We start from the raw sequence: 288358 nt of genomic DNA, 5'->3' as shown, positions 1-288358 counted from the left end.
TCTACTTCCTTCCTCTTTGATATCTTATACACTAATTTGTGTCTGTATCACTTGTGCCTCCTACTAAGCTTTAAGTGAATGGCAACAGGAATTTATCTGTCTTATGGTTTTATTCCCAGAAACTAGAATAGATTTGGTACACTTGAATCAGGTAGCTGTGCCCTCGTCTTCTTGGCATGGAAGGCTTATCATGGGCTCACTTGATGGAACGGATGGGTGTTGTTCATGCCTTTTCTTTCTAGTGCATTCCTCAAAGCTCCTCAGGATTTACATCTGCCTATGAGATTAAGAATCTTGAAGAGCATAAATTCTAATGTATTGTTTTTAAGATTTATTTATTTTAGGTATGTGAGTACACTGTAGCTGTCTTCAGACACACCAGAAGAGGGCATCAGATCCCATTACAGATGGTTGTGAGCCACCATGTGGTTGCTGGGAATTGAACTCAAGAAAAGGAGTCAGTGCTCTTAACCACTGAGCAAAGAGATCCTTTTTAGTTATTTGCCGTGATGGAGAAAAACAAGGAAATTTCCAGCCTAGTTCCTGACTTATCGTCTTCTTCTCACTGGACTGCACATGTCTGAGTATCTGGAGGTAATATGATGTGCTTCTGTAGCTGTAAGAAAACACTCTGATCTCTTAGTACCAAACAGGTGCCAGCTCTTAAGTACATATATTGAACACTGTTTTCTGCACATCTTCTAAATAATCAAACTGTGAGGATTGGCTGGAGTTTTTGTCCAAGTCTGAGTACCACTCGCTAGAAGAGCAACCTATCATTTTCATTCCACAAAGAGGAGGGCCAAGTCATCTTTCAAATGCTACCATAGGGCCATTGGTTGGGCAAGCAACTTCAGATATATTTCTGTGTTTTTTCATTCTGCCCTTCATTTTACTGTGATTTATATTCATGTCTGGATAGCAGTAACTTATTATACCCTAAAAAGTATGGCATGGTGTCATTACTTGTTAACAAAATGAAATGAATCTACATACTGTTATAAGGAAGTATATTGATTCGCTTTTCAATGAATAAAACAGCAGGCCAACAACAAAGAACTACTGTATATTTTCTGAAACATGGAGACACTTCATTCCATGAATCTATTAGACGAGCAAAGGGGATACATGGCTTTATCTTGTCTTCAAACCTGAAAGACAGGCATATGCTATGCCCTTGATGGAATTACTTCCAGGAACACCATTAGATGTTTCATTATAGCAGAGATGGTGATGTCATTTTGATGTCTTTAAGTTTTTTTATTTGTGTTGCCAATAATTACAGAACTGAAAAGGGTGCTGGGAACTCAGAAGACTGACAGCCTCTAACCAGAAGTTATGTGCTGTAATGGAAGACCTAGCAATGACAATGACAAAGCATAGATAGAAATTGTCATAGAGGATAGAGGAGTCATCATGCCGAGAATGGGGTAAAGAGAAAGCTTAGCCTAAGGATGGGTCCTGCATCCCAGAGGCAATGTTCAAAAGTGAATAGTCAAAGAAACTTAGAGCAGCTCCATCAGAGAATTACATGATCTTGGAAATCCCCATTGGTTGGTGTATTGAATACCTTAGAATGCCCCATACTGAAGACAATGGCACGGATGTTTGAAATTTCTAAGTGTCCCTGAGCCATCTACCTCTTTTTCAATTACGGAAGCACTGTTTTCTTTTCTCTGAAGGTGGATGTCGGAAACAAAGAATAACTCCAGGTTTCTTAAAGATGTTTTGTTTCATAAATTTCAGAAAAAAAATAAATAAATGTGGGTTTCCTGTCTTTTTCAATCAAATTCATTCAAAATAACAGCACTTGCCAGGACCGGAGGTTGTGGGGAAGGAAGGAGAGTGGGTAGAAAGCACTGTTGTGAATTGTTCCCTGCAGCTGATATTTCTCCATAACAAGTGTTCATGCAAAACAAAAGACTGCTTTAGAAAACCAGGAGCAGACACAAAGCCACAGAAAGGGGTAGTTACGTTGGTATTTTAGAGATCAAACCCTTGTACTTGCTTGATTGATCCTATCCGGTTTCCTGGCTGTGTCATTTGTAACATAGTAATTAATATAATAATGCAATATAAAGAAAATGACAAGCATAGATACTATTAGAAAGCATGTTATCTACAGGCATCTGTGGCTTCTTCTATCTTCCAAAGTGCTGGGGATAAAGATAAAAGATGCATTAACATTGGGAGGCAGTATAGCACAGTGGTTAAAGGGCAGGTTTAGAGTCTCATGGAACTAGAGCTTTTAATAGCTGCTGGGGTTGGGAGAGGGAGGGTTCTTCAAGTATTTGACAACTGATTGGTCAACCGAGGATCCAAGGCAGGTCCCACACCCAAGAGTTTTTGTACAAAACAAATTGAACTTAGAGGTGGGGGAGGAGGGGGAGGGAAAGGAAGGGGGAGGGACAGAGAGAGGGATAGGGAGGGGAAGGGGAGGGGGAGAGGAAGAGAAAGAGGGAGGGGAGGGGGAGGGGAAGAGGGAGAGGGAGAGGGAGAAGGAAAGAGAGACCAAAGTTAGGTTCACAGTAAGTTGGAAGTTGATCTTGAAGGCAATGGGGCAATAGGGGAGGCATATAACTATGATCAAAAAATGTTGGATGACTTTCACAGAATTAAGGGGAAACATCAAGTGTGGGTTTGGCATGACAGCAGGATAATGCCCTAGCTTGGCCTCTGCTAATATGTAACCTCAGGCAAGTTTCCAAACCTCCCTAAAGACTTGATTTCAAATAGAGATGGAAACTTGTCTTCTTGACAACTAATGTCAAGAATGAAAAAAGATAATACTTATGGGATTTGAACAGTCTCTAGTCCAAAGTGAGCACTCACTGAATATTTGTACTTAAAGCCAGTGTGAAAATACTTGTCCCTCCTTTGGCACCTCCAGTTTCTAAGCAAAAAGAGGAAAGTGTTTGGAAGCAGTGGCTATGTGCTTGTCAGATCAGACTACGAAGGGAGAAAGAGCTAACTAACTGCTCAGTTTGCTTTGCTGTTGGAGAGAAGGCTGCCACCCAGCTGTTACTGGCACTGAGAGTCATGCCTTCTCTGACACATCCCCTTTGGCAATACAGAACACCAGCACACCTCAGCCCCGCCCATCCACAAGGAGGGGAAGATTATGTGTGAGAGTTCAGGTTGTTGCCCTTCAGGAAACAAGAATTACGAAACATTTATATTGTCCTGGAGCAAAGGTCCCTGGTGATGAGAGATAGCCATGGGCATGGAGTCCAAAGGCTTTTGGGAAAAAGAAAAAAGAAAACTTTTTTAAATAGACAAAAATAAGCAGTGATCCTAGCTTTAGAGCCATTACCAGAAAACATTTACTTAACTGTAACTTCCAAGCAACATCAAGAACAGCCAAGTTTAGGTCTATGTGTGAATGCTGAGTGATACTATCGAGGAGGAATTTACAATTGTAGGTTTCCTGAGACAAAGGAGCCTAAAGGTTTTCTGTGCAGTAAACAAAATGAGCGGTGCCTTCTCTCTGGCTTAGGGACTGTCTAAATCTCCCCACCGGGCATAAGATGTCTGATTATACGCAAACTCCAAACACTGGAGCGAATAACAGCTGCTAAAACATTTACAAACCACTCCTTAAAAGAAAACAGAATGCACACACATGAAGGTATCCCCTGTGTCCAAAGCAGCAGACTTGTTCAAGGACAGTGAGATCAGTCGGCCTAAAGCCAAGGGAAGCCCTTCACAGAGACGGAAATTATAGTGCTGTTATTGTGTCGTAATAAGCCTCTATGAAATGGAGTATTGTGCTTCTGCCGAGTCATGAACACAAAATAAATCAGGACCTGGCTTCCTTACAGGCGAGGGAAGATGTATTTTGCTTCCTTCAATGAGATTTCCTTGCTCCCACAGAGCATACGTTTTCTCATCTTTTTAATAAAAATTCTACCTTTCAAAGGAAGCTATCTTTGACTAAAAATCGAAAGTGCTTATTCTGTGCAGATGTCTTTTGCTCTACCTGTTTTCAGAAGGGCACTACTGTGTATAAATGGCTTGCTCTTGCAGAACCTCCGGTGGAGGAAAGCAGACATTGGTATTAAGTTCCACAGTGACACTGCTTCCTTGTGCCGTCCCCAGCAGCAGATTAATGCAGAAACCTCATCCAGACTTAGTGACTGTGACCACAAGGCATCCCTGTGTCTTTAAGACTGACTGTTGGGTGGAAACTAAGCTCAGGCACATTAGCTGGTGTGCAGAAAGTGAGGCCTGGTGCAGAAGCCTAAAGCAGTCTGTCATGCTGAAAGGTTGGCTGTTGGTTGCCAAAGAGCAAAGGTTGCTGCCGCTCACCTTTTACACTGATAGCTTTTGTTTTTATTCCTTGGGGTTGTATAGAGAGAATCTTTATGCTACAGGCTACCTAAAGTTATTTTTTTACCCTAATAAAATGCTTGATAGTCCCAATGACCTAATCCAATTCTATTTTCTTCATTTCAATACTCCAGACACCTCTTTCAGGTTTGAGAACATAAAAACCTAGTTTTCATCCATCAACCTATGCTCCACGTTGATTTTATTGAGAGTCTTGGCCCTTATTCTCTATTGCCTTTTAGTTTCTTGTTGCTTTCAACCTAGAAGTTACGCTCACCAGAGCAGAAGGCAAGAAATGGTCATTGATGTATACATATATAAATATGGATATCTTATACCTTTGGGAAAATGTGAGCATGCAGCTACCACTTATCAAGCATTACTGTGGGTATCTTGTTACTGGCCTTAAAACACAGGCTCCTACAATCTGAACACTGTCTAAAGTAGAATCTATTATCTCTACCTTGTAGTGGAGGGAATTAGGACTCAGAAGAATTAAAGGATTTGTCCTGGGTCATGAAAAGCCAAGAATTAAATCAGGAGAATTTAAAACCCATTACACAGTGCTCCTCCTAAACTCCAAGTTTGTTTGTCCTGGGCAAATATTACACTTATATTTTAACCAATAAGGAAAAAAAGGTGGTAGCTGCTAACTAGGGGCAAAACAAATGGGAAAATACCACAGGTTATGAAAGGACCAATACTCCTAAGGATCCTTCAAATTGCAGCACAGTTCCTGGCCTCAGAAAGCTAATAGTTTAGTTGAGAGGACAGGTAAGAATCAAATGAATGCCACAGTCCAGGTGTGTACCCAAATACTGGGGGGGGGGGGGGCCACAGAGTAAGAAGGCTTTATTCCTACGTCTTGGCAAACAGTTGAAAAATATCAGCCTTGTCTAATTTACTGTCACCATCACATCTAGTTACTTCTGCTCACTAAGAACATCTGACATGTGTTTGCCAAAATTAAGGTACATTGATTTTGAAAATGTATACTGCAAACAGTCCACTGAAAAACCTGCTTCTCTACTCTCAAATGTCAGTAGTGGTCAAAATTGAGTTCTCCCCCTTTTTTTTGCTTTTTGAAAGAAAACCAGGGAACAGACATCTACAATTGTTTTACTTTATAGAAGATCTCCTAGGGAAAAGAGTCCTATAAGAACATTAGGTCAAGCCTTGCTCTCATAATACCAAATTAGAAACAATTTAATATCTGCTGAGGATTAATTAAATTCCCATTTTGCATATACACAGTGGGCTGCTTCTGGAGCTGTTAAACAGTATTTATTAAAGAAAGTTTCCATTGCAGATGCATACGAAAAAGGGCAAAACTACGAAAAGGTATAATACTGTCTACATTAAAATTATATTGTATATATAAACAAAAATGGTCACATAGTGTGCATAAGATACGTGCAGAGAAAGCTATAAAGGAGTATGTTTGCTGAAGTTTTGGTATTAGCTGAGAAAATCAGGATTAAGTTTGGTTTTACTATTTTCTATATTGTTTAGATTTTCTGTGTCAATCTATTACTTTTGAAATAAAAAAGACAACAATCTTGTCTGGGGAAGAGAACAGCATGCATCTCTCAGGAATACATATTAGAAACTATTTTCCAGAAAGAACATCTCAAAGTATGTTTGTACTGAAGTATTAATATTTGCACTTCCCTTGAACAAAGTGATTCCTGTCTCAGGAACCAATCTTGAATGGTGGATTTGTCATCACTAGAGAAATTATATCACGTTAAAATTATGGATCTGATATTAGATTTACCTCACTTGTTCTTTAGTGCAGTTGTTTTTCATTGTTTTATTTTGTGTTTGGTTTTGCTTTTTTAAAGACATACCTGCCAGCTGGCAAATGATACAGTTCTAGTAGAGAAAAATGTTGACCTGTGCCTTGTATTAGGGTCCATTCTAAAAACAACAAACAGTAAGATATTATTAAGTGTGAAGGCCTTTCAAAGGAGGTTGGGCAAACTTTTAACCTGGCCTCATGACCATCATGCACCCAAGTTTTCAGAAGAAGCAGGTTGTGTTTTTGTTCCTCTCCTCAGCATTAACTGTGATATTGTGCTAACACACTAAATAACCAGTGTGTCCCCTGTGCCTTCCCACTGCACGAATTATAATCAGGCCTCTAACACTCCGTCAACTACAGGAATAGGTAGGACAGACTCAATCAATAACATGTAGAAACAAAGTGCCCTGGGATTCTGTCCTTGTGTAAAAACTCCATCTCTTCCATGACTGACATTCTAAGCCTATTGTCATCTCTAGGGCACACATGTGCTCTTTAAGGTTTAAAGGCTATGTCTTATAAAGGATGTTTTTATTCCTGCACAAACATCATGACCAAGAAGCAAGTTGAGGAGGAAAGGGTTTATTCAGCTTACACTTCCACTTTGCTGCTCATCACCAAATGAATTCAGGACTAGAGCTCAAGCAGGTCAGAAAGCAGGAGCTGATGCAGAGGCCATGGAGGGATGCTGCTTACTGGCTTGCTTCCCCTGGCTTGCTCAGCTTGCTTTCTTATAGAACCCAGGACTATCAACCCAGATCGAGCACCACCCCACAATGGGCCCTCCCACCCTTGATCACTAATTGAGAAAACGCCTTACAACTGGATCTCATAGAGGCATTTCCTCAAGGGAGGCTCCTTTCTCTGTGATAACTTCAGCCTGTGTCAACTTGACACACAAATACATCACTACTAAGTCTCAACCCTTATTTTCTTATTCATTCCCAAGATCTCAATAACTTTAAGAGTCCCACGGTCTTTACATATTAAAAGTTCAATCCCTTTAAAATATCCAATATCTTTTAAAATTCAAAGTCTTTTTAAAATTCAGTCTCTAAACTGCAAACTCAACTAAAATACTTTCTTACTTCAAGAGGGAAAAATATCAGGGCCCAGTCACAATCAAAAGCAAAATCAAACTCTAACCGTCCAATGTCTAGAATCAACCCACAAGATCTTCTGAGCTACCAAAGGCTTGAGTCATTTCTCCAGCTCTGCCCTTTGTAGCGCACACCTTGTCTTCTAGGCTCCAGATGCCTGTTCTCTGCTGCTGCTGCTGCTCTTGGTGGTCATCTCATGGTACTGGCATCTCCAAAACACTGCTGTCTTCTGTTGCAACTAGGCTTCACCAATAGCCTCACAGGCTCTCTTCATAGTGCCAAGCCTCAACTCCTTTGCCTGACCCCTTCAGTCCTGGGCCATCAATTGCAACTGAGGGTGCACCTTCACCAATGGCCTTCCATGGCCTCTCATAGTGCCCAGCCTCGACAGCTCTTCATGACCCCTTTCATACCTTCAATACCAGCACCACCTGAGTGACTCTCATACACTACCAAAGTCCAGTCACAGCACGAGGTACAGCTTTTGCTATTTCTGGAACACAAACTCTTTGTGCTCTCAGAAAACACTTCCCAGAAGATTTCACATCAATGATGCTAGTCTCTTCTTAATTGCCACTAATTTATTAGCTCCAGCTGACCAGCATCAATAGTCCCAATAATGCAAAGGTTTCGCTTTAGTAGTCCTGTTATCTTGTTAATCACAGCTGATTCTTCAGCCCCAGCTAACGGAAACCACAGAATTGTCACAATCAAAATAGAAACAGTCCAGACAAGAGTCTTTAATCTTCCTTCTGAAATTTCACAAGCCAGGCATCCATCTTCTGCACTGTTCTCAACATTATCTTCCAAGCTCCTATGGAGCATCCCATAGAGTTCTTAATGTCCCAATGGCTCTTCTAGCTCAACGTTCCAAAGTCCTTCTACAGTCCTCCCCAAAACATGAGGTCAGGTTGTCACAGGAATATCACACTCCTGGTACCAACTTCTGTCTTAGTTAGGGTTTTATTGCTGTGAACAGACACCATGACCAATGCAAGTTTTATAAGGACAACATTTAATCGGGGCTGGCTTACAGGTTCAGACCATTATCAACAAGGCAGGAGCATGGCAGCATTCAGGCAGGCATGGTGCAGGAAGAGCTAAGAGTTCTACATCTTCATCCCAAGGAAGCCAGGAACAGACTGAGCATCCTCAGGGAGCTAGGAGGAAGGTCTCCCAGCTCACCCCGACAGTGACACACTTTCCCCAACAAGGCCACATCTTCTAATAGTGCCACTCTCTGGACCACGCATATGCAAACCATCACAGGATATATGGTTCTGAACAGATCACATTTCAGAGTAGAATTATTCCATTATGGGAGTGAGCTATGTTGGGAGCATGTTCTTGCTACATTCCTATTTTTAATAAACAATTATCAGTTTCTAAAATGTGATAAGCAAATCTAATCTAACAATTATCATACACCAAGTACAGAGTTCCAATGAAAACATGTGACTCAGTAATAAGAGGTAGGAAAAAAATTATCAATAGCAGGAAGATGAAAGGGAAGACTGGTTTCTTTGTTGCTGCTGCTGCTGTTTTAATTTAAACTGTTGCTGGAGAGATGGCTCAGCAGTTAACAGTACTTACTTGTGTTATTGAGGACCTGAATTTAGTGTCAATACCTTTGCTGGCTGTAACTCCAGGTAGGGGTTCTGGTATCCTCTTCTGGCTTCTTCAGACACATGCACACACATAGAATATGCTCCAACAGATAAACACATACACATAAATCACAATAAAAATAAATCTTAAGAAAACAGAAAATATAGATAAGAAAGCTTAATTTTTTAATGAATTGATGAGGAAATATCAAAAAAAGGAAAAAAAAGAAAAGAAAAAAGAAGGCCTGTCTCTTTAACCAAAATAACATGGATATGTATAGATTCGTATAATTCCTAAATTGTCCCAGAGCCTCCTCTTGGTCAATTTGAGTTGCAAAACAAGGATATTCCATAACTCTCATACATACTCCTGATGTTGAAAACCTCATCATTTTCTACTAAGCCATAAAATTTTCTAGTTCTGAGGCCAATTTTAAAAAGTTCTCAGATTCTTAAGTAGTTTAGTTCAGCCTTTTATGAATATTAAATGGTTGAAAATCCTAGAAGTTTCTCCAGTAGAGTCTCACTTTTAATGCATATTTTTTAAAGCTTGTTACACACTTAGATAATCAAGTGGAAAGGAAGTGGATTGTGGCACAAAAGGGCATCTAGCGTTATCTGTGGACTTAGAAAGAATGTGAGCTTGGGCAATTCACACAGACTCTGAACTTTACTCCTGCTGAACTTTTCTACTTGAACTCAGAACTACAGAGTAGGGGTGGATGTGTGCACGAGTGCGTGTGTGTGTGTGTGTCTCGTGTGTGTGTGTGTGTGCTCGTGTGTGTGTGTGCTCGTGTGTGTGTGTGCGCGTGTGTGTGTGTGTGTGTTGTTGTTGTTGTTATTGTTGTTTTTAACAAAATCTCAATCATTCGATCTTACCAATGAAGACTCAGAAGCCAGATGCTGGGTGAGAGCCTGCTGGCTCAGAGAATCAGAAAAAGCACCCAGCTGACCTTCCTCCTCAGCTGATGTCCCAAAGCAAGCTCTCCTTCTTCTCTTGTCCCAAATCCCTCAAACTGAATGTCCCTCCTCTTTCCTTCCTGTGCATCTCTCTATCTGTCCTCCGACTTATTCTGTTTTCTTTTTTTCTATGTCCACTCCCTGTTGACTGACTGCTTGCTCTGCCTCTTGGCCTATGGTTGACTTTATTTAATACTTTTTACAATAATTTGAAAGCTCTGGAATTAAAGGGGGATGCTAATGCTGAGTCACATCACAACTAGAAACCATATATAACCAACCTCAGGGTTCAAATATCCTGCAACAAATGTGTGTGAGTGTGTGTGTGTGTGTGTGTGTGTGTGTGTGTATGTAAGGATGTGTGAGAGTGAGTATATGTGTGCACATGCAGGCTTGCACATGCATTCATGCACTCATAAGCAAGGAATTTACTTATCTTGTGGTGTCTGTCTCCTCACAAACAAAATGAAGTGAGCATATCTACTTCACAAAGAAATTGTATCATATGCTTATCAGGTAGGAGGTGCTTAAAAATAATATTACCTACTTTCTTTCCTTATTCTTTTTTGCTGTATCTCTTGCCCTATTTCTTAGGAATATAATTAAATATGCTATATTTAAACTATAAAGATTTTAACATGTTTGCTTAAAGTTTTGCACTGAGGTATAATTTACTTCTAATAAAGTATGTAGAATACATGAGTTTTAAATTATATTTTATTAAAAACTGTGATGTGTGTGTGCTGCATGGGTGCACATGTAAGCATGTGCCACAGCATACTTATGGAGCTGAGGGGAATATGTGCATACTACCAGAAAAATCACCTCTCAGGGTTTAATAAAAACTATGTCTTAGAACAAGGTATAGATTAGTGTCTCGGCATCCCAGAAGATCTCATGTGGCCCCCTTCAGGGCCAGCTAGTCTTCTGACTTCTGCTATCATCACCAATCTTAAATACTGATCAATGCTATAAAATAACAACATGTATGAAACAAGGAATTAAAAATGCAATAGGTTTGTTGTTGTTGTTTAAAGGAAGTGAGCTAGCTGCACATGCCAACATGGAAATAAAACCCAGACTCTTCCTGGTAATGATAACAGAGGATATGAGAAAAGAAAGAGGAATGTGACAGATGAAGTCCTTTGAGTCTGGTTTACCTCCTCGCACAGAGTGTGCTTTCACTTCCCAACAGAGGAAGAGCCCTAACTACAGTCAGCTGCCAGCCTGCCCTTAGGAGAATGTAAAATGTCAGTAAGCATTGACATTGACAGAACACACTATTTACAGAAGTAGATGTTCTCTCCCCAGGCTTGGACACCACCCATCCTGGATAAGGCTCCTCATAATCTCTCCACCTTCTTTTCCCTTCTTTTCCCATAGCTACAGAGACAAACCAAAAGGCAAGGAGCCCTCAGGGTGCAGATCCCCACAGCCTCACTGTGCCATCCCACAGAGCTGGGGTTCATCAGTCTCCTCCTGGAAGTCAAAACCGAGTGTAGCTGCTGTCCAAGACAGTGGTGAATTGCACCGACGGATTAGCCAAAACCCACCTAACTTAAGCCTCATCTCTGGAAATTCTGAAAGATCCTAATTTGCATTTATACATTCTAACCAACTTATTTGTTAATTTTTACACTTAACTAGTAAACAACTAAACAAACAGTAAGAAGATGACCACTTCCGCTCACTCCTGGGCAGGGAAAGATGACTACTTCCGCTTCCTCTGGCAGGTAAAGATGACTACTTCCGCTCACTCCTGGCAGGGAAAGATGACTACTTCCGCTCACTCCTGGCAGGGAAAGATGACTACTTCCGCTCACTCCTGGCAGGGAAAGATGACTACTTCCGCTCACTCCTGGGCAGGGAAATATGAATGAGCGGTTGCACTGTAGCTTTACGTTAATGCTTTCTCTCTTTTGTTGATCAGTCTGAGCCATCAGAACTACCTCTGAACAGTTCTCACAGCCGAAACATCCTCACGGCACTGGGAGCTTCTTGTTGCTTGTATTTGTGGAGACAAGGAAGAACTAATGTCTGTCTTATAGAAAACCCTGTTGGACCTTTTTTCTCTAACTAAATATCCTTACCGCTCTTTGGCCTTTCCTCATAACCCTTCTTTTCTACGCTTTAATTAACACTTTTTTCTCTTTTTATGGAACTCTGCCAGTTCTCCACATCTTCCTTTAAAAGAGAGACACAAAGTGGCCACAGATGAGGTCAGCTCAGTACTGGGAAGCTGACAGGCCACTTCCTGTCCTTTTTGCTCTTCATACACTCACTATCTCACTGTTTTTTGTTTTTTGTTTTTTGTTTTTGTTGTTGTTGTTGTTGTTGTTTTTTCTTTTTTTTTTTCTTTTTTTTAAAATAGATAACACTTATTTAGCTAATTCTAGAAATTGGATTAAATGCCCATCTTTCTCCATCTTACATTCCAACTATTGATTTTGGGGTGTGTGTGTGTGTGTGTGTGTGTGTGTGTGTGTGTGTGTGTGTGTATAAACACACATACATGTTGTCTTTGTATTAGTTTTGAGTCGGGGTTACACTAAGTGTCCCAACTCCAGTCTCAGTCTTTTGACAATGTCAGTTGTGGACATGTGACAGACTTAGGAAAAGAAATAAACAAGAGAGAGTTGGGAAGGCTGGGGATGTAGCATCTCGATAGTGTTTGCCTGGTGCACACAAGGCCCTGCCTCTGATCAGCAAGGGTGACACTTGGGCAGGCACAAGATAGATGGCACAGGCTCCAAAGGGAGTTTATCTGCCAAAACTTTCAGGCAACCTCTGCTCCATAAGGCTTTAGCGTCTCCTTTATAGTCACATAGACAATAGTGTGGTAGAGCAACACATTGTCTCATGGTTTGGACAGAATGAAGCACAAGTCTGCTGCATGGCCCTGAAACACAGACAGTGAGGACAGGAATCATAGGGTCAGAGAAAAAGATTTTTGATCATTTGCCTCCAGTGTTAATTTACTGCCAAATAGTGTGTAGGAGATGACCATTGACCACACGAAACTATTACTACATTATCATTACTATGAAAACAGAATAGACAGGATCAGGCCCGAAAGCCATCTGTGTATATTGCCATAGTTATATGTGTGCGAACATCCAGGAGGAATAGGAACTCACAGAAATGACCGCTAGAGGCGGTGTGGGAGGGCAAAGGTGCTTTTCCCACAGTCCCAACTAAATCTTTACAACATGGCATCTGAATATCGCATGAGATTCAATTATTTAAACGACTCTATTTATTATTTCAAACCCACTTTTCAGAATTTTATTGTTTAATTAAAGATTTTTCAATTACATGAGTAAAACAATATGTATAGCAAAAATACTGTAATGTGCCTGGTGTGGTAGCACAGACCTTTAATCCCAGGACTCAGGAGGCAGAGGCAGGCAGATCTCTGAGTTCAAAGCCAGCCTGGTCTACAAAGTGAGTTCCAACACAGCCAGGGCTACACAGAGAAACCCTGTCTCAAAATCTAAGCAAAACAAAACAAAATTAGTGTACTGTAAAATTCAGTAAGAAATGTGGATTTGGGGAAGGTTAGTTTTGAAGATTAAAAACTGATTCTCTGAAATCAAATTTTAAAGCCCCTAAGCAGAAATGGAATTGTTCAGTTCTTGATCAGCATCAGATCTATAAACCCACTATTATTAGGACAAGTGACCCAAATGTTAAACTTTTCCTCAAGGATTTGATGAACTTTCTCTCCTGTTAAAATAAAAATGTCCTACTTTCTAATACCAACTCTGATTAAAGCTAGACTCACACTAAATCAAACAAAGATTACTTAATTTTATAGCTACCTTCCTGAGTTTTACAACTTTAACCTTGTATATTTTGATATTTTTAGAAAATTGACATTTACCAATGCATATTTAATTGTCAACAACTAGAAAATTTTATTGTGCAACTACTCAGAGACCACTGTTTATATGAAAAATGATATTGGCATAACTTTCTGAATTTAAAAAACAAATTGATTTTGAGATTTCCTGATAGCTCCTCTAAGGTTGTGCGCCTCTATACTCTGCTTTCTTGCTTACAAAATAAATCCACTTCAATCACTGCCCGACCAAAGTTTAAACTTAAAAATAGACTCAACAGTTAATCAATAGGTTGATCTGCTGATGCAGAGTGTAGCTAGGCACAGCCAGAGGTCAGCCCACTGAGGCAGTCAACAACTTATTCAATGTAATTCAGCACAGAGAATACACCTCAGCAGTCAGACCTTATCACACGATCTAGTGACATGGATCTGGGGAGGTCCTCCATAAATGTCAGTCTCAAGTGTATATGTTAGCCACTCCACTGTATGACATGACAGCCTGTAGATAACTCCTAACTGGAAACAACAAGTGTTTTCTACCACAGGATTCCTTGATCAATGCAGTATCTGTACATTAGACATCTTGAAAATCAAATATGTAACTCTGCAGTCCTAGTCAAAATGAATCTTCTCTGAATTGCTATACAGGAAAGATTCATAATGAGGGGAAAAAAATAAATTGTTCAATGGAATTGCATTAAATTAAGTGTGATTTAATTAGGCCAATTTCTGAGTGATACTGCATCAGGCTTTCAATTGACAAGAACAAGTGTTTAAAAAAGAAACTCAACAGAAAACATGTCAGTTCTCTTCTTACAACGTTGTATTGGCCTAAATCGCCTGCAGAATCCAAAGGTTGGCTAGTCTTTTGCAATCGCTTTGGAAAAATAAATAAATAAAACCTGTAGTCAGCTTGAGTCTACAGTAAACTCTCTTCATCTAATCACAGCTCTTAAAAAACCAATAAAATACTGAGCAGTTTGACATCAGATGAGTTCCATCTCTCCCATTTTGTAAGTAAATGACCGAAAAATCATTGACCCAAGGCCGAGAAAGCCAGGAGAAAACATCATTAGTGTCTTGTGGAAAGCTGCAGGGTAGAAAACCCTGGTTTCTTTCCTTGCTCTGCTGGAATGCAGTCGGCAGCCCAGAGGAGGCTTTTACAGTCTGTCTGCCTTCCTTTGTTCAGAAGATTCCTTTGGAATAGATGCAGGAACTGACCAGCACTCGAGTTTGTGAAGTCAACTCCTGGCAAGGATGCCCTGTGATCAAGGAGTCTAGGTACAGATACAGTGGACAGTGAGGTCAGGTGGTAGCAACAGTCGCAGACCTGGTCTTAGGATCACCTCGATGGCAGTTCCAAAGTCAGCGCTCTGAGCCAGACTTCCTAGGTGTTACAGTCTGTTTCAACAGTTGAGTGACACTGTCTAGGAAGGTTGTAGAACCTTTTTGACATGGGGCCCAGCTGGCAAATATAGAGGATAGCTACAGGGGCTAATAAGGTAAGACTCAGTCATGGTCATGACCAAAGTTTTCTCTGCTTCCAGACTGCCGAGACAGTGTAGACACCACCATACAGCCCTGCTCCCAGACTTTCTCCACCATGATCTGTCACCCTAATTATGACCCTGAATAAATCCTTTCTGTCTTACGCTGTTTCTGTCAGGAATTCTGTCCGAGCAATGAAGAAAGTAACTAGTCCCCACCCTGTGTCTAGGTCTCCTGGTGCAACATCCTAACTTGGTACCACTGAGCTGTTTCTTTACCGTCCTATGCCTTAGTCTCCTTGTCTGAAAGAGGGTGGTATTTAATAACACCCAATTTGATGTGTTACTGCAAATATCAATTGATATAAAGCACTTGGCTTCTAGAGAACACATGGTTAATGTCAGTCATTCTTCATCAGAACTGCCTATCCCAAGTTTAATTCAAATTTTCTATAGACAGTTTAATTCTGGGTTTCTTTATCAATATATAACTGAAAACCCTTCCAATTAGGAGCTACCTTACAGTCAAGCTTTCTAAAAAGATCCCCCTACATATTCAACTTCTCGTTCCAAAGCTTCAATGGCTCCCTTCTCTGAAAAGATTCCCAAACCCCCTCCTTGAATTTAGATTGCAAAATGCCCTCTACTCTAGCTCTAGTCTGCTTTCCTCACCTTCTACTCCAGATAGACTCACCTCCTTCATATCTCGAGCCAAATGCATGTCTATCCCACTGCCATACAGGCTCTGCTCCATACACAGGAAGTGGTTGTGGCTGTCTGTTATGTTATCTTTGCTCTAGCATCCTGGAGCATAGTTGTTTACATCTCACTGTGGCAGAGGATACAGAAAACTGAGATCTACCCAGAGGGAAGACTGGCCCAGAAAACCCAGCCCGACCACAGCCTCTGAGAGGCTCAGCAGTGGTTGCCAGGTTGAGCTAAGACTGGGAGGACACACACACACACACAGACACACACACACACACACACACACACACACACACACAATGTTTAGTCTCAGACGTGCTCAGTAATACACATGTGCATTGAAGCCATTTTAAAATAATAATCCAATTGGGGAGTCTAGGGAGAATTCTTAGGTGAGAGCTCTCAAAAATAAGACTCTAAAGGATTTTAAAAAGCAGTAGCAACTTTGACTAAAAACTGTAAGCCTTAACCACCCTGCTTTCCCCATGGGAGCACCCTCGCTGAGAGGAAATTTTAAATTTATTTATACAATGCAACAAACTAATCTCTCTTTCTGATCAACAAAAGCTTCCGGCCCCGTTCACAAAACTGATTTAAAACTCACTGTTAGGTCGGTTTGCTTCCTCTTTGGAGCCGCTGGGACTTGAGGAAGAGGCAACAGGGAGTTGGGAATTCTTGACCTCAAGAGCCCCCCATTTGGTGTCTAACCCCTGAGATTGAAAGAGAACTGTGAGTGTTTAGTTTAGCGATGCATCCTGGAAATAAAGGGCAGGCTCCCAGATAACCTTCAAAGTGAACATCAACATTCTAAGAGGGCGTCCTTGTTTCCATAGTAACAGAAAAGGGATAGGGGAGGGAGGGCTGGGGAGATGGCTCTGTTGCTTGCCTTGCAAACAAGAGGACTTGGGTTTGATCCTCAGAAGCCATGTGTTTGTTAGCCCAAGTGGAGATAGAGAGATCCCTACTTTGGAAGCTCCAGACCAGTAAGAGTTCACCCGCCCACCCAAATAAATAAATAAATAAACAAAGTGCACAACTACTGAAAAAAGATACCTCTGGCCGCTGGCCCTCCACAAGCTCAAGAGCATGCACATCTGTCTATTTATAAACACGGGGGTGGAGGAGGGACAGGGAGAGCCTTACATTCTTTTATCATGGCAGAAAACTGACGGTGGCTTCCTGGTGTATAAAAAGGATTCATAAGCCACTTTAACCGAAAAATATAACCCTAAGATTCTGACGTTCAATCTTGTTCATCCAGTAGATTCACAGGCATAAACAAGCTCTTGAGTAAAATCACAGCTCATAAATCTGTTCTCTTTGGTCAGCCCAGGGTTTTTACCTTTTCTAAAACTGTTATTTAAATGCCCTTGCACTGAAACCATGCTCTGCAGTATGCTACACTCTCCACTGTATCTCTCAGATTTACACCATGTAGTTGTAGTCCATGCCCAGAGACATTTGTGCCTACAGTTTCTTCTGGAATTTCCCTCCTTTGATGGAACCTTGAATGAATTGTACTAGGGCATCTAGCATACCATCCCACATAGCTATCATTCTCCCTTCTAGTATCTGCAAAGCTCCACCAAGTGCTACTGTTTAAAGTAACCCTCCACAGTTTCTTCTGTTTGTTTGCTGCCCAATGAGAAGAGACTGCTTCTGTCACAGTCATTATTATCTCAATCCTCAGTTTACCCACAAGACTCCTTAGGCTTAAAGGCAGATGAGTTTGCAGTGATTGCTTTCTGCCTCCCTGCTGAAAGCCCAGTCTTGGACCTGCACTGCCAGCCTTCAGCTTTGGAGAGCGGTGAGCTGGAAACCCCATCCTGTACTGTAGAGATTTCCTGTGCTGCAACCTCACAGCTTCTCTCCAGTACCACCTGCCCAGCCCAGCTCAACAGGAGACTGAATTGGCCTTTGTTGCCCTGTGTTCCACCAGGACATGGTAAGTAAAGCACAAAGCATTCCAGCTCTTAGCCACGATAGAGGACAGAGGACACAGTCAGCCTTTGACATAAACAGGACTCATCCTGTAAGTAGCTGGAGGGGAATGTTGGCAACATGCAATTAGGCAGCTGGTCATCTCTATTTCAATCCACCCTCGTCGCTAACTGCCAAGTTTTAAAGCATTAAATGCTTTAGCATGCCAGGCATAGTTCAAAATCAGATTTTTTCTTTTAAAAGTTATTTTCCATGTTGCCTCCCTTCTTCCTGAGGCAGTTTCATGTACAGACTAGGGATCAAGCAAGTTGATACTTCAAATAAAAGGGTGCTGAAGCTTTATGTGGAAGCCAGTTGGTAAGTCAGTATAAACTTTTCTTGAACTCTTGCTCAAGATGAAAACTTCTTGAGTGTTCATTATTCTTGTGGATATTCTTGGAATGCTCAGAGTCCACCTCACAGTCAAGTTCAGCTCTTTCACTAGGACAAATAATTGGAAGAGGGGCTGTGCCATAAAAGATATGCCTGGTTATCTAAACAGGCCCACAGTATACATGGAAAGAGTGAAAACATGGTGGGGTTGATGAGGTCCAATTATTATCTTTTCTGTGCCTTTAAATTCCCAATCTCTATTCTGGGAAATAAACAGTCATCCCTGGAATGTTAATACACACTTATCCCAGCTCCCCAGCTCCCTTCTTTCCTGCCTGTCACCTCCCTGTCTTTCTCCTTGGCTTACAATGTTTACTTCAACTCAGCTGAACTCGGTGATGTAGTCTCCATCAAAATAAGATCATGCCAATAAAGAAATAAAGTTATTTCTTTAACTCTCTGATATTCAAATCTAAAAACCTCCATAGGCTTGGAATTCTTCAACAAGCAGTTCATAGGAACAAGTTTTCATAGGAAGAGATCATAAGCATAGGATACAATTTATTATGGTGGAAACATCAATCTCCTATCTGATACCCTTCTCCAACTCAGCAATGAGTTGTTCATTTGAGACATCAGGAAAAGTGACTCTCTTGAAGTAATAGCTTATGACAACTAGTCTACCTTGGGCATTCATTTACTGAAGAGATTTCCAAGTTTGCTATTATTAATTACCCTTCTCAAGGGTTGTGTGACCCTAATTCTGGGGAGATGCAAACACACTCATCACAAATAGGAATCAACAATGGACCAAAGTACAGATATCACCAATTCAACTTGAACCAATAGGTTTTATTAGACTTACTTACAGATGTACGGGTAAGGAATTACTTATAGGAGTAGAAATGACTCAAAGACAGCTGCATGACCAAAAGCCCACCCCAGCGTGGATAACAGCTCACAAAAGCTGGAAATTGTAAGTTTCTACACAACTTCCAGACAGCTCAGTAAGCATCTGACTTTTCCAGGTAGTTTGGCTAGTCTCTGCTTCTTGGTTGGTCTCTCTTGCCTATTATAGTCAGCTACCTGAAAATATCTCTCAGCAGTCATTATTGCTTATATATGTTTAGAGAAGGAGGAGCCTAGTTAATCTGATCAGTTTCAGGGACTTCCCGGGGCTTTTGAGTTGTTCTCTTCCCAAACTTCAAAGATCTCTACAGATGAATGTTTTATCTCCTTTAGGACAGACATCCTGTGTCTTAAGTATATTTCCTCCATGGTGGGAGATTTTTTTTTCTAGAAGGAATTGCTACATATCATCAATACATAGGAAATTAATTATTTCTGACTTGAGAGATGACTCAGCAGACAAAGACACCTGTGCCACAAGATTGATGATCTATCTAAGCTCAATCCCTTGGACCCACATAGTAGAAGGAAAGAACCTCTTTCCAAAAGTTGTCCTCTGACTATGAAACTTTGGGTACTCTGTGGCTCACATTCTACTTATAAGACACACACACACACACACACACACACACACACACACACACACCAACACACATGCACATGCATGTGCAGAAAGAGATTTTATGTATAAATTAAACATTTTTTTAAAAATCTAGTTTCAAAGAAAAACAGCAATATCCCTTCTTACTCTTCTATCTACAGACCCAGATGATGTATATGAAATTAATCTAGTAGAATTAATGTTTTTGTTGATTTTATCAGAAATCAAAACACATGATTAGGACAATTACATATTTGTATTTCTCACAGATCCTAAATTGTCACTGTTGTGACTTATCTTTCTTCTACAGTTCAAAGCCTGGGCTTTTCTCTTACTGGATCCACTAAGCACCAGAATACCTGATGGTGTGCACCTGGGACCAGGTGCAAAACAGACCACCATGAATAATCTTGTTATACAGCCTGGGACAAGAGGCAAGTTGCTCAGAAGACTTCCTCGAATGTCTCTTCTGCTCCACTAAACCTAGGTTCCCGTGTTCTATACTTACAGTATCGCCCATTTTCTGCAATCAATTCCTTCCTTCTTTCCTTCCTTCCTTCCTTCCTTCCTTCCTTCCCTCTTTCCTTCTTTTCTTCCTTCCCTCCTTTCTTCCTTTTATCCACCTACTTGACTCACCATGCCCCTTCTCACTTATGCCTTATGTTTAACCAGACTCCTGAATACAGCCACACAGAGCGACCTGTGTTTGAGCCAATGGTCTCTCTGTCCTTTGATGGTGTTCTGTTAGCACATCAGCTGGGTATCACCACTCCCAGCCGTATCTGTATAATAGTTCACATAGGCTATCAACTGCAGCAAGAGCTTCTATTCTGTATTGGATTGTGCCTTCCTTAAAGATATACTCAAAGCCTAATCCTGTTCCTGAGAATGAGACGAATTATATAGGATCTTGGCCTATATAATTGGGTTAAGATAAGGTCAAGCTAGGTTAAGGTGAACCCTAAATCCAATGTGACAAGTTTGCACCCAGGAAAGAAGTGCAAAAGATACATCCCCAGGAAAGTGCCATATGAAGATAGAAATGCAGGACAGATGTTTAGCTGCAAGCCAAAGAATCTCCAGGATTGCCACCAGCTGAGACATGTCCAAGAGAACCCTTTCCTCAGCCTCCACCAAGGACCCAACCTCACCAACACCTTACTTTTTCCTAGACTCAAGAATTATAAGATGGCCTCCTTGTGCTTACCACAAAGAGGAGGCAGAATAAACCTACCCTGTGTATATCTCAGCCTAGGCCACTCACTGTGCCTGGTCTGTATTGTGAATGGGTAAACATGGAAAAAAAAGAATTATAAGATAATAATTTTTTGCTAAACTATCAGTTTCTGCTGCTTTGTTATGGCAGTCTGGGAAATTAATACAATTTCTCTCACGCTTTTGGAGAATTATTCGGTTCATTTAACAAACATTTATTCAGCACCTACTATCTGCCAAGGATTTTTTTTCTGTGTGTTATGAAAAGTACCATAAATAAAAAATGGTCTCTCTTCCAGTCTGGCTGAGAGATGAGGTCATGTAAGTCTAGGGAGGAAGCGCTACATGGGGTGTTGAGGAAGCAGGGAGGGAACAGTTAGCCCAGGGTTCAGGGAAGGCACACTGAAAGAGATAAAGGCATAGAAGAATCTTGAAGGATACAAGCAGTACCGGAAATCTGAGGCAGGAGGGAATAAACAATCCTTCTCCCCCACACCCAGTTCTAACTGCAGCCTCTTCCTGCAGCCACCATGGCTTCCACAGAGATTGAAAGTGTACACCTTGAAGTCTCTTGCCAGCTTGGCTTTATGAAACAGGTCCATTCTCTTAGGACTCGGTTAGGAGAAAGAATGGGAATTCTAATTTTAGGGGCAAGGGTTGTTTTGGTTTTTGTTTTGTCTTTTCTATCTAGATGTCTTGTCTCTGTCATGTGACCTGGTACCATTTGTCTTCGAAGATATTGTTTTTTGAGATACAAGAACGCTTTGAATCCAGACTAAAGACAGTAAGGTCTGTCTGGGTGTGATGTGTGCCTGCAATCCCAGCTAAGGCAGAAAGAAGGATCACAAATTCAAGGCATGTCTGGGCAGCTTACCTAGAGCATATCTCAAAAGAAAAATCATTTGAAGCTGTGTGGACATAGCTTAGTGACAGGTGGCTTGCTTCACACACTCTGAGTTCAATCACCTATTCTGGAGGGGAAGGGGAGTAAGGTACAAGTTCTTCCAAGACAGATTATTGGGTCCTCCGAATGGCAAAGGAATACGGATAAAACAGAAAGATGGTCAAAATAAAAGCACACTGGAAGTGTGGAAATGACTAACTAAAGGACGATTTTACAGAGATTTAATACTGTGATAGACTCACCACTAGATCGTTTTCCAGGAAGTTTTTTTATTGTGCTTGTTTCTTTGCAGTCATGAGCAATGTGCCATCCAGCCTTTTACACACAACATTACAGCATAAACATTTTCCTAAGCCTTGAGAAACACATTATAAACATGATCTCAGTGGCTCTGTATGCCCATGGTTTACTTGACCAGGCTTAGAGTTGTCCATTAAGTTGGATCATAACTTGTGAATACCCTTCAGATAAACATAATGAGTTTTGAAGTGGTAGTTTTTACTAATTTCATCATAGACAGTGGTCTTATAATACGAGGACATTTTGTTATCAAGGAGTTGACTTCAAAACAAACCAAAAGAAATGACAAAGACTTGGACTTTAGAATAAACAACAGTATGAGCTGCTATCCCATCCCACCATCATTCCCCAAAGATTTTCTTCCCTATCCTGAAGCTCTTTCTTGCTGGTACAACTCATCTCAACTTCCTGGTAAAGCTAGGTACAAAGCACTAAGTATTCTTAGGACCTCGGTCCTCCTTATCACACTAAGTACTAGCCAAGTCTTCTATCGTTCTGGCTCAAGACAAGCACTTTAATGCTAGCCCAGACTCCTGCTTGCTCTCCAAGGCACACCCATGTGAATTCACTCAAGTTTGTCCTGCAGCTAGTCCAGTTGACCCAGATCGAATCTATATTTTTCCTAAGCCATCATTTCCAACTCATCCACCATATGCTTTCTTAGAACTTCTCACCAAAATATTCTGTTATTGGTGTCACAAGTGTGCATGTGCATGCATGTACACACACTTATCAAATTGTATTAGTTCTTCTGTTTTCTTCTTTCTGTTGTTGTAACTGTCTTAGCAAAAAAAAAAAAATCCTTCTACAGAGTTATGTAAATAATAGACATCTACGCTCACAGACAGGAGAGATCAAGATCAAGGTGCCAGAAATGACAGCTGGTGACACCTGGCCTTGGCCTCCAAGACCTTGTCCTTCTTGCTGCATTGGTGAAAAGACGACATCAACAACAAAGAAACAAAACAGATCGATGGGAGGCAGGGTCCCTCTCAGAATCCACTTCTAGAGAAGCCCTAAGGGTCTAATCTCTTCCCAAATGCCTGACTGCTTAATACCTTCATCATATGGTTCAAGCTCCTTATAATTTTGGAGGCACACAAACATTCAAACCACAGCAGTAACCCATCTACTGCTGTTTATCTCCTGGTGCTCCTGGTAGTCCTTGCCCAAACCACCCCTGAGCCAAAATTGCTCACCAGGGATTTTGAGAGACACCTACGCAGAACAGACACTCACTGAGCTACTTCTTAAGTCACTAAGACTAAATGTCCTTGTGCCTCTGAGGCTAAACACATTGCCCTGCAGACTTCTGACACTCACATTGCTACTAAGGACACTTACCTCACCTTACTCCAACATACTTCAGTATTGCCACACCACCACAATCTGCCCTGCTTACGGTAGCACTGACGCTCCCACTCTGACTGCATAAGTGACTAAGTGTTATAGCCTTCACTCTGAAAGACGCTTGCACACCGTGTAGCTAGAGGTCCACAGAATCTGACAGTGAACTTTAAAAAACAATAATTTGTTTAATAGCAAAATCTGACTGTATTTGTTTCCTATGACTTCTGTGTCAAATCCACACAAACTTGGTGGCTAAAACAACAGCAGTGTAGTCTCTGACAGTTCTGTAAGCCAGATGTTCAGAATCAGTCTTTCCCAGTCAAAGTCAAGGTGTCTACAGGGCTACAGGGCTACAGTCACTCCTAAAGCTGTAGGGACCAATTCGTTCCTTGCCTCTTCCAAATTTTAGTAGTTACTGGTATTCCTCAATTCAATCTATCTGCTTCTGAAGCCATGTTGTCTTATTTTCTCTCTGTGTTAAATCTGCTTCTGCCTTCCTTTTATAAGGATATGTGTGATGGTGTTTAGGACTTGCTAGGGTAACCCAGGGAAATCTCACCCAGCAGAATCCTTAACTGAATCACACATATTCAAACACTCTCCTTTTACAAGGTAACAAGTACAGGGATTGGGACTTGACACGGACATGTGGCCATTATTCATCCTACTTCATTGACCTCGGTGAAAACAAGGCTATTGTGATTTTTAGCCCTCCTGAAATGAATAGTCCTGTCTCACCAAAGAAATGTTCATGTGTGGGGTTACAGAGTACTACTGCGCTGGACCTAACAGTATCTAAAATCATACAAGCCCAGCCTCACCCTGGGCTTTCAAATGAAATAATAAAGGTTTGCAGCTCTGAATTCCCCTGCCTCAGAGCAGCAGGCCTTGCTGTCTGCATAGCATTTCATGGCTCCTTCAGCTCCATGCCAGTCCTGTATGGTAAGCAGTGTAGCGACCATCATTCTTGCTTTAGAGCTAGGAAATCAGAGGGCTGTGTGTCTTGCTGAGTTTCCACATTAGTCGGTTGCAGAGACTAATCTTCATTGAGTTCATCAGAGCTGCCTCCCCAGGGAGAGGCAATCTGAAATCGATTAGTCTTTAAAGCATATAATTTGAATATTTTTACTGGAGAAGGTTAGAAATAGCTCTGTGAATCCTGTCAAATGACAAAACAGATAGGCCCTGAGCCAAGATCAAACAAAGGGGGACACAAAAGGTACAAGAAAAATGTTAAATAAATATCGTGAGACTCCGAAAGCAGCTGTGGAGGCCATACGCTGGATGAGTTGACTTCCTGCGGTCTGTTGATCGTTTTGGTTTTGTTTCTGTTTTTTTCCCCTAATGAATTCATTGCCTCATTTAAGGTTTGGGGAAGAAAAAAGATACATCCACATAGAAATTTGCATTCTGTTGCAGGCACTGTTGACAGGGCACTTATAAACTACGGATAATGGTGCCTCCATTATCATGAGAATTAAGCAAGAGCATAAGAAACACCAAGCACAGAGGCTTAGTGAACATGAATTGCCCCACCCCCTCTTCTTCCTATGGCCCCTCAAGAAAAGCACCTCGAGAAGCTAAATCTCCTGAGACTCAGAGTCCCCATCTCCTAAGGTGCTGAGCCTGGTGGGAGCCGGCAGCCCAGATTCTCACCCTGACCAAGTCCAGGACAGTTCAATGGAGCACACTGTCCCTTTTGGAATTCACGAGTACCTCTGCTAGCCTAAGTGAGAGTCAATGTGCAACCCCCTCATTGCCATGCTCTCTCCCTGTATACTTTCATCCTTACGTCCCTGAGGGATTCTACTTTCTTCAACAGTGACACGAATGAAATTCGAATGGCATACCCAGAGGCTTGCATCTTAAAGAAGGAGGGGGGTTATAAACTCATATTTAGGAGGTGTCTTTTCCAAGCCCTATTTTATCCTATCGCGAATAAAGTCACATCAACCTGGCATCAAATTGCCCCGATCTCTACTCTAGCCTGCATTTCTCTTATATTTTTGGTTGTGAGCCTAGCCTTTAACGGCTGAGCCATCTCTCCAGCCCTCTAGCCTGCATTTCTCTTCCTTACTCTGACCGTTCTTGACCTTGCCATCCCCTCCCATGACCACCCTGTGTATCCTCTCTTCCAAGGCATTGACTTCATTCGAGATCCTCCTGCATGGCAGCCTCTCTTCAGCCTCTTCTGTGAGCTAGTTCTCCTACCGCCCTGGCTCCTCTCCGAGATCTCTCAAGGGAAGCCGTTCCCATGCCTAGCTCTGAAAGAAGACCCGGAGCTCACCACCACTGATTGCAATCTATCTGAGGAAATAACCAGGAACTAATTAAGTGGGAGAAATGTAACTACTATATATAAAGTCCTACTAGTCTTAGCATCAGATCTCCATAACATTCTCAGCTCCGCCTTGCTCCCTCAAGCCGCAGCAAGAACTTTCTACCCCAAGTCCCTCCATAGCAGCTATGACTGTTCCCCTCTGAGATCCTGAACAGGGCTTCCCCTCACAACCAGTGTCTACTTTGATCTGCTTTTCCTTGACTTCTCCATTTGCAATAACACCAATTCCTAACTCTGACCACTCTTCTACCCAAGCCCACAGACCCTAGTGACTCTCTCTCTCTCTCTCTCTCTCTCTCTCTCTCTCTCTCTCTCTCTCTCTCTCTCTCTCTTGTGTTACCTGAACACCTCCCTCCTTTGTATATCTGTTATTCTAGCTGCTTTACTTCTGCCCCACACCTTGTGTCCTCTGCCTTCTACATGGGCAGCTATCTTCGGCAGGAAAGAAGGAGACTTAACTATGTAGATAGTTTCACTTTTTTGTAGTTATCTTACGGTTTCTTCCCGTCTAGTATGTGGGTCCCAGGAACTGAATTCAGTTGTCAAGCTTGACAGCAAGTGCTTTTACTACTGAGCCATCTTGCCAGTTCAGCAGCTTTTTGGCACTCACTGTTTCTGCTCAGACTTAACTTGTGTTTGCATCGCTGGAGAATTATTTTAACCGCCCACATCAGTGGCTTCCCCATTCTCCCAAGCAGCTAGGAGCTCCAATCATTCAGCAGTCACGAACCCTTCCCCTCACTCTTGGCAAGTGGCTCTTACCGCAGAGAGAACTCTGCCTCCATACTCTAAGTACTAACTTTCTCTTTTTCAATTTGTCACCCTCTGCAGCTTCAGAAACTGATTTCTCCCACATCTAGCTCAAGGCCCACCCTTCTCCTCTGCATTCTTGATCCCAATACTCTGCCTGTGCCAACAATTACCCTTCCCACCCTTCCTTATCTGATATTTCCCTCTCGCCATTTATAAATGTTCTCCACTGCCTTCCCCTTTTAAGTGTTTGACTCTAAATCTCACTGTACTTCTTGCCTTTTCTTTTGCTTCTACTTTTTGACCTCTTGAAGGCTCATTATGTTCAGCACTAATGGGGCACGCTTGTTATCTCAACAGTTAGGAGACTTAGGTGGGAAGATCATAGGTTTGAGGCCAGCCTAAGCTATGTAGGGAGACCCTGACTCAAAAGAATAAGAAGTCAGTATCCTCCTCAGTCCACTGCCACCTTCTTGCCTTTTGTCCCTGCTCCCTTCTAATGGGGAGAGGAACCTGCAGCCTAATATCACCTCCCTTAGGTGTCACTTCCCAGTGTCATCACTCAATAGGCCCCAAGTCTCCTAAAACCAGTAGAGTCCTTTGTCTAAATTCTGAGGCTGTAGTACCCCAGCAGGTACTCAGAGCTAGGCCTGAAAGGTGGCAAGGACAGCTGTTCACAATGCAGCCAGACTTTTGCTGTGTAAGGTGGACTGAGCACACACTTGAAAGGAGGAGGACCCTCCAAGGTACAGACAAAGACTGAGACCCAATTAATAATAATAATGATAATAATAATAATAGTTTTAATCATAACAAAATACATATAATATAAAATTTCCACTTTCACCATTTGTAAGTGTATAATCATGTGGTATCTACTAAGAAAAAAATCCCTAAACTGGGCATAGTGGTACATACCATTAATCCCTGCACTTGGGAGGCAGAGTCAGGTGGCTCTCTACGAGTTCAAGGCCAGCCTGGTCTACAAAGTGAAAGGGCTACATATGAAGAAACCCTGTCTCGAAGAAGAAGGAGGAGGAGGAGGGGAAGAAGAAGAAGAAGGAGGAGGAGGAGGAGGAGGAGGAGGAGGAGGAGGAGGAGGAGGAGGAGGAGGAGAAGGAGAAGAAGAAGAAGAAGAAGAAGAAGAAGAAGAAGAAGAAGAAGAAGAAGAAGAAGAAGAAGAAGAAGAAGGGGGAGGGGGAGGGGAGGGGGAAGGGGAGGAAGGGGAGGCAAGGAAGAGGAGGATGAGGAGGAGGAGAAAGAAGAGGGTGAGGAGAGCTCCCTATTCCTGATCCCTCCCAACCTGGTAACCACATTTTCTCTCCAAGAATTTACCCACTCAAGGTACCTCATTAAGTGGAATCCTTTTGTGATTGGCTAACTTCACTTAGCCTAAATTCCTTCAGGCTTACTTATGCTAAAGTACATGCTAGAATGTCCTTCCTTTTAAAAGCAGAATGACATTCCATTCTGAGTATATGCTACAATTACTCACTCCTCTGTTAATGGACCCTAGGCTACCTCCACCTTTTGGCTATTGTGAATAATGGTCCTAGGAGTGCAAACGTCTGTTTGTCCCTCACTGCTTTATACCTTTTAAATATTTAGACATAGGGCATGTGGGCTCCATTTCTGACGCTGCTGCAGGCTCCACAAGTGCTAGAGTAGCCTTCAGGAGACATTAGCATCCCCATTTACCAAAGGCAGAAACCTGCTTTCACCTTAGGGCCAGTCCCTCAGCTCCAGGGAAACTCCTGTAATCCTCCTTGAGAGCCAGCAGGGTAGAATCCCAGAGTGACTCATGAAACCTGCCCTAGGCTTACCTGGTGCTTTCCTTGACCTAATAGCCGCTCTTCATTTCCTGTGGTAGAAAACTGGAGTCAGGAGTTAAAATTCTGTCCCTTTCTAGTGGAGAACAAACTAGAATGTGATTCAGGTCCATGACACTGGGTCTGAGCACTGGCTTTCATAACTCTGGGAGAGCCTTGGTCCTGAGAGAGCGTGGGGAAAAGACTTCTCAGGCTTCTGATGGAGCTGCTGGGTTTATGCTCAGAAAGGGGTTATGACAAGATGGAATGAATAATTAGTTCAAAACTATGTCATGTGAGAAAAATGCGGTTGCAGATTTTCTAACAAAGCCCATAGTGTTCTAAATTAGAAGAGATTGTTTTAGCCTAATTTTAGGTCAGCGCCTTACCCATTAGACGACCAGGACTGTTTTAGCTTGGTTTTAATGAAAACGATGCAAGCAATCAGTTTAAACACACACACACACACGCACAACTTTAATAGCGAGACTGAGCTTGAGGAATGTAAATGAGGATACACCAGCTAGGCTTTAGAAATGAGCTATTGAGTTAGGAATAAGTAAGCCAGCACTTAATGTCAGTCTTTTAGTAATCACAGTACATGACTGACAGGCAGGAAGAGAGAAGAATACGACAGATGACAGTCTGGAATTTGTGTCTGTGGCCGACCAACTGCAAGGCAAATTCTTGATTATTCTGAAGCACCAGCTTCCTCTCAGTACAGTGGCAGTAACATCTACCTTTCCCTGTTGCTGTGATGGGGTAGAAAGCACAGTATAGAAAACAGGCACTCGAGTCATTAGTTATATGGAATCTGCAACATTCATTTATGCCGTGATATTTTACTACGCATCTGCTAGGCGGCCGGTATAACCTGGCTAGGGAGTCTGCTCTAGTTAGGCTTACCATTGCTGCAATGAAACATCGTGGCCAAGACAACTTAAGGGAGGAATGGTTTATTGGGTTTACGCTTAAACATCATTGTTCATCATCAAAGGAAGTCAGGATGGGAAATCAAACAGGACAGAAACCTGGAGGCAGGAGCTGACACAGAGGTCATGGAGGGGTGCTGCTTCCTGGCTTGCTCCTCATAGTAGCAAGCTTACTCCACTTTCTTGCAGAACCCAGGACCATGAGCCCAGGGATGTACCACCCACAATGGGGCTGAGCCATCCCCTGTCAATTACTAATTAAGAACTGCCCTGCAGCTGAATTCTATGGGAATATTTTCTCAATTGAGGATCCCTCCTTTCGGATAACTCTAGCTTGTGTCAAGTTGACATAAAGTTAGAGCCAGCATGGAGCCACATGTCCTGCAGCCCAGGGCCACATATCCCCATCGAAGTGTAAAATAAACAACTCACCCACTTCTCTGGCTTATGGCTTCTCTGGCACCATCTGTTGCCCTCCAGAAATCCGTTGTTGCTAAATACATTCACAATGTTCTTTGCATGTTGGAGGGGTAGCCAATTATCAGGGCATTGCTAGCAGCCATTAGTATTTTGTTTAGTGTCTGAAGCACTTCCAGTCAGGGACCAAACGTAACTCTACAGCGGAAATTCGATGATGGATAGCGTAGGCTCAACCTTTAGCTGTGCCCTGTGTCATGTGAGTCACACCAGTCTCCCTTCTACAATGTGGATTGGAATCCTGCTTTATTCCATAGAGTTGATAGGAGGCCTAAGCTAGCATGTGTGAGTGTAGCTGTGATAGAGTCTGCTCGGTGCCATGTGGACATTAGTTATCATTAGTAAGCTATCCATTAATCACTAACATTGAGGAGTCTCCTGCCGCCTTTACAAACGTGGGCCTTGTTCCTCGGAAGCTCTTCCTGCACTGGGTGATGCTCCTGAGGGCTGTAAAGCCTCAAACTGTAGAAAAACTCCAGTACCCATCCAGGCAACACTGAACACAGAGCCTGCTGGCTTCCTTCTAGCCACCGATTAAACACGTAAATTGGCCCACCATTCTCTGTCTGGGTTAAATAAAACAGCCATGCATTCAGAATGAATATACTCTTTCCACATTCTCCAAGCCAGCAATCTTCCTTCTGGAAAGCTACCCTAGGCAAAGTATTCCTTTAAGAGGAATTCAAAGATACATGTACAATATTTTTGTGACAGAGATTAAAAGCGAAGCTTTAACACGAGCACAAAGATAAAAAATCGTCGCTGCGTTCCAAAGGAGGTGCGAATCCAAGTGCAGTGTTTTAAAAAGACTCAGCTGAAAATGGGCTTTATAAATCTCGAAAACACCTAAATTACATTTAAGATAGAAAATGGCTGAGAGTGAGAAGGGGGGAAAGAAGACTTGGGAGAGGGTATCTTCGCGAGATACTGTGCGACACGTGGAGAATGTTTTTCCCTGCCCCTCAGGCCTCGGGAAGAGGACTCGAAAGAACATTTCATACTGAGAGGACAGCTGAAGCCGCTGGCTGATAGACCCTGGGTCCTAACTCCAATTTGAGAAAGTGTTTGTGACTGGCAGCATCAGAGAGGGAAGTCCAACAGTGGATCAAGCGAGCGTCACATAAACCCTATGCAGAAACCCCGGAGAACCACTTACCTTGTTGCCCTGGATTCTACCACGTGGGTGGAAGGATAACGCCAAGAGAGAACATTTATATGGAGTGGACTCCTGCTGACAGAGGCCCTGTAAGCACAGCCAGCGAAGGGCATCAGCAAATTGTAGCCTACCTTCCCAATGCTCCAGATAAAAACCTCCACATTGCACTCCCGCCCTCCCATGCAGCCCTGCCCTGCTAGCTGTTCAGGTAAGGAAGGAGTCAGCAAGAAGCTGGCTACAACGTGCTGCTGCAGGCCTGTGTGGGTGAGGAAGGGGCTCGTCTTTAAAATCAAAACAAGAGCACGCGTGCCCGAGAATGTGTGCTCACACACATAAAAATGGCTTCTTATTCTGAATTGGACATTGTCACTCTGAATGTTGCTCTTGGAACTTCAAGTCACTTGATAATCACAAAAGCCTTGGCAAGGTAAGCCAGTGGGCACCTGCTGCCAAGCCTGACTTCCTCAGATCAATACGCAGAAGCCATGCATGGCGGGAAGAGAGACTGCATCCTGTCCAATGTTCTCTGTCCTCCACATGTATGTCCAAGTAGAAATACACACCACATGGAGATAAATATGTAAGTGGGGTGCAGGAGGGTTAAGGTAAGTCATGGTACTGCCATGGTAATTCCATGTTCCCAGTGGAATCTAGGGAATACTTTGGAAAAAAAATATTTTAAGTCAAAATTTTGAGAGACAAAATGCTGACTGCTTTCTTGCTATTTCCTGTGAGCCTAGCTTATCAAATGTGCTATTTATGTATTCTGTTTATAATAGAGAAAGCAGGGGATAATCTAATTATTAGTTTAGTAAAACAGTAAATTACAGAGAATTATATTTCATTTGTGTTTTAAAGTATGTATATAAACACCAATCTTCAAATGTAGAATGCTAAGTGATATATAATACGGTTATAATTGCCTAAAATGTGTGTAAGGAGTGTTTATCTTCTTGTGTGTCCTTTTGTCTGTCTCACAGCCCTTTCCCCTTCCACTTCCTGTCCCCTCCGACTGTGACAATGCGGGCCATAGAAAGCATGGCCTAACTGGTGGTAAATTGCTCAACTGCTTCCCTACAGGTTCACTGTTCAGTTTTCTTTCTTTCTTTTTTTTTTTTTTTATTAACTTGAGTATTTCTTATTTACATTTCGAATGTTATTCCCTTTCCCGGTTTCTGGGCAAACTTCCCCCTAATCCCTCCCCCTCCCCATCTTTATGGGTATTCCCCTCCCCATCCTCCCCCCATTGCCGCCCTCCCCCCAACAATCATGTTCACTGGGGGTTCAGTCTTAGCACGACCCAGGGCTTCCCCTTACACTGGTGCTCTTACTAGGATATTCAATACTACCTATGAGGTTGGAGCCCAGGGTCAGTCCATGTATAGTCTTTAGGTAGTGGCTTAGTCCCTGGAAGCTCTAGTTGGTTGGCATTGTTGCTCATAAGGGGTCTCGAGCCCCTTCAAGCTCTTCCAGTTCTTTCTCTGATTCCTTCAACGGGGGTCCTGTTCTCAGTTCAGTGGTTGGCTGCTGGCATTCGCCTCTGTATTTGCTGTATTCTGGCTGTGTCTCTCAGGAGAGATCTACATCCGGCTTCTGTCGGCCTGCACTTCTTTGCTTCATCCATCTTGTCTAATTGGGTGGCTGTATATGTATGGGCCACATGTGGGGCAGGCTCTGAATGGGTGTTCCTTCTGTCTCTGTCTTAATCTTGGCCTCTCTATTCCCTGCCAAGGGTATTCTTGTTCCCACTCTTAAAGAAGGAGTGAAGCATTCACATTTTTATCATGTGTCTTGAGTTTCATTTGTCCTAGGCTAATTCAAGCATTTGGGCTAATAGCCACTTATCAATGAGTGCATACCATGTGTGTTTTTCTGTGATTGGGTTACCTCACTCAGGATGATATTTTCCAGTTCCAACCATTTGTCTATGAATTTCATAAAGGCATTGTTTTTGATAGCTGAGTAATATTCCATTGTGTAGATGTACCACATTTTCTGTATCCATTCCTCTGTTGAAGGGCATCTGAGTTCTTTCCAGCTTCTGGCTATTATAAATAAGGCTGCCAGGAACATAGTGGAACACGTGTCTTTTTTATATGTTGGGGCATTTTGTGGGTATATGCCCAAGAGAAGTATAGCTGGATCCTTGGGTAGTTCAATGTCCAATTTTCTGAGGAACCTCAGACTGATTTCCAGAATGGTTTTACCAGTCTGCAATCCCACCAACAATGGAGGAGTGTTCCTCTTTCTCCGCATCCTTGCCAGCATTTGTCAACTGAGTTTTTGATCTTAGCCATTCTCACTGGTGTGAGGTGAAATCTCAGGGTTGTTTTGATTTGCATTTCCCTTATGACTAAAGATGTTGAACATTTCTTTAGGTGTTTCTCAGCCATTCGGCATTCCTCAGCTGTGAATTCTTTGTTTAGCTCTGAACCCCATTTTTTAATAGGGTTATTTGTCTCCCTGTGGTCTAACTTCTTGAGTTCTTTGCATATTTTGGATATGAGCCCTCTATCTGTTATAGGATTGGTAAAGATCTTTTCCCAATCTGTTGGTTGCCGTTTTGTCCTAACCACAGTGTCCTTTGCCTTACAAAAGCTTTGCAGTTTTATGAGATCCCATTTGTCAATTCTTGATCTTAGAGCATAAGCCATTGGTGTTTTGTTCAGGAAATTTTTTCCAGTGCCCATGTGTTCGAGATGCTGCCCTAGTATTTCTTCTATTAGTTTGAGTGTATCTGGTTTGATGTGGAGGTCCTTGATCTACTTGGACTTAAGCTTTGTACAGGGTGATAAGCATGGATCGATCTGCATTCTTCTACATGTTGACCTCCAGTTGAACCAGCACCATTTGCTGAAAGTGCTATCTTTTTTCCATTGAATGGTTTTGGCTCCTTTGTCAAAAATCAGGTGCCCATAAGTGTGTGGGTTCATTTCTGGGTCTTCAATTCTATTCCACTGGTCTATCTGTCTGTCTCTGTACCAATACCATGTAGTTTTTATCACTATTGCTCTGTAATATTGCTTGAGTTCAGGGATACTGATTCCCCCTGAAGTCCTTTTATTGTTGAGAATACTTTTAGCTATGCTGCGTTTTTTGTTATTCCAGATAAATTTGCAAATTGTTCTGTCTAACCCTTTGAAGAATTGGATTGGTATTTTGATGGGGATTGCATTGAATCTGTAGATCGCTTTTGGTAAAATGGCCATTTTTACTATATTAATCCTGCCAATCCATGAGCATGGGAGATCCTTCCATCTTCTGAGGTCTTCTTCAATTTCTTTCTTCAGAGTCTAGAAGTTCTTATTGTACAGAACTTTTACTTGCTTGGTTAAAGTCACACCGAGGTACTTTATATTATTTGGGTCTATTATGAAGGGTGTCGTTTCCCTAATTTCTTTCTCAGCTTGTTTCTCTTTTGTGTAGAGGAAGGCTACTGATTTATTTGAGTTAATTTTATACCCAGCCACTTTGCTGAAGTTGTTTATCAGCTTTAGTAGTTCTCTGGTGGAACTTTTGGGATCACTTAAATATACTATCATATCATCTGCAAATAGTGATTTTTTTACTTCTTCTTTTCCGATCTGTATGCCCTTGACCTCCTTTTGTTGTCTGATTGCTCTGGCTAGAACTTCAAGAACTATATTGAATAAGTAGAGAGAGAGTGGGCAGCCTTGTTTAGTCCCTGATTTTAGTGGGATTGCTTCAAGTTTCTCTCCATTTAGTTTAATGTTAGCTACTGGTTTGCTGTATATGGCTTTTACTATGTTTAGGTATGGGCCTTGAATTCCTATTCTTTCCAGGACTTTTATCATGAAGGGGTGTTGAATTTTGTCAAATGCTTTCTCAGCATCTAATGAAATGATCATGTGGTTTTGTTCTTTCAGTTTGTTTATATAATGGATCACGTTGATGGTTTTCCGTATATTAAACCATCCCTGCATGCCTGGGATGAAGCCTACTTGATCATGGTGGATGATTGTTTTGATGTGCTCTTGAATTTGGTTTGCCAGAATTTTGTTGAGTATTTTTGCGTCGATATTCATAAGGGAAATTGGTCTGAAGTTCTCTTTCTTTCTTGTGTCTTTGTGTGGTTTAGGTATAAGAGTAATTGTGGCTTCGTAGAAGGTATTCGGTAGTGATCCATCTGTTTCAATTTTGTGGAATAGTTTGGATAATATTGGTATGAGGTCTTCTATGAAGGTCTGATAGAATTCTGCACTAAACCCGTCTGGACCTGGGCTTTTTTTTGGTTGGGAGACCTTTAATGACTGCTACTATTTTCTTAGGAGTTATGGGGTTGTTTAACTGGTTTATCTGTTCCTGATTTAACTTCGGTACCTGGTATCTGTCTAGGAAATTGTCCATTTCCTGCAGATTTTCAAGTTTTGTTGAATAAAGGCTTTTATAGTAAGATCTGATGATTTTTTGAATTTCCTCTGAATCTGTAGTTATGTCTCCCTTTTCATTTCTGATTTTGTTAATTTGGACATACTCTCTGTGTTCTCTTGTTAGTCTGGCTAAGGGTTTATCTATCTTGTTGATTTTCTCAAAGAACCAACTTTTGGTTTTGTTGATTCTTTCTATGGTCCTTTTTGTTTCTACTTGGTTGATTTCAGCTCTGAGTTTGATTATTTCCAGCCTTCTACTCCTCCTGGGTGTACTTGCTTCTTTTTGTTCTAGAGCTTTTAGGTGTGCTGTCAAGCTGCTGACATATGCTCTTTCCTGTTTCTTTCTGCAGGCACTCAGCGCTATGAGTTTTCCTCTTAGCACAGCTTTCATTGTGTCCCATAAGTTTGGGTATGTTGTACCTTCATTTTTATTAAATTCTAAAAAGTCTTTAATTTCTTTCTTTATTTCTTCCTTGACCAGGTTATCGTTGAGTAGAGCATTGTTCAACTTCCACGTATATGTGGGCATTCTTCCCTTATTGTTATTGAAGACCAGTTTTAGGCCGTGGTGGTCCGATAGCACGCATGGGATTATTTCTATCTTTCTGTACCTGTTGAGGCCCGTTTTTTGACCAATTATATGGTCAATTTTGGAGAAAGTACCATGAGGAGCTGAGAAGAAGGTATATCCTTTTGCTTTAGGATAGAATGTTCTATAAATATCTGTTAAGTCCATTTGGCTCATGACTTCTCTTAGTCTGTCTACGTCTCTGTTTAATTTCTGTTTCCATGATCTGTACATTGATGAGAGTGGGGTGTTGAAATCTCCTACTATTATTGTGTGAGGTGCAATGTGTGTTTTGAGCTTTAGTAAGGTTTCTTTTATGTATGTAGGTGCCCTTGTATTTGGGGCATAGATATTTAGGATTGAGAGTTCATCTTGGTGGATTTTTCCTTTGATGAATATGAAGTGTCCTTCCTTATCTTTTTTGATGACTTTTAGTTGAAAATTGATTTTATTTGATATTAGAATGGCTACTCCAGCTTGCTTCTTCCGACCATTTGCTTGGAAAGTTGTTTTCCAGCCTTTCACTCTGAGGTAGTATCTGTCTTTGTCTCTGAGGTGTGTTTCCTGTAGGCAGCAGAATGCAGGGTCCTCGTTGCATATCCAGTTTGTTAATCTATGTCTTTTTATTGGGGAGTTGAGACCATTGATGTTGAGAGATATTAAGGAATAGTGATTATTGCTTCCTGTTATATTCATATTTGGATGTGAGGTTATGTTTGTGTGCTTTTCTTCTCTTTGTTTTGTTGCCAAGACGATTAGTTTCTTGCTTTTTCTAAGGTGTAGCTTGCCTCCTTATGTTGGGCTTTACATTTATTATCCTTTGTAGTGCTGGATTTGTAGAAAGATATTGTGTAAATTTGGTTTTGTCATGGAATATCTTGGTTTCTCCATCTATGTTAATTGAGAGTTTTGCAGGATATGGTAACCTGGGCTGGCATTTGTGTTCTCTTAGGGTCTGTATGACATCTGTCCAGGATCTTCTGGCTTTCATAATCTCTGGCGAAAAGTCTGGTGTGATTCTGATAGGTCTGCCTTTATATGTTACTTGACCTTTTTCCCTTACTGCTTCTAATATTCTTTCTTTATTTTGTGCATTTGGTGTTTTGACTATTATGTGTCAGGAAGTGTTTCTTTTTTGATCCAATCTATTTGGAGTTCTGTAGGCTTCTTGTATGCCTATGGGTATCTCTTTTTTTAGGTTAGGGAAGTTTTCTTCTATGATTTTGTTGAAGATATTTACTGGTCCTTTGAGCTGGGAGTCTTCACTCTCTTCTATACCTATTATCCTTAGGTTTGATCTTCTCATTGAGTCCTGGATTTCCTGTATGTTTTGGACCAGTAGCTTTTTATGCTTTACATTATCTTTGACAGTTGAGTCGATGATTTCTATGGAATCTTCTGCTCCTGAGATTCTCTCTTCTATCTCTTGTATTCTGTTGGTGATGCTTGTATCTACAGCTCCTTGTCTCTTCCTTTGGTTTTCTATATCCAGGGTTGTTTCCATGTGTTCTTTCTTGATTGCTTCTATTTCCATTTTTAATTCCTTCAATTGTTTGATTGTGTTTTCCTGGAATTCTTTCAGGGATTTTTGTGACTCCTCTCTGTAGGCTTCTACTTGTTTATTTATGTTTTCCTGTGTTTCTCTAAGGGAGTTCTTCATGTCTTTCTTAAAGTCCTCTAGCATCATAATCAAATATGATTTTGAAACTAGACCTTGCTTTTCTGGTGTGTTTGGATATTCTGTGTTTGCTTTGGTGGGAGAATTGGGTTCTGATGATGCCATGTAGTCTTGGTTTCTGTTGCTTGGGTTCCTGTGCTTGCCTCTCGCCATCAGATTATCTCTAGTGTTACTTTGTTCTGCTATTTCTGACAGTGGCTAGACTGTCCTATAAGCCTGTGTGTCAGGAGTGCTGTAGACCTGTTTTCCTGTTTTCTTTCAGCCAGTTATGGGGACAGAGTGTTCTGCTTTCAGGCATGTAGTTTTTCCTATCTAACAGGTCTTCAGCTGTTCCTGTGGGCCTGTGTCTTGAGTCCACCAGGCAGGTCGCTTGCAGATGAAAAGTTGGTCTTACCTGCAGTCCTGAGGCTCAAGTTTGCTCGTGGGGTGTTGCTTATGAGCTCTCCGTGGCGGCAGCAACCAGGAAGATCCACTGTTCAGTTTTCTACATGGTGTGTTCTGTGATTAATTAAATCATTCATTCCAGGTCACGCAATGCACAGTAGCGCATTCAAAATATTGAATGGCCTTATGGAAAAGAAAGTTTTTTTAAATTTGTTTAATCCATTTGTGAAAACTTCATTTTCACGAGTTTTTTTTTCACCATACACAAGGATTAAAACAAAACAAAGCCAAACAAAACTTAGAGCAGTTTAAATGAACTAGAAGAGTCTGAGGAAAGCCACCTGGGAAATGCTACCCTCAACTGCAATTCACCAAGGCAGGAGAAGGGCATTGCTAAGGAGCTGGATGCCTTTGGAAAACAGGAGAAGCCGCCAACAGCTCTCCAAAGAGCCACATCCCACCCCTTTCAGCCAAAGAAGTCTAACATGAAGCAAAATAGGCCTGTGAGGGATGGCCTCGTGGAGCTCTGAGGACTTAGTAATGGCCTGGGTGCTCTGTCATACGGAACAGGAGGTCTGCACTGTGTGGTTGTAAATGCCACCATGTATCTTGCAGGAAATGTAATTGCCTTACATGAACCCTGTAACTGTTATAACCCTGGCATCTCAGGGAGGAATGACAGACTGCACAATGGGAAGAAAGATAATAAAAGAACCAAGAGTCTGCAGCAAAATAGTGTCTTCTAGACAGGACTGGGAAGCTGTGGCCATAAAATCTCAAACTATGGTCATCTAAACAAGACCTACAGGGCAAGGCTAGGTGATGAGGGTGGAGGAACTCTCACTGGGCCCCACCCCTAGATGAAGAATTATTGACAACCAATGACTGCAGAGAAAAAGAAAATCAGTCTTCCCCAGGGACAAGCTCCACCCCATATATTATCCAGTCCCAAGTGGTCTACCTTAAACACATACACATACAAGCAATACTGAATAGATCAGCAGGTTTTACACACACACACACACACACACACACACACACACACAGAGAGAGAGAGAGAGAGAGAGAGAGCACAATAATAATTAAAGAACAGGTAATGAATCTGAGAGGGAGTAAAGAAGACATGGGAGGATATGAATACATAGACATTTCTCCAAAAAAAATAAAATAAAATTGTAATTGAAAATAAAATAATCAAGATTTTAATTTTAAAAGAAAGATAATATTTATCAGGCTCTATAAATTCAAACACAGGTGTCTGTATCCTCTCTGCTTCCAGACCTTGTCTGAAAGTGCTGGGTTCCTAACTCCTTTCCTGTTAGGAAGTCTCCTAAGAATCCTTGTCTGGGGCTGGCACTTGTAGCAGTGTGCAAAGCCTTTGGAACCACCAAGGCAAAGGGAGAGCGGTATAATTCTACACTCTCAGTGGTAACAAGCCTGGGTTTTTCTCCTTGCCAATCTTCTACAGGTTGCACCCAACACCCTGAGGTCCTCTGCAGAGATTTATGGATCTCTTGGGACTTCAACACAGACATCTACTTTATCCTTCGACTCCATTCCTCCTCATTAAAAGTATGAAATCTCATATTTCCAGGCAAAAGTGGTTAATGTTTATTTGTTGGTTGGTACAACTTCACCCTAAAGTGCTTAAAAGGTGATGCACATCCTTAGTCCCAGCACTCAGTAGACAAAGGCAGGCAGATCTCTGTGGGTTGGACACCAGCCTGGTCAGTGTAGTGAGTTCTAAGCTAGCCAGGGCTACCTAACAAAACCCTGACTCAAAGAAAGAAGAGCGTTCTTCCTATAGAAGTACAATTATTTACTTCATCAATTTCATGTTTCTCAAATACAAATCTCTTAAAACATTGACTTTAATCCCCACATATACACATTTGAAACTGAGAAAGTCCCCAGCGATAAGCATTATTAGAAACACTTACATCTAGAGGGAACTGGAGACACTTTAAAAATAATCCGGGAACCATTTCATAAGTGTGTGGGAAGTGTTCTTGTTTATAATCTATATTTCACTTAGGGCCGCACGATTGATAATGGCAAGAAGTTTGTGGTTAAAACATAGTAAATGAGCAATCAAATCCTGTGGCCAGAGGAGAAAAAGATGTTATACTAGAAAAAAATGCACAAAAGACATAAATAATATATCAAATAGGTCACTCGATAGGAGCTACTAAGTCTCCAGGAGTTATTAAAATCCTTTGTTATTTATGGGTCCATTTTACAAGCAATCATTCTTTCTTCCTTCCGAATGTGCTCCGTGTGAATGACAGAAAGCCTGTGGTCCTCCAGTACTACTCTGGTTAATTCAGAGGTTTGGTAATTTTCCTAACAGAAAAAACTCAAATTCATAAAAAAAAAAATGTTCATGGACTCCCTGGCAGAGGGCCTGAGACCATATTCAAGAAGTGATACAGAACATTTATTTGATTGCTTTCTTTTTCAACACACACTGGAGCTCTCCAAAATTGGTTTGCCTTCATTCCAAACTCTTGGCACAGCTCTTTCCTAGGTCCTTGGATGGAGTGAAAGCATTTATTGTTGGTATCTCATCCAAGAGAGCAGACGATACACTGGTGAAAACAAGCCAGCGAGAAGATGCAAATGCAAATGAACTAATCTGGATATCATATGGAATCGACCTTGATGTACGTAAAGGTGGAAACCTGGGGAGTGAATCTGCTCCAACCTCATTGTTTACTAACTCGATTTAAAATACACCACGCAAAGCAAAGGGGAAAGGGTGGGCAAAGTAAACACAGTTAGGGTAGGACACAAACAGGCCGGAGGCCACACTCTCTCCACGCATCCTCTTCCTCTCCCACAGTAGCCTTCCCCACTGATGATGTGCTAATAAGGACCCGAAATAAAATGATGTGACTGCAGCAAGCAGACCCAGGACAGTACCAAGGCCAGTGACACACATTTAATCTATCAGCGAAATTCTAGGACCAGTACAACCAACCCCAGCTGTAGCTTCCCAATTAGCCTGCTGGACAGCTCCACGTGTCTTTTCAACAGTGAGCATGTGCCATCAGAAATGGCATAGCTAATGGAGGCCCAATTTAGAGATGGCATAGCTGCCAGCCCAGAAGTGAATGTCAGGACGTAAACATCCCATCCCTTTTATGTGTAAATGAGTCTTTTTCCCCCCTGTCACTTATTTATTCCATTTTTTTCTTTAGCATGATCTTACAATTTATATTCACACTCAACACATCTTACAAATCTCATTTTTCTCACAAGCTATCTTCTCACTCATTATATAAACTTAACATCATAGGAATTTATTATGCATCTCATAAGCTGCCGGTTTGCTTTCGCTGTGTACTAAAAATGTTCCCAACTCTGCCACCTTCCACAGCATAAAGGAATGCATGCCACATTTTTTATATTCGTGCCTATCACCCTTTCAAGAGGCCGTGAACCCCCACATGTTCTTCAGGCTCTCTCAGAGTTTACAAACTTTGAGTCCTTTCATGAGAATGTAAGTAATGGTTTAAGGGTAATTTAAGGTTAATGTCTTAGGATCTTGAAATAGGAAGAGTAACTGTTATCCTATAATTTCTCTAGGACATGTTTTCTTTTCGATTTTGGATTATTCATCTGCAGATTTGAAAAAACTAAACAGTGACCTAGTTTTTTTTGATTTTTCATGAAAAATTCACTTTGAGCAAATCAGCCATCAGGTAAAAAATTAACCAAGAAGCATGACCTACTAGAACAAGGTGCAAAACTAACAGAAACCAACAGAATCTGGCTAAACATGTTTCTGGATGATCATTTTATTCAAGAAGTCCTTTCACGGGGGGGGGGGTCTAAGTGGGACCTGCCCATCGATACCTTACTGTGAGACAAGTCAAGGCATCCACTGCCACCTATGCACATGTGTGACCCTACACATAAGAAAAGAAAATTTACAGAAGGGACTTGTTGACTACCTCACAAGGGCCTCCCCAAAGCCTCACTTTCTCCACAATGACAGAGAGGGCAAGTCCACCTTCAGTGTCTGCAGACACACGAAGCTACAGTCAAATCCCGACTCTTAGACCTACCCTCTTTGTGATCCTTTGAAGCCATTTAACCTCTCTGAACCAAGGTCTCTTCACTTATGAATTGGCATTAATAATATCCACATAGAAGGGTCACAGCTAAAAGTTAAAAGAAGTTACTCACACGAAGAACATTGTACAGTGCTCCTAGCTCAAGCCCCTCCTGTACTCATTATGGACATCGGTATTTTGGTCACCATTGTTGTTGCTGTTGATGTGATTAGCAAGGCCAACGTCAGAGTAATAATTATGCCTTTTGAGGAGTATAATTTCACAAATGTCTTTCTACCTTCCACTAGCCATAATACTCCAAGTATTTTCAATGAAGTAGAGCCTCTTATTTTAGAGTTGCAATGTGACACATTAATTTAAATCCATTCCTTGTCTGGGTGGAAGTTTTAAAACAGTTGGATATTCACATTTTCCAAACAAACAGAACCAAGATAGATTGGAAGATAGATAGATAGATAGATAGATAGATAGATAGATAGATAGGCAAACAGAAATTAAGAGTTTTATTATAGAAGCCCAGCGTATGCTATCTATAAATTGGAGAACCAGGAAAGTCAATGACGAACCAAGAAAGTGAACAATGAAACAGAGAAGCCAATGATGTCATTCAGTCTGGGTCCAAAAGCCTAAGAACAGGAACTGATTCATCAATCTGAGCGCAGTCGCAGCTGAAGAAGAGGAAGAAGGAAGAGGAGGAGGAAGAGGAAGGAGAGGAGGAGGAAAATGAGGGGGAGGAGGAGGAGAAGAAGAAATACCTTCTTCCTCTACCCGTTTGTTTTATTTGGGTTGCTGATGAATAAGATCGTGGCTCCTGTGCAAACACCCTGCAGAGACATACCCAGAAATAAGTGTTCTACCACGATCCGGACATCCCTTAGTCCACTCAGGTTGAGACAGAGAATGAGTCATCACTAATGAAAATAGGAAATAGAGTGTGCTGGCTGCTTTTACGACAGCTTGACGCTAGAGCGTCATCTGAAGAAGGGAACCTAAGTTGAGAGAAGGCCTCCATAAAACTCTGCTGTAGGGCAGTTTCTTCATTAATGACTGATGGGAGAGAGCACAGCCCATCATGGAGGCTCCATCCCTGGGCTGGTGGTCCTAGGTTCTATAAGAAATGAGTCTGACTAAGTCATGAATAGCAAGCCAGTAAGCAGCACCCCTCCATGGCCTCTGCACCAGCTCCTGCCTCCAGGTTCCTGCCCTGTTTGAGTTCCTGTGCTGACTTCCTTTGGTGATGAACAGGGCTGTGGAAGTGTAAGGCAAATAAACCCTTCCTTCCCTGGGTTGCTTTGGACCCAATTCACAGCAATAGTAAACCTAACTAAGACATAAAGAATTCCTGGGAAAGTCAGAGAGGAGAGACTGGAAACTTTCAAGCAGGTGCAGTCTTTGAAACCAGAGGAGGAGTTTGGGTTTGGACGCCATCACTGTCATCGTGACCCTTTTTAAGCTCTGTGAATTTCATCGTCCTCATTCATAAAATGGAGACAGTTGTGGAACCACTCTTATATGGGCTCAAACATGCACATGGACTGATGCCTAGGAGGGCACACGAAGATTTGGTTTCCCTTCCTGTGTCTGCCCAGACTGGTGCTGTTTTCTTGCCTTATATTCTCCTTTCTGGGTATAAATGGTTTTCCTACAGAGAGTAAGCAGAAAGATGCAGAGATGCTTAAGATTTTAATTTCTGTATGAAGAGAAAAAAAACACAGCAGTCTATGTTGAAGTATTTGGTAGAGAGAGTCGAAGCACCATCAGCCTGCTACACCATTAGGAAAAATCTTTAACACTGGAAGACGTCTCAGGCTAGAAGGCATTGTTCATGCAGCTTTGGGGTCCTTCTTAGAATCTGGGCCTCTGTGAACTGTGGAATTTGCCAAAAGCCAGGCTAGCTGGAAAGTGGACTACAATTTTGCTCTGTGCAGTCTGAGACCCTCCCTGAGCCTCTGGGACCTCATCAAGAACTCATCAGGGTTAAACTGAAGCACTGACATTCACCAGGCTCCAAAGGTCCTTGAGAACGTCCCGGAGTTCTCATGACTAAACTGAAGTGACAGCAGCTATAGGGATGCTTCTGCAGGTTAAGCTTTCTGGTTCTGTCATTTAAGAACCACTGACCACATATCCCAGAAGAAAGGGGACTTTTCTAGTCACTCATATCTGGTGTGTGTGTGTGTGTGTGTGTGTGTGTGTGTGTGTGTTTATGTGTTTATGTGTATGTATGTATGTGTGTATGTGTGTGTACATGTGTGTGTGTGGTATGTATGTGTATGTATGTATATGTGTGTGTATGTGTGTGTATGTATGTGTGTGGTGTGTATATGCATGTGGTGTATATGTGTGTGTATGTGTGTATATATGTGTGTATTATGTGTATGTGTATATGTGTGTGGTATGTATTTAGAATGTATACGTAAACAAGTCTGTGAGCCCATGTGTGAGTGTAGAGGCCAGAATAGGATGATGGATGTCTTGCTCTGCCATTTTTGTCTTTATTTCCCTGAGAAAGCATGTCTCACTGAACTGGGAGCTAAGCTGGTGGCTACCAACCCTTACCAATCCTCCTGCATCCACCCATCACAGACCTGGAGTTACTGGCATCCACATGGGTGGTAAGAATTCCAAAGGATTCTCTTCCTTACACAGCCTTCTTACCCACTGGAGGTCTTCCTCCAACTTCCTCTAGTGACTCATACCTCAAAAGAAAGGGTCAGATATGTAGTCTGAGAATGCTAACGGTTAATGTAAAGATTAGGAGAGGTCAGGAGAGGAGGTCTCTAGCAGCAAAACCCTAACTTACAAAACAATAAAAAAATTTAAATACTTTTCCCTTTCCAAACAAACGAACTAGCAGGTAATATGAGCTTAGTGTATGCCTGGTAGTGTTTTAAAGGCCCAGCCTCCTTTCTTTTTCACATGAACCAGGCAAGTAGCTGGCAGATAACACTTGAGTAGTTGAGAAGAACAGGAGGTTAAATAACTTCCTAGGAGTTGTACAGAAGGCAGGTGTAAAGCCAGGACCAAAGACAGGCAAGCTGGCACTAGAACCATGGATTAACCATTGAGAGAAACCAGAATGACAGCAGCATTCTATGGGCCCACATTTGAGACACCACCTTAAATACCTGTTTTGCTGCTGGTACAGGCCTGTAATTTCAGCACTTGGAAGACAGAGGCAGAAGGATTTTGAGTTGGAGCCCAGCCTGGAAAACATATTGAACTCCTATCTCCAAAAAAAAACACCACAAAACAGCGGCAGGGGCATGGGGCTGTTTTACATGGATTACATGGATCCTCTCATTTAGTCCTTACAGTGACCCCTGCTTCATAGGTTAAATAAAGTAGCTACTTCAATTCAAGGTCCTGGTCCCAGAAATCCACTTGAGTAAAAGAACATGTTGCCATTTTATGCCACAAACCACAAATCTGTGGTGTTGGCGACGGACCAAGGTAGTTTTTGCAACATCCACTTCAAAGGGCTTTTCACTCTGTTGTTTACAGCTATCTGCCCATTCAAACAGACACACAGAAGGAACTGTTTGAGGCCTTGGGGTCTCCTGCTCTGTTTTGCTAGCAGTTCAGCAAAAACTCCATCTGTTTATACACATCGCACTGTGAATTCATTTGTGTTGCTTCCTCCCAGATGTGAAAGACATTAGCTAATGAGGTCTGTGCTCCTGTCAGGCAGGGAAGTGCTCAGCTGTTCCCTAGGAAGTTCCATCAGCTGCTCCTGTAACCATCTGAAGCTCTTCCCAGATGAAAGTCTTAAATATGGCAAATGGATCTAACCAAGCCAGCTTTTAAAACAAAAAAACCAAAAAGACAGATTTTAAAATTCTGTACTTTGAGGGTTTGTTATTGTTGTTATTTATTTTTGTTTGTTTGTTTTTTTGTTTGTTTTCTCTGGCTGCAACCAGCCTTAGGCTACAGTGAGTTCTCAGAAGGCTGGGTTCCTCTGCAGCTTCCTCAGAAATGATGAGCTGATGGTATATGGGGTTTGGGGTTTGAGGGAGGAGAAGTTTGGGGAAGGAAACAGTGACACAGCCCAGGACTTCTTCTCAAGCCATATGCACAATTTACACTGATTCTGAAGTCAGAGAAAATGACCTGCAAGGAGTCAGACAGGCCGACGCTGTCACAGGATTGTCATGTGAGGCCACCACAGATGCATGCAGAAGACAGAGCTAGGCCCAAGGACAGCATCGTTCTGAAAAGTGAACAGGCATGATGTTTAGGGTGACAGAAGGCTTCCTTGGGATTAGCCTTCAACAGGATCCAGTGAAACGTGCTGGGTTGCTTCTCTTTGTGGCTCCAAATCCATGTGTGCCCTTACCCTAATCCCTCAGCCCTCTCACCCAGCTCTGCCAACCAGCAGGACCCAAACACTGGGCACAAAACTGACAAAATCCTCAACTCATCAATGAAAGGAAACGTGTCTCAGGATCCCCAAGTTCTCAGCACAAAGTTGAGATTCAGTTGCCCCAGAGGGACAGAGGGCAGGGATAGGACAAAGACAGGGGATAGAGGAAGAAGGGGAGGGGGACAAGGGAGAGGGAAGAAAAAGGAAAAGGGGCAAGGGAGGAGGAGGGTCGTTTTGGGTGGGGGTGGCAGACAATAAGGACTGCCTCTGGATAGAGAGGAAAGAGACATGGTACACAGGAAAAGTTTGGTTTGTAAAGGTAAAACAGAAACCCCTGTGTTAGAACAAGGTGTTTAATTTTAACTGTTAATTAGGTGAGCCCAAGAGGGCTTTTGATAACTGCACCTTGGTAGCCCGCCTCGGGAGAAGGGACTGGCCAAAGAAGAGAAAAGACCTTGGGATAGCTTTAGGAATGGAATCTCATGGGTTTTAGCAAGGCAGGGGAAACTGAGGAGAAGGCCAAGGCCTGCCAGAGGCAGGCTCCTCAGGCTTAGACAGCCCAGAGTTCCTTCCTACAAGGAGGGCCTTCCTCCCTATGCTTAACATTCTGGGGAGAGAACTGGAGATTAGAAGGCAGATTTGGCATGGGGAACTAATCTGCCATGGGAGTGCAGAAAGGAAGGTGGAGTCTGTAACTGTATTTTCTAACCTTTTGTATGTACTCTCTTCCCCAGGCCTTCTCCTCTCCCCTTTGCAGCCCACCTCTGTGCTTCACCTCCCGAGTTTTAAAAAGCTTCCTCCTATTTTGTATCTCAGTGGACATGCAAGCTCATTGGGAAGAGACAGTAACCCAGGTAGCACTCAGGGTACAACAGAGCCACATTAGTCCACTTAGTGTTTTATGTGAATCTGAAAAGGCAGCCTTTCCCGTGGGCTGTTGGCATAGAGAGAGGAACCTGGTTCAGCTCTCAGCCACACACGATCCCCTGACTGGAAGCTCTCGAAGTGAGCACAAAGTGTATAGCCATGTGGGACAACCAACCGGTCAGGGTTGGGCTGGGGATGGGGGGAATAAGGATTCAAATCTTCATTCAGATCAATATAACACATCACAAATGGGTCAGGGAAAGATGAGTAAGAACGATCCACCTAGAGAGTGGGCTCTGGACTGGTTGGTGTATCTGGAAGGTCACCTTCTGAGCAGGGAGGCACCATGTAGGAGAAAGCTAGATGAGCAGAGATAGAAAGGAGAGAGGAAGCATACTGCCCATTCTTCTCCACGCTGCTGCTTTCTCCTTTCTGTTTGTATGTGCCCTCCTTTAAAATATTTCCTCCCATTCCTTGCTTTCATTCATTCACATTTCTTCCCTCAGGTCTTCGTATGCATGAGGAAGCCTGTTCTGATTCCCTCTGTGTTAAGCCTTCTCAGCAGTAAGTATATCACATCAGTCTCCATAGTTACTAACCTCAACCGTGCCATGCGCTTCAGAGACACAGTAAAAATGGAGCCCCCTGAGGCTGCACAAACATGGGGCTCCCTGAATCTCTTTCTAAAGTTATTCGGCTTTAGTCTTCAGCCCAGGCGGCTGCTTTTTCATTACTGCCTCTTTGTCTGTCTGGGTGGTTTTAAAAGATGTGGCAAACATGTAAGAAACATTAATGCCAGCACACTAGATCATGGACACGTGGTTGACACAATATATCAGTGAGTCGTTTATCTGCTGCCCCGCCAAATAGTATTTTTTTTTAAATGAAAGTGGATTTTTAGAACCCAGCTCTCCTTAGCTAACTGACGAATTAGGGGAGCACACGCCAAGAGGTTTGGGCTTGTTTGCTTCCTCACCCAAAACAAACAAGCGACTAGTAATAGAGGCGAAGAAGGTTATCTGAAGTCTTCTATAAAGGGATCCTTTCTAAACTATAGAGTACCTAATTTTCCTGGAAAAGTACCATTAACAGAGCTCATGATGAGGGGGTAGGACTCCCATTTTTACTTTGTTTGGCTTCGTTTTGTTCTAAGACAGAATTTTACTCTGTATCCCAGGTTGGTCTTGAGTTATGATTCCCCTGCCTCAGATTCCCCAGTGCTGAGATTATAGGTATTTGCCACCATGCTTGCCTTTTACTATTTTAGCTTTTAGTTTTGTTGGTTTCAGTGTGTGTGTGTGTGTGTGTGTGTGTGTGTGTGTGTGTGTGTGTGTTTATATTTATTGTATTCTGTCTTTAAGGACACTCATTGGCCCCAGGCTCACCTTCCACAGAGTAAAGCATGTCTTATGTCGTTGAAACAAGAAGCCTGTATTCTAGTCCCAACATCCCCTTTAACAACCCTGCTACTTTGAACAAAGTGAAGTTAGCTTCTTGGAGCTTTGAGTTCCTCACTTAAAAGGTGAAAACAATGTCTTCCTGATTTCCCTCCCAGTCAAAACAAATTAAACAGAAGGAGTAAAGGGTCTTTGAGAACTTAAGTCTCTGTTTTTCTCGATTCCTGTGTAAATCTTCCAAACATCTAAAGGCAACTGGTCGGCCCTTTAGTCTTTGAGAGTGTGGTCATTCTGAACTTCTTTTATAAATCTGGGACAAGTATCCCCAACAAAATCTTTCTTTTTTAAGCTTAGCACTCAAAATGACACCCCAGAGATGTGTCGGGATAATCTCTGGTGCACTGTGCAAAAGCATTCACCTGTCAATAAAAAGCTGAATGACCAATAGCAAAGCGGGAGAGAATTCGCAGACATCCGGCGGAGAGAGGATGCTGGGGAAGAGTCACCACTCAGAGGAAGTCAGAAGCATAAACTGAGGAGAGGTGACCAACCAGTCACATAGCAGGCAGAGCAAGTATAAATGAGATAATGAGTTATGAGGTAAGTGGACAACAATGCCTACCTTAAGATCGTAAGCATTGTAACTATTCGGGAATTGGGGCAGACATAGAAAAAAACAAGCGGTTACAATGATACAAACAACAAAGGATGAAGGATGTGATTTGAGGTCATCCCTGCCCACCCTGACTCCAGGCTGCTCACAGAGCACTTCTATTTTTACTGCCTTGGGTTACACCACGGCCTTTATGACCTCTTCTATACAGTAAGTCGGAGTCAACTATCTTTGCTTTTAAAAAAAATGGACCCTCTTATTAAGAACAGATTTTGGGTCATGATAAAACTGGAGTGTTGGGGACCGAGATCTCCCATACATACCTTGTCCCTACCACATTTCTAAGACTTGAGTTTTTTTGTTCTAACATGAACTGCTATCAATGCTGATCCAGCGTTTCCTGGGTTATTGAATGTTAGGGCTCACATCCACAAACAGTTCTGTGTTTATGCCAAATGAATTCGTCTCTGTTAAATGTCATCTTATTGCTATCAGCTCCCTGTCAACAAAAAAGAAGGCTGCCACATTATCCTTCCACTGCCTTGACCTTGTGCCTGGAATGGGTCTTTGGGCAGTGGAATGACTTCTGTGAAGTTTCAAAATGTTCGGTAAACATAACTACTTAGAGGAAGATATGTGCTCTGCGGGAGAAGGAAATCTCCCTAACCGAGGTCCATAACTATCATTCCTGTGGTGAGAAAAGCTTGTTTTAATAAAATTAAGATGATTGCTCTATCAAAGTATTTTTAGCGTTAATAGATATTTCCATTTCTAGAGAGCTACAAATATAATTGTGTTCCCAGAGTTTGAAAATGTCTTTAATCTGAGCATTTTACACTTTTTTAAATTAAAATACTTGCTCAATAAAACACCACCTAGAAATTCATACTCTCCATCATGCAAAACAAGAGTGATGAACCCCCACCAAAGAACGCCAATTGATTGATGACGAAAAAACTCAAAACACTTTCTCTTCTGCCTCTTTCTACATACCAGGCTGTAGTACTCTTAAGTACAATACAATAACACAATCAGAAATCCTTTGTATGCAAGTTACAAACCTGTTGCTGAAACTTAAGGGAGTGGGCAAGTGAGAGAGAGAGATAGGGAGTGGAAATTACTGGTTTGTGTGCAATTAGACCACCCAGAGACTGGTGAGGTGGGTCAGCAAGTGTACTAGTCATCAGGACTCTCTGAAAAAAGAGAACTGATAGAATACACACACACACACACACACACACACACACACACACATCATACACACATACACACATACACACACACACACATCATACATGCAGACATACTTACATATGTGCATTTATTAGCTTGGCTTTCATCATGTGGTCCACGTAGTTCAACAATGGCTGTCTCAGGATAGAAAAGTCAAAAAGTTCAGTCCCTGAGGCTGCTTGTCTCCAGTCTGGTGCTGGAGTCCTGAAGGACTCCTGGAAAGCTGCTGGTCTTCAGTCTGAGTTGGAATCCTGAAGAAGCTTGATTTATGTCAGCCACAGTGGTGGGGTAGATAACTTGCCAGCAAGTAAGGGTGAGAAGACAGAAATCAAAGTTTCCTTCTTCCTTGTCCATTAAAATGGCCCAGATTTAGGGTACGTCTTCCTGCTTCAAACAATCTGATTCTGAAAATCCCTCACAAGAATGCCCAGCAGAGTGTTAACTGATTGTTGGTAGTCAAGTTGACCACCAAGATTAGCCACCACACAAGGTGAATGCCCCTGCCCCCAAACCCAGTAGCCCGAGTTCAATCCCTGGGACCCACATGACTTCCTCAAATATCTTCTAACATCCACTCACATGCTGTAGTACACACACACGCACACACACATGCACACACACACACGCACATGCACACACGAACGCACAGTAATTAAGTAAATAAAAACATTTTAAAATACCCAGAAATCTACCTCAGCACTGCCATCCTTGGGCATGAAGAATGCAATATCAGAAGAGCTTTACTTTATTTTATATTTTCTTTTTCCCAGCCCCAGACAATATTTTGATCAGACTGAAAAGCTTCTCCTATGCTTTTCATTTTATTACAGTGCTGTTTGAGGGGGTTGTTTGGGCTTAATATCCTACCCTCATTTCCTCTGCTGGCTTTTCCCACCTAAGTTCTAGGTCAGCATTCCTGGGTCTTAGTAACCGGCAATAGGGAAGTAAAACAATTTTTGACTCAGCCCTGACTGAGTCAGTCTGCTGCTCCTTCTTCCTCCTGAGAAGCAGAGGGGAAAGGAGAACTGAGGAAGCACAGAGGCTGAGCCTAGGGTGTATGCCCAGAATCCCAACACTTAGGATACTGAGGCAGTAGAACCTCAACAAGTTCAAGGCTAGCCCAGCCTACATGGTGAGACCCTGTCTTGAAATTTAAAAGAGAAGAAGCAAAAGGTCTTCATTATTTAGCTGGTCCCATTTTATTTAGCTAGTGGTGTCCTCTGTTGGGAAAGTTATTCATTTGTTAGCCAACCCTCTTTTGTTAAGACTTTATGGCTTTCCTTTAGGAAAAAAAACTCAAAACCAGAGCTGAAGAGATGACTCATTGGTGGAGAGCCCTGATTGCTCTTCCGAGGACCTAGATTCAATTCCCAGCCATCCATGAAGCAGCTGATAACTATCTCTTGGGAGATCTAACACTGTCTTCTGGCCTCCAAGGCACTAGACACACACCTGGTGCACAGACACACACACAGATGAAACACCCATACACTTTTTAAAAGAATATTTTGGGAAATACACTTCACCCTTCAAATAACCAACAACAGCTTTCTTTTCCTTCAAGTAGATATTAGTCTACTGTGGACCATCGACTCTCTCTTATCTTTGTTTAGGTAATAAATTCCTCATACAGATAACATTCTTGGGCAGTACTCTTTACAGGATACTTTTAGTGTTCACCACGCCCACCTGTATTATTGCTTTATTGCTGTGACGAAAGGCATGATGAAAGCCAATTAAGGAAAGGAGCATTTACCTCATAGTCTGAGGACACAGGTCATGTGTTGAGGACAAAATTGGTGGCGGAAGCACGAGGCTGTTGGTCACATCGCCTTCATGGTTGAGAAGCAAAGAGGAATGACCCCCATAGGCTCAGGCATCTAAACACACGGCAGTGCTGTATGGGGGGACAGGAGGTGCAACTTTTAGGAGGACGTACATCACTGGAAACGTCACCCCACTTCAGTTTGCCCTCTGCTTCCTGATGTGACCTCTCTGCTTCTGGTTCTTGCTGCCCTGTTTACCATTTGCTGCCAGAAAGGTCTCTTACCTCTCTTAAACTGTGCGTCAAAATAAACTTGTCCAGAGGTCACCTTTTGGCATGGAGTTTTATCACAGCAGCACAAAAGTAACTAATGCAAAGATTAATGTTGGTTCTCAGTTCATTTTCTCATTTTCATTCAGTCCAGGATCCAAGCATTTGGTTGCTTTGCATTTTAGGCGCTCTTCCTGAAAATTAAGCCTTCCTGAAAATACCACTCTGAGGGTGGATCCAGCCGGTCTCATGCCAAGGCAAAGAGATAATACCATGCTCTGCTCACAGACTTCAAAGGACAGAGGTCAAGTTCACACAAGATCACAGACAAACATGATCATGGATATTCACAGCCACAATCTTTACAATAGTCCTGTATTCATCAGCCTCCTGCTACTATAAGGAAATGCCTGAGATAATTGACTTAGACAAGAAACAATTTTCTAAGCTCATGTGTTTTGACATTCCAGTCTATCATCAAGTGGCCCCACTGCTTGGGAACCCTAAAGGCAGTGTCTGGAGGGAGAACAATGGAGTGAAGCCTCCTTTATCTTGAACCAGGAAGCAGTAGAGAGAAAAAGGAAGAGAGTAGGGCCTCACAGTTCCCTTCAAGAACACTTCCCCATAGATCTAAAAGCCTCCAACCAGGCTACACCTCCTTAAGGATCCAGCACCGCCCAACAGTGCCTCACTCAGAACCAAGCTTTTAAAACATTTTGGGGCAGCAAGATGGCCCAGCAGGTAAAAACACTTGCTGAGCAAGGCTGATGACCGGAGTTCGGCCTGAGCCAGATTCACTATTCAAATCTATAATCCCACAGTCCTTGGGCAATGTGGGAGGCATAGACAGGAAAATCACCGGGAAGTTCATGGCGCAGCTAATCTGGAGTACACAGCAGAGCAGAAGCAACAAGAAAGTCAGCATCTCAGAAAGGTAGAAAAAGAACTGACTCCTGAAAGTTGCCTTTTAGCCTCCACAGTCTGCCATGGCATGCATTAGTCTACACATTAACACACACTCATACCATACACACTACTACACTACCACCACAACAACAACAATAATACACAAAAATTTAAAAATACAGGGACTTTGGGGGAAATGTTTTTCCAAATGATAGCAAGCCCCAAAATCAAAACAACCCACACTCACAACAGCAGGTGAATAGATTAATAAAACATGGTACAGTCATCTAATGAATTTTGGTTCAAAAAAGGAGTAAAGTACTAATAGATGCCACACTGATGAGCTTTGAGAACATCGTTCTAACTGTAAAACACTGGACACAAAAAGCCACGCAGAGTATGATTCCATTCAAGTGAAATATCCAGAACGGGCAAAAATCCATACAGACAGAAATCCATACAGGCAGACAGAAATCCATACAGACAGAAATCAGACTGATATTTGCTAGGGGCCAGGAGGAGAGACAGGGAGCGACTGCTAATGACACATTGTTTCTTTTAGGAATAATAGATAAGTTCTAAGATCAGATAGTTGCATGTGAGACCTTTGACTGCTTCGCAAGTGAAGCTGGGGGCTAGACTGATTGCTGTTAGTAAGGTGCATGCCTTAGAGACACAAGGACCTGAGCTGGATCCCCAAATTCTACAGTTAAGAAAACAAACCTGAACAGACTTGTAATGCTAGTACTGACCACGTTAAGAAGGGCTAAGACTCACTTACGAGACAGTCTATACAGCATGTTTGGAGAGAGCAGTGAGGGACCCAGTTTCCCCCAAAAAAAGGTTATCAGACACTGGGGAATGATGTCTGAGGCTCTTCTCATAGCTGTGTATGAGTACACACACACACACACACACACACACACACACACACAGAGAGAGAGAGAGAGAGAGAGAGAGAGAGAGAGAGAGAGAATGGTGAAACATGAATCATGTCTCATTAATCTATTATTTTAAAGTGTTCTAAGGACGCTGTTGTTGAAAATTGTGGAGGGACCACAGGTTTTAAGAACTGCCCCGGCACCTCTTAGCGAGCCCCGGGGACGGTCTAGCCCATCTCAATCAAAGGTAGGATACTTATCCTCTGCTGGCTGTTTTAGAGCCTCCGTCTGAACACACGGGAAATTCCCATCTGGCAACTTTACACTTGGTTCTATTTCCAGGCTCTTACTAAAAGTAACCATGATGCTCATGATATCCACAACACCCTCCCTACAGAATAGCCACCTTTCAGAACCTCTAGCAGAGGCAGAAATCCCTCTCCACATGGCTACAGAGACTACCACTGTCTATTCAAAAGCCAAGGACACTACAGTGCTTTGTGATCTCAGGAACACAGGAAAACACATTCACTAAATAATATTAGGTAGGTCAACCACACTCTAGTAGGTGGCCCTAGACTCAGGAGTATATGAGCAGCACAAATCAAATTCTATGGGTCATTAAAAAGAAGAGAAAGAGGAGGAGGAGGAGGAGGAGGAGGAGGAGGAGGAGGAGGAGGAGGAGGAGGAGGAGGAGGAGAAAGAGGACAGAGTTGGGGAGGGAGACGGGGTTGGGGTCTGGGAGGGGTTAGGGGAAGGAGTGAAGGTGATATGATCAAACACATTATATGAAATTCTCAAATAATTCATAAACATGTTACAGTAAATGTTAAAACTCTAAACACAATATAGAATGTGTTACACAGAGCTCTGATAACTTAATCTCACACAAAGAAGTCGTTTCTTATTTTGCCTTGTGGCAATTATTTCCACCATTGACAATTACAGTCATTGTTATAGTTGTCGGAGGACATGTTTTATTCACTCACAACTTTAGTGAGAGCCTACTATGGTACACAGATGACTCCTTATTCGCAGGAAGTGTATTTCATTTCAGCTATCAGTTGCGTTTTGGGGCTGGGACTGTAGCACAGAGGTTGAGTGCTTGTCTAGCACTCAGAAGAATCCCATGATTCTACCAATGACGACTGGTGGTCAAGGAAAGAGACTAAGGGCTGGAGGTGTAAGGCAGGGGTAGATAGTATGCACAAGTACAGGCAAGGTCCTGAGCGTGACCCTACCACCCCAACAAAGAAGACAGACAGAGACAAAGATTGACTGTAGATAACCATCAGGAACAACTGACCTGCACATGACCAGCCAGCCAGATAGACACACACAACACATAAACATACAACACACACACGCACACACACACACACACACACACACACACACACCCCACAGTGTAAGTCCTAAAATCTAAATCCTTCCAGATCTTGTGTTGCAAAACATATACTCTTTTTTTTTCTTTTTTTTTTTTTTTTTCTTTTTGGAGCTGGGGACCGAACCCAGGGCCTTGTGCTTGCTAGGCAAGCGCTCTACCACTGAGCTAAATCCCCAACCCCACAAAACATATACTCTTTTTTTTTTTTTATTAACTTGAGTATTTCTTATTTACATTTCGAGTGTTATTCCCTTTCCCAGTTTCCGGGCCAACATCCCCCTAACCCCTCCCCCTCCCCTTCTTTATGGGTGTTCCCCTCCCCATCCTCCCCCCCATTGCCGCCCTCCCCCCAACAGTCTAGTTCACTGGGGGTTCAGTCTCAGCAGGACCCAGGGCTTCTCCTTCCACTGGTGCTCTTACTAGGATATTCATTGCTACCTATGAGGTCAGAGTCCAGGGTCAGTCCATGTATAGTCTTTAGGTAGTGGCTTAGTCCCTGGAAGCTCTGGTTGCTTGGCATTGTTGTTCATATGGGGTCTCGAGCCCCTTCAAGCTCTTCCAGTTCTTTCTCTGATTCCTTCAATGGGGGTCCTGTTCTCAGTTCAGTGCTTTGCTGCTGGCATTCGCCTCTGTGTTTGCTGTATTCTGGCTGTGTCTCTCAGGAGCGATCTACATCCGGCTCCTGTCGGTCTGCACTTCTTTGCTTCATCCATCTTGTCTAATTGGGTGGCTGTATATGTATGGGCCACATGTGGGGCAGGCTCTGAATGGGTGTTCCTTCTGTGTCTGTTTTAATCTTTGCCTCTCTATTCCCTGCCAAGGGTATTCTTGTTCCCCTTTTAAAGAAGGAGTGAAGCATTCACATTTTGATCATCTGTCTTGAGTTTCATTTGTTCTAGGCATCTAGGGTAATTCAAGCATTTGGGCTAATAGCCACTTATCAATGAGTGCATACCATGTGTGTTTTTCTGTGATTGGGTTACCTCACTCAGGATGATATTTTCCAGTTCCAACCATTTGCCTACGAATTTCATAAATTCATTGCTTTTGATAGCTGAGTAATATTCCATTGTGTAGATGTACCACATTTTCTGTATCCATTCCTCTGTTGAAGGGCATCTGGGTTCTTTCCAGCTTCTGGCTATTATAAATAAGGCTGCAATGAACATAGTGGAGCACGTGTCTTTTTTATATGTTGGGGCATCTTTTGGGTATATGCCCAAGAGAGGTATAGCTGGATCCTCAGGCAGTTCAATGTCCAATTTTCTGAGGAACCTCCAGACTGATTTCCAGAATGATTGTACTAGTCTGCAATCCCACCAACAATGGAGGAGTGTTCCTCTTTCTCCACATCCTCGCCAGCATCTGCTGTCACCTGAGTTTTTGATCTTAGCCATTTTCACTGGTGTGAGGTGAAATCTCAGGGTTGTTTTGATTTGCATTTCCCTTATGACTAAAGATGTTGAACATTTCTTTAGGTGTTTCTCAGCCATTCGGCATTCCTCAGCTGTGAATTCTTTGTTTAGCTCTGAACCCCATTTTTTAATAGGGTTATTTGTCTCCCTGCGGTCTACCTTCTTGAGTTCTTTGTATATTTTGGATATAAGGCCTCTATCTGTTGTAGGATTGGTAAAGATCTTTTCCCAATCTGTTGGTTGCCATTTTGTCCTAACCACAGTGTCCTTTGCCTTACAGAAGCTTTGCAGTTTTATGAGATCCCATTTGTCAATTCTTGATCTTAGAGCATAAGCCATTGGTGTTTTGTTCAGGAAATTGTTTCCCCAAAACCATCAAATGGAAAAAAGATAGCATTTTCAGCAAATGGTGCTGGTTCTACTGGAGGTCAACATGTAGAAGAACTTGGAAAAAACATATACTCTTATGATCTCAATTTCCCCTCACTTTTTGTTACTGGTTTTATCATAACTAACACAGTAGGAAGATGTTACAGCAAGATTTATGTAAATATTAATATATTCATTGTTTCATCAAAGTGCATTTCACAATTTCAGTTTGTAGAAGTGGTTATGGAATTTTTTTTTCTTTTCTGATCCAAATTTTAATGCTTACCACATTTCCATTAATCAACAAACAGCAAAGCTGCCCTTGATGTCCAGCTTGTCTCTCCCCTAAAAGGAGCTGCTTTCCTGCTTCCCTGCAGCTTTCGAACCCTCCAGAACTTCACTCAACTGGCATTTGCCATCTCACTGTATCTAGAATGACTCACTATGACAATTTTAAAGAACATGTCCAGTGCCCTGGGCCTCTTGTTCCAGGACCACCACAGGCTGCAGCCTTCCTTTGGGATTGTTTGGCCTCCACTCTTGTTCCAAAAGAGTGTGTGTGTGTGTGTGTGTGTGTGTGTGTGTGTGTGTGTGTGTGTGTGTGTGTGTTTACAAGTAAAAGAACACATGAAGGGGTGTGTGGGGGTACAAATGAAAGAGCAGATGAATGTTTGTGTGTGTGTGTGTGTGTGTGTGTGTTCCGATTCCTCATCTTTCAGAGATTGAGTAGAGAAAATAAACATGAGCGTGATGTTTAAAGAACCATACATGTTTAAGAAGGAAGCCTAGACCTGAACAGAAGTCCCTCCCTTTTCAGATGAAGGCTGGTATGTCTGGAGAGGTTAAGAAACTGACAGAGAGGCACACAGCTGGTAAGTAGTCAACACCATCTGAGCTGTAAGTGCTGGGCCAGCGGAGCTCTTTGTTCAATGCTGCTTTTGCTCAATTCTCATTCATCCTTCCTGGGTGCCATTATTGCCTAATCTGTAATCCAACAATAATAACCACTCTGCCCCTCTCGTAGAGTGCTGAGATGACATGTGCAAATGCGCGTTAAAACCTTTGCAAATGTCAGATGCTGTTTAAAGTGAAAATTATTTCAATCAAGAAATAAATGCATACCATAAAACATGGATGAGAAAACCATTCATGAGTGGGAAATACTCTGCAAATGGCCTGCCGCACTCATAATTAAGTTTTCAATTACATCTAAGTACCAAATAGAACTGAAGGGAGATAAGATTGTCGTCCATGCATAGGGCCAAAAGAAATCAGCATGTGTCTAATGGAAATTACACAACTACATGGGGCCTAATGAAAATTGGGTTGTGTCACTAAAAGCAGGGCATTTTACTATGCCCTTTTGTCTGTCCCTTCCACTCTTGACTTCCTTTCATGACACTCATCAGTGATGAAGCCTTGAAGCTATCACCATAATGGAGAAGATGGGTTTTCTTATTCAGGAATAAAGTGAGTAACCAGGTTCAAAGGAAGCGAGTCCAAGGAGAGAGACATTATTTGCAGTGATATTAAAGTTGTACTCAAGTTTTAAAAAATTCTGAGAAGCAAAAATAGGAGAAGCGATGGGGCAGCCCTCAAGTTCTTAAACATTTAATCTGCATGGAAATACCGAGAATAAAAACCATGCAGAAAAACAGAAGTAAAAAAACCCAGAGTGCAATAGGAGGACTTCACTAGACCACACGGTACGACTGGTATTGGGGGTGGGGGTAGTTGTTCAGAAAGATAAATTAGGATAGAGATTTTCTTTTTTTCTTTATTAAGTTTTTAGGTTAGCATACAAAAGACTGCATTCTGTCTCGGCATTTCTGTACTTTGCTCTAATTTGTCCACATTTCCTTCCTTCCTGATGTCTTCCCTTCTGCCTTATCACAAAGATCCATCACCCTCCCCACCCCCCCACCTCCTTCAAGATCTCTCCTGAGTCATGACACACACGCATTCACACACATGCACACACAGGCACACAGGCCCACATACACACACGTACATGCATGCACACACATCTATATATAACTCTAAGCCCAGGATCTGCATAGAGGAGAAAACATACAGTATCTGTCATCTGAGTCTGATTTATTTCACTTCACATGACGATCTCCAGTTCTACACATATCCCTAATAAATAATATTCCATTTTTCTGCAGCATGCCTGCATAAAATTCCACTGAGTGTATACAACATTTTCTTCATCTGTTTGTCTGTTGATAGACATCGAGGCTGAAAGATTCCTCGCCATTGTGTGGCAATAAACAGGTATGTGCCAGTATTTCTGTAATACTTTGGCATCCTTTGGGTGTATACTCAGGTACAGCATAACTGGAATTACTAAGAAGTTTTTCTTAACTTGAACATCAAGTAAAGGCACTCCCCCACATCATGTGGCAAACTTTATTTAGTAACTCCCTCTGTGCATGGTTATTTATTACCACTACCTCCTGATACACCCGGAAATTCCTAAACGGGTCGGCTAAACTAGATCACTCCATTGTGGAAGAGGAATCTGACTCAGCTCCTTTTGCTTGCTTCCTCCTGTCAGTAGGGAAGAGTAGACGGTGGTAAAAGTCATGAGTTGGTTAGGACCAGAAACTAAACACCTTCTGCTGAGAGGAGAGGGCATTAGAAACGACTAGCAAGGTAGGGAGGGTATAGTGGCAGGAGAGTAAAATAGGCTGTCTAGGTGGCAGAACGGTGGGAGAATACTGCAGTAGAAAACCCCAGAGCAAGCACTATGTAGGAATCTAGATGTCAAGGAGATCTTATGACTGCCAGGCTAGTGGCTGCAATCCTGGTGGACAAGGGCAGCTTGGTAACAACAAGACAAGACTTCTCTTCGGAAAGAACTGAAGAGTTGGCCAGAAATGAAGGCAGAGACGAAGGGTAGGAAAATAGGCCCAGGTTCTGCCATAGCGACACAGGCGGGAGTTTGGATCACTGTTGTAAGGGGCTCATTCTGGGAATGTGGTGCAGAATTAGAATGGACCAGCCCACACTAGGACTGCACTGAGGCTGATCAGTCGAACTCTGGCTGGACTCACTTCCTTTCTATCTTCCTAAGTTGAAAGACATCCCCAAGTCTGGAAGAAAACTAAATGGATGCAAAGCTTTAATCGTGCTGGTAGGACTCTGTGTTCCTGTAATTCCCTGATACGTCTTACTGTATTTGCTTACTCATTAATTTAACCAATATGGAATGCATAGCCCTTGCTGTGTTTCAAGCATTGTACATATCCCTAAATATCAATACCTACAATGATCCCATGAGGTTGGCACAATGACAATCACCACTTTACAAATAAGTACACCAAGTCCAGAGCCCTTAAATAACGTATCCAGGTCACGCAGCTGGCTAGGGATGAGCCGGAACACGACTCCAAGCATCCATATCAAAGTCCCTATTTCTAAATACTACCCCACCATGTTGCTGCCTTTGTCCTGCTTCATCTGTGCTGCTGTTCCCCACTAGAGTCAAGGACTTGAGTCATCTTTGAATACCCAGTGCCTAGTGCATTACCTAGTACATAGAGAGCCTTAATTAAAAAAAAAAAAAAAAAAAAAAAAAAAAAAAAAAACCCAACAGGTGAATCAATGTGTGCCTGCCATAATGAATGCACAAATAGTGAGGGCTACAAGGTCTATGACAGAAGATGAAACAAGGGAATGCTAGACTTGGGTAGAAAGGTCTGCTGGACAATACAACAGAATGCACTCAACGCCCAGGGCAAGGAGCAGCTGCCTGGTGATTTGAATAAGAATGGCTCCCGTAGGCTCCTGTGTCTAATTGTTTTGGGTGTGACAATCTCTGAAAGGATTAAGAGGTGTGGCCTTGTGGGAGTGGGTGTGGCCTTGTTGGAGGAAGTGTGTCACTGGGGGTGGGCTTTGAGAATTTAGAAGCCCAAGCCAGACCCAGAGGCTCTCGCTCTTCCTGCTGCCTGTGGATCCAGATGTAGAACTGCCAGCTTCTCCAGCACCACGTCTGCCTGTATACTGCCATGCTCTCTGCCATGGGAATAACAGACTAAACCCTCTGAAACTGTAAGCCAGCCCCCAGTTACATATTTCCCTTTCTCGGCGTTGCTGCAGTCATAGAAGCTCTCCACAGCAAGAGAACACTGACAAGACTCCTGGTAGAACTGCAAAAGGAGGTGCTAGTCTATGGCTCATAGCAGGAGCTGCGGGTGAGTAACTTTTAAACGTTAGCTGAGGTTAGAGGGGACTGAGATACAGGAAATATTTGTACAATGAATGCTGTGCTATTTATAAATGTCTCATCCCCCACCTCCCACTTGCTCCATGGTATTTATGTCCTGCCCTCAGCTGAGACTTGGTTGCTTGCAGAAAGTGATTATTCCCCAGGTCATTGACAACCATCCTGTACAGGTGGCACACAACCATCTCTGGTTAAGAGTCAGCTTTATTCGCACAGCTCATATTCACAATATCCAAAGGACAGAGCGTCAGTAAGCATAGACCTGATCTCCCTTAAAGCATGCAGCCAGGAAGGTCATTTCTGAGAAAAGCTTTCCTAAACATTTGAACATGTGATGGTCCCTCTGTTGTTTTGTGCACAAATGTGGATGAACCTAGGAGTTGAGATGGACAGATAACACATCCCCAAGTTTCTCACTGTCTTGTAAGTCCCTCTCCAATCAGAAATTTAGTAGTCAGGTGGCATCCCCTGTAATTTCAAGAGAAGGAGAAAAGTGGCTAATATAGATTGAATATGTACTTAGCCGTGGATCTTATTCCAAGCGCCTCATACTCACCCGCTTACTGAACATCACATCAGCCTCTGTTTTATAGAACCAGAGCACATAATGAACTTGGGTGATCTGTCCAAGATCACTTGCTAAATAGTTAGTAGAGGCTGGGTTCAAAATCAAATCAGTTCACCTCCAGAGCCTGTGCGGAGAACCACGGCACTAAATAGATCGTCCGCTCTTCAGTATAGCAAATACTGCCATGACTAAAGCACAGAATTGACTTCGGAAGCCATACTGGCTCGTTTCAGACATGTATTCAAAACCCATGCACTGTGTGCCTGTTCCAGACTGAGTGAAATCAACCAGACTGCTTGTCTTCTTGTAACAGATATGAAGAATTCTAAACCTCTCAGAGGGATTCCACAGGGGCATTGACTGTAGAGTCTCCTGATAAAGCCTCTTCTGATCAGAGATGTGTGAAAACAGAAGCCAAGTCATAGTCTACCCAAGGTAACCGTGAACTCTGCTCCATGCTAATGGTTGGTGCAAATGATTTTTTTTTTCAAGCTACGACTGCTGAGCCTGCTGCTCCTGCACACTTTCTTCAGGCCAAACTTATTACAATTAGAGAATGCCTCAACAGGACCGGGTGCCTTTGGCATCCACTTTCTACCTTGGCAAGAACCCAGTCTAAGAAGGCTCTCTTTGGCTCATAAGGACCAAGCCTATCCAAAGCAAACAGTTCCCATCACTGTTTACAGCAGAACAACCTTCTTCCTTTAAACAGGCGAATGTGGAAAATCACTCTGCCAGACATTGCTTGTTATTTTAGCTTCTGAAACTCAGAGAGGAGCCCCACCCAGCCAAGAGATCTAGTGCTCCTCCAATGGGAAAAGCATAGGTTGGGAAACACACCAAACGTCCAATCAGTGTTTATGAGGCAGCGTTGGTTTCTCTAAAAGCACATCATTGTCTTAACTACTTAACTGATCTCCACCCAATCAGCCCGTTTTGGCCCAACTTGAACATGCTCCCCCCTTTTCTGACACTACCCAGAAGAATTGCATAGTTTGTTGGTGTTCCTCTGGACTGGCATTGGCAAGAAAGAGCTTCGTAAGTTGTCTGCCCGTCATTAACTTTCACGACTGTGTCATTATAGACTCCTAATTAAAAAATGAGGATTATCACGTTATTACTGAAATGTTTGTAGACAATCAATAGTGCATGCTAAGTTTCAACAACAGGGCTGGCGAGGTGGCTTGGAAGTTAAGAGCACTCACTGTCTTGCAGGGAACCTGGGCTCAATCTCCAGCATCCTCACGGCAACTCATAGTCATCTCCAAGTCCAGTTACAGGAATACAATACTGTCTTCTGGCCTCTGTGTACATCCACATGCACGCATCCTTGCAAACACATTTAAAAGAGACAGAGGAATGGAGGGAGGGAGGGAGGGAGGGAGGGAGGGAGGAAGGGAGGGAGGGAGAGAGGGAAGGAAGGAGGGAAGGAAGGAGGGAGGGAGGGAGGGAGGGAGGGAGGGAGGAAGGAAGGAAGAGAGAGAGAGAGAGAGCTGAGACTTCACAGACCCATAGCTGAAATTCAGTGAGTCATGGTAAGGCCTCTGGATGGCATGCCCAGTAGTTGGCAGTTATATGAAATCAAAGAAGGTAACTATAAGCGAAAAGACATACGTGATTTGGATATGGATCTTAGCTGTTTTCTTTATCCTCCATTTCTAGTTCTCAAGTGCTAGGCATTTGACTGAGTTGTACAGAATATTCACTGCTTCAGACTCTAAAATGACGAGGCCAGCTAAACTCTCAGTGTTAAGTGGACTGGGAATAGCAGTGCTCATTTTTACGGAAACTGTTCTAAAGACGGGAACAGCACAAAAGGAAAAGGTACTATCACCAACCCTACCCTACGGAGGGGAGAGGTGGGCCTGGGGTGGGACAAAAAGCTTAAGAGCTTATTTCTGATTTAAATACAGTGAAGTATTTAAATGCCTTACAGGGGTTAATTTGGGGCCTTCCAAGCTCCTGGTGGCTGATGGTCATGGACACCCCTGCCTCTACCTTTCTTGCTTACAATGGAAGGGTCTCTGACAGCATATGCTTCTCTTTGCCCTGAAGTGAAAGGCAGAAAGTAGATGTCAGCTCTACTGTCAGAGTGCCTAATGCTCCGGCATGTGCTAACACATGGCTCCAGAGAGTTCTGCTCCCACAGACCGGCTTTTATATCCCTAATCCCAGGAATCTGTGTGTTGTGCATGAAATTACAGCCTATCTGCTCTATCTGTCTGGGAAGTAAACAACGCCAAGACCAGGCACCAGAGTTATCAATCTGTTTATCCTCCCCAAGAGTATTTGCTTGAAATGTGAAAAATGTATTTAAATCATTGTCTTTTTTTTTTAGAAGATAAATTCAATGAAATTTGAGAGATTTTCTTAGAGAGAACATTCCCGGCTGGCTAGTTTTCATTGTAGGGGAAGATGCTAGGAAGACTGCTATGGGAGAAAAGTCGTCAGCATTATTTCTTACCTATGAACCCTGCAAGCTACAAGCTGTTATGCAAGCTGTAGCCACTGGTGCCATGGAGGTATGTCTATTATGGGAGAAATCAGCCACTTTCTGACTAGATTTGAGACTCACAGGAGGAAACACACACCTAGAATTGTAAATCTGGTCAAAAGCCCCTGGCTGGGAAGGCCACAGGCCCTGGGGATAGGAGGGAGGGATCTACAACTGTTGTTTTAATGATGGGCATATTTTCAAACCACCTCCTGAATATTTACATTTATACTTACAGACTAGAGCTTTTCTCAGCCCTGGTCAAGAAGCTTCCCTCTGCTCAAGGTGCTGTGAATAAGTGACTGAGAGCTTAGCACTAAACAGAACGGCTACACCACCTTTTTCAAGGCTTGGGGAGGAAATGGGAAGAGTGCAGGAGCTGGAGAAAGCAGAGGAATGCTGTGAATTGCCGTCTTCTGGACACGATATGGCCATTGCACTCATGGACTCCCAACAGCTATGTTACTTGCACAAGATCAGCACAAGATAAGGCCCATCAATCTTCCCTGTGGGTGGAGAAGGGCTCATGAAGCATCACCTCTTCCCGAGGGGATATTGACAGCTCATTATTGCTGGAGGAGAGGGAGTAGTTACTATCAAAGACTAAAAACTTTTAATTAAAAAGAATTTTAGTTTTGACGGTTAGGAAGCGATAGAATAATTCCATAACTAATACAAGTTTATTTTAAAACAGACTTCGAAAGTACATGTTCTAAGTATCTAATACACTGATTACTATTACTGGGCAGCTTTTTATTTTGTTTTATTAAAATACATAATGCCCACCTCGATTCATTTGTAGCACTGTTAAACTAAGTAGGTCGACTCTGTCAAACCAGTGCCACAAACTTCAGGTTGAGTCAATTGTGTTTGCTTCTGTTTATTTATAAACCCCGCCTCCTGCCCAAGAGGGCCTGAAGTTGCTGTTACAGTTAGTCACACAAGTCCTTCAACCTCCAAGTCTGGCAAAAACCAGTATTTCTGGTTCCTCACTGCTTGTGGAACCTTACAAGTACTGATTCATAGCAACCTGAGACCTGTGTAGACTGGCTTCAAATAACCCTCAGGAGCAGTCTATGCGAATCACTTATTTCACTAGCCAAGAGGGGAACCAGCCAAAGTTTTGAATCCTGTAGACCCTGTGTCTTTGTTATCAATGCAGGGCAGGCAATCACTTCTACCACCAGCCCTAAGTGTACCAGGCAAAAAGAAAAAGCCCAACTTGAGAGGGAACGTCTCAAAGGCATCGTGTCCTTGGCTATGACTGTCAACTGTCAACACAACCAACATTATCTCTCTTCTGCCAACTCAGGGACGGACATGTCTGGGTTCTGTCATCACTGGCTTTCTTCTCATCAAGACAACTTTCCAAAGGAAGGCTCCCACTCACATGTCTCCACAGTTTATTAGGAGCCAGGGATTTTCCAGGAAATCCCTGCTAAAGGGCTGGCTGGGCAGTCAGTGTTTGATAACTCAGAGACACAGTGTTCCTTTGGGCTATGAACCTGTTACCTCTCATCTAGCCTCAAACAGTCCTTATGCAAGAGCTTTCAGAGAAGAAACTTCCTGATTCTACAGAATCTAGGGTTTGTTATCCAAGGGACAATTTTCTCTTTTAAGCTTGAGTTGAATTAATACTATTAAACCAGGCCTAGTTTTTTGTTGTTTGTTTACTAGAACTACATTTAGACTAGAACTAAAATACATATAGACTAGAACTTTTCTCAGCCTTGGTCTTAATTCATTCCTAGACATTTTATGGCTTCTTTTTTGTTTTGTTTTATTTTGTTTCAGAGACAGATGTTCTCCATGTATCTCTGGCTGTCCTGAAACTCGCTCTATAGACTAGACTGGCTTCGAACTTAGAGTTCTGCCTGTCTCTGCCTCCCAAGTGCTAGGATTAAAGGCATGTGCCGCCACTGCTGGGCTATGGTTTCTAATTAGAAGCTAACCCTGACTTTCTCCCACCCTCCTGTAAATATCTTATGGGTATAAAGTTAAGAGCAGTTTATACTGTGATGGTTCAACTTGAAGATCCACGTTAGAACTCTCCAGGCCCCTTTCTTCAACCAGCCTTTCTTCCTGAGGTTCCTCACTATTCCTGATGAAGGGAGAAGTAGGCAGTGCAGGCCACCCCTCATTACTGTTGAGGGGTTTCACTCTGGGATCCCTTTGCCTCTGCACTTCTTCAGATTTGACTGACAGTTCATCCTTAGTAGCAGAGTGGCTCCAAGACTTACAGAAAAAGCTTTTCCTCTCAAAAGGCTATTTTTCCTCCTCCTTACCAGAAAGTCCTTCACCAGAGTAGCTCTACATGATGCCTAGCACATTATCTAACGTACAGCAATGTCAGTAACTTCTAAATGAATGGTTGGATGAGAAAACTTTGAATGAATGAATGAATGAATGAATTTTCTCTCTCTTCCATTCTCCTCTTTTAACTTCAATCTCCTGGGCACTCTTTCATTCACTCTAAATTGTTAATCTACTCAGTGGGTCTTTCTTGAGAAGCCTGTCAAGTTGAAAAGAAGGAGATTTTCCAAGTACAAATCAAAACATCCTATCCTAACCCTCACAGCCTTAATGTTGATTGGCAACTGGGCTGCATCTAAATTCACCTAGGGTAAGGCCTCTGGTATTACCTAGTTTGGTTGATTTAGGAAGAGACATCGTGACATGTTCAAAGTACCAAGCCCAAGAGCTAGGGTCCTGGACTGAAAAAATGAAACAAAACTAAGTACTAACATTCATCTCCCCGATTTCTACCTCTGGTATAATATGATCAGTCACCTCATGTTCCTGTTACCATGCTGTCCTGCCACATACCTTTAAAATCTGAGCCAAATTAAACCCCTCCTTCCCAAGATGGCTTTTGTCAGGTGTTTTGTTCCAACAAGTCACATAGCTAACACGCGCGTTAGCTCCACACGAAATACTACTTTCAGTGAGAAAAAGTAAGCACTGATTGTCTCTGGATGTTTCCACTGCTCATTCTTCCTTCAGAGTTGTCAAGACTCTTACAGATAGCAGGAATTTCTGACTGCTCGGTCTTTACGAGCACACAGGATTTGAAAAGAGGGTGTAAAACATGAAAACAAAAGAAAATAATCTTTTAAAAGAACAGCAGTCTCATTGGGTATAGAAACCACACTTAAAGGCAGGTCCTAGCAAACACAGAAGATGGCCAAGACAAAATGAACTCAGTGGTATTTTGTAGACATTTTGTCTCACAGTGCTTTAGCTTTTTGTTTGTTTTGTTGGATTCTGGTCTTACTGGTCTTCTGCTTGCATACTATGACTTCTGATTTTGTGTTTTTAATGATGTGTGTATATGTGTGTGTATTTGCATGTTTCTTGTGCTTTTTCTTGTTTTCTGTTTGTTTTTTGTTTTGATAATTCTGGTTTGTTTAATTCTGATTTGTTTAGGGCTTTTTTGTTTGTTTGCCTCTTTGTTTTCTAAAAAGAGAGAAAAGAAGGCATGCAGTTGGGTAGATGAGGAGGTGGGGAGGGTATGAGAGGAGTTAGGGAAGAGGAAACTTATTAGAATATATTGTATGAAAAAAATTACTTCAACAAGTGTGTGTGTGTGTGTGTGTGTGTGTGTGTGTGTGTGTGTGTTACAATTCTCAGTACTAGGGTGACAGAAGTTTAAAAGTCTAAAGACAGCCTGGGCTACACTGAAGGCCAGTTCTTTGTAGTAGTCATCGTCCTACAGAAGATGAAACAAGAGGATTAGGAATCCAGACTGAGTTACACTGAGGAATCTTTTCTCAATTAAGGAAGGAAGGAAGGAAACTGAAATGACATAAACATATATTTACTTAATATCTTTATTTTACCAACAATTAAAATATTGCCTGAAAAAATAAGATTGCATTTACAATGTTACTGGAGAAAAATTCACAATGAAATCACATATTCTTTCTGCCTCTTTATTCCTATCCAAAAGTCCTCTGTTTATCCATGCCATCAGAAATCAAATGGGAGCAATAAAGAAATAAAAGATGTCATCATTGTAATCTCTTCCTTTCCATAATTATCAACGATTAATCTTACTAAAGAAAGCAAATGGAGATGTTGGCCATCGTGTCTTGTAACTTTCATCTCATTACTTCATCTCCAACCACTCAAGATATCTCCAGCGGAAAGATCTGGTGTCCAAAAAAGCAGTCCCTAAGACAGGAGGAGCAATCATACAGATTGCAAACCAGCTAGAATGGTTTCACACGAAGCCCTTGGAACTAGAGACTTCTCTGTTGCCATTTGAGACTGAACCTAGACATCATTATCCACTCCTGCGATAGGCAGCTTCTATTCATGGTATTAACAAGTGTGAATAACAAGTGTGAAGACCAGGCACTCCATTATCTCAAGGATAGGTTTATATAATTATGTGTGTGAACGCCTTAGATAGCCTTGCCAAGTGGCATTAGTGAGTTAGCTCCCTGACAGTAAGGGGCCCAGTAGTTGACCTAACATGAAAATGTCTGACCTTCATGTCATTTGTCTTCATGTCAGTGACTTTTAAATAATTAATCTAGCTTTTATATCTACTGAAGAGCTCCCTCACCCATCACCTTCTAACTACTAAACTTTGCTTTATTATTCTGTCTTTATCCTCTTGGAGCACTCAACTATAATCCTCGGCGGCTTAACTTCCTTCTGAAACCCTGTCGAAATCGCTTCACACTGTGCACTCCAGGCTTTTCTGTCATATGTAGACCATTCCTTCAGAGCCTAATATTACATCCTCTACTGTGTCCTGTCCTCTAAAATTTTGTTGTCCCTAAAAGGTTTCAATGTTCTTCTTAATCTCTCTGTGTTTCGTTAGGGGTGTGTGTGTGTGTGTGTGTGTGTGTGTGTGTGTGTGTGTGTGTAGGTCAGGACAATCTCAGGTGTTGCCCTCCACCTCCACTTGGTTTGAATGGGATCTCTCTCATTGTGTACTTCAGGCTCACAGGCTTCCAGTGGCTCTCCCGTCTCGGCCTCCCATCTCCTTTAGCAGCACATTGGGATCACAGATGTGCTCTACTCCATCCAGCATTTACATGGATCCTGGGGTTCCTAAGCCAGGTCATCTCATATTCAGGAAGCACTTCACACAGAGAGCTTCTTCCCCAGCCCCTCTCCATAGTTTTTCTTGGTCCACAGCTTCTACCATTACTCCTTCATGTGCAGCCAACATCACTGGTCTCAAAATTTCCCTAGACGTCTCCACCTACCCCCAGGATATCAGACCCATCCTATCTAACTTGTTTCCCAAAAGGCACATACACAAACAAACTTCCTATTCCTCCTGATTTTGAGGTTTCCACTAGTGGGGCCATTAATTTCCCAGCACCTCAAACCCTGAAGATCGAACCCTAATTCTTCCATTCTACTTTTCATGGACAGTTTCCTGTCTCAAGGCACCCTCCTCTCTAGTGTGCATGCATTCACATGTGGTGCCTTCTTGTAAGCTAGTCTATTGTACATGCAGCCTTTGTTCCTCAATAGAAATAAGCCCCTTGTGGAAAAAGCCTGCTTTAATCAATGTAGTCCACACGGCAGTCCCAGCATAGCAGTGGGCGTAGAGCAAAGACTATTAGCCATGTGTGATTGATTTGCCCGTAATCCAGTTGAGTGCTGAGGTAGGTGGACAGTGAGTTTAAAGTCCATAGCAATGCCCTGCTTCAAAACACAATGAGCATTCTCAGATATACCGCACTTGTATTTCTCACTGCACTGTCATCCACAGTCAATGAACTGAGCTAGAACTGTCTTTAATCTTACTACTCAAAGGAAAACTACCAAAGAAACATTTTAAGTGATCCCATAACGTGCAGAGGCCCTGCTGTGTGAGATTCATTATGTGTGTGGCCGACATTCTCAGTCATCGATGACCACATGAGAACAAAAATCTATATTTGGAAGAGACAAAGCAATGTGTGGGGAACCAAGTCTGTGTCCCACGTTAGAGCGATTCCCTCGGTTTGTTCCCTCGTGGTGGAATCCCATCTCCAGTTCCCTGTAATTTGTTTGTCCTGTTATTACTCCCACACTTGGTTAGGAGAGCTCTGGGTTGCTAACAGCTACATTCAAAACACTGCAACCCTAAACTCAGCGAGAGCACACAGCTCTGTGAGTGACACTGTGACGGTGCCCATGCTTCTGTCCTTGCTCACCACCTCTGCCAGCCCTGGGTTTGCCGCTGCCTGGAGCTAATTAAACACAGACAACAAACAATTCTTAGGTTTAGGGTTTGCTAGTTTACTTTTGTTTGTACACCATCAGCACCCTATTAAAGGTAGTGTGGTCAGGCTTTCTGAATTCCTGAGCGGATGTTTGAATTTAATCCACCAATGGGAAGAAAGCTGGTGTGGAGCTTCTCATAGCCTGGAGTGCTGGAATAAAGCTTGCACCAACCTGCACGCTTGCACCCACGATGCCAGAGACAGCCTTCAGAGCACTTGAACAAATCCCTTCATGGGCCTCTTGTCCTAGGGACTATAAACAGGCAAATGAAGCACTCTCAAGGGCAGCTCACACAATTCAACAATTTTTATGAATGTCTGGCTAGTGGACGGTATAAAGCTAACACACACATACCAGCATCAGTCCTCTAGGAGAAGCCCAATTCACTAAGTCAGTCAGAACTCTATAGCCAGTAGTTAATTCTGACAGAATTAACAGTACATTTACAAACAAGTCTGATTCCTATTTAATGGACAGCAGCTCCAGCTGGTTTGAGGGCAGACATCAGCACTCAGTTTAGCACTCACTGATGCAGCCCCCAGGTTGTGTTGCCTGAAGCAAAGCTGAGGTTCAGACACGGCTCTGCTCATTGCTTCTCACTTCCTGTAACCTGACTCAGAAGCTTGGAAGAGACAAAGCAATGTGAACAAGCTCCTCCCTTGTTCACCTCCTCTGTCACACTCCAGGAAGCCAGACAACTGCGCAACTCCCTCACGCTGTCCCCTGATGGATCCTTGCTTCTCCTTACTCCGTGTGATACGCCAGTTCGCTGATCTCACCCTCAAGTTTCAGATCAAACCACAATCCCCATGACTCTCCTTCAGACCAGATATTCTCTTTATCTGTATTCATTAAATCATTACCATTTCTTCCTACTTTGCATTTTGTTTTTGTTATTTCTGCCTCCCTTGATTCCTTTTATTAACATGTAGATTTCCTTTGCCAAGTTTTTACATGTAGAGGTGTTCGTATAGTATCAAAGCACAGACGTTTCCAACACTATGAATGGAAATGGAAAGTCTTTGGTGACTTGGCTGTGCTTTCGGTCATTCACATCTAAGCCTTCCCTCTGGGCTAATGGTCCTTGCTAGGATTAGTCTGGGCATCCATGATGTTCTTTCCACTCCCTGTTTGGTCCGTGCTGATCTACTCTGTCGTCATTTGACACTCTTCCACATATAGTGGCTTCAGAAGACTTTCTTTCCATAAGCTATGTCAGGATCAAGCATGGGGCATGTGCTTTTAAATTGCCATAAAAAGAACAAAAAAAGCTGTACGTCTCGGTTTGTTTCTCCCTAAATCATTCCAAAGCAGCCAGCCCAGAGCCAATACTGCCTGTCCAAGTCTTCCTCCATTATCATCTCCAATGACATCAAAGGCATCATCATTGTCTGAAACTCACTCAGTTGCCAGAGAATGCCTGGCATCGAACTAAACGCTGGGACAAAACTACACCTTAATTGTGGAGAGTGCAGTCCCTAGGTTCTTGGAATTTCCACTGGAGTCAAGTCACGTTAGAGTGAAGTGTCATTAACAAGTTAGAATGCTGAATTTTCACAAATGAATCATAAGCTAAATTTTTCAAGCAGACACCTTGGAATAGAATGCAGTTCTAATGATGTTGGCAGGGGCTGAAGTTATTTTTCAAACTTCTCTTTTGATTTGTTTTTAAAGGCAATTTTTGTTTATCGGATTTTGGTTTGCTTTAGCCTCAAGTGGAATTATTCAGTTTGACTACCCAGGCTTGTCTCTAAATGGTCATAGATGACTTATAAAAACCACTCCTATCTTAAAAGCCGAGAACTTTCCCTAACTGAGGATATTTCAAAGAGCATGCCAGGAGCCCCGAAGGCTATTCTATAAATACCTCGAACAATAACAGTACTATATATAAAATCTTATTAGGAAAGAAAGATTACTTGCGGTGGTTGTGCTTAGATATACCTACTTTGTAGTTGTACTTACTTAATATGTTTCCAGAAAACCACAAAGACAAACAAAAAAATCATTTAGAGATGGGGGGCTGGGTATAGTTGAGAAATAAACATCATATATATTTAAAATAAATAATGTATTTTTATTCATATATACATTGAGAAATGATTACCAGACTCAAGCTAAGAAATCCATCACTTACATATTTACCTTTTTTTTAAAGGTGTATATCTTGAAAATTTGGTCTAGTTTAATTTCCATTGCTATGATAAAATACTCTGACCAAAAGCTACTTAGGGAAGGAAGAGGTTTGTTTTAGCTTACAAACATAGATAATATTGAGCAGAGTTAAGGCACAAGCTTGAAGGCAAGCCTACTTGTTCTCCCACACAGCATTACCTCCAACCAAGGGACTCACTTCACAGCCGTAGAAGTACATCAGGAATGCCAGAGAGTGTTGCTTCACTAGCTAGCTCACTGGCTGCCTTATGTGCAGCTAGCTTTCATGCACAGTTCAGGACCTGACGGGGGAGGGGCTTGGGCCTCCTACACCAATTAACAGTCAAGACAATCCCCCACAGACATACCTACAGGCCAATCTGATCTAGGCAGTCCCATAATTGAGGCTCTCCTCTCAAATGACTCTAGGCTGAGTCAAGTCAACAGTTAAAGCCACCCAGGACAGAATATTTAAGACCTACTGTCTTAGCACGTTTCAGATATATTGTTATTGCTACAGTAATAATGTCTTTAAGTCTCCATAAATTGTTCATTGTATAATTGAAAGATTTGACAGAGTGTATGTACCAGCTTTTAAAGAAAATATTCAAAGGCTTCAGACAGAATCCAGATAGCTTTTGGCTTCTTAACTCCTCAGTTAATGGATGATGCAGTATACAGTAAACCTTCTTCGTTTGGTGATACAGAGCCACCTAACATACTCAAGGCACTGTGTTGGGTCTCCAGCACTGGAGAAAAAATTAAAGTAATAAAAATCATTTTTCTACTGAAGATTAACTTCTAAAAGAGCCAAAACAGGAGGCTGAGGTTAAGCTGGATGGAGCAAAATCTTCACACAGCCCCTACAGCTCTGTAACTGATGGGGAATGGTCAATAATCTTCTACTATTTCTTGGGATTGGTTGATTTTATTTTAGTACTAATAGGTTGCTGTCTGTTTTTCAAAACTACAATTAAAGGTTTAATGGATTTGACTTCCAGTAAAGACGCTTGTGTTTCCTAACACTTGTGTGCCTGGTACACTGACACTAACTGGAATCTTAGCTCCACTGGAATGCAGGGCAGTAGGACAGCAGAACCTGTGGACGCCACTATGCACTCAAGACAGCACAGCTGAATCATACCAGTTGGCCACATCACTCTGTCAAACTGGAGGGGGAATGAGCAAAGCCGGTGGTAGAAAAGCAGAGTCCTTGTGTCACGAGCACTCGGCAGGTGTTCCTGCCGAGTCCATCCACATGGACTGATAATACCTGTTGACTTAACCACGTAAACACAGATAATTGATAAATGGTATGTGAGGAACCTCCCTCCAGCAACCTAAATAGCCCGAGCTGTGAAGATGGCAAAGAAAAGTCCTTCAAGCAAAACACTGCTATAGGAATATACAGTGATGTGTTTACAAAAAGATAGAGACAGAAGGGCATATGTTTGGTGGAAGCTGTGGTGAAGTATGGGGAAGGGGGTGCCTTCTTGGGCCCATGCTGAGGCATCCCTTCCCTCTGAGGGACCAGCCACAAGACAGTATAGTAGAGTAGAGTTTATTCAGGGCATGGGGACGGGAGATGAGAACCAAGTAGAGGCAGAGAAAGGCAGAGAGAGTAGAGAAGTGGAGATGTAGAGGCCAGCCATGAGCACATGGAGGGAGAGAGGGAAAGGGAAAGGAGAGAATGGGAGCAGGAAGGGAAGAGCAAGAGAGGAGCAAGAGAGATAGAGAGGGGGCAAGCAGCCCCTTTCATCGCGAGTCAGGCTCACCTGGCTGTTGCCAGGTAACGGTGGGGCAGAGCTTAGACAAAATGCTAGCATACAGAATTAGTATAAATACCATATCTGGCCACCAAAAAATCCCTTAAGGAAACACATACTTATTATAAATGAATTATGTATGAAGGAACTATGTCTAAACAATAATAATTATGGGGTTGGGGATTTAGCTCAGTGGTAGAGCACTTGCCTAAGAAGCACAAGGCCCTGGGTTCGGTCCCCAGCTCCGAAAAAAAAAAAAAAAGAAACAGTAATAATTATAATACTTCTGATAACTGAGCATCTAGTATGTGTGTGTGCACTTACAAGTACTGTTCTCACATGACTGACAGAGAAAATAAACCTCAGAGGCACCCAGCTAGCAAACGGACAAGGTGTGTGCTGTGTGAGCAGAAGCCAAATGAAAGATTCCTTCAGAGCCTAATTTCTCTCTAAGTCCATCTCAGTTCTCATGGCTAATTTAGGTGGCAATGAGGAAAGGGACAGAAAGGAAGGTGAGTAAGTGGGAAAGGGGGATAACGGGAGATTGCAACACAATGTCCATTGCAGAAATTCTGATCTGCAAGTCTGCGAACTTTGTACACTGCATCTGTTCTCAGTTTTGTTTTGTTTTGTTTTGTTTTGTTTTGTTTTGTTTTGTTTTGTTTTGCAGAGGACAGAGCCTTTTGACAAAGCCTTTTGACAGAGCCTTTTGATGGTCGTTGGTATTAACAACCTGAACTCCATGTATTACAGTACCATCTTCCTGGAGTTTGTATCCTGGAAGACAATATTTTCTGTATGTTCTTACTAGGAGGTCCCCAACACTTCATACAGTACCCGTTCCAATACCCGTGGCTGGAAGGTATATGGGGTGGAGCGTTTCAAAGGGACTGTGGGTGAGTTTAGGGAAATAGCTACCCAAAGTGTCTAAGGAGCAACAGAAACCGCTCCTCTACTCACATGAACCTCCCAGGGACGGTCTACTGCTTAAGGTCATGTATGTATACACTTGTGGTCATGGTCCCTGAGGCTGCAAGCTAGCAGTTGTTCACGTCTTGGTGTCAATGCTTTTATTAGGTGTCTGTGACTAGGAGAGGGAGTAATCGGGAGGAGAGGATTGGAAAACATAACTAGATTTCATTCATTATGATAGCCTGTTGCCCTTGCACCTGGAATTCCTCTCTGATTTTGCTCTCAATTTTCAAATGAATCTCTTCCTGAGCCAACAGTTCTTTATTAAACACAACTCAAAATCATCTACTAATATCATCTTCAAGGCCACACTGGGAAGATGCCTCCATAATGTTTGACTTCTACTACTTCTGTTCACAGTCACAGGGCCATGTGTCTCACACCTAAGTTTTCTAATACACCGCCATCAATTGCTTGGTCTCATTAACTTTGGTTTTATCTACAGAGAGCAACTATGTCTACAGCTATGATTATCATGTATTATTTAATCAAAATACACAAGATGTAGACATAAAAGATTTGTAGTTAAATGAGCAATAAATAAATAAATAATCTGCATTTTTTTTAAAAAAAGAGGAATTGGTTAGTTCTCAGGCATGAATGGTGTCATGGAAACCCTGATAAACTAAGTCTCATAAATCTTCAAGTCTAGCCCATGACTATAAGTATTTCACAGCTTCCTTATAACAATGTACACCTCGTAGAGCTGTTAAGAATGTGAAAAATGACCACAGGGCAAAGTGCATTGTGAGATAGAGAGCTCTGTTGTTGTTTAAAGGGATAGACTTAGGCTGAGACATGGCTCTGACTTAAAAGTGCCTGAGTTCAGATCCCTAGCATACATGTAAGATCTGGGCACAATGGTCACACCTGTAACCTTATGATAGGTGTAGGAGCAAAGACATAGTGGATCCCTGGAGCTCACTGGCCAACCAGCCCAACCAAATTGATGAGATCCAGTCATCAATTAATGGAAGAGGATTATATAAAAAAAAATACAGAAGATAGAAGACAGTTGACATCAACCTCTGCCTTGCACACACACATGCACACTCCTGTGGGAAAACGACAGACAGACAGACTTCATGAGAAATAGGAAACTTTGATTTCTATGTTGGTTCTATCATTTTTGAACTGTGTAGCATTATGCAGTTATACAATCCACATTTCAGGTTCTTCATTCTAGAGTGGAGACAATAGTGCCTTGCAGGTAAGTTTTGAGGCTAACACAAGAAAACGCTTTGGTGGGTCTGCCAAGCAGAGTGGATGTGTGGGAACCACTGTGCTCTCCCGAAAAGGGACTAGCTTCCACTTTCTATTGCACAATAATCCACAAGATAAATAGTGATAAGCAAATGCAACAACAAAGCCGTAAATCAATGATCAGACATAAGTGGTGGTGTTTTCCTGTCTAACGTAACCTCCTGCTGTACTGGAACTGTCAACAGAAAATTACATCAGACACCAAGGAAACAGCATGAGGTAAGCATGACAAGGTAAGCCAGGCTGGAAAGCTCCCAGAAAACTGAGGGATCATCAGGAAGAACCCTGTGTGCATCCAAAAATGTAAGTACAAAAACATAAGTTTGCAGACAAGCAAGGTATATTCAAAATGACTTGGAAAATTTTACCAGAGAAATGTTTATTGGCTCCCTAAGATCTCAGGGCACTTTGGGTTCATGACACACAAGTCACTGCACAATTTACTGGGGATGGCTTCTCACCATAATCTGAAATGCATGACATCACACAGCCTGCCTCTCGGCGCTGCTGCTGTAGTATGTTATTTCCTAATTAAGGCTGCAGACAGCCTGCACAGTGATGACGATTGATGTCCGCTGCACGTCTTCCTGAGTAGCAAGGTGAGAGTGAACATTAGCTCCAGCCCACAGGAGACATGTGGTAATTGCTCTCACTTGCTGCACAGAGAATCACATCGTCCTGGAATTACAGATGAGACCTTAAGATTAGAGATTCGGGCTGCATAAAATTGGAGTTCTGCTCACCCTGAGGAACATCCTATGAGGCCTTCTACTCAGCCACTTTCAGGATAGAATCTTTACTGCTTCAGTTCAGTCAGAGCATCGTGACAGTGATCATCATAATGGTTCATTTTTCTAATCTTCATAAATGAAGCACCTTCATTTATTATATATGCATGCTCATGCGTGGATGTGCACATATGTGCATTGGCCCATACATATGGAGGTCAGAGGACAACTTATGGGAGTCAGTTCTGTCTACCATGTGGGTCCCAGGGATTGGCAGAAGAACCTTTAACCACTGAGTCATCCTGTCAGCCCATTGCTTGTGTTCGGTTTACATTTGCATCTTATGGTTCCTCAGGTCTCTGGTCTGCATTTATTCTTGCCAGCTTGAAACAGACCTGTAAAATGTTAGCCATGATAACTGTGCTTGGAATGATGTTAGTGAGTGAAAAGCAGTTTGGTGACTCCCATCATCCTGAACCTGACTCAGCTCACTTCTTTCCTCCATATTGAAACATGAGAGTTCTCACCAGTTGAACCAGAAACATAGGAAATGGATGAAATTGCATCAGATATGATGTAGATTTTACAGCATCAGCAAGAGTCACCTTCAGAGAATACCCTCTAATTTTCAAGTATTACAGAAGACACACTTCCTACCAAAGTCATTCTTATAAAGCAGACTTGCTTAAAAAAAAAGTTGCATTTTTTGGCGTATGCCTTCACCTTCCAACTTATCTACCTCAAAAAAGTAAAGTTAAAATGCTCATTAGCTGGAGACGAACTCAATATTTCGGCATAATAAAGAATAAAACATTTAACCACAAAACGGAAAACAGAAGTGGATGGACATAATAAGGTTGTTTACGGAAGAGAATGGATGTGGTGTACATTTATATGCTCTGAAAGAAAAATAGTACACAGAATATGGACTTACTTTTTAAAAAAGAGAAAAAATAAAATTCTGAGTTCCTGTGTAGTGAAATTTTCTAGAAGAGTCTTTGAATATAATTTCCATACACTTGGATTATTTACCTTTTTCTCTTGCAAATTTTTCTAACCTAAAGACATCAGGAGCAACTTGAGTCTCCAATTCCCTCAACTTATGCAATTAACCCTATTTCTGCACTGGTCAGGAGAGTGACTCCATTTCAATGTGCTCGGTTTCTGCCAAGGAACATGTTGGTGAAGGCCATGGACAAGAGGCTTGGTGTTAACAGGAGGCATGGAAAGGGTGTCTAGTTCATGTCTTGTCAAGAATGTGTGGTGGTTGTGTGGTTGTTTGGGAGTAAGAGAAGGAGATAACAGGCTCTCATTCACAGGAGTGCTCGGTGAATCAGAATGGATCTCAGACTACATTTTAAGGAAAATGTGCCTCACTCTGAAAAGAAAGAAGAGAGTGAAACAGGGCTTCAGACTCAGTAGAGCAGGAGAAATTGGGCTTCTGGGATTATTTTATACTTGAAAACAAGTCAGAGAATCTGTTGTGAATGTGTTTGCAGAAATGCTTTCAAGAATTGAAAAGCTAAGTGCAAGCCAGGATGGGTGGGGTTCCAGAGTGGCAGCTTGAACTTTGCTCCCTAGTCAGGAACTAACATTCATTCACCTAAGTCAGCTCAAGATACAGTCATAGAACAAGAACAAGAAAGCGATTTTGAATTTGCCCTTGAAGTTGTCTCCTTACGCAACAACCAGAAATGTCAGGGGCAACCCTCTGTAAAGCAGTTCACTCTGCCTGCTCTTCCTTTGCAGTGAAACAGTCCTTCCTTCTACCAGCGGATGGGAACAGGCTGGTTTGATCAAGTCACACAGTCAGGTGCCAGTAGAGTGGAAACTGCTGTCTCTCCATGCTCTTCGTACTCTGGCCAGCTCTTTCCACAGAACCACCAACCTGCTGTTCTAAAGTCTCCAAGAGTTTCCCAAAATACAAGAATTGCTTATCTTTGAAGTGCTGCTAGCAGACAATGGGCCAGTGTTGTAGTTTATCAAAGGCTCTTGCGTTCGCCTACCAATCCTGGGAGAAAATATTGTACCACAAAAGAGCAAATATCAAATGCAGCCCAGCTGGCCGTCACTGGTCTCTTTTCCTTTCTCTGCCTTCATACACTGGGGTTATTCCACCAGCAGCAACGTTAACAAAGGTCTGTTTAACTGAGTTGGAGGGGAGACAGTATGCATTTCCAGAAGCAACTCTAAACTTCAAGACTGTACAAATCATGTCTGATTTTTGTGACTTAATGGAGTTTCCAGCTAATGCCAGCACTCTTTTTCTGAGTCAGTTCCATTATTTGGAAAGTAAATAAAGGAAATATTTTTCAATCCCCCAAATATCATTTCAAATGCAAATACTTAGAGAAAAAAAAGTCTCAAAGGACACCAGAAAAAACAGACTTTGAAAATTAGCCTTTCCAAGCAGAATAGGAAGGAAAAAAATGTTTTTCAAACAGAGGATTAAGAGTTCTTTTATTTACACATGGAGGAAAGTAACTAAATATTGACAGTGTTCTATACTACAGTTAGGACTATATACACAAGAGGCTGTTGACTCTAGATATGTCAGACAAAAACAAACCTAAAATGTTTCCCTTTCCCTCAGTACAATAAGAAATGATGGTGTTATAAATAATATTCAGTCTCCATCATGCTGAACTAGCAAAAAAGATCCCTAGATGTTTCTGCTGTAAAAAGATGATCCCCAAGGCCCTCTTCGTTTGCAGGCTTCACTTCTTTCTCTCCAGCATGGGGCAGGGGAGTAGCAGTCCATCAAATTAGTTAATTGCAATGAATCAGTGGTAATAGGACTTTTTACCTTGGGCAATTCTTTTATGTCTCACCATGTTAATGAAGTTCCTAGACTTAAACCAAAACCCAGATGGTTTAATTTGTAATGTCAGGAATAGGAGAGAGAGATTTTTTTTCCTTATTCAATTTATCTTAGAAGGCAAGACAGCATAAAACCTTCCTAATCTTTTCACATTGTATTTCACAGACTCTATTGTATTGAAATTTATTGACTAATGATGGTAAAACCCTATAGGATAGAATCCCTAATAGACCTCATAGTGTTTAAGAAATGTACAATGTTGCTTTTGGTAAACCTTCCCAGAGCAATGTGGGAATTCCCTTTCCAAGGGAAAAACAGAGTTAATAATTCAGAGGTTTCCATTCTTTACTTGGTTTTTCCTTTTGCTCCATATCCCACTTGACTTCCATATTCACTCTTTCTCTATTGCTGAGATAAATGCTTTGCCCAAAGCAACACATAGAAGAAAAAGTTTATGGTTCCAAAGGGTTAGGCTGCACAATGTCAGGACAGAAGGTGGTGGACACAGTGACTGGAGCTGGAAGCGAAGAGCTCACAACTCAAACAGCAAGTAGAAACAGAGAATGCACTGGACATTGTCCCATAGCTTTTGAAACTTCAGAGCCCACCCCGGAAACATACTTCTACCACCAAGACCATGTCTTTTAGATCTACACAAGCAGCATCCTGACTGGGGACCAAAAATCCAGATGCCCAAGACATCCCATCCAAACTACAGCTTTCAAATTAGAATTTAGATAGGCAGTTAAATTGGCTTCAGGTAAAACTTTAGGATCCAACTTGACAAACATGCTTTTCTCAAAATAAGCGCTGAAATTTTCTACTTTGTTTAATAAACTTTCACACGATTAAATGCAAATTCTAGTCAAAGGAATTGTTATCACTACCTCAGATTTTAGATTAAAAATCTAATTATAGCAATATTTTGAGGAAGAAGGGAAGTTCATTATTGTCCTTTAGCTTCCTAACTTTTAACTTAGAATTTAACTTCCAAAAATAATGAGACTGTTCTGTTATTTGTCCTTGGATTTACATTATTGCTTCTTGTCTAAGAAAGATTATTATCTTAAATATATTTTTAATTAAACTGAAACCTCTCACCATAATGCTTTGAGTATCTACTTAAAGCTGGAGCCATAGTTTTTCTTCCGCTCAAGCTCAACAAATTATTCCTTCCTGGAAAAAAGAAAGTTCCATTTTCATTAACAATGCCCTCCTCCCCATCCTTCCACCCCCTGTTTCTCCACATCCCCCCTCCACCAATAAGCACTTGCCACACCCATTTTAAAGACAGGAAAAGGAAGCTCAAGGGTTGTGCATGATATTCAAAAACATTCTAATTCTAAACCTAAATTGTTAGGAATGGTGAATTTTGTGTGAAACCAGTAAGTTCTGAAACATGGTTTCTAAGATCAGCCATTGCTCAGGGAAATTATCCAGTGTGAGGTCAAAGGGTGCAAACATACTTTTATCTGCGAGTTAAGGCCTGGTTGTGCTGTTTCCAGCATGTAACACTGTGTGTGAGACTGCATGCTTTCCATTAATATCAGTTGGAAAAGCTAATTGTAATTCAACAAACATATGATTTGTAATTAAATAGTGTCTTTTCTTGTTCCCCTAAAATAGTATTTTGCCAATTGTGCTAGTCAGAAAATCCCCAGAGATGTTAATAGCTACATCATAAGAATGGGTTCTAGTGGTGAATTTGAGAAACATTATTCATTAAAGACATTTTTTGCATTGATAACTGCTTGATTTATTCAGATTATTTAATATATAATGACACGATTGTGACCTCAAAGTGTGCAAAGTTAAAGCCTTCAGCTGCATCTGAGAAGAGAGGGCAGGGACGGTACACCTGGGGACAATGGTGAGTCAGGAATGAAGGGCAGGCGGTCATCATCGGGCTCATTAAAGACTTTTTTTTTTCTTTTCTTTTTTTCGGAGCTGGGGACCGAACCCAGGGCCTTGCGCTCGCTAGGCAAGCGCTCTACCGCTGAGCTAAATCCCCAACCCCTCATTAAAGACTTTTAAAAAGAATTTATAATGTATATTAGTTTGATAAAGGTTCTGAAATCTCTTATGATAAAGAATCTTGTTTAATTTCATCCAACTATTTGCCCAAAGAAATCAACGTTTCTTTTGTAGAATTACTTTAATGTTTCTTCATATATCCGTGATATATGAACTACAGTTTAAAAAAAAAAAAAAAGCTCCTATTAAACTGGACTTGATGATACACATATATAAACCCAGCACTTGGGAGGTAAGGAGTCAGGACAACCAAATTCAAAGCCAGCCTGCGCTACATAACGAGACCTTGTCTCAAAGCAAGACCTTGAAACTAAACATCAAAGAGATAAATAAGAGTGGCAGAATATAGATAGCTAAGTGATGGTGCATGCCTTTAACCCCAACACTCGGGAGGCAGAGGCAGGCAGATCTCTGTGAGTTTGAGGCCAGCCTGGTCTGCGGAGTAAGTTCCAGGACAGCCAAAACTACTCAGTTGAAACCTTGCCTCAAAAACAAGCAAACAAATAAAAAAAGAAAAAGCGTCACAGTAACATCACAAGAAAGGAAAACAAAGTTTTAGAAAAGGAGCATTATTTTGAAAATGTTAACAGGCATGTGGGCAATTTGATGGATTAACCCCAAAGGGCCAGAGAATCTAGGCTATAATGGCGCACCACATATGCTTCTGTGAAGGAGAGCTCTGAGGTAGTTCCGGGGTACACTGGGCAACAAACCCAGGCAAGAAAGTCATAAAGGTCTAAAAGATTCTGGGACAGAGGTGTCAAGCGCCAGGGAAAAGAGATAGCACGCTGAGAGCAAGGTTAGGAAGTGCCATCTGTACTGGGGGTGGAACTGAGGACCATGGGTTCGGTCCTAGGAGCATAAGTGAGGAAAACAGAAACTCTTGCCTCGGAGAGAGCTGAGGATATGGGCAAAAAAGAAACAAGGTGAGATGCCTGTAAAACTCATGTTCCTATCCAACATGATACTACATTTTAATATAAATTATTAAAATGCACACAGTTCAATTATCAAAGGGCTGAGCCTGACGCCAGAGCCAAACGCAGGAGTTTCCACCTTCACTGCATCCCCACCCACGGCGTCTAGGGCGTTCAGAAGTGCGACAGTTTCTAGACAAGTGGGTCCGTAGTGCAGGTGCTGGAGTCCCTTCTGCAGATAATGAAGCTAGACCATCTTCATCCCCTTCCTTAAAGGAAGGTAGTGTATTTATACCCTAGGGCTGCCACAAAAAGCTAGCTAGACAGTGCGGTACCACAGAGACACTATTAGAAGATGGCATTGTTACTTGGTCACATGTTCCCTTCCTGTCTCACCTACGAAGCACTCTTACATGCACTCTTCTTCTATGGTTATTTTTATTTTTATCCTTCTCTCAAACATTGTATCCCAACCACAGTTCCCCTTCCTCCATTTCTTCCAGTGCTCACCCACCTACTTCCCCTCTTCCCCAGATCCACTCCTCCATTTCCCTTCAGGAAAGAACATGCCTCCCAGGGACATCAACACAACAAGACATAACAAATTACAATAACACTAGGCACAGAACCTCACATCAAGGTTGGACGAGGCAACCCAGGGGGAGGAAAAGGGTCCCAAGAGCAGGCAAAAAAGTCAGAGAGACCCCTCACTCCCACTGTTAGGAGTCTCACAAGAAGACCAAGCTATACAACCATAACATATATGCAGAGAACCTAGATCAGACCCACACAGGCTCTGTGATTGCCACCAGTCTCTGTGGGCCCTTATGAGCCATGCTTAGCTGATTCTGTGGGCTGGGTTCTCATTGGTGTCCTCAACCTCATCTGGCTCCTTCCTCCCCCTCTTCAACTATGTTCATAGCAGCTTTATTCACAAAAGCCAGAAAATGGAAACAACCTAGATGTCCCTCAACCAAAGAATGGATAAAGAAAATGGGGTTCATTTCCACGGTGGTGTATTTCTCAGCTGTTAAAAACAATGACATCATGAGATGTGCATTTTTTTTTGTTCTTTTTTTTTTGGAGCTGGGGACCGAACCCAGGGCCTTGCGCTTCCTAGGCAAGCGCTCTACCACTGAGCTAAATCCCCAACCCCAAGATGTGCATTTTATCTGTAGTTCACCACATCGTTCACTCCCATCTCTTGCTCAGTTGCTATTTGTTTCATCCATCTAACATAATTGCAACCTGATGTCTCATTTTCAAGCTACTAGAGTGCTGAATAAAAAAAAAAAGACATAGTTGTTCATATTGCACGCATAGATCTCCACTGCCTTACTCCTACAGCCATGTTAAATGTATATAAAATAAACTTTCAACTATGTTCAGCTACTGTGAGGGAAGAACTATGTATAGACAAAAGAAAAAAATACTGGGGTATCAGTGATGTCCAAGGGTTCCTTCAATGAACCCAATGAACTTCAAATTCATCTACATTTTCCCTTACCTTTTCCCCTACCCAACCTCCTATTCCATCCCTGACCTCTTCTGTCTGAGCCAAAGACTTAAACTCTGACTTCCTAAGACAACCATGACCATCAGAAAGGAATTCCCCTAGCTTTGGGGTGTTCTGATGCCTTGCATTCCTATCTACCTGTCTTATCTACCTGATTCTTCCCTTTCTCCCAGTGTGATAACATCCCTCCTCCTACCCAAGGAAGCTCCTCCCCAGCCCCTTCTTTACCTCACCTTATAGACTTGGCTTTTGTCTCTCCTGGTATCATTCTTCTCGTGGGTTTCTCTATCAACTCTTATCACATAGCTACTTGGAGATTCTGGAATGTTCTAGGCTCTCCCTCCCTCCCTCGCCCTCCCCCAGGAAATTCCTATTCACATCTTTATACAGAAAACTATTCTTTGGGGAAGCATTCTCAGCCGTCACCTCCATCCCAGAGTTGGCATTTCACCTAGATCCTCCCCCCATGTGGCGGGTAACTTCCCCTTCTAAACTGAAGGGCATTCAGTGGCTTGTGCACTATGTGTCCCGCGTTTCTCACTGCACATGGCACATGGCAAGGGGACAGTGAGAGGGCATGGTGGTCTCTGGATAACAAGGCAATGTGAAAAAAGCATCCACAGGCAGGCTGACTCGTCCAGAAAACTGCCTCAAAGCTCCTTTAAATCTCCAGACATGACAAAGACCAGTTCCCAAACACAAAAGCGCCACTGAGCCTGGGAGTGAAGCTCTCGGGATCCCAGCCATTAGAACTAAACAGAGGAGAAGGCAGGAAGGCAGGAGGAGACTAGGGCTTTAGCCCTGAAAGGAGACCAGACAGATCTTTGAAAGGGGCTTAGGGTTTAAGAGGGACATAAAAGTAGACAAGCAGGGATTAAAGAGAGCATTATTCTGGAAGGTTAAAATCAAGGAGAGGATAGGAATTTGATATGAGAGTTTGATCTAAATTTAAACTCAAGAGCTCAAGGTTCTTTACCCCACACTACTAATTTGGGAAATGCAGCTAAGGCAGGGAGCAGTCACGGTGAGGTTCCAGTGAGCTTGTGTGATTTGAAGTAGGCTCTATCTAGTAGTTTATAACCATTCAGTTCTTGTAGAGCTCCGTTCCTTTACCACTCTATATGGAGAGGGTAGTATTGGAGTCAACAGACCAAAAGGTAAAACTTGTGTTCTGCTTGAAGGTCCATTAACAACCCTTTGATACAGTTTCTGCATTTAAAAGTGGTCTTAACTTATAATCAGCCCATTCACCAAATCTTTTAAAGCTCCCTGAGTCTAGGACAGATTAAAGAAACCATCTCACAAAGAAATTCATTTTGGAAGCTGGAGAGCGGCTCAGCAGTCAAGAGCATTTGCTGCTCTTCCAGAGGACCTGGGTTCAGTTCTCAGCACCTACACCAGGCAGCTCACAACTGCCTGTAACTCACGTTCCAATGAATCTGACTCCCTCTTCTGACATCCGAGAGTATGCATGAAGCACACACGCTACACGCGTGCTACACCTGACAACTGACCAGAGTCTGAAGTCAGCCTTTATTACATAGCAAGTTTGAAACCATCCAAGGGACATGAGACCCAGTTTAAAACAAAAATTATTATAATCGTTTTAAATATTATTATCTGTGTAAAACTATTACTTTGAAAAATATTTCTATTTCAGGTTTATTAATGGGGAATATGAAATAAACAGCAAAAGGTTTGCTATAGGGGTTGGGGATTTAGCTCAGTGGTAGAGCGCTTGCCTAGCAAGTGCAAGGCCCTGGGTTCGGTCCCTAGCTCTGAAAAAAAGAAAAAGAAAAAAAAAGATTTGCTATAGATAAGGAAATCTGCCTCTTGAAATAGTTGTATAAGCAAGTTTGATATCTTACACTCATAATCCCAGGATTTGAGAAGCAGAAGTAGAGGTCACTGAAAATTCAAGGGTAGTCTGGTCTACATAGGAAGTTCCAGAGAGTAAGGCTCTGTCTTTAAAAAATATAAACAAACAAACAAACACTAAACATAAAGGTTTTTTTTTCTCCTCAACCCCACAGAAGTTTTTAACATTTTGTTCTTGTTTTTAAGTTGAGCCTGGTGCCAAAGGCATATAATTCTAACTCCTCGGGAGACTAAGCCAGGAGGGCCACAAATTCAACACCAACAGAGTAAATTCAAGGCCAGCATGGGTAACTGGGAGCCTGTCTCAAATGGTAAAGAGCAAGCTGGGGATAGGGCTCAGAAGTAGATCTATGTCAAGCTATGACCCCGGGTTCAGTTCCCAGTACCATATTTCTAATGTGCATTCCTAGAATGCTATTTGGCATGTAGGAAGAGCCATAAATAGTAAATGTTATGCTATGCTGACACTGAAATGAAACCTTCAAACAAACATTTTTAGCTCAGTACAATTGTGCAAGCCCACGAATCAGGAGGTAGAAGCAGGAGAAAAAAGAATTCAAGGCTAGTCCATGGTACGCAGTGAGCTCCAGGATACTCTAGAGCTACATGGTAAATGCCTGTTTCCAAAAAGAAAGAAAAGAAGAAGGATGAGAGAAAGGAAAATATTTTATTTCCTTAAGAGTTTAAATTTCTACTTAAAACTTTAAAAGTTTGTTGCTCAATGTATAGAGTTTTCAAGTATATAAGATGCAAACGTTCTAGAAAACAAGAATATACAAACAGTCAATACTTCATCGGACACTTGAATTTGTTAAGAGGGCCATTTTGTTATTTAATTCTGAGACCCTGCCTAAAACCTGTTACATAGACCAAGCTATCCTTACACTTGTGGCTATTACAGGTGTGTGTAGGTTGATGTCATTATGCAGGTGAAGGCAGACAAGATAAAATGAGGCCTGTCACTGGAGGAGAAGGAAGGGAGGTGGGAGCAGAGTTTTTAGGAGAGGGAGAAGCAGGAGAAAAGGAACTAGGAGAATCAAGATGGAGATGGGGGATGACCCAGATCCGGGTGGTCTCGAATTACCAAGGTAGCTGGGATGGATTTGTATAGGCAAATTTATCTTATCTAGGTGGGTGGTTTATATCCTTATCAATTGGTTGTGAGTTTATTGTGTGGATGTATTGTGGATTGAGAATTTAACATATAAATCTGATTGATAAGTTACAGTTTATTGAGTCATGATTTCACTGGGTTGTTGGGAGTGTGAGCAAAGTCCGTGGCAGGGAGCCGTGATAGGCCAGCCCATGCTGGACTTCTAGAGCCCTGATTTTACACGGTAGCTGGAACCAGAGAGTTCTGGCTAGCAGAGAGCCGCCGGGAGAGATGCTAATCAGAGATAAATTAGCTCTAGTTCCTATGGCCGGACAGAGCCGGAACTAGCAAGAAAGAGTGATGCCCAGGTCAGGGAGAGCCTGGGAGAGAAGCGCAGAGCGTGTGCGCAGGAACCGGTCGAGCTGCTCCCCACAACCCCAAACAGGTGTGAGTTACCATGCCTGGCCAGGATAAATTAATATTATACATCTTTTACCACAAATTTTTTAAATCTGAGTTCAAATAGTACTTTTATTTAAAAGTAGATTGGGGCTAGTGAGATGGCACACTGCTTTCCCAAAGGACCTGGGTTCAATTTCCAGCACCCATGTCAGGACTGGCAACCATCTGTAACTCCAGTCTCAGAGGATCCAATACCCTCTTCTGGTCTCTGAAGGTACCAGACACACACTTGATCTGCAGACATACATACAGACCAAAAAAAAAAAAAAAAAAACTTCATATTTCCTTAAATGACAGCCTGAGGGCACTTGTACTGCTGGAGTAGTTCTGGTTGCTGTAGTAAATAAACGCTGATTGTCAAACAGCTATTACACATTCTAAAACTATAGCTTCTCAATGGCATTTACGGTGGCCAGACAGCTTTCTTTCCAATGGTGACTTACAGCCCCAGTCTCCATGCATGTGTGACTCTAGCTTCCCTAGGACCCAGTTCCATGTTTCTCCAGCTAGACCAAAGAAGAGGAAGGGTTGAGAGAAAGATTGAAGATACTTAAAAACACATCAGCCTTTTAAAAGTCTTGGCCCAGGAGGGCCCATATTCTGCTGGCCAGAATTATCATGTAGCCCCATCTAGATGTAAGAAAGTTTGGGAAATCTAGGCCCCCGACTCAGTAGTCATGTTTTAACAACAGTTCTAGCCATGTGAAGAAAAATACAAGTTGTTAAATTGTCAGCCATCTTAGTAGAGGAATTTTAATCCAGCAATATGGTTACTTTGGCTGGAATGTAGACACATCCTCAGTATACACCCCAAACAATGAAGTTAGTTTGTAGAAGGAAGCACCCATGTTGGTGTCTAATTGAGAGGCAGACAAAGTGACAAATCAGAAAAAGATTTGACAGAATAGAATATGCCCAACTCTCAAGAGAACAGAGATGAAAGAGAGGCACAGAGAGGGAGAAGGAGGCAGTTTTAGCAGGAGAGCTTTGTAGAGACAGGTTGAAGAGAGAACAAGCTAGACACAGATGAAGACAGAATGAGTCAGAGAATGAGAAGGAGCCAGATGATAGCAGATTGCCAGAGTTAGAGGCTAAGGAATGTGATTCAGTCAGAAACTGAAAGAAGCCAGTTTGAACTAGTCAGCTTGAAGAGGAGTTTGAGTCAGAACAGCTGAGTTGACCAGCCAGCCAGAGTTCAGAAAGAACTAGAAAGGGTGAGCATATTCAGCAGGAAGTCTCAGAGGCTGAAAACATTCTAAGCCTAGATAAGATTGTACAGAGGCTAGAAGCTTCCAGGACTAGGCCCAGGTTAGCAGACAGAGGCAGCAAGCCTGAGAGATGGCATTGCATCACTCCTGATGCAACTTTTACACATCCCTGCTACAGCGTTTGAATATAATGTCTGTGAACATGTTTAACCTTAATTTCAAACTACTCACAAAATAGTCACTTTCTACAGCACCCAATAAATGTATTTTAATGGCAAGGAAAAAAAATGTTTTAGGATTCTCTTGTTATTCACTTAAGTTTTGTTGTATCCCATAAAGCAGTGTTTCAATTGTCATCTAAAATCATTCTAGAATCACAAATTTAAAAAACAGCTAATGCTGTTTACTATTACTTCTGAGAACAGTCTTATTTATCTATACAGATTACCTCCATTCAAGTTTTTATTTTATATTTTGATTAGCTTACCAAATACAGACCTCCTTTTGACTTTTTTCATACACCCTTAGTTTTGATGACCTCTCTGACATCCCCATATTCTCCCTTCCACATTTGTACCACATGCTTATTACTACCTCGTAGTAATAAATATTAGAAATCCCAGAGCGGGGGTTTCTTCCTGCCTCAGACCATTTATGTTCCCGGATGAAAGACACACATGGCCTTTATACTTTAATCTGCCTTAGGCAGCACAGTAGCTGGGCGGCTGCCTCCCCTCCATGCTGATAGACTCTACTCCCTATCCATACCCTATTGAATAAAGTATCACTTACTATTTACTATGTCCCATCTGAACTTAATTACCCATCTTAACCCAATTGCGCAGCCCTCTGGGCCATGTTCTGCTGTCCCCTAGCCCATGACAGCTCTCCTTCTCTCTCCTGCACATTCTTCTTCTTGCATGGTGGCTTCTCTCTTTTTTACCTCAACACAACCTATGTTTCTTCTGCCCAGTTATTGGCTGATGGCATCATTATTCACCGATTAGAATTAACTCGGGGGCAGGGTCCCAGGGACCATGTGCAATCTCTAGGTCTTGGGGGCCTGCACTTAGCATTACAATAGACAGGAAAAGACAAAACCTCAACTCTACCCTCCTATTACTCCAGTCCCTTAAAGGCGCTTCCCCCCTTTCATAAACACATTCTGTTTTTTTCTGGACTCCACAAGCATTCATTCCCTCATAAATACACATACAGAAAGGTAGGTGGTGACACACACCTTTAATCCAAACACTGAAGAGGCAAAGGCAGGTGGATCTCTGTGAGTTGGAGGCCAGCCTGGTCTACAGAGTGAGACTCTGCTCTGCACAGCCACAAAGTCCATTGGGCCTTTTAGGAACAAAACTTTGGTACTTTAGTTTTGTTGGAGATGTCACAGGCAGATGAGCTCCTTTCAAAACCTTTTCTCCCTTTAGATGTGTCTGTTTCGTTTTATGTGTATGAATGTCTTGCCTGCACGTATGTCTGCATGCCATGTGTACCTGATGCCCAATGAAGTCAGAAGAAAGTGTCAGTTCCCCCAGGACCATGGATACAGACATTTGTGAGCCATCATGCAGTTACTGGGTATTGAACCCTGACCTTTGCAAGATCAACAATTGCACTTAACCACTAAACCTTCTCTCCAGCCCCTGGTGAGCTCTTTCTTGATGGAGCTGTATGAGAGCTTCTTTTGGATGAACTCAGAACTTTAACATCAGGAACATTTAAAGTCCCAGACAAAACCCAGACAATCCTCAGGGCCCTCTGTCTCCTAACTCCTTTGCCCAGCACAGGTTATGTACTCACATCTCAGTCCTAACTTTACCTCTCTTTCCTCCAAGATTCACAGGTATTTATTATAATGGCCCATCCCTACCCATGTGTCCAGAGTGCTTTCTTTAACTTCACTTACAATTCAAAGTGCACACTCAGGAGCCCCAGAGGCATGCCCAGTCAGCATGTACTGCTTTAAATGGTATGTTCAGATGATGTTGTATTTTTTAGACATCTACCTGTTGCATCATTCTTTACTTAAAGTCATGTTCTCTTCTAGATGATCCTGCTGTGGGCTGAATCACAGAGCTCATAGTTATTAGCGCTCCACGAGCCCCTCACTCCAACTTTACAATGTAGATCCATCATTTTAATAGACGTTTTAATCAACCTTTGAATGAGGGTATAAACTTTGCAGTTATCCAAGAGAAACCTCGTAAAAACAGTCAGTGTTTCCTTTCTTGGTTTATGTAATGGAAGACACCGTCTTTAGTGCTTTCAAACAGTGGGATGAAATTTTAAGAGAGAGCTGACAACGGAAGAGTAGCTTCTCAGCCTTCAAAATGCTCCACGCCTTAAACTATGACTGTTCCTGGCTCTAGGGCATTCGGGGTAACTGAAAATCACCATTCTGTGGGTTTTCTTCTGTTTGGGTTCTTTGTTCCTTCATGCCAGTCACCAGCATCCCTTGTTCCCAGTCTCTTACTTTCCATGGAGATTTTAGCTTGATTTCCTCTCTCGCTCTGTTTCTCTGCTTCTTTCTTTCGTTCTTTTACAGCAAACAGCAGAAATCCCAATGATCATTTAGTCATGAAGGTATTAATCTTACTCATTCAACAAGAAATCTGGAGAGAGGCCCTTCAGGACCAGAGCAATTACTGCAATGTCAAAGAGCCAACCTGCTCCTCTCCGGTCCCACGATCCTCACCACACTGCCTGTATAGAGTTCACATACTGCACGGCACCTGCTTGGTTCTCTTTTGTTCTCCCTTCTACCCACCACCTGCCGAGGCTGTTCATGCTTAGTCCATGACTGCATGGCTGTTAAGATCAGGAGACTCCTTACATGAACAGCTTTCCATCGATTTAGCTGAAGTCACCTTCAAAGGGCCTGCTTTATGTCAGGTACAGAGTCTGAAGCACTGAGATCCCAAGTCCTTTAAGCTGGAAAGTCGGACTCACAAGCCAGCTTTGGGATACAACTCAGTGTTCCACCCCTTCACTGAATTATGCTCCTTGGGGTATATTAGTGCATGGTAAGACTTCACTTAATGTTTTTTATGAATGAATGAATGAATGAATGAATGAACGAACAAACTAACAAATGAAAATGTCTACCTGGTAGATGTGGCTTTAAATGAGAAGATTATGCAAAGCCAAAAATTTAGAGGGAACAATCTATAATTCTTTATTCTGTGTGATACTGGGAACGCAAGTTTCTACGTGATAAAACTTCTTACTAATGATTTGTTCTTCAGTTGTCTCCCGTTGCTATGCTGCTTAGAGAAGACTGGAGGATAAGAATTTTCTCCTCTTTCTTAGAGGTTTGGAGAACCAAACACACTCACGTCACACAGACAGTGATAATCTTTCAGTTAGCCATCCATTCGTGCCGTTCCAGCGTCCCTGAGTCCGTGAGTTATGATCTGTAGGCGTGGATAATTGTCAGTAGATGCACCTGTCTTCTTGAGAACAACTTTAAGGAACTGTGACCTAACCAAGGAGCCACACAGTTTAAGCACACACTGATATTTAGGTAAAGGGCATCATCTCTTTGAACAATATCTAAAGGAAAACCATTTGTTACACAAATAAAAGCGTTAAAGTGCCAAAAGCGGTTAAGAAAAAAAAAGCCCTTTTGCTTTGCAAAAGGGTTTTTGCAAATGCTCTATGTGGATGGCTGTTCAAACGAGGGTGTCTAAAGATGCGTGAAGGGCTTCAGCAGCATCTCATCATCACGGTGACTGTCAAGAAGCTTTGCAGCACACACACACACATACGGCCCCACACTACCATGCTATTCTAATTACAACTTCTACCACACAGCAAAGGGACAGAGAGTGAGAAAGTCTCCTGAGAAAAGGGAGTTCCCTCCATCTTGCTTTGTAGACATGCAAGCGTCTAGGAAATGGAAAACAGAGCAAAGGCTACTGCAGCAGCAGGAAATGGTCACTGGTGACACTTTTGGTAGTTTTTTGCCTCATTCTTTGCTGAATAATTTTAGGAATAAAAAAATTAGAAAGTATTAGTTAGACAAATATATGTGAGTACATTTTCTAGAAACTGTCGTATATCCTTGTAATAAAACTGGTTGTAACTTGGCTGAATCACAATTTTAGAATAAAGAGTTTAGCTTTTCCACCAACAGCCACTAATGGACTTTATCCCCACCTCCCGTGTGTGTGTGTGTGTGTGTGTGTGTGTGTGTGTGTGCGCGCGCGCGCAAGAGTGCATGTGAGTGTGCATGTGTCTGTCTCTGTCTGTCTCTCTCCCTGTCTCTCTCTTTCTCTGTTCTCTCTCTCTCTCTCTCTCTCTCTCTCTCTCTCTCTCTCTCTGAAATAGACTCTTATACTGTAGCTCAGGCTGTCCTGGACCTCACTATACAACTACACAGCTCAGACTGGCTTCAAACTAACAGCAATCCTCCTGCCTCAGCATTTCCAGTGTTGATATCATAGAAATAAGCCACAACTGGCAACTATTGAAAATTTCTAACTCTGTCAACTGACCCAGCTTGTAGGTGCTCAAAATTAACATTTTAGAGATTTGTAAGGATGGCTGGATACTGACTAATTTGCTGATCAACTCTTTGCCATTAAGTCTTCAGGCAAAACATATTTCCTGTTAACTCAGCTACTGGTAAAGACTGCTGGTATTTTATGCCTTCGTTTTCCTGGTCCATAACCAGAGGCCGTAGCCCCTTTGTGCTTCTTTGCTGGAGGGAGCATGTCACAAGGAAGAAAGCAGAAGTTTCTTGCAGGATACTTCTCTTCTGGGTTTGTGTTTTCAACCTCCTAAACTCACAGCAAAACCTATGCTGGACCTGGTGGAAGGAAAGGAGAACTGAGTTTGCTCCCAGGGAGGAAGGTAGGTCCCTGGGATGTAAAAGGCGGCAGAGCGCTGCCCCTCTCCCACCTCCTTTCCTCTCATACTGCCTCCCTAGAGGCACCTAAGCATTCTAGCTCACTAAAATGCCTGTCCCTAGCAACAGTGTTCTAATGTTGTGACCCTTTAATACAGTTCCTTATGTTGTTCTGACCCCGTGTTGTGGTGACCCCCAACCATAAAATTATTTTCATAGCTACTTCATAACTGTAATTTTGCTACTGTTATGAATTGTAATATAAATATCTGTGTTTTCTGACATTCCTGGGAAGGACCCTTTCAACTCTCTCTTAAAGCAGTCAAGACTCTGGTGGAATTTTGGGGGTCACATAAGTATACTATCGTTTCATCTGCAAATAGTGATATTTTGATTTCTTCCTTTCCAATTTGTATCCCTTTGACCTCCTTTTGTTGTCTAATTGCTCAGGCTAGGACTTTGGATACTATATTGGGTAGAGAGAGAGAGTGGGTAGCCTTGTCTATTCTCTAATTTTAGTGGGATTGCTTCAAGCTTCTCTCCATTTAGTTTGATGTTGGCTACTGGTTTGCTGTATATAGCTTTTACTATGTTTAGGTATGGGCCTTGAATTCCTAATCCTTTCCAAGACTTTGATCATGAAGGCTTGCTGAATTTTGTCAAATGCTTTCTCAGCATCGAATGAGATGATCATGTGTTTTTTTTTCCTTTCAATTTGTTGTTTGAGTGGATTACATTGATGGATTTCCATATATTGAACCATCCCTGCATCCCTGGGATGAAGCCTACTTGATCATGATGGATGATCATTTTGATGTGCTCTTGGATTCGGTTTGAGAGAATTTTATTGAGTATTTTTGTGTTGATATTCTCAAGAGAAATTGGTCTGAAGTTCTCTTTGTTGGGTCTTTGTGTGGTTTAAATATAAGCATAATTGTGGCTTCATAGAACAAATGGACTAGCGCTCCTTCAGTTTCTATTTCGTAGAATAGTTTGGATAGTGTTGGTATTAGTCTTATTTGAAGGTCTGATAGAATTCTCCACTAAACCCATCTGGTCCTGGGCTTTTTTTGATTGGGAAACTTTTAATGGCTGCTTCTATTTCTTTAGGAGTTATGGAACTATTTTGATGGTTTATCTGATCCTGATTTAACTTTGGTACCTGGTATCTGTCTAGAAAATTGTTCATTTCATCCAGATTTTCCAGTTTTGTTGAGCATAGGCTTTTGTAGTAGGGTCTGGTAATTTTTTTTAATTTCCTCAGATTCTGTTGTTATGTCTCCCTTTTCATTTCTGATTTTGTTAATCTAGATACACTCTCTGTGACCTCTGATTAGTCTGACTAAGGGTTTGTCTATCTTGTTGATTTTCTCAAAGAACCAGCTCCTGGTTTTGTTGATTCTTTGTATAGTCCTTTTTGTTTCTACTTGGTTGATTTCAGCCCTGAGTTTGATTATTTCCTGCTGTCTACTCCTCTTGAGTGTATTTACTTCTTTTTGTTCTAGAGTTTTCAGGTGTGCTGTCAAGCTGTTTGTGTATGCTCTCCCCAGTTTCTTTTTGGAGGCACTCGGAGCTATGAGTTTTCCTTTAAGCACTGTTTTCATGGTATCCCGTAAATTTGGGTATGTTGTACTTTCATTGTATTAAATTCTAAAAAGTCTTTAATTTCTTTATTTCTTCCTTGACCAGGTTATCATTGAGTAGAGCGTTGTTCAGCTTCCATGTGTGTGTGTGCTTTCTGGTTTGTTGTTGTTGTCGTTGTTGTTGTTGTTGTCGTTGTTGTTGTTGAAGACCAGCCTTAGTTAGTGGTGATCTGATAGGATGCAAGGGATTTTTTCCAATCTTCTTGTAACTATTCAGGCCTATTTTGTGACCAATTATATGGTCAATTTTGGAGAAGGTACCACGAGGTGCTGAGAAGAAGGTACATTCTTTTATTTTAAGATGAAATGTTCTACAGGTATCTGTTAAATCCATTTGGTTCATAACTTCTGTTAGTTTCATTGTGCCTCTGTTCAGTTTCTGTTTCCATGATCTGTCTATTGATGAGATACCCAAGATACAATTTACAGACCACATGAAGCTCAAGAAGAAGAAAGACCAAAGTGTGACTGCTTCAGTCCTTCTTAGAAGGGGGAACAAAATAATCACAGGAGGAAATATCGAGACAAAATGTGGAGCAGAGACTGAAGGAAAGGCCATCCAGAGACTGCCCCACCTGGGGATCCTCCCCATATATAGTCACCAAACCCAGACACTCTTGCGAATGCAGACAGAAGCCTGATATAGCTGTCACTTGAGAGGCTCTGCCAGAGCCTGACAAATACAGAGGTGGAGGCTTGCAGCCAACCATTGGACTGAGAACTGGGTCCCCAATGGAGGAGTTAGAGAAATAACTGAAGGAGCTGAAGGGGTTTGAAACCCCATAGGAAGAACAACAATATCAACAAACCAGACCCAACTCCCCCCCCCCAGAGCTCCCAGGGACCAAATCACAAACTGAAGATTACACATAGGGTGACTCATGGCTCCAGCCACACATGTGCAGAGGATGGCCTAGTTGGGCACCATTGGGAGGAGAGGCCTTGGTCCTGTGAAGGCTCGATGCCCCATTGTAGGAGAATGCCAGGGTGGAGAAGTGGGAGGGAATGGGTGGGAGAGATTGGATGGGGGTTGCCAAAGGGGAAACCAGGAAAGGGGATAACATTTGAAATGCAAATAAAGAAGATATCCAATAAAAGAAAAAAAGGCAGTCATGACCCACAGATGGAGAGGAGTCAAGCAGTGAGTGCTTCCAGGGAACCCCTCATGGACTGATGGTGGAAGGGACCTGTGGCTGTGTAAAGTTGTGAGCTTGTTAAGCAGGGGGATAAGGGACAAGGGGGGAATGCCCCTTGGTGACTAAGGTTGGATTTCTCTGGCCCCAAAGAATAAGGGACTCAGTTTTATAATAGCCAGAAGCTGGAAAAAACTCAGATGCCCTTCAACAGAGGAATGGATACAGAAAATGTGGTACATCTACACAATGGAATATTACTCAGCTATCAAAAACAATGACTTTATGAAATTCGTAGGCAAATGGTTGGAACTGGAAAATATCATCCTGAGTGAGGTAACCCAATCACAGAAAAACACACATGGTATGCACTCATTGATAAGTGGCTATTAGCCCAAATGCTTGAATTACCCTAGATGCACAGAGCACATGAAACTCAAGACGGATGACCAAAATGTGAATGCTTCACTCCTTCTTTAAAAGGGGAACAAGAATACCCTTGGCAGGGAATAGAGAGGCAAAGATTAAAACAGACACAGAAGGAACACCCATTCAGAGCCTGCCCCACATGTGGCCCATACATATACAGCCACCCAATTAGACAAGATGGATGAAGCAAAGAAGTGCAGGCCATCAGGAGCTGGATGTAGATCTCTCCTGAGAGACACAGCCAGAATACAGTAAATACAGAGGCGAATGCCAGCAGCAAACCACTGAACTGAGAACAGGACCTCCGTTGAAGGAATCAGAGAAAGGACTGGAAGAGCTTGAAGGGGCTCGAGACCCCATATGAACAACAATGCCAAGCAACCAGAGCTTCCAGGGACTAAGCCACTACCTAAAGACTATACATGGACTGACCCTGGACTCTGACCCCATAGGTAGCAATGAATATCCTAGTAAGAGCACCAGTGGAAGGGGAAGCCCTGGGTCCTGCTAAGACTGAACCCCCAGTGAACGTGATTGTTGGGGGCAGGGCGGTAATGGGGAGAGGATGGGGAGGGCAACACCCATAAATAAGGGGAGGGGAAGGGGTTAGGGGGATGTTGGCCTGGAAACCGGGAAAGAGAATAACATTTGAAATGTAAATAAGAAATACTCAAGTTAATACAAAAAATTAAATTAACTCCAAAAACCCAAACAAAAATAGTGTTTTGGGTTTTTATTATTATTCCACATAGGAGCATTGCAGGATTAAGATACATAGCCAGAACTAATGAATGCAAGTGTTTGAAATCATAAGAAGAGAAGACTTTTCACCAACAACCGAAAGGCTTTGTTTTTAAATCTGGTTGTTGTTTATTTAGGGTTTTGTTTTGTTTTTAGTTTCCCCTGTGGCGAAGCATACGTTAGGATATTTGAGGATGCGGCTCTGGAGCACATATGATGCTTTCAGCATCTCACCACTGTACATTTAACTGTGCGATCCTATACCATCCCTCAGGACTCCCCCATTCACACAACCAATCATTTCTTCCCTCACTCACTCGTTCCCAGACCCACAGACACCATCCATTGTTTGTGTGTGTTTCCTGTAACGCACTCCTGCACAGTGCTTTTCCTTGGCTCTAATAATATTCAGTTTCCAACTTCCGCTGTAGGTTGTGAAGTCCGTAAGATAAAAGCTTTGAAAGGATTTCTTCTTCCTGGTGCCATGGTAAACCCACTATTTGTTCAAGTTCTACAAGTTAGTATAAAGACAAGAACAGCGAGTGGAAATATTAACCCTGATCCGGCATGATCCAGTACTATTGTCAACCCAGCCTCTCTCCTCTGTATTGAAACCCAAGTGGAGATTGAGAAGTTACTGCAGAAAGAGAGGCAAAGAAGGAAGAGGGGAAACTTCCCCTTGCTGTTACTTCCAGAGCACAATTTGGTGGTCTCCCCAGTATTGCCTTGAAGTGCATAAAATATGATACTTGCATTACAACTTCTGAGAAAAGAGCATCAATGTCTTGGCACAGAATATTGCTAAGTATTGGGGGTCATCTGTTTTGTTTTTATGTCATTTTTGTTGTTTAGCTTTTTGATATATGCTATAGGGTGAACATTTACACCCCCTCTTGTTAGAAAAGAGGCAGATATGATATCAAAGACAGAAAAGGGTTATATCTGAGCATAGTTATGGGTCCCTCCCCCTTGGAAGAAAACATATTAACAAATCAAAGGTTTTCTAACTTATCCCTGTATGTGTTTGAAGAATCCTTTCCTTTAGTGGAGGAAACAATAAACAAAATCTGTATGTTGAATGAAGTATTTTAATGTCATTAAAATTATTTTCTTCCTTCTTAATAGCATTAGGCACCCTTATTCTGGTGTCAAAGTGTTTGTTTGTGTGTTTGTTTTTGAGGCCTCCACGTACATCCCAATTCCTGCCGAGAAGCTTAGCTCTGGTCGACCAGTCACCTTAAAGGGAAGACTCTTTGTCTCTCTTTTGCTTTCTGTGTTCTTGCAACTTAATAATTCTGGCTTCTTTTCTTCATTTTTAATTTTTGTCTGTGGAGATGATGGGAAAGCATGCTACTAGAAGTGACAACATCAGGTCACCAAACTGTCCTTCAATACAGTAGGCCACAGTGCTTCCTTCTACTGGGGACTGTAGCCTGAGCTATTTCTTAACATGTTGTATAATCAATCAATAGATCTATAAGTAAAGTTTTCGTTTGCATTTTTTAAGACAGGGTCTCATATAGCCCAGCCTGTCTCTAAGCTTACTATACAGTTTAGGTTGACCTTGAACTCCTAATCTTCCTGCTTTCACCTTCTCTGTACTGGGATGACAGGTGTGCACCACTACACCCAGATTTGAGTGCAATTTTAAAATACTTACCATGTCCTTGTCATCATAGACTGATAATCTACCTAGAGTAACCTCAAACTACAAAACATAGTCCCCCGAGCGAGATGCATGACACGGACCTTACACAATATAACCATTTGGAGAAGGTTGATTTGGGGGACTACATGGAGGTGGCTGGCAAGATTGACAGGAGACAGATGAGCAGGGAAAGAGCAAGAGACAGTTCAGGGAAGAAGTGAGAGGAATCAAGAGCAGACATAGAAGGAACCCAAGAACTAAGAAAAGAGAATGACACGGGGCTGGAGAGGGAAAGACTAAGGCTTTGAAGCTAGCCAGAAAAGCTAACTTGAGACTGCTACAGGCAATGGGGAACTGCTGCAGCCTTCAAAACATACCTATTCCCATCTCTGATCTGTTTTTTGTTTGTTTGTTTGTTTGTTTGTTTTGCGAAGAACAGAAGCAGCCATTTAGGGTACAAAGGAGAAGCTATAAGTTCATATATCCAATCTGGACCAGACAAAAATGTGACTGCCCCTCAGAAACACTGAACCAAGGATGTGAGCAACACTAGAGGGGCCCTCGCCTCAGCTCTGCCTTGCTGTCACGTTTTCTACAACATCTAGAATCATAATCTCTGGTGTCTGTTGGAGATGGAGACAGGTGGAGAGAAGGTCCACAGCATTGTTTGAAGCACCTTTGTGTGGATACATACTGTCTCCTGTGAGCTGAATGGAGGGCGTTATGCTCCGTAGTGACTGAGTAGCTATCTGGGAAGAGAGGAACAGTTTAAAAACAAAAACAAAAACAAACAAACAAAAAATCAGTGGGTTCCAGATAAAAGAGAAGACAAACCAAATAATGGATACCCTCTACGGGGTATTTGTCCCTCTGCTGTTGATGTTTCTGATGGATGCAACACCATTTTGATTTTTTTTTTTTGAGAAAGGTCTCTCCATGGAGTACCTTGGAGAACTGGGATGGATTGAGGACATGTACTACGTACTATGTACTATAACAGAATGACAGAGGCTGTGTGACTTATAGTGAAGATAAATCTATTAGCTCACAATCTGGAAGATGGAAGCCCCACATGAAGTAATTAGCTTTGATAGGGTCCTTCTTACTGTGTGGATGGCAGAAGGACCAAGAAAACAAGAGAGTGAGCCCACTTTGGCCTGCACCAACACTTTCTGTTGTCATTAAAATACATCTGAAGAGTCCTCACGAACTAATACTTCCAATTGAAGTGTTCCCATTGGATTCTCCCTCCAAGCCCTGTTGCATTAGGAATTAAGCTTCTAAAACAAGAATTCTGGGAACAAAGTCATACTGTAGCAATGATTCTGAGTTACTTACCTGGTTCTGAGGTAGCCACAGGGGAAGGCAAGAATTACTGTCTTTGAAAATGTAGGATGTGGCCAAAAGCCAAGAAAGGTAAGTAACCTGCTTCTAGAGGTTGGAAACAAGACAGTGGGGTTTACCCAGAGAGCCTCCAAGAGGAATTCAGCTCTTTCAATATCTAACTTTAGCCTACCAACACAGTTCTGATCTTCAGAACTGTAAGATAATGATGTATACTACCTGTACCAACTGAGTTAATGGTCATCTGTTACGACAATAAGTAATTAATGTAATAGGTACACACACACACACACACACACACACACACACACACACGCACACGCGCACACACACAATTGTGGATTAGAACTTCTAATTTGTAAAACTATCAAAATCACACTGTTCATGATGTTTTGTGAGGTTGCCTTTTCAAAGTAAAATTATCAGATCTTTTGGTTGGCTTGTATGGGGAAAAATACTTTAAAAGTAGTTCTGGAAACCCGCGGATCCCGGCCCGCAGCAGCTCTCTGCTCCCAGACCCCGTGGGAGAGAGACCTCACCGCCTGGTCAGGTGGGCACACCTGAGGCTGCAGAGCGGAAGAGACCACCAACACTGCCCACCCCTGCACACATCCCTGGCCCAAGAGGAAAGTGTATGGTCTCTGGGCTCCCATAGAGGAGGGCCCAAGAGCAGCAGGACCGCTGCACCTGAGACACCGCCATAACCTGAAGGGACAGACCGGATAAACAGTTCTCTGCACCCAAATCCCGTGGGAGGGAGAGCTAAACCTTCAGAGAGGCAGACACGCCTGGGAAACCAGAAGAGACTGCACTCTGCACACATCTCTGACGTCAGAGGAAAACACCAAACTCCATCTGGAACCCTGGTGCACAGAAGCTCCCGGAAAGGGCAGCACAGATCTTCCTGGTTGCTGCTGCCGCGGAGAGCTCATAAGCAACACGCGACTAGCAAACTTGAACCTCGGGACCACAGGTAAGACCAACTTTTCTGCTGCAAGTGACCTGCCTGGTGAACTCCAGACACAGGCCCACAGGAACAGCTGAAGACCTGTAGAGAGGAAAAACTACACGCCTGAAAGCAGAACACTCTGTCCCCATAACTGGCTGAAAGAAAACAGGAAAACAGGTCTACAGCACTCCTGACACACAGGCTGATAGGACAGTCTAGCCACTGTCAGAAATAGCAGAACAAAGTAACACTAGAGATAATCTGATGGCGAGAGGCAAGCACAGGAACCCAAGCAACAGAAACCAAGACTACATGGCATCATCGGAGCCCAATTCTCCCACCAAACCAAACACTGAATATCCAAACACACCAGAAAAGCAAGACCTAGATTTAAAATCATATTTGATCATGATGCTGGAGGACTTCAAGAAAGACGTGAAGAACTCCCTTAGAGAAACACAGGAAAACATAAATAAACAAGTAGAAGCCTACAGAGAGGAATCGCAAAAATCCCTGAAAGAATTCCAGGAAAACATAAATAAACAAGTAGAAGCCCATAGAGAGGAGTCACAAAAATCCCTGAAAGAATTCCAGGAAAACACAATCAAACAGTTGAAGGAATTAAAAATGGAAATAGAAGCAATCAAGAAAGAAGAGACCTCACGGCCTGATCAGGTGGGCACTCCTGAGGCTGCAGAGCGGAAGAGACCACCAACACTGCCCACCCCTGCCCACATCCCTGGCCCAAGAGGAAACTGTATAAGGCCTCTGGGCTCCCGTGGGGGAGGGCCCAGGAGCGGCAGGACCCCTGCCTGAGACACCACCGGAACCTGAGGGAAACAGACCGGATAAACAGTTCTCTGCACCCAAATCCCGTGGGAGGGAGAGCTGAACCTTCAGAGAGGCAGATAAGCCTGGGAAACCAGAAGAGACTGCTCTCTGTACATACATCTCGGACGCCAGAGGAAAACACCAAAGGCCATCTGGAACCCTGGTGCACTGAAGCTCCCAGAAGGGGCGGCACAGGTCTTCCTGGTTGCTGCCGCTGCAGAGAGCCCGTGGGCAGCACCCCACGAGCGAACTTGAGCCTCGGGACCACAGGTAAGACCAACTTTTCTGCTGCAAGAAAGCTGCCTGGTGAACTCAAGAGACAGGCCCACAGGAACAGCTGAAGACCTGTAGAGAGGAAAAACTACATGCCCGAAAGCAGAACACTCTGTCCCCATAACTGACTGAAAGAGAGGAAAACAGGTCTACAGCACTCCTGACACACAGGCTTATAGGACAGTCTAGCCACTGTCAGAAATAGCAGAACAAAGTAACACTAGAGATAATCTGATGGCGAGAGGCAAGCGCAGGAACCCAAGCAACAGAAACCAAGACTACATGGCATCATCGGAGCCCAATTCTCCCACCAAAAAAAACATGGAATATCCAAACACACCAGAAAAGCAAGATCTAGTTTCAAAATCATATTTGATCATGATGCTGGAGGACTTCAAGAAAGACATGAAGAACTCCCTTAGGGAAACACAGGAAAACATTAATAAACAAATAGAAGCCTTCAGAGAGGAATCGCAAAAATCCCTGAAAGAATCGCAGAAATCCCTGAAAGAATTCCAGGAAAACACAATCAAACAATTGAAGGAATTAAAAATGGAAATAGAAGCAATCAAGAAAGAACACATGGAAACAACCCTGGATATAGAAAACCAAAAGAAGACACAAGGAGCTGTAGATACAAGCCTCACCAACAAAATTCAAGAGATGGAAGAGAGAATCTCAGGAGCAGAAGATTCCATAGAAATCATTGACACAACTGTCAAAGATAATGTAAAGTGGAAAAAGCTACTGGTCCAAAACATACAGGAAATCCAGGACTCAATGAGAAGATCAAACCTACGGATAATAGGTATAGAAGAGAGTGAAGACTCCCAGCTCAAAGGACCAGTAAATATCTTCAACAAAATCATAGAAGAAAACTTCCCTAACCTAAAAAAAGAGATACCCATAGGCATACAAGAAGCCTACAGAACTCCAAATAGATTGGACCAGAAAAGAAACACCTCCTGTCACATAATAGTCAAAACACCAAATGCACAAAATAAAGAAAGAATATTAAAAGCAGTAAGGGAAAAAGGTCAAGTAACATATAAAGGCAGACCTATCAGAATCACACCAGACTTTTCGCCAGAGATTATGAAAGCCAGAAGATCCTGGACAGATGTCATACAGACCCTAAGAGAACACAAATGCCAGCCCAGATTACTGTATCCTGCAAAACTCTCAATTAACATAGATGGAGAAACCAAGATATTCCATGACAAAACCAAATTTACACAATATCTTTCTACAAATCCAGCACTACAAAGGATAATAAAGGGTAAAGCCCAACATAAGGAGGCAAGCTATACCCTAGAAGAAGCAAGAAACTAATCGTCTTGGCAACAAAACAAAGAGAAAGAAAGCACACAAACATAACCTCACATCCAAATATGAATAAAACGGGAAGCAATAATCACTATTCCTTACTATCTCTCAACATCAATGGGCTCAACTCCCCAATAAAAAGAAATAGATTAACAAACTGGATACGCAACAAGGACCCTGCATTCTGCTGCCTACAGGAAACACACCTCAGAGACAAAGACAGACACTACCTCAGAGTGAAAGGCTGGAAAACAACTTTCCAAGCAAATGGTCAGAAGAAGCAAGCTGGAGTAGCCATTCTAATATCAAATAAAATCAATTTTCAACTAAAAGTCATCAAAAAAGATAAGGAAGGACACTTCATATTCATCAAAGGAAAAATCCACCAAGATGAACTCTCAATCCTAAATATCTATGCCCCAAATACAAGGGCACCTACATATGTAAAAGAAACCTTACTGAAGCTCAAAACACACATTGCACCTCACGCAATAATAGTGGGAGATTTCAACACCCCACTCTCTTCAATGGACAGATCATGGAAACAGAAATTAAACAGAGATGTAGACAGACTAAGAGAAGTCATGAGCCAAATGGACCTAACCGATATTTATAGAACATTCTATTCTAAAGCAAAAGGATATACCTTCTTCTCAGCTCCTCATGGTACTTTCTCCAAAATTGACCGTATAATTGGTCAAAAAACGGGCCTCAACAGGTACAGAAAGATAGAAATAATCCCATGCGTGCTATCGGACCACCACGGCCTAAAACTGGTCTTCAATAACAATCAAGGAAGAATGTCCACATATACTTGGAAATTGAACAATGCTTTACTCAATGATAACCTGATCAAGGAAGAAATAAAGAAAGAAATTAAAAACTTTTTAGAATTTAATGAAAATGAAGGTACAACATACCCAAACTTATGGGACACAATGAAAGCTGTGCTAAGAGGAAAACTCATAGCGCTGAGTGCCTGCAGAAAGAAACAGGAAAGAGCATATGTCAGCAGCTTGACAGCACACCTAAAAGCTCTAGAACAAAAAGAAGCAAATACACCCAGGAGGAGTAGAAGGCAGGAAATAATCAAACTCAGAGCTGAAATCAACCAAGTAGAAACAAAAAGGACCATAGAAAGAATCAACAGAACCAAAAGTTGGTTCTTTGAGAAAATCAACAAGATAGATAAACCCTTAGCCAGACTAACGAGAGGACACAGAGAGTGCTTCCAAATTAACAAAATCAGAAATGAAAAGGGAGACATAACTACAGATTCAGAGGAAATTCAAAAAATCATCAGATCTTACTATAAAAACCTATATTCAACAAAACTTGAAAATCTTCAGGAAATGGACAATTTCCTAGACAGATACCAGGTACCGAAGTTAAATCAGGAACAGATAAACCAGTTAAACAACCCCATAACTCCTAAGGAAATAGAAGCAGTCATTAAAGGTCTCCCAACCAAAAAGAGCCCAGGTCCAGACGGGTTTAGTGCAGAATTCTATCAAACCTTCATAGAAGACCTCATACCAATATTATCCAAACTATTCCACAAAATTGAAACAGATGGATCACTACCGAATACCTTCTACGAAGCCACAATTACTCTTATACCTAAACCACACAAAGACACAAGAAAGAAAGAGAACTTCAGACCAATTTCCCTTATGAATATCGACGCAAAAATACTCAACAAAATTCTGGCAAACCGAATCCAAGAGCACATCAAAACAATCATCCACCATGACCAAGTAGGCTTCATCCCAGGCATGCAGGGATGGTTTAATATACGGAAAACCATCAACGTGATCCATTATATAAACAAACTGAAAGAACAAAACCACATGATCATTTCATTAGACGCTGAGAAAGCATTTGACAAAATTCAACACCCCTTCATGATAAAAGTCCTGGAAAGAGTAGGAATTCAAGGCCCATACCTGAACATAGTAAAAGCCATATACAGCAAACCAGTTGCTAACATTAAACTAAATGGAGAGAAACTTGAAGCAATCCCACTAAAATCAGGGACTAGACAAGGCTGCCCACTCTCTCCCTACTTATTCAATATAGTTCTTGAAGTTCTAGCCAGAGCAATCAGACAACAAAAGGAGGTCAAGGGGATACAGATCGGAAAAGAAGAAGTCAAAATATCACTATTTGCAGATGATATGATAGTATATTTAAGTGATCCCAAAAGTTCCACCAGAGAACTACTAAAGCTGATAAACAACTTCAGCAAAGTGGCTGGGTATAAAATTAACTCAAATAAATCAGTTGCCTTCCTCTATACAAAAGAGAAACAAGCCGGGAAAGAAATTAGGGAAATGACACCCTTCATAATAGACCCAAATAATATAAAGTACCTCGGAGTGACTTTAACAAAGCAAGTAAAAGATCTGTACAATAAGAACTTCAAGACACTGAAGAAGGAAATTGAAGAAGACCTCAGAAGATGGAAAGATCTCCCATGCTCATGGATTGGCAGGATTAATATAGTAAAAATGGCCATTTTACCAAAAGCGATCTACAGATTCAATGCAATCCCCATCAAAATACCAATCCAATTCTTCAAAGAGTTAGACAGAACAATTTGCAAATTCATCTGGAATAACAAAAAACCCAGGATAGCTAAAGCTATCCTCAACAATAAAAGGACTTCAGGGGGAATCACTATCCCTGAACTCAAGCAGTATTACAGAGCAATAGTGATAAAAACTGCATGGTATTGGTACAGAGACAGACAGATAGACCAATGGAACAGAATTGAAGACCCAGAAATGAACCCACACACCTATGGTCACTTGATTTTTGACAAAGGAGCCAAAACCATCCAATGGAAAAAAGATAGCATTTTCAGCAAATGGTGCTGGTTCAACTGGAGGGCAACATGTAGAAGAATGCAGATCGATCCATGCTTAACACCCTGTACAAAGCTTAAGTCCAAGTGGATCAAGGACCTCCACATCAAACCAGACACACTCAAACTAATAGAAGAAAAACTAGGGAAGCATCTGGAACACATGGGCACTGGAAAAAATTTCCTGAAAAAAACACCAATGGCTTATGCTCTAAGATCAAGAATCGACAAATGGGATCTCATAAAACTGCAAAGCTTCTGTAAGGCAAAGGACACTGTGGTTAGGACAAAACGGCAACCAACAGATTGGGAAAAGATCTTTACCAATCCTACAACAGATAGAGGCCTTATATCCAAAATATACAAAGAACTCAAGAAGTTAGACCGCAGGGAAACAAATAACCCTATTAAAAAATGGGGTTCAGAGCTAAACAAAGAATTCACAGCTGAGGAATGCCGAATGGCTGAGAAACACCTAAAGAAATGTTCAACATCTTTAGTCATAAGGGAAATGCAAATCAAAACAACCCTGAGATTTCACCTCACACCAGTGCGATTGGCTAAGATCAAAAACTCAGGTGACAGCAGATGCTGGCGAGGATGTGGAGAAAGAGGAACACTCCTCCATTGTTGGTGGGATTGCAGACTGGTACAACCATTCTGGAAATCAGTCTGGAGGTTCTTCAGAAAATTGGACATTGAACTGCCTGAGGATCCAGCTATACCTCTCTTGGGCATATACCCAAAAGATGCCTCAACATATAAAAGAGACACGTGCTCCACTATGTTCATCGCAGCCTTATTTATAATAGCCAGAAAATGGAAAGAACCCAGATGCCCTTCAACAGAGGAATGGATACAGAAAATGTGGTACATCTACACAATGGAATATTACTCAGCTATCAAAAACAACGAGTTTATGAAATTCGTAGGCAAATGGTTGGAACTGGAAAATATCATCCTGAGTGAGCTAACCCAATCACAGAAAGACATACATGGTATGCACTCATTGATAAGTGGCTATTAGCCCAAATGCTTGAATTACCCTAGATCCCTAGAACAAACGAAACTCAAGACGGATGATCAAAATGTGAATGCTTCACTCCTTCTTTAAATGAGGAAAAAGAATACCCTTGGCAGGTTAGGGAGAGGCAAAGATTAAAACAGAGACTGAAGGAACACCCATTCAGAGCCTGCCCCACATGTGGCCCATACATATACAGCCACCCAATTAGACAAGATGGATGAAGCAAAGAAGTGCAGACCGACAGGAGCCGGATGTAGATCGCTCCTGAGAGACACAGCCAGAATACAGCAAATATAGAGGCGAATGCCAGCAGCAAACCACTCAACTGAGAATAGGTCCCCTATTGAAGGAATCAGAGAAAGAACTGGAAGAGCTTGAAGGGGCTCGAGACCCCAAAAGTACAACAATGCCAAGCAACCAGAGCTTCCAGGGACTAAGCCACTACCTAAAGACTATACATGGACTGACCCTGGACTCTGACCCCATAGGTAGCAATGAATATCCTAGTAAGAGCACCAGTGGAAGGGGAAGCCCTGGGTCCTGCTAAGACTGAACCCCCAGTGAACTAGTCTATGGGGGGAGGGCGGCAATGGGGGGAGGGTTGGGAGGGGAACACCCATAAGGAAGGGGAGGGGGTAGGGGGATGTTTGCCCGGAAACCGGGAAAGGGAATAACACTCGAAATGTATATAAGAAATACTCAAGTTAATAAAAAAAAATGAAAAAAAAAAGACATAGATTAACAAACTGGATATGCAACGAGGACCCTGCATTCTGCTGCCTACAGGAAACGCACCTCAGAGACAAAGACAGACACTACCTCAGAGTGAAAGGCTGGAAATCAACTTTCCAAGCAAATGGTCAGAAGAAGCAAGCTGGAGTAGCCATTCTAATATCAAATAAAATCAATTTTCAACTAAAAGTCATCAAAAAAGATAAGGAAGGACACTTCATATTCATCAAAGGAAAAATCCACCAAGATGAACTCTCAATCCTAAATATCTATGCCCCAAATACAAGGGCACCTACATATGTAAAAGAAACCTTACTAAAGCTCAAAACACACATTGCACCTCACACAATAATAGTAGGAGATTTCAACACCCCACTCTCATCAATGGACAGATCATGGAAACAGAAATTAAACAGAGACGTAGACAGACTAAGAGAAGTCATGAGCCAAATGGACTTAACAGATATTTATAGAACATTCTATCCTAAAGCAAAAGGATATACCTTCTTCTCAGCTCCTCATGGTACTTTCTCCAAAATTGACCATATAATTGGTCAAAAAACGGGCCTCAACAGGTACAGAAAGATAGAAATAATCCCATGCATGCTATCAGACCACCACGGCCTAAAACTGGTCTTCAATAACAATAAGGGAAGAATGCCCACATATACGTGGAAATTGAACAATGCTCTACTCAACGATAACCTGGTCAGGGAAGAAATAAAGAAAGAAATTAAAGACTTTTTAGAATTTAATGAAAATGAAGGTACAACATACCCAAACTTATGGGACACAATGAAAGCTGTGCTAAGAGGAAAACTCATAGCGCTGAGTGCCTGCAGAAAGAAACAGGAAAGAGCATATGTCAGCAGCTTGACAGCACACCTAAAAGCTCTAGAACAAAAAGAAGCAAGTACACCCAGGAGGAGTAGAAGGCAGGAAATAATCAAACTCAGAGCTGAAATCAACCAAGTAGAAACAAAAAGGACCATACAAAGAATCAACAGAACCAAAGTTGGTTCTTTGAGAAAATCAACAAGATAGATAAACCCTTAGCCAGACTAACGAGAGGACACAGAGAGTGCTTCCAAATTAACAAAATCAGAAATGAAAAGGGAGACATAACTACAGATTCAGAGGAAATTCAAAAAATCATCAGATCTTACTATAAAAACCTATATTCAACAAAACTTGAAAATCTGCAGGAAATGGGCAATTTCCTAGACAGATACCAGGTACCGGAGTTAAATCAGGAACAGATAAACCAGTTAAACAACCCCATAACTCCTAAGGAAATAGAAGCAGTCATTAAAGGTCTCCCAACCAAAAAGAGCCCAGGTCCAGACGGGTTTAGTGCAGAATTCTATCAGACCTTCACAGAAGACCTCGTACCAATATTATCCAAACTATTCCACAAAATTGAAACAGATGGATCACTACCGAATTCCTTCTCTGAAGCCACAATTACTCTTATACCTAAACCACACAAAGACCCAACAAAGAAAGAGAACTTCAGACCAATTTCCCTTATGAATATCGACGCAAAAATACTCAATAAAATTCTGGCAAACCGAATTCAAGAGCACATCAAAACAATCATCCACCATGATCAAGTAGGCTTCATCCCAGGCATGCAGGGATGGTTTAATATACGGAAAACCATCAACGTGATCAATTATATAAACAAACTGAAAGAACAGAACCACATGATCATTTCATTAGATGCTGAGAAAGCATTTGACAAAATTCAACACCCCTTCATGATAAAAGTCCTGGAAAGAATAGGAATTCAAGGCCCATACCTAAACATAGTAAAAGCCATATACAGCAAACCAGTTGCTAACATTAAACTAAATGGAGAGAAACTTGAAGCAATCCCACTAAAATCAGGGACTAGACAAGGCTGCCCACTCTCTCCCTACTTATTCAATATAGTTCTTGAAGTTCTAGCCAGAGCAATCAGACAACAAAAGGAGATCAAAGGGATACTGATCGGAAAAGAAGAGGTCAAAATATCACTATTTGCAGATGACATGATAGTATATTTAAGTGATCCCAAAAGTTCCACCAGGGAACTACTAAAGCTGATAAACAACTTCAGCAAAGTGGCTGGGTATAAAATTAACTCAAATAAATCAGTTGCCTTCCTCTATACAAAAGAGAAACAAGCCGGGAAAGAAATTAGGGAAACGACACCCTTCATAATAGACCCAAATAATATAAAGTACCTCGGTGTGACTTTAACCAAGCAAGTAAAAGATCTGTACAATAAGAACTTCAAGACACTGAGGAAAGAAATTGAAGAAGACCTCAGAAGATGGAAAGATCTCCCATGCTCATGGATTGGCAGGATTAATATAGTAAAAATGGCCATTTTACCAAAAGCGATCTACAGATTCAATGCAATCCCCATCAAAATACCAATCCAATTCTTCAAAGAGTTAGACAGAACAATTTGCAAATTCATCTGGAATAACAAAAAACCCAGGATAGCTAAAGCTATCCTCAACAATAAAAGGACTTCAGGGGGGATCACTATCCCTGAACTCAAGCAGTATTACAGAGCAATAGTGATAAAAACTGCATGGTATTGGTACAGAGACAGACAGATAGACCAATGGAACAGAATTGAAGACCCAGAAATGAACCCACACACCTATGGTCACTTGATTTTTGACAAAGGAGCCAAAACCATCCAATGGAAAAAAGATAGCATTTTCAGCAAATGGTGCTGGTTCAACTGGAGGGCAACATGTAGAAGAATGCAGATCGATCCATGCTTATCACCCTGTACAAAGCTTAAGTCCAAGTGGATCAAGGACCTCCACATCAAACCAGACACACTCAAACTAATAGAAGAAAAACTAGGGAAGCATCTGGAATACATGGGCACTGGAAAAAATTTCCTGAACAAAACACCAATGGCTTATGCTCTAAGATCAAGAATCGACAAATGGGATCTCATAAAACTGCAAAGCTTCTGTAAGGCAAAGGACACTGTGGTTAGGACAAAAGGGCAACCAACAGATTGGGAAAAGATCTTTACCAATCCTACAACAGATAGAGGCCTTATATCCAAAATATACAAAGAACTCAAGAAGGTAGACCGCAGGGAGACAAATAACCCTATTAAAAAATGGGGTTCAGGGGCTGGGGATTTAGCTCAGTGGTAGAGCGCTTACCTAGGAAGCGCAAGGCCCTGGGTTCGGTCCCCAGCTCCGAAAAAAAGAACCAAAAAAATGGGGTTCAGAGCTAAACAAAGAATTCACAGCTGAGGAATGCCGAATGGCTGAGAAACACCTAAAGAAATGTTCAACATCTTTAGTCATAAGGGAAATGCAAATCAAAACAACCCTGAGATTTCACCTCACACCAGTGAGAATGGCTAAGATCAAAAACTCAGGTGACAGCAGATGCTGGCGAGGATGTGGAGAAAGAGGAACACTCCTCCATTGTTGGTGGGATTGCAGACTGGTACAACCATTCTGGAAATCACTCTGGAGGTTCCTCAGAAAATTGGACATTGAACTGCCTGAGGATCCAGCTATACCTCTCTTGGGTATATACCCAAAAGATGCCCCAACATATAAAAAAGACACATGCTCCACTATGTTCATCGCAGCCTTATTTATAATAGCCAGAAGCTGAAAAGAACCCAGATGCCCTTCAACAGAGGAATGGATACAGAAAATGTGGTACATCTACACAATGGAATATTAGTCAGCTATCAAAAACAATGACTTTATGAAATTCGTAGGCAAATGGTTGGAACTGGAAAATATCATCCTGAGTGAGGTAACCCAATCAGAGAAAAACACACATGGTATGCACTCATTGATAAGTGGCTATTAGCCCAAATGCTTGAATTACCCTAGATGCCTAGAACAAATGAAACTCAAGACGGATGATCAAAATGTGAATGCTTCACTCCTTCTTTAAAAGGGGAACAAGAATACCCTTGGCAGGGAATAGAGAGGCAAAGATTAAAACAGACACAGAAGGAACACCCATTCAGAGCCTGCCCCACATGTGGCCCATACATATACAGCCACCCAATTAGACAAGATGGATGAAGCAAAGAAGTGCAGGCCAAGAGGAACCGGATGTAGATCTCTCCTGAGAGACACAGCCAGAATACAGCAAACACAGAGGCGAATGCCAGCAGCAAACCACTGAACTGAGAATAGGACCCCCGTTGAAGGAATCAGAGAAAGAACTGGAAGAGCTTGAAGGGGCTCGAGACCCCATATGTACAACAATGCCAAGCAACCAGAGCTTCCAGGGACTAAGCCACTACCTAAAGACTATACATGGACTGACCCTGGACTCTGACCCCATAGGTAGCAATGAATATCCTAGTAAGAGCACCAGTGGAAGGAGAAGCCCTGGGTCCTGCTGAGACTGAACCCCCAGTGAACTAGTCTATGGGGGGAGGGCGGCAATGGGGGGAGGATGGGGAGGGGAACACCGAAAAGAAAGGGGAAGGGGGAGGGGGATGTTTGCCCGGAAACCGGGAAAGGGAATAACACTCGAAATGTATATAAGAAATACTCAAGTTAATAAAAAAAAAAGAAAAAAAAAAGAAAAAAAAAGTAGTTCTGGTAGCAGTGAAGACTGGTTAGGATGTGATACAAAGGTGTTTCAAAGAAAAAAGAGAGAGGCCTGTGAGGGTGTAAGCCCACAGGCTCCTGTACAATCCGTGTGTGAGGTACTAAATGTGTGGAGAGAGAGGGTAACAGAGGGAACAGTGGAGAGGGAACAGTGGAGAGGGAACAGTGTGAGACCTTTGAAGAGCCGGACTGACACAACTCCATGCCAGCACTTAGGTGGTGTTTCAGAGTAAAATGGAGGACTGCCTTTCTCAGCGGGACTTCCTTTTCTCCACATCAATTAGAGAGTCTCTAAGCACACATACCTGACCTTATTTTGAAGATGACCCTGCACAAAAGCTTCCTGCATGCGCTGTTCTCTCTTCCTGCCCATATGATAGTTAGGTGCTGTGTTATGACCAATCAGCCCTCCCCATCCATAACCCTAAGAGCCCTTCTATACTGGATTCCCCAGAGCAACCGAACGACTTGTCTCTCTGGATCTGACTTCCAGAAGTTCTTTCCATCACACTCACACCCTTCCAAACCCTGCTCACTGCTTCTGCTCTCTTCACCCTCATGGTCGGTGGTCAACAACGCATGAAGAGCAGGGAGACCACAGCATACTGTGACGGAGCCTTGTCTCAAAGCACTTGACTGAACAAAATTCTAAACAGCAAGCTGTTCATCTGTTTATTGCTTGTTTTTCCATAACCCACTTTTCAATTGGCATTTCTCAAACTGTTTAAGGAGTCTTATAAATAAGACTGCAAGGCAACGAAGGCAGAGAATTAATTCTTTAACTCAATCTTTACTCCTCTTGATGAATCCTACCAGGAAAAAATGTGGTAAAGAGTAATGAAAGTAGACAACAATAGGGAAGCCAAAAATTGCTTTTGGTAAAATAATAGATTAAAAACTTTCCCCCAAAGCATAGCTTGTCTATAAATTGCACATATATATGCATGTGCATGATGCTATGAAGTATGAGAAACTTAGATAAATAATTTAATTTCTACATATTGAGTTCCTTGTTTGCATCTTCTGTGGGATACTACTGACATATTTGTTCAATGAAAATCTGAGGCACAGACGGATGTGCCGAGATTATGGGAAGAAAGTATCAATTTATCATGTTCACTGCAATGTATTGGATTATATATTGTTAAGGAACAATGCATCAAACATCATTGAGCATATTTTGTATTATAATGTCAACAAAAGTATTGTTACATATAATGTACATATACATGTATGTTTCCAATCCCCCCTTCTCTTTCTCTCTCTCTGTCTCTGTCTCTCTCTGTCTCTGTCTCTCTCTGTCTCTGTCTCTCTGTCTCTCTGTCTCTCTGTCTCTCTGTCTCTCTGTCTCTCTCTCTCTCTCTCTCTCTCTCTCTCTCTCTCTCTCGGTTTTTTGAGACAGGGTTTTTCTGTGTAACCCTTGACATCTTGGAACTCACTATGTAGACCAGGCTGGCCTCAAAATAAAATCAAAGATCCATTTGCCTCTGCCTCCCAAGTGCTGGGATTAAAGGTGTGAGCCACCATCGCCCAGTTGTACATTTCCAATCTTTATGAACACCATCTGTCTGGGTGTATCTCTTCAGCTCTGATATTTCAATCTGACTATAGTCCCTTCTGTCCAAGAAGTATTTGAGGCAACTGTAATGAGCTGAATTGTGTCTCTCTTAAAATTCATACGCTGAAGCCTCAACTCAGGTTGTCAGTATCTTTGCAGATCAGAGAAAAGTCAGTTAAATGGGCTATTGGGGTGTGCTCCAGCCCAGAAATTACAGTGGCCTTTCTTGAGGGATCTAGAAGGAGATGATCTGTGAAGGCTCAGGGAGAATGTAGCCACCTAAGACAAGGAGAGAGGCTTAGGGAGAAATCAAGCCTGCACACATCTGATTTCAGACTTTTACCTTCCACAACTATGAGTTAATAAACTCCTGTTGTTTAAGTCACTCCCCATGTAGTATTTTTTTATGACGACCTAGGAAGACACTACAGCAATCTATTATCACTTACGCGCTGTGATAGTGGGTAACAATCGGATCTTCAGTGATGTAAAAGAGTGTTTCTCATCCTCAAGGATGACCTAGTTTCCGATTTCCAGCAACTAAAGGCAAATATTCATTTGAATATCCCACCATTATTTCAAATATTACTTGTCCGAAGTTGAACTTGTGCCTCTCAGCATCCCTGCTGGTGAGCAGACTGTGATAGAAGAGAAAAGGGCTATAACCCTTCCCTGTGGCCTCTCTGTCACCCAGCGCAGAGCTCTGGACTTGACAGGCAGTTAGCCTTTATCTGTTGACTTGGCAGTGATACTGATCCTTTGCTTGTAGCCATTTTCCACCCTGGGGACCCTGAAGGCATCTTCGTGCTTATGCTTCATGGACTCTTAGGCTCGCCCAAGCCGTCACCTGTGCCTGTCAGTCTTTGCAAATGACATTCAGTTTTCTGCCTTTTCTCATTGCTCAGCACTCGTGTCTGGGTAAATACAAGTGACTTCCGTTTGCGTCCCCACTTACTCCCTCCTATTCTCTAAGGTCTGCCAAACCTCTCTTGTCAAATCTCTTACCGCTGTCGTTTTACTTTATAAATATTACTGGGTATTTTCTCTGTGCAGTCTCCCTAAAATGCTGAGGAACACCAGCATGAAGAGCCTTTTGGGGAGTGGCTGCACTGCCACTGCACAAGAGTTTTGAAAACGTGCTACACAGCAGTAGCTTTGTCCAGAGGAACTGGAGATAAAGGAGGAGACGCGACTGACCTGTCACAAACAAAAGCTCTGCAGCGAAGGGAGGGAGATGCTCCAGGCAGACATTGCAAAGACAATGGACTCAGTCACTTACTCTACTACATTGTAAACCCAAACCTTCTCCTTAGTCTTAGCACCTCCATAAACTGTCCTTTAATCTTATCCCCAAATGGACCTCTTCAACTAATAAAACGAACATCCCTGTTATCTACTAAAAATCACCTTTGTTGCATCATCCTCCCAACCAAAATGCTTTCCTTTCAGACGAGTAGACTCCTGACCATATCCCACCCACTCTAAAAGGATACTCTGGTGGAGGTTTGCATTCTGCCTGGTCTCTCCCTTTATGAACTTTCTAAAGCTGAGCATAACCTTTTAAGCTCAATTTTAGGCATCAGACACAAGTCATTCATTCTGTCAACTGGTGTGAATGGCGGATTTCACAAAAGCAAGTTATCATGTTGAAAAGCCAGCTTTAAAACACCGCTCAGTACCTGTGCGTCATCAGAGAATTACTGGATTCCGATTGGCTCCCTGCACCCACAGCCTGACTGACACAGACGTCAGAACATTCGTAAAGGTTCAGGATGTTACGATAACTGCTACTGTGTGATAGTTTGCATTTGTTCCAAATAAATGGAACAAATGTCCAGTTCTGTAAGTTTTGTTGATAAAATGCCTCTCAGGGGCTGCTTGTAAAGAATTTTAATACTACAAAGGATGTTTGTAATATTTATACGTACATATTATGCAGGGCACACAAACCCCATTTGTATAAAAGAAGCAGAGATATAGAAGCCCAGGAACGTCATAGGTTCTGCAACTGTTAGTCTGAGAGGGCTGTGGAGTGTCCAGGAGAAACCCTGGGGCCCTCGGCTGAACCACCATTACTGCCCCAGCTTTGTTTCCATGGCATTCAGACGTAGAGCCAAAGGAGCCTTTTACAGTCTTAACTTCTTCCCATCCCAATCGGTTTCTCTCTTCCAAACACTGTGGTACTTATAGTTTGTAATAGGGGTTTGTATTTAGTTATTCCCTGGTTATTTTTTAAATCTTTTTTTTTTCTTTTCCGGAGCTGAGGACCGAACCCAGGCCCTTGAGCTTGCTAGGCAAGCGCTCTACCACTGAGCTAAACCCCCAACCCTTCCCTGGTTATTTTGATAGTTTTTTTTTCTCTAAACTAAATTCCTTGAATACAGTGATCTTTCAAATTTAAAATTGACTTTATGTACTTTGTGTGTTGTTTTAAAGATCTTGATTTCTTTTCTGACACAAGGTCTCAGTGTATACAAACCGGCCTTGATGCTTTTTATTTTCTTTTAAAACATTATATTTTATTAATTTGGGGAAATTGCATACATACATACATACATACATACATACATATGACAGACATATAAGGTATTTTGATTACATTCACTTCTTCCAGACCCACCCCAACCCTTCCCAACTCTGTCCTCTTGTTTTTTTTAAGCCCACTAATTCCAATTTGTGCTGCCCATATACTTGTGGTTTGAGGCCGTCCAGTGGAGACTGGATAACCTACTAGGGCTACACCTTTAAAGAAAACTGAACCTCTGTTCCCCAGAAGCCATCAACTGTCTATAGAGCGTCAGCAGCAGTTTTGACTGACTCGGTCTTGTGCAAGTCTTGTGTGAGTGACCATTACTGTTCTGAGTTCATAGGCACAGCAATCTTGCTCTGTCCAAAAGACACTGTTCCGGTTTGGTCCTCACCAGTCTGAGTTCTTACAACGCTCCCTTTTTGACAGTGGTCCCTAAGTCTGGGTAGCAGGTGGGTAACAATTATTCTCTGTGCTTTAACCAGTTGTGAGTTTCTGCATTAATTGCCAACCACTGCATAGAGATGTTTTTCTGATGAGGTCTGAGAACTGCCATTATCTGTGAGGAGAGAGAGAGAGAGGAATTTTGATGGAAGTTTGATTCTATGTCCACTTAGCAAAATAATAGTAGTAGGTTCACTCCTGTGGCCCAGAATTCTTATGTAGCCCAGGCTGGCCCTCAACTCAGGATCCTTCTGTCTCATCTTTCCATAAGCTGGGATTCCAGGCAAGAGCCATAATAACTCTTGCTATTCATTTTCATTGCCAACTAAAGAATGCAGATTTACTGCTAAAAATTAAAGAAATTTTAAAGTATTATATCACTGTGCAACATTTTTGTCTTCTTGTAATTTCTTTTACCCTTTTCCTGTATTTTTTTTCACAAATTCATACTGCATCAAATGTTTGCAGTTTTCTATCAAGCATGTACTGTGAGCATCTCGTCAGTACTCACAAATGCTCCCTTATAAACCATCATTTTCTTAAACATTTCCTGTGACTGGACACTTAAGAAACACCGTTCCTTGTCATCGTCCCACAGTATTTTTAATGTTTATTGTCAAATGTGCAGGCTGCAGTGACTCATGTTCCCCCCCCCCAGGTCTCCTTTCATTCTTACCGACAATGAACGATATTCTGTCTAAAGACCAGAGATTATGTCTTGTGTTTCTCCAGCGACTATTACAGAGCTAGAAACATAGTAGACACTGAATATTTTTTGATAATTGAGTTAATAAACTAACTGTCCATTCATTGACCCATTAGTCTCATATCTGATAGTCCTTGAACTGGATGTAAAAATTACACAGAACGCCATCTGCATTTGAAGAATAAATTAAAATGCTGACTAGTACCAAATATAACATGTACAGAAGTTACTTCTGAAACATTCCAGTCCTAAGAAGCCTTTTGGAATGGACAAGTTGCCTTGTTTTTCTAAGAGGAGGAAGTACTGAGAGTAAGGAGGTAAATTTAGCATAAGAAAACTCTCTCACCCATTAGCTGTTAGGTCTGAGAATGGAATCATGTCTGAGAAGTCAAATCTAGCATTCGTTTTTATAGTGTTAGAAATTTCTGAAAAATTACTAATTTGAAATCTCATTTAAAAGGAAACATTCAATAATTTTTTATTATATTTTTCTCACCAGGGTTCTGGAATGAGTTTGTATCCCATAAAGCAATATATAGTGGAAAGAGAAAGTGAACAGGGTCAAGATAGTGGTTCTAGTCCAGCAGCAGCCAGTAACAAATATTCAAATATTTAACTTTAGTTGGGTCATTTCATGAATTGGGGCAAGAGTTTCTTTCTTTTTTTTTTTCTTTTTCTTTTTCTTTTTTTCGGAGCTGGGGACCAAATCCAGGGCCTTGCGTTTGCCAGGCAAGCGCTCTACCACTGAGCTAAATCCCCAACCCCAGGGGCAAGAGTTTCTAACTATAAAATAAAAACCTGGGTATGGTCAGCATTTCCCAAAATCTATTCTGTGTAACACATCTCTAATGATCTGTTCCATTAGAGAAAGACTTTCATAGTTAAACACATTTGGGAAATACTACTCTAATACCTGTATAAGAATTTCATGTGCATATTACCGCAACCATAAAAAAGTTCTCTAGTTGAGAAATCCACAGGACTTTGCTTAGCGTCTTTTACTCGGTTGGTTTTTTTTTTTTAATTTAGAGAATACTTTATTAGTTTTTGTAATCAAACCCACGTATATAAGACCTTACATATTTAATACAGTGTGTTACCCCTGTACAAATGGAAAAAACTTAAGTTCAACATTTCTAGACCAATATGGCTGTTAATTTCTGTACAGTGCCAACTCAACACAGTAAACGGGGATACTTTTTTTACTCGGTTGGTTAAAGGAGCTCAAAACTCCTTTGGAAATCGTGCCTACTGTATTAGTCAGTGCTCCTAGAGTGACAGAACTTACTGACTGGAGATTCACATACACATACACACACACATACACACACATACACACACACACATACATACACATACACATGCATACACATACACATACACACATACACATATACACATACACATACACACACACATACACATATACACATACACACATACACACATACACACACACATACACACACATACACATACACATACGCACACATACACATAACATACGCATACACATACACACACATACATACACATAATGATTTATTAGAATGATTTACAGGCTGTGGTTCAGCTAATCCAACGATGCTTATAAATGGAAGGTCCAAGAATCTAGTAGTTGTTCAGTCCACAGAGGCTGAATGCCTCACTTTGTCTTCAGTATAGGACAGAATCATGAAGAAGTAGACTCTAATGCCAGCCAAGGGATGGACTTGCTAGCAAAGGAGAGTATATGTAGGCAAGGAGACATTAACTTGCTTCTCCCATGTTTTTATATAGGCTGAAAGGTGTATCTTCCAGGGCTGGGGAGATGGCTCAGCAATTAAGAGCATTGACTGCTCTTCCAGAGGACCCAGGTTCAATTCCCGGCACCTATATAGTAGCTCATGACAGTCTGTAACTCAAGTTATAGAGAATCTGATTCCTTCACACAGACATATATATAGGCCAAACACCAAATGTATATAAAAGTAAGTAAATTATATATATATAAAAAAGTGTATCCTCCCACCACAAATATTTGGATTAGAAGTGTCTTCCCAGAACAAATTATTTAGTTGAAAAAATGTCCTTCATAGGTGTGCCCAGTAGTTGGGTTTTAGTTAACTCAGACTTAGTAAAGTTGACAACCAAGAATGGCTATTGTATCATCACATCTACCAGAATCCTGTGAAACCGCTATCCATAAGGACACACTTTTGCAGAGTAATGGACTAAGAGTCCTTTGATGTGTGCGTGTCTCTCTGTGTGTGTGTGTGTGTGTGTGTGTGTGTGTGTGTGTGTGTGTGTGTGTGTGTGCAGGACTCCACACGATCTCTAATTAAACACGGGGCTTATCCATTTCTTGAGTGTCCCTGGCCAGTGAGTTTCAGGGATATTCCCCTCTCTAAGCCCTGGGATTAGGGATACCTTGAACTAAGATCCTCTTTGCTCAGTAAGCCCTCTGTGGACTGAGCTCCCTGTCTTCTATGGTAATACTTTCCTGTATAACTGTTTATCCGGGATCCTCCTTCTGCATTCTTATTTCGGGGGGGGGGGGGGTTAATATCGTCTACTCAGCTTCCCCAGACAGGAGCTTGCTTGTCTTTTGTAGAGCTTTCTCTCTCATTCAATCCTCCAGCCAATTTTCCAGGAAATTCAGTAGATTCCACCTTCTCATTATCTTTGTCTCCCACTGCACTTCCTCTGCCTCCGTGGAGACCTAGGTTATTCTCCCTCCCTCTTTTTACTTCTATTCTTCAATTTTCTCTTGTCTCCAAATACATACTCGGTTGTCACAGAGACTAAAACTTGGTTTGTGGTTTGAATATGCTTAGCCCAGGGAGTGGCACTATTAGGAGGTGTGGCCTTGTTGGAGGAAGTGTGTCACTGTTGGGGTGGGCTTGGAGACCCTCCTCCTAGCTGCCTGAAGACAATCTTTTCCTGGCTGCCTTCCTATCAAGATGTAGAACTCTCAGCTCCTCCTATACCATGTCTGCCTGGATGCTGCCATGCCTCCTGCTGTGATGGTAATGGACTGAACCTCTGAACCTGTAAGCCAGCCTCAATTAGGTGTTGCCCTTTATAGAAGTTGCCTTGGTTCTTGGTGTCTCTCCACAGCAATGGAAACCATAAGACACAAGTCAAAGAGTTTATTCTTTGTTATAAAGTTCAAGCTCCTTAGTGTAGAATATGAGCTCTCGATTAATTCGGTCCTCTCTACCATTCCCCACCTATCTGAACCTTCTCTGCGTCTGTCCTGAATTACTTGGGAGTAGACCTCTTGGGCATGGTAATACTACTGTTCACACACCTGCACAGACATTGCTGTCTTTCTCTAGAATGCCTGTGCCCTCCTCACTGGGTTAGCTCCTCCCTGTCATTAAACACGTAGTTAGTTTATCTCCCCACTGGATAGGCTTTCCTGACCTGTGAATAGACGAACTTTCTCATAGTGGCTTCCCTGCCTCCTTTATCCAGCAGTCTGTGATTTCTGGGGGCTGGAGGCATCAAGTCTCTCTTGTCTTCGCATTCTTACACATTAGCTGGAGCTCAATAGACTCTAATTAAGTGAATGGATTATTTCATGGTTTAATGGAACTGATGAGGACCTGTTTATTTTTCTCAGTGATGGAAAGTGACTGTTTTCTAAGATTCATCTTAACCAGCCCAAGCACTTCTTGGAAGAGTTGGCTGAGAGCTATCTAAAGAGCACTCTGGGGCCTATTTTGTAAGGAGGTTTCTATAAAAGTGAGACTCTTCCTTGTAATGTTAACGTTCAGCCTGGTAATAACATTTGACAACACGTTATTAGGTTTGAGCACCTAGGTATGTTCAATCTCAATAAACTTAGTCACAAGGGAAATGAAGGGGCTCCAGACATTTAAATGCATTGCTGATTCAAAATTTCAAAGCATTAGTCTTTAATACAAAGGTCTACAGAAGATACTGCACATGATATTCATTAAGAGAATATAGTGCGCTGAAAAAAATTACAGGTAATAAATGATGACTAAACTCAACAAGGAAGAGAGGTCACAGGAACGGGCCACTTCTACCATTTTTAGTTTACGAGATAATGTTATTTTACATGGTTATTGAAGTGCCTATAAATTTAAAATAGAAAAATGCATTTATTTCCTAAAGTATAAGCATCTCACATGTGAAACAGTCCAGTAATGGTATTGGACAGTTCTAAATACCAGTTTGAAGCAGATCGTGCAGCAGTTTGGGAAAGACTACTAAAAACTGAAACCACTTGGAAATCTTCAAGAATATCAGGAAGTCAAGTGCAATTAGTCAAACTGGGATTTGATCCTAGAATAGAGAAATGAATACTCATTCTTAGAAAGATCGCCAGAATTTTGGAAATACGTGATTTTGGGGGGGGGGTTAAAATTCAAATTACAGAAACGGTTAAAGAGAGGACAAGAAGACATGAGGGGAAATGCTGAAAATTCAATGCAGCCAATTCCAGACCATAGCTCAATTTCTTTAATGCTAACAAAGTACATAGCCAAGCAAAGGTAATTTAATACTACTTTGCCTTTCCTTTGATCAACTTTACATGAAGGTCATGAGAAGGACGTAAATCGAAAGAAATCTAAGTCTGCCTAAGTCAAACCTGCATTAAAATAAGCAGCATTTGAGTAATTGGGAGCTTGGCATCAAACTCAGTATTTTAAATGTAGTACTCGGGAAACACAGCACAGGGCTCAGGAGAGGGCTCAGGCTAACACCCTTGCTGAGAACAAATTCAGTAAAGGAGAACAGAACAGGGACACAGATGAACAGGCTTTGATGTGAAAAGGTAAAGATGAATGGAATAACGTCTGATTCCAAAGCTTCCCATACATTGAACGAAACTGCAGAGTTTAAGCTAAAATGGGATTTCCTAAGGCACTGCTCCCAGATTTCAACAATAGTCGGTGAGTGCCTAAGGTTAGCCCAGGGTTGGTTTTGGAGACTGAGGATGCCGAGCAGGCAAAGGCGCACATCCGAGACCGGCCTCCTCGTCCGCCCTCAGTCTTCCAAGACCCTCGGACCGAAGCAATTGGGCAGGCTTCCCGGGCAAGGCCACGGCGGGCGGGACCGCGGCGGGATTTTCCTCTCCTCTCATTCATTCTCTGATTCATTGGTTCCTGGAGGCGGCTCACAAGGACGCGCGCAGGAAAGGCAGGGCGCGGAGGACAGCCGCGGCTGGGTGCGGCCCGGCGCCTGAGGGGCGGCCGGTGGTGGGGGGGGGGGGGGGTGGCTGGCCAGGCCGCGAGGGGCGCGCGCGTGCGCGTGTGCAGGCGGCAAGAGAGGCGCGTGGCCGCCAGCGCCGGAAGTGAGCGGTGGCCGCGCCGAGGAGCGCGCGGCCGGGCGCGAGGCGGTCCGCCCCTGGGCCCCGCGGCCCTCAGCCCCGCCCTGTATGCCGGGGCCGGACGCGCGGGCTCTGTGATCCCCGCCGCCCGGCTCTGCGGCCGACCCGCCCAGTTCCCGCCGACGCCCGCTCTGTGGGTCGGTCAGTCAGTCACCGAGCGCGCGCCGCGGGAGCTGCGGTCGCTCTCAGCGTTCGGGAGAGGAGCGTCGCGCCTGGCGAGGCGGCAGCGGCGGCTGGAGGGCGCGAGCAGCTGCTGCCTAGCGCGGGGCTCCGGGAGGGCCGAGGGGCTGCCGCGGTGAGTGCTCCGACGCCTGGCCCTCGAGGTCCGGGAGACAGAGATCTGGGTGCTCCGAAGGCGCTGCCGTCTCCATTTTCCCAGTGCCCGGCGTGGCCCTCGGGACGAGTGCAGGCGGCTGCAGTCCGGGGCGGGGTCGTTGCCGGCCGGGCTTGGCGTTGGGCTGAGCCCGACCAGGCGGCCTGCGTTGGGTAGGGGTCGGCGGGGCCTGGGCTGCACCCCGCGCCCCTTGGGGCTGCACCGTGCAGACAATGAGACCTAGGTCCGCCTGGGGAGGTGCGGCAGGGCTGATACTCAGCACTAGGGCGCTGGTGGCCGGGGACCACGGGTGGAAAGGAACTGGCCCCCGATAGCCACAGAAACCGGTGGCTGGATGCGGGATTGTTCTAGCTTCCGTGCCCTGCCTGCCTTCATAGATGAGTTCACTGCAGAGATTTAGAAAGGCGGGGCGCTTTCTGTGTCTTCTAATTAAGCCGGCAAAGTAATTGCTCTAGTGCTTTTTAGCTCCATCTCATCTTTCCGCGTACATTCCCGCCGGAAATCCAAACTGCAATTCAGTGGAGGACGGCTGAGAGAGGGAAGGCTGCCTAATACTGTTGGTTAGGGTGCCTTCGTTTTAAGACGCCTGAAAGATAGCCTTTTCTTATTCAGACGTTGTCTTAGGATAGCCCCACTGTGTGAACTGGGAACTGCTGGATCCTTATGCTGGTATAAACATGTGCCTCAGAGTGAAATAGGGGCTTTGGGAAATGATATGAGTTGCATGTTTCCTGTGTGTTGTATTTCATACATTTTGTGGGAAGAAGAGTGTGGGGTGGGTGCTCCCTGCAGCATTTCTCATAGAGAAGTGGAGAGCCACCCCAGTAGGTAAAGTCCTCCCTAAGGAATTGTAAAGGTAGCAGGCTAAGGGTGAGGCATGATTCTAAATGGTGGTATTGTGTTCGTAAGAATATTGAAGTGAGCACACAGTCGCGGAAACCTACTCAGGTATAGTGGGAGACACTTCTACAACACTTGAGCAGTGAAAGCAGCGTTAGAACAGAGTAAACTAACATTCCATGCGCTAGAATAGACTAGCGACGTGATAGTGGACAAGCAAGCCATTAACTATGCAGTAGTTCCCTACGGGTAAGCAGCAGTGCGCCACCTGTTTACCTTTCTAGCCTGTTGTCAAGATTGAATAAGAAAAGGTATGCAAAATTGGTACCCTGTCGCCTGCACCATATGTGTTAAATTAAACTTCTTTTCCTACTGCTGGGGGCGGAGGGTCAGGTGTCTCAGGAGAGGGAGGGCCAGAAGTGAATGTTGGTAACAGTGCGTTGTTGAGGCTTGTGTAGCATAAGGCAGCAAGGAGAAGGTTGATTCTACATTAAGACGTCAGTGGGGAGAAATCTATGGAAGCTGCCAGTATAAAGTGGAGCCTTTTAAAAGGTTGAATAATACTTCTTTTAAAAACGTTTTATTAGTTATACATAATACAGGGTCTCATCTGATCTTTTCATACGTGTGCATCATGTATTTCAATTTCAACAGGATGAGCAGGATTTTAACAGTGTAGACTGGGAGAAGAAGCCATTTCACTTGTAGGTGGTAATTATCCTTTTAGAGCTGAGTTCAGGAGCCAGACATGGTGGATGCCTGTAGCTTGCACTCGGGAGGCTGAGGCAGGAAGATTGAAGTAAAGTCCAGGTCAACCTGGGTTACACAATGAGAGCCTATCTGAAAAGCCAACCACATAAAAAATAAAGTAAAATCCGAATTCTCTAAGTAGAACCCTGGAGAGGTGACAAAATAAGGACACTCTTTAAAACCCTTTGTTGAGTTTGTTCCAGACAGCAGTTCCAGACAGCAGTTGAAGTAAGTACAAAATGTCTACAAGGCCTTGTTAGTGATTTGTATTTCCCCAGACATCTTGTGGTATTTGGATTGCTGCTCACTTCTGTTTGCTTTCAGTAAAGAGCAATGTGTCGCTATTTCTTTGTGATGAATATTAGTTCTATTTAGTATTCCACACAGACTCTTTTGACTCAGTCTTCACTGAGATGATTCCCTTAGTGTCTGGCTGGCGGTAGGGAGTGGTAGGCATCTTTTTTGATAATGGCTCCACAGTTTTTAACACATTAGATGTTTTTAACTGTTATCTTTGAGGATAATTGTGTTGATTTTTTTTTTGTTTTGTTTTTGCGGAGTTTTGGCTCTCTCCTAATAAATAAATATTAATGGACTGGGAACAAGGACAACAGATTCTAGGATACACATTTGCTTAATTGGCTTTGGTTGGAAGTCAGTGGATGTCAATATTAATATTAATCTCAAACTCTTATTTCTTTAGGAAAAGTAATATTATGGAGTAAGATATGTAACATCAGGCTAACTATTTGAATTCTTAGATCCATTGCCTACTAAATGGGAAGTTTGGAGTAGATCACTGGTGTTCATTTGTTATTTCTTATTGACCTTAAGAATTTTGAGGAGCTAAGTGCAGTAACAGGAACCTCTATTTGAGAGGGAGGCTGAAGTAGGAGGGTACTGAGTTTGAGGGTAGCCTACATAATCAGACTTTGCCTCAAAGCAAAACAAAAGGAATAATTTAATTTTGACGAAGGGCTTTTAAGGTTCCACAGACATTTGACCTAAAGTTCATAAAAGAGTTTGGAGATACAGCTTGGTGGGAGAGCAGTTACCACACATATAAGGGCCTGGGTTTGAGACGTAGCACACAGCCGAAGTCTAATTTGTATGCTTGAAGTCAAGAGCATTACACTGAAATCAGAGCAGATGGGAAGCTAAGACAGGAGGGTTAAGGCTAGCTTAGGCTATATGCTGAGGTTCTGACTCATAAAAATGTTTTAAAATTATAGTAACAAAAATTGTTACTGCTTTCAGTGCTTCCTATGTATCGAGTTATTTATTCCTTACCATGCCTCTATGAAGAAGGTTCTGTTAATTGAGAAAACAAGCAGAGATAATAAGTTACTTTCTCAAAGACTACACACCTCTATAGTAAACAGGTTTAAAACTAGGTAGCCTAATTCTTATATTCTTACCACCTTCCTATGCTGCCATGTAGAAAACTAGCACATCTTTTTTTTTTCCCATTTTAAAGTATGTTAAAGTCTTTATACAACCTTAGCCATTTAAAGCATTAAGTTGTTAACTTTCGGTGGCATTAAATGCATTCATGTAATTGTGTAACTGTTACACTATCCATTTCCAGAACTTTTTCACAATCCCAAACTGAAATCCAACCTGTTAAACAGTAACTTCTCATCTACCACTGCTACTTCTAGTAGCAGCTTTTTTACTTTGTCTATATGCCTTTAACACCGTGGGTGCTTTCTATTAGTGTAGTCCTTGTTCTGTTGTTGTTGTTGTTGTTGTTGTTGTTGTTGTTGTTGTTGTTGCTGCTGCTGCTGCTGCTGCTGTTCTTGGGCTTTTTTAACCAGAATCTTACCTTGAAGCCCAGGATGGACTGGAACTCACTGTTTAGATCAGGTTGACTTTAGCTAATCACTTTAGCATGTTTATTTAAATTCTTTTTAACATATTAAAAACTGGATGACCTACAGACCAAAGCTTGTGAATTTTAAATGAACACTTGATGGGAAACGTCATAGATGGAAGACTTTTTATTTAAAACTTTATTTAGTCTTGTGTACTACTTATTCAATTGTCCCAATAGTTTATTACTATGGCTCTTGCCATAGTATTCCATTAAATAAGCAAAACCAAACATTTCTATGCAGGCTGAACTCATCCTGTTTAGATCCTTGTTAAAAATCAACAATGAACATTTAACAATAAATTCTGATAGCTTATCATAAATGTTTTTATAGTTCATTGTGTTTCTTTTCTTTATCTCTACTCTTCTTTTTTGTTTGTTTGCTTGTTGTGTTCTAAGATAGGGTTTTTCTTTGTAGCCCTAGCTCTCCTGAAACTTGCTCTGTAATAGATCAGACTGGCTTCAAACTCAAGAGTTCTGCCTGCCTCTGTCTCTTGAGTGCTGGAATTAAAGGCTGCTGCAAGCTTTTCTTAGTTTGCCTTGTGACTTAGTCACTGTTCTAATGCTGTGAAGAGATACCATGACCAAGTCAACTTGAAAAAGAAACATGTAATTGGATGCTTGCTTACAGTTTCAGGGGCTTATTCCATTATCATCATGATGGTATGAAGGCAGACATGGTGCTAGAGAAGTAACTGAGAGCTGCATCTTGATCCATAGACAGCAGGCAGAGAGATGCTAGGCTTCACAAGGGCTTTTGAAACCTCAAATCCATCCTCCAGCACATCAGTGATATATCTCCTCCAAACAAGGCCACACCTTCTAACCTAACCCTCCCAAAGAGTTTCACTACTAGTGACCAAACATTCAAAAATAAGAGCCTATGGGAATGCATTCTTATTCTACTCCTTCATCTCCATAGCTCATGCATTCAGTGCAACTTTAAAAAATCTTATCACAGTCTCAATACTGTTTAAAATCCAAAGTTTAAAGTATTTTTTGAGATTCATAGAAATCTGTAACCCCTTATAAAACAGAATCAAAACGAAGATCACATACTTCTAACAGACAATGACACAGAATAACTATTTCCATTCTGAAAGGGAGGAAAGGGAACACAGTCAGGAAATACTGGACTAAAGCAAGACAAGAAACCAGCAGGGCAAACTCTAAATTCTGCTTCTTGTCTGATATCAAAGGGTTCTTTGGATTGCTAACTCCTTTGATGACGACAACACACTTCTGTCCATTGGGCTGGCTCCATACTGGTCTGCAGCTCTTCTTGGCAGGCATTTCATGACTCTTAACAGCTTCATGCAATAGCTTCTCTGGCCCCTCATGCAAGGACACACCTGACATATGCCTGGGCTCCACAACTTTCCCGAGAAGGAGATTGTATCTCTCTTGTATCCTTTCCTCTAAAGTCAGAACCACATTATAAAGCTGCTAAATTCTGCTGCTTAGTGGGGTTGGAACTCAGTTCCCTCTTCAATAGCTAATACATCAGCTTCTGTTTCTGTTGTTGGTTTCATTCATTGCTTAAGCTTTTCTTTAATTCCTTTTCACAAGTTGGAAGCTTAGCTGGGTGGGGTCTTTCCCTGAGGTCACCCCCTTTATTCCATTTAGCACCAGGTTTTTCTTTCAACTTTTATCTCTTTAGCTCCATTACATTAACTGGTGCTCATGTCCTCCTCAAACTGTACTTTTTTTTTTATTTCTCTTTGTAGAGCTTGTTATAGCTCTGCATATGAGTGATTACTGACGACCATATGACACAGTCAGTATTAGGCTGTCTTGAATCTTTGCCAATCCCAAGCTCGGCAATGTAGCTTTAGGCAGAGTTTTTTAGGACAAGGGGGAAAAGACAGTAACAAGTCTGCCAGAATATCACTAGAATTCTTCCTAGGCCACTTTACTACTATTCTTCCCCTCTGAAACATCTTGAGCTGGGCCTCCACAGTTCAAAACATCCTCAGTACTATCTTCCATGTTTCTACTAGGAGAGCCCATTAAGCTCCATTTATAGTATCCAGGTACTTTTCTAGTTCAGAGTCCCAGAGTCTTCAATATTTCTTCAACAAACAGCATGCTCTGGCTTGTCACAGAAGTACTCCAGTCCCAGTAACAATTTTGTGACACTGTTCTAGTGCTGTGAAGAGATACCATGACCAAGACAACTCTTCAAACAGAGCATTTAATTGCTTACAGTTTCAGAGGCTTCGTTTATTTATTATTATCATCATGGCAGAGAGTGTGGTAGCAGGCATGGTGCTGGAGAGGTAACTGAGAACAACATCCCGATTGCAAGCCTGAGCCTGGTGTAGGCTTTTGAAACCTCAAAGCCCACTCCCGATGAACTCGTTGTCCAACAAGGCCACGCCTACTCCAACAAGACCTCACCTCCTTAGCATTCAACCATAGGAGCCTATAGAAGCCGTTCTTTCCAGACCGTCACACCTTGTAAGCTGTTGCTAAGTGTTGCTATTAAGACTTTTAAAAGAGAAGATTAACTTTTTTGGTCATAGGACTAGTATACTTGAGGCATATCCTGAGACTGCAGAGTGAACAGCTGTTACCAACTCAGACATGGCAGTACACACCTATAATCCCAGGACTCTTGGAGGATCACAAGTTTAACACCAGCATGGGCTGCGTAAGTTCCAAAACCATAGCAAAACCAAAACATTTACCTGCTAACAAAACCAGGCATCTGCCTTCTTACAACTTTATCTGGGTGAAATAAAAATAAATTTTTATAAAAATAAGTGTGTTACTTAGGTGGTTGCAAGGTTGTAACTTAGTATTTCTAACTCACAACTTCTTGTATTGATAATAAATTAAAATCAATTATTTGAACATAAAATAGCCACTAGCAATAATTTAGCCAGTTGAGTCACTGTCTGGGGTATTATAAGATTTCATCTGGAAAAGCTTGTGAAATATCAGAAAATTCAGGTTACGTGATCTTTAAAGCATCATCCTGTGTTCTTAGAGCTGTTTTAATATACCACACTTTGAGAATGGATCCTTGAAGCACATCCCTGATTAGCTTTTTAAAAGTACTTATTTTTTGCTGGTAATACAATGCATCGTTTCTCTGCTTTGGGCAGAGCTGGGCATATAGAGATAAGCATTTTCTCCAAAACAGAATGTCAAGGTACAAGAGGAATCAATAGAGAATGTAACTGAAGAAGCTAGGTCTTCAAAGAGACTAAGATAGAACTAAGGTGGAAAAGAAGTAAGGAGATTGGGTTTGGAAAGGAAGACAATTATTTGGTAAGAAAAAAGAAAACTCTAAGATTTAGTAGATCCTTCTTGATTGATGTCTAGTTATGTAAGCCCCTGGGTCAAAAAATGATGATCCCTGGTGAAAATTGGGCATGTAAATTTAGTAATAGGCTGAATTTTTGTTTCTTTGTTGAGGGTCTTGCCTGGGCTACAGTCTTATAGGAAAGAGTTCTGCAGAAATGTTCTGTCTCAAACTGGGAGCAGCACAGTTGCTCATTACTGGGCAGCTATATTAAGCAATCTATTGCAGGTCACCTGTACATACAATAGAATATTACTTAGCAATGAAAAGCAATTATCAATAAGTGCAATAGCATGAATGGACCTTTAAAATAACATCTTCACTAAAAAAAAAAAAAAGAAGCTGGACATAAAAACCTATGTAGGTGGATACAGTTGATATGGGCAGAGTCACAAGGATGTTACCTGTGTGAAGCAGCTGTGACTAGAACTGTAAAGGGACTGTTTTATAGCCTAGAAGTGCTGATGAAAATGCAGTCTATATCAGTCACTGTGAACTTGCAAGAAATTTCAAGTCTGTCAAACAACACTGAATTACTGAATTAAGTACTTAATGAGCATACTGTGCTAGGGATAGAATTCAGAGTCATTGCCAGGCAAGTGCTCTACCACTGAGCTACCGCTCTATCCCTAAGAGGCACTTAAAACATTTGTTATATGGCTGTAAATTTTTATGTGTATGAGTAAACATATAATGTATGTGCGCCATGTTTGTGCTTGGTGCCCATGGAGGTCAGAAGAGGGCATTAGATGCCCTAGAACTGGAGTTAGAAATGGTTGTGAACCACCATGTGTGAACGGGAAACTGAACTTAGGTCCTCTGCAATAATAATACACTGAGCCGTGTCTCCATCCCCAGCTTTCCTGTCTTCTTGTTGGTCATTTGAGAAGTAACTGTGTAAAAGTTGGCTTAATTTTAAAATTCAGTGTTCTTTTTCTTTTGGCTTGTAACAGTTCTGTATGTTCTAAATACAAATTATTCATCCAGAAATATTTTCTCTTAATTTGGTACTTGCCTGCTTTTGTTTATTTTGTGACAGGAACTTGCCATGTATCCCAAGATAGCTTGAAATTCAGGGTCTCAGCCCTCTGGGTGTCAAGAATAACAGTGTGTGTCATAACAATGTGTGTCACCTTGTGCCTGCTTACCTTTTAAATAGTTTTAATAATGGACTTCATCAAGATTGTTAATTTTTTCTTTAATGACTGTAGGCATTTTCTGTGTCCTACTAAATTGCTATGTCAAAGTTCAAAATATATTTCAACATTTTCTCTTGTATGAGTTTTATAACTTTAGTTCTTATATTTCATACTATGATCCATTTTAAATTAATTATTTATTGTGGTGCAATGTGAAAATTTAAGCTCTCTTCTCTCCTTTATGTCTGTTTCAACATTTTTCAGAACATACTTTCTTCTTTACCTCCCTTGACTTTCTTGTTTTGAAAGTGATTTGATTGTATAAATGTGGGTTAATTCATGAACTTTTATTACATTGATATAATAATTCCCTATCCTTTTTTGCCTGTATTATTTTAAATATAATTAATTTGAAGTCAGGTAGAGTAAACCCTTCAATCTTTTCATGATTGTTTAGACTACTTTTTTGATCATCTACATCCTAGAATCCTCGTTTGATTTATTAATTATTGTGAAGCCGAGGTTGAACCACTGAGCTACATTCCTAGTTCCAGCTTACTAATTTCTGTTTTCTAAGAATGTAGTTTTCTTTTAATATTGGTTGTAATTACATCAACTTGCTAGTTTAGTTTGGGGACACCTTATAAAAAACTTCATTTTCTAATACATTGACATAACATCTGTCTGTGTAGGTCTTTAATCTCTCAACGGTGTTCTGTATTTTCACATGTAATACTTTGTTACAGTGTTACATAAGCATTGTGCTCTGCCCTGTTTCTGCCATTTCCTACACTTGGAAATCATCCTTTGTACATAGTTTCTCTTTGCAACATAAATTAAGACTTGGTGTGAAGATTTCCCAAGTGATAACTTTGTCTGCTGCGTGGAGGACAGAACTTTATCTACTCTGATGTCACAGTACTAGAAATAGAAACTTAAACTGTCTTCAGAAATGTAAAACTAAAGATATCTCCAGGACTGGGATTTAGCTCCTAAATATTTAAAATTAGAAGTTTAAAGCTGTGTTAAATCTTTTGGCTTGTGTGGCTTTGAATACTAATTTAAATGGGCTGTTTCTTTCATTCATTTTTTTTTTTTAATTTCAAATTGACACAAGCCAATGTTATCTAGGAAAAGGAACTTAAGTTGAGAAAAAAATTTCATCACATTGCTTGTAGGCAAGTCAATGGGACTTTTTCTTGATTAATGATTGGTATGTGAGGGCCTGGTCTCCTGGCAGGGGTATGCCATTCCTGAGCCTGTGATCTGGGGTATGTAAGAAAGCAAACTAAACAGGCCAGGGCAAAGTAGTGAGCAGCATTCTTCCTTGGCTTCTGCTTCAGTTCCTCCTTCCAGGTTCTTTCCTTGATTTCTTGGCCTGACTTTTGTCTGTAAGGAGAAATAAACCCTTCTTGCGCCAAATTGTTTTTAGTCATGATATTTATCACAGCACTAGAATCCTAACTAGGACAACTAACATGGTCTGATCTTTTAAAGAAAATTTAAATTAATTAATTTATTTGTGTGTAAGTGTATATAGGGGCAGGGTATCAGAACAACTTTTGGGAGTCAGGTTTCCCTTCTACCATATGGGTTTGGGGGAGCTAACTCAAATCTTTGGGCTTGGTGGCAAATGTCTTTACACACTAAGCCATTTTGCTACCTTTTCAGAATCTAAAGAAAAATAGTCTTACAAATTTAATTTGAATGTATATTTTCACCAGATTAGTTTATATTTTATGGTTTGCTTTTTTCTTATACTAATAACACAAGTAATATACAAAGAAGAAAATAAAACAATCTTACTCAGAAATGACTACACTTAACATTTTATTTTTATTTTCTCATTATGTGTGTGTTTGCATAGTTGACTGGGATCATAGTTTATCTCTGCCTTTATTACTGAAACTGTTTTGGCTTCTTGAGCATATTCATATATTACATTTTGGGTTTTTTTCCCAAAATTATTTTTATATTTAAGTGTAAAACATGATATAAATTATAAAACATAGTGTTACCCAATGATCAGTTGTTTATATTTGTTTCAAGTAATTATGTTTAAAGAGATATATGATTAAACAAATTATATGAATATAATTTGTATTCTCGTTCATGTTTTAATATAACTAAATGTTCATAAAATTTTAGGTTTCTGGGGATAAAGAGATGGCTCAGTGGTTAGGAGCACTTGTTCTTGCAAAGGACCCAGGTTTAATTTCTAGCACCTCCATAGTGGCTCACAACCATCCCTAACTCCAGTTCTAGGAGATCTGATGCCCTCTTCTGACCTCTGTGGACAACAGGCATGTGTATGGTGCACAGACATATGGTTCAGGCAGAGTATAGATTTTTTTTTTCTTTTCTTTTTTTCGGAGCTGGGGACCGAACCCAGGGCCTTGTGCTTGCTAGGCAAGCGCTCTACCGCTGAGCTAATCCCCAACCCCGATAAATTTTTTTTAAAAAATTAGGTGGTTGTCTATACTTTTTGATTTAATATACTTACGCTATTTTAAATGTGGGTTAGTTGGTTTTAGACAATGTCTTACTCTGCTCTGAATTGAACTCAAAATCTTCCCACCTCAGCCTCCAACATATCTGGATCAAAGGTGTGAACTACCACTGAGCTTTTTTTTTTTTAAGATGAAGTCTTGTCCTGGTTTAGGAGGCTTAGGATATCATGTGATGTTTCTTTTGGTGTTCATCTCTAAGTTGAACATTAAAAGTGGTATCTCTGAATCATCATATAGATCAGTGGTTCTTGACCTGTGGGTCCTGACACCCACAGGGGTCAGATATCTTACATTCATAACAAAATTACAGTTATGAAGCATCAATGAAAGTAATTTTATGATGGGGTTATCACAGCACGAGTGTATTGAAGAATCACAGCATTAGGAAGGTTGAGAACCACTGACATAGATAATCTCCAGGAGCTTCCCAAATGATTAGCAATCTACCTACGAGAGTGTTCTCATTGACCCATCTACTCCAACCCCTGCTCTATCACAGTTTTGTCATCTACCTACGAGAGTGTTCTCATTGATCCATATACTCCAACCCCTGCTCTATCACAGTTTTGTCATCTACCTACGAGAGTGTTCTCATTGATCCATATACTCCAACCCCTGCTCTATCACAGTTTTGTCAACTGGATAAGTATGTATTTTTTAGAGGTCTATAATATTTTTGTTTGGAAAAATTATACCGTAATTGTTTATTAAGAAGTTTCAATCCAAGTGGTGAGGCTTGGCAGCAAGTATCTTTAATTGCACTGAGCCATCTCAATAGCCAAAAAGAAAATTTTTAGGTAAGTTTTGAATAAAAGCTTTGCCATGTTTATTAATGGAGTAAAGGGGTGTGTTGTAAAGAAATCTTAGCTGTCCTGGCAGTACAGCTAATTGGAGAATTACTGAAAATATATTAACTCCTGGGTTGTGAAGTCTGTGTATATAATTGATAGGATTCTTTGGCTAACAGAACTCATGCCTGTTTTTATTTTCTGTAAGTTTTTCAGGGGCGGGGGGAGAATGTATTTAATTATTGGTAAAATATAAACACAGCATCAGGCTATACTTGTTTATTTTAAAACATCAAAGCTATTTTGTTTTAGTTTTGTCTGATTAGTTTTAAGTTTTAGTAATTATTGTCAAATGCTTATGATGTTAGAATAGAGATTACTTATTCTTAAAATGCTAAATTTATATTCTTACACTTTTTTTTTTTAAAAAAACAATGCCTCACTATGTAGCTTTGGCTGGCCTGGAACTGTTCCAACTCACAGTGATTTGCCTGCTTCTGCCTCACGAGTGCTGGGATTAAAGGTGTACATCACCGCACCCAGCACACTATTTTCTACTAAACTGCCCGGTGTTTTTGCTTGTTTATCTTATCTGTGTGAGTGTTTTGCTGCCTATGTGCGTGTATGTGGACTACATACTTGTCTGTCATGGAAGTCAGAAGAGGGTGTCAGATCCCTTGGGACTGGAGTCACAAGGAGCCTGGGTCTACTGCAAGAACAAGTGCTCTTTATTCCTGATCTGACATTGAATTTGCACACCTTCCATTTTCTTCCTTGTGTGTTTTAAAAGGTTCCCATTTCAGAAAAGTGTTTTTCCTCCATTGTCTAAAGATCAGTTGTCTATATTTGTATGCATCTGTTTCTGGATTCTCTGTTCTGTTTCACTTGTCCAGTTGACTATCCTTTTGCCAGTACCCCACTGTTTTGATTATCGTAGTATTGTATACAAGTCTTGAGGTTGGCTATAGTATCAATTGTCTGATTTTACTCATTTCTTTCAGAATTGTGTTAACTATTATAGATCTTTTGCCATTCACCCAGGAACATCCAACCTTTCGACATAGACATGGTGCTGCCATTTACAAAGTTCACTCTTGAAAACTGTACAATTGGTTTTAAAAAATGCAAAAAGTTCTCATGGTGTTTTAAGTAAATACACAGTCTTGTGTTAGTCCACATTCATAGCTATCCTGTGGTACAGTGCAACCCTCCGAGTTGAATACCCTTGATTATCATAACTTGGTCGACTTTTCATGGGGATTCTGTTGACTGCATAAGTGAAGCCAAGAATTGGCATCCATGAAGGGTGATATTTATTAGGGGTTTTTGTTATTGTTATTGTTGCTGTTTTGGATATTTAGTAATTTGGATTCCTCTTTCTAGCTTAAAAATTGTTTGTTTGGTTTGTTTTTGTTTTTTGTTTTTTGTTTTTTTGTTTTTTTTTTTTTTTTTGGTTCTTTTTTTTGGAGCTGGGGACCGAACCCAGGGCCTTGCGCTTCCTAGGTAAGCGCTCTACCACTGAGCTAAATCCCCAGCCCCTTGTTTTTTGTTTTTTAATCATGTATGAGTCTTGGATTTGCCATCTCCTTACACCATTTGTTTGATCATGCCATCTTGGAGGCCCATTCATGTAATGGATTACACTAATTGATTTTCAGATATTGAGTCAGCATTGCGTACTTGGAATAAATCCCACTTGGTCATGGTGTATAATTCTTGTAGCTAACTTTTGTTGGAAGATATTCCCATTTATTTTCATAATTAATATTGATCTGCTATTTTCTCATGTCTGATTTTGGCATTAGGGTTATACTAGCCTCATAGAATGAGTTAGAAAGTGTTCTTTACTTATATAATTTAGAAGAGATTTCAGAGAATTTTATCAATTTCTTTCCTAAATGTTTAACTAGAATTCACCAGCAAACTTATCTGAACCTTTAGTTTTCTGTTTTAGACAGTTGCTAATTGTTGATTCAGTTTCTCTTAAATTTTATTTTATGTGTATGACTGTTTTGCCTACATGTATGTCTGTGCACCACTTGCATGCCTGGTGCCCACAGAGGCCAACAGAGGGATCAGATCCCCTGGAACTGAACTTATAGACTGTTGAGAGCCACCATGTGCATGCTGGGAATTGAACCAAGGTCCTACAGGAGCAGCCAGTGCTGAGCTCTTTTTTTCCCCCAGCCCCTAATTCAGTTTCTTTAGGATAGTATTTTAAATTCACTCTCCTCAATATCTATATGTATGACTTTACATTTAACATAGGAGTTTGTTTCTTAATTACTAGGGATAGAACCTGGGTGCTCTTCCCCAGAGGCAAATGCTTTACCATTGAGCTACACCCCACGCTCTCTTCTCTTTTGCTAAGTGTGTTTATAACATTCTTTTGCAGTGATTATTAATGTAGTTGGATAAATATTTACTGGCTTTGTTACTATTGCTCATTCTTTGTTCCTGTTTTTATCTTGTTCTCCCTTTCTACCTCTTTTTGGTTTAATAGAATATTTTACATGACTACATTTTCTCTTTATAGATCATCTACAGTAGGAATTCCACACTTTTAGTGGTTGCCTTGGAGTTCGTCTTATACATTATAACTAATATAAACACATTTTCAATAATACTGCTTCAAGAATATAATTTGAATACCTTATAATGACCTACTGGTTCTTGCCTGCTTGTCCCTTGTATTATTGTCATTAATTTCACTCATGTAAGCACTCGTATGTTTGCATGTAATATATGCATTAGCATACATAATCAAATACAGTGTTGCTACTATTATGTTGAACAAATGGTTATCCGGTCAATTAAGAATAAGAAAAGTTGATTCTGAGCTTGGTCTCTCAGGAGATTTAAGAAGATCATAAGTTTTAGGGCAGTCCAGTTGTGTATTAAGATGTCTCAAATAGTAAAAAAAAAAAAAAAAAAAAAAAGTTAAAGTTTTAATTTATACTTTCACTAATTAACTGAATGACTATATCATATTCCTTTAATGTTTCTTGTGAAGCAATTCTACTGATAGCAAATCCCTCCAACTATTGTTTGTCTCAGAAATATTTCATTTTTCCTTCACTTTTTTCATTTGCATTGAGTTTATTTGAACCAGGACTGATAGCATAGACAGGAAAGTTTCTTAAAATTAGATTAAAACAAAGCCCAGATGACAACAGGCAACTTAGGCAACTTTGGAGAAATGACTTTAGTGAGTACTGTATATGATTGGTAAGAGCCCTGAAGCATACTATTAAGAGTTAACGTACCGTATTCAACTTCTCTTACTCTAGAACTGCATAGAGGTTACTTTCAGGTTCTTGCTTTCACTAGAAATTCTGAGAGCTAAACCTTTGCACAAAAGCTCATTGTACTCCTCATTGTTAGCATAGGAAATCTAATACATCATTGTGATAGGGACAAGGGGAATAAAATGAAGTGTCCAGTGGAGTCCTGAGAGAATCACCTTTTAAGAAAAAATAGGGTCTCTGTATCCCAGGGTCTTGGGAGACTCCCAGCAATCTTCCTGCCTCAGTCTTCCATGTGCTACCATGCCCAGCTTTTCTTCACTTTTGAAGGATAACTTTTCATGGCACAGAAGTCCTATGTGCATCACTATTTTTTCTCTCAAAATATTAAACAGTTCACTTTAATCTTGAATGAATTCTAAGACGTTACGTAGAGGTTTTGTTTCTTTAGGTAAGTTTACAGAATGTTTGAAGTTTGACTGGGGATTCCAACTTAGTAGTGTAAAAACTGGAGCCCAACTCTGTAAGTAAGGGATAGATGTGGTGATACATGCCTTTAATCCCAACACTTGGAGGTAGAAGCAGGTGGTTCACAGTAAGTTTGGCCAACCTGGTCTACTTTGCAAGGGCCTGGCTAGCCGGAACTGTAACAGTGAGACTCCAACTCAGAAAGTTCATTTTGGTTGGAATAGTGTGTAATTCAGTGGAATAAAGCGCTCTGGCTTAGTAGTAGGTCCTGTTTACTGTTCATTTTCTTAATCTCAGAGAGGATTAGGAGAGAAACTGCTATAACTAGGGTGTGTGTGTGTGTGTGTGTGTGTGTGTGTGTGTGTGTGTGTGTGTGTGTGTGGTGTACCAGCTATACATGTTACATGATTCTAACATCTTAGAATCCATTCAGTCAAAATTAAAGCAAAATATTTGTTAAGAGAAGGGAAATGGATATTTTGGCCATGAATAAAACAGGTCATCAAACTCCATACCTCCTGGCTGTTTTTATTTCTATTCAGGTGTCGAGATGAGAAGAACTGACATTTTGAAGTCCTGATTCTCTTTTACTCAGTGTACTGCCTGGTCAAAGTATATAATGGTGAGCCAGGCATTACAGAGTCTTTTTTTTTTTTAATTTTAACTTTTTTGCTTTAAAGGAATTTAATAGGTTTTCTAAGTTTTGCTCAGATTTCATTGAAAGGTTATTAGAAAAGATAAGTATCCTGTAAAATCTTCCCAGTCTTCTTTTTGAGATTCTCTGTGAATTTGTTTCTTTATGGTAATAGAATAAAGATAATGCTATCATTTTTTTTTCTTTTCAAATTAGAATACTTTAATCCCTGCCTTCATGTACACACAAGGATTGGGGCAGGAGAGGCACTGAAAATGCAAAGCCATAGAATAGGTATGACAGCATTATCCTAAACCTTTCATTTTTACTGATTTGATTGTAGGCAGCTTTAAACATTTTTCTATCCTAATTTATCTTATGGGGCAAAATATAAAATTGATACCAGTTTTTAATATAATTGGCTTAAAAAATTAGGTGTGGGGCTGGAGAGATGTCTTAGTGGTTAAGAGCACTGACTGCTCTCCCAGAGGTCCAGATTTCCAGCAACCACATGGTGGCTCACAACCATCTTTAATGGTGATCCAATGTCCTCTTCTGGTGTGTCTGAAAACAGCGACAGTGTACTCACATTAAATAAATAAATCTTTTAAAAATGCATTAAAAATGTAGGTATGAAGCAAGTCTGCTCTAGAACATGGTTGATTTGTCATTGGTAGTTTCCCTTTGTGCTTCCTATATTCCAAACTTTGTTGCATAGGAAGTCACATTTGATTTTCTTTATACCTATGACCATTTGTTCTATTCAGAGAGTGACTCTGAAAACAAAAGTAAAATAATATGAAAAAATATTAAATGCATTAAGTTAATTAGAAGTCTGAGCACTTTGTACGAATTCCAGACTCCTGCTGAGATTTTATGAATCACTATGGATAGGGGTTTGATCTAGGAGAGCCAAATCCTTAAGCCTACAGGATGAAGAGCAACTGGTACCCCTCTTCTGGAACTAAGATTAAAGACTGACAACTTGATAGGAAGGTAGAGTGAAGTTCATATTTAAATAATAAACTTCACAGAAAAACAACTGAAGGTGGGTGGAGGGAATTCCTCTGGTGTCAATTTATGTCTCTGATTTCCTCCTACTTTCTTCCCCTTCTCTGCAGATTAAGAAAGCCATGCCAGTGATTTAATCAGATTCTGTCTAGTTAATGGTAAACTTAGAAGAGAACAATTATCTGAGTTTTTCAGACCCCTCGCTTAGTTCTAGGTGGCTCAAATTAGAGAATCCTTAACAGACTTGTTTCTTTAAGCTGATGTTTTGAGGGCCGAGTAATGGCCATTCAGATCTAGGACACACAAATAGATGATTTACTTACTTGAAATTTTCAGATTTAACAAGAATTTGTTTTAAAAAGTTGGGAGACACAGAGGTATACACAGAGACAGACACATAAGTTAAAAAACAAAGTCTTTAAACAGAAAGGAGCTGATTAGCATGTATTATCTAAATCTCAACAAATTTAAAAGCTTATTTTCAGGATTAGGCATCACTGTGTCACACTGGCTGGACTGGAATTCACTGTGTAGAGTGGCTGGCCTGAACTCCCAAGTGCTACATGCTACCACACCTAGGTTTCCCGCAGTTCAGGCTTGCCTCAGACTTGCTATGTAAAGGAGGAGGGCTCTGAACACTGTCAGGTAGAGGCAGAACTTTTAAAAGAACATGTTGGAACAGAGATAGGAGTAAGAGCTACATCGTGACAAATGTCATTTTTTTCTCTTTAGAAAAAACACACTTTAATGAATGTATGCATGTCCATGTGCACACCCCACCGTACACAGTTGTGCCATGGCATATTTGGAGGTCAGAAAACAACTTGGGGAGCTGTTTTTCTCCTTCCACCACGTGGATCCTGAGCATCAAGCTGAGTGCTGTGAGGCTAGCCCTTTTCTTTTTTTTTTTTTTTTTTTTGGTTCTTTTTTTCGGAGCTGGGGACCGAACCTAGGGCCTTGCGCTTCCTAGGCAAGCGCTCTACCACTGAGCTAAATCCCCAACCCCAGGCTAGCCCTTTTCTAACCTGCCTTGTAAGGTTTCTTAATACTTTGAATTTGAATGGATTATTTTAAAAAACCAATTTGAGTTCAAGCTTTGTCCTTATAATATGCATTTATTATTTTTAGCATAGCTGCTAAATCATGTCTTAAAATACCCTTAGGAAACATTCCACCGAAATTGTGTATAGTCATATTTTTCTGTTTTTTCTTAAGTCTGCTGTTGGTAGAGAAATTTTAAAATGTGTTAGTTCCTTTGAGTATTTATTTACTTCTAACCAGATAAATTGATTTTTTTTAAAAGAAAAAAGAAGTGTACCTTTAGCTTTGAGTCATCTGAAATTGACATCACTTAATTTTTAAACCTCTTAAATTGGGAATATTTGGGGGGAAAGTTTTAAAATTTAGATGAGTAGATTCCAGCTAGGAAATGCCAGAGAATGATCCTGACTTAGGTCCATCTCTTGGTCAGTATTTAATATTTAATAAAGCTTACTTTAAATTCCCCCCAAAAAAATAGGTCAATAAAGAGTCTTTCTCTAGAGTGATAAATGAGAACTATTATGTTCTCTCTTTCCAGAGCTTGTAGCCTACATGGGTATGGGGGCTGAAGAGGTACGCGCATAGATAGATAGCCAGGACACAAGGCTGATTTACTGTGACTGCTATAGGCAGGTACAAAGTTCGTGGTCACTGAAGAAAAAGGAGTGACTAATTTTTGTTTCTTGACAGATTTTTGTTTTTGAAAAGAAGAACTGAAACAAGAAGTGTGAAAAGTATAGAAATGGCAAAAAGAGGGGTTGGGGATTTAGCTCAGTGGTAGAGCGCTTGCCTAGGAAGCGCAAGGCCCTGGGTTCAGTCCCCAGCTCTGAAAAAAAGAAAAAAAAAAAAGAAATGGCAAAAAGAGCCTGGCCTCCAGAGTTTCCTGCAGGAGTTTCCTGAGAAACAGCCTCTCAGTCTTGGGCTGAACTCAGGCAGTCAGTACAGACACCTCCAAAAGGTCTGAACCGCTGAGGACTGAAGCCTGGGACTTTGAAGGCATATCTTAGCTTAATTTTTCCTAAGCTTATATTGAAATTTGATAGTGGAAGACTATGTGGCACTGTGAGTATAATTAAGATTCACCCAATTGTACACATTAAAAGGTTGGAGGCTATATATGATTTCTGGTTTTTTAAAAACAAAAATGAGGGGGAACAAAAATACTCAAGGGAGGAAATATGGAGATGAAGTGTGGAGCAGAGACTGAAGGAAAGGCCGTCCAGAGTCTGTCCCACCTGGGGATCCAAACACAGACAACATTGCTGACGCCAAGAAGTGCTTGCTGACAGAGGCCTGATATAGCTGTCTCCTGAGAGGCTTTGCCAGAATCTGACAAATACAGAAGTGGATGCTCACAGCTAACCATTGGCAGGGTCCCCAATAGAGGAGCTAGAGAAAGGACTGAAGGAACTGAAGGGATCTGCAACCCATAGGAAGAATAATAACAACCAACCAGGCACCTCAGAGCTCCCAGGGACTAAACCACTAGCCAAAGAGTACACATGGAGGGACTCATGGCTCCAACAGCATATGTAGCAGAGGATGGCCTTGTTGGGCATCACTGGGAGGAGAGGCCCTTGGTCCTGGGAAGTCTCAATGCCCCAGTGTAGGGGAATGTCAGGGCAGGAGGCAGGAAGGGGTGGGTGGGTGGGGAGCACCTTCATAGAAGCAGGGGGAGGGAGGATGGGATAGGGGGTTTCCAGAGGGGAAACCAGGAAAAGGGTTAGCATTTGAAATGTAAATAAATAAAATATCCAATAAAACAAAACAAAATGCAAGTCTCCTGGCTATGCTGCTGAGTGTTTAGCAGTGTGGCTTCTATTTGGATGGATTGGTTGGCTGCATAGGAAGCAGTGTTGAATTCATCTTCTGTCGAGATTTATAAAATGTCTTTCCTAGAAATCTTAAGTTTATAAAATAAATGAAATGAACATCTGAAAGCTTCGTTAGGTAGATGATATCTGATTAACTATAGTATTGTCTCTGAATGTCAGCAAGAGGTCAGGACATGCTAATGTAAATGAGTAATAGGAAGGTCCAGGATACCTCATTATTCCTTGTTCATGTGGTAACATTTTAAAAATCAAAACATCTAGGTTTATTTAAAACTTATTTTTAAGTTAAACTTTTTGTGTATGTGTGTTGTGAGGGGCCAAGTGTAGCTGCTGTAACAAGTCAGAGACTTGAGATTTTGGGGAGCTTGAGTTTCAGGCAGTTTGGGACCACTTGACTTCCAAGTGCTGGAAACAGCATGTGCTTTAACCACTAAGCAAGCTCTCCACTAAGCTAAACCCCCACTGAGAAAAGTCCCGAAGCCTGTGTTTAGCTTATTTGATGAGTAGTAGTAGTATTTGATTTGGAACTAAATTCTGATGTCTTCCTAACTTTTACTAAATTAGCTGACCCTTAAAGGAGAGGTGAAAGTGACTTGAGACATAGCCTCACTCTGTAGTCCAGGCTGGCCTCACACTCGCAATAGCCTGTTAACTTCAGCCTCCTCCTGGATGTTGTGGTTGTAGGCATAAGCCGCTATACCTGATTGTGTAAGGTTTCTTTATTTGCCTTTTGATGTAAAGTTTAAGAAGTCCTTGAATGTCTTTGAATTATCTGTGGAGTAATTATTTTTTCTCTTTGCATTAAATAAAACTAATTTTTTATCATGAAGTTATATCTAAAGAAGTAATTGAATAAGCAGGAAAATACTTTAAGAAAAGTCATATATGCACATATAATTTTAAAAACCACATGCTAAAGAATTATACAATAACTTCTCACTTTTCTTAGACCAAGTTGTATGTTTCGTTTAGTAAAAACTGTTTAGTAGCCTATGTTTTAAGATTATTCTGGGTTTTAAATAATCTATATATTTACTATGTTTCTCAACTAAATTATAACTTTCTTCTTGACTCTCTTTTCTCTTTGGTTCCTTTCATTACTTTAATATGATTTCAAACTTCAGGAAAGTTTTGGTATCACAGACATTTATCTTTACTCAGACCCACGTGTTGTTGCATTTTGCCTGCTTAGCATTCCTCATTCCTCGTCGGCCCACATACTCTCCCACTATTACATGTACACCCATACATACATTTTTCCTTCCATTGCATGAAAACAACATTGCAGACTTGTGTTCCTTTACATAAAAATCTTTAAAATGTTTTTCCCAGTATATTTCTTATACTATTTTATATAAGGACATACGTGGTATAGTGTATAGTCTACATTGAGTATATTGCCTCTGAGACCTCCCTGTCCTTCCCTTTCTTACCATTTACCTTCCCCTTTAATTCTATATTCCCTTGAACAGTTTAGCTTCTGCTTCCGTGGTTTTATATACTTAATGCAAGTTAAAATCTAGAACTACATCACATAGGAGAAATCAAATGATATTTGTCTTTCTGAAAGACTGGCTTAATTTGCTTAATCTGAGTATCTCCAGTTATATCCATTTTCCTGCAAATCTCATAATTTCATTGTTCTTTACAGATGAAAAGAAATCAGTTGTGTTTATATGTCACGTTCTCTTTATCAGCTCCTCTGTGGTAGGCACCTTGGTTGGGTCCATACTTAACTATTCTAAATAGCGCTACAGTAAAGAATTGACATGCAAGTGTCTCTACCATGATGTCGACTTGACATCCTTTGGGTAAATACCTAGCAGCAGTGTTGATGGATCTACTTTTAGTTATCTTAGACACTTCTGTGGTGATTTTCGTAGTGGCTGAAGTGGTTGGTGTTCTTATTGACACTGTTGAAGGGTTCTCTTTTGTTCTTGTTCACCTGTTCCTTGTTTGTTTTCTTAATAACTGTCATTCTGACTGGGGTGAGATAGAATCTCAGTATAGTTTTAATTCAAATATCTCTGATATCTAGTGAAGTTGAACCTTTTTTCATACATTTACTTTATATTTATTTTTATATTTATATTTCATTTTTGAGGACTATCTTTTTATTTAATTTAGGTCACTGTAGATTATATTGATTTCATGTTTAGTTTTTGTTCGTTTGTTTCCTTCAGTTGTCTGGATATTCTAGAGATCATGTTGACTGTATAACTGGCAAAGGTTTTCTCCCATTTTTGTAGTCAGTCCCTTTTCTTTACTGTGCTGAGACCTAGGACTCATGAGTTCCCTTCGCTTTCTGATGGATTCTTTAGTCCATTGTTCTTTGTGCAAGTACTCCTATAATGGAGGTCAGAGGTACAGCATGTATTCTCCAGAGCTAGAGAGTGGAAATTTAATGAGACTACATATTCTCAGAGTATTTATCCACAAATTACTGGGAAGATGCTGTCTTAACCAAGTGAACACAATATCACAGTGTTGAGTTAAGCCAATATTATGAGTCAAAAGTCATTATTCTAGAGTATTCCTGCCAAAAAGTAACCAAACCATTGAAACCTTTAAAAAAACTAATTGGCATATAACTTTCAAAATCATAAAGGCTGAGGAAACTTAAAAGAGACACAACAGCTAAATGCAATGTTGGGTTTTAGGTAGGAACCTAGATCCACATAAAATAGACAAAATGTTAACTATAAAGGACAATATTAGGATGAGTGACAAAATTTACTATCTCTTGTGAACTGAATCACAGTAATGAATCCATGTTATAAAACATGTTGATGATTCCTTTCCTTGTTTCAAAAAGTAATAACTTCTTTTCATTACTTTAAAAACTCAGTGCTGCTGGGAGGTGTTGGCGCACACCTTTAATCCCAGTGCTTGGGAGACTGAGGCAGGTGACTCTCTAAGTTCGAGGATAGTCTGGTCAGAGCAAATTCTAGGACAGCCAAGGCTACACAGAGAACCCTTGTCTCAAAAGAGCAACAAAAACAAAACAAAAAACCCTCAGTGCTTGCTTATTATGATAATTACAAAATTATTATTTCTTTTCCTATTATTTCATCTATATAAACTATTTGGTATTCTGTGATAAGGAAGAGTCAATTTATACCAGCATGCCTACTTACATAAAATAAATAAAGTAGTAAAGTAATAATGTAATAAAAGCTAAGAACAGATGCATAGAACTGATTTCTCATAAAACCTAGTGAATGTATGGAATATGAACTTCAATTTTTTTTATTATTTACTCTTAAATTTTATGTGTTTTAGTGTTTTGCATAATTGTGTGTGTGTGTGTGTGTGTGTGTGTGTGTGTGTGTGTGTGTGTGTATGTGTTTGTGCTTGTGCACTGTGATTGTGCTTGGTGCCTGTTGGAGGTGTTGGATCCCCTGGAACTGGAGCATTACTGATAGTTAAAAGCCACCAAAATGGGTGCTAAGAATTAAACCTAGGTACTCTGCAAGAGTACTTTTAACCACCGAGACAGATCTCTAGCCCAGAACATTTAAAAACTTCTATGAGATAGAAAAACTTTAAATCAATTTTTACAATTTCTAAGACAATTTCCCATTTTTCATTTAAGCAGTTTACAAATTTCAGTATCTAATTCACAGCAAAACTAAATGTCCTATATTAAAAGAATACAGTTGTAGCTTAGGAGAGAAACACATAAACATAGCAGACACTAGCCTGTTCTGAGTTGACAGCCTCTGGTCTGCTAATTCTCCATCCACTTTACACTGTGTGGCTTCCTATTTCTTCATCAGGTCCTTTCATTTTTGTGCTTTGCTAATCTCTCTCGTTCTCTCTCTAGCCTGTGTGTGCATGTGGGTGTGTACCTACATGGGGTTATTTTACTTTGCAACTATTGTATCTTGCACATTTGGAGACACTCCTGGAATATGGAAGTCTTCACATCCTATCTACCAAAGTCTGCTTTAGAATTATTTGTGTTACAGCAGTGTAGCAAGTGTTTCAACAAGATATTTTTGTGAGAAAGCTAGTGAAAAATAACTGGAAATGAACTAAAATTGTCTAAAGGCGTATGTGGTTTTTTATCCCAATGATGCCTCGATTCTTTTACAGTATAGTACAGTATTCTAGTTTGTTCTTCCTTTACCCTAATCGCAGCTACATAACAATGTATCCCTTGATTTCTTAAAAGTAACTATGGTAAACAGTCACTTATACTTTAGCTGTCAAACTTTAGAGGGCATAATACCTAGAGGAACTTCTTTAAATGTGATATTGACATTAGTTTTTAGTAGGTCATAGGCAAGTCATTTATATACTCTAAGTGTGTTATGGCTTTGAAGGGAAAGCTATCTTAGCAGTCTGGAGCTAAGGAATAGCACAAAGTCACACCCCACAACAAACCTCACACAGGGGATTTATTGGGAAAGACACAAGAGTATGGCTGCCTCTGCCCAGGTGAAAATCAATAAAGAACTGAGCAGGAGGCAGGCTGTGTATAGGGGTTCTTGAGGGTAGAGCTTTCCAGGGTGGCCTTGGATTGAAGAGATATTGTGGCCTGGTCTTGGGGGGTTTTGTTTTCTTCTTGTTGCTGTTGTTTCTGTAGTAGTTATGGTGGGGTTGGTAGGGCCATTCAAGCCTTGAGGGTTCAAACCTTGAGGAGCTTACATATACTGTCTCTTAGGTGGCTAGAAAGATGGCTTGGTAGTTACGAACATTTAATACTCTTCCAGGGGAACTGAATTCAGTTCCTAGCACCCGCCTCAAGCAGCTAATAGCCATCTATAACTTCAGCTCCAGGGAAATTTGACTCCCTCTCTTAGCCTCCAAGGTACCCACACGTATGACATAAACTTGTGCAGACACAGATAGATATACATGTAAATGAAAATACAACAAATCTTCAAACAAATAAACAATATATACCCCCAGGTACTTTTGATGTATACAACAGCTAGAAAAACATTGTCTTATAAATGTGCAACTGCCATCTGGGTTGCATATTAGATATCCTGCGTATCAGATATTTACATTATTCATAAAGATAGCAAAATTACAGGTATGAAGTAGCAAAGAAATAATTCTGTGGTTAGGGGTCACCACAACATGAGGAACGGTATTAAAAGGTCACAGCATTAGGAAGGTTGAGAACCACTGGTCTGTTTCAAATAGTATGTAGTTCTTCATTTCCTATGTCTCCAGCCTCTTTTCCTTCCATGAGTTTATACTTCACCTCAAGAACACTAAGCCGCTTAAAATTCCCAGCACCCTTACTTTCTGATACCTTCATATTCTTGCACATAGTGATTCCTCTGCCTAGAACATTCTTATCCATCTCTCCCTTGTACATTGTTGTCCTGTCTCACTGAAGTATCATCCCTTTCCTTTTCCCTTCTCAAACGGAGTTACACTATACTCAACATATATAGCTTTATATATAGCACTCACCATGGTGTTTTACTTTGCTGGTCTCTTTGTCCTCCTACTAGGTATATATACTTGAGATTAAACTTCATTGTGTCCATCTGTTTCTCTGGTGTCTGGCACATATAAAATATACCATAAATATTAAATGAAGTAGAGGCTGCTCATGCAATTTTGTCACATTGAACATATTAGACCCAAGAGAATGCACTATGGGTAACACCACTCAACTGTTTAGTAAGGTTTGGGTTTTTGTTTTGTTTTTTGTTGTTTGTTTTGTTTGGTGAGTTGATTTTTTTTATTGGATTTTTTATTTACATTTCAAATGTTATTTCCTTTCCCGTTTTCCCTCTGCAAACCCCTTATCTCATCCTCCCTTCCCCTGCTTTTATGAGGGTGCTCCCCACCCACCCACTCCCACCTCCCTGCCCTGGCATTTCTCTACATTGGGGCATTGAGCCTTCCCAGAACCAAGGGTCTCTCCTCCCATTGATGCCCAACAAGGCCGTCCTCTGCTACATATATAGCTGGAGCCATGGGTCTGTCCATGTGTACTCTTTGGGTGGTGGTTTAGTCCCTAGGAGCTCTGGTTGGTTGGTATTGTTGTTCTTATGGGGTTGCAAACCCCTTCAGCTCTTTAAATCCTTTCTCTAACTCCTCCACTGGGGACCCCATTCTCAGTTCAATGGTTGGCTGTGAGCATTCGCCTCTATATTTGCCATGCTCTGGCAAAGCCTCTCAGGAGACAGCTATATCAGGCTCCATGTACTTCTTGGCATCAGCAATATTGTCTGGGTTTGGTGGCTGTATGTGTATGGGCTGGATCCCCAGGTGGGGCAGGCTCTGAATGGCCATTGCCTCAGTCTCTGCTCCAAATTTTGTCTCCCTATCTCCTCCTATGAATATTTTTGTTCCCCCTTTTAAGGACTGAAGCATCCACTTTGGTCTTCCTTCTTTTTGAGCTTCATGTGGTCTGTGGATTGTATCTTGGGTAATCCAAGCTTTTGGGCTAATATCCACTTCTCAGCGAATGCATACCATGTGTGTTTTTTTGTAATTGGGTTACCTCACTCAGGATGATATTTTCTAGTTCCATCCATTTCCCTATGAATTTCATGAAGTCATAGTTATAATAGCTGAGTAGTACTCCATTGTGTAGATGTACCACATTTTCTGTATCCATTTCTCTGTTGAAAGACATCTGGTTCTTTCCAGCTTCTGGCTATTATAAATAAGGCTGTTATGAACATAGTGGAGCATATATCCTTGTTATATGTTGGAGCATCTTTTGGGTATATGCCCAGGAGTGTTTATATAGCTGGGTCCTCTGGTAGTACTATGTCCAATTTTCTGAGGAACCTCAAGATTGATTTCCAGAGTGGTTGTACCACTTGCAATCCCACCAACAATGGAGGAGTGTTCTTTCTCCACATCCTCACCAGCATCTGTTGTCACCTGAGTTTTTGATCTTAGCCATTCTGACTGGTGTGAGTTGGAATCTCAGGGTCGTTTGATTTGAATTTCCCTGATGACTAAGGATGTTGAACATTTATTTAGGTGCTTCTCAACCATTCATTCTTTAGTTGAGAATTCCTTGTCAATCTCTGTACCCCATTTTTAATAGGATTATTTGGTTCTCTGGTGTCTAACTTCTTGAGATCTTCATATATGTTGGATATTAGCCCTCTATCTGATGTAGGGTTAGTAAAGATCTTTTCCCAATCTGCTGGTTGCCGTTTTGTCCTAATGACAGTGTCCTTTGCCTTACTGAAGCTTTGCAATTTTATAAGGTCTCATTTGTTGACTGTTGATCTTAGAGCATAAGCCATTGGTGTTCTGTTCAGGAAATTTTCCCCAGTGCCCATGTGTTCGAGGCTCTTCCCCAATTTTTCTTCTGTTAGTTTGATAGTATCTGTTTTTTATGTGGAAGTCCTTGATCCACTTGGACTTGTGCTTCATACAGAGCAATAAGAATAGATCGATTTGCATTCTTCTACATGCTGTCCTCCAGTTGAACCAGTACCATTTGTTGAAAATGCTATCTTTTTTCCACTGTATGGTTTTATCTCCTTTGTCAAAGATCTAGTAACCATAGGTGTGTGGGTTCATTTCTGGGTCTTCAATTCTATTCCATTGATCTCCCTGCCTGTCTCTGTACCAATACCATACATTTTTTTATCACTATTGCTCTGTAATACAGCTTGAGATCAAAGATGGTGATTTCCCCCAGAAGTTCTTTTATTGTTGAGGATACTTTTCAATATCCTGTGGTTTTTGTTATTCCAAATGAATTTGCATATTGCTGTTTCTAACTCTATGAAGAACTGAGTTGGAGTTTTGATGGGGATTGCATTGAATCTGTAGATTGCTTTTGGCAAGATGGCCATTTTGACAATATTAATCCTGCCAATCTGTAAGCATGGGAGGTCTTTCCATCTTTTGAGATCTTCAAAATTGTAAAATTGTAAAAAAAAAAAAAAAATTGAATGTAACCAGAGTGGAGTGCTATTTTGATGAGATACTTATCTGGGCAGACACCTGAATGAAGCAAGAGCACACATCTACAGGAAAGAGTTCCAGGTCGGAGAGCTAACCGTGAAAGGCTAGATGTGGAGAATGTCTGTATGTAAGGCTAGATGTGGAGAATGTCTGTATGTAAGGCTAGATGTGGAGAATGTCTGTATGTAAGGCTAGATGTGGAGAATGTCTGTATGTAAGGCTAGATGTGGAGAATGTCTGTATGTAAGGCTAGATGTGGAGAATGTCTGTATGTAAGGCTAGATGTGGAGAATGTCTGTATGTAAGGCTAGATGTGGAGAATGTCTGTATGTAAGGCTAGATGTGGAGAATGTCTGTATGTAAGGCTAGATGTGGAGAATGTCTGTATGTAAGGCTAGATGTGGAGAATGTCTGTATGTAAGGCTAGATGTGGAGAATGTCTGTATGTAAGGCTAGATGTGGAGAATGTCTGTATGTAAGGCTAGATGTGGAGAATGTCTGTATGTAAGGCTAGATGTGGAGAATGTCTGTATGTAAGGCTAGATGTGGAGAATGTCTGTATGTAAGGCTAGATGTGGAGAATGTATGTTCCAACAAGCAAGACAGGTTGTCTAGAACGCTGGAAGAATGAGGAAGCAAGAAGTGTTGAGGGGAGCCAGGTGGCGTATGTCTTTAATCCCAGCACTTGGGAGGCAGAGGCCAGCCTAGTCTACAGAGTAAGTTCCAGAATAGCCAAGGCTACACAAAGAAACACTGTCTCAAAGACCAAAAAAACAGAGAGAGAGAAGGAAATGGTGAGGAGAGGTCTCTGAAGGCTAGGAATTTGCACGCTTTACCTGCCAGTGACTTGTGATTTTATTATCGTCGGTAACTGCATACTCTGCATGTTGGTACATGATTTGAGGTACAGAATGCCTCTCCTTCAGAACCTAGTTTTCCTCCTGTAATGGATCAGGAAATTAAGGGAAGGTTTAACCTAGCCTAGAAAATAGTCTAGTACTGATGGGATTCTGTTGAAGCCTTTGAAAGTATATTTGGAGTATTAGAGTCTGTCAGTAGAGAGATGGATACAACAGTTGCACTCTGCTAATTGAAAGGAGTACTCTGTATATTTTAGAAATTATTTGTGAATCTAGTCATAATTTGATAGTTTCCTTTTCTTGAGGGAACTAACTATTTTGAAGATTTGGTTTCAGAGGGTCACATCAAACCTTGTACTGGGTAATTTTTAAGTTAGATTTGCAACTGTTAATTTAACACAAATATCTGTATTTCAGATGGAGCAACTATCTGATGAAGAGATTGACCATGGTGCAGAAGAAGACAGTGACAAGGAAGATCAGGACCTGGACAAAATGTTTGGGGCCTGGCTTGGGGAGCTGGACAGACTTACTCAGGTTAGAAGTGTTGAAAAACTGCTTGAAGATTGGAAGCCATCACTACACGTTTAACATTTCATGTACAGACAGAAGATATGGATGCAGGCTAAGCTTTAAAATATTGCTAAAAGATTAACAGGTAGATGAATAGGAACTTTACAATGCAAGATAGTATCTTTTCTGGCTATTATTTGTGTATGCTTATGTGAACATGTATATGTGATATGTATGTTCATCTGTGTGTACATTACATGCAGGTAGACACCAGAGGATACCCTCAGGGTTTCTTCCTTCGAAGACTACATAGGGTCTTCCTTCCCTCCCTCTCTTCCTTCCTCTTGGTCTTCTTTTAATGAAGCAGAACTGGGAGATTTTTATTAAGGATAAGTTTAATATAAGCTTAAATACCAGGGCTAGAGTGGGAGAAAGGTGCCCAGAAGGAAGTAGGAAAATGTTAGAATAGCTCTCTAAGAAGTCTCCAATTGGTAAAATGCTTACCAATTAGGCTAGACCCGGAGGGATCTTGCTATGTCTGCCTTCCCAGGGCTAAGATTACTAGTACCCACCATTTAGATTTGGGCTAGGGAGTCAAATACATGTCCTTGTTCTTGCAGGTGTTTTGCCAACTGAGCTGTTTCCCCAGCTCCTTGTCCGTAGTCATTTAGGGTATAAAAAACAGTTCTTTAACAGTTTCTCTGAATCTGAGAGGAGATTTAATATCTCTTTTAAAAATTTGAAATTGTAAATGTAATGGTTTGTATATGCTTGGCCCAGGGAGAGGCACAGTATTAGGAGGTGTGGCCTTGTTGGAGGAGGTGTGTCACTGTGGGTATGGGCTTAAGACCCTCACCCCAGCTGCCTGGAAGTCAGTATTTTGCTAGCAGTCTTCAGACGAGGATATAGAACTCTCAGTGCATCCTGAATCATGCCTGCCTGGACGCTCCCATGCTCCCACCTTGATGATAATGGACTGAACTTTTGAACCTGTAAGCCAGCCCCAATTAAATGTTATCCTTTACAAGACTTGCCTTGGTCATAGTGTCTGTTCACAGCAGTAAAACCCTAAGACAGTTTTTTAAAGTCTAAAGTTTAAATATCTAAATTTTGACATAGTTTATTCTATAACCAATTTAAATACATTTTATGACATTTGTATTTTCTAGCTCGTATTTTCAAAATACTGATAAAAGTTTATCCAGGCTACATTTGAAATAGTTCTAAAAACGTGTCTGGGGTTTGGGATTGTTTTTTTCTTTGTTTTATTGGGCTGTGGATTTCTTGTAACTGACATGGTGATGCATGCTTGCTTAGTTTTTGAGATGGGGTCTCATGTAACTCAGGTAGGTTTTCTTGATTGATTCAAGGATCACTTGAGCTGCTGAGCTCCATAATCAGGAATTAGAGTGAGGAATTAGACCTAGCTGGGCGTTTGAAACCTCAAAGCCTACCCACAGTGATACACCTCCTCCTACAAGGCCATATCTCCTAATCTTTTTTATCTGGTCTAATACCTGGAAGCCAAACATTCAAATATATGAGCCTATGGAGCAACTCTCATTCTAACTACTACAAGCTGTAATAAGAAAAGGTAACATTTTTATCAAACTGTCTTTTGATGTCTGTAAGTACCAAACCATTTCTATTTAATTTCCTTCTCTACATTTCTCAGGGATAGGTATGTGTGTGTGGACACATGTATAGAGGTTGACATCTGGTGGATTAGTCAGCATTCTCTTAAGGAACAGAACTGGTAGAATGAATACATATATATTAAAGGAGATGGTTATTAGAGTTTTTACAGACTGTGATCCCACCAGCAATGGCTACTCCTGATGGGAAGGCCAAGAATTCTGTAGATATTCAGTCCAGAGTGCAGGTCTCAGCACGCCCATTCTGGCACGGGAGTCTCTGGCCCTCACTCTTATTTGTTGAAACAGTCTCTTGTTGAACCTGAGGCTCATCAGTTGTCTAGGCTTGCTGACCAGCATGCCCCAGGATCTTCATGGCTCTACCTCCCCGTTGCCACCCAGGCATACATGCTCATCTCTCATGTGAACACTGCAGATCCAATCAGGTCTTCATGCATGTGTTATAAGCACTTAACTGAGCCACTTCTTAATTCTTAATTTTTTTTTTTACAGAAAGCAGTGTTGTCATAAAGATGATGACTAAGTGTCCAGTTATATGCTAGTGTGGTGGTTTGAATAAGAAGTGTTCCCTATAAAATCAGGTGTTTAAATACTTGGTCCCAAGTCAGCAGCTCTGTTGGAGGATTGGGGGGTGTGGCTGGAGGAAGTATGACACAGAGACATATTTGAGAGTTTAAAATGTCACACCTCCTCTGGTATGCTCTCTCTGCTGTGTAAGTTGTCTGTCAGGGCGTTTTCCATAGGAGCGGAAAGTAATTAATACAGCTGGGAGAGAAGAGACAAATAGAAATGAGAGAGTATGGAGGAGATCATCCACGGCCAGCCAGTAGGTTGTGTCTGTGACCAAGTGGTTGTACACTTGAGCAGGAGGCCAGAAAGAGAAAGCAGGTTGGAAGAGTCAAGCTGCCTTGACTGAGGTAGGAACTCCACTCAGACAGTAGTTCTCCACACGTGGTACTATATTCTCACATATATTTCAAGTTGCCCAAATTTTCATCATAGAAATTTGTCATTACACTGAAGAAGGAAATTGAAGAAGACCTCAGAAGATGGAAAGATCTCCCATGCTCATGGATTGGCAGGATTAATATAGTAAAAATGGCCATTTTACCAAAAGCAATCTACAGATTCAATGCAATCCCCATCAAAATACCAATCCAATTCTTCAAAGAGTTAGACAGAACAATTTGCAAATTCATCTGGAATAACAAAAAACCCAGGATAGCTAAAGCTATCCTCAACAATAAAAGGACTTCAGGGGGAATCACTATCCCTGAACTCAAGCAGTATTACAGAGCAATAGTGATAAAAACTGCATGGTATTGGTACAGAGACAGACAGATAGACCAGTGGAATAGAATTGAAGACCCAGAAATGAACCCACACACCTATGGTCACTTGATTTTTGACAAAGGAGCCAAAACCATCCAATGGAAAAAAGATAGCATTTTCAGCAAATGGTGCTGGTTCAACTGGAGGGCAACATGTAGAAGAATGCAGATCGATCCATGCTTATCACCCTGTACAAAGCTTAAGTCCAAGTGGATCAAGGACCTCCACATCAAACCAGACACACTCAAACTAATAGAAGAAAAACTAGGGAAGCATCTGGAACACATGGGCACTGGAAAAAATTTCCTAAACAAAACACCAATGGCTTACGCTCTAAGATCAAGAATCGACAAATGGGATCTCATAAAACTACAAAGCTTCTGTAAGGCAAAGGACACGGTGGTTAGGACAAAACAGCAACCAACAGATTGGGAAAAGATCTTTACCAATCCTACAACAGATAGAGGCCTTATATCCAAAATATACAAAGAACTCAAGAAGTTAGACGGCAGGGAAACAAATAACCCTATTAAAAAAATGGGGTTCAGAGCTAAACAAAGAATTCACAGCTGAGGAATGCCGAATGGCTGAGAAACACCTAAAGAAATGTTCAACATCTTTAGTCATAAGGGAAATGCAAATCAAAACAACCCTGAGATTTCACCTCACACCAGTGAGAATGGCTAAGATCAAAAACTCAGGGGACAACAGATGCTGGCGAGGATGTGGAGGAAGAGGAACACTCCTCCATTGTTGGTGGGATTGCAAACTGGTACAACCATTCTGGAAATCAGTCTGGAGAATCCTCAGAAAATTGGACATTGAACTGCCTGAGGATCCAGCTATACCTCTCTTGGGCATATACCCAAAAGATGCCCCAACATATAAAAAAGACACGTGCTCCACTATGTTCATTGCAGCCTTATTTATAATAGCCAGAAGCTGGAAAGAACCCAGATGCCCTTCAACAGAGGAATGGATACAGAAAATGTGGTACATCTACACAATGGAATATTACTCAGCTATCAAAAACAACGAGTTTATGAAATTCGTAGGCAAATGGTTGGAACTGGAAAACATCATCCTGAGTGAGCTAACCCAATCACAGAAAGACATACATGGTATGCACTCATTGATAAGTGGCTATTAGCCCAAATGCTTGAATTACCCTAGATGCCTAGAGCAAATGAAACTCAAGACGGATGATCAAAATGTGAATGCTTCACTCCTTCTTTAAAAGGGGAACAAGAATACCCTTGGCAGGGAAGAGAGAGGCAAAGATTAAAACAGAGACTGAAGGAACACCCATTCAGAGTCTGCCCCACATGTGGCCCATACATATATAGCCACCCAATTAGACAAGATGGATGAAGCAAAGAAGTGCAGACTGACAGGAGCCGGATGTAGATCGCTCCTAAGAAACACAGCCAGAATACAGCAAATACAGAGGCGAATGCCAGCAGCAAACCACGGAACTGAGAATAGGACCCCCGTTGAAGGAATCAGAGAAAGAACTGGAAGAGCTTGAAGGGGCTCGAGACTCCATATGTACAACAATGCCAAGCAACCAGAGCTTCCAGGGACTAAGCCCCTACCCAAAGACTATACATGGACTGACCCTGGACTCTGACCTCATAGGTAGCAATGCATATCCTAGTAAGAGCACCAGTGGAAGGGGAAGCCCTGGGTCCTGCTAAGACTGAACCCCCAGTGAACTAGACTGGTGGGGGGAGGGTGGCAATGGGGGGAGGGTTGGGAGGGGAACACCCATAAGGAAGGGGAGGGGGGAGGGGGATGTTTGCCCGGATACCGGGAAAGGGAATAACACTTGAAATGTATATAAGAAATACTCAAGTTAATAAAAAATAAATAAATAAAAAAAAATAAAAAATAAAGAAATTTGTCATTAAAGAAAAATGTTAAAACCATGCACATTATTCATTACTGTAAACATGTTAGTTTTTATGGATATTTTAAGAAATAGTTGACTCACTAAGATTCAGATCTATTATTTTAGTTCATTACAGTATTACCTGTGCACATATTCAGTGTTAGCTGCTAATCAAACTTAAGTTTTAAATAGTTAATGATTCCTCTAAAACAGTTGCAAAAAATTTGTTATGTTGGGCATTTGTTTGGAAGAAGATCTGTAGTATTTTTTTGCACATTCTTAGCGACCTCACCAAAGGTTAAATGTCACCATATTATATTACTGATTTCTTGACCTAAGGAGTGCCTCTCAGTATATCCTTTGTTGTGTCAGCACCATGGACAGGTACTGGAAAGACGTTGACTTTTCATAAGTCTGAAGTTTTAGTCATGTTGTTTTATAGAAAATATTTTTCCCTCCAGCCTTATTGACAGAAGTAATTAAAATTGCTTCTGAAGAATTGAGTTTAAAGTTAAAGGAGAATTTCTTAACTTTTTTGAACTTTTGAAATAAAACACTGATTAGGTTGTGGATACATTCATTTGCTAGCTTCAAAAACGGGATGAAAGACTGGAGAAATAGCTTTGTGGCTAAGAACGCTGGCTGTTCTTGCAGAAGACACAGGTTTGGTTCTCAGCACCCAAATAGCAGCTCATAACTGTAACTCATAGGGATTCAACTACCTCTTCTAGGCTCTAGGGGCACTACATGCACACATGGTACATATCTTAGTTAGGGTTTTACTGATGTGAACAGACACCATGACCAAAGCAACTCCTATGAAGACAACATTTAATTGGGGCTGGCTTACTGGTTCAGAGGTTCAGTCCATTATCGTCAATGTGGGCTCATGGCAGCATCCAGGCAGGCATGGTGCAGGAGGAGCTACAACTACATCTTCTTCTGAAGGCAGCTAGGAGAAGACTGACTTCCAGGCAGCTAGGACGAGGGTCTTAAAACCCAAGCCCACGGGGCTAGAGAGATGGCTCAGTGTTTAAGAGCACTGACTGCTCTTCCAAAGGTCCCGAGTTCAATTCCCAGCAACCACATGGTGGCTCACAACCGTCTATAATGGGATATGATGCCCTCTTCTGGTGTGTCTGAAGACATCATATAAATAAAATAAATCTTTAAAAAAAAAAAAAAAAACCCAAGCCCACAACAAGGCCACAGCTACTACAGAAAAGCCATACTTCTAATAGTGCCACTCCCTAGGCCAAGCATATTCAGATCATTACAGTATATTTACATACTTTCAGACATAATACTCACACACATAAAAATAAATCTTTAGAGACAGAATTGAGACTGGGAGTTCATGTGCTTCCCTAGTAACTCGAAGACCAGGTGCCATTCCCAGTACCACATTAAGACAGGTGTGGGTAGCATCTAGCTGTAATCCTAGCACTCTAGAGGCCATCTTCATTTAAGATCATTTTCTGCCATATACAGTGAGTTTTAGCTCAGCTTGGGCTACACGGAGAGTATATCTAAAAACAAGATGGGCATTCTTTATATGAGCTATAAAATCTAGAGATAGGTAAATAATAAAAATAGCATTTTAATGTAACTTTATAATTCTACAAATAAAATACGTGACGTTCTGCTTTTGTTTTGTCAAGACAGGATTTCTCTGTGTAGTCCTGGCTGTCCTGGTATTTGTTCTGTAGACCAGGATGACCTCAAACTCACTGAGATTGGCCTGCCTCTGCCTCCAAAGTGCTGGAATTAAAGACATGTGCTACCATGCCCAGCACCAAAGTTCTTCTTTAAAACTTGAACTTATTTTATATGACATTTACATAGAAACTAGTTGTAAAAGACTACTCTAGCTTTAAATAGTTGGATTTCTTCTCCTCCTCTGTCATTGTTGTAATTTTCTGTTTAGATCCTTTTTATCTTATTGTAGAACAGTTACAGGTGAAAAGAGTATCATTGTAAGAAGGTGGTAAGGACTAGGAATGTGACCTGGTGGTAGGTTTGAGTGCCTGCTATGCACAAGGCCTTGGGTTCAGTCCCCAACACCACAAAGGAAGGGAGACAGGGAGGGAATGAAGTTCATGATTGTCCTTTGTAATAGGACATAATATATAATGAGGCTATACTAGATCAAAACATACCCTTTGAGCTAAGAGATGACCGAACTCTCTTCATGGTTCTTTACCATGTCCATAGTCAGATACTTAAATTATTTCATAGTGAACTTATGTATAATGAAGTCATTGACAAAGGATATATTTGAAAAGATACTTACCCTGAACTGTGACAGTTTTGAGTCCATGGTGTAATAAAAGTAAGTAAAATTTAGAAATTAGATAACTAATGAAAACCAATTAGGTTTTTCCTTGGGGCTATCATTTAGAAGAAACTTAAGCTTTTCTAATATGTGTGTTGGATAGTTTTATGTCAACTTGACACAAGAGAAAGTCATCTGAGAGGAGGAAATCTCAAGAAAAGGCTTTCATTTTCATAAGATGGACTGTAAACAAGCCTGTAGGGCATGTTACTATTCAGTGATTGGTAGGGGAGGGTCCAGCCCATTGTGGGAGGTGCTGTCCTGGGCAGGTGGTCCTGGAGTCTATAAGAAAGCAGGCTGAGCAAGCCACGAGGAGCAAGCAAGTAAGCAGCAGCCATCCATGGCCTCTGCATCAGCTCCTGCTTCCAGGTTCTTACCCTGGCTGAGTTCCTGTCCTGTTCTTTAGATGACAAACAGTCATGTGGAAATGTAAGCTGAATAAACCCTTTCCTCTCTAACTTGCTCTTTGGTCATGGTGTTTTCATCATAGCAATAGAGGCTCTAAGACAGTATGACAGTTCATTCATCTTTTTGTGTAATGAGAGCCCACAATAATATGACTTGTTAAACTTTCTTTTTAAAGAGTTTGGATTCTGACAAGCCCAAAGAACCAGTGAAAAGATCTCCTCTTCGCCAGGAAACAAATATGGCCAACTTTTCTTACCGTTTCTCCATATACAACTTGAATGGTAAGATTTAATTAAGTAAAGTTCTAAACATAAGAATATTAGAAATGCAATTCTAACTGTCAAACAGTATAAAATTATATATGTAATTTGACTGAGTTGTTTTTCTTTTTAAAAATTCTGTGTGTGTGTTCGTGTGTGTGTATAGGTATACACATGAGTGCAGGTCCCTGCAGAGGCCAAAAGTATCAGATAATCTTGAAGTAATGGTTAGAGGTGGTTGTGAACCATCTAATGCAGGTGCTAGGAGTCAAACTCAGGTTCTCTGATACATGCTTTTAGCTATTGAGCCATCTCTTCATTTTGAGTTAACTTATGCATATTCAGATTAATCACAGAAAAAGAAACTAGAACATAACATGGTTTTCTTGTCATATATTTAATACCTGATTCTATGCATGCTAAGGAGAAAGCCTACAGGAATCTGATTGTATTATTTTCTGACTGGGTTAAAGTCTAAAGAAATTTTTTCCTAATAATTTAAAACTCAGCCTGTGTGACTTGTATTTAATGTACCTAGTCACTTCATAGTGTTTGCAATAAATGCTCTAATTTTTTAGACTTTCCTCTGTATGCCGTTCTTTCTTTTTTTTAATTAATTTTTTAAAAGATTTTATTTATTCATTTTCTATATGATGAGTACACTGTCTTCAGACACACCAGAAGAGGGCATCTGATCCCATTACAGATGGTTGTGAACCACCATGTGGTTGCTGGGATTGAACTCAGGACCTCAGGAAGAGCAGTCAGTGCTCTTAACCGCTGAGCCATCTCTCCAGCCTGTTCTTTCTCTTTTTTGGTAATAACTATATCTATCTGGATACTGACCGTATTAGTAGTTGTCTATGGGTTTCTATTTCTGTGATGGAACAACATAACCAGAAGCAAATCGGGAAGCAAATCGGGAAGCAAATCGGGAAGCAAAGGTTTATTTGGCTTATACTTTATTCACTGAAGGAAATGAGGACAGGAACCTAAACAGCAGGAACCTGGAGGCAGGTGCTGAAATAGGCATAGAGGGTGCTGCTTACTGGTTTGCTTCCCCTGGCTTGTTCAGCCTGTTTACTTAGGAAGGCCAGGACTGCCAGCCCAGGGATAGCACCACCCACAATGGACTGGATCCTCCCCTACCAATCACTAATTAAGAAAATGCCGTACAGCCAGTCTTAGGAAGGTGTTTTCTCAATCAAGGTTTCCTCCTTTCAGATAACTCTCATTTGTGTCGAGCCAGCACAGTAGACCAAAGTTACTTGAGAAATTGGGATAAACCCATGGAATAGTACAAGGTGTTTTCAGTATTTTGTCTTTAAACTTACAACTTTATTTTCCTTATCAGAGATCTTAAAGGATAGGCTATTTGCTTCTAAAAATTCTCTCAGGACTTAAAACAAAGCCTGCTAAGTACTTTATTTGATTGATTTTAGTTCAATAAAATGTATCGTTTTGCTTTTTTCCACTGCCTGTGACTAATTTATAATAGGATGTATAGATTTTGACTGTGTTCTGAAACTTTTGTCTTCTCTGCAGAAGCTCTGAATCAGGGTGAGACTGTGGATCTGGACGCCCTGATGGCCGATCTCTGCTCTATAGAGCAGGAGCTCAGCAGTGTTGGCTCAGGAAATAGTAAGCGCCAAGTCACAGAACCCAAAGTTGCTCAGAAGCTACCTGCTAGCCGACATACATCAAAACATGGTACCCTGAGAGGAGTGTCATCTTCCTCTACTAGAACAACTAGGCCTCCGCATGCTAACTACTCCCTGGATGACATCACTGCACAGTTAGAACAGGCTTCCTTGAGCATGGACGAGGCTGCTCAGCAGTCTGCAGTAGAAGATGCTAAGCCTCCCGCAACAAACCAGCACAGAAGGACCGCATCAGCAGGCACCGTGAGTGACGCCGAAGTGCGCTCCGTTAGCAACTCCTCCCGGTCGAGCATCACTTCTGCGGCCTCCAGCATGGATTCTCTGGATATTGACAAAGTCACACGCCCTCAAGAACTGGATTTGACAGCACACCAGGGAAAGCCAATTACTGAGGTAAATAGAGAAAATTCTTCCGTTGTTTTAACCTTAAAATACAGAGAAATGGCTCTGTTTTGTTTTGTTTTAATTGACTTTCTTCTTTAACATTTAAAATTTATTAAAAGAACTCCTCAGCTAAATAAGCCCACAAAATAAGTATACCACCAGACATAGCAGTGTCACAGGATGAATTAGAAGAGGCTTACATTTTTCTTTTTGTCTTTTGACTTGTTAGGATCCCTTAAATTAATGCCAGCTATTCCATGTGATTAAAAAAGGAATTATGAATTGTAAAAGCATAAATAGTAAGCTGATAATTGTTTTTAACATGACTAAAGTGAGCCATAGGCCATGGAAATCTTCATTGTAGTCTGCTGAGATTCGCTGCCTAGAGCTTGCTCCATTCTGTTGTCAAAGGGTTAGTTAGTGTGACACAGTAGAAAGGAAGCTGGGCTCCAGAACATTTGTCATTTGTCATTTGACATTGTCTTTGTCATTTGGTACCCATGGAACTCAGGTGAGTTATTCAGTCTCAACTTGATATTCCTTCCTCTTTTCCTCAGAGATGGTTCAGAGACTCACAATATATAGGTGATGGAAGATGGCATTTTCCTGAGTGTCTTGGGACATGGATTTGTGATAATATATTTAACAAAAGAAAGAGGTTTCCCTCTTGATTTCTTCACATCAAGAAGATAGCAATTCTGTTGTATGGTAGGAACAAGAAAGAAAATGAATGGAGCAGAACAATGTCAGCTTTTCCAATGAACTTGTATTTACAACTCTAGTACAAAGTAAAAGAATACGTGCGTTATTACCACTAATATGAGATACTGTGAAGCACTATTGAAAGAATTACAAAGACACTTGAAATTTTTGCTATTAGACTCCTGCCCAACTAATTTAATTATTTAGGTTAATTCTGGGTATTTACCCAACTGCTTAGCATTGTTTTAGGTACTATGGAGCTCAAAAAGAAGCACTCGGCCATTGTGATTTAGAGACAAACAAGCAGGTGCAAAAAAGCAGTACACAATTATATAAGCCTAAAGAAGAAACTCTCAGTTATTAAAGATGGATCTTGTCTACATTATGTATTCTATAAAGAAGTTGAAAATCAGTTGCTACTTTATGAGGAAACCCAATGTCTATTTACTTTGTGGCCTTTGTGCCTTGTTTAGCACCAGCTCCTTGGTGTTTCAGTTCATGCCTGCCAGATTTGCCTGCTGAGATTTAAGTAAGCAGTATTTACTAGAGATGTGTTTTTTTTCTTCTTTGTCTTGTGTATTGTTACTTCCTTTCTGTCCATTTATTTTGAGTTACATCAAAATGCATGAGAAGAGATCTGAACTAATTACTAGACTGCCTGTCTTGTCCCTCTGTTTTTCTGTCTGTAAAATACCAATCACTAAAGTTCAAACAGTGTAAGAGAATATAAAGTGAAAAGCCCCAGCTCTCAGGAAACACATTAAATACCCATGGGCAAAGGTAACAATATTTGGTGGTGTAGTGTTTAATATAATATTTTCCATATGACGTTTGATAGGTAAATTAGGAATGGTCTAAAATTTTATCTGGCCTCCTCTTACCTTTCCAGAGTGATTTCTAGAAAATGGTTTAATAGCTTGCTTCAATATTCTTTTTTCATGATATAGTGTTGTGATTCAAATAGAAAATACTGAGATGAGCTCATTAGATCCAAAACCCATGTATCAAATACTCTCAGAATCAAATACAACTTTGGAAATTATAATTAGCTTTTCATACATGGAATTAAATACTTCTTTCAGACTTATTAAATATTTTTTACCATACACATGTCATATTCTGCTCCCAGAAATAAGCACTTTCTATTCTTGGAGTTGGCTCTTTTTTTTTTTTTTTTTTTTTTTAAGATTTATTATGTTTACAGTGTTCTACGTACAGGCCAGAAGAGGGCACCAGATCCCATTACAGATGGTTGTGAGCCACCATGTGGTTGCTAGGAGTCAAACTCAGGACCTCTGGAATAGCAGCCAGTGCTCTTAACCACTGAGCCCTCTCTCCAGTGGTTCTTATAACATTTACCTCCATCTCATTAAACCCCGCTGTGTATATTAGGTACTGATGTTGAAAGGCAGGACTATACCTTAAACCTCATCATAAAAACACACAGTATGAACAAGCAAGACAATGTGCCTCCAACAGAACCCACAGCATTGGGTCCAAAAAAAATCCAGTATAAGCTGGGCAGTGGTGGCACACGCTCTTAATCCCCTCACTTAGGAGGCAGAGGGAAGCAGATCTCTGAGGTCAAGGCCAGCCTGGTCTATAGAGTGAGTTCCAGGACAGCCTTCCTTAGACACCTCCCTTACTTCTCTACTCCTGTCCACATTTAGTTATTGTTCTCTATTTCCTTCCCTTCTTCCTCTTCCTCCTCCTCCTTCTTTTTATGTGTGTGTGTGGGGGGGGGGGGGGGTTAGAGATCAAGCCCAGGCCCGTACATGTGCAAGGCAAGTACGCACACACTCTACCACTGATCTAAACCCCCATCCCTCCCAGAACACTCAGTTCTTTTATTACAGTGACTGTACACTTGAAGTTTGCTGCAAAACCCTACAAATAAGATACTTTCTTGTAAGGCACAGCACATTGCTTTTTTAAAACAAAACAAAAAAAGACGAAGCAAACAAAACCCTTCATTTTCACTATGTTTATCATTTCAACTCTTACAACAGTTGATTCAGTTTTGTTTAGCTTGAACAGAACTGATATTCTATTAACTTCTTTCCTGTTAAACTTCATTTTCCTCCCAGTCTCTTATTTAGGATTATTTATGTCTTTCCCTCAGACCACTAACCCTCTGCAGAGATGATTCTGCCTGTCTCTGGCATGAAGCATGCCTGGCAGCTGTTAGGGAGGAGAACAGGCTTGGATATGGGATTCCTTCTCATCAGCTCCTTTGGATTTCTCAACACAAACCCTGGGTATTGTAGGATCCTTGCAGCACCCTACTCTCTACTCAGTGGCTCCCTTCCATTGTAAACATCATTACACACCAGTGAAAGATAAAATCATTCCCATTTGAGAATTTTATCTCCAGGTAAAAAATTAATAGCAAACTGGAGCCCTTTTCAGGAAAAATAACCTTGGGTTTTCCTTTTCCTGACATCTTTTTCTTGGGAACATACTGAATTAAGATTAATTATAGATGGCTAGAGCGGGAGAATAAATATGAGTTCTTCAGCCTGGCTGAAGGGTAAAACACTATTTCAAACAAAACAGAATAGAAGATTGGTTATAAAGTATTTCTAGGTAGGGCCCGAGATGTAGCCCAGTGGTACATTACTTACATAGCATACACAATACTCTGCATTCAACCTCCAGCATGAAAAAGAAAATGATTGTTCAGAAAGGTCACCAGGTATTACTGTTTATTTTAAAATCACCCCCTAGATTAGTAAATGCAAACAGAACAGGAAGAGTATCATGAAGAACATTCTAAGACCTGGGCCCTAACTTTCTTGTATATGGTATAGCTCTGTAATGAGTAAGAACATGTCCTGGAGGGCCTTAGACTTAACATTCATTGCTGTAAGATATTACTGCTTCCTGTGCAATGTGATGTTTTCACAAGCCTTGGTCATTTCTGTCCTTAAAATGTGGTGTCTTTCCCACACTACTACCTGTCATTTAACGTGACAGCATGGACTCTGAAGATGACGTGCCTAAGGTTGCAGAACTGGGTGGAGCTCATCTCGAGCAGTGCTCTGGCCTGTGGGAGCCTATGAGTGAGTGTCAGTGAACATGAGAACACTGCTGATGGGCAGGGGAAGAAGGAACTCGAGGGAGTGACTGCTCTCTCAAATCAGGGTTTCTAAAGCTGTGCAGTCTCGCTTGTTACTACTGCTGCTTTTGACTCAGCACTAGAGTCACGTGACACAAAGCCAGGCGCTGTTCTGCTCTCCCAGCTGGAGCAGCAATCAGCAGTCATTGGGCCTTTCAAGTTGGTTACTACACAGACATACTTTGTATCTTTGAGAAACTCCTTGTCTGCTTATAACTTTGACATCTTTTTAAATTCTTTATTTTTATTTTAGTGGGATTTGGAAAGAAAGTCAAAACACTTCCTTAATATCACTGCAGCCTCTTGACTTTTGGAGAGCCCCACAGTAGAGTCTGCAGGCTACCTGTTTTAATTGCATCCCTCTACGCTGACAAATCCAATTCTTAAAAATATTCTTTAAAAAATTTTTATAGAATACATTTTGATTGTTTGCCTTCCCCCAATTCCTTCCAAATCCTCCTTACCCATTCTCTCTGCCTTAAACAAAAATAACAATAAAAACCAAGAAATATACACACATATACCCCAAAAAAACTCACAAAAACAAAAATCAAAATAAGCTAAAGACTAATAACAAAAATGTCCATCAAACAAAGCAAATGGGTCAGAAAGTCTACAAAAATACCACTGAGTTTGTTTTGGCCTGCTGGGCACAGGACCTGCCTTGAGGTATGGTTACTATACTCTGAGACTTCAATGGACAAAACTGATTTTTCCTTTGCCAGAGAATATCAATTGCAGATAGCTTATTTAGGGACAGGACCCCTGACTACTTCCCCCTCTTAGTGCTGGGACCCCATCTAACTTAAACCCATGCAGGCCTTGTCTGTGCTGCCACAGTCTCTGAGTTAAGATGTGTATCTGTCCTGTTATGTCTAGAACATTTACCTTTTACTTCTTTTGTTGTATTTTTTACAACAATACCTCTAAGCTATTTGAGAGTTGGCTGCATTAGTCATGACCTTTTTCATTTTGTCATGGCTACTACCATTTCTAGTTCTGAGAACAACATTAACCATATAGAATTTATAGACATCTTTGGTCTAGTAACTGAAATAGTGTTATAGAACAAGTTTGATGAGTAGTACATAGAAAAGTGAAGAGTCTTAATCTGACAGACCATATGGCATGAAGACAAAGCAGAAGTAGCTACTTAAAAACCGTACTGATACTCAGTGCCTAGGCATCACACTGGATTGCCAAGGATAACGTGTTATCAACAGGGACTGGAGAGATGATAGCTCAATGAGTTAAGTGTTTGCTATGAAAGCATGAGAGCCTGGGTTCAGATCCATGGCATCCATGTAAAAGCTGGGCCTGCCTGATGATACAGGTCTGTACCCCAGTGCTGAGGGCAGCGATTGTAGATCCCAGGGGCTTAGTAGCCAGCCAGTGTTGCCAAATCAGTGAGCTCCAGTTTAGTCCAGGTCTTGCCAAATATGGGGGAGCATTATTGAGGAAGACATCAGCATGTGACCTATGTAAGCATACACAAACACAGCACACAGACAAGGTCATTAATCGCTTGAAAGACTAAATACAGAATGCTTTACAACTCAAAGGCTGACATCTTTGAGTGGAAAGATGTGCAGAGAAATGAGGAGCTAATGGGTAGCTAGGAAGTGGCCCAACTGCCAAGTCTAGAGTCAGGAACTTTGGCAGAACAGAAACAAGGGGCAAAAGGCAGGTTAGCAAGAGGAGTTGAACATTTTTTTGCCCCTTCCTTACCCTAGTGGGTTGATGCATTTCAATGTCAGATATACTGAAGAAGCTTAGCTTTGGAGAAGGGCTATTTATTATAAAATGTGAACGGGTAGTTGGGGATTTGAATTTAGTACAGAATGCACTTTGCTGGTTGAGATGTGATTTCCTTTGTAAGGAAAGAGGGAAAAGAGAAAGGTACTGGAGACGTAGCACAGTTTTGAGGGATAGTTAACAGTGGTAGGAGACTAGAGTATGGCAGTGTCCAGAGCCAGGAAAGGCTCATTAGTATAGACTACTTCTGTACATCACACGGCTGCCCCGGCTTTCTGGTAGCTGGATTGTCTACAAGTGAAATAAGGCTGTTCTTAAATTGTTAATGATTAGGCGGATCAGCTGGTTTTTAATTTTCTTTCTAATTTTGGCCTAAAAGAATAAACGGTAAGGTAATTGCATGCATTTTTTATTGCTATTTTTTCATTGCTATTTATGTTATTTCAATGATCCGTTTTTCTTTGTGCATGACTGGGAGAGCTGTCCTTTTCACCTCCATTGTCTGTCATTGTTTTCCTTCCCCCATTTTCACAGCATGCTACCTCTCTGAGCTGTCCCAGTAAGCAGGCCAAGCACCACTCTGACTTCACTGAAGAGCAGGCCCAACTGGCACCTGTAAGTTGTGTAAGCATATCATGGGGCTATTTAAATCAACAAAGAAAAACAGATGCACCAGAATTCCAAATGATGATGTCAGATCATATCATTACATCAACTTTCACTTAAAAATTTATTTACAACGACTTGTAAATTAAAAAAAAAAAAATTCTATATCAAAATTAACCAGACCCAAAGTCTACAAAACTCAGTGAATTTCCATACTGTTGGAGTAGGCATTTGGAATGGAAGCTTTGGAGCTTCACATTAGATTTTACACTTTCATGAATGAATATATTTTATGTACTTACCCACCACCAAACCAACAAAACCATCCATGACAGGCAGAACTAGGAAAACAATGTAACTTTGTATCTTCCTTTATAATTCATGTCCATTGCCTGCATTCAGCCCTTCCTTATCCCGTAAAATGAGCATTTTGTCTTCTTTTCGTCATGTTATACTGTACCTAGTATACATTTGTTTATCTATATACATATATTATTGGCTGGAATCTCTATATGAGAGTGAACATGTGATTATTTTTCTTTCTAATCTATATGACCTCAATATTATGCATTCTAAATCCATCCATTTTCCTGCAAAATACTTTATGATCGCAAATATACATAGTGCTCCCCTCAGCAGGAATAGCAGATGTTAAGACAGTCTGCAGGAGAAACTCCAGAGAAATTACTAGGAACACAAAGGAGGGCTGGAGAGATGGCTCAGCCATTAAAGGCTAGGCTCACAACCAAAAAATAAGAACACAAAGCACTTCCTACAGACACTGCATGATTTCCACAGTGGCAGTATTAATTTACACTACTCCCATGAACTCTTGACAGCCTTTCCAACTCGTGTTGTCAGATTTGTTTACAGACATTTTGATTAGGGTAAAGTGGTATCTCAAGCATACCTGTCTGTCTGTCTGCCTGCCTGCCTGCCTGTCCGTCCGTCCATCCGTCCATCCATCCATCCATCTATCTGATTTTTCGAGACAGGATTTTTCTTTGTAGCTCACGAACTCACTCTGTAGACCAGGCTGGTCTTGAACTCACACAGATCTGCCTCTGCCTCTGCCTCTCTGCCCCTCTGCCTCTCTGCCCCTCTGCCTCTCTGCGCCTCTGCCTCTCTCTGCGCCTCTGCCTCTCTGCGCCTCTGCCTCTCTCTGCGCCTCTGCCTCTCTCTGCGCCTCTGCCTCTCTCTGCGCCTCTGCCTCTCTCTGCGCCTCTGCCTCTCTGCGCCTCTGCCTCTCTGCGCCTCTGCCTCTCTGCGCCTCTGCCTCTGCCTCTGCCTCTGCCGCCTCTGCCTCTGCCTCCTGCCTCCTCCTGCCTCCTGCCTCCTGCCTCTGCCTCCGCCTCCTTAAGTGTTAGAATTAAAGGCATACACTACTACCACTTGACTTCACAGTAGTTTTGGTTTGCATTTCCCTGATTGCTAGGGATATTAAACACTTTTTAAAGATAACTATCGCCACTTATATTTCTTTTTTGAAAATTGTCTTTTCAGTTAATTTACCCATTTCTTGATTGGCAGGGTTTTTTCCCATAGTATTCAATTTCTGCAATTCTTTATAAGTTCCAGTTGTCAGTTCCTTGTCTGAACTGTAGCTGAAGATGCCCATGCCCACCCTCATTGTGTGGACTGTGTTAACTCTGCTGATTGTGTCCTTTGGTGTAGAGGAACTTTTCCTTTCATGTAGTCCCTCCCATCTGTTGATACTTGGGCTTAGTCTGTGTGCTGTTGGTGTTCTTTTTAAAAGTTTCAGTGTCTCGGGCTTTAAGTTAGGTCTTTGATTCATTTTGGATTTTTTTTTTTACAATATAAAAAATATATAAACAAATATTCTGCAGGTAGAAATCCAATTTTTCTAGCACTGTCATCTTATAATACAGTGCTGTTGAATGTTAACCCTCAAGGTAGACTACCTGATATAAGGGATTTTTCTTATTGGAACCACTTTAACACTCTGAATCAAGGGCCTTTATCAGCTTCTGTAAGCAGATTTAGCTGTTCTTTAGGGTGGGACCATAAGGTGCGCTGTTACTTCTGCACTGCTATATAACTAAATACCTAGTTTCCTCAAAAATGTGCTCTCTGGCTAGTGGACATTCTTTCTTCCAAGCAGTAGCTCTCAATCCTTTTCGTCCTCTTTTAAAAATAACAAATACTTTATAGCACTATCTTTACTACTTCCAACAAAATTCATAGTTAACATAATCTCCTACATCCCTACAATGTAAAAGAATATAATGCCTAAACATCTAGGGTAAAGAAAAACAAACCTAAGTAATTTATAATAAAAAAAATCTGTAATGCATAAATGTTTGCCAATGCTATTAAAGAACACAAAATCCATCTGTTCTTAATCTAGAGTTCTCATCAAAGTGATCAGTAGTTTGATTGTTAGATAACATCCCCCCCAAAAAAATAGTAGACTATGAACGGCCCCCAGAGTTAGTGTGCTGTGGTGGTCACATGCGTGGCATGCTTGTGTGTCAGGGTTAGTGTGCTGTGGCGGTCACATGCGTGGCATGCTTGTGTGTGGTGGAAGGTGGGAGGTGGCCTTGACTGGAGCAGTGATGATGGTGTGCTGAGACACACAGTGGGACAGTCACAGTGGGGATGACAGAAGACACGTTCTTCCTGCCTTAGCAATCCTGAGTGCTTGGCTTATACATAGTCCCCACCATCATCTTGGATTATACACAGTCCCCACCATCATCTTGGATTATAAACAGTCCCCACCGTCATCTTGGATTATGAACAGTCCCCACCATCATTTTGGATTATAAACAGTCCCCACCATCATCTTGGATTATAAACAGTCCCCACCGTCATCTTGGATTATGAACAGTCCCCATCATCATTTTGGATTATAAACAGTCCCCACCATCATTTTGGATTATAAACAGTCCCCACTGTCACCTAGCTTGGGATAAGCTTCTAGCTGTAGTTATGCTGATAAGTCTTTTGCAGTTTTAAATGGGAGAGGGTAGTAAGAAACTATTTTTGATATTTGATTTTTATAAACATTTCTCAAACAGTCTGTACTAATAAAGTTCAATGAAATTCCTGTTTTTTATTTTAACTAATGTAGCATTTAGCTCTTACTTTTGTTCAAAGGAATTTGGGATCTCAGTGTATCTGACACTGCCAGTTGTGATATTGGAGGCTCTTACTTCAAGCTAGGGTTCCACTAGTAATGGTTTCCAATGTTATAAACAGTTCTTCATAAGTTTTACACAAAAACCCTGGACAGGTAGGGCCAACACAAGCAACAGGAGTGAGAGGGAGGGTAAATAGAAGCACAGTAACGTGTTCATCAAACCTGTTATGTTTGATATTATAAAACATAATAAAATACAAAGTATAGGATTTTCTCAATCTATTTCATAAGACAAAACGTCCAAAATTCATCGGAAATTTATATTATACAAAATTACTTTGTGCTTTTATATAAAATACACAAGACTTTTCATCTATAATTTTCTGTGTGAGGATATAAATATCCTGTAGGATGGATCTATACTTTGTGATGTTATACTGTGCTTTAAGATATCTGGCACTTCTAACTTTCTTCTCAATAAATACTGTTAATTAACCCTTCCTCTTAACTTTATTATGAATGCTTAAAATACCCTCACCATTTTTCTGAGATACCAAGTTAAAGACAACACTAACTACCTCTGAGAATCACCAATCTCAAATATTTCTCATTTCCTCTATCCATCCCACCCTTCTCAGCCTCCACTTCATCCTCCAAGATAGTACACTCTTTCAGGAATACTTTACTGAACCCTGATTTTGACATAGGTGCTTACCTGCTCCTCCCTCCCATGCCACCTAGCACAGTTGATTATAGTTGTCAGTGGACAATGCAGAAAGAGATTAGGGAGTTAGGGGCCAGGCCACTCAGAGATAACAAGGACTAAGTTTCTTGGTCTTAGACAAGGCAGCAATATATGACCACCTTTTACTCCAGGGCCTGGTATAGCTCCAGGCTTGAAGTTAGAGTCTAAAGGATGGCTGAAAAGAGAGAGAAAGCATAAATGGAAAAGAATATGAAAACATACAAGCCATGTTTTTGTTTATTTCTACTGTAATGTGTTTGTGTGGACATGTGTACCACAGTGTGCATATAGAGTCCAGAGGACAATTCTGTGAGATTGGTTCTTTCTTCCCACCTTGCATGGGTCAAGCTTTCCACAGCAAGTGCTGTGCCATCTCACTAACCAGAGTGTGTTTTTGTTAACTAGCAACATGTGCCAAGACACCTTGACTGTTAATGGCACACCTCATTTCTCCCTTTACATCTTTCTCCAGTCAGAGGCTTGATCCCTCTTCCTTCTGAAAGTAAGGAGTTAAGGAGCAGTGTGTAGCTAGATGATACTAAAGAAGGAAATAGGTAATGTAGGTATTTATTTAAAAGAGAACTTATTTCAGCTCTGATGTGTAGGTACCATGCCTCCTGTTACACCTATAATTTAAATAGAAGCAACATGGATTTGCCTTCCCTTAAAAGGCCCTGACATTCCACTTTTCTAGGTTTTTTTTCAGTAAAACTTTCAACCCAAATAATTATTGTATTTTCAGATTACTGCCCCCATTAGCAAAGTACAGTTCAGTAGTATTTTCACAACTCATTTTTATTATTTATAGTAGTAACTAAAACTCAGTGTAATGCTTAATATATTTCTGGATGAGGTCTCCCTGCCCCCAAGATCCAAACTATGTCTTTTTTTTTTTTTTTGATTATTTTATGTGTGGGTGCTTTGTCTGCATGTGTGTCTGCGCCACATGCATGCCTGGTTCCTGTGGAGGCTGAAAGAAGGCGTCAGTTCCCCTAGGGCTGGAGTTATAGACAGTTGTGAGCCACTAATGTATACTGGAAATCAAACCTGAGTCCTCTAGAAGAGCAGCTAGTATTCTTAACCACTGAGCCGTCTCTCTAATCCTCATGCCTTTTAACATATATATACATGTATAAGTGGGAGAGGAGAGCATGCACATGCCAGCACAGTTGTAAAGAGGTCAAAGGACAACTACTTTGAGAAATTGATTCTCTCCTTCCAAGATGTTTTGAGATAGGGTCTCTCTTACCGCTACTACCATGCTATCTGTGCATTGCAGTCAGTTCTGTCCGTGGGAGTGCTGGAATTACACATGGGCACCACCACATTTGGCCTTGTACAAGGATTTCAGGGATGAAACATGTTCATGTGGGCACCACAAGCCCTTTCACCTGCTGAGCCATCTGGTCCCTCCCCTGGATCTGTTTCTTAAGCAACCACCAAAATATTTTCTGAAAACCAGGTGCTAAGATGTTCGTAACTAATTACTACATTAAGTACATATTGTAAGCTTCTTTTAAGCTTATGTTAAAATTGATGTCTGGAGTTATATTTGAGGATGGTATGAAACAAGTTTGTTTGTTTGTTTGCTCCCCCCCTTTTTTTTCCTTCCCATTGTTTTTCTAGACAGGGTTTTTCTGTGTACGCTTGGCTGTCCTGTAACTAACTGTGTAGACTAGGCTGGTCTTGAACTCCAAGATCCACCTGCCTCTGCCTCCTGAGTGCTGGGATTAAAGTCATGTGCCTCTAGAGCCTGGTGTAGATTTCTTTTTTTTTTTTTTTTTTTTTGGTTCTTTTTTTCGGAGCTGGGGACCGAACCCAGGGCCTTGTGCTTCCTAGGCAAGCGCTCTACCACTGAGCTAAATCCCCAACCCCGATTTCATTTTTTAAAACGTGAAACACAAGGCTAGCAAGATATTACAGTGGCTAAAGGCACCTGTCACCAAGCTCAGTGACCTGGGTGTGACCCCAGTGCTTATATGGTGAAAGGAATGAACTTTTACAAGTTATCTTCACTTCTACAAGCTTGAAATGTGGTTACATGAATATTGATATTCCATTATTTTGGGGCTTTTCTGGAAAAGTAACCTTTGTAAGATAAATTGTGATAGGTTTTCAATAAATTATTTTCTTGGGCTGGAAAAATGGCTCAGGAGATTTAAAAAAACAAAACAATACAAAACACTGTAGATATGAGGACTAGAATTTGGATCCTCAAGATCCATATAAATGCCAAGTGGGCTTGGTCACCTGCCTGCCTGCAGTCCCAGCCCCTGGAGACAGACAGGACTGCAGTAAGAGCTGGACTAAATAAACTAACCTGATCAGTAAGAGTCCCTGCCCCCGTATCCATGGTGGAGAATAACTGAGAAAGACATCAACATCAACTTCTGGCCCGCACAGGCACATACATGTAATCACCACATACACATATACCCACACGTGGAGACACAGGCACACACCACATACAGATATTTTTTTCAGATTCATGCTATGTCTTAGATATTTGTGTGAAATTTTTTTCTCGTGTATAAATGACAAAATAATGAATAAATGACATCAGCAATAATATTTTTAGACTTTGCTTTCTAGTCTTCATGCTTCTGTGCTCTCTCTGGTCTGGGCTGAGCAGTAACTGTAAACTGAGTCTGAGTTTCAGAGACGTGTGCCTACTGCAGTCTTATGGATGGGCAGCGGGTCTTTATCTTTGACTATCGTATAAAGATAAATGAGGGCCTGGGGTAACTTTCTCGGTTCTTAATGTTTGACTGTTTTAGTAAAGATCCTGAGGAATCCCCCGACACACACCATTAGGTCTCTTTTTGTTGTTTGGAGAGAATGGATGAGAGGGGCTGGTTACACAGAGGTTCATCTTGAGCTAAAATTGGTTTAGCAGTACAAAGAAGAGTCTTATAACAGACTGAACAGTGCAGGTTTGTGCTAAGTTAGTGTCCTTTTAACAGTGCTCCAGTCTTTGATATACTGTGTCATCTAGATGGACCTTTTGAAAGTGTCCACAGATCTTGTACCTATTCACTGGGCTTTATTTCCAAAAAACTTATGTGTCAAAGTAATGTGAAATAGTTAGATTCATAAAATATACCACTAAGGAAGACTTTTGATACAATGCCTTCCATTCAGCATTCATTGCTTTCAATGGTGCAAGTAATTACATGGTATTAAATACTAAATTTGTTCAGGGATAGGCAAGTTCAAATGTTATACATATCAAAATAGTTGCAGTTTAAGGATTAAATTTAATACACTTACATACACTTGAATTACAATGTGCTATTTAAGTTATCAAGAGGGCCTTGAGAGGTAGGTAAGCTCTTAAGGCAGTTTACTACTGTCCAAAGACCCTGAGTTCAGTCTGCAGGACCCACCCCATGTGGCTCACACCTGCCTGCAACTCCAGCTCCACGGGCACACACACACACAGACACACACACAGACACACACACACACTCACACACACTCACACTCACACTCATATAATCTAAAATAAAATGGATGTTTTTATTATTAAGAAGGTATCATTGGTAGTTAGGGACTACATCATGTGCATCATTGCTAGGGAGAGAGATTAAATCACTCACTTCAGGGGAAAATAGTCACTTTATTTTCTGTGAAAGTCCTTCACTGTGTCCTTCACATTGTCCTGTAATGAAAGGATTAATAGAATTTTACTGGGAACAAAAAAACATCAGGTAACTTACATATGGGTGTTTTTCTTCTTAGTGTGGCTTTCACTGAATTGATGAGAAAAGGGTGCCATTTTTTACAGTGTTTGTATTCTAATGAGGATTTACTGCTTCAATCTCTGTAAGCCTTATAGATTCTTAATAGAAAGAACTGTGTTTACTCATTTGCCTTTGACACGGTTTTATTTGTGGTGCTTTCTGCACAGCACTCCTGACACTGACTTGTGAGCCAGACTAGCTCTATGATCTCTACGTGCATTACTCAGAGCCAGCGATCGGCAAGTCACTTGGAACATATCCATGGGCATAGGTGGGGTCTTTACCTCTCACCTCCTTTTCAGTTGGTGCTGGTTTGGTTTTTGAAAATATTTTATTCTTGATGGACATATTCCACTCGGCTTACAAAAATTGATGTGAAATTATTTATAGTCATTCTTGCTCTGTCTGTTTTATTTTAAAAACACATAAAGCCTGCACTGACTTCTCTTACTGCCTTTTTTGTTTTTCTCTCTTCCTGCACAAGCACTCCTATCTGGACAGGGAAACCTCCCTTCTTCTGAGAAACATTGCAGGGAAGCCTTCCCATTTGCTGACCAAGGTGATGCCACTGTTCTCCACATGCATGTAACTGTGTACTGTCTTGTAGACAGAAATATAATCTCTGGTTGTGCTTGCATCCTTTGTACCCCTTTCTTATAGTAGCGCCATTGTCTTTAATACAGGGTGCTATTTCTCTTTCTGCAAGCAACTGTCTTCTTAATCTAATGACTGTTAATATTCAGAGACAAAAATATGTTTAGTGATTTTGACTTGATTTTAACTTCTGTAGACACCTAGTACTCCACGTGTGTTGCACTTTTTCTAACTTAATTTTCTATTGCATTTCAAAGCCTAAAATCATTGCTTTAATTTAACTCTTGCTATTAGTGGTTTTATGCTGGGATCGTATTTTAACTTAAAATCTTTTAATTAGTTACCAATTCTCATTAACTAGGTAACAATAATCAGAAAGCTGAATGACTATTTTCTTAATCATTGTCTTAGTCATTATCTTATTTAAGGAGCTCAGGGTTAAGTTCAAGAATGCCAGGCTTGGCCATAGTTTCTGAGAAGCTACATATGCTATTATATCTGAGAGGGTTTACTCTTATTTTCCGTACCATAACCTTAGGAGATGAGCTAACTGACAAAAATCAAAATCTCTAAGAAGCACTCAAAGAAAAAGACTCCTTGACAGAGCGAGCAGTGAAACCCCTTCTTCCCCAATCTCCTTTCTAAGTCAACTCCAGAGTCAGAAAGAAGCCTTCGGTCAGGAAGGAAATTCATGCAGGTTTTGGCCACATACTCTCTAGCCTGAGGCAGCTTTGTAGTTTAACTGGGCTCTGCTCTAGCAAAGACTGCAGGCTCTTGCCATGTCCACTGTCATCTGCCCTGCTCCCTTCACTCCCAGGTAGTTCACAGCTGCTAGCGTTTCCTGAATATTATTAACATCTTCCTTATTAACACTGCAGCCCTGAGAGATCCCTTACCCACTGTCTCCCTGAGGCCCCACAATGTAGACACATTTTCTTTTTCTCTTTGGGTACTGCCATTCTCCCAGTGACAGGTTGAGTATTCTGATCTCCTGTCACTTAGTGTTTCAAATGAGCCTGCTGTGATCCTCAGCGTTTACTAGGTCTGCCTATCTGCTTCATTCCCACGGCTCATCCTAGAGCAGTCTCAGCGCTCACCTAGCCCAGCACTACAGTACTACAGTTGTCTCTGACCTTGCCCCACATCTGTTTTTAACACTGCTCCCCAGATTAAGTTTGACATTTGACCACTTCTCTTGCCTGTTTGTCTGGTAATCTCTATTGTTCCTTGTACTATGAATGGAACTAACTAGTACACAACACTATAAACTAGACATATTCCTTAGGGGGAAACACACAGTCTCTTATGGTAATAAAATAATCAGGCATTGTGGTATATACCTGTAATCTAGTACTTGGTAGATAAAGGCAAGTGGGTCATTCATCTCAGCTATACAATTAAATTGAGGCCAACCTGGGACTATAGGAGATCCTGTCCTCTAAAATTTTATATATATATATTCTTATGTACATATATTTATACATGTATATAATATATATGTATACATACACACATATGCGTCTGAATATACATATATAAAAATACGTAAATTATGTTAAGTGCTGTAAAGGGAACAAAGGCGAAGAGAATACTGGAGATGGAATGGCCCCATGGAAGAAGTGGCAGATATTCCTAAGCAACCCATACCATAAAGCTTCTCAGAAGAACCTTATTCTGACTGTTGTCGGTGCCCTCTCTATCAAAGCACCTGGCTTTTGTGAACTATGTGCCCTCCCCTCTTTGGTGCTGGGTGTTGTACTCAGAACATTTCATATATCTAACGAATTCCCTGTCGTTGAGTTGTACCTTTTAGTCCCAAGTATGTGTACCTCGGACATAACCTGCAGAGCAATCTGCTTTCTACTGTAAAGCTTGGTGGCCCAGTTCTCAGCCTCCAGATATCTGCCAGTGTTTAAAAACAATGCTGGGGGGCTGAAGATATGGATCAGCAATTAAGAGCACTGACTGATTTTCCAGAGAATCCAGGTTCAAATCCCTGCACCCACATTGAGAGCTCACAACTGTCTGTGACTCTTAGCATGCATGCAGCAAAACACCAGTGCACATAAGGAATTCAAAAACAACAGCATGCTAGCTTTAACCATCATTTTCTTTGCTTCAGGAGAGATACTAAAATGCTTTTATGTTATGCCTTTAACAGTTTTATTATTGGTACCACAAAAGCTAAGACTATAAACTATTAAGGACAATAGAAATAAATTATGGTATAATGGATGCATAGTTAAGCACTTAATAAATGTGTATGATCTTAGGAAGACAGAAATTTTTGTGAGTCTTAGTTGGTACAGTGGTTCTAATAATCATACAAGCCTTGTATTTTTGTAGAAATTTAAATTAGATATCATATACACTATAACTGTGGTTCAGCGAGCGTTAGATATCTGTTAGCTCTCTTAATGAGAGTTTAATATAATTTTATGATTTCTTCAGAGAAAGTTAACTAATTCCTCTGATTCTATGCCACATTATATAGCAGAGTCTCCAACAAATATTAAATTATAACTTGAAGTTCTTTGAGTTGATTTGTTACTTTTTGATTTTTGCAGCTTATGAAATGATTAGAGCAAACCACTCTTTAGCACCTTGATTTCATTGTGTTCTCTGAGCCTGTGGTCTTCGTTTCTCAGTTGCAGTCATTCACTACCCCTCTCTCTGACACTGGAACTGTCTGAGTACTGATATTCTAATGTTTATACCCCAGAGAACGTTGTTACCCAGCTTTGGCTTTCACTTAATCTTAAGATCTGTACCCAGTTTTTGTCCTATGTGCAAATTTGAGGAGGGTTGGCATTTGATGGGTATTGATAGCCACACAGGAGTTTTTCCAGTAGAAAATGGGTTGTCTCGTGCTCTTTTAAGAGAAGGAGGAGGAGAGAGAAAGTTGTTTTTCTGTAAGTAAGGTGTCTCTTCCTACGTTTGGGATAATTGTGAGACAGCGTGAAGCAAGGGCTGGTGTAGAAAGAGCACAGGCAGCCTAAAGATTGGTGCTGTCAGCAGAAATCAACGTGCAGGAGGCTTTGTCCTTTGCCTTAGTGAGTGTGGTTAGCACGGGCTTGATGATTAGTACTGAAGTCTCCCATACATTGTCCACACGCATTAACACAGACTTAGTGACCTGTCTACACAACACAACAATGTGAGATGGTCTCCTTTCTCCTAACATTACTATGGAAAAAAGTAAGGCGTGGTTTAGCTAGAAGAAGAGCACAGCACCCACAGGAACCATGGGTCATGCAGTTTGATTATTTTTATTTACATTTTTTCCCAGTAATGATACTTAGATCTCACTGTAACCAGATTTATTTCTTCAAAGGTTTCTAGAAAGTTCATCCTTGCATTAAACTAGAGACGAATAAACTAAAATTTACCTATCTTAGATGTATCCAGCTAGCTCTGAAATTCGATTTTAACTTTCATAGACCAGTTTATAATGACCAAAATTGTAGCCTAGTGGTAGTTACTTGCTTATTATATGCAAGGCCCTGAAGACAATTTTAAAAATGAGATTATGTTGACCTATTTTTGTAGGTAAAAGACAGGCTGAACTTGAATGTATTAGGAGAGCTTTGCCTGTTTTGCATTTAAGAAATGACTCCTTGATTTGTACGAATGTTAATTGGTTACCTGGTTCTCTTACTGTTCAGCACTTCAACGTGTGGGGCGGGAACTGTGCATGAGCTCAATTAAGCTAACCTGTCATGGAATTTGACAAACAGTAAAGGATGGCAGTATGGAAACACCATTATTGTATGAAACTAATCAAAATACAGTATTTATTTTTTTATTTATTCTTAGGGCAGTTTTGTTTATCATCCACTGTACTGTGACAGCAGTAGTTTCACTGCCCTGAAAGGTCTCTGCACTCTGCCTAATAAAGCCTAATAAAGCCTTGCTTCCTTCTTTTTTTTTTTTTTTTTTTTTTTTTGTTTTCTTTTTTTCGGAGCTGGGGACCGAACCCAGGGCCTTGCGTTTGCTAGGCAAGCGCTCTACCACTGAGCTAAATCCCCAACCCCACCTTGCTTCCTTCTTAACCCTGACAATCACTGATCCTTTTTACTGCCCTTTCCAGAGCACAATATACTTGCAATTAATTATATAGTATGTAACTTTTATAGATTGAATTCTTTTATTTATTAATCTGTGGGCCCACAGTGCCCATTTATTGCTTTTATAGTTCATTTCTTTTTAGTGCTGAATAATATTTAATTGCCAGGATGCACCATACTTTTTCTATTCACTTACCAGAGGAAATCTTTGTTGTTTCCAAGATTGGGTGATTCTGAATAAAGCATCTACAAGCATCCATGTGCAGGCATTTGTAGACAGAAATTTGCACTGATTTGAGTGAGCACATAGAAGCATGACTACTGGGCCATGTGGCAATGATGCATGTAATTTTGTGAGAATCAGCCAAATTGTCTTCCGAAGGGGCTAGATTATTGTTTCCTTCTCACTAGCAGTGAGCAGCAGTCCTACATCCTCACCAGCATTTTGTGCTGGGGTGTTGGATTTGGGGCATAGTAAACGTATAAGACTTAACTTGCACTTTCTGGGTGCTAAGGACTATCAACCATCTTTTCATGTTTTCCTGAAGCAATAGCTCAATGCTTAAGAGTTGCTGCTGTTCCAGAGGACACAGGTTCTATTCCCAGAACCCACATAGTGGTTCACAACCATCTGTAGTTCCAGATCCGAGGACCCCAGTGTCCTCTTCTGAACTCTGCAGGCGCCACACATGTGCGGTGCACATACATATATACAGGCCAAGTATATATATACACAAGTATTTTACATACATAAAATATTTTACTTCAAATATTTTACTTTTAGAAGTTTGTGTTTATATTTCAAATATATAAAGCATCGATTCCAATGCCTTCTCCCCCAATAGACTTTAAATTTACTTTTCAGAGATGTACATAAAATGTATAAGAGAATAGATTGGTTAAAAAATTTACATTAAAATTCATCTATTGCTTTATGATGCGATTTATTTGTTTAAAGGAAAGGACTGGGTTATATAATCTTTTAGTCAGAGGAATATGTCTATAATAATCTAAGAACTAAGTATTAATTCTCTTTATTATTAAAATAAAGATCTTTGTTCTTTGACTGTTGGGTTCACAGATAGTGTTTCCAGGTCTTGGTCAGTCTGTTGATTCAGTAGCTCCACGCATTGAAAGGGATCCAATTTCTGGCCCATGAGCCTTCCCCTGCCCTGCCTCTCGGGTCCATGGTCAGTAACTTAAGCTTGCAAAGAGAGACATCGCAGTAGGAAGTGGAAATAGAAGGAAGCTTGCAGGACTTTGGTGACTAGGGAAAATCAGTAAATAAATCTAGCTTTTTCCCTACCCTGGAAGGGTTAGTTCTTTATGAAAACTGACACATGGATTGCGACATTTCAGGCACAATCCAGAGAGGATAAACTATTGCTGATATAATTAGGCTTTCCTTTGTTTTTTAAAGGAAAGGATTAAAGGATTTTAGAAGATGGCAATTATATAGATATTTTAATGTTTTGTACTCAGAAATAGAAAATAAATCTTTATAAACAGAAGTTTACTTACATGAGTTTTCTTTTTAAATTGGAAATTACAGCTACAGTGTTTATTATGGCCTATTGCTGGAACTTATTAGTAAGTACTAGTGTTGAATACTGTATTCTATTAGAAAAAATGGACAATGCTTTATTTTTAGTTCTTTATAATTTTTACGAGAGTTTATAATCTTAGAATTACTTACAATCGTGTTATTTGTAAAGTTATACTTAGCATTTACGAATAGACTTATTGACAGATTAATAAATTTTAATTTACTGATTGTGCTGCATGATTTTCTAAATCAGTAAAACTTAAAATATAAGGCAGCCTCTTGTTTGTATTAGCATATTGGTAAGAATTAATATTTGTACATATACTTTTTGTTGAGGCCTTTATATTTTTATAACAAAGTAGATTGGTTTTGCTATATATATTTTTCCAAAGATCTTAAATTTCCAATGTAACAAAACAAAACACTGTGCAGAAATCTTGCATAACCTCTGGAGGGAGTCTGAATTGAAAGTTGTGTGAGCGTGGCAAATAGGCCAGCAGGAGGAGCTCGTCCGCAGCATTTCCCTAAACCCAGAGCTTGAAAGCTGTTTGCCTTGTGTTGTCAGAATCGAAGTTGGTGTATTACGTGACAGGTGTCTTTCTTTTTCTCTGGAATATGGAAGCTAATCCTGTTGCTGAGCCTGTGCTCTCTTCTTGTGACATGTCTGTTTCATTCTGTGAACAGAGCCACTTTAGAATTGTGCTTTCTATACATGTGCTGCATTGTGTTCTTAATATAGTTCCCTACCAGCGCCATGAGGATGAAGCCTTTGCTGGTCTCCTCACCCTGTGAGCAGCAGTTTATCTGAAATGCTTTGTGTTTGCAGGAAGAACAGGCAGCAAAACTGAAAGCTGAGAAGATCCGAGTTGCTCTGGAGAAAATTAAAGAGGCTCAAGTGAAAAAGGTGACTTGTGGCTCTTTGCTGGGTTTGAAATATTTATCTTAAGGTTTTTCTTTTTTTTGTCCTGTTTTGCTTTATGAAGAATTTTCTTGTTTATATACAATGTTTCTCTAATTTATGAAAAGGTAAAACTATATTCTCCCTGATATCTTTTCACATGTGGGTTTTGTGTGTGAGATGCTTTAAGAAAGTGAGCCTTTGTTTCTAGGCAGGTCCTGGAGTGCTTGACTCCAGAGGCCCACTGCTTACAGCATATCTCATCTGTATTATCCCTCTGATATGATAAGGTTTCTTGCTACTTCCAAAACAAAAGTCAGTAAGACGGAATCATCTTAGCACAATATTTTAAAGGGCTTAAAACATATTTAGGTAGGTTTCTTGATATTCCGATTTTTACCTGTAATAATAGTGTCAGAGTAGTCATTTCTTAATTTATATTTAAAGATATGAATCAGAATGCTATTTAATATTTGAAAAATACTTTTCTAGAATTCCATTTAAGTTACCATTTAATTGCATTTTTACCTGTTGCAGCTGGTGATCAGGGTCCACATGTCTGATGACAGTTCTAAAACAATGATGGTGGATGAGAGACAGACAGTGAGACAAGTGCTGGATAACCTGATGGACAAATCTCACTGTGGCTACAGTTTAGACTGGTCGCTGGTGGAGACAATTTCTGAGTTACAAATGGGTTAGTAATGCCTCTGATTTAATTGTTTATTAGCATCTATGTGACCTCAAACCTTCATATTGACAGAAACATTTTGAGACATTATGTTTTTTCATATAAAATTATCAGGCACTTTATCATTTTTAAATCTTGCTTTTTGACATTTTTCCTAGTGTATCTGGAGAGTTCTTTGAATAAAAGATGAAATTCAATTCACAGCATTTTTTTAAATCATTAAAGCAACAGTTTTAACGATAACAGATGCTTTTTCTTTGGAATAAGAGTTGCATAAATAAATTTACTAAAACTATTATTAAATATTTTTACATTTTCATTTATTTTATATATCTGCATTTATGTATATATGTCATGTGCATGGAGAAGCCAAAAGAGAGTGTCAGGTCCTCAGGCACTAGAGTTAGAGGTGGTTTTGAGTTTCCTCATGATGGTGCTAAGAATTGAACCTGGATGCTCTATAAGAACAGCAAGAATTCTTGATGCTAAGCCGTCTCTCCAGCCCAATACTGTTATTTCCTAGGCTTTGTACACAAGTCTTTAAGGAAAAATAAAGCACATCAACAAATTTCAAAGAACACTTTTAGCATATGTTCAGTAGTGTGTGTGTGTGTGTGTGTGTGTGTGTGTGTGTGTGTGTGTGTATTTTAGTCTGACACACACCACCATCACCACCACCACCACCCTGAACCCATGTTTAAAGAAACACACCCAGTCACAACATGCATCAATAATTCCAGCAGTGGGGAGACAGACAAAGGGGGGTAGTGGAGCTTGCTAGCCAGTCAGTGTCCTGAACTGGTGGTCTTCATGTTCAGTGAGAGACTGTTTTAAAATGTAATCTAGAAAGCAATTGAAGAAAATATCCATCATCAACCTCTGACCTCTACACTCACAAAGATTCTGTAATTCTAATGTGTTTTATCTTGCCTTTCATGTAATTTGGAAGAATACTAACAAAAGGCTGGTATTTGATTTTGGGACAGAAAGAATCTTTGAAGACCATGAAAACTTGGTTGAAAATCTTCTTAATTGGACAAGAGACAGCCAAAATAAGCTTATATTTATGGAGCGTATAGAAAAATATGCACTTTTTAAAAACCCCCAGGTAAGATTGCATAACTTTTGAGTGCTGAGTCAGTAGAGTTAAAAGTCTGACAGCCACGTGACTGGCCATTGTAGCTGCAAACCCCTCTGTGTTTGGGGACCAGGAGCTGGGCCTCGGAGGGGTTGCCAGCCCCACATGGGGGTAAACTTTGGTAGAAATAAGAATAGTTCAGGAGGCTGCTGGGTTTCTCCTGCACAAGCCAGAGCCTGTTGAGCCCTCAGTTCATTAACACTGAGGGTCTCATCTCACCCAAGCAGCCCAGGGTTTATATAGCTAATGCTTTATCTTAATTTCTTTGCTGGTTTACATAACCCCTTTGCTTACTTGTCATCCTTATTTATGCCAACATAATGTCAGTACTTCACCACACCTGTGCCTGTTTAAATCGGCATATGAAGTCATGTGTTACATGAGAGTGTGTCCAGACAGACTTATTCTCATTTGTTAGCTACTCCTCCACCTTTCTCACCCCTACCCCACTCCTCTTTATCCACTTCCTCCCCAGCAGGTCAGGAACAGCAAAATATCTGTGATAAAAAAGTGATGAGAAAAACAGCAGTAGTGTTAGACCGTCAGTCTGTAGTCCTCAGACTTAACTGCGGTTCTTTAATGAAGAGTGTATGCTTAGGAGTGCCAATAGATCTTTCTGTAGAAGACTACAAGATAGTTATACTAATGACTGCAGTTCAGATTTTATTAAACTAAACAAATGAGACTGTTACAGCAAAGCCAGGATAGGACTCAGCACCTGGAACACCCTGCTCAGTCCAGCACAGGACTCTGCCTAAGCCTAGCTCAGCAAATCATTCCTCATTTCTTCTACTTAATTTAGAATGCTGTGGGGTATTCTCATGTAACAGCTGAGTAGTTCAGAACACTTGCTGTCGCACAGGCTCACCTCAGAGTGTGATGAAAGGCATTCTATGGGATATTTTGTAGCAAGTGTTTTGAGCAAGAAGGAAGTAGATAGAACGTTTTAACGATGATACACCTATGGGCGAGCTTTGAGGAGTGCGCTCTTCTCTAGACTGGCAAAACTAAACTGATAGTGTTTACTTGTCTGGAGCAAGTGATGTACCCATTTAACTCCAAGGGAATAGCAGAATGAGTTTATCCTTTAATTTTCATTTCATTCTTTTTTTTTAGAATTACCTTCTAGGGAAAAAGGAAACGGCTGAGATGGCAGACAGAAACAAAGAAGTGCTGTTAGAGGTATGACTCTCTCCACCCTGAGCTTTGTGTGTACCTGTTGAGCTCCTAACAGATCTCTTCCTAACTAATCTTTTTGCCGAGCAATAATCCAGTGCAATAAAAAGGGTCGAGAAAGAGAGATGTGACTGTGCTGGGCCTATCAGCGTTTACAGAGGGCAGGAGACAGGCCTGTCAGTAGTATGTGCTGAGCAAGTATGAGGGCCTGCTTTCATAGCCCCTGACACCTACATAAAAGCCAGGCACTTGCCTGGAGCTTACCAACCAGCCAGCCTAGCCACTGAGCCACAGTGACAGATCATGTCTCAGAAACTAAGGTGGAGGGCAACTGAGGAAGACACCTGACAACAGCTTTAGCTTCCACACATGAGCACGTGCACAGCACACACATACCACAAACAGAAAAGAAGAAATGGGTTTCAGCAGTAGTACACACAACTCAGCTGACTTCATAGGCAAATCCTCTCTAATAGACATGGCAGACATTTTGTGTGCTGTGGTATGTGTTGTATGTAAACGTGAGCATGCAGGATTCCACATCTGTATCTGCAGACCATATCAGCTAGAGGAGAATGCCTGGGTCCTCTTCTTTCATCTATCTTACCCCTGTGCACACGCAGCCAGACCCAGCTTTTCATGTAGGTGTGAGGTCCTCATTGCTAGCACAGCACACGCTCTTACCCACTGAGCTGTTCCCCCAGCCCCATGACTCACACTTCAGGATTTCCACAGTAATTCTAAAGTAAACTTATACTGTGTTTAGAAAAGACAGTTCTTTCAGAAAGCTAGTGTGGTTTTAATAAAAAAACCATTTTGCTTTGCTTAGTGTTATGCATCTCACAGGAATAGATAATTTATTTTCTGAAAATATCAGAATCATAAATATTTCCAAATGATTTTTTTCTTTAAGGAATGTTTTTGTGGAAGTTCTGTAACTGTCCCAGAAATTGAAGGAGTCCTTTGGTTGAAAGATGATGGCAAGAAGTCCTGGAAAAAGCGTTATTTTCTCTTGCGAGCATCTGGTATCTACTATGTCCCTAAAGGGAAAGCAAAGGTATGTCCTTCTCTGTCCTTCCGCACTGCCCACGGTATGCTAGCTGCTTTTACCTTGTAGCAAGAATACTATTTTACCCCTGTAAGACACACAAGATGGTTTAGTTTATTAATCTGTTGTAAAGAAGAGGAAGCAAAAAACTGTTCATTTCTCTGATCATTAGATGGGTTCATTTCAATTCTCGATTTTCCCCCATTTAGGTTGTTGTTGTTGTTGTTGTTGTTGTTGTTGTTGTTGTAGTAGTAGTAGTAGTAGTAGTAGTAGTAGTAGTAGTAGTAGTAGTAGTAGTAGTAGTAGTAAGAGGATCTTATTCATGTAGTTTATTCAGAGAGGTCTCAAAATCACTCTGTAGTTTAGGATGACCTTGAATTCTTGATCCTCTTGACTCCCCCTCTTCCAAGTCCCGAGTGCTGGGGTTACAGGTATCCATGACCACAACCAGCTAAACAGTTTTGATATTTGGGGCAGGGAGAGGTCTTATGGGAGTCTGTATTTCATTTAGGGGGAATGGCGTTTTAGGATTATATCGACTTCAATCTTGTGCAGTGTTCTTTTACTGAAGTACAAGCTGTCTTTGTGCTTGTCTTGGGTTTAGAGCTGTCCTAAGCATTTACAGCATTATCATCCTAGTCCTATGAGCATAAGTTGTTGCCTCTGACATGCACTTACTTGGTAAATTCTTGTTCTTTCCTAAGAGTGCTGCTCTTCTCCTGTTCCCTATGACCTATTTATTCTATATCATATGCATACTATGTACAGGGTCTGTATAAAGTACCAAATCAGTGTTCATTAGGAATAGATAACAAGCAAAATGGACTGCCTTTTTGGTTACATTGTAGACTGAAGAAAAATCGAATCTTACTTTTTACCTAGTAAAGATTTGATTCTCAACTAAAAACCCATACCTGCTATGATACTTGCTTATTTTATTGGCCCTATTACGTTAATATTTGGGGTGTTTTTTCTTAGGTATCTCGGGATCTAGTGTGCTTTCTCCAGCTGGATCATGTAAATGTATACTATGGGCAGGACTATCGGAACAAATACAAAGCACCCACAGACTGCTGTCTGGCCTTAAAGGTAAACCTGACCGATACTAGATTGACATTTGGATCTTCACCAGGTAATTCTGTGTCTTTGGATAGGATAGGATGAGTAGGGTAACTCAGCAGTTCAGCACTTTAGCTCCATCCTTAGCACCAGGGACAACAAGGTAAAGGGTAAAGTTTGGTCTGGTAGCTTGCACCCAAAATCCTAGCACTCAGGAGGAAGAGACAGGATCAGAAGTGTGGAGCCAGATCCTCTGTCTTAAAAAAAAAACTTTACAGTGAGACGCATATTTTTTGTTGTTGTCCTGTGTAGACCCATCAGAGAGCACCGTTCTCAAGTTGAAACTTCACCCACTTTCATCTGGTCCAGAAATAACGATCTCTCTCCCTTCCTCACTCCCCTGAAATGATAGCCAAAATAGTCTGTTATCTATACTGTTATTAGGAAGTCCCTTCCCTCTCAGTCTGGTTCCTGTTAGTGATCTAGATTAACATTTATAAAGACGGCCTACAAAGCCTACAAAGGTTCAGGAAGAAGTGCTGAGACCTGTGAGAGCTTTTTTTTTTTTTTCCGGAGCTGGGGACCGAACCCAGGGCCTTGCGCTTCCTAGGTAAGCGCTCTAACCACTGAGCTAAATCCCCAGCCCCCTGTGAGAGCTTTTGGCTCCAGCTCCACCCTCACAATAGCCAGTACTGTTAGTCTGCATGTTTGTTAGCTGGGTTTAGGGAGTACCATTTGCTTAGGATTTAGTTGGGGTTTTGATTTCATTGGTAAGGTGGGTCTATTAATAATAGCAGTCCTTTACTTAATAAACTTTCTTAGACAACACCAATGCATCGTCAAGGTTAGTTACAGAAGCAGCTCCCCTCCCCCCCACCTTTTTTTGCTTGTTTTCGTTTTTTTGGGTTTTTTTGTTTTTTTTGTTTTTTTGAGGCAGCCTTGCTGTGTAGCTCAACCCAGCTTCAATCCTGGGCTCCTCCTGCCTCAGCCTTCAGGCTGCTGGGATTACAGGTGTATGTCACCATGCCCTACAATAACAAATGATTCTTAGGAAGCTCGTGCAGAGTAACTTCAGCCAGTGGTTTGCAAAACCCTGATACCAGCATTAGGTTTGTAACACTGAGACAGCGCATGCCTTTCACACTCGTATGCTCTTGCTGTAGTACAGTGGGGTTTCTCACAGGTTCCATAATGTTTTTGCTGTCTTGGCTACTGAGAGGAACTTGGGGAGAGTTGTGTTCTTCTATCTTAATTTTTTACTCTCATTTTAATTTCTTTTAAGATTTAATTACTTTATGTATATGAGTTCACTGTAGCTGTCTTCAGACACACCAGGAGAGGGCTACAGACCCCATTACAGATGGTTGTGAGCCACATTGTGGTTGCTGGGGATTGGAACTCAGGGTCTCTGGAAGAGCAGTCAGTTTTCTTAACTACTCAACCATCTCTCCAGCCCTCGTTTTAATTTCTAATAAAGTAAATATTGCAAGAACAGAACAAACTTCAACACTATCCTCTTGTCCCACCAAGGAGTGCATGCACATTGCAGTTTGGTAAAGACAGAGCCTGTGAGGTATTGTTCCAACAGTCGGATGTCGCCATGGACTACGGTCTGGGTGCTGTGCTGTGCATGCTCCACACAGATCTAGTATAGCTGTTTATCAGAAGGAAGGAACTTCTCTGTAGCCTCTAAGCTGATTTCCTGGGTAGATATTCTTTTTCCATTTTTTGTCTCAAAGGCTGAGAATTCTATTGGCTTAATCTTGATAGTGTTTTTCTTTGATATGTAAAAGGAACACTTGAGAACTTCCCAGGTAGAAAGGTTTACATGGATATCTTGACCAAAAATTTAGCATGACGTGTACTTTGTTTTAAAAAGTTAAGTATGGGCTGTTTTATTTCAGTTTATGGTTGTATAGAAGTATGCACTGTTGGCATTTCTTTAAGACTGTAAGTCACTGGGGTTTTTCTAAGTGTCAGTTCTCTAGAAGACTCTGCCTTCAATTTTACAGCACCCACAGATCCAGAAGAAGTCTCAGTACATCAAGTACCTTTGTTGTGATGATGCAAGGACCCTGCATCAGTGGGTCAATGGGATCCGCATTGCCAAGGTACACTGCCTCTCCATTTGGTGCTGCACTAATGAAGTGGTTAATTAGATGCTGTGGGTTCTTGTTGGTGGGTCTGACTGTTTCATGCTCATTACTCCTCAGGTATCTAGTTTCCTCAGGCCTAAGTTCATGCTCTAAGTGCCTTCTTTCCTTGGTGGTTGGAAACAATGGAACAATACTGCTGGCAGTAGCTTGCATGGCATCAAAGTGATTTGTTTCTACTTTGGAGTGTACATTATATGATTCTTACGTAACCAAGTTTAGGTTTTTCTATTGTTGTTGTCATTGTTTTTATTGTTGTTGTCTGCAGACAACACCCAACACACAAATAAATTTAAATTAAGTCATGGCTATTTTTGAGTATATTTGGGGCATGTCCCTAAATAGTGCTAAGAATCTAGTCCTAGATCTCTTGAATTTGGATTGATAAAACTTTTATTTCTATTAACATTATTAAAATTGTTAGTTAGGTGCCTGCTGTTCTTAGAACTAAGGAAAATGAGTATGAGCATGATTTTCTAGTACCCAGGAGTACTCTGGAGAGTATAACAGGCGTTAATACAAACTGAACTAGTTCACAGAAGTATTTCCCTCCCTTCTCCATGACCTTCTACATGCAACTCAGGGCGAGATATCACCATTTGTTCCCTTTTACTTAGTATGGGAAGCAGCTCTACACGAATTACCAAGAAGCCTTGAAGAGGACAGAGTCAGCTTATGATTGGACCTCTTTATCCAGCTCCAGCATTAAATCCGGATCCAGTTCTTCCAGTATCCCAGGTAAGTCAGCATACCACACAGCACTATTTTACTACAAATGTGATGGCCCTATCACGAGGGTTAGAACTTGCCACCTACAGACATACCTAATATCCAAATTATAATTGGTGGGTACTTTTTATTTCCCAGGTGCAGTGTTACGTATTTCAAGTGCACTTCTAATGCAGTGTTGGGTTTTATATTTATGAAGTATATTTTTACAATACATTCTAAGATGCACAGTATACAAGCTGCTTGGAGATGTATTCACAGTGCATCAGGACCTGCACACCTGCTCCTACACAGCTCCTGACATGTCAGTGCAGTGGAAACACTTTCAGCTCGTTCAGAACTACAGTGAAGGAAGCCATTTAGGTTGCCACACTTTCTAGTACTCACAGGGAATCAATGACCCTCCATGGGGCTTCTGGATTTCCACATCTTTAAATACGTATTCTGTATTCACATCTTCAGTTAAGTGCTTCTTTCAAAATCTTTCCAATGATAATCCATACTGTTGCTGAATGACTTTAAAATTGTATGGTTTGATATTTTTAAGTAATAAAAACCTATTTGGAAATTGTGATATGTATATACTAACCTGTATGAATGCAATGTGCATAGCCCATGCAAACACATACTTTCCAGCTGTGCCCATCGAGGGGTTCTAGAAAAGTGATGCCCCATAATAATGAGATTACCCACAGCTCAGTCACCAGAAGGAACCACTGCTCTTGGACAATGGCTGACGCTAAGTCAGAGATACAAAACAAAAGTACTCAAAAATCAGATAAGGGTTTATCAGAGGGACACAGATGCAATGTGAAAGAGCTTTAGTGCCTAACGCTGAAATAATGTTGAGGAAAAGATCTATACAATGGCCGGGTAGTTGTGGTATACACCTTTAATCACAGCACTGAGGAGGGAGGGGTAGCTCTCCAGATTCGAGAACAGCCTGGGCTACATACATTAGCGAATTCCAAAGCAGCCAGGGCTACACAGAGAAACTGTTTAGGGGGAAGGGGGGAGACAAAGAAAAAAGAAAAATACATACTATGTAGTAAAAAATTATAACCAAATTATGAGATTTGTGAATCTATGCTAATATAAACAAATAAACAAGGAAGAAACAAACCTTCCATGCAAAATATTTTTAAAGATTTAAAATACATTTTTAATGAAAATATGACATCACCCTTTGTCCCTTTCCCCAGCTCCATCCATGCCTCCCCCAACTCTCAAATTGGATAGGCTCTAAAGAAGGATTTATTTATTATTATGTGTATGTGTGTGTTTACATGGATTGTGTGTGCCATGCAAGTGTGCATAGAGGCCAGAAGACGACATTGGGCCCCTGCACACACATCAGGCAGCTTACAACTGTATACTGGCTCGAAGTCCAAGTCCTCCCTACAAGACAAGTACACACTCCCAACTGAAACTGAGATCTCTCTCCAGTCCCACAAAATATTTCAAAATGATTTCTGTACACACTTTGCTCCTCTTTTATTTTTTATTGGAATTTTTTTGTTTACATTTTAAATGTTATCCCCTTTCCCAGTTTCCCGTTCATAAATCCCCTATCCCCTCCCCCTACTTCTATGGGGGTGTTCCCCCACCCCACCCCTTCCTGCCTCCCCACCCTGATATTTCCCTACACTGGGGGTTCCAGCCTTGGCAGGACCAAGGGCTTCTTCTCCCATTGGTGCCCAACAAGACCTTCCTCTGCTACACGTGCAGCAGGAGCCACGGGTCTGTCCATGTGTAATCTTTGGGTGGTGGTTTAGTCTCTGGGAGCTCTGATTGGTTGGTATTCTTATGGGGCTGCAAACCCCTTCAGCTCCTTCAATCCTTTTGCTAACTCCTCCAATGGAGACCCTATTCTCAGTTCAATGGTTGGCTGCAAGCATTCACCTCTGTGTTTGCCATGCTCTCAGGAAACAGCTATATCAGGCTCTTGTTAGCATGCACTTCTTGGCATCAACAATATTGTCTAGGTTTAGGGGCTGGATCCCCCAGTAGGGCAGGCTCTGAATGGCCATTCCTTCAGTCTCTACTCCAAACTTTGTCTCCATATCTCCTCCTATGAATATTTTTGTTTCCTCTTTTAAGAAGGACTGAAGCATCCACACTTTGGTCATCCTTCTTCTTGGGCTTCATATGATCTGTGGATTGTATCTTGAATATAATCCGAGCTTTTGGGCTAATATCCACTTACCAATGAGTGCATATCGTGTGTGGGTTTTTTGGTTTTTTTGTTTTTTTGTTTTTTTGTTACTGGGTTACCTTACTCAGGATGATATTTTCTAGTTCCATCCATTTGCATATGAATTTCATGAAGTCATTGTTTTTAATAGCTGAGTAGTACTCCATTGTGTATGTAGATGTACCACAACTTCTGTATCCATTACTCTGTTGAAGAACATCTGGTTCTTTCCAGCTTATGGCTATTATAAATAAGGCTGCTGTGAATATAGTGGAGCATGTGTCTTTGTTGTATATTGGAGCATCTTTTGGGTATATGCCCAGGAGAGGTATAGCTGGGTCCCCAGGTAGTACTATGTCCAATTTTCTGAGGAACCTCCAGACTGATTTCCAGAGTGGTTGTACCAGTTGCAATCCCAACAACAATGGAGGAGTGTTCCTCTTTCTCCACATCCTCGCCAGCATCTGCTGTCACTTGAATTTTTGATCTTGGCCATTTTTACTGGTGTGAGGTGAAATCTCATTTGTTTAGATTTGCATTTCCCTGATGACTAAGGATGTTGAACATTTCTTTAGGTGCTTCTCAGCCATTCAATATTCCTCAGCTGAGAATTCTTTGTTTAGCTCTGTACCCCATTTTTTTAAATAGGGTTACTTGATTCTCTAGAGTCTAACTCCTTGAGTTCTTTGTATATATTGGATATTAGCTCTCTATTGGATGTAGGATTGCTAGAGATCTTTTCCCAGTCTGTTGGTTGCCATTTTGTCCTAATGACAGTGCCCTTTGCCTTACAGAAGCTTTGCAATTTTATGAGGTCCCATTTGTCGATCCTTGATTTTAGAGCATAAGCCATTAGTGTTCTGTTCAGGAAATTTTCCCCAGTGCCCATGTGTTCGAGGCTCTTCCCCACTCTTTCTTCTGTTAGTTTGAGTGTATCTGGTTTGATGTGGAGGTCCTTGATCCACTTGGACTTGAGCTTTGTACAGGGTGATAAGAATGGATCAATTTGCATTCTTCTACATGCTGACCTCCAGTTGAACCAGCACCATTTGTAGAAAATGCTATTTTTTTTTTGGCTCCTTTGTCAAAGATCAAGTGACCATAGATGTGTGGGTTCATTTCTGGGTCTTTAATTCTATTCCACTGATCTATCTGCCTGTCTCTGAACCAATACTATACAGTTTTTTCACTGTGGCTCTGTAATACTGCTTGAAGTCAGGGATGGTGATTCCCCTAGAAGTTCTTTTATTGTTGAGAATAGTTTTCACTACCCTAGGTTTTTTGTTATTTCAAATGAATTTGCAAATTGCTCTTTCTAACTCTATGAAGAATTGAGTTGGAATTTTGATGGGGACACTTTGCTCCTCTTAAACGGGGATACATAGTGATATACTTAGGAAAGGTATAGGTAGGGTTGAGAAAGCAGTGACTTCACTGTGGAGAAACCTGATGCAAGGAGCTTAGCCAAGGAATCAGCACCGTGAACAGTGACTCACACTAGTGCTGGTCCCTGACCAGTGCAGTGAGCCAGCACTTCTTTTTGTTGTTTTTGATTTGTTCAGAGTAGACTTTTATCCAAGACAGGCTTTCAGGGTGCTAATCACTTGTACCAGTCTCTCATTGTGAAATATGGAATATTAAAAAGATTAGAGTCAATTTCTAAGTAAGGTTTTTCTACTAGAATATATTCACTGACTTTGATTTGATTCTTTAAATATTTTAAACAGAGTCTCAGTCCAATCACTCTAATCAGTCTGACAGTGGAGTGTCTGACACCCTGCCCTCCGGACACATCCGCTCCCAAAGTACTGTGAGCTCTATCTTCTCGGAAGCCTGGAAGCGAGGCACTCAGTTGGAAGAGTCCAGCAAGGTAATCACTGGTTTTACTTCACATACAAATCTGTGTTGTCCAGTGTTTAACCGTATGCTTTATTCCTTTATTAGAGTCTGATTTGGCACTATTTCACTCTTCTTTCTTAGATCTTCAGTCTTAATTATAATGGGGTTACTATTTTAGTGTTGCCTTTAGTGACTAGTGAGTGACCTAAGATCTTAATTTTTAATGTCAGTTATTTATACTCTTTTAACTAGCCCCCTTTCAATTGTAACCAGTTTACTGCAGCAACACCATGTAGTGCCATTGCCCTAAAGTTCCAGAGAAGTTGCTTACAATTCTTTTTTTAATTAATTCAGATTCGTTCCTTGTCTTAAGGATGAGTCTAAGTATCGTTTTTCTCAAATGTTCTTCAAATTTTGGACTCCTAAATCTTGCATGATATTCAGTAACATTTAGAATGATCATCATTATTATGGACTCTAATGTTGAGAGAATAATTTTTCTTTTTTATATATTATAATTTCAGACAATACAGTGTAATTTGACCATATTCCCCTGACTCCTCCCAATTTCATGTGCTTTATCTTTTCCTTTTAATAATCCACCAAGTCAGTCCAATTTGTACTATTGATATATACATAGATGGCTATCCACTGGAACATGGTCCACCTACCAGGAGCCACATCATTAGAGAAAACTGACTCTCCCTATTCCAGAAGCTATCAGCTGTCAATTGCTCTTCACTTAGGAATAGAGGCTCATGGAACCCTTCCACTCTATATGCTAATAACATGCTTGCTTTTGTGCAGGCAGAGTTGAGTTCATTAATGTAATGGATTTGTCATGCCCTGAAGAAACAATTTCACTTGAGTCCTCTCCAGTGGAAACATTTTCTTCTCTCTCTTCGACAGTGGTCCCTGAGCCTTGAGGATAGGGAGTGATATATAGATGTCCCATGGTGGCTAAGCACTCCTCGGTCCCTTACTCTCTGCACTGCTGTCCTGTTGTGCATTTATGCATTAACCACTGTCTTCCTGCGCAAAAAAACTTCTCTGCTAAGACTTGAGAGTGACCCTACAGGCTTCTTTTTAAGTTCAGTTGAAAGACATAGTAGTCCTCAAATAGGAGTGCCTCAGAACTCCTGTAGGAAAGGCTGTGTCCTCAATGGAGTCCCCACTTCTGTGAGAAAGGCTGCATTCCGTCCTTGAGGAACCAGTGGAGTGGCACCCCTGGTTAGACCATTTTGCTTTTTATGGTCATCACTTGACTTTTTTGTTCTTTTGATCTGAGTCACGAATACAAGCACATTCACAAATTTTTCCTTAAAATAAATTAATCCATAATTTGCATATATGGTTGGTTAACTGGCATGAGCGTGTAGGAGGTATGGAATAAGTAGTCAACAATTGCTTTTAAGCTGGGCGTGATGGCTCACAGCTTTAGTCCCAGCACTGCTGGCTTAGAGGCAAGAGGATCTGTGTGGGCTCAAGCCCAACCTGGTCTATAGAGTACTCGAGTTCCAAGACAGCCAGAGCTATACAGAGAAACCCTGTCTCGGCAAACAAACAAACAACAGTAATTTCTGTTAATGACGTAAAATTTTTAAATACAGGTAAACTCCTTTATCAAAAACTTTTAATAATTCTTTCTTCTACCTTAAAATCTTCCCCCAAGTACTAAGGATTGAATCTAGGACTTTGCAAATGCTAGACAAACACTCTGCCACAGACCTGCACCCCAGTCTTTTTTATGTTTTGACATAGTCCATCATACTTAGTTTCCTGGCTGTCTTTCAATGTCTGTGTCACCAATCCCAGTTCCTCATCAATCAGTTTAGATGGAACTAATACTCTAGGCATGTAAATGTTTGGGAAAAAAAATCTTTGCTTTGGCCGGGGATGTAGCCCAGTGGTAGAATACCTGTCTAGCACACACAAGATTCCTGGTTAGATTTCCCACTACTGCCAAAAACAAACAAAAAAACTTTACCTGACAGTTATTAATACTGAGAACCATATTCATTTTAAATTATAAAACTGCCTATTTACATTTACCACATTCTATAAAATTCAACAAAAGTGAAGACCTGATTGCTCTGTGATTAGGAAGCAAAGTCTGTCATTGTAGTTTCAGAAAGATTGAACCCTGCTATGCATAATGTCAGTTTGTCTGAGTCTTGATCCCTCTGTGTATTTCTTCTGTTACCTCAGTCTCAGGTGCCACATGAGAAGGCCAACACAGCTAAGGTCTGCATCCCTGAAGCAGCCAAGACAGGGTCAAGTTAAGGTCAGGGGCTGTTCTCTGAAAACACATTAACCTGGGTGACTCCTATAACCAAATCTTACAAACTAATGCTTTTATTTTAATGTATAATTTTAGAGAAACATGTGAGCATCCTGACAGGCATAAGAATTCAGATCTATGAATGAACTGTAGTTCACTAACTTAAATATCCTTAGTGCTAATTAGGTATCATTCGTAATTGAAAACAGATGGGTTACCTCACTTCTTCAGTTGTTCAAAAGGTGTCCCCAAAGTTACTAAGTCAGAAGCCTTTCCTTTCCTATTTCAGAAGTCCTTGAGCCACAAATTTTATGCATGGTTGGCTCAGGCCAGGTGTAGACATTTCAGCAATGCCAAGTACTCCCCAGGTGGAGCGATGGACAGCTCACTGCAAGCCCTGGCTCCTGCTTCCTGATCATTCCCTTTAGCTTTACAGTCCCCTCTTATTCCTCTGACTGCTTCTGTGTGCTGTTTTATCTCTTGCTGTAATGTTTACAAAGCATTTCTTTATGTATTTTCCAGTAAAACAAATGTAAAGAGTACACCCCTTACCTGCACTGCTGGACTTCTGTGCATGTGGATGCAAGTGTTTCCCACGAGCACGTGTGTGTGTGTCCAGCTCATTCACTGCTGTGTGACTGTGCACGCCTGCTGAGCATCCTCCTATTCTCACATGTCAGCTCACTAGAACCAAAAAGCCGTCCTCACTCCTCAGGAAGCCCTCCACCAGCATCCTGAGCCTAGGACGTTATCAGCTTGATGTGGATGCAGTAATGGACAGAAGGTGAACTCTTGAGCACAGGAGGCATAGGGCAGGGTTTGCCAAAGTTCCATAGCCAGGGCACAAATCACACACCCTGTCACCACAGGAACTCATCCCTAGATGGTCAGTCAGTACAGCATAGGAGAATATTGCAGGGTGGGGCAAATTCTCTTTGTCCCTGTTAATCAGGAAATCAGATTTTAACCCTTCCTGACATTGTCCATCTTTATAATCACCAGCTGCTGCATCCTCTCTATGCATGTCCTAAATTCCTTGCTGTTTAGTTTCATGGAGCTAAAGCTTACCTCTGTAACTGTTGTTGTTTCTCTCCCTCCCGCTCCCTTTTTATACTCCTTTTAGGCCAGAATGGAGTCTATGAATCGGTCCTACACTTCACTTATGCCCCCCCTGTCCCCTCAAACTAAGATCATCACTCCCTATACTGCCTCACAACCTTCACCACCTCTGCCTCCTCCTCCACCACCACCTCCTCCTCCTCCACCTCCACCACCACCACCTCCTCCTCCTCTCCCCAGCCAGTCTGCACCATCTTCAGGCTCAGCAGCCACCATGTTTGTCAAGTACAGCACAATCACCAGGCTGCAGAATGCAGCTCAGCATTCAGGGACCCTGTTTAAGTCTCCAGCACCATCAGCGATGCAGCCTCTTCCTTTGGCTTCACAGTCCAAGGCTCAAATTGTGGTGCCCCCCAATGGAGTTATTCCTCCACCCCCTCCTCCTCCCCCACCCCCAACCCCCGGCTCAGCCATGGCCCAGTTAAAGCCAGTGCCATGTGCCCCATCCCTACCACAGTTCAGCCCCCAACCTCCACCCCTGAAGATTCATCAGGTTCAGCATCTTCCTCAGGCAGCCCCTCCTACACCCCCAGCAGCTCCTCTCATCCCTGCAACTGTGCCACCTCAAGCACCCCCTAAACCTCTGGTGACCATTCCTCCTTCAGCCAGCACAAAGATGGTGTCACCAGTAGTAGCACAAGCTGTACCACCTACCCCTGCACCTCCAGTGCCCCCAACAAAGAAACAGCCAGTATTCCCTGTTTCTCACATTCCACCCACTCCCCCTGTCCAGCCTACCCCACATCCCCCACCAACACTACCCAAGCAGCAGAGCTTTGGGGTGAAGCCACCCCCCTCTCCACTGTCCCCTGTGCCCTCAGTTGTGAAGCAGATGGCCAGTCAGTTTCCACCCCCTCCCACTCCTCCTCCTGTGGACTCTCAGCCCCTAAAACCTCTCCCAGCAAGTGTCACCCCACAGTCCCCTCCTGCAGTAAAAGCAAAACCCAAATGGCAGCCCAGTTCAATCCCTGCCCCTTCTCCAGATTTCCCTCCTCCCCCTCCTGAAAGCAGCCTGGTATTTCCTCCACCACCTCCTCCAGCCCCAGTCCCACCACCACCACCACCACCACCTCCACCACCACCACCACCACCAGTGTCACCTATGGCTTCACCTACCCCTGACAAAGGTGGATCTCCAGGCAAAAAGACAAGTAAGATGTCCAGCCCTGGGGGGAAGAAACCACCCCCAACCCCGCAGCGCAACTCCAGCATTAAGTCCGGCAGTTGTGCAGAGCACCCTGAGCCCAAGCGACCCTCGGTAGACAGTCTAGTCAGCAAGTTTGCACCGCCAGCAGAATCAGGGTCTCCCAGCAAGGAGACCCCACCACCTCCTGCAGCACCCCCCAAACCTGGGAAACTACACCTTTCTGGAGTCAACCTCCCTGGAATCCATCAGCAAGGGATTTTGTCGGCAAAACCCTCTGTTCTAAGTGGGCGTGGAAAGGACGCCGTGGTGGAATTTCCATCTCCACCATCTGATTCTGACTTTCCACCCCCTCCTCCTGAAATAGAGCTTCCTCTACCCCCTATCGAGATTCCAGCTGTCTTCTCCGGGAACACCTCCCCAAAAGTGGCAGTTGTTAATCCTCAGCCACAGCTATGGTCTAAAACATCAGTGAAGAAGGCCCCTCCACCTACCCGGCCCAAACGCAATGATAGTACCCGTCTCACTCAAGCTGACATCTCTGAACAGCCAGCGATGACCACAGTTGTGCCACAAGTGCCCACTTCTCCTAAATCCAGCCTTAGCGTCCAGCCTGGATTCCTAGCTGATCTCAACAGGACACTGCAGCGCAAGTCTATCACACGGCATGGCTCCCTCTCCTCCTCACGTATGTCTAGAGCAGAACCCACAGCCACAATGGACGACATGGCACTACCCCCACCACCACCAGAACTGCTGTCTGACCAGCAGAAAGCTGGCTTTGGAGGTAGTCATATTTCAGGCTATGCAACATTGCGAAGAGGACCCCCTCCCGCCCCTCCTAAAAGAGACCAGAATACTAAGCTCTCAAGAGACTGGTAGCCACAAGACATTTTCATGCTATCTATAATCAGTTCTACAATCAGTTCATCTGATCATCTGTGAATCCAGGTGTTCAGAGCCTCCTGATATGTTATTCAGGTAGTGTCCAGCTGTGTGTGTGGGTTTGTGTGTATATGTGCTGCATGTGTGTACATGGATGTACACACAGCTATACAGACAGTGTGTATATACATATGTATACATCTATGTGTATATATACAGAGAACTGATTCTATTTATTCCTTCTGCCTCCTAATCCAAATATGGAGTTTTGTATATTTTGGGTGGAAGAAGACATAGGAGGGGATATGTTGTCACTTAAAACTTGTCTAGTGTATGGATTGGACCAAATACTAGAAGGTATTTCCTGTGTCTATCCACGTGCCACCTATCTGTGCATGTGTTATAGGAGATGGGCAGTTTCTCAGCTAGAGTGTATCATCAGAATGTTTGGTGTACTGATAGGGCTTTTTTCTCTATTTCTCCCAGTTTTTCCCAGTTCACTGGATTTAGAACTGCTTGACTGACACTTAAATACTACATGTAAAGGGGCACTTTACATCAGGGAAACTATTATACAGAATGGGTAAACAGTGCAGGAAAGGGAGTGGTTGTAAATGGGAAAGTCATGGCCGTTCTAGTTGCAGTACTGCCATGACCCCAGCCACATCTAAGATGTCTTCACAGGTAAGCTTTGTGTCCACAGCACAAGGAATATTTAATGTTATGATCTGGGCTACCTTCAGTACTGTCTTGCAAAGCTTCATCAACTTGGCTTTATGATTCTTGCTTTATTGTGAATGTCCAGTACACATTGTAATGTACTGTTCAGTTATGTCTTCGGGTCACAATCATCTTCATATATAGTGTGTGCATTCATAGACATTTGAATACATGAATAGTCTGAGTATGAAATATATACCCTGTGCCCAGTTTGGTTCATTATTATAAAGACAGTCGCCTGCTGCAATGCCTCCTTTACAAATTGTTCTATGAGAAAGAAAGAAAAAACTAAACTGGCCCCTGTACAGATATCTTTGATGAAGTTACAATGCAAAGAATCCATCTGGGAATGGGATTGTCATGAACAAAAAGTTTCCATAATTTCATCCATAGCTAGTGGAGCTGCTAAGACCTTTGTTTGCTATTCACAGCTCAAGTGTAGAGATTTTTATAAGTGACCAGATGTTCTGATGGAGCAGTGTCACAGTCCAGTGACAGTAAGTGACACACTGGCTATGCAAAGGCAGCTAGGCAAACCTTGGCTGCACTGCTCCTATTCTGTGTGCTTTTGGTATGAGAAGTGTGTGCTCATCAACTTAGAGTGACCTTAGAGCTAGCTATTTTAAGAGGATAAAAACTGGCCATCCCACCAATTACAAGTGAACATGTCTTGTAAAGAAAGGCTGCCTACTAAAAAAATAACCAGTGCCAAATGCAATCTTTTGGTCCTGTCCCTCAAAGAGAAAGCGGCTGCAATGGATCTGGGCCAAGACTCACTAGAGAGCATAGTATTTGTACTACTTCGTCATAAAGACGTGCGAGTGGCACCCTTGTCACATCTGCAGCCACTGTTCAGTGCCGTCACACATTAGGAAGGAAAAAGACCATTTAAGTCATTGTATTTTTTAAAACCCAACTTAAGGAAATTTATTGAATCTTTCAAATTGTTCACCAAGTATTTATGCTTGATATTCCTATGATGAAATGACCTTTAACATACTGAATTGTTAGTTTCAACAAACACAACAAATGCAGTCAATCTGAGTACAGAGGCCAAGCCCCACTGAGGCTGGGAGAAGTGCTGCTTCCCTGTGCTTATCAACCTGTGGCTCTACGTTCAAGAGAGTGGATCCGGTTATCCCCAGTATTACTTTTTTCTTTTTAAATTAAACCAGATGAAACAATTTAAGATTTCCTTGAGTGGAAAAATATGTACTTCCGGTCTATATTAAGCCCTAAATCAATAGCCTTCTCTTTTTTTCCAGTGTGGATTTCATGGGAATTCTTAAGACATCCTGAGCTATGACTTCTGTTTTATTGTCATGGGAGGGCAGATAACTTTGAAAACCAGTAATGCCAAAAAAATGAGAGAGCAGTAACTACCCATTTCTAACTCGCATGACAGCACCCAGTTTCTTTATATTTCTCAAAGATAATAGCTGTTAATTTTTTTTTAAAAAAGGTGATACATCGCAATCTTTTTTTTTTTTTTTTTTTAGGTGACACATTCCAATCTTTGTTTTTAGCTGCCTAGAGTGTTTGAAGGTTGTGCTGAGGTGTAGTCTTGTTGCTTCTCTGTCTCTGATGTGTTTGTTCATGGACAAGACCCACTGCCAGACAACACTGGTTCTGTGCCTTCTCTCACTGCCCTTTGCTTGGCAGCTCCAGCTTACATGGCTTTTTAGGCCAGTGAAAGGCACCCAGAGGCTGCCTGGACTGACTAGTGAATAGGGTGAAGGACCTTCCCCTGAGGGCAGAACAGGTGCTTTTCAGAACTGGTGACTAGCTTTTTGACAACCTTAATTTTTACTATATAAGTAATCTCAAGAGTCTCTAGTGCTGAAGCTTTGGCACCAACTCTGAAGGGCAGCAGAAAACCACACTCCAGCTCACAGCTGTTAGAACGCTCGTCTACGTGAATCTCACCACCTTGGCTTTTACTCCCAGGAGATTTACATGCTCATTTGAAGGGGAGAAAATTAATTTTTAAGATGTCCACTCACAGATAACTAGATTTTTTTCAATATCTGAACTTTTTAACCTGAGAAAGATGGCTGTATCTTACAGATTATCAAAAAGACATTTTCATCAGATAATTAAAACTAATAAAGATGACTGTGGGTTTTTTTTAAGTCCTTCAAAATTAAGGTGCTCCTACCCCATGGATGGCATATCTTGCAAAGGGCTAAGAACTGTTTTGGGTTCCTTTTGTGTTACTTTGATGTTATAAATAATGTTGAATTTGTCTAAACAGGATTGAGAGGTCACAGGGTAACAATTCCAAAATTCAGATTAACAGAGGTTTCAGAACCTGGATTTGTTCATCAGACTTTGAACTGAACATATTGTCACCTTTGCTATTCAAAACCAATTTTATGTTACAAACACAAGGCAGTGTTTAATCAAGTAAAAAAATTCATGCAAATATTTCCATGTATCTTCAGAAATCAGAAACAGCATTATAACTGATGTAATCCCAGATTCTACGCTAGCTTACTAATTAAAATAATGGTCCTCTATGGTTAGGTGACAATTTCTAATAAAATAGGTAAAAATACCTTTCTTTATTAAAAAAATCCCTTTCAAATTAAAAATACCTTTTGGAATATTAATTACTTTTTAATTTCTACTTTGCTTTATCTGTAATATATAACCTCCAAGTTTACCCAAGGGAAATGCGAGAACAAAACTGAATATCCCACCATCTTTTAAGAAGGTCCTTTTAAAATGCAATGAAAATATGTTACACCTTTAAAACTCTAGCATCAAAAATTACAAGTGCTCAGTGCCCTTAGGAGGACTATATGTAAAAGAAACCTAAAATCTAGTGAATTTAATGAAATAACATACTTCCTATGTATACAATGTATGGGAGGGGGACAGGGGCTCTAATGGGTTTTCTCTGAAGTAAACCATGAAAGCTACCTGCTGGTATCCCCAGTGCCTTGAACTCTTTAGAGAATAGCATTTAAAAACAACATAAACCACACATAAACTTTTGAGGTGCTAATGAAAGAGAAGGAAGGTAAGTATTTTTGAAGTTTGGGCAGAAATGGGGAGGGGGTGACTCTTAGAAGAGGTTTTTCACCCACCTACATGAGTATTCCACTAAAAGATGAAAAAGTGGTTTAGAAAAGTGGCTCAAGTCAACACTAGTCACACTTAATATCTGGCCAAATTGGGAACATGTTGTTCATGAGCTGTGAATTTCAAGCAAGGGATTAAGAATCAACTTCCTTTTAAATAAAAAAAATAATAATAATAATAATCAACTTCTTAGGAAGACGTGGTTGCAGCAGGAGATACAAGGGATACATTTTTTTTAAAAAACTAGCCATTAAATTTGTTACAAGTTAATACCAAAATCTGCAGTTTTTCCTAATTCCACCTCCTAGTTCTTCCTGTATTTGTAAATAGTCCCTCCTAGAAAATAAGCATTAACTGGAATGTGTTAAATGACTGCTTAGTTTTACTGTCAGCCACTAGTGAACTCTTCTTCCTGAGATGCATAGGTAAAATAAATGATTAGCGTGTGCTAAGTGTTGTAAAAATACTGTTTACTGTTTTCAAAGAGAATTGCACAGTATCTTTAACTGGGGTTGTCCTCTTCTGTTTCTTTTAAAGAAAAATGGAGTCAAGGCTCACTCTGACTTCTAGCTGTGAGAATTTTGTCATAAATAGATATAATGTAGAAATATACTTTTTTAAAGCATGTACCTGAAAGAGGACATTATTCAGAGGATTATGCACAGCTTGATAAGGATGAAGTTGTGGTTTTCTTTCAGCCTTGTTGCTATTATTTTCTTCTGCATAAATGTACTCATTTCATTATGTGCCTTGCTCCCTGATTGTGCAAAGCTATATATATACATACAAATATATATATATATATATATATATATGAGAGAGATATATTCACTCAGTACTACTGATGTTTTTGTTCTACTGCTGGATTAAGTTATTGTCTGAGTTACACTTGCCACGTGTCATAAACTATTGTAATGGCTTAGGACAGTGGTCATATAAACAGAGTAAATTTGTTTTTCCAGTTACATTATTTTGTCATCTATCCCAATACTTAATAAAAAAATTTACATAAATTCCATTTAAACACAAAGATTTCAAGTGTTTTGGATGAGCACTATTAAGAGCCTGGTTTTGAAGGGTGGGAGAGATGACTCAGCTGTTAAGAATGCTTTCTGCTCTTCCAGAGGACCAGAGTTCAGTTCCCAGCACCCTCGTCGGGCAACTCAAAACCACCTGTAACTCCAGCTCCAAAGGATCCAATGCCCTCTTCTGGCCTCCAAAGGCACCTGACCATGTGTGGCATACATACACTTAAATAAAAGTAAATTTTTAAAGAATCTGGGTTTAAAGTTTGTGTGTCAGAATATCCCAAACAAGTTACATGTTGGAGGTAAATTAACTATGTCTTCCTTGTTTATACCAACAGACTGGAGATCATTAAATATTACCAATTAGGAAGTAGTAAAGGGCCAGCAAGTAAAGGTGTTTGCCAGCAAGCCTGACAACCTGAGTTCAATCCCTGGAACTTACATGGGTAAGAAAGAACCAATTCCCACAAGCTCCCCTTTGCATGTGTACACAAACACAATAAATGTGTTTTTAAAAATCCCATTTTAAAAGTAGTAATAGGTTTTGGCTTTTTATTTTTGTAAATCAGAAATTTATTTGTATTAGCTGGGCAGTGGTGGCACACTTTAAAAAAAAGTTATCTTGGCCATATGGTTAGGCTCTTCTCTGACTAGATCATAACTCAGAATAACCCATTTAACCTACATTTTGCCCATGGCTGGCTATCCATACTCAGGTACCATGCTTCTGTCTCCTTACATTTTCCCAGTAGAGCTCCCTGTGCCTGGCTCTATCTCAGAATTCATTCACTCTCCTGGATGTCTCACCTCCTAGTTCCTGCCTAAGCCATAGGCTTTTTAATCAACAAGTGTAGTCATACAATACATACGTACAATAGATATTCTCTCTACAATCTTTTATGGAGTCAACGTTTAATTAGCAGTTCTGAGTTCATCTCAGAAACATGGTAGAGCCTCTACTGATGACTCTATTTGACCTCAAATGTTTTAGTTTTGCTTTCGCATACCCCGAACTCTTTAGTTTCGACCTCTGTACAGCAGTCGCTCATGCATTTAAACTTACTGAGGTTACACTTAGCACTGAAAGGAATCCCACTTTTCAGAAATGTACGCTGCATGAAGGGAAGAAAAACCTAATACATCAGCTAATATATGGAGCCATCAGTTCCAGACGGTTGTGGCCTGTATATCTTTGAATATAGTCAGATCTTCTGAATGTCTTTAAAACATCTGCAGCTCCAGAAACACACAAGTGAACACAAGTTCACTGTTGACACTGCCCTATGTGCAAATCTCAAAGGCTTACAGACTTCATGGAGCTGTTGTTCCATTTTTAGGAGACTTCAGTTTAAACATATATGTATTTAGAAAATTATCTTGATTTAATTTATATAACTGTCAAGTGTTACAAAAGCAGTAATTCTGACAAGTTTATATATGCCTACATATAATTCATAACACAATTACATTCACTATCCTGATTGTGTATAAATATAAACACAATGATTTAGAAGCACAATTATGTATTGGAACTGCCACATCAAATGGATACATCTAGTCTCAGGTTACAAGTCACCTTACCATTTATAATAAAACTAAAAGTTACTCACCATCTGTCAGTGCTACCACTCGTAAAAACTCTCCTTGACCCTGGCTCTGACAATGAAACAGATGGCAGCCTCCCAATCTCCAACATGTCAGTGTGTAAATCGACACAAACCCTAACAGAAACAAAAGGCTAGAGTCCAGTTATCTTCAGACACCAGAACACTCTCATAACGAAAAGCCCCTTTTACTTATAGAGAAATCCTTCTCTTGAAAGCATTTCTTTAAAATGTGTTTTAGTTGAGTGCTCCAGCCTTCCACATTATAAGTCATAGAAATGATGAAGGCGCTGAGGAATATGGATTTAGAAGGCAGCAAGAACTGTAGTCTCACCCTGGAGATAAACTGCACATCACACAAATCACTAGAGAACTCCTACAAGTCATTTCTTCTGGAATCTTAACCCTCACTTTTTTGTTAAAACAACTCCATTCCAATGATGGAAAAATTTACACTTAAAATTTACTTGTATCTGGAAAAAGCAGCTCATAGTTAAAAAGATCTTTAAAACAAAGTATTTCAGAGACCAAACTTGCTAAAAGTTCAACACTATTTAAATGTTTAAGTGTTAGGTAATTGAACAGTACATCAATGCTTAGAACCACCTTAGAAAGAATGAATACATAAATGATTCTACGAGACACTGCAATATACTTTGTATGATTTTTATTTGGGTCAAGTTCTTAGTACACAGCAGTAATTATTCCAAATACAATTTAAAAATTAAGTGAATGTCCCTCATTCGTCTGGAGGTGCTTAATGGCGTACATAAGGAATGTTACTGGCAACAGTTGTCTGCTCAGGTTGCCTGAATGGTTTTTTACTCAGTACCACCAACTCTCTGGGAACTGTGAGTGTAACTGCCAGATCATAAATTGTTTACATTCTTTTTGTAAACCATTTTATTAAGAAAAAAAGGTACATGGACATAAAATATGATTAAAAACTGCTTTTCCATAGATTTCTGAACTTGCAAAAGAGGCTTCAGTTTAATGTGAAAATAAGCACTTTTTTTTTTTACAAAAAAATTAACGTATTTATTAGCAAGGTCATTTACACAGCTAGGCCCTGTCATTTCATTTGTTGATTTTGTTTTTAATAGAGATTCTCAATAAAACAAAGAGCATAGAGTAAATTTAGGTAACTAGCTCAATGCCTTCACGTAGTAACTTCGTAAGGCTCTCGTAAGTAAGGCTGTGTACTTTGTTGTGCTCCATTCTGTTCCTGCCAGCATAGAACTAAATACAATGCATTCTTGCTACACACAGCTTTACAGAAGGGTATTTATGAAGTTTTAGAAGGGGTGAATGATTATTTTCACTCAGGTTGCACTTAACTCCTTTAAGCAATCTGAATACTTTGATGGTTATTTATCAAAACATGGCATATTTCTTCAAGTATAATCCTGAAAACAGGTAGAACTCTATTTCTAAAGAAAAATATAGCATGTTTAGTTACAACAGTTGGTGCCGTGGAAAGAGAACCAAGCACTGAGTCAAGAACTAACTAGCTGTTTATCTGAAAAAGCATCTAACCCCATTGTTAAAGTGAGACTGGGACAAACATTTTTAAAGCTTATTAGTTCAAAGACACTGATTCCAAGTAAATAGTGTTAGGGAAATGTCACCTTCCAGAGTTCCTAGCCAAAGCTATTTAGAAGTAAACAGCTCCCACTCATTTCAAAGATTTGGCAGTCTACCATTTCTTCCACCAAAGCCCTTTACAGGAGTAAAGGCAGCCTTCAGGACACCATGTTCTCTCCATAAGGAGAAAAGAATAAAACAAATTGTACTGCAGAAAGGTGACCTTAAAAGAAAATGAGATCTGACAGATAAAAGCAAGCTATCATTTTGATGTCCCACACATAAGAATCATCTTTAATCAACATAAAACTGTTAATGAGGCAACTATATGGTAGACATCATTTGTAAAGATGCATAAACCAGACTTTAGCCAGGCAATATGAACAGCAGTAGTACTAGTAAGGAAAGCCGGGATGAAAACTGTCACCCAGTGACTTAAGAATAGCAAGCTCAGCAGTCCTGGGCTAATCCCTAGATGAGGACAGCAAGTGCCTCTCAGGAAGACAGAAGTAACCAGAAGGAAAATACTGTAAGAGACATCTTTAAAAATTCATATTTATTCCAAACACAGCAGGCTGAAATCTTGAGTCTAGATTTCAAAATATTGGCACTATTTTTGTTTCTAATTTGCCTTGGCTATATGGTCAAACACAAGAATGTATTTTCACTCAGATCCCTGGACCTTCCACTATAAACAGCAAAAAAAGAGTCAATGTTCAGTCTTTTTTTTTTCTTTTTCTTTTTTTTTTTTAAAGGGTAAAGAAACTGTGCACAGAGTCAGACATTTCAGGATTGACCAGAGCCCTCAGTACCTGTGTCTCGGTAAAGTGGTTGCAATCTGGTCAGCAAAGTTTCAACATTTGTTTAAAATTCCTAATATCAACCATATTTTTGTTAATGGGCAAATAAGTGGGAAAATTTACAATAAAACAGGAAATAACCTCACAGTATTAATAGCATGCAATCTATAAAATATTACATACATTAAAAGTCTCCAATTACTGTAGGCCTGGCTCATTGTTACAGAGTATCCTTCCAAGACAATTCATAGATTTCAAAATTGCTAAAGTTTAAAATGGGTGGAAAAAAGGCCAACAGACCGTATTCTGTGTTTTGTTTTTAAAATCACATCAGTACTCAATAATACAAGGAGTGGGGTCACCTGTCCCATGGATCACCCCCAGCGCACATCTTCAGCACAAAGGATTGCACACGTGTTTCCTGCAAACCCTAATTCAGCAGAGGTTCAGAAGGTGAGCTGTGTTCCAGTGCCTACCACCAGTTGTTTCTGTGACTACAAAAGCTAACTGTTGGCTGGGTTTCCCAATGTCTTATCAATCCACTAAGCTTGTTCAGCAAAAGGCTACTTAAATAAATAATTAGTGTGACTATTTTCACAAGTTTCCATGTACCAATACACTCAGAGTTAAATGTTCATATACACTCTTGCTTGTGTCCATAATGGAGCTAAAGGTTCAGAGGGCTTCAGGGCCATATCCTGAAGACAGTCAAGATGACCTAACAAAAACCATGAAGTGAAAAGTGCACTAGAAGCAAATTAAAGAAAAATCCAAAGCATTTAGAAAAAAGTCTAAAAGTGTAATAGCTGATGTGCATGCAACGTGGTATTAAAACCAAAAAATCCTGCTCCTGGTGTAGGGTTCCTCCTTGTAGTCCTAATATTTGAGAGGCTAAGCAGAAGAGCACCGTGTCTGAAACAAACAAAACCTACAACCTTAAAGCAAAAAGGGTCTTGAGAAGGACACTGTTTGGGTCTGAGTTGCACAGTGAAGCCTCAGGCTCAGATAACAGATCTACGAGTGGAGTATTAGCTGCTGCCTTACAGCCTGCCTTTCTTCGCATCTACAACACTTGTTCTTCTAGCATCGCTAGACAGAATGTGCAAGGCCTGCATCTGAATCACAACAGCTTTGCTTCCTCTTCCTTTTCAGTAGATGAGGGGATGCCAATTGTTTCAAATACAGACTGGTTTTCATCAGTGTGACTGGGTAAGTATTTTATCCTATTAGTCTTTTCCAGTAAACTCTTTACTCTGACTCACAAGGTTCAGACTATTACGAGGAGTGCTACTTTAAAGTCTAATCACTTCAAATCAGGAGGATACTTATTTTTCTATAGCTGAGAGAAGAAAAATGGCTTGGCATCAGCTAACACTGCCATTGATAATGGTCCAAGAGCACAGTAGCAGCCTTTCATTCCCAGTCCAGTGACTGTCAGAGACTTGACAACTAGTCTCTTCTTAAAAGAGGTGGGGGGGGGGGGGTGTTTAAATATCAAAAGAACAGTAATAGCTGGTCTGATTTCCTAGGCTCTACTCTGAAACAGTGCCTCAAGGCTGGAGCTCCTTAGGAACCTTTGTGTCCAGCAAGCTCACCTCAGTACTTGAAGTACCTACCACATTTCACATCGGTTTTACTGGCTGCTATCAGCAATGCAGTCTCATGCAACAGTGCATTAAAATCAAACTGGTAACAACCCTGGGAATGTTTGGAGACTCACATTTTGTCATCCTTATAATCTACAAACAGGACAGGATGCAAGGGAGTTCGGGATTAACTCACCTAGCACTCCAGTGCTAAGAGAACACAGGATTTACAGTGTTAAAGAAGAAAAACAGCCTTTTTAAGCAATCCAAAAGTAGTTAAATAAAGTATTTAAACACTGGTTCCTTCCTCTCCATATACTGAAAGTAAAGGGCAAGGGTGTCCACCAGGCCATGAGGTTAGCCCCAAAGCAGAGGCAATGAGCATCCAATGTCACAGATTCTGCAGGAAGAGAAATCCAAGGGTGTACAGTATTCCTGAGAAGATCCCAGATTTTTTTCTCAAGTTAGTCTTGGTCCTATATATTTTAGCTATATGTTCATGTTGGTATGCCTTTCGTGACTGAGAAATGGCATTTTCAATCTAGATAGCATAATGCAAATGACCCAAGAAGTTCCACTTGTTCAGACTTGGCTTTCAGGTTTTGATACTAGGGGATAAACCAAAACAGTAATAAAAAGAGTAACTTTATCATTTGTATGCTTCATCTATTTCCTGGGAGGGAATTCCCAGGGCCTCTAGCTAATCTGGGAATACCTGACCTGAACAAGAAGCACGGCTGTGCTGGGCTTTACTCCGAATAATGCATGATGGACTCAACGTAATTCCCAGGGAAGAGCCCAGTCACTCCATTCATAACTCCCTCATACCAACCATCATCGTTCTTCTTGATGACATAGATAATGGCTCCTTCCTGAAAGGACAGCTCATCCTCCTTGTCTTTCGTATAATCATAGATTGCCACGACTAGGGGAGAAACAAAATAGGAAGTGAGCAACAATGCCATTTCTAGAAAGGTAAAGCCACTACGCGTTCATACACAGCAACTTCCTAGAGATGAACATTTGTACATGTTTTCTATCCAATAACTAGTTTAACACAATTGAATGTCCTTTCCTTTAAAAAAAGGTTCTAAATCCAATATAAATGGCAATCAAGTAAAAAAAAGAAAGTCATCTTTAGTTAACTCCAGAGAAAAAGCATTCTAAGGAACATGAAAGACAGTAATTCGTTTCAACTTACACTGAGGCACCATACTGTGTAAACAAATGCTCGTACTTAAACACTATTGTTATGAGATACGCTGTGATACAACTGAGAAGTCAGACAGACTAAAAAACAGCATTGCTCCTTTTTTGGACTCTGCCTATCAGTGAAGACTGAATTCCTACAAGCTAATCCACTATACATATACTTTCAAAACATATACTGCATTATGTTACCAACTCAATACATCCATAATAAAGTTAAAAGAACCAAGACACCTGGTTAAATTCTTTTGTAATTTTTATTGGTTTAAATAGGCCTCTGAACCTTTGATAATCTCTGGTTCCTAACATCACATCTACCCTCAAGAATTTTAATAAAATCAGGTAACTCATAACTTAACTCACATTCACCTAAGACTTAAGACTTTGTTCCAAACTCCAGCATTTTAATTGAGAACTATTCCAGCTCTTTTTCTAAGCATACACTGTAATTGTCTTAAAACTAAAGGGCTGAAATATAACCCAGCAGCAGAGCCATGAGCCCTATGTTTCTGAACCACTTTAGTAAAAAAAAAAAAAAAAAAAAAAAAAAAAAAAAAGTGGCATCTCTCATACGTAATTATCTTCTATTATTGGGATACAATAAGGATATCAGAAACCTAATTTAGAAGAGTCAGGGTGTGTTTCTCTACCTAAATACAATTCAGTGTAATTATATGACAAATTTAAGAATTAGTGTTTCCCGTCAATCTGTATTTTCTTCAAGAAAAAGCAAAAGTAATGCAGAATAACTATCTTTATATTGGTAACAACACAGTAATTTAGTGGACAACTTTAGTAAACTCAGGATGATCTATTCTCTTTAAAATATAGATATTGGGAGTTGCAGATTTAGCTTAATGGTTCAGTCCACAGTGGAAGGAAGGAAGGAAGGAAGGAAGGAAGGAAGGAAGGAAGGAAGGAAGGAAGGAAGGAAGGGGAGGGGAGGGGAGGGGAGGGGAGGGGGGCAGGCAGGCAGGCAGAAGAGAAGAAAAGGGAGAGGGGGAGCGGAAGGGAAGAAAGGAGGAAAAGAGGGAGAAATTGCCTCAGACTTCATAGCAAATATAAGTGTGGACTGTGGTCACAGTCATGCAAGAGTGTGTGTGTGTGTGTGTGTGCGCGCGCGCGCGCGCTCGCGCATGCACGTGTGTGTGCATCTGTGCATGCAGTGTGTTTAATGCGGTAAAATCAGTGATCAACTGAAACTAATTTTATTTCTATTCCCTCAAAATATCCTGTTTAGAACTACCAGTTTTCATTCCGTGGGCATGTATATGTGAAGATTAAGCATCTGGCTACTTTTCTGTAATTATAAGCAAGAGAGAATGGTGCCTAACATTTCCAGTACAAGATAAAAACACTGTAGCTTCCCAACTACACTTGCTCCAATTACCACTCCAGTGGAGAGTGTCCTGTATGAAATGCATTGGCTGAACAAAGCTAAACATTTCATTTAAATTTAATATGAAAAATGTTAAAGACAGAAGAGGCAAAGAAAATGGGAGGAGGAGAGAGCTCAGGAGGGAGGGAAAGGTGGAACACAGACATGATCAAACCATAAATAAGTTACACAAAGTAGCAAGCCCCCAACACTGAAAATAAGATGCTCACTCGTCTGTCCCCAACACAACATAAGCACTGGACTGTGTTACAGATCTGCATTCAGTAGTAGTCGTCCACGGAGTCATGTATGGGAAGGGACATGAGACAGAGTGCTCTGCAGAAGCACAGGGACAGGGCAAGGATACAAGAGCATCAGCAGACACGCCTGCCAATAAACTGCCTTTAACTGGTTGGTGAGCTACTAGAAATCAAAAGGTAACCAAGTTACAACCTCCATATACTTTACTTTAGTAAGTCTTGTATGAGGTGAGATGATTTTACTTACATGGAAACTGGAAGGCTTATGATAAAGCAAGTAAAATCTTTTAACAATTTGAAACTTATCTACAATCTGTCCTGAGGTGACCAGAGTTGAATTTGACATTATCACTAATAAATGTAGAGACTTAACAATGTAATCTGAATTAAAAACCATTTCAGAACTTATTGTGGCTGCTGTTTCTATGAAAACACCACTTTGTTAATGAGACATGTTCCTCCAACATGCTAAAGAAACTGTGCACACAAACATGACTGAAGCACCGCCTAGTCCTCTCCTCATGCAGTGATCACCTATGCTCTCCACCTCAGCGTCTTCCTGCAGTTTCTACATACTCTGTCTTCTATTTCTCTCACTACTCTGAGTTTCTACACAGCTAGGGAGAAGGGAGAAGCCCTGTCTTCTCCTAACACTTTCCTCATCACCATGGTCACTGTCTGCACAAGTGCACTCGCCTTCCAATAGTACTTGAAAACCCTGGACATTTTAAGCAGTGTAAGGACGGAATTTTACAAACTCTTTCTGACCTTCAACCCCTACTCACATTGCTTCCTGAAGTATTCTGCTTGAGATATACCCTGGTCGACCATCTATCAATGGCTCTTGGTTCCTTTCTGTCCTTCTAGTTTAACAAAAGTACAGGAGTGCACTATCTCCAGGTACAATGTACTCCTGGATGCTAGAAAAAGCATTCACAAACAACTGACCTTCACTAACTAATCCAATCCTTCTGAAAGCCAAAGGGCTCCCATCTATCTTTTTCCTTTTTAACAACATTTTAAAAAGGCCTTAAAATGGATATATCAGCTAACATAAAAATTAATTTTAAAAACAATTATTACTTAGTTTTTAACTCTGAAAGTGCTAAAATAACAGAGAAATAATGCATGTGGTGGACATTTATTTCTAAGTCCCTGGACTTGCCAAACTGAATGCTAGTAAACTGTAGTCTGGCAAATCCCAGAATTCAAGACAGTGGGGATAACTGTGAGCTTCACAGTTCAGATCTCAACTCAACTATTACATTCTAGTTCACAAAGCCTACTTATCTTCCCTAAACTTCAATCTGCCACTTTGTCAGTATTACAACAGTTCTTACATTTGTTGCCTGAAAGCACTATTATGTTAAATGCAGTGATTCATAAAAAAATTTTTTAGTTTATTAGTAAGTTCTATAAAGTGACAGGCACAAAAAGAATGCATAAAAATGCCTGTCACTCCAGGTATGATAGCATTTAATCCAGTACATGAGAAGCAGAAGACCTCTGAGTTCAAGGTCAATCTGGTCTAGTGAGTTCAGGTCAGGGCTACGCAATGAGACCCTGTCTCAAACAAAACCAAACAAATATTGGCCACTACCCAATCATCACACACACACACACACACACACACACACACTCTCTCTCTCTCTCTCTCATACACACACACAGTTACATAAAAAATACTGAGACATCATTATTCTTTGGAAATACTCAAAACTAAAAACATAAAAATAACTCAAAATTAATTATCTGAAAGTTCAGCACAGTGGTATACAACTATTATCCCAGCATGAGGCAGAAGGATCAAAAGTTAGAAGCCAACTAAACTACCTGGTAAGACTATGTGTCAAAAATAATAATAATAATAATAATAATAATAATCAAAATAATAATAATACTGATATGATGGCTGAAAGCATGGGAATAGAAAATAAATAATTTGGAAAAAATAATCCTCTTCCTGGGGAATTCCAAAGAAAAACCCACTTGTTTTTTATTTTGTGTTTGTGATGGTTTGTATATGCTTGGTCCAAGGAGTGGCACTATTAGAAGGTGTGGCCTTGTTGGAGTAGGTGTGTCACTGTGGGTGTGGGCTATAAGACCCTCACCCTAGGGGCTGGGGATTTAGCTCAGTGGTAGAGCGCTTACCTAGGAAGCGCAAGGCCCTGGGTTCGGTCCCCAGCTCCGAAAAAAAGAACAAAAAAAAAAAAAAAAAAGACCCTCACCCTAGCCGCTTAGAAGTCGTCTTCCACTACCAGCCTTAAGATGAAGATGTAGAACTCTCAGCTCCTTTCACACCATGCCTGCCTGGACACTGCCATGCCTTGATGCTAATGGACCGAACCTCTGAACCTTTAAGCCAGCCCCAGTTAAATGTTCTCCTTTATAAGACAAGACTTGCCTTGGTCATGGTGTCTGTTCACAGCAGTAAACCCTGACTAAGACAGTGTTACATAAATAATTTGTGAAAAGCAAATTCAATAGCATGAGATAAACATAAAAATGTACCAATAAACTTCAAAACCATAAACCCTGTAAACTAACTAAAAAACCAAAACAGAAGAGATAATACAAGTAAATAACACTTTACTTGTAAATAAGTAGCAGGTCTCATTTCTATGTGTAGACGCCTTCCCTCCCTTCAAAAGCCCTCCTGACACTTACTCACCCTTTTCCAAGTAAGACCTTGGTGCCCATGGTGGGTCCTCTTCGGCGTAAGGATCGCTGTACTCAACCACAGCTGCTTCCTCCTCTTCGTAGTCCTCTGGAGGAGGTGGTGGAGGTGGGGACTCATCGAACACTGGCTCATCCACAGGAGGTGGTGGAGGTGGTGTATCTGAAACTAAGAATGTATCAAGCTGACAACAAATAATGTATTATGTAAAATTCAACATTTATCTCAACTTCTAGATTCATTAAATATAAAACCATAAATCTAGACTTGAAAATAATGATCTTTCAGATAAAGAATGGGCAAGAGTAGTTTTCCCACCATGATGTTTTAAATCTTCAAGCATGCCTTTTCCCTCCCATTTGAGTCAGTTGATGGTGCTGAATGAGTTTTGGCCAAAATACTTACAGTTAATTGGGCCTCCAGAACCTTTCAGTAATATACATAATCACTTTTCTAAAAGAAATGAGTACAATATAATGGGCTTTACACTTGTTACCAGAAATATTGATAACTTGGATAATTACAAACACATAAAAAGTAAAATGAGTCAAAAGTTCACAAGTTTTTCCAATTTGCTACATTGTTCTCAATAAAATTGAGGTTTTCACTATATAAAACAATCAAAGTCACAATCCTACTGCCTCAGCCTCCCAAAGGGTGAAATTGTAGGGATCCACCACACTGCCAGCCTAATTTTTGTTAAGCAGGGAGGGAAAAAAAAATCACTAATAACTTTGGAAGTTCAACCACTAAAACATTTTGTTGATGAACTAGTTTTGTTTTTAACTAATTCAGGCTTAGTGATTATTTGAAATTTCTTGAGACTACATGTCCATACCTATTATTAGAACTTAAAATATGCCCTGAACAGAGGTGATCTGAGAATCAGTCTCACCATATTATAGCATGTAAAAGAATCATCTGCAAACCCAGAACTCAAAGCTTTCAATGTACACTTCTAACACAACAAAGTAAAGCACACCTGTATTTACCAGCCTTAGTTCTACCCCCAGCACTACTCTTACTTTATAAGTACCAGGACTGTTTCATAAAACTCTCTGAGCAATCCTGTTTTAATCTCAATCTACTGACAGTCAGAGATGTCCAACACCAGTCTGCTATTCAGAGTTCTCCCACAGGTGGAGCCATTCTGTACTTAGATGCTTTATAAAATAAAAATTCAACTACTAAAAATTCTGTATTCCTATGGGACTTGGGGTTTTTTTTTCCTTGGGGGTGAAGTGCTCACTGTGTAGCCTAGGCTGGTCTGGAATGTGTACCTGGCACTAGTCCTATGTTGTTTAAAAACAAACAAACAAATGAGAGGAAAAAAAAACTACATATCTGTAAACAGATCCTTTATTTGAATTTAATGTTTTTCATACACTGAGATTAAAAACAGCAGTAAAAATTTTAAATGTTTATAAGAAGAGTTAATAACTGCATAAAATCCAAGGAACCTTCAGAAAAATCAGAGAAATTGTGTTATAAAATTACACAAGATACATATACTGTTAATTTTCACCTTCTCTGTAACAGCCTCAGAGCCAGCTGAAAAAGACTGCCACAAGTTACTGTTTTACTTGTGTGTACGCCAGCTATACAGCTAGTGTTGCATAATACATTAGTTCACTTAATCTTTCCCTTGAAGAGCTTTTTGGGGTTTTTTGTATTTGCTTTTATTTTATTTTATTTTTTTTTTTTTTTTTTGCAATTCTAGGGCTCAACTCAAGATCCTTACACACCTTACATTCTACATAAACCCTCTAAAACTACACTCCCAGGCCAAGATGCTGTTTTTAATCTTAATTTTATAAATGTGAAAAGAAGCTTCCCCAAGATTGTTACTATAGCAATAGATGGAAAAGCATCTCTGCCCATTATCTTAGAAGCTACCCTACTACCAGACAAAACCTGTACCACATAAGCCACACTTCATTATCAATAAGGAGCCTCGTGTGGCTAGGACTCAGGCTCTCACTGAGAGGAGTATGGGGGAATGTCACCCAGGATGTGAACAACCAAACTGACTTAGTGTGATGCTATAAGAAATTATAGTAGCATGCATCATCATGGACCAAATTCTTTATGTGGAGCCAAGAAAGGCTTCCTGAGATATGATAGATGAGTCAAGTTAATGGCTGGGGTAGTTAAGTATAGAAGAAGACAGGCTTACACACACACACACACACACACACACACACACACACACACACACACACACACAAAAAAAAAACCTGTCTCATAAAAAAAAGACTCACCTAAAATAGGAAAGGCAGAGGAAAGGATGGCTGAGTTTATGCTCTACTCACTGAATAAGAGGGGTGCCAACATATGAGAACTTTTTAAAAAAAGATAAAAGGAACAAATCTGTGTTTTTTATCACAGTGTAAGTGGTTAATATGACTGGTTCCAACTGACTCCAGACTATTCCACATATTAAATTTAGTGCAAAGAATATGTTAGTTCCATATCTTTAAAATAATGCTTTAAAAATCTTATGATGATTCTTTTTTTAAGATTTATTTATTTTTATTTATAAGCACACTGTAGCTGTCTTCAGGCACACCAGAAGAGGACATCAGATCCCATTACAGATGGTTGTGAGCCACCATGTGGTTGCTGAGATTTGAACTCAGGACCTCTGGAAGAGCAGTCAGTGCTCTTAACTGCTGAGCCATCTCTCCAGCCCAAGAATAAGTCTTAAATATTCTCACCCCTCATGATGATTCTAAAAGTGCACATCTTTCTACAGTGCATGATTTGAAGATAAAAAAAAAAACACTCATTTGAATGTATAAGTCCTGCCACAACTGTTAATTCTGTCCCAGCCTTCTGTGACTGGGAACCAGGTTCAACACTGGGAAGAGTATAGAGTAAAAATGTCACCATACCTCATACAACAGAAAAAAGAAAGATATGACAGGAAGGAGGTTAAGATTCCTTGTCCCAGGGGCTGGGGATTTAGCTCAGTGGTAGAGTGCTTACCTAGGAAGCGCAAGGCCCTGGGTTCGGTCCCCAGCTCCGAAAAAAAGAACCAAAAAAAAAAAAAAAAAAAAAAAGATTCCTTGTCCCAAAGGAACAAGTTATGAATAGGAAGTGGCTTTTAAAATATTAACAATGCTGCTATAATAGTGATCTACAATTATCTACTCAAGTGACAACTAAGTCTTGAACACGAATCAAGTACTTAAATAACATTAAATTAAATACTTCTACTTACCAAATATTTTTTTTTCCTTTTTCTTTTTTTCGGAGCTGGGGACCAAACCCAGGGCCTTGCGCATGCTAGGCAAGCGCTCTACCACTGAGCTAACTCCCCAACCCCCTTACCAAATATTTTTGATGTTTTCTACTAACCCTCTACCTTGCACAAATTACTAGAAAAGTTAATGACAACTAGTCCATAATCCTGTTCATCTTTAAAATATGGATTATTTTTGAAGGAAAAAATTCTGATAGATTATTAATCTGGCTGGTACTCTCTAAAATATTTGAAATAATTTGTTCAAATTGAGCAACATTTCAAAGAACATGTGGTAGCAAGGGAACGATGGAATTTTCCCAGGTAAATGCTCACCATATTAGTTGATTTAAAAAATAAAAATAATAAAAAAATAGAAAAACTTTTCCACTCATTATTCAACTATCTTCTTTAACCAATGAACTTAAACTGATCTGTGATGAGAAAATGTCATTCTCGATAGAATGACACTTCAAATAAATGTCGAACTCCAAAAAAGTCTAATCAGTCTGTACTTCAGGAAATTTTAAATGCAGTATGTTCTAGCCTACAGTTAACCTCTAAAGGTTATACCTTTTAATTGGCAAACGGTCACACACTAGACCAACTGACCATTGATAGGAAAAACATTTTCTCCCGAAGCCAGCATGGACCACACACAAGCCAAAGGAACGGTAGACTGCAAAGGCCTAATTTTAAAAAATGAATATAGTTGGACATAAATGAAAATAGCCCTTACATTTAATAGAACATCTTTAAAAATTACAATCTTTTAAAGCTCACCGATACTCATAAAGTACCTTCTAATAAACAGATATAATGAAACTTTTAGAAACCGGCAAATACAAAAGTAAAAGGACTTGACACATTTAACCTTTGGGCACAGTGCTGGCTAGGGTTAGGTCAACTTGACAGTCATTTTGGAAGTGGGAACCTCATTTGAGAAAATGTTCCCACCAGACTGTCCTGTGGACAAGCTTGTGATGCATTTTCTTGATTAATAGGAGTTGGTGGTCAAGAGCGCTAAAAGAAAGCAGGCTGAGCAAGCCACGGGAGCAAGCCAGTAAGCAGCACTCCTCGATGCCCTCTGCATAAGCTCCTGCCTTTAACTTAAGTTCCTGCCCTATTTAGTTCCAGTCCTGACTTCCCCCAGTGATGGCCTGTTACCTGAAAGTGTAAGCAAAGTGTGATGTGTGGAAAGATGTGTAAATGAAATGAAACCTTTCTTCCCCAAGTGGCTTTTGCTTATGGTGTTTGATCACAGTAATAGAAACCCTGAGACAAGCACTAAGACTGAATTACAATCAGTTAAAATACAAACAAAATACAAAAAAGGAGGGCCCCAAAATGCCTGCTATCAGCCAGACCCTTTTCTAAGTGCCGGGGTACAGGCAGCATACAAAATTAGCAAAGCCCCTGCTCTGACAGATCGTATATTCTACTGTTAAATGTCTACTTCCAGGGAACCATAACAAGAGGCTATAATTATTTTCAGCCCAGGAGTGGTATCATCCACCCTTTATCTGTGTACTTGAGAGGTACACAGAGCTACTGTGGCCTGATGACACTGTATATCAAACTAATGTGCAATTTTACTTTTGGGGAGAGAGGGTAACTTTGTTTTTTAGATTTACTTATTTTATGTGAGTACACTGTAACTGTCTTCAGACACACCAGAAGAGGGCATCAGATCCTATTACAGATGGTTGTGAGCCACCATGTGGTTGCTGGGATTTGAACTCGGGATCTCTGGAAGAGCAGTCAGTGCTCTTAACCGCTGAGCCATCTCTCCAGCTCACAATTTTACTCTTGAACAAAGCACAGATTTGCACCTCTCCCACAATCACACAATAGTCAGAAATGCCTGTTAACTTCTGATTGCCTCAAAACCTATTATTAATAGCCTACTACTGACAAGCCTATTATTATAGTCAATTAACACATATTCTGCCACAAGTATTATGTACGTAAAAAATCATGAGAGATCACAATCAATCACACTCAAAACCTATCCCAACTACTGGCAGAAATTAAACCAGGGGTTGTACACAGTAGGCAACTGCTCTACCACCCGGTGATCCCTCACCCTCAGGGGAACATTCTTTTTACATGAATAAGCAATTTACTGGTTATGCAGGGATGAGGAGCCTGACCCTCTAATTTAAATAGACAGGAGTTCACAACAGTAATAGGTTACAGATGCTACAGTAGTGGAGAGCATCGTGAGGTTAATTTTATGCAGCTATGATTTCATTAACACTGCATCTTTACTTAAACCTTTGCTTACATTTCTACTACAAATGAGGTCATATGTGGCCTGTGAATTTTTTTATGCTTGAGTTTGATAAAATTTTAACTTTTTATAATAGATTTGTGGGCATTTTATGATAATAAAGGACAAACAGACTGTTTTACATATCAACAACACAACGTTTAACACTGACAAAATCTAAGGGGACCGAAACAATTCAAACCCATGTTATTTGCGGATCAACTGTAATCCCCTAAGTTTAGATTCCATGACATACAATTTTATGACTGATTAGCCCCTAAATCACCTATCACAGAAACTGTTCATTTCTTTCTGTGACAGACACTCATCATTAAATGTTGACGCAGCCCTCCCAATTAAAAAACGCAAATTTCCTTAATGCTTTCCCAGAAGAATCAATATACCAATAAAGTTAGCTATAGGACTATGCATGATTCAAAGCAGAACACAAATCAAAGAAAATTCACTGCCAATGGATGGCTGCTTCTTGAGAGACAGACTGGCAAGTTGATCTGTGCCCTACTGTGGTGTAGTCCTTTTTATACTTGAAATGGGAGAATGATATACTCAGGCCATGTATAACTCATCTATGATCTAGTAATAGCAAACTAGGGTACCAGTTTGTTTAGGCAATTGAGAAATAAGCAGGATATTTCTTTGGTAATTAAGAGTATTTGCTCATGCAGTTTTTCTCTTACACTACAATTTTATGTCTGTTTGTTAGACCTTTACAACTATGTGGTGGTGGTGGTGGTGGTGGTGGTGGTGGTGGTGGTGGTGGTGGTGGTGGTGGTGGTGGTGGTGGTGGTGGTGATGATGTGGTTTTGGTTATGGTCCTGGGATCTCATGGAAGCTAAACATGAGCTCTGAGTGAAACTTCCAGAAACTATCATTTTAAAGCAGAGAAATTTACCATAATTTAATCATATGTATGAATGTGAATATGTGAATGTGAGTGTCAGTGTCTGCAGAGGTGATAGATGTGGATCCTCCTGGAGCTGAAATCCAGGTCCTCTGCTAGAGGAGAGCACATTCTTAGTCAATGAGCTCTCTTCTAGTCTACCTCCATTACTTTATCATCGCTAGTAATTCATACAATGACCTACTCAAATATGTGAAGCATTAGTGAATGACTAGTCGGTCATATGTAAATTACATTCTATGCCTGGAATCTGATCTACAGCAGAAAGAAGACATAAACTTACTATTTTCTTGGACTCTGGCCACAAATCCCATTAAAGGTAACTGAGGAGTCACCTGTAGGATGGGAGGAGGAGGAGCAAGAGATACTGCAAAAACAAAAGGTGCGGAGGATGGGGTGAGGGCAAGTTATATAAAAAGGAAAGGATAGCACAATAAACATATAAAGGAGTACACCACTTTCCATGAATATCTGTCTCCTTACAGATCCACTTATGAGAGTAATTTTATGAACAAAACAATAAACTGAAGAGTTTTAGTAAGCTTTAAACAGCAGCAGGACACATTCATCCCACACCATCCACTCTAACGTGTAATGGGAACACGTCCTCATCGTATCTATTGCAAATGTGTTCTTTAAAAATTTCTGTTAATTATCATGAATAGTTTCATTGATTGTTTTAAATGTTTGTCAGTATAAGAGAAAAACCTGACATCCCAACAACCTAAACAGGCTTTTTATTATCCCAAGAACAAATATCAGGCATTAGTTGGTTCTTCATTTAGTTAAACAAATATGACCTGAGTTCTTACTGAGGGGCAAGGCCTCTGCTGGAAGACTAATTATCAGAACCTTTCACTAAGAACCAGGTGCTGTTACTGCAGTTTGTTTTAAAATCCAATTCATCAAATTTCCTCCTTGAGCCTACAGAAAACGCCACTGCTCTTCCAAGGCTGCATTCCTCCATCTCAAATGCATGGCACAGTATAGGAGTAGTGTAAGCCTTCAACAGATATTTATGTATAAACAAACAAGGCAAATACCTAAATAAGTTCTGAAGGTTAACTCTACAGTTAGTTTCCTTGAGAAAGGGTATATACTATGATCTATGATATCCATATTACTAATAGGATTCCCTATTTGCTCCAAATTTCAAGTAACTAATAATACTAAGAAGATTCAACTGTTTTCATCACTCAAAGATATCTCTCTCTCTATCTCTCTCTCTCCTTCTCTCTCTCTCTCTTACACACACACACATACACACACACATACATACACACACACACACACACACACACACACACACACACACACACACACACACACACACCACCTTTGTCTACTTTTCCTAGAGACAATGCTGGTCACAGGGACAAGTAATACAGAAAATGGATCTCTTGGACAAGTTCTTGAAGAGATGTATGTACGTTAAGCAGACAGGAGGTGAGAAAGACAATCAAACTTAAGGAACCACGTTAGGAAAAAGGTTGAGAGGCATAAAATACCAGGAGCAAAGTTCACAAGACCAAAATGTTTTCTCTATCTCGCTAGTAGAAGATATGTTTAAAAATTAAACTGGCCATAGCTGGCAGTGGTAGCGCAGGCCTTTACTCCCAGCTCAGGAGGAAGAGGCAGGCAGATCTCCAAGTTTGAGAGACCAGCCTAGTCTACAGAGACTTCAAGGAGAGCCAGGGTTACATGGAGAACCCTATCCCAAATACAAAATAAATAAATAAACAATGCTGGAAAGAGTACTGTTTAGAGTACTTGCTGCTTCTTTACAGAGGACCTAACACCCACACGGTGGCTCACAACCATCTGTAAGTCTAGTTCCACGAATACAAAAACCCCTAGGACTTTCACAGGTTACCCAGCATGCATGTGGTACACATACATTTGTGTTGCCAAAACACTCAGACATAAAGTAAAGGTAAAATGTTTAGTAAAAAATCCCGGGGGGCTGGGGATTTAGCTCAGTGGTAGAGCGCTTACCTAGGAAGCGCAAGGCCCTGGGTTCGGTCCCCAGCTCCGAAAAAAAAAGAACCAAAAAAAAAAAAAAAATCCCAGAAAGATGAGTGTGTGGGCATGAAAAAGAGCTAAGTGTAAAAACCTAGGTAAAATATCAAGGCCTAGATGGAATGTTAAGGCCCAGATAACTGTTACCTGGCTAACCTGCCATTATGTTTCCCAGATGTTTCTGCTATTACTAGGAACCTTTTTTTTTAATGTACTTTTTTTGGGATATTTTATCTACATTTCAAATGTTATCCATCCCCTTTCCCGGCTTACCCTCCGCAAACCTCCATCCCTTCCCCCTCCCCCTGCTTCTATGAGGGTTCTCCTTCACCCACCCACACACTCCTGCCTTACCATGCTAGCATTCCCCTACACTGGGGAAACAAGCCTTCACAGGACCAAGGACCTCCCTTCCCACTGATGCCTGACAAGGCTATCCTCTGCTACATATGCAGCTGAAGCCATGGGTCCCTCCATGTACATACTCTTTGATTGGTTTGGTCCCTGGGAGCTCTGGGAGGTTTGGTTGGTTAATAGTGTTCTTCCTGTGGGGTTGCAAACCCCTTCAGCTCCTACAGTCCTTGCCCTAACTCCTCCATCGGGGTCCCTGCACTCAGTCGATGGTTGGCTGCAAGCATCCACATCTGTACTGGTCAGGCTCTGGCAGAGCCTCTCAAGAGATGGCACTAGGAAACTTTCTAATGCCAAGATTGATTAAATATTCTGTTGTGTCCTGTGCCCGTGGAAACCAATCACGGTAGAAGTCAGTAGAACTGTTTTGTCGTTACACACGGTAAGCTTGGACCCGAACCAACCACCTGACAAACAGCACTGCCTGTCTGCACCTGTGTATAAGCTTTCATGGTGTGAGCTGCGCCTGGGATGAACCCCATCAGGGGAGAGACCCCTGCATCAGTATAAGAAACTATCTGGAATAAGACTTCCATTCTGAGCAGTGGCTGAGTAAAGCTTAAGTTCCCAAGACTCCCTGAGAACTGACATCCTGCTTGGCAGAAAGAGACATGCACATAGGTAACTGACATCCTGGTGGACAAGTTAAGACATGAATGCTAGACGTGGCAAGTGCCCTGCCACAGCTGAGTTCCCCACCCAAAGGGGGCAGGATAAGTGTACAACAAAGACAAGTTCCTAAGGAAATCCCCTATTTCTAAATCCTGATCAGTGAAATAACTTGGCATAGATGTTTGTAGATTTGGGGCTTAAGAAACCTGTAGGATCTTAACTCACGGTCAAGGTTCAGTTCCCAAATCTAGACCATCCCCTGGTTGACCAGTCCTGGGGCGTACATTCACTAAACCATCCCTGTCTGACTGAGATCCATGTTTCTGTGGTTTGTGAGGCAACAAACAGACTGATTTTTTAAGTCACTCTGCCACAAATTCTTAATGTTACATTTTCTGTTTAAATGCCATGATGAGATCCTTTGAATCTAATCCATAAATAGAATGTAAAAAACAGATAATGCAACCCTACTTCACATAGTAATAGGAAAGACTTTTCTTCAAAAGCCTAATCTAAGCCTAGCACACAGCAAATCAAGGAAGGTTCCAGAAACAGAAAAAAATCAGTAACATTGTAGGTAAGCCAGCACAGGTAACTACTGACTTAATTAGCATACAAAGGACAGGAAAGAGCAAAGGGACTCACATATTCTTTAGCCTGCAGGAGTAAAAGTAAAGAAGCTAATAACTCATTAACCTTGGTAATTGAGTACTGGAAAAGCACAGGGTAATAAAAAGATACTTGACATAGGGGGTGGAGATTTAGCTCAGTGGTAGAGCGCTTGCCTAGCAAGCACAAGGCCCTGGGTTCGGTCCCCAGCTCCGGAAAAAAAAAAAGATACTTGACATAATTGCTGCTAGATATTTCATCACACTGTGAACCCCAATATTGTATTATTTACTGGAAAAACCTGTTTTTAGCTGTAGTGTGTCTCAGCCCTAGCACACACCTTTATAATCCAAGAGCTTTCTGTTTATTGCAAACAGGATTAAATAAAGTCAACCAAAGGTCAAGAAGCAGAGCAAGCAACCAAAGCAACCAGCTGACAGCAAGTGAACATAGGATTATTAAGAAAAAAAAATAACATAGAGCAAGAGAGAGTCAGGAAGGATATAGAAACACACAGGAAGAAGGAAAGGACATTGATTTGAAAAGTTTTTTGAGACCATGAGAGAGGGGATTCCTTCTGGAATGTCAGCTGAGGTTCTTTCTCTGCCTTTCTAAGTATCCCAGCATCTGGCTCCTGAGTCTTCATTGGTAAAATCAAACAGATTTTCTTAAATGAAATGAAAGGCAACAAGAAAATCTGGTGGGATATATTAAAAATCAACCAGTCTAAAGTCAGGAGCTGTCAGGAGAGGGTAATGACTGATGGTGGGACAAGAGAAGCAAGAACAAGTACAAAGCAGGGGAACAGCTCAGCGGATCACTCCGTAGAGTGTCTAGATAGAAGGGAACCAGCATACCCTGCGAAACTGGCTCCTTCCTTCAAAAGATAACTTTAGTTAGGTTTTCCTTGACATCTCACTTCCTGGCAGTAAGACCTTGCCTCAGGAGATTGAGTCTACTGCTGACACAGCTACAAGATCTCTTTCAACAAGCAGCTAGACAACAGCTACAACAGAGAAACAGCAGCACTTGGCAATAGGACCACAGGAAAGAAGAACACTGCATGTGCATAGACATCCTGTGAGACCAAACATCTCCTGGTAGCAGGCACTAACTAACTAACTAACTAACTAACTAACTAACTAACTAACTAACTTCCTCTCAAAAAAATCTCTCTTCAGTTATTGTTTATCTACTAAGTAAAAACAATGATTTTTGTACTTGGATGGGGAGTACGTGCATAATCTTTACAACAGTCTTCTTTCATGGGCAAATTGATCTTATTAATTGGAGCAGGAATGTCAAGATGGAGTTTCTTTGTGTAGCCCTGGGTGTCCTAGAACTTACTCTGTAGTCTAGACTGGCCTCCAACTCAGATGCCTTTGCCTCCGGAGCACTGGGATTTAAGGCCTGCACCAACATAGCCCAGCTCAGATTATATTTAAGGATGAATATGCTTCTTTTCTAGACACAAGGCCATCATGTTTTTAAGAAGGCCATCAAAAGCAGCCTTGCAAAAGTCAATTCCAGACCTTCCTAAAAAAGAATTACTCTGAAACAATAGTTTTTCTAAGCTACTTGGGAAATTTTCAAAAATTCATCTAACCAGAATTCAGTTCTACCTGGTTCTGTGCATTCCTGTGATCAGAAAAGATTGGCAAGTAGAAGCTGGGCACAGCTCACAGTAGAGCATATGCTTCGTATGCCAAAGGCTTTTATTCCATCCTCATTAACAAAACAAAAATGGGAAGCAACCTTATAAACTTGTATGTTCCCATTATTTATCCAAGATGACTCCTTATATGATAAGACCTTTACCTTGGAACCACTGAAAGGTCTGAATTTAGAATGAGTTACATTATTTTTCTTAAAAATACAATGGTGACAGGCTAGAGACATGGTTCAGTCGATAAGAGCACTTGCTCCAGAGGACTCAGGTTCAATTATCAGGACCTGCATGGTAGTTCGCTATTCCAATTCAGTGGGTCCAGTTCTGGCACCTATGGGTAACATACATTAACATATATGCAAGAAAACACCATACACATTAAATAAAATGAAAAAAAATACAGTGGTGTAGTGAGAAAAGAGATTTACCAGGTGGCTGAGATTCTAGAGAGACCTTAAACTGAGCATCAATGAGACTACTATTATGTATACAACAAGATTCGATACTAAAAGTAAAAGGCATTCCCAACAAAACAGACTTTAAGGATAAATGTGCTGGTGAAACAGACTTTACAAGCCTTAAGTTTCCTGCTGACTTATGGTCTTATGAAGCATCATTGAGATCTGATACTTCAGACATCCAATTCAATAGCATTTAAACCAATGATGTGAGACTTTTTTATCTTATTTTTACAAGCTTTATAAATATTCTTATAAAAAGGTAAAATAAACATAATAAGAATTGCTTCTGGGGCTGGAAAGATGGCTCAGCAGTTAAGAACACTAACTATTCTTTCCAGAGGTCCTAAGTTCAATTCCCAGCACCTACATGGTGGCTCACGACTATCTGTAATGGGATCCGATGCCCTCTTCTGGTGTGTCTGAAGACAGCTACAGTGTACTCATGTGCATAAAATAAATAAATAAATCTTTAAAAACAAAAAAGGCTGTAGTTCTTGGATGTCCACAGATAAGCAGTATCATTTTTTTAAAAAACTACTTCTGAATTCAATGAACAACATTATGTTTAGTTATTACATATTAAATTTAGTTGGTATTTTATATTCCAAGGAGGAAAATAACTGATGCAATTTATTTCAAACTATATTTCTTTAAAATAAATATCAACCTAGAACAAGGAAAATTTAAAAAATAATTTGAGTAATTAGTATTAGGAAGCTATCTAATGATACAACTGGGGTTACCAAAGAACTGATAACCTTGTCATCTCAGAACATTCTTTTTTTTTAATTGATTGATTGACTGATTGACTGATTGATTGATTGATTTAGTATGTATGAGTACACTATAGCTGTCTTCAGACACACGGGAAGAGGGCATCAGATCTCATTACAGATGGTTGTGAGCCACCATGTGGTTGCTGGAAATTGAACTCAGGACCTCTGGAAGAGCAGACAGTGCTCTTAACCGCTGAGCCATCTCTCAAGCCCCAGAACATTCTTTTTAATTACATCATTTGATACTTTTTCAAATACAAAGTCAGCAAAAGCTGTTATGCCAAAAAACAAAACAAAAATAGGAATTTAAACCTAGCTGATGATGACTTACAGTCCAAAAATATACTTTGCATTTAATAGTCAATACTAAGGATCTATTTGTTTTACCTGGTCAAATGGGAATGTACTTAAGACTTTTTAGCTGTGGGGCTTTTGGTTTGGTCTGGTCCTCTCCTAGGAACTATCTAAAATAGCACTCAAACACAGCTTCTGGCTAAGGCTCCTTTTTTTTTTTTTTTTTCCTTTTTCTTTTTTTTCCGGAGCTGGGGACTCAACCCAGGGCCTTGCACTTGCTAGGCAAGAGCTCTACCACTGAGCTAAATCCCCAACCCCCTGGCTAAGGCTCCTTATTTAGTATGCAGTGTCAAGCTCTAGTCTGCTGCGGAGTTGTGCTGTTCTGCCTAACCTCCTGCCCTTAGAGACTAGGATGCAGCACCACTCATGCTAGCATTGCTTTTCACTGCTTTTTTGTATATCCCTGGAAGGAAAAGAGTTTAAACACTTTAAGATCATAAAGCTTCTAGTTTAAGAAACACTAGTTATTGAAAGTTAATTGCTATAAACGGCTTCATACTTGAAAATTGTGATTAATGTCTTATTAACTAGGTTTGTTATATGTGTTTAAATGTATATATAATAACCATATGTAGATATATATGCATTCTTTAATAACAAGATGCTTTATATTCTTAAAGAAGACATAACTAGTAACTATATTTCTCTAACTCTTCACTGTTGGCAAATAAATCTAAATATCAGTTTCTTGATTTTATAAGCAGAGACCCAAGTGTTTCAGTTATGTTCTAATGAAGGTTTCCTTCAGTAACTTGCTTCTAAAATGCTCTCAGTGGAATACAATACCTTCTAGCTTGAACTTGGCACTCTCATTCCATGCTTTATCCCTGTTAGCCTGCCCTTTATCAGACTCAAAACAAACTGTACATTAGTGGGAATGCTGTCAAACTTACACCCTACAGAACCCCACTGCCATGTCAAACTTCATTCTTCAGAAGCATGCATCCATGGCAAAGCTCTGACTGAAAAATATGGGCTCATACGGGCATCATGTTCACAAAATGATTCACTAAGCATTAAGTCTTACCAAAGAACTGTCAAAGAACAAAGACATGCGTGGGGTTGAGGTACAGGACAAAGACAACATCTGCCCAGCACACTCAAGGATCATGGTTCAAATGCCACAGACTTCTCCCTCTAGAGGAACAATAGTTTTGTTCTGTTTTCTAAATTAGGTTTAAAAAGCACTCTGATTAACAGAGCAATTGTCTTCTTTAAAGTTACCAAATTCTAAAAGAAGAAACTTAGAATACAGAAAATACAGTCACAACTGAGCTACTTCTCATAGCCCCAAGAATTCCAATTCACCTTAGTTCCTTGAGTGTGTAAAATACTTAAGATTAAAATCCCTACCTAATGATTTAATTTTACTTTAAAATATATTTGGCATATATGAATCTGATTGAAATATGAAATCTTTAGTGCATTAGAGATACAAGCCTAACACTAACATTAGAGCACTTGCCTAACACAAAACCCTAGACTCAATCCTTAGGACTTAAAAATTAAATACATGAAACACGTATTTAAACATGTGTCAAATCTTACCTATATAGGTCTCATAGAACTACTGAATATATACATGCAGAATAAAATATTCCTTCCATATTCTTACTAAGTTCTTTGTACATCTGTTATCAAAGCTGCAACCCAACCTCATTATGGATTTAACCATTTTGGATTAACATCATTGTTTCACACCTTTAAGTAAAGTAAGAAAAGGACTATATGCGGTACTTTACAAATACCCAATAGAGCTAGCCCATCTTTCACGAAACTATTAAGTAAGCTGTAACTAATAAACTAAAACTGAAGGACGAAATAAACAATGCATGTAACGGCCAGCCGTGAGATCATGCACCCTACTCAGGAGGGTAAGGCAGGAGAAAGATGTGAAACCACAAATTCAAAACCTGTCTAAATAAGATATTATATCTTTTAAAGTGGGAGAGAGTAATTTCAGAAAAAAAATACTTCTAATGCAAATTTGGAAAACACAACTAGAAGCAGAATATGTGATATATTCTGGCAATATTTAAGATGAAAATAAATTTTAAGAAAAAACAGCCTAAAACACTAAGCATGAAAAGACTAATATTTCAATCAAGGCATTTAGGTGGCTATAACTGCATTTTGCACTGACTAAACTACAAATACAGCATCCAATATATGAGAGGAGCCCGGAACAGCGGAAAACTTGGAAAAAGAAAGAAAGGTTTCATTTGATATTCAACAGTACTTTTGAACAATTTTCTCAGAACACTACATAAAGACCAACAAGGACTCCAACACCAGCATATCTTATACTATAATAAAGTCTTCCCTTCCTCCTTTTTCCCCTCTACCAAAACCAGAGACGGCCTATCAGGTGAAAACAAAAAGAAAAAGAAAAACCAAAAATCCTTTTAATTTGAAGGTCAATAGGACATGACAATAGAAAAAGCATGAAATACAGAATCAAAAAATACTGAATGGCACACACTTTCAATGCCAGCACTCAAAGGCCAGGGCAGGCAGATCTCTGAGTTCAAGGCCAGCATGGTCCACAGAGCTACATCTAGGACAGCCAGCTCCACAGAGAACCCTATCTTGAAAAACAAGCAAACAAAAAAAACACCTTGACTTTGGTTTCACGGTCAAAATATATATGACTGATCACCAATATTGGGACTGAGAGATGTTCAGCAATTAAGTTCACAACTGTTCTTTCCTAAGGACCAAAACTCAATCAATTCCCAGCATCCACAACTATCTGTATGTCCAGTTTTAGGAGATACAACTCGCTCTTCTGGCTTCTGTGGGCATTAGGCATATACATGGTACACAAACATATCTACTTGCAAGCAAAACACCTATATATACATAAAATAAAATAAAAAAATAAGTTATTTAAAAACTATCACCAATTTTATTTTCTATATGTGAATCAAATGAGATAACAGATAAAAAGAAAGTCATTTTTTTCTTTTGCAAGTTTCTAAAGAACATAATTAAGGTTTTACTAACAGGTAGCAGCCACAGCATAAATTTTCCACTCCATAAATTCAATGCTTATGAGATATGAAATGATTTGTCCCCTAAATCAGGAGCTCACACAGGCTTAATTACCTCTTAGCAAAAATTAAAAAAACAAAACAGTTAACATAATATATTCATGTAGTCAAGATGTCTAAAGTTTCTCTTGCATTCTCCAGGGAATGAACAAAATACTGTAACATGTAGCATTAAATGTGCAAGGTTAGCTTTTCTGTAAGATATGATTCAATTCTTTATTTCAACTGTTACATTTGAATCCATTTCTAAGCCCCATCACAGTGTCTGATGTAATAACTGTATTAAGACAGTTTGACTACCTAATGCAATACACCTTTATGTACACCCAACTTCGATGTAATGCATAGAGCAGTGATGTCTCATTAAAAAAATAGTTTTGTATACTATATATACAAAAAGAGTATATATACTATTCTTATATATACACTCGAGTCAGGCTCTCATTCTGCAGCCTAGACTGGCTACTCTCCTTGCCTCTGCCCAAAGAATGCTGAGGTGACAAATAAGCACATGGATGTCTAGCTTAGTACTAGTTGGGTGGGTTTTTTTGGTTTGGTTTGGTTTTGGTTTGGTTCTTCAAAACAGGGTTTCTCTGTGTAGCTAGTCATCCTAGAACTCATTCTATAGACTAGACTGGCTTCAAATTCAACGATCCACCTGCCTCTGCCTCCCAAGTGCTGGGATTAAAGGTGTGCGCCAGCACTGCCCCAATTCAGTATTAGTTTTTTTTTTTCTTTTTTTTTTTTCTTTTTTTTTTGGAGATGGGGACCGAACCCAGGGCCTTGCGCTCGCTAGGCAAGTGCTCTACCACTGAGCTAAATCCCCAACCCCAGTATTAGTTTTTAAAAGCAAATGACTAGGCACTGAAAACCATTCCATTGGGGGTCAGCGGGAGGAGCTCTTTAGCTTTACATATAAACCATGTATTGATCTTAAAGCAAAAACATGGTGTTATTAAAATCTCAGTATTCACTCATTCTTCTATCCATCCAACAGTAATCTAAACTACCAAATGTGTATAGGATAAACACATAGTATGTACGGGCTAATTATATGTAACAAAGGGGTTTTGTTTGTTTTTGATGGTGCAATACAAAAGAAATGAAAAGAAACATCAAAAGGAAAATCTAACCTGGATTCTGGTTATAAAAAGGACCTCCATTCATCTGATTCTGAAGGCTTGTTTGTGAAGTTATGGAAGGAGGGCGTCTATAGGGCAATGAGCCCCCTATTGTGGGTGGCGTATGGCGAGAGGCAGGCCTATTCATGCTGTAGAACTGAACAGGATGACCTGGAAAATGGACAGAACACAAATGCATTATTAAAAGACACTTGCCTCAGATAATGAAATTCCTTATGTACATCATTCCCATTCTAATAAGATTATGAAAAAATCACAGATTTATTTAATCCAACTTAATGCAAGGTGATAGCTACTACTCTGCTGATACTGTATTAAAGCACAAAAGTAGGAAAATCAAAATATTACGTTTGGGAAAGTAACATCTACATCAAAAACTAGTTAACATTTTTACTTTCTTTTAATCATTTGACTATGTTTTAAAAGCACAATTAATTAAAATGTACACCTCTGGTATAGACAGAATGTATCCCAATGCCAAGTCTCCAGTATAACTATTCTCAACCCCAGAGGCCACACATCAGATAGTCTGCATATCATATATCTATCTACATTATATTTTTTTCTTTTCTTTTTTGGTTTTGTGAGACATGGTTTCTCTGTGTGTTCTCTTGCTTTTTTGAAACTCACTCTGTAGACCAGGATGGCCTCAAACTCACAGAGATCCACCTGCTTCTGCCCACCCAAACCCCAAGTACAGGGATTAAAGGCATGCGCCACCACTGCCCAGCTCTACTACAGCTCATAACAGTTTTTAAATTACAGTTATGAAGTAATTTTATGGTTCGGGTCACCACAACATGAGGAACAGTATTAAAGGGTCACAGCATTAGGAAGGTTGAGAAGCACTGCCTTGGTATACCAGCTGTAAACAGTGATTAGGTCATGAGGGTTCTGTTCTTATAAATAAATAATGCCATTATCAAAAGTGGATTTTTCTCCTTTCCTATCCTATGTACACAGTCTCTCACCAGGTAAGAAATCTTGATACTAGATATTCTGTCTTCAGAACTAATATATAATATAGCCAGACTAATATAATTTATAAATAATCTAGTCTACAGTATTGTTCGAGGACACAAAAGAGATTAAGTTTCCTTCTCCTCTCCAAAAAATAATCATTTAAAGCAGATACTAAACATTGGAGACTAAACAAAGAATCAAATTTTGGGAAAGCAAAAAAAAAGAGCAAAGAAAAATGTTTGATACAGTCATATTCTTAAACAGGTAGAGATAAGCTAACAAAAAAGCACTGTTTAAAAGGAAACAGAAGGGGCTGGGGATTTAGCTCAGTGGTAGAGCGCTTACCTAGGAAGCGCAAGGCCCTGGGTTCGGTCCCCAGCTCCGAAAAAAAGAACCAAAAAAAAAAAAAAAAAAAAAAAAAGGAAACAGAATTTCAACAAACACTTGCTGCTTTAATGCCAGGTCAACCCCATCTTTACACAATTCAATATACTTATCCTCTTATGGCTAGATTATGTCTTAAAATTAGTTTATGAAGTCTGAATCAAAAATTATCATCACCCCAGAAACCTATCCATGTTTCTTACTCACTTCAACCTATTTTACCTCTTCGGAATTATTCACTGCTAACATCAACTGGAAACATACTTTCCTAATCCACCCAGTTTCCTAATATAATTCAAACCCTAAATCCAACTTGCCTTTCTCCTCACTTGGTGCCCACTCAGCCAGGGGTCCTCTTATAACAGAGTATTAGAACACCCATCAAAGAACACCAGCAAGCCACAAGGCATGGGAAGAAGGGAGTGTCAGAAAAACAGGGAAGAGGAGGAGATGCTGTACCATGAGGGTAAGAGGGGGAAGACAATAGGGAGAAAGCACGATCTTCAAAAAGCTATAGATGATTAAATTTATTTATACGGAGGGCACATTCATACCACACAGAGAGTAAGAATGTGTGTGTGTGTGTGTGTGTGTGTGTGTGTGTGTGTGTGTGTGTGTGTGTGTGTGTGTAGATTAGAGAACAATTTATACAACCTGGTTCTCTCTACACCATATGGGTCCCAAGGATCCAAACTCTGGTTGTCTGGCTAGTATATAAAAATACTGCATTAAAATATAATTTTCAGGGGCTGGAGAGATGGCTCAGAAGTTAAGAGCACTGACTGCTCTACCAGAGAGAGGTCTTGAATTCAATTCCCAGCAACCACATGGTGGCTCACAACCATTTGTTACAGGATTGATCCGATGGCCTCTTCTGGTGTGTCTGAAAACAGTTTCAGTGTACTCATATACATAAAATAAATAAATGTAAAAATGTTTTTCCAACTGTCATGTTTGTTTTTGTGAATCCCTTAAGCTATAGTAATAGCGCTGGTGTGCAGTCGCAGCACAGGTGGTCTATGTGCATGTGAGCACTTGAGCATGCAGAGTGGTCAACCTTTGGTGTTAGTCCTCAGGGGCCTTAACCTTGTATTTTTAAACAATGTCTCTCACTCAGACCTGGCACTTACCCTTGGACTAGTCTGACTAGTCAGCAAGCCCCAGGAACCCACCTGCTTCAGCTCCCCATCACTGGAATTACAGACACACACCACCATACCTGCTATTTATGTTGGTCCTGGGATAGAACTCAAGTTCTCATGCTTGCATAGCAAGCACTTTACTGACCAAGCTATATCAAGTAATAGTTCTAATGTTAAGTTTTCAAAACTATGCAGAAGTTGACACCATACTAAGTTGACAAATATTTAACAGAATAAAGTAATGCTAATGTTTATGCCTTTTTACTGGACAAATGTATCACAGACTTTACCCCATTTTTCTCAGTAAATTCTTTGTTCACATGTTACTCTCTGTTTCAAATATTTATCTTCATTTAAAAAAAATACAAAGTAAAGCCAAACCAACAAATATGAAGCTGGAGTTTCAGGAAAGAGTGCCCAGATGACTGGATCTGTCTGCCATGCCAATACTCACCTGTGGGGGGGTTAGAAGAAATAACAGGGGGAGTTGGAGAAGTGAAGCCATCAGCAAGGGTCTGTGCACCCCCAGCAGCAGCGTCTGGGGCAGTGGAGGAGGGAACAGTAGCAGGAACAAGAGGGGTGGGGACAGATGCAGAAGTAGCAGGAAGGGGAGGAGTGCCAGCAGAGCCAGCAGGGGCTGATGGGAAAGAGGAGTAAGAGGCAGCATTAATAAGGCAGTCACATTAGCATTAGAAGAAGCACTGGAATATTGAGAGTATTCAGTGCTTAACACTAGCCAAAAGAATAAAGCACTGAGAAAAGAATGGTTAAGGTCATTAGATGAGCAACAAATAGTTCAAGATGCTCAGGGTAGTGTAGAAAAATGTTGATTAGTTTTAAACAAGCCTTCCTTTTTACCTGAAAGTTACTAACTTAGAAGAAAACTGCTTTCTGTATATAGTTATTTTTATCATGAAATGTTCTAAGTATATAAAACTATAGTAAAGCAACAGTATTCTTTTAGAATTACAACAGACATATTCCAAACAATAGTTTAGCAATTCAAAAAACATGCTTGTTTAATCATGCATACCATGTCATGTGACTTTTGTTAAAAGGTACTATTTGTTATTATTAAAATTAAATCTGTTGTTTTGTTTTTGGAAACAGGACTTCTCACTACATAGTCCTTTGGCTCTTAGATGGCTATTCTCCTGCCTTAGCCTATGCATGTTGGGATTACAGTGAAACACAATCTACTATGTAACATTCTATCTTGCTGGGTTTAGGGTTTGGTTTGGTTTAGTTTGGCTTGATTTTTGATTTTTGGAGACAGGGTGTCTCTGTGGAGCTTGGCTGTCCTGGAACTCACTCTGTAGAACAGGCTGGCATGAAACTCAAGAGCCAGCAAGGGCTGCCTCTACCTCCTGAGTGCTGGGTAAAAGGGTGTGCCAACACACCTGACTTCTCTTGCTGGGTTTTTTTTTTACTAAAGATTTTTTTTTACACGTGTTGAAGCCTGAAAGAGTTTATGTGTGCATGCAGTGTGCAAGTGTGCATACAGATTTCCAGAAGCCAGAAGAGGGCGTTAGAATCTTTTGGAGCTGGAGTTAAAGGCAGTTGTGAACCACCTAGTTGGGTGCTGAAACCAAGCCTGGGTCTTCTACAAGAGCAGTAGGGACTCTGAATCCATCAGCTGTCCCTTCAGCTGCTCTCTCGATGTTTTTATGATCATGCTTTTAAAATAAATTCAAACTCTGTGTCTTCAAATCAACAACTGTATCTTTCTGTTTCAGGAATGGAAGAAATAGTTTTTCAGAAACTGCTAGATTCTAATGCTCCTCTAAATTTACATTTCCCATCCTTTGTTATCAAAATGATTCTCAAACCATGTCTTCACCACTTCCAAGAAAATGCAGTTATAATACAAACTGAAAGTAAAGAAGTAGCTCATATAATAATGACCATGAAACCTCAAAGCACCAACTGAACTATTATCACCAAGGACATAAGACAAGGAACAAAGCAGAACGATAGCAAGGCCATGAAGATCAGCTGGGTATGTAGACTTGTCACACACATATGGAGTGCTATGGAAGTCTTCTTTAAAATTTTCATTAAGAAGAAAACTCATCTTAGGAGACTCTGGGTTTAACAGCCACCAAATCTCTCTCTCTCTCTCTCTCTCTCTGGGTTTAACAGCCACCAAATCTCTCTCTCTCTCTCTCTCTCTCTCTCTCTCTCTCTCTCTCTCTCACACACACACACACACACACACACACACACACACACACACACACACGAAAACTCACTAAATTCAGTAACAAATTAAATTCAAATTCACAAAATAAAACCAAACAAATGACCATTAATGCTTTACCTGGAAAGACGCTAGGAGGAGACGGAGTAGGAACAGCGATGGGAACCCCCACACTCCCGCTTCCGCTGTTCTCCCGACTGCTGCTCCGACTACTTGGGTGGCTTCCTCCACTGCTCCCACTGCTGCTGAAGAAGGAAGAGCCACGGAAGTGTGAGACAGCGAGCACAGCATCAGGGGTCCCACACATTTCTGAAGCGGCCATAGCTACAAGAAAGGCTTCCATTTCAAATATGAAGTCCTTGATAGATAAGGAGAAACTCTTGAGTTCAGTAAACTTGTTTTGATACCTATTTATAAAATCTATCTTATAAAAAGAATTTAAGTAAATTCCCTATAAATGTAAGGGCTTAATACCTATCTAAAGAAGCTTTTAGTAAATTTTACTAAATTATTTTATTTCGGTTTGTAATGGCATGGTGATATACTAACATTTTATTATGAATAGTTTTTTATCTGTAAATCTCCACCAAAAAATAACTTGCAATTGCTGTTCCTGGTTAGTAACGGTTTTTAGATTAACTTAAGTTTATCTCTAGGATGTCTTTTTCACCTTCCTGGCTGTTCAAAGTTGCCCCAGAACATGAGGAGAGAGAGGAAGAATTAGATGAGGTTTGGGAGAGTAGAGTGAGAAAAAGAACTTAGTGCTTGGAAAATGAGAGAGATTAACTGAAGGTATCTGAAGAGATTATGGTACTCTGACCATCGTGTTTGCGCTGAGGTAGAGGAAATACCTGTAAGTTCGATTTCTTTGATTCACAGAAGCTGTCCTCACAGGGCTCTGCTGCGAGGGAGCCATATTACGGGTTGGGCTAGGTACGTAATCATTTGGTACCACTGGAGGACGCACTGGCTCCAGTGTTCGATAGGGGGAGTGCCGCCTACAAAGAGAAGAGCGTATGTATCGTGTGATTAACCGAGCTCCGGCACGGTGATTTCAGAGTTGCCAGTGAAACACAATTTGTAAGCAGAAAGAGGAAATGTGGTTTAACCCAGCTATCAATTTGTCTGTCCTTCAATATAACTCTTCTACCAGTAGAGAGAGTTCTGGGGAGTATGTAGTGTAAATTTCAGTCTCCAGCCTCATCCCTATACTAATGTAATTTTGTTCAGTTATTTGCAGAAAACACAGAAGTTTTCCATTGTTTAGGCCAATGTTTTCTAGACTCTACTCTTTTCTTAGAAGAATTTTAATTATTTTAGAATCATGTCAAAATCTCCCAAATGCACTGAATGAATGCACTAATTATCTTCTTCTCCTCTCTCTCCCTAACCATAGATATTTAAAAATATAGATAACAAATATTGATTTTTAGAGTCACAAACTCCACATTATGATCAGTACCAGGTGTAACTCATTCCCCTTTTTATACACTAAACACAAAGAAATTAAAGGTATATTGATACTTAGAAGATGCACTATTTAATTTCATTTTTTCTTTTTTACAACCTTCAACTTCACCTTAACCTCTTCTCCTCAGAGTTCAACATTGATAAGAAACTTTAAAAGACTACACCTAAGTCCTTCTTAGTTATAAAACCCAAACCAGATGTTATTAAAAAAAAATTGTTTCCCCTTTCCCAAATACTCCTTTCAAACGAAGCAAATGAAAAACCTCAGAAAGGAAAATAACAGGCCATAAGACACTTCCTGGAGCAGTTAGCATTCATTCAGTCCTTGTTAAGTGAACAAATCCTTCAAGACAATAGCTTGCTGATGAGATTACAACTTTAAAGGAACTTAGCATCCCAAGGAATGAAATGTAAAAACAGCTTCCTTCTCTTGTAAGAGGATGCTGCTCAATTGCTCTTGTATTTCTCAGTCATTCACTCCCCACGAGGTTCGCCACTCAGGTTTACAGCTCAGTGACTTTGAACGAGATTTTTTTTCTGAGAGAGGCTTTCTCTGTGTAGCCCTGGCTACTGGAACTTACACTGTAGACCAGGCTGACCTCCAACTCAGAGTTCCACCTCTTCCTGAGTACTGGGACTAAAGGTGTGCACTACCACCACTCAGCACATAATATTGTTTTTCAAACTTCCCTCAAACAAAATAATTAACAACTCAAAATAAATAAGGGACATTTTATCTACTATTATGTCAAAAGGAAAGGGAGAAAGACCAGGACTTTGAACTAAAAATATTTTTTAAGTATTCAACAATCAGCTGGGCGGTGGTGCCATAGCCTTGAATCTCAGCACTCCAGAGGCAGAGGCAGGCAGCTCTCTGTGAGTTTGAGGCCAGTCTGGTCTACAAAGAGAGCTCCAAGACAGCCAGGGGTTTTACGCAGAGGGATCCTGTCTCAAAAACACAAATCAACCATCTCTGAAATTAGAATGTACATTTGTAAACAAATTACAGATAAATTCATTTAATTAATTTAAATTAAATAAATTATAATATATGGTATAATATATGATATGTTGGTATATATGATATTTGTGTCAGGAAATTAATTTCTAAACTCTACTTTTTGACAATGTTTTCTACACACTAAAACTTTCCATTCTAACTTCACTTACCTAAGAGCTATACAAAAACAAAAAACATACACACAAAAAAACAGTGATATGAACAAGGTTAAAGAAGTTTAAAAAAAAAAAAGAGCAGGAGGAAGAGGAATGCCATGGTAACTAGAGAAAGACTACAGCAGCAGCCCAGGACCATCAAATGGATCAAGGAGCAGCTAAACTCCTGCTAATACCCAAGAAATGCAGGCCTGACTAGCACATGAATATATACATTCAAAATCATCTGAGCGCAAAAGAAGCTTTAATTTTACCAAATGCTTACTTGATAACAATCTTAACCTAAACCTTAACAAACCCCATTAGGTGGCACACTCAAGAAAAGCACCGCAAATGCTCCCCTGCAGCCGTCACACTCTGCGAGCATTTTATACACTCCGAAATCTAAACCTTACTTGACCTGCTAGATGCATTCCTTTTTAAGAACAAAAAGATCATTTCAGATAAATGGAATTATCTAAACTGCCAAAACTGAGTTACAGACACAAACTTGAAATCCTAGCATTCCAGAGCTTGAGGAAGGGGAATCAAGAGTTCAAGGCCAATACATACTATACTATATAGTGACATCCTGGCCTCAACAAATACAATAAACTCATTATTAAAACATTTTTATGTTTTATGTTACATTTTTATGTTTGGTTCTCCACTGGTCAGATTGTTTCTTTCCAGCGTTATCCCCCACCAACTTGCCTCTGTCCCTGCAAATCCAAATTGCTTGACTGAGTTTTGATGGGGGATTAGGAGTTTGCTTATTTGTTTGGGGTTTTCTTCTTGTGGGTTCTTATCTTTTTGCTTTTTGGTATTTTTTGTTGTTGTTGTTGTTGTTTGTTTTTTGAAAAAATATCACAAAGATGATGGTTCCAAAAGCATCTTGTCTGTTACATTTCTCAAGACCCATTTTGTAGTACAAAAGTTGATAGAGAATAAAGTAGCACTCACTCCCTTTTCAGATAAAAAAAAAAAAAAACTAAATGTTGACAAACTGACTAGAGGACCTTAGAACATACAGTAGAGCTAAACCAGAATTTCAGCCAACTGGCTTCTGAATTATACTACACCACTGAACCCAAGCCTCAATCATAAACCTAGGATACGGTGCAAGAAAAATGTCACACTTTCCTTCTGTCAATATTTGTAATATATTTAACTCCAGAACCCAAATCACAACTCAAAAATATCCTAACAAGTTACATTATAATTCACATGGCCTCTTGGACAAGGACAGCCTGATAAACTCAACTGTAATAGAAACAGATCATGACAATTTTCAAGAAAAAGGTAGACTTGACTTTATAATTAACCATGAATTTAGGCTAGGATTTTTGTCTTGATGTAAAAATCACTACAAAAATAATTTCTAAACAACCACTTTTAAAGTAAAAAGATATGCATATCAGAAAAAAGTTACACATAAAAGGTAACATTACCAAAAGTCTCTCTACAATTTACATAGAGGCTGTTGGGTTTTTTTTTTTAACACAACAGTTTTTTTTTCTGTTATTTTTCTATGGTTTCATATAATTATATACTTACCCAAGTGTCCCCTTCCCTGACATAGGGGGACTTGGGGGCTTCTGAGTTGGAGGTGTTGTACGTGGCAGTCCACCCATCTTCATATTCTGGGTACTCACCTAAAAAAAATGTTGAAAAAAAACAATTTAACTTCTTGCAGTGAAATAAGTTGCTTTTGGAAAATAAAGAGGGGAAGGTTTAAATAAGAAAAAAATTAGAGGCCATGCAATTTGTATGCAATTCCTACTCTACTATTCTACAGTTGTACTCAAAGGACTCTTCCTAATAGGATTTTCCAAATTATTTTAAACTTGTAGTAAAAAATTTATTTGCCATTAGGCCATCACACCAACAGATCACTGGTTAGACTATTTGATATTACATTCGGCTACAATTAAATAGTATAATTCTAAAACCTTTAGTGATAACAAAAAGCTCAATTAAAAACAATAAGCCCTTTAATCAATTCTTTGGGGAATTGTTTTCTTTATATAACAAGTATATCATAAAACAAATTTCCAACTAAAAATATGCAGTTATGCATATACTCAGTTATAATTGGAAAATATACAGATAAATTGTATGATATACAAAAAAAAAGTTCAGCTCTTTCAACTTGGGAGTCACTCTCACAATTTAGATTTAATGTTCTTCTTATGAGGAAATCACCTACCTTAAAGCTGCTAGAAGTTCAAGGCACTTTCCTAAGTATCTGAAACACAATGTTAGGGCTGAGGTAACCCATCACTGAGAACACAAAAGCCACTATCACTGTGTGATTTCTAGTGGGAATTAAATACACTAAAGCCCAAACTGAAGGCTAGTTGATGCATGAAACAGTGTAACATAGTCAGTCCTAAGTCAGAGATGGACCATGACTGCATTCATAAATCTATTCCAAAATGAAATTTCAAATACAGAAAAGATGGACAATCTGGGACTAATTATGTCATCTAAGGAATATGTCAGTACTTGTAGAGAAACCCCTAAAAATCCAGTTATAAGGAGTCAGTAAGGAATACAGTGCAATGCAACTTCACATTGTTTGAGACCAAAAGGTTAGAATACTATTCACAAAGTAGATTCATGCATGCTCCTTTTTAAGTCCCTATTATTTTGCATTGCCATCTTCACAAACACATTTACACAAAGAATCTCAAATTTCTCATACTATCTTCAGAATTAAAATGTTATACTTACAACATGAAAGAGTAAGATATTATACCACTGAAGTTGGAACAGATTTACAATTTTAATATATATTAATATACATATATATATAGCTATGAAGCCTTAGCTAGCCTGAAACTAACTATATATAAACCAGGCTGGCCTTGAACTCACAGAGATCAGCCTGTCTCTGCCTCCTCCCAGGTGTTAAGATTAAAGGCTGCACCACCACACCTGGCTAATTTTAAAATATAAATTTTGTGAAAACAAATCTTAATTATGTCACATAGTACTAAAGCTGTCAAAATTAACTCTGACTTCGGTGGATATTTTTTAAGTTCTAAAATAATAATTGTTAATTATCCAAACAGGCAAGAAATAATATATCAAGCAATAAATTCTTCAAATGAATAGCCCAGTGAACAAGTTGTGTGTGATGTTAAAATGATCTTTAATGACAAATGGTACCTTTGAAATGTTATTATTTTTAAAGTAAAGCATTTGTGTGTAATCTTTTGCTGTTGCTTTCAAACAGTAAATACAAATTATCAAGTAAGAAATAAATTACCCTTGCTATCTCCCTCTTAATAAACAGAGGGTATGGGAATTTTATCTTTAAAATGTCAGAAGACACTTTCAAAAAAATCAATTCACATTTGAAGAAAATTTTGTAAGTAAAACAAATAACCACCATAGCTTTTAAAAACTGCATTGTCTTGATTTAATGATACCACAAGATTTGAGTAGTAACCAAAGTCCTTTAAGCTCAACCTTAAACAACACAAAACCCAAAGTTACGATAAGTGATGGGGAGAAGTGAACCAAACACTAAACTACAGTTCAATTTGCTAGGAACAGGAAGGAGAGGAGCAAGAATAGAAAAGGAATAAAAGAAAATTTTATTCTATACATGGGATAGCAAAGATACTTGAAAATAACTTTCAACTATATTTTTTATTTCAATTTGTACAGTGCTTTTATTTAAATTGCAGTACCTTCTCAAAGTCTTAGAATATATATACAAAAAAAGCTCAAAAGGAAAAAAAACAGTAAAGTGGTCTATAAAAGGAATATAAATACTATATATACACACATATGCATATATGTGCATATATACATACATACGTGTGTGTGTATATACATATATATATATATATGAGTCATGTTTAAAAGGAAGAACTATCTCTACAAAAAAATTTTTAAAGTAGCAGTGCGAAAAGAAATTGTTAGGGGAAGGCGGTGTGTGTCACTTTTTCTAGAAAGATATAAATAAATGTCTATCCATCCTAGAATGGGATATGGTAACAACAAACTGAGAAGAGGGTTTCATCCAAGTCTGGCTTGATGAACTGGTAATTGGAATTACCTACAGAAGCCTGAGTAAGGGATTGCTTACAGGAGCTTGAACAACTTACAGGCACCTACACCATCCACCAAGTATCCTCAGACATTGTTAAACACTTGCATATCCTTAGGAAGAACAAGGCCCTGCAGAGCTACCTCATGAACTACCCTCGAGCTCTCCTCAGCATTCCAAGAAAGATGTTAGCAAGCATAATTTTGTGAAGGTCTCATATGGATGGAAAACCATTAACTGCTCTGAGTCAAGATGGTAAGAGTGTTCCACAACAGAATGTTTCACAAAGAAATCTGAGCTGAGTGGAAACAACAGGGGCAAAGTGAAAGGAGGGAGTCAAAACAAATGAAAAAGCAATTACAGGGACATGTCCATAATTTCAGCACTTAGAAGTTGAGACAAAAGTAGCAAGAGTTCAAGGCCAGCTTCAGCTACACAGTGAATTCAAAACCAGCGTAGACTTCATGGGACCCTAAAAAGAAAGGCTCTGGGGCTAAATGTAGAATTCAGTATTTGAATTCATACTTAATATGCTCAAAGCTGTGGCTTGATTATCTTTAAAAAAATTAAATACAGAAGGAAAGAAGGATTATGTATAATTTGTATCTATACATGGATTAGAGGAAGGGGAAGAAGACAGGCCAAGTCCGTAATTTCCTGTCCAACATTATCCTTCTCTACAGAACCATATAGAGAATATGTTCAAGGTCAAAAGAGAAACACTGCCCATCCTAGAAACTTAAAGAAGCATGGAGGAATAGCCTAGGCAACAGGCTAACCACTAAGAGCAAAGGACCTATTTCTTTTTCTTCTTTTAATATTTCTGGACACTGTTACCACTTTGTATATTAACAGAGCAAGAACCAATGAATACTGCCTGCCTTTTTTAAGTCTAGTTCACTGTAATTTAGCCATTTTAAACAGAAGAAATCTTCCCACAATTCCACATTCCTGGGTTACCAGCAAAGTAAAGGCTTAGAGCCTACTTTCCAGTGACTTTATTTCCTTTGTCAGGACCACCTGCCATGGTCAGGCAAAATTTTTATGGCCATGGTTAATACTAAGTAAAACAGTCATCTTATATCCTGATTATCACTGACTACACTGAAGATATGCCAAACTGAAAAGCAACAGAAAAGTACATATTTGAAAAGAAAGGAGAGAATGTGGCTAAGAAAGAAAAAGAAATGCTGCTGGGCGGCAGTGACGCACGCTTGCGCGCGCAAACACCTTCAGACCCAGCAGAGGCAGGCTGACCTCACACACAGAAAGTTCCAGGACAGCAAAAGAAGCCCTGTCTAGGAAAAAAAAAAAAACAAAAAACAAAAGAAAAAAGAAATGGTAAGACTGGTGAAAATCCCTTAGTGACACTGTATCTGACAGGTGTCTTCAATTACTTGGAATGTTTTTATCATGGATCCTTAAACAGCACCAGTTTTATCTTGGTTGTGTGGGGTTTCTTATTTGTTTGGCTGATTGGTTTCTACTGAACCAGGGTCTTCTACATTCTAGGCTAGTGTTCTAGCACTGTGAAATACCTTCCAGACCTCATCTCTAGTTCTTATTGTATTTCTTAAGCATTATCATAAACTTTGGAATGTTGTATATACAAATAATATTCACTTTTAAAAAGACTTAAGGTGAGATTATATTGAAATATATTTTATACAAATATTTTAAAAAGACTCATTCTTTTGAAAAATGTACTGCAACTTAAGAAAGGCATACGACATGATATTTTTTGCTACTCAAGTTTTTAATTAGAAGTCAGAAGATAATGACAAACCACATAATTAAGCACACCATTTATAGAATAAAAAGCCATTACACAGGGGGAGGGTTCAATAGAGTATATTAGTTGGCCCTCCAATCAATAACAAAATTTCAACATTTATAAAAATCTAGCAATTTTATCTCTTAACACTTTATAACAATACAATTTATATTTCAGTTTCATAAAAGCACCCATTCATTCAGCAAATACTTGAAATACTAATATCTAATGGGTAATTGGTACTGTTCTAGGCACAAAGAACAGGGCAGTGAACAAAATGGACAAAAATATCTACTCTCAGGGAGCATAAGGACATACAACAAAGTTGCCAGACCTAAATAATAAATAAATAGGACTAATTTGTTGGTTCTAAAAGGCCAAATGCAAAATATCTCTTTACTCCCCATATGTAATATTCTACATAAGAACACAGAATGGAAATCCAGCCCTGGAATCTCTTACCTTAAATCTAAGCAACCACTTAATGCATAAATGGAGCAAATAAAAGAGGTAAGGAAGAAAAGCATTGAAAGGTTAGTTGGACTTCAGGATGTGAAGACAAAAGAAAGAAAACAAAGAAAAACAAGTTAAGCAATCAGCATTCACAGAATAATGTTTCAGTAGATCATAGAAAGAGTGGTTAAGCAGATGTGTCATGGACAGGAGTTTCCTTGATGATATAAGACAAGTGTTTATTCAAAACTTTAAATCCTTTAAAGAGTTCTTCAAATTAGCAAACACTACATTACAAACAACAGAGGCTATAGTCCTAAAAGAAAAATATTTTATTTTAAGGATTAAAAAATAATTATACAAAAGAATCACCTTTTTATTATATAAACAGGCAAAGACAAATCTTTTATATTCCAAGTATCTTTTGGCATCAGATTCTGGTAGCAGCCTATAACATTCTATTAGCAACTGTTAGTCTTCAACCAACTTTCCCCAAGTTAAAACAAATTACAGTTTAATTATACATTTAGTTACATATCCTATTTTAATATGCTTTAATTAGTCATTAAAATGTATAGGAATCAACTATAAAATTAAATATCAAGTTCCAGATAATAACGCTTATTCAAAACTCTGAGGTACACACTTTAAACCCAGCACTCTGGAGATAGAGGCAGGCTGATCTCTGTAAGTTCAAGGCCAGCCTGCCCTACACAATGAGTTCCAGGCCAGCCAAGGAGAAAACAGTGAGAATCTATCTTTAAAAAAAAAAAAATCAAAAAGCCCTCTAAATTAAAAGTTGTTTTATAAATTTTTACTGCATGTTTTATTTTTACACATCAAACATTAAATTAAAATGTACTGATTTCTGGCCAAAATGGTGGCATACATTTTAAATAGTCTCATATGAGAAAAATATATACATGAACTATATAGCTTCAAGGTAGGTATAGAATTATTGCAAGTCATACTTAAGTATTTTTCACAATCACTACTGAAATATAAATTGTAAATAATGTACTTAGCTGAAGCTCTGAATGGGCTCTTCAATGTAAAAAAATCAGCTCACAAGAAGTACACTTTCCTCAGCTACAGTAGATGTTCCAAGTGCTAGTGCTAGGGCGCAGGGCTTTGTGTGAGAGAAAGCTCATACTCAACCACTGGGCCACACTCCAGAGTTTTAATGATGGTACTTCATATACATACTAGATACAAAAATGCATCTTTTAAAGATGGCCAAATATAAAATGTTATAAATTTAAAGTCACCAGAAATAAATTTACAATTTTTAACTCCACTATTCCCATCTAAAAGGTTGAGATAAAAATTATTCTAGAAAAAAATTCAAATTCATATTTAGTAACATATGCTGTTCTGAAAATTAATGCCAAAAGTCTGCTGATGTGTTTTTCAGATAAGAAAAACATTTTAATACTATACTGAATGCTTTTCTCTATCATTACTAAATCATTAAAAGACTAGAACCACTATACTATAGTTGATCTAGTTCATTATGAACTAAGCAAATCCACTGAAAGATGACTGCTTTGAAAGGGTAACACTAAAGAATGTAAGGAGGATACAACAGTAGTAAGCAATCTTCACAACCACAACTGGGTCAAGATATGGTCCTTGAGGAAATTAAACGAACTTTAATTTTCTAGGATTCCATTAGAGCCTCTGGAAAGCTTGACAGAAACTGCACCTACCTTTACGCCATGTCCAATGTCATCTAAAATTGTGTAGTCAATAGGTTTTCGAATATAACGGACTGGCCGCTCAAGGTTGGCTGGTGCAATAATCTTATGGGTCCTTGAAGTGTTTTTATTGGTAGTCAAAATACCAATTTCTCTTCTTGCCACTTTCTCTTTATGAATATCAACTGTCTGCAAGATATAATATAAAGAAAACAACACAAAGATAGATAGCCCTGGTTTCCACATAAATAATAATCAAATTATTGATTATTATTCAACATTCCTTCATATTTATTTCATAAACCACCTTTTCTCTAGACTATTGTCTTTATTCATTTTTAGCCTAATGCAAGGGTCACCAAAGTATGCCTTCAAATATAACCTGGCCTACCACCTGATTTTAACAGCCCACAAGTTACAAGCAGAACTTAAAATGTCATATGTAAATGTTTGCATGTACTGCTGTACAAATATGTACACACATATAGATGCTAGTGTGTGTCCATGTGGAGGGGTGCACATATGTATAGACATGCTGTGCATTTAGAAACCAGAGGTCAATCTTGAGTATTGTTTTTCATAAGCTGTCCACATTGTTTATTTCTGAGTCTTCCACTAGGACACAGGTCTTCCTAATTTGTCTGAGCTGGCTGACCAACCAGTCCCAGGCATCTGTTTCTGCCTCCTGGCATGCATGGTACAACTGCACACAACACCCATCTTTTTACATAGGCTTTGGGAACAGAACTCAAGTCCTTAGGGATGTTCAATAAACACTGGAGCAACTGAATCATTTCTCCAACCCAGAGTGATCATTTTCAACAGAAAATAAAAATAAGAATAAATAAATAAAAATAAGAATCCAGGCATGGTAGTGAATGCCTTTAATTCCAACACTTAAGAAGCTGAGATAGGTAAAGCTCTTGAGTTCCAGGCCTGCTTGCCTGCTCTACATAATGAGTTCCAGGACAGCCAGGCCTATGTGGAGGGACCCTATCTCAAAAAACAAACAGAAAGAATAAGAATAGAAATAAAAGAAAAAGGGGTTGGGGATTTAGCTCAGTGGTAGAGCACTTGCCTAGCAAGCACAAGGCCCTGGGTTTGGTAAGATAAGAGTATAAGTACAAAACGACTTGAATCATATTCCTTACTGTGCTGTGGTAGGTAGACACAACCTACAATACCACTCTGAAATAAGCCAAACTGTCTAATGTTGCCAAACATCTCCCTAAGGGTAGAACTGCCAAGATCAAAAGCCAAAGATCGGAAAAACCTCCTGGCTTGTTTCTTACATTATTGACTCAAATAACAATTGTGACTGCCTATGCTGGCTAGATTTTATGTTAACCTGACATAAGCTAAAGACATCTGAGAGAAGGCAACCCCAATTGAAAAAAAATGCCTCCATAAAATCAGGCTGTAGCCAAGTCTGTGGGGTATTTTCTTAATTAGTGATTAATGGGTAGGGCCCAGTCCACTGCATGAGGCGTCATCCCTAGGCTGGTGGTGCTGGGTTCTATAAGAAAGAAGGCTGAGCAAACCAAGAGGAGTAAGTCAGTAAGCAGCACCCTCTAGACCTCTGCCTCAGCAACTTCGGCGGCTGCGCTGTTTGAGTTCTTGCTCTAACTGTCTCCAATGATGAACTGAGATGAGGAAGAATAAGGAAAATAAATCCTTTCCTCCCCAAGTTTCTTTTGGTCGTGGGGTCTCATTACAATGGATCTCTAACTAAGACACTGCCTTAGAACAGATATTTAGTGTCATTAACTAGTTTTTGTCATTAATTTTTCTAAATGTCTACAATAAGAAAAGTTAAGAGAATAAAAAAGTATTAAGTTGTATTCTTGTTCCCTCAGATTGAACTGCATGAATTCTTGTGAGGGAGAATCAAATTTTAATTTTAGAAAAGTAGTATGTTTCTATTTAGTGCTTGAATAAAAGCTTGTTGACATGCACAAAACCTATTTCAGGAAAACACTAGTCCAAAAGATTTTGAGGTTTTCAACAGTCTCCTACAATCCTATAATGCCAGCACTTAGGGAGACAAGATTCAAGGCCTGCCTAACTATATTCTGAGATCAAGCCAACTCTGAGACAAGGCATGGTGGCACAGAGGCAGATGTGAGTTCGAGGCCAGCCTGATCTACAAAACAAGTTCTAGGGCAGAGAAAACCTGTCTTGAAAAGCCCACCCCACAAAAAAGCCCTAAAATGCAACAAACAGCAAATATATACATATCCATCTATACACACACATATACATATATATTATATATATACACACACATATATTTACATACATATCAAAGTAATATAATACCAACCCACACTTATCAACTTAAAAGGTTTTTAGGGACTAGGAAGATGGCTTATCAGTTAATAGTACTGGTTTCTTCCAGAGGACCTAGGATTAATTCCCAGCACCCACATGGCAGTTCACAACTGTCTGTAACCCAAGTTGCAGGAAATTGGATACAATATTTTGGCCTCTTTGGAACCAGGAATGCGTTGGCGTATAGACATACAAGCAGACCAAACATCCACACACATAAAACAAAATTTCAAAACATGTTTTAAAGGATGCTGTAAAGTCTATGTCGGGTACTTAAATAAAATGTGACCACCATGCTTTCCAGATCAAGTGCTCAGCTTTCAGGGATCAAGGCCTTTGCCATCTTCATAGGACTCTGAATCTTTAAAAGTGCAGGTTCCACAGTAACATTTGCAAAGAATTTTAGTGGGGAAAAAACCCTTATCCTGGAATTCTGAAGTTACAATTACATGGAAATGAATTCACTTATTTAGATAAGTATTGACGATAGTACTTTCCTATGGCCAGAACCTGCTCAGCTAGTAAACAAAGTGAATGCAGTGCGTGCTGTAAATAGGACTACCATTGCAGCAGATCCCGTTAACTCACAAGCACACACCGAAGAATACCACCACGACTGTACAGACCTTAAATATCTCTCTCTCAGAGTTTCCTATTCATTAGTTTTCCCATCCTTCTCACTGTCACTGCCAAGCTGGTCTTACATGATGCAGGCTTCCCCATATAACCGGTCAGCCACACAGCACCAAGAACAGGTTCCTTTTGCTCTGAAGTTACCATACTGGCTCCCAGGGCTCCTATAAGCCTGAGCCCCAGCCCCACATCTCCTTCATGAACCCAAGCACATTTTCAGACCCATCCCATCGGACGACAGGAAAGCACTATATAAAATATGGTTTTTTTAGCTTTATCCACGTACTATTGTTTCCCATTACCACAGATAATTTAGAGTTAACCATCCTAGAGAGCTACCTCAGCAGCTCATCAGTATGGGAAAATTTTGTAATCAGTTTGTTGATTAACTAAATTTAGTATTTTTATAATGTTTTAATTAACCATTTGTTCAAATTACAAATATGCTTCAAATTATCTATCTTCTATAAATAAATCAGTTATTTAAAAACGTAATAGGTGGCTAGTGAGATGGCTGACCAGGTAAGGGCTCTTGCCACCAACAATGACAACCTAAGGTCAGCTCCCACAAACATGTGGAAGTCTAGAATCAGCTTCCACTAGTTGTCCTCTGAGTTCAACACGTGTACCTGCACCACACAATGGATGGATGGTTGAATAGATGGATGGGTGGGTGGGTGGATAGATTAGTGGGTGGGTGGTTGGATAAGATTAAATGTAATGGGTATTTTTACTAATTTTAAACTTATACCCAAATAGAAAAATTTTTTAGAAGTTGTTAAAAACATAAGAATGCACACAAGTGCACCCTAGGCAACATACCCAATAAGACCTTGTTCTTTAAACAAAACTACATGTTAAAAAAATGATTCAGAGCTAGAGAGATGGCTCTGTGTTTAAGAGCACTGGCTGCTCTTCCAGAAGTTCTGAGTTTAATTCCCAGCAAACACATGGTGTCTCACATCCATCTGTAATGAGATATGGTGCCCTCTTCTGGCATGCAGGGAGAACATTATATACATAATATATAAACCTTAAAATATAAAAACGTAAAAATAAAATTAAAAATAGTACAATGAATACAATAGTTTCAATCTACCTGGTATAAAGTCTGCCATTGCTGTCTTGGAATATTTACTAAATATTTGCTTTCTAAACACAAAACATTTTCTTCTTTATAGTACAGAAAAGGCTTTTAGGGACTGGAGACAACTCGGTGCTAGAGTGCAGACTCCGAATGTAGGATGCCTTCAACTCAATTCCTGTCACGAAATCATCTTCCCTCAGTCTAGAGATCATCAAATAGCTTTTATAGTAAACTGGTTGTTTTAAACATAACTCTGAGAAATTTTAGGAGCTATTTGATGGTTCAGTGGTAAAGAGGAGGACTTGAGTTTGGGTTCCTAGGATCTTTGTAAAAGTCAAGCATGACAGTGAACACCTAGAACCTTGGAGCAGGGACGTCAAACCAGGATCTCTGAGAATCACAAACAATAAGAAACAAACATACAAATAAAAAGTATGGGGCTGGAGAGATGGCTCAGTGGTTAAGAGCACTGGCTGCTCTTCCAGAGGTCCTGAGTTCAAATTCCAGCACCCACGCGGTGGCTCACAACCATCTGTAATGGGATCTGATGCCCTCTTCTATCTTCACGAAGAGCCACTCATGTACATAAAATACATAATAAATATTTTTAAAGGTTCTCGGAAAGTGATTGTAACCTCGAACCTGTACACCCACACACACCTGTGTACATGCTCGTATACAAATACAATTGAATTACTGAAGCGAGTTCTGCAGATTCTTAACTGTGAGGCCGCTCTCGCATCCTACACATTCCTTTATCAGTCCATCTCCAACTCCTACAGCACACTAAGGGCACTCTGACACACACAGAAACCACTGTAGACTTTAATCTTCACTCTACATGTACTGACCTCTAAAGACACAAATCTAAATTAAAAGGGTTCAATGCATTCATAACAACTCTAAAGTTTGCTAATTCTGACCTACTAACCTCTTTCAACTTCTCTCCTACTTTCCAGTAGGTTTCATAAACCTAGCAGCTTTATTAAACATCAAGCATGAACTTCAGCCCTATATAGCAGCCAAGTGTGGCAATGCACTCCTGCATTACAGCATTGGCAAGCAGACACAGAGATTCTTGAGACTTGCTGACCAGCCAGCCTAGTCTGTGAGCTCAAGATTCAGGGAGAACATGCTAGAAATAAATAAGGTTGGAGAACTGCCAAGGTTTGCAATTAAATAAGCATCCCACCATAGCTTTTTTTTTTTAAAGGTAAAAGTCGCGCAGACCAGCTCTGAATGCATAATCTTCCTGCCTTAGCCTCTTCAGGGCTCACACTACAGGTATTCACCACTGTTCCCAGATATAGGATTACTTTAAGTGGACTGAAAATACAAAAATTATTGTAAAAGCTATACCAAGAGGCAGTCATTGAGAATTTATATAGAGTCTAAAAACATGACTATGTGTTTTTATTTTGTTGGTGGTGGTGGTGATGGTTTTTTTTTTTTTTTTTTTTTTTTTTTGGAGCTGGGGACCGAACCCAGGGCCTTGCACTTGCTAGGCAAGCGCTCTGCCACTGAGCTAAATCCCCAACCCCATGACTATGTGTTTTAATGCTGATTATGAAAGCTATACCAAGAGACAGCCATTGAGAACTTTTTTAGATTCTAACTACATGAGAATATGTGTTTCAATGCTAAAAGAGCAAAATCTCAAAACCTATTCTGATCACAACTATATATTTTTAAAGATAGATGAGTTTAAAGATATGAGGACACAGTTGCTGTCTTCATGCACACCAGAAGAGGGCATCAGATCCCATTACAGATGGTTGGTGTAAGCCACCAAGTTTAGTTCCTGGGAATTGAATTTAGGACCTCTGGAAGAGCAGCAAGGGCTTACTCTCTGAGCCATTTCTCCAGCCCCACAAACTATGATAAGTAAACTATAAGGAAAGCGAAAAGCTTGGGCAATAGTAAGAAGGTTGTTTTTCCACTTCCTCTCTGCATTTTCTTAAAGATGGCTTTTGTTTTATATAACGAGTTCAAACTTTATTGTAAAGAACTTGTATATTGAAACTTGCATATTGAAATAGTGACATTAGCCAGACCCAAAGTGTATACAATTCAATGAACATCTGTTAGAATAGCCATGCTGAGGACATCAAGCTTGCTTTGAATTTTACACTTGCACTATTAGTGACAATTTTATGTACTTATCCAGCGCGCACATACACACTCCAAAAAAAAAACCATCAAAGTTGAAGCTACCTTCTTTATCCTCTAACACTACTACTCTTTCTGGTTCTTCTTATTTAGCACTTACTGTAAAGACTCATGTAAAGATATTTTTATAAGGTTTGCTAGTCTAAACTTTCCCATTTTACAAGAATGGTTGATAGGTACCATTCTAGTAAACATAAAACCTGGGCTAAGTGGGAGTTTAGCTCAGTAATAGGGTGGTTGCCCAGCATACATAAGGCTCCAAGTCTAATTCCAATTAATAAATATAAATAAAAAAAGCTCTCACAGGCACATATATTTGAATGCTTGGTCATTAGAGAGTGGTGCTACTTTACAGTGATTAGGAGGTGTAGCCTTGTTGGAGGAAGTGTGTCACTGGGGGTGGGCTTTGGGGTTTCAAAATGTTTAGACAAGCCCAAAGAACTTCCTGCCTACTGCCTGTGGATCTGGATACAGAGCTCATAGCTGCTCTCCAGCACACTTCCCACCAATCAAATGCCTCCCTTTATAAGAATTCTGTGCTCACCATGAGACACCATTCTCTTCACAGCAATATAACACTGACTAAACCACCAAGGGCGATGGGGGGGGGGGGGGTGCTTAAAAAGCCAACTGATAGGAGAAAAATTAAATTAGCCACTAAGTTATTGAACCTTTATTTTTAAACCAATAAAGACACACACACACACACACAGACACACACACACAGACACACACACACACACACACACAAACACAGACACACACACAGAGTCTGCCAAAATACTAAAAAAAAAAAAAAAAAAGATACCTGGGTGGTGGTAGTGGTGCACTTCTTTTTAATCCCAGCACTCAGGACACAGAGGCAGGAGGAGCTCTGTGAGTCCAAGGCAAGCCTGGCCTACAGAGTAAGTTCCAGGACAGCCAGAATCACACAGAAAAACCCTGTCTCAAAAAACCAAAAATAAAATACCAAAATAAAATTTCACTTCAGGAATGATTATGCTACTGTGGCAACTGAATTTTAATAAAATCCATCAAAATTTACTTTTCTATCAAACTGTAAAGATAATAACATCACAGTGGGATATAAAATGAATAAAATAATAAATGAATAAAATTCAATTAAAAGATACTACACAAAAAGAAACATAAAACAACGCAATACTAAGTTTACATTTTCCAAATACATGTGCATTAACCTGCATAACAAAGGCAGTCAATAGGCAGTGTGTTGCTCATAAGCAAACAAATTTAACAAGGTCTCACTTGTGAAATATGGTTGATTGAAGATTCCATTCTCCGTAACTGCGATGCCTGAATATCCAGCATCTGTAGGACATTGTTGGCCAAGGTGTTTATCAGATATGCAACACTTGCTAAGGATTGAGTGGTGTACGCTTTGGTTTCTTCTAGAGCTCGCTGCTTATCTGGTGACTGTAGGGGAGGAAAACGATGACCATTAATTTAAGGATAATTAATTTCTAGCAAATTAACTCAGTCATTTAAACCCTTCTGTTATTATACCAAATTAAAAATATTCTGAAAACCATCATTGTTATATAATTCCAAAACTAAATGATTCAATAAATTCACTGATATTTTCAAGTTAACTATACATTTTTATATAAATACAAATAAAGTTCTGAGTTCCAGAGTATACTTTGAGCAATGACAGCATATACACATCTTCCCAATTTAACTACTTGATATGAATGTACAAATACTTATTCTATTTTATCTTGATTTCCTTTCATCCTTACACATAAGATATGTAAGTATTAATAATGATAAATAAAATGGCTGATAATAAAAATAATTATAAAATTGAAATGTGAGGCTACTCTGTTCTCATGTAATTTATGGGGTAGAAATTGCGTATGTCAGCCCTTTCTTAGCAGTCAGCAGTGCCTATCTCACAACTTCTGCAACCCAGAAGCCTTACTTGAAAAATAGGAACCAGGCAACAAGAAGTAACCACATGACTATTTTCCAGGTTATAATGCAGAGCACTAATAGTGACATATTTTATTTTGCCAACTGCCACCTATAGAAGGAGTCTGTTGTTCATGATAAAGCTAATCCAAGTTTCTGAATCAGAAACCTCATATGCTAGTGACACCGCTAATAGAAACTACAAATAGTCACCATTTCTCAGTTACGAAGCAGAGAAGGTACATCCCAGATTCAATCATTCTAAGAAAATGTGGACAGAAAACGAAAGAACTGAATGAGAAGTCACTTTCTAAAGCATAAATCCCTGTATATAGCTGCAACTGCTCAAATGCTGTCATTGCTCAAAGTATAAATCGGAATGCAGTGATACGATTTACCAGAAGTCTACTACAGTCCTAATTACGTCTCTCCTGCAGCCTACAAAGCATAGATATAAATTTCTCCAAGAATTGGAAGAAAAAAGAAAACTCTTTAGAAGAAGTCATTAAAAAAAGAACCAAATTAACACCATATTACCACGAAAAGAGTTAAGGAAAAAAAGAAATTCAAGTAAAATCAAAGATGAAAGGGACAAATTATAACTGATACCACAAAAATACAAAAGCTTCCTAGGAACTATTACCAATAACTATGTGCCAATAAAGTTTAAAAACCTAGACAGAACCAGATTTCTGGGTAAACACAGCCCCCACCAAAACAGAACCAGGAAGATACACATAACTTTAACCTACCAAGAACAAGCAGGAAAATTGAATCAATAACACGGATTGTCCAAAACAATAAAATAATAACAGCACTAGATGGTTACACTAATAAATTTTATCAAACTTTCAAAGACAAAATAATGACAAACCATGTATCATATACACACCTAGTACTTGGGAGGCTAAGGCAGTAAGATTTCAAGTTCAAGGCAAGCCAAGGCCACAGAGCAAGATTGCCTGTACAAACAACAAAAAAACCAATGTCAATTCTCTTCAAACAGTTTCAAAGTATGGAAAGGAAGTCAACTCCCTAGACACAACACAAAAAGTCTACAGGCTGATCCCTATGAACATATAGATATAAAACTTCTCAATAATATTAAGTCAAATACAAGAGCATGATCATCATGTGAGACTTACTCTACGAATGCAAGAAGTCAAAATGAAAGTTGGTAAATAAAATACATCACGTTAAAGTGAAGGCTGAAAGAATGTACAATCATCTCCACAGATACAAAAAAAGCATTTGATAAAATCCCTTTTTGGGATTTGAATAAAAATGGCCTCCATAGACTCATACAGAGGTGTGGCCTTGTTCAAGGAAGCATGTCACTGGGGATGAGCTCGGAGGTATAAGATCAAGATAGGCTCAATGGAAACCAGAAGAGACTGCTCTCTGTACATACATCTCGGACGCCAGAGGAAAACACCAAAGGCCATCTGGAACCCTGGTGCACTGAAGCTCCCGGAAGGGGCGGCACAGGTCTTCCTGGTTGCTGCCGCCGCAGAGAGCCCGTGGGCAGCACCCCGCGAGCAAACTTGAGCCTCGGGACCACAGGTAAGACCACCTTTTCTGCTGTAAGAAAGCTGCCTAGTGAAATCGGGACACACAGAGGCAGAATCCCTCTAGGACCGGGCACGTCCTGTGTTTACCGGAAGTCCCACACCCGCGGATCCCGGCCCGCAGCAGCTCTCTGCTCCCAGACCCCGTGGGAAAGGGACCTCACCGCCTGGCCAGGTGGGCACTCCTGAGGCTGCATAAGCTCCTGGAAGGGGCGGCGCATATCTTCCTGGTTGCTGCCACCGCAAAGAGCCCGTGGGCAGCACCCCGCGAGCGAACTTGAGCCTCGGGACCACAGGTAAGACCAACTTTTCTGCTGCAAGAAAGATGCCTGGTGAACTCAAGACACAGGCCCACAGGAACAGCTGAAGACCTGTAGAGAGGAAAAACTACACGCCCGAAAGCAGAACACTCTGTCCCCATAACTGACTGAAAGAGAGGAAAACAGGTCTACAGCACTCCTGACACACAGGCTTATACGACAGTCTAGCCACTGTCAGAAATAGCAGAACAAAGTAACACTAGAGATAATCTGATGGCGAGAGGCAAACGCAGGAACCCAAGCAACAGAAACCAAGACTACATGGCATCATCGGAGCCCAATTCTCCCACCAAAACAAACATGGAATATCCAAACACACCAGAAAAGCAAGATCTAGTTTCAAAATCATATTTGATCATGATGCTGGAGGACTTCAAGAAAGATGTGAAGAACTCCTTTAGAGAAACACAGGAAAACATTAATAAACAAGTAGAAGCCTACAGAAAGGAATTGCAAAAATCCCTGAAAGAATTCCAGGAAAACATAAATAAACAAGTAGAAGCCCATAGAGACGAGACACAAAAATCCCTGAAAGAATTCCAGGAAAACACAATCAAACAGTTGAAGGAATTAAAAATGGAAATAGAAGCAATCAAGAAAGAACACATGGAAACAACCCTGGATATAGAAAACCAAAAGAAGAGACAAGGAGCTGTAGATACAAGCTCCACCAACAGAATACAAGAGATGGAAGAGAGAACCTCAGGAGCAGAAGATTCCATAGAAATCATTGACTCAACTGTCAAAGATAATGTAAAGCAGAAAAAGCTACTGGTCCAAAACATACAGGAAATCCAGGACTCAATGAGAAGATCAAACCTAAGGATAATAGGTATAGAAGAGAGTGAAGACTCCCAGCTCAAAGGACCAGTAAATATCTTCAACAAAATCATAGAAGAAAACTTCCCTAACCTAAAAAAAGAGATACCCATAGACATACAAGAAGCCTACAGAACTCCAAATAGATTGGACCAGAAAAGAAACACCTCCCGTCACATAATAGTCAAAACACCAAACGCAAAAAATAAAGAAAGAATATTAAAAGCAGTAAGGGAAAAAGGTCAAGTAACATATAAAGGCAGACCTATCAGAATCACACCAGACTTCTCGCCAGAAACTATGAAGGCCAGAAGATCCTGGACTGATGTCATACAGACCCTAAGAGAACACAAGTGCCAGCCCAGGTTACTGTATCCTGCAAAACTCTCAATTAACATAGATGGAGAAACCAAGATATTCCATGACAAAACCAAATTTACACAATATCTTTCTACAAATCCAGCACTACAAAGGATAATAAATGGTAAAGCCCAACATATGGAGGCAAGCTATACCCTAGAAGAAGCAAGAAACTAATCGTCTTGGCAATAAAACAAAGAGAATGAAAGCACACAAACATAACCTCACATCCAAATATGAATATAACAGGAAGCAATAATCACTATTCCTTAATATCTCTCAACATCAATGGCCTCAACTCCCCAATAAAGACATAGATTAACAAACTGGATACGCAACGAGGACCCTGCATTCTGCTGCCTACAGGAAACACACCTCAGAGACAAAGACAGACATTACCTCAGAGTGAAAGGCTGGAAAAAACTTTCCAAGCAAATGGTCAGAAGAAGCAAGCTGGAGTAGCCATTCTAATATCAAATAAAATCAATTTTCAAATGAAAGTCATCAAAAAAGATAAGAAAGGACACTTCATATTCATCAAAGGAAAAATCCACCAAGATGAACTCTCAATCCTAAATATCTATGCCCCAAATACAAGGGCACCTACATACGTAAAAGAAACCTTACTAAAGCTCAAAACACACATTGCACCTCACACAATAATAGTGGGACATTTCAACACCCCACTCTCATCAATGGACAGATCATGGAAACAGAAATTAAACAGTGATGTCGACAGACTAAGAGAAGTCATGAGCCAAATGGACCTAACGGATATTTATAGAACATTCTATCCTAAAGCAAAAGGATATACCTTCTTCTCAGCTCCTCATGGTACTTTCTCCAAAATTGACCATATAATTGGTCAAAAAACGGGCCTCAACAGGTACAGAAAGATAGAAATAATCCCATGCGTGCTATCGGACCACCACGGCCTAAAACTGGTCTTCAATAACAATCAAGGAAGAATGCCCACATATACTTGGAAATTGAACAATGCTCTACTCAATGATAACCTGGTCAAGGAAGAAATAAAGAAAGAAATTAAAAACTTTTTAGAATTTAATGAAATGAAGGTACAACATACCCAAACTTATGGGACACAATGAAAGCTGTACTAAGAGGAAAACTCATAGCGCTGAGTGCCTGCAGAAAGAAACAGGAAAGAGCATATGTCAGCAGCTTGACAGCACACCTAAAAGCTCTAGAACAAAAAGAAGCAAATACACCCAGGAGGAGTAGAAGGCAGGAAATAATCAAACTCAGAGCTGAAATCAACCAAGTAGAAACAAAAAGGACCATAGAAAGAATCAACAGAACCAAAAGTTGGTTCTTTGAGAAAATCAACAAGATAGATAAACCCTTAGCCAGACTAACGAGAGGACACAGAGAGTGCGTCCAAATTAACAAAATCAGAAAAGAAAAGGGAGACATAACAACAGATTCAGAGGAAATTCAAAAAATCATCAGATCTTACTATAAAAACCTATATTCAACAAAACTTGAAAATCTTCAGGAAATGGACAATTTCCTAGACAGATACCAGGTACCGAAGTTAAATCAGGAACAGATAAACCAGTTAAACAACCCCATAACTCCTAAGGAAATAGAAGCAGTCATTAAAGGTCTCCCAACCAAAAAGACGGGTCCAGGTCCAGACGGGATTAGTGCAGAATTCTATCAGACCTTCATAGAAGACCTCATACCAATATTATCCAAACTATTCCACAAAATTGAAACAGATGGATCACTACCGAATACCTTCTACAAAGCCACAATTACTCTTATACCTAAACCACACAAAGACACAACAAAGAAAGAGAATTTCAGACCAATTTCCCTTATGAATATCGACGCAAAAATACTCAACAAAATTCTGGCAAACCGAATCCAAGAGCACATCAAGACAATCATCCACCATGATCAAGTAGGCTTCATCCCAGGCATGCAGGGATGGTTTAATATACGGAAAACCATCAACGTGATCCATTATATAAACAAACTGAAAGAACAAAACCACATGATCATTTCATTAGACGCTGAGAAAGCTTTTGACAAAATTCAACACCCCTTCATGATAAAAGTCCTGGAAAGAATAGGAATTCAAGGCCCATACCTAAACATAGTAAAAGCCATATACAGCAAACCAGTTGCTAACATTGAACTAAATGGAGAGAAACTTGAAGCAATCCCACTAAAATCAGGGACTAGACAAGGCTGCCCACTCTCTCCCTACTTATTCAATATAGTTCTTGAAGTTCTAGCCAGAGCAATCAGACAACAAAAGGAGGTCAAGGGGATACAGAACGGAAAAGAAGAGGTCAAAATATCACTATTTGCAGATGATATTATAGTATATTTAAGTGATCCCAAAAGTTCCACCAGAGAACTACTAAAGCTGATAAACAACTTCAGCAAAGTGGCTGGGTATAAAATTAACTCAAATAAATCAGTTGCCTTCCTCTATACAAAAGAGAAACAAGCCGAGAAAGAAATTAGGGAAACGACACCCTTCATAATAGACCCAAATAATATAAAGTACCTTGGTGTGACTTTAACTAAGCAAGTAAAAGATCTGTACAATAAGAACTTCAAGACACTGAAGAAGGAAATTGAAGAAGACCTCAGAAGATGGAAAGATCTCCCATGCTCATGGATTGGCAGGATTAATATAGTAAAAATGGCCATTTTACCAAAAGCAATCTACAGATTCAATGCAATCCCCATCAAAATACCAATCCAATTCTTCAAAGAGTTAGACAGAACAATTTGCAAATTCATCTGGAATAACAAAAAACCCAGGATAGCTAAAGCTATCCTCAACAATAAAAGGACTTCAGGGGGAATCACTATCCCTGAACTCAAGCAGTATTACAGAGCAATAGTGATAAAAACTGCATGGTATTGGTACAGAGACAGACAGATAGACCAATGGAATAGAATTGAAGACCCAGAAATGAACCCACACACCTATGGTCACTTGATTTTTGACAAAGGAGCCAAAACCATCCAATGGAAAAAAGATAGCATTTTCAGCAAATGGTGCTGGTTCAACTGGAGGTCAACATGTAGAAGAATGCAGATCGATCCATGCTCATCATCCTGTACAAAGCTTAAGTCCAAGTGGATCAAGGACCTCCACATCAAACCAGACACACTCAAACTAATAGAAGAAAAACTAGGGAAGCATCTGGAACACATGGGCACTGGAAAAAATTTCCTAAACAAAACACCAATGGCTTACGCTCTAAGATCAAGAATCGACAAATGGGATCTCATAAAACTGCAAAGCTTCTGTAAGGCAAAGGACACTGTGGTTAGGACAAAACGGCAACCAACAGATTGGGAAAAGATCTTTACCAATCCTACAACAGATAGAGGCCTTATATCCAAAATATACAAAGAACTCAAGAAGTTAGACCGCAGGGAAACAAATAACCCTATTAAAAAATGGGGTTCAGAGCTAAACAAAGAATTCACAGCTGAGGAATGCCGAATGGCTGAGAAACACCTAAAGAAATGTTCAACATCATTAGTCATAAGGGAAATGCAAATCAAAACAACCCTGAGATTTCACCTCACACCAGTGAGAATGGCTAAGATCAAAAACTCAGAGGACAACACTTGCTGGCGAGGATGTGGAGAAAGAGGAACACTCCTCCATTGTTGGTGGGATTGCAAACTGGTACAACCATTCTGGAAATCAGTCTGGAGGATCCTCAGAAAATTGGACATTGAACTGCCTGAGGATCCAGCTATACCTCTCTTGGGCATATACCCAAAAGATGCCCCAACATATAAAAAAGACACGTGCTCCACTATGTTCATTGCAGCCTTATTTATAATAGCCAGAAGCTGGAAAGAACCCAGATGCCCTTCAACAGAGGAATGGATACAGAAAATGTGGTACACCTACACAATGGAATATTAGTCAGCTATCAAAAACAACGACTTTATGAAGTTCGTAGGCAAATGGTTGGAACTGGAAAACATCATCCTGAGTGAGCTAACCCAATCACAGAAAGACATACATGGTATGCACTCATTGATAAGTGGCTATTAGCCCAAATGCTTGAATTACCCTAGATGCCTAGAACAAATGAAACTCAAGACAGATGATCAAAATGTGAATGCTTCACTCCTTCTTTAAAAGGGGAACAAGAATACCCTTGGCAGGGAAGGAGAGGCAAAGATTAAAACAGAGACTGAAGGAACACCCATTCAGAGCCTGCCCCACATGTGGCCCATACATATACAGCCACCCAATTAGACAAGATGGATGAAGCAAAGAAGTGCAGACTGACAGGAGCCGGATGTAGATCGCTCCTGAGAGACACAGCCAGAATACAGCAAATACAGAGGCGAATGCCAGCAGCAAACCACTGAACTGAGAATAGGTCCCCCGTTGAAGGAATCAGAGAAAGAACTGGAAGAGCTTGAAGGGGCTCGAGACCCCATATGTTCAACAATGCCAAGCAACCAGAGCTTCCAGGGACTAAGCCACTACCTAAAGACTATACATGGACTGACCCTGGACTCTGACCTCATAGGTAGCAATGAATATCCTAGTAAGAGCACCAGTGGAAGGGGAAGCCCTGGGTCCTGCTAAGACTGAACCCCCAGTGAACTAGACTGGTGGGGGGAGGGCGGCAATGGGGGGAGGGTTGGGAGGAGAACACCCATAAGGAAGGGGAGAGGGGAGGGGGATGTTTGCCCGGATACCGGGAAAGGGAATAACACTCGAAATGTATATAAGAAATACTCAAGTTAATAAATAAATAAATAAATAAATAATTTAAATCTTTAAAAAAAATAAAAAAATAAAAAAAAAGATAGGCTCAATGGTTCACCCTCTCTTCCTACTGCTTACAGATCCAGATGCGGAACTCTCAGCTCCTTCTCCGACACCACATCTGCCTGTGTGCTATCATGCTTCCTGCCAGGACAATATTGAACTAAACCTAACCTCTGTGAGCCAGCACCAACCAAATACTTTATAAGAGTTGCCATGGTCATGGTGTCTCTTCACAGTAATAGACACCCTTAGATACTCTTTGTGATTAAAAAAAAAAAAAAAAAAAAAAAAGCTGGGGTTGGGGATTTAGCTCAGTGGTAGAGCACTTGCCTAGCAAGCGCAAGGCCCTGGGTTCGGTCCCCAGCTCTGAAAAAATAAAAAGCCTACAAAAATTTAGGTATGGAAGAGATGAACTTCAAGCTAGGCAATGGTGACCCACAGCTTCAATCTTTAATCTTTAATCTTGAAAAAACAAAGACAGAAGAAAAATTGTACTTCAAAACAGTAAGTACTGCAGATGCTGACAATCCCCACAGTCTACCTTATGTCTGACTAGTTTTTGTGTATTATTTGTTTTGGATTCTCTATAAAATTTAAGAGTATTCTAGTTTTATGTAAAGGGTCATTGGTATTTTATAGGAATTGCACTGAACCTGTAGACTGCTTTGGACAGAGTGGACATTTTTGCAAAATTCTATCTGCAGAGCCCACTGGCCAAAGCCAAGCCAAAAAGATGAGCTTATGTTTCAATGAGAATAGCCTGCCTCAAGTCAAGAGGTAGAGATCAAGAGAGGAAGATACCCACACTTTCCACCATCATCCATATGTGCACACACAAGTGCAATTACTTCCAAACTCACATGCATGCACCACACATACACATAACACAAACATATGTACACCACACATATTCACCCAGTACACACACAAGTATACACAAACCACACATACATACAATTTCCACACATATATACAACGTACCACACATACACACTACATATGAAAAGCACACACATATGCATATACCATATACACGAAATACACCAGACATATACACACCACACATATGCAAAGCACATATACATACATATGTGTATAGCACACATATATCAAGACACATACACACACCACACACATACAGCACATGCACAAAAATACAAACAAAAAAATCAATTTTTTTAATTTTAAAATTAAAAAATGAAGCCAGGTGTGGTGCATATGACTTTAGACCCAGAATTCAGGAGACAGAGGCAGGCAGATCTCTGTGAGTTCAAGGCCAGCCTGGTCTACATAGCAAGTTTCAGAACAGCCAGAGCTACAGAGTAAGACTTTGTCTTAAAACATCAAAAAAAAGGAGGGGGAGGGGAGGAAAAGGGGAAGAGGAAAGGGAATGGAAGGAAAAGATTATTTTGAGAGAACACATATGAAAGTCAGAGAAAACCTGTGGTAGTCAATCCTCTCTTCCCACCATGGAGATCCTAGGGAGCAAGCTTGGATCATCAAGCTTGAGGCAAGTGCTTACCCTCTGACCTGTCTCACTGGCCCCTAAAGACACGCTTCCCTCCTTCCTCAGCTATCACTTCCAAGCACTGAATTTAAAATATTTTATCTCTTAAAATTCTAATACACGTTTCTGTTTACACAGAATATTACTCTTATACTACACCACTTCAAAGTATCTATAACTCCATTATCCCTTCCTTTAAAGTTATCTTGTACATGCGCTAAAGAATCACTATTCTCTCATGTTGGATACTGCCCAAGTCTCAACGTCACACACCTATCCATGTGCCAAAACACTCTCATTCTATCTATGGTTTTCTTTGGAGGTATATTGGCCACATACTATCCTTATTATTGCTTACCCCTATTTCAGTACTAGTTTCCAGGACACAGCATAGGGTCTTAAACATGGTCCAAAGAGTTCATCTTTCTAAATCAGCTGAAATCGCTATAGTTTCCTCTTACCTGCTTAAATGTAAACAGACTCCTCTATTTACCATCTACTGCCTTCTCTAATAAGGTATACAAGTTACTTCTCATTCAACCTTACCAAGTCTTCACTTAGAAAAAATTAGTTTTATGGTTCTCAAAATATGGGTCATAGTTTCCTACCCTTTTGTTCTTCACCTATAATAGTTTTCACCAATAACTTATGCCCTGCCTTAATCTCTAGGAAAGCTTTCCTGATTGACACTTACCAATCTCCTCAGCCACTTATTACACACTTACATAACACAGCAATACATGCATGTTTCACTGCCCAAACTCACATTATCTCACAGGGTAAGCCTCTTGAAACAGGTGGTAAGTTGACACATGTTTTAATATTACATGGGAATCACCATGACTTCTTTTCTATTACCTTTTTTCCCTGTTTTGTTGTTGTTGCTATTTGCAGTGATGGGACTTAAACTCACATGCTAGACATGTACTGAACTGCTGTGCTCACCACAAGCCTCACCCAGGTTCTCTTTAATGGGAAATGTTTGTTTCATTTTTCTGCTAACCTAATGGTTTAATTACATTATTTTTCTTCAGAATGTATAAATAATTATATTCTTTCTGTGTTGGTAAGATATGTTTTCTCCATATCAAAGTGTTCAGAGCCAACAAAAGGACATCCACAAAAATGAAGCATTTAACCCAGCCTTCCAAGACCTGTCTTCACAGGGCATTCTCCTTCCAGTCATAGGGGAGTCAAACCCTAGGAAAGGGGAACTGGGCACAAGCTGGTATTCACTGATCCTCCCAGCTAAACAGACAGCAGGGCAGAGCTCAGCCCAGCAGGAACTCACATGGCCTATTTCCATCACCTAATGAGGGAGAAAGACAGAAAACTGGATCCCCAGAAGCTTTCACACCATCCAAATGACTTACTGTGAACTGAATAAGGGGAAATTAAACTGTATTTCAGTTTGATGTGTTTCTAGAGCAATTGCAAATACACATAAGAACCCTGCACACCCTCTGAAGGCACTTGACTGCAGTATTTCTAACACTTGTGTCTTACTGTTATTTACCTCACCATTTTGCTTCTCCTAAATAGCACCACAGACTTGGCCCAAAAACAGGATGTAGATGGCCCAGAAGGTATAGGAAAATAGTATTTCAAAAGCAAGAATAGAATACACAAGAGGGAATTCTCCTCTGCACACAATGCCCTTTAAGATGGCTTAGCAGGTAAAGAAAAGCACTTGCTATCAAGTCTGATCACCTGAGTCCCAGGAAACCTGAAATGTACAAAACTCTTAAGGCCCCTCCATAAGTGTCACAGAGAGCTCTGAGAATGAAGATTTCATGAATCATCACCCAGGCCCATTAGCCATCTCTGTTCCTCTAAGTGACCCCTCATTCAAATTCTTGTTACAGCTATAAAAATAATATATAAAAACAAGGAGGTTGTAGAAATGGCTCAGTGGTTAAAGACACTTGTTGCTCTTGCAGAGAAGTCAATGTTGGCTCCCAGCACCCACAGAAAGCATCTCACAAGTGCCTATAATTCCAGCTTCAGAGCATCCGACGCCCTCTTCTGGCCTCCACAAGCACTACACTCAAGTATGTATACAAACACAAATAAATTTTTTTAAAAAGATAATTCAGTGAAGTAGCAGGACACAAAATTAACAAAGATTATTAGCCTTCCTGTATACAAATGACAAACTGAGAAAGAAACCAGGGAAACAATACCCTTCACAATAACTGTGATGGCTATTCCCTATTTTGTCAACTTGGCTACATTTGGAACCAACTATAATCCAGAAATGGGGGGGCACACCTATAAAAGATTATTTTTGTATGGGTGACTCCACTTCTAGCCCAGATCTTTGAGGTAGGAAAACACAAACTTTTGATCTGGATCTTGAGGCAGGAAGACATCAATCTGAGCCATACCTTCTGCTGGAAGCCTATATAAGGACATGGAAAGGAAGCTTTTGCTCATTGCCTGCTTGCTTTAGCCTTGCTAACAAGTCTACTCCTTCACTGACATTAAAGCACACTTGTTCAGAATTCCAGCATCTACTGAAGAGCAGCTAAGATACCCAGCCTGTGGACTAAGCAACTTTTGGATGCTTAGTCTTTCCATTCACAGCCTGCCATTATTAGATGAGTTAGACCATAGCCTGTAAATGATTCTAATATATTCATTCCCTTTGTAAGTTCTTCTACTCTATAGAGAACTCTGATCACTACAATAACCTTTTTAAAATAATTTAGGAGTAACTAATAAGACATGTATAGTAAAAACTTAAGACATTGAAGAAAGAAGTCATCAAAAGATAGATGTCCCATGCTTACAGTTGAGAGGGTTAATATTGTGAAAATAGTCATTCTACCAAAAACAATCTATAAATTGAATCCAATCTGACATCAAAATTCCAACACAATTCTTTACAAAACTTGAAAAAATAATCTTAAACTTCATATGGAAACACACACAAAAAAACAGGATAGCTAAAAATAAAACAAAAAAGAAGTGTTGTTCACCATTACAAATTTTAAACTACACTACAAGGCTATACTAATTTTAAAAAAAAACAGTATGGTATTGCCATAAAAACAGACACATTACTCAACTGAATAGAATTGAAGACATGGACATAAGTCCACATACCTACTGATACCTGTTTTGTTTTCTCTCTTTTTTTTTTTTTAAACTAAGAAACCAAAATACACACTAGAAGAGACAACAGCATCATAAAATGATGACAGTCAAACTGCATAGGTGCATGTGAATGAATTAACAGATCCTTATCTCACCCTGTACAAGAACTCCTATTTTTGTGTCATCTTGATTTAAGCTAGAGTCATCAGAGAGGAAGGTACCACAGTTAAAGATATGACTCCATGAGATCCAGTGATAAGGCATTTTCTCAATTTGTGATCAGTGGAAGAGAGACCAGCCCACTGTGAATGGTGCTACCCCTGTGTAGTCCTAGGTTCTATAAGAAAGCAGGCTGAGCAAGTCATGAGGAGTAAGCAGCACACATGGTCTCCTACATGGTCTCCTGCATCAGCTCCTGCTTCCAGGTTCCTTCCCTGTCCTGACTTCTTTGGTAATGTAATGTTTATGAAAGTACACACTGAATAAAGCCTTTCGTCCCCAACTTGTTTTTTGTCCATAGTGTTTCACTGTAACAATAGAAACTCTAACTAAGACAGAAGCCACACACAAAAGGACACATAGACTAAGCAACTCTTCAGATACACTATGGGTGTGAGATTGCAGGAAAGGGGTAAAATGACTTTTTAATGGGTGACTTTCAACTTTGAAAAGTTGAAAGTGTCCTGAAATAAAACTTGGGTAATGGTCAAACAACTTTGAAAATACATACATACATCAAAACCCACTAAATTTTACCCCTAAAATGGTTAGAACTTTTTTTTTTAACAATAGAACTTTTTTTAAAAGCTTCTAAAACTAACATTCACTAAGATTGCTGGTGGTGGCATGGCCCTTTAATCCCAACACTCAGGAGGCAAGAGGTAGGCAGACCTCTGTGAGTCTGAGGACAGCCCAGTCTTATAGGATGAGTTCCAGACTAGTTGGGTCTATATAATAAGGCCCTGTGTCAAAAAAATAAAAATAATTAAAATCAGTTAAAAGTCAGTGAGATGGGGTTTTTACAAATCAGCAAAAATGACAATAGTTATTGCTATAGGAAAGGTAAAGAAAGAACAGAATTGACAGTAGTAGTCAGAAAGGACCTGATTTAACTTACACAGCAGCATGTGAGGAGGTAACATCAAATATCATTAAACCAATGTGAATTAATCTGAGAGCTTTTAATCTACTAACAACAATGTTTGCCTGGCATGGTAGCACATGTTAACTACTTAGGAGGTTGAAGTAAGAGAGCTTGAGCCTATGAGACAAGGATGGGATGACCCAAAAACACTAGATCAAAAACAGAAGAAAACAAAAATATACATAAAGCAGTGGTTCTCAACCTGTGAGTCACCAGCCCTTTAGGGGTCAAATGACCCTTTCACAGGGTACCCTGCATATCAGATATTTACAATTCATAATAGAAAAAAATTGTTTGGTGTTTTTGTGGTTTTGTTTGTTTGTTTTGTTTTGGGTTTTTTTTTTTTTTTTTTTTTTTTGGTCTATCTTGGAACTCACTCTGCAGACCAGGCCGGCCTTGGACTCGAAGAGATCTGCCTGTCCCTGCCTCCCAAGTGCTGGGATTAAAGGTGTGTGCTACCACTGCCCAGCTCTGATGAAATAATCCCATGGTTGGGGTCACCACAACATGAGGAACTGTATTAAAGGGGGGTGAGCACCACTAACAAATAGAGCTCAGATTGAGGGAGTGGCTCCGTGGCAGAGAATTTGCTAAGCTTCTATGAAGCCCCAAATTGAATCTACACCACCATCACCAGGAACAGAAGGGTGGAGGGCAGTGGGGTTCGGGGTGGGGGGAGGGAGGATATAGGACTTAAAAAAAAAAAAACAGCAAGATGGAATAAAGCTAAAAGCACTTACCTCCTGAGCCTAGAGACCAAGTTAAGGCTCTGAGACCCAGTTAAAGACAGAAAGAAGCAGCTCTATAGAAGGGCGTCTAAAATGAATGTCAATAACTCTGGATATCCAGGCTTTTATCATTTCAAAATCTTTTTAAAATAATGAAGCTTAATGCCTGTCACATGGGTTGTATTGTTAATATTACCTGATACTTTATTATCTAGAATGATTCATGAGACATGCCTCTGGGCACATCTATGAAGGATTCCCTTCATTAGGTTATATAAAATGGGAAGACTAAATGTGGGCAACCTAAGCTTAAGGAAGTTCGAGGGCTATTTGCCTGTTCCTTCTTCCCATCTAGTCCAAGTTCTGCTACACTGTTCCTAACAGTGCTACCACCTTCCCTGACATCAAACACAACTTATTCAGTCTTTCAATGTGCTCAGTGTGGACTGAAGACTAGTAATTCTCCAACAATACTCCTGACCACTGTTGTACGACCCAAACCTGATCTATCATATAAGTCAAACTATTAATTCCCTATAATAATTATTCATTCTATTGGTTCTGGTGACATCCAATTTGTGTATAGATTTTATTATTTATACATGAAGTTCATAATCATACCTATTAAAATATTACAACTGTACACAGGTGGGGATAGTAAAAACCTAGAAACATGATCCCATTGCGTGGGGTTTTAAAGGAACTAGAAATACTGTACATTTATTATCAGTGACTTCCAACTTCCTTTAAAAAAAGCAATCTGTGTAAACATACTATTTTCCTGAATCTTAAAGAACTAAAATCCTTTTGATAAAACTAGCCCACTCTAGACTTTGTTGACTTCCCCTATCCGGCATGGATCTCTGCAGGTTCTGCATGGTCCTAACAGTGTCTTTTCTTGTCTATTTAAAGTAAATACAAAAGTAAATGAAGGGAAATAATAGTATGAAAAGCAGAAGCAAAAAAAATCCCATGTTATATTTAGTTCAACCTCATTAATTCAAAGTTTATAACAAAGGTTCGTCATAGGAAATCAAAACCTTAACAAACTAAGGTGTTGGCCCATGAGTTAGTTACTACTGAATTCTCAACATGGAAAGCTATTTAATGACGTTTTCAAATGAAAAGACAACATAATAAAAGTGCATCAAGATCATTTTTTAAAAATCAAAACCATACAAAGAACAAGCAAAACACTGTAATTCCTCTCCACAGAACTTCTGTCTAGCAGGGTCAATGGTAACTGAGTTTACTTACCTAATTTTGTAAAATAGAAATGGCTCCCTTACTAGCTTCCAGGGAGCTGTAGATAACTCGGTATTTGATAAGCATCCACTTAAACACACCCTTGCTTTACCAACCATAGATAAACTGAATTAATTCTAAAACAGCAACCATGTATCAAACACTAGTCTCAATTCCATGAACCATGTCTATGTTGAATATTTGGGGAAATATATTTACCAACTTTCTTTTTTCCTTAGCATAAATCTATACACTATTCAAATTTGTAAAACTAATATATTTCACTCCCCTAAGAACTTTTCTACTGTTGGCAAGGACTTAATTTATTGATTTAACAAATACTTAATTCTGTAGCAAGCACTATTCCGGATACTAGAAATAAGCCAAATACAAAAATATAAATAAATAAATAAATCCCTGCCCTCACTGACAGGAAGGAAAGCAAAAAAATAAACTCTGTAACAAACATTTATGCAGACTACAAAAAAATAAATAAAATGTGAAGAGACAAGTACAGGCAAAGGAGAAGCAAGCAAGGAAGTGACAAGTGAGCCAGTCAGGAGACTATCCAGAGGGCACAACACACACACACACAAGTGAGCCAGTCAGGAAACTATCCAGAGGGCACAACACACACAAGTGAGCCAGTCAGGAAACTATCCAGAGGGCACAACACACACACACAAGTGAGCCAGTCAGGAGACTATCCAGAGGGCACAACATACACACACAAGTGAGCCAGTCAGGAGACTATCCAGAGGGCACAACACACACAAGTGAGTCAGTCAGGAAACTATCCACAAACATACACAAAGCAAAAGACTTTGAGGCAGAAATTATTTATTCCTACCTGGTATGGTGCTGGGCGGAGCCAGAAACAAGGAATATGGCTCCATCAGTAGTGTCATACACACTTGAGGTCCTGGGCTGGAACCACAGGACATGCTGGGCATAGTGGCATGGGCTTATAAACCCAGCACTGGAGGGTGGAAACAAGTAGGGTTGGTTGATAAACCATGACCAAAGAGAAATGGACTCAGATAACAAAGTAGACAAGCTCTATAGAAATGATACCAGAAACTGACCTCTGGCATACATGGACAAGCACTCACACACACCAAGGTAGCTAACATATACTGAATAAAGGACTGGAAAAGTGTTAGAGAAGATGAGGTAAAGGCTAGAAGCTACATCATTTGTGACTTGCAGGCAAATTTTTTCTTTTAAAATATCTTTTTCAAAGTGAGAGTTGGGTTGGGTTATATGATGCAGACTCACGTGGTACGGCCAACTCACATGGTGTTTTGCTAAGGTGAGACCCATGGGAGGGAGGACACGTGATGTTTGGAGAAAGTATAAATAGGACTCAGAGGACAGCGACAATGCACTTGTATAGCTAGCTAGCCTTACAACGCTTCACTGGGCTTCATTGGTCTCTCATCTTCATCGATCTTCACTTCATTGAAAGAGGCATGGCAGAGAACTTCCCCTGGCAGCCTGGTCCTGGTTGCTCCCACTGACTTGTGCTGATTTGGCCCAGGCATGGCAGTTTCTGCTAGATTGGGCCACAGCTGCTGATTCTTGACACTACTGAACTGGACTGCTGGTATCCTGACAGAGATTGGAATCGCCCCAAAGAACTACTTCTCAACAGGTCCACACCCCCTTGTCTTTATGATATCATCCTAGCAAATGAAGCAAAGCTTCATTGTGCTTTTGGTTTTCATTTCCCTAGTGGGATAACTTCCATATATACCTGTTCATTTGTCTGTCTTCTTAATGATTGTCTGTTAAAGTCAATAATAGTTAATAGCATTAACCATCACTTCGAAAGAACCTAAAATCACCTGGTATACAGGTTCTGGAAAGTTCTGTGAGGGGAGATTACATTAATGTGAGAATGTGCACCCTTTTTGTTTTGTTTTAATAATCTTATTTTTCTTGGCTATTTTATGTATTTACATTTCAAATGTTATCCCCTTTACCCCCTCCCCCATACCCCCTCTTCTTCCCCCTGCTTCTACAAGGATGCTCCCATTCCCACCCACTCCAACCTCAACACCCTGGCATTACCCTACATTGGGGAAACTTCTCCAGGACCAAGAGCTTCTCCTCCCATTGATGCAGGACAATGCCATCCTCTGCCACATATGTGGCTGGAGTCATGGGTCCCTCCATGCATACTCATTGGTTGGTGGTTCAGTCCCTGAGAGCTCTGGTTGGTTGATATTGTTGTTCTTCCTATGGGGTTGCAAACCCCTTCAGCTCCTTTGGTCCTTTCTCTAACTCCTCCATTGGGGTCCCCTTGTTCAGTCCATTGGTTAGCAGCAAGCATCCTCATCTGTATCATTAAGGCTCTGGCAGAGCCTCTCAGGAGACATCCATATCAGGCTCCAGTCAGCAAGCACTTTTGCTGATGCCAAGCAATAATGACTGGGTTTGGTGGCTGCATATGGAATGGATCCCCAGGTGGGGCAGTCTCTGGATGACCTATTCTTCAGTTCCTGCTCCACTCTTTGTCCCTGTATTTCCTCCCATGAGTATTTTGTTCTCCTTTCTAAGGCTGAAGCATCCACACTTTGGTCTTCCTTCTTAAGCTTCATATGGTCTATGAATTGTTTCTTGGATAATCTGAGCTTTGGGGCTAATACCCACTTATCAGTGAGTGCATACTATGTGTGTTCTTTTGTGATTGGGTTACCTCACTCGGGATGATATTTTCTAGTTCCATCCATTTGCCTAAGAATTTCATTAAGTCATTGCTTTTAATAGCTTAGTATGCCATTGTGTAAATGTACCACATTTTCTGTATCCGTTCCTCTGCTGAAGGACATCTGGGCTCTTTCCAGCTTCTGGCTATTATAAATAAGGCTGCTATGAACATAGTGGAGTATGTGTCCTTGTTATATGTTGGAGCATCTTTTGGGTATAAGCCCAGGAGTGGTATAGCTGTGTCCTCAGGTAGTACTATATCCAACTTTCTGAGGAACCTCCAGACTAATTTCCAGAGTGGTTATACCAGCTTGCAATCCCACCAACAATGGAGGAGGGAGAATGTGCACCCTGACTGTGGGAACACTATTCCCCAGGCAAGGGTTCCTGGACAGCAGCATAAAATGGAGGCCTATAGTATGCTGAGGAGTACAGTGCGTTCATAGTCACATGCCCCTGCCTCCCATGTGCTAGGATGAAAGGCAGGTATCACTATGTACAGTTCTATGCCCATTTTAAAATGTATTTATTAGGCTGGAGAGATGGCTCAGCGGTTAAGAGCACTGACTGCTCTTCCAGAGGTCCTGAGTTCAATTCCCAGCAACCACATGGTGGCTCACAACCATCTGTAATGAGATTAGATGCATTCTTCTGGTGTGTCTGAAGACAGCTACAGTGTACTCATATACATAAAATAAATCAAAAAATGTATTTATTCATGTGTTTTACACATTAAAGTGCTCTGTCTTTATGCACACCAGAAGAGACACCAGATTCCATCACAGATGGCTGTGAGCCACGTGGTTTCTGGGACTTGAACTCAGAACCTCTGGAAGAGCAGTCAAGCACTATTAATCACTGAGCCATCTCTCCAGCCCTACATACATATATAAATTTATTTTTATGTGCATTGTTGTTTTGCCTGTATGGCTATGAGATCACCTGAAACTGGAGTTACAGATGGTTGTGAGCTGCTATGTTAGTGCTAGGAACTGAACCCAGGTCCTCTGAAAGAGCAGCCAGTGCTCTCAACTGTTGAGCTATCCCTCCGGCTTATGCCCATTTTTAAAATTTGGTTTAGGGCTTAAGCCATGTTTTTTGAGTTATTTATATTTATATTTATTTTCAATTTGATGCATTGTTCTTATTTATACTTGCTTCTGTTACCTGTACTTTGGTGTTCTATCCAAATAAAAATTACTGCCAATACCAACCAGTATCAAGGAGCTTTTCCCATCATCTTCTAGTAAGTTTATAATTCCAGTTCTTACTGGTGCGTGCGTGCGTGCGTGCATGCATGCGATGTGTAGGCATGCATGCCCAGTACATGTGTAGAAGTAGGATAACACTGGTCAGCTCTCTCCTACCACTTTTATGTGGGTTCCAGGAATCAAATTTAGATTACCAGGTATGCACAACAAGTCCTTATGCATTGAGTCAATTCACTGGGCCCTCAAGTTAATTTTTATGTTTAGAATACAGAGTCCAAATCCCATTACTTCACATGTACATACAGTTTTCCTAATAAATAGAAGAGACTATCTTTTCCCTGCTGTATAGTCTTATTATCAAAGAGAAGTCGAATAAATATTTCTAAGTTCCCTATCCTGTTCTATTGCCCTGGAACTATTTCATGCTAATACCATGCCATTTTGGTTATATAATCTGTAATATAGTTTGAGATAATAGAGTGTGAGGCCTCCAATTTTGTTGATCTCAAGATGGTGATGAGTATCCAGTCTCTGAGATCCCATATAGATTTGGATTTTCTAATTCCTGTGAAAAATTCCATTAGAATTTTTGAGGAGAGTAAGTACAATTCACTTACAGACAGCTTTGGGTAGTATGGACATTATTTATTCTACAATCCAGGATGACAATCCTTCCACTTACATGTGTATTATATTCATAAATGCCTTATAGTGTATAGTGTACAGATCTTTCACCTCCTTGGTCATGGTATCTGCTCACAGCAGTAAAATCCTAAGACATTTACTGAACGAGTTATTTTTAAACTATGTTTGATGGTGTCTTGATGGTTTTCTATGTATAAATCATGCTTTTCTGTCCCCACTGTCACAAAAAATAAATAAATTTTAAAAAAAGAAAATAAAGAGAACAGTTACCTGAAAACAAGAGCAACTACTTTTCCAGAGTGGGTATGGATATCTTTTATTTCCTTTTCTTTTTAAGTGGCCTGACTAGGACTTCTAGTTTTGTCATAAATGGTGCTATGTTTAATAAAACTATGTGGGGCTGGAGAAGATGCCTCAGTGCTTAAAAGTACTAGCTGTTCTTGCAGAGGACCAGTATTCAATTCCCAGCACTGGTTAAAAACCATCTGTAACTCCAGAGGATTTGATGCCCTTGAGCACTGACATACATGTGGTACATAGACATGCATGCAGGCAAAACATCCATAAAAATAGAACTAAATTAAGTAAAATAAAATGTAAATCTCTAAGATGGGAACTCTTAATTCTAATAATAAAGAAAATGTTCAACTTTTCCTGGTTGAGTATGAATTAGCTTGGGGTTGTCATAAATATCTCTAACAAGCTATACAAATCACAACGCCTGACAAAACTAAATGTTGACAAGGATACAGAGTAACTGAACATTTGCTGGTAGAAATGCGAAATGATACCACAGAAAAGAGTGTAGTAATTTCTGCAAAGTTAAGCAGGTAGTTTTACCATGTGGTTCAATAAACCACTATTTTTTTTTAAGCAAAGGGAAACAAAGCTTGACCTCACCTAACCCCCTGTTTAATTCAGAAGGCAAAGTAGCAAAAGACCCAGGTCATGTAAAATGCCAAGAACCAATGGTGCCATATAACTATACCAAGGATGATATGGCACTTGTGAGAAATCAATGCATCCTGCAGCTCAAGTTTTATAGCCACAGCTGTGCCTAAAAATAGTACAAGCAGAAAGCCTTATTCCATCACAACTAGGAGGGATACAAAACTGACAGTCTCCTTTTTAGACCAGGAAATTAATGAGAAAAGGCTTTGTGGTAGCTTCCCACAAACCTCTCATCTCACAGTACAAAGTGAACACAAGTGCTATGCCAAGACTCAGATCTGCTACAGTCAAACTGAATACCACATGGGTACATTTAACATTACCAGAGTGGAATGATGGAAGGAGCCATTCACTTAAATTTACTCAAGAGGTAAATGCTTATAGCTGTACTGATTATTGGTTAAAGCTAGATACAATCCAGAAACAGAATAATAGATAAGTCAAACTAATTCTTCCATATACTGTAATACCATTTGTCAACAAAACAGAATGAAATGACACACTGTGTGTTCAATTCAATCCTCAAGTATGTTAAGTGGAGGAAGTCAAACATGAAAGACTATACAATTGGTAGATCCAGTTAGAAGGCATTATGGGAAAAGCAAAAACTATAGGGAAAGAAAGCCCTGTGTTTCCTTCCCAAAGGTTGGGGATGAAGAGAAGGACTGAATGGAGGTAATGTGAGTGTGAAAGGTTTTACTTTGGTTGGTTGGTTTTGCTCTGCTAGGACTTGATCCGGAGCCATACTATCTCTCTATAGATAGGCACATTTCCATTGAGCAACACCCCAGGGACTGACCTTAAAAACTTGTTATTGGGGTTGGGGATTTATCTCAGTGGTAGAGCGATTGCCTAGGAAGCACAAGGCCCTGGGTTCGGTCCCCAGCTCCAAAAAAAAAGAACCAAAAAAAAAAAAAAAAAAAAAAAAAACTTGTTATTTTTTAAATTTATTTTAAGTCCAACATTTTGCCTGCAAGTATGTATGTGTGCCACATGAATTCCTGGTGGCCACAGAGGCCAGAAGAAGGCATTAGATTCTCTAGAACTAGAGTCAGGGATGATGGCAAGCTACCCTATGGGTACTGGGACCCCAATCTGGGTCCTCTGTAAGAGCAACAAGTACTGTTAACCACTATACCATCACTCTAGCCCCATTACTTTTATGTCCAAAAAGGGATGATTTGTACTATAGTTGTATAAACTTAACAAAGTTGATCTGAGAACTCAATTAAAATATCCATGCTGTATATGAGTCAAAACAAAACTTAAGATTTCTTGTTACCCTGTATTTTTGTATCAATGCATACTACCTGCTACAAATAAATAGAAATTAAAATTTTTCCTTGTAAAATGACCACATTCTAAATAATACAAGTAAAACATTATACTCAAGGGCCAGCAAGACAACTCAGTGAGAAGGTTAAAATAAAAAAATGCTTAGGATATGATCTCATCCTCTAGAAGGTTTATATCTGGAGAGAAAAAAAAACACAAAATTAAAAAATACTTCAAAACAAACTGCACGATTCTACACACTATTTCATGAATTCAAACAACAAACCAGTTTCATAAGAATTTAATCATAGGGTTGGGGATTTAGCTCAGTGGTAGAGTGCTTGCCTAGCAAGCGAAAGGCCCTGGGTTCGGTCCCCAGCTCCAAAAAAAAAAAAAAGAAAAGAAAAAAAAAAAGAATTTAATCATAAAGTTTAATAATAGCTTAATTTTTATCCATCTATGAAAAGACTACACTTACACTCAGTACCACAGAATATTATTTCCTAAATTTTAAAAGAAAGCCAAGGGAGCTGGAGAGATGGCTCAGAGGTTAAGAGCGCCAACTGCTCTTCCAGAGGTCCTGAGTTCAATTCCCAGCAACCACATGGTGGCTCACAACCATCTGTAATGAGATCTGGTATCCTCTTCTGGCCTGCAGGTATGCATGTAAGCAATAATAAATAAATCTTAAAAATAAATAAATAAATAAAAAGAAAGCCAAAACAGCCTATACTCAAAACTTTCTACACTATGTATTCTGCAAATAAGTAAAACAATTTCACTTATAACTACTATCTAGGAGTGAAAGCACTCCAGATAAATGAAACTATCACACACTAGTCCTATCATGATACAAAGACAAAGTAAACAGACTTTCATTGTTTGGGCAAAGGGGCAATTTTGTAGCAATACTTCAAGAAATACTTCAATACCTCAAGAAAAGGTACAACAAGATGCAAGTAAAGACCCTGGGTCAACATAAATTATAAGGCTACTGAATATATATACAACAACGGATGACATTTTAAAGAAAGCAACGAGAACAGGGTACAATTTTAATCTATTTTTACAATCTTGTCAAAGGATTGATAATGACAAGTTTGTCACTAAAAACCTATTCACCAAAATGTTTCTCCTGGAAATTAGGATTACTTTCTTAGGATGAGAAGCCTAAGCTCCAGGAATTTACTCTCCCTAACTAGGCCTAGTGTCTACCTATTTATTTAGTTCATTCCTCTCAATGAAGACAAGAAGATAAAAACTGAGAAGAATGTAATTGTGGTCAAATTTCTACTCTCAATGCCTTCCTTCTTCATGTATCTTTAAGTATTTTTGTTTATATTTTTGTGTTTTGGGATAGGGTCTCACTATATAGCCCAGACTGTCCTGGAACTCACAATGTACACCAGACTGGTCTTGAACCAGAGATCCACCTGCCCCACCTCCTGAGTACTGGAATTAAAGGTGTCTGCCACCAACACCCAGTTTAAGGTAAACTCTTAATTTTTGTTCCAAATAAATCTATCTTGTAAGACGATTCTTTCAGCACTCAGGAAGCAGAGCAAGTAGATCTCTGAGTTTTGGTCAACAGAGTAGCAAGTTCAGATATGTATTCAAGATAACAGTGATTTTTAAGTCCTTTAATAGCTAGCTACTTCAATGAATATCCTGGTGGGGGCACCAGTGGAGGGAGAAGCCCTGGGTCCTGCTAAGACTGAACCCCCAGTGAACTAGTCTATGGGGGGAGGGCGGCAATGGGGGGAGGGTTGGGAGGGGAACACCCATAAGGAAGGGGAGGGGGGAGGGGGATGTTTGCCCGGAGGGCGGGAAGGGGAATGGCACTCGAGATGTATATGGGAAGTGCTCAAGATAATAAAAAAAGAAATAGAATAGGGAAGAAAAAAAAAAAAAGAAATTATGCAAAACTAACTTCCTTTCCAGTACTATAGTTCATTTTCTATGGCTTATAAAATAGAACATAATATCAAATAAAATTGTACTCATTCCTCTGTAAAAAAAAAAAAAAAAAGAAAAAAAATAAATTTATGTTAACTAAAAAAAAAAAATAGCTAGCTACTTTATATTAATGTTTCAAAAATAAATAAATCTATTCTAACCCAAAAATTTTAATCTTTGCCAATTTCCAGCATGAATGAATGAATGAATGAATGAATGAATGAATGAATGGAAATACTGAACATTTTCTAAGGTGTTAGGCATTCCATGCTCACATTAAGTAGAGAAACGAAACAAAGGTATAGAAGTCAGGCAGTAGAGGCTGTACTAAATTAACTTGGTACTTGTTTTCTTTTGTTTGTGAGTGCCACTTCTTCACTGAGGCAGAGTCTCTCAAGTGAGCCCAGAGGTAGCCAATATAATGAGTGGCTGTAATTACAGCCAGTGACACCTGAGATTTCAGCAGCCACAATGCCCACCCTGTACTAACAAAGGTTCTAGAGATATGAATTCTAGTCCTCATGCATGGTTGGTTGTACAGCAAGTACAACCACTGAACCATCTCCTCAGCCCCTACTAAGTAATTTTCACCATCAAGAAATAACAATCAAGCTAAGAATAGCCAACACCTGCATTTAGTCCCCAAAAGCAGGAAGAACACAAGTTCAAGTCAGGCACAGACAACACAGGGAACATAGTCTCGAGGAACAAACAACAAAATCATCTTTAAAAGTATTAGCGAACAAACTATAGTCATAATTTTTGTCATCACACTTTAGAAAAGCAATTTGCCTATGTTTCCCAGAAGTTTATAAAACTCTTAAGACTTTATTGACCATCATAACATTTAAAATTCCAATATTAACTTCACTGTATCCTAGAAAGTAAATATTTACATTTATGTACATTTCTCTATCTGGAGTATCTCTGAGTTCCTTTCCTTTTGCTCAAATCTCACACTAATTATAATTAACAATTAGTGTATATTTATTTACTTAGTTTATTTCCTAAACAAAAAAAACAGATACTTAACACTTAATAACAACAATTATATGCCATCAACATATATTATTTTTTGCCTTAAAAGTTCCATTTCAGCTGCTTGTTGGTGGCCACCCCTTTAATGCCAGCACTCAAGAGGCAGAGGCAAGGGTACTCTCTTTGAGTTCAGGACCAGCATGGTCTACAGAGCTAGTTTCAGGACAACCAAGACTATACAGAGAAATCCTGTCTCAATCTCCTCCCGCTCCCAAAAAAAGTTACAGTTCCATACAATAAAATCCTGTTGGTTTAGTTGACTACTTCTAGAAACTAAGACACAACAACACCATAAAAAGATTAATTGACCATTTGCTCAGTGATCCTGCCAATTAACTTTCATGTATTACAGGGTCACAGACAGCATCAGGACCCTTGCTGGTCAGTCCTTCCATCACAAGAACCAGCCAAATGTACAGCTGGCACTGCACAAATCAACTATCACCAGTTTTATTTATCAATGTACTACAAACAAATCATGTAAGAAATATCATCCTGAGAAAGTACTGCAGTAATAAATCCAGTGACTCCCACAACGGAGGACGACCTAAGAAATAATAATATGTAAACTCTACCTCACATACTGAATTTAAAATAACAGATGGCTTAAAATTCAAAATCCATTTCTAAAAAATAAGTATTTGTAATTTTACAGTGGGTTAGGAACATAATTCAGTGGTAGCCTGTATTCTCAGCATGCACAAAACAGCCCCCAACACCAAAATTGAAAACGTATAAATAACACACGAGCTTTGTTACTCTTTAGGCTAGAATTATAAATGCTAAGACAAAAGTGATCTCTTCCACCTCTCCACTTTATCCATTCATGTACTTTCCCTTTATGTGGCATTATAATCTCAAATTATGGTAACATTCATCTTTCAAAAACCTTTTTCTTATTAGTTGGCCACAATTGCAATCTAATCACTTTTCCATTCCCCAATTTCTCTTCTGACAGACAAGACTTTCTCATAATATGCTATGCAAGGCATCAGAATAAGCCCTTTGGGTCGTTTAGGTTTTGCCTCTCCTAGCAGCTGTGACTCCCTGAAAATAATAAGCATCACCTTTCTGCGCACAATTCCCTACCAAGTATAAATTAACTATTCTTGTTCCTCAGTATACAATAGGGATTAGTTCTAGGACACACTTCTGCTCCACCCCAATCCCCACTCCAACCCCATCTTTGGATGGTGAAGTCCTTTACATATAATGGCATAATATTTACATTCAATCTATTACACATCCTCCCCATAGTTCAAATCTATACATTACTTACACTATCTAATAAAATGTAAATGCCATGTTAAGTAGTTGTTACACTTTGGGAATGACAAGAAAAAGAAAGACTATTTCTTTCTCCAACAAGAAGGGCTGATAGCACATCATCGTATTACTATGGATTCACTCACAGATCTGTCTCTTGAACTATATCATAAACCCCTTAAGAGTTTAGGGGTGTACCACCACCGACAGTTCTGGGCCAAAGAAGACTGGAAATCAAGCGATAAAACTTTTGAATACTTCCTACATAGCTCTGTATTAGTAAATGATCTGACAGACATTTGTGAGGGACTGTGGTCTATCTTTGACCAAAGACACACACCCTTTCTACTGAACACACACTTTCCACCACTTCTTTAAGGGGAGAAGATTCAATTATGTCTGATTCACTCTCAATACAAATGTTTACAACACTGGAAAGGGGGCCACATTTGAAATATAAATACATAAAATATCTAATAAAAATGCAAAAAAAACCTCCAAATGCTTACAACATAATAGAACTCAGTACATTTATAACCAAATAAAATCTAAGCACATTTTCTTTAACAACATGGTCCTCAAAAATCTTAAGAACCTATAAATTCCAGCATCTGGTTCTTTTTTTTTTTTATTCATAGTAAGATTTGAGAATGTTTTCCAATACAACTGTTGTTAAGAAGACCTGCAGAGACGGAGGTAGGAACAAGAACATTAAAATATGGGTAATCGTTTAACACCATGCTTACATTCCACTTTATCCAAAGAATTTAAATGGGAGTGGGGAAAAAAAATGTAGGCACAACCTGTAATTCAGTATAAGCCCTACAGAAAACGAGATACTAGATTTGCAAACCATGAGTTAATTTTTAAAGTGTTGTTTTAATCCACAAAATTTTTACATTTATCCCATGACCAGCTGGTTCTCATCTCACCAATGCCCCGCCCCCCTCCTCACCTTCCTACACACACACACACACACACACACACACACACACACACACACACACACAGAGGAGTCCCTGTGCCAAACCAACCATCATGGGGAAAAAAACCTAAACCATGTGGTTCGTTTCCCTGATTCTTTATGGAAATAGTCATAGTTCTTTTTCCCAAAGGAAAATCACCTATTCTAACGGGAACTGGGAAGGAAAAGCAGCTCATTATCAGTTTCCCACAGGGAAGAAAAAAAAAATGGTATTAACTTGCAATAAGAGACAGCCTTTCCACCATGTCCCCTTTACAACCTAAGTTTAAACTTAAGGGTTAAGAATTTTTGTTTTGTCTTCAGGGTACATTCGCAGGAATGGAGAAGTGAGGCATTTCAGTTTGCAGGAATAGGACCCCTTCAAAAAAGATCCCTCGGAATTTGTGTGATCCACACAAGCCTGCCATCCAGCAAGATTCCGTTATACAGAAAATGCCACTCTCCACCTCCCCCGCCATCCGGAACACTGACAGGAGAGGACAGCGGGGGCGACGGGGCAGAGGCGAGGGGGCGGGACGCCACGCACCGCACCGCACGGCACCGCACCGCACTGGGGACTCGCACGGGGCTGCTGGGGCCTTCTGCGGACCCCGTTTCCTCCAGCCGCCGCCGCCCTCGCCCCGTCTCCACCCCGGCGCCGCTCCCGGGACCTAGTACCGCGCGGCCTCCTCAGCCCGCCGTCACCCCGCGCGCCCCTCACACCCCACGTCCTATCGCGCCGCGCCGCGCGAGGGGCCGCGTCGCACCTGGATGTAGTTGTTCTCGCAGTAGTCGGCCACCCGCTCCAGATTCGTGTAGCTGTCGAAGAGAGCCCGGCGGCCCCCCGGGATTTCCTCTTCCAGCAGCATCTGCAGCTCCGCCATCTTCACATCCTCCTCTTCCTCCTCCTCCTCCTCCTACTCCTCCTCATACAGCCCGCAGAGGCAGCGGCCGCGACGCCCGGGAGAGGAGGAGCAGCGGCGAACGCGGCGGGAATCGGGAGGAGCGAGCTGCACCCCCCACGGCGCGCGACAGGGGAGGGGGCGGCGGGAACGGAGGCGGGGCGCGAGCCGACAGGCCGCGAGGACGGTCACCGCGGCGACGGGCGAACGGACGGGCGCGCGCACGCGCGCTCCCCTCCCTCCGCCCCCGAGCGCCCGAAAAAGATTCCCACCCGCGCCGCCCCTCCCCCACTTCCGGCGTCTCCTAGCGACGGGAGGGCGGGGGCCGGGATGCGCGCGGGAGCGGGGCTCCCGGTTAACCCTTCGGCCCCGCGCGGCCTTCCAGGCTCTGGGAGTCCTCAGTAGCCTTTGTTAGCCGGGCGGGAATGGGCCGCCGCTCCCTGCTGCTTCCCGCTGCCCACTGCTGCTTCCCGCCGCCGCCCCCCATCTTCACCTCTGCGCTGCACCCGGGGCGGGAACCCTGTGGAGGTCATCTGCCTAAGGAAGCTTTCCAGGCCCCTGTGGAGGCCTAGGGAGAGGACACAGCCCCTTCACAAGCTCTGTGAAATATAACACCTCATCAGAACAGGCAGAGCCACTGAACTTCCAAGCAGCTCTAAATGCCACCTTGGACCTCATCGTCTTCTTTACAAATTACTGTTACCTAATCCCAAACCAATTCATTCATTCATTCATTCCCTTCCTCCCCCTGTCCCCACTTCTTGGCATGATCTCCAGTGTAGACTGAGCTGGCTAGAATTACAGCTACAAGTTGTA

General features: G+C 40.4%; 2 protein-coding genes, 1 long non-coding RNA gene and 1 pseudogene across 65 annotated transcripts; 3 read left to right on the top strand and 1 right to left on the bottom strand.

Annotated features, from left to right (window-relative positions):
- Positions 1-20852: 20852 nt before the first annotated feature.
- On the top strand, positions 20853-20961 carry LOC120094895 (small nucleolar RNA SNORA51; annotated as a pseudogene).
- A 42777-nt stretch (positions 20962-63738) lies between these two features.
- On the top strand, positions 63739-68764 carry LOC102547711 (uncharacterized). The gene is made up of 3 exons (XR_594412.4): positions 63739-64084; positions 64599-64782; positions 64993-68764. It is a non-coding gene; the product is annotated as an uncharacterized LOC102547711 (long non-coding RNA).
- Positions 68765-118274: 49510 nt separating this feature from the next.
- Abi2 (abl-interactor 2) lies at positions 118275-287833 on the bottom strand. Of its 50 annotated transcripts, XM_063266748.1 has the most exons (14): positions 287408-287782; positions 258372-258539; positions 250898-251074; positions 249198-249215; positions 244456-244553; positions 241125-241271; positions 240394-240518; positions 238528-238710; positions 235576-235734; positions 224762-224845; positions 218035-218208; positions 213349-213441; positions 208553-208663; positions 118275-118854 (listed from the first exon to the last, which is right to left on the bottom strand). In XM_063266748.1, the coding sequence occupies exons 1-14, from the start codon at positions 287522-287524 to the stop codon at positions 118796-118798; spliced, it is 1713 nt and encodes a 570-aa protein (XP_063122818.1). In that variant the 5' UTR covers positions 287525-287782; the 3' UTR covers positions 118275-118795. The 50 variants fall into 50 exon arrangements, with proteins under 50 accessions (XP_063122818.1, XP_063122825.1, XP_063122844.1 ...); XM_063266755.1 differs by lacking the exon at positions 208553-208663 and having other exon boundaries at positions 287408-287780; XM_063266756.1 differs by lacking the exons at positions 118275-118854; positions 208553-208663 and adding an exon at positions 175567-190163 and having other exon boundaries at positions 287408-287779.
- On the top strand, positions 124731-211633 carry Raph1 (Ras association (RalGDS/AF-6) and pleckstrin homology domains 1). Of its 14 annotated transcripts, none has more exons than XR_005488933.2 (17): positions 124731-125084; positions 153753-153872; positions 161645-161750; positions 163275-163783; positions 169884-169964; positions 178031-178105; positions 184580-184657; positions 185189-185348; positions 186329-186450; positions 187597-187662; positions 188570-188713; positions 189683-189793; positions 191776-191874; positions 192534-192654; positions 196567-196709; positions 200083-202203; positions 207039-207191. XR_005488933.2 is itself a non-coding variant. In XM_039083869.2 (17 exons), exons 2-16 carry the CDS (start codon positions 153753-153755, stop codon positions 198959-198961), a joined length of 2010 nt encoding a protein of 669 aa, XP_038939797.1. In that variant the 5' UTR covers positions 124736-125084; the 3' UTR covers position 198962; positions 200083-200257. The 14 variants fall into 14 exon arrangements, 13 of the variants coding, with proteins under 13 accessions (XP_038939789.1, XP_038939791.1, XP_038939790.1 ...); XM_039083869.2 differs by lacking the exon at positions 207039-207191 and adding an exon at positions 198887-198962 and having other exon boundaries at positions 124736-125084; positions 200083-200257; XM_039083868.2 differs by lacking the exon at positions 200083-202203 and adding an exon at positions 207281-211633 and having other exon boundaries at positions 124814-125084; positions 207039-207175.
- Positions 287834-288358: the final 525 nt, after the last annotated feature.

The sequence above is a fragment of the Rattus norvegicus genome, chromosome 9 (assembly GCF_036323735.1).
Source record: "Rattus norvegicus strain BN/NHsdMcwi chromosome 9, GRCr8, whole genome shotgun sequence".
Taxonomy (NCBI): domain Eukaryota; kingdom Metazoa; phylum Chordata; class Mammalia; order Rodentia; family Muridae; genus Rattus; species Rattus norvegicus.
Note: the sequence above shows the minus strand (reverse complement) of the source record. Positions and strands in the feature narration are given on the sequence as shown.

What these genes read in the sequence shown, in the direction of transcription:
- Raph1 (XM_039083861.2), top strand. Translation starts at nt 153,753, where the DNA reads ATGGAGCAACTATCTGATGAAGAGATTGACCATGGTGCAGAAGAAGAC. An exon ending in AGCAGGCCCAACTGGCACCT is followed by an intron (nt 169,965 to 178,030) that starts GTAAGTTGTGTA and finishes TTCCTGCACAAG; the next exon opens with CACTCCTATCTGGACAGGGA. An exon ending in AATTTCTGAGTTACAAATGG is followed by an intron (nt 185,349 to 186,328) that starts GTTAGTAATGCC and finishes ATTTTGGGACAG; the next exon opens with AAAGAATCTTTGAAGACCAT.
- Abi2 (XM_063266748.1), bottom strand. Translation starts at nt 287,524, where the DNA reads ATGGCGGAGCTGCAGATGCTGCTGGAAGAGGAAATCCCGGGGGGCCGC. An exon ending in TCCTCCTAGCGTCTTTCCAG is followed by an intron (nt 238,711 to 240,393) that starts GTAAAGCATTAA and finishes CTTTCCCATCAG; the next exon opens with CCCCTGCTGGCTCTGCTGGC. An exon ending in AGTGGTAGCACTGACAGATG is followed by an intron (nt 118,855 to 208,552) that starts GTGAGTAACTTT and finishes CTCTCCTCACAG; the next exon opens with ATAATGGCAGTTCTCAGACC.